Here is a 288,358-nt window from a genome sequence, read left to right as displayed (position 1 = left end):
TTTTCTGGCACCCACAGGTGTGGCAGTGTGGCGGCAGTCTGGAGATCCATCCCTGCTCCCACGTTGGCCATGTGTTCCCTAAAAAGGCCCCATACGCACGACCCAACTTCCTCCAGAATACTGTACGGGCCGCAGAGGTTTGGATGGGCTCCTACAAGCAGCACTTCTACAACAGGAACCCTCCAGCCAGAAAGGTTTGACGCTCAAATTCAAAATATTTCTAACATATTTCCTTATAATATTTAACCGTTAGCTAATATTTGTTCAGCTGTTACTGGATAGAAGGCTCCAAGTGATCCTCGGTCTACTTTCTAGCAGCATGTTAATGTTCCACAGAGAGCAGCTTACACTTGACGTCAGATTTTGATATTTAATTTGATATAATTCACCGGCCAGCATGTGATCTCACCCCGTCTGCCTCACCAGGTCAGGCCTGGGTATCTGCATGGGCGTGCACGTGTGGGCGTGTGTGTGTGTGGGGGTGTGTGGGTGTGAGTGTGTGCGGTGGCTCTCAGGTCTCAAAGTTAGGCGACATGAAAAATTCATGAATCTCAGTTACACCTTTCTGAAAAAAACATATATTATTAATGTTGGGGATCTTTGATCAAACAATAAATTACCTGGTCAGGGGGAGATTGAACACAGCAGTGCTAGACTTGATCTCCTGCTGTTTGTAAAAGGAGCTCTAAACATGCCATTGGTTCTGATTGGTGTGGTAATAATAGCTGTATAACTTTCATTGGGTACAATTATTCCATCAGTCGGATAACAACTTTGCAGGATTTTCCACAGGCATTTGTGGTGCCCTTTGACTATTCTAGTGAATATGAGAGATGTTAACATGTAGAGTTCTACAAAAGATAAAAATCAATAAAAAGCACTTAACTAATTAAAAAAAAAATTACTGAAACTTGTGGTAAAGATGCATTTTTTTTTCTTTGTGTCTGAACCCTTGGGAAAACAGAAAGTTATTGACTACAATTTAAAACTTTATAGAAGTTGCTATGGCCGTTTTATAGATCTTGTTTGTTTTTTTAAAATCAAACAAACATACTCAAATTAAGTAGTGTTTTTCTAATTGCCTCAATATGCTGTGTAATTAAAATATGAATACATTTAAAGAGTATTTGCATATCTCTACTGTGAAGGTTGTTGTGCATTAATCACTATTTTCCTTCCAGCAAATTTCACTTTTAGTCTATTCTTCAAATATTAGATAAAGCAGCTAAATCTGCCTTGTGTTTCTGCAACACATTGATATGCCATTCCACCCTCAGGTAAAACAAAGGCCTGGGGTGTGTGAGGGTTATAATTGCTTTAGGTGGAGCCCAACGACTTTATGCACACCTGCACATTTTGTCCTGAGGACCTGAAACAATTGTGGTTGTAGAATCGCCCGGCTCAGCCGTCATATCCAGGATGTTAATATTTGCTTTCTGGATCTCAGTGTTTTTTTTTTCTTTTAAATAGTAAACATTAGAAAAGGTAAACACAGTGGCTCTCAAAAGTGGACACACCACTGGTAAATCTCAAGGTTGAACTTGATCAACTTTTTTCACATCCGGTACGACTTATATTTTGTGTTATAGTGCACAGCCTTATCTGATGCGCCTTTTATTTCAATCTCGGCATCCATTTTTGTTTGCCACATGTTCAGTCAGTCTCGCTTGACCTTTCCTAAACTTGCATTTTCCTCTCGTGAATACTTGCTTTTGTTTAATTATGTGTGATTTTGGACAAACTTTGATGCTGAGTAAGGAAATACCTTCTGATGTTAAATTTTCTAGCTGAATATTTTGAGTCAAAACCTCCTGGTATTCAGAACGCATCAAAAGTTAATTTGGGTTGATGAAGACACTAACTTGCATCAAAATAAAAGATACAAGTTAAAAGAGTACACACAGCAAATAACGCCAATCTCTGCAGGAGAACTACGGAGACATCTCGCAGAGGGAGCAGCTGAGGGACAAGCTGAAATGCAAAAGCTTTGAATGGTATTTGAAGAACATCTACCCAGATCTACACGTCCCTGAGGACCGGGAAGGCTGGCACGGGGCTGTAAGTCTCTGATAATTTTCTGTTTTATTCCAGTATATGTTTTACCATGTTTGAGCAGAAGCTTTGTATCGTTTTACACTGTTTCTTACACAAGATCTAGTCATAAGAGATGCGAAGAGATTAAGACAAACTGTTTTTGAAGGTAGTTGATTGGATAGGTGTGTCCTGATTGGAAAACAAGCAAACAGTAGGTAGAAACCTGTTTTTTTTTTTTTTCTCTGTGTTTGGCCTCTCTGTAGGACCTGCCTGTAGAGAGTCAATCACAGGAGTCAATCTACAGTGTCACCTCTTTATTGTTACTGAAAATAGTTTTTTTTTTCTGTTCAGGTACGCAACTCGGGGTTGCAATCGGAGTGTCTTGATTACAACGCTCCAGATCACAGTCCCACTGGAGCCCATCTTTCTCTGTTTGGCTGCCATGGCCAGGGAGGCAACCAGGTAATGATTAGTTTCTCTGTCGCTCTCTGTTGCCCATTACAAAGTGGAACATAAGTGTTTTCTGCTCAAACCAAAGTCCACCGCGCTGTCAATTCACAGATAGTTTTTAATCTGAATCCTGCCAGGCAGCAGATTATTTGTCTATCATGTTTACTTAATGCTTGAATCAGACAAAATTCTGATTTTTGTCTGATTCAGGTGGAAGACATTTTTTTATCTTCCACCTGCTTGAAATCTTGGATTTTGCTTCACCACATCAGCTGTCCTCAGTCACAAATAGAAATGTGGCACTGAAAATCAATGTCTTAAAAGCTCCCTTGTGAAATAAAAACCTGAGAACCCTCCAGCAACCACCTCCTGTTCTCCCATGCCTGGCCCACATAAGAACCACGTTCCATTTAAAAGATACATGAGCCTCGCAGTTAGAGCGAGTGGCACCGCCTGGATAAACAAGTCAGAAGCCAGAAACAGTGGGCCACAAGTGAGCCTTTTAATTGGAAATGAGCGTCGCAGGCCTCGATGCATCTGAAAGATGGATGAGATGTGAAGAGGAGGATGAGGAAGTATGAAGATTGATTACCTGACCCTCTGTTTAAAGGGTAACCCAGGGAGCGTGGCATCTTTTGTTCCGCCAGGTCAGTTTGTTGAAATGACACCCGAGGGGAAGAGTCGGGGTTTGTCTTCATGTCCGTTTGATTGAGAGGGCCAAGCCCTTCTCACTGCCGATGAGCTCACTTGTCACAAAGACACACACACCATACGTAAAGCCTGCCGCAATAAGCAGTTACTCAATTACTCACATGAAAATTAAAAGTAGCTCAATAATTTCCATTCTGAGGATAAATATTTTTTGAAGGGCAATTTTGCTTCGAGAGATATCATAATTCCATTTTTTATAGTTTCTGTTGTGAGTGGTTTTTATTTACATGTTCTTTATTATTTTTGGTTGTTGTGTTTTGATTTGGATGATTAAAATATTGTCCAGCTAAGTGTTAAGTGTTCTCTACCAATTTAAAATGTTTTGGTCTTTGAGGGGATGAACTGTCTAAGACCAATAAATAATTTGGGTCCAGTAAAACGTTTTATCGTTTTACTGGACCATACAGCACTGAAATAAACACCAAGCGCTTCCTTTCGACTCATTCAATGTCGATCCAGTGAGATGTCTTACAAGAATTTCTATCTTAGATGTTGGCTTACATAATTCGCATCTAGAGACTGAAACATTCGGCAATTTTTATTGTAAAACAGCTGAGGCTCAGTCAGATTTTGAACATCAACATTTGTGAACATCAATTTTAGAATCGTTTCTCAGATTCTTAGTTGGATTTAGGTCATAACAGGCTTAACCCACCATATATTTAGCTCTATATTCATCCTCACATGAACTCTGATACGCTTTGCAGTCCTTTCTGAATAAAAATGTCCTCACAGCACGATGCCATCGAAACCATGTTTCACTGTGTCAACAGTGTGTTCAAAAGTTCAAGGGATGTGAATACTTTAGCTGTTGCGAAATAGTTACATAGCGTGTCTTTCTTTTTTTTTCAGTACTTTGAATACACTTCCCAGAAGGAGATCCGTTTCAACTCGGTGACAGAGCTGTGTGCTGAGGTACTTGAGGGACAAACCTCCATCGGAATGAGACACTGTCCTCACGACGGGGAAGCAAAGCCTCCCAGCATCATATGGGATTTCAAACAGGTGAGAGGTTGTTTTTCCAGCAGATAAGAGCTCTCTCTCCATTTCTGCACATATTGCATACAAGGCGATGCTTTCATCCTACCTGATCCCCTGCGCCCCCTTCTCTTCGTTCCCTTCAGGATGGGACCATCTACCACTCTCATTCAGACATGTGCGTGACAGCTTACCGCACGACAGAGGGACGCACGGACGCACAGATGAGGCGGTGCAACCCGGCCGACCGGAACCAGCAGTGGAAGTTTGAGTGGTAGAAAGAGGAATTAAGACTTTACCGGGAAAACTCAAGTGACCTTCTGTGACCTTTGTGCAATTACTACACTGGTGGGCTTTTCCGTTACCCACGACTTCCTCACTCTCCGTGTTTGCATTGGATCGAACTGGGAATGGCAAACAGAAAGGTCTTGAAAATGTCACTTTAAGCCACCGATTTGCTCTGCTGATTGCTTGAATGAGTGCAGAGTTGCTGAGAATTTCAATTTTATTTGAACCCTTTAAAAAAAAACAAAAACTGTTTTATTCAAGTGCCTGTGCAACAATAATGGAGGACATTACAAACCTGGGATTTCTTGCTACAGAGTTGACTGTTTGGCACAAGAATCAAGAAGATTAATATAATTAATTCTTGAATTAGCTGCAAAGTCAAACTGCACTGCAATGTTTTTATGTGGAATTTATTTCTCGTTATTTCCTGTTTAATTCTTTTGCTTATGTATGCAGTCGTCAAATTATGTAGAATGTAAGAATGTTGGCTGCTAAACGAAGAGCTCGGAATGTAAGGTCACCTGCATTTTGCACTGCACCGGTGATTTCCTAACATGCCCCATCATGTGAGAGGAAGAGGGAGAATGAAGGAGGGAGCGTGCTGTTGTCATACTACACTTGCCCCTCAACTCTATCTCCTGCCTGTGGTGCCAGTTTTACAGCAGAGTTCTGCCTGAACAAGACTTGAAGAATTCATTAAGTTCTGGAACTGAGGAACGTTTCGCCCCAGAGAGCTTAGTGATTTGACAGGAATGTTGTTATCTATTCTTACCTGGTGTGTTCGTCTAAGAATGCCCTTTTGTCTCACCTGTCGCTCTGTCTGAGGAAAACCCGTCATCCTAAAATATCCGTGTGTGCCAAAATGCAAAGTGCCAGCTTGTGTGGAATTTATTTTGGGGCATTTTTTAAAATGGAAAATAATAAACTGTATTATGTTTTGTAAAAAAAAAAATAACAACAAAAAAAGCCTTAAAGGGGAGCACCTATACGTGCCTTGTTTTCTGAAACTCTTGTGTTTGAACTGTACTTGAAAGTCCATCCAAAAGACTCTATCCTGACAAAATGTTTTAGGTTTTGTTAGAATTTGATCCAGATACAGTGCACCTTCTGTTGAGACTGCAAGCCAGTATCTTTTTTTTTTTTGACTCAATGTTTTAGCCTAACTGCCTTTGTGAGTATAGGATATTCACTCGGTACAGTTGGGAACATTTACAGTGGCTTCTGTGTAGGGTTGTCTTTGTAAATAACTTTCGGTTTAAGGGACCAAAGGGGGCAGTGCTAATGTAAAGCTCTGAAACTACTGAAAACGTAAAAGATAATTGCATCACTTTAAATGGATTGGATGGATTAAAGGGAAAGGGGTGCACGTGATTAAATTTATTAGGATTAATAAATAAAAATCTAACCACGGATACCATTTATATTTTGCCTTTACCGTCTCTTCTGTCTATTCACATTCACTCTGCACACACCACGCTTAATAAAACTCTAGTATGTGTGCAGATGTTGTATTTTTCTTAAGTTCTTTTTAGTGAAGAAAAACACATCTTCCCAAAAACACTTGGGAAGATGTGTCTTGGATGGTTTGTATCCATGTGCAAAAAAACGAAAAGCATACAATGTGCTGATTTCTGTTGCTCTCACATACATCACGTGGATGTCACCATTCATAGCTGTTTACCACCACCTACTGACAACAGAGCATATAACACTCACTGCAGACAGCAGGTTTTTAATAAAACATCAGTGGAGATTTTGCTTACAAGTCTGTATTAGCTTGATTCTCAAGCTAACTCTCACTGATTTGCATGTTTCACGAGTTTTTCCACTTCAGTAAACCTGATTTATACGAGGTCTCCTCTTAAAGGCTTCTGCTGACCTTGATGACTTTCCAAGGAGGCAGAAGTGTTTGTAAAGTCAGACATCCATACATTTTCAATACCTATTTAATGTTTGTAGGTTCGCTGGGGCCACTGCTTATCTCCGGTGGCCAAATGATGAGAGGAAAGGTGTGCGTCACAGGCAGGTCAGCGTTTAATCTCAGAAACACTCAGGATAAGCAAGGATGTGCATGACCTTCCCTGTGCCCAAGCAAGGAAAAATTTGAGACTTAACCAAACATGTTTCATTGGAATAAGGCAAAAAATTTGGACTTAACCAATACATGCACAAAAGAAAATGGAAACTCCACACAGAAAGCCTACGGATAAATTTGGAAGCCAGGATGTTTTAAATGTGAAGCAATGGAACTAACTACTATGCCACCTTACAGCCCTGAAGGAAAACGTCTTAAAAACATATGAATGACAACTTATTTTTAATGTTTGGACAATACCAAGGTGAAAATACAACTTCATTTTAGTGTTTATTTGGGTACATTGTTACTTCCAAAACGTTTGAGCATAGTTCACAATGAAATGAAACAGAATACTCATGAGACACCTGAGTTTCTTTGAAGGTTTTTCAACTGGGCGGAGACCCAGGACCTATACGAGAATGCATAAGCCCCCTCTCTACTTAATTAGGGAAATGTGTTCAGTTGCTATTTGACAAAATTACGAATCAGTCAATCATATGGTGGAGACTTATATGGGAGAGACTCAGGGTATTTCAGCAACTAGATGCATTGAAGATGAATTCCTAAACAAGAATCAGAACAAGGATAAAGTTGAATTTAAGTTGCTTTGAATATGTTGTAGTTGCTGGCTCCAGTCTGAGTATTTCAAAAAATGCTGAAATTCTGAGAGTTTCACACACAACCATCTTTACATCAAAAGGTTCGCAGAATGACTAAATACCCAGTTAGCAGCAGTGTGGATGGAAATGCTTTGTTAAGGGGCATTTTCAAAGAGAAGAATGGGCAGACAGGTTTGAGACAATAAAAAGCCAACATTAGCTTAAAAGACCATCTGTTACAAGTAAGTTGTGCAGAATGTCGTCTCTGAATGCACAACACTGGGCATCATTTCTGTCAGTGAAGATAAGGAGAAAATGTTGGCAGTTCCAGTGATTCTTGATATTACATTCAGCTGGTAGGGTCAGGACAGTAACTCCTGCAGCCATCTTGCCTTTTATCGGTGGCTCTGCTGCTGCTGGTGGTAAAATAATGACTTTATTATTATGAATAAAGGTGGTGAAGTGTGTTATGGGGCCCAATGTATGTTATTTGCACACATTGGGCCCCATAACACACACTTCATTTAAATGCCACACCCTACCTACCTAAGTAATGTTGCTTAACATGTCAATTGCTTTATGGCCACAGTGTATGCATCTTCTGATGGCTACTTCAAGCAGGTCATTGTACAGTATCACAAAGCTCAAATCTTCTCAAACTGGTTTATTAAAAATGACATTGAGTTTATTGCGGTCCCCTGGTCTCCACAGTCACCAGAACTTAATAAATCCACTAAAGTATTTACCAAATGTGTTGGAACGGTGGGTTGGTATTGTAGATGTGCAGCCATCACATCGTTAGCAAATCCATGGTGCCATCAGGTCAACATGGACAAATGTTTCAGAAAAATTGTTGAAGATAAGCTTTCAAGAATAAAAACAAACTAATAATGTGTGCCTAATAAATTGGCTGATGAGATTGTATAGCATGTAGTAGTCAGCACCAATTTTATTGGTAAAGCGCATTTCAGTAACAACACAGTTCAAAGTGCTTTACAAGATAAAAACACAAAAATCAACAATTGAAACATTCCATTTTTCCAAGTGTCATCATTTACATATCAAAATGTTGGTTAGCGTTTCATTAATTATGGTACAAAAGCAACTCCAAGCAGTTGAATGTTTAGCCTAGATTTAAAGAAACTCAGTGTTTCAACTGTTTTCCAATTTTCTGAAAGCTTGTTCCAGATCTGTGGCGCATAGAAGCTAAATGCAGCTTGTCCATGAGGCCAACTCCCCCAGTTTTCTTCAAGTTCTCAATGTCGCAACATAAAATGAGAAGAAGGTGGAGCACTGTGAAAAGTTGCACGTTCTCCATGTGCAGGCAATGGTATTGTCCATGTACTCCTGCTACCCCCATAAACTTGCATGTTGGGCTCACTAGCCAAACTAAGTCACCCTTACTTATGTGTCCGTTGGTTGAGATGTGTGCCTCTGTGTTGCCCACAATAACAATGGCAACACTGCACAGACTAAACAGTTAAACTGTAGTAACGCACTAGTGAAATGGAATAAAACATATTACCAAGCATCATTACGGATTTTATTGATGCAAAAGAGTCTCTTAAAGTTGAACTTGTTTTTCTAGTCTGTGGTGTACATAAACAGGCTGTGGCGGCAAGCTTGTGTGAAGGACAGCAGTGTGAGTCAGAAAAAGAAGGAACTACTTCCTCCCTACAAACATCCAGGCATAGCTGTCTCATCGGATGCACAATAACAATGGTCTATTGATAAATGGAAGATAAAAAAAGTTGTAAATTTGTGTATCAACAGAGCTCAAGTGTGTAGAGGCAACTCCCACAGCATACATAGTGCACACACAGACCCTGACAGAGAAGGCTACACAAGCAAATAAGATTAAAATTATGCAGGGGGAGAAATATAGAGGCAAAAATCCAACAGGAAAATTGTTGAAAATATGAAGCAAAGTGTTGAGATATTTCTGTGAGCAAGACATGAGTCAGATAAAAAACAGTTATGTCTTGATTTGTCTTAGACAATAAAAACAGACATGATCACACAGCTGAAGTCACAGAATGAGCTCAGAAACATATGATGCAGTGTTTACAACAACACAAGGCTCACGACGTTTCAGGAAAAACATTTACATTAGTAGTTACATCAGTCTTTTACAGATGGCTGTATTCATTATTTGCAGAGAACGTTTTCAATACAATGCATAATGCAATTGATTTTATTGTAGGCTCTAGTTTCTGGATTTTCCACCTCCTTACTTTCATTCTAGATCTGGTACCCATGATGCTGCCACCTCCAAGTTCCAAAATAGGAGTGGCATGGGTATTTTGCAGTACTTGAATTCCTCAAACAAATGGCGTATTTGATTATATAGGCCAAAAAGTTCAGTTTTGCAGTTCTATTAATAAGGCTAAGGCCTGCAGTATGAGTGAACATAAAGACATAAAAATATTCCTTTCTATAATACAACCAACAATTTGCAAACTGGCGCAAACAACCGTGCACTGTTGTATTATACTTTACAGACCCGTATTTATGTAGTTGTTCACATGATGTATTCCAGCCATTTAACAACAAACAAAATGATGACTGTGTATGAACCCGTGCTCGTCTACCCATTAAAATCTTACGTTATTGACATTTAAACAAACAGAAGGTGAGGGATATTCTTGAACACCACAAGGCCTGCAAGGGAGAACAACACAACAAGAGAAGATGAGTCAATCAGGCCATACTGCACACGATTCACATTGCTTAAAGCTCTCGGTTGCTTAATAACAGCCTGGTGGTTCATTTGGATCATTTCTTTCATTCCCACTTTTAGACACGTTAGTCATCTGGAAGCTTAGCTCGAACATTTCTTTTCACATTTGTTTGGCATTCCATCCTATGTGTCTAAAATCTAATATGCGAAGGACATTCTTGATAAAAAAAAAATGGGCTTCAATAAAAATCATCTGAGGGAAGAACCATCCCACGGTCTATGTAACGTGTCAAAAAGGCATTGTCAACTTTGTATTAGACAGTGTTGGTTAGTTTCCTCATTTAATAATTCCCAGTCCTAATAAAAAATGGATGAAAACTTTTTCTTGGCTATTAAACAGAAACCTGAGAGGATATAGTTCAGCTAAAGTCGCCAGGGCTTTATTTTTCCATCTCTATACCTCTGTGTTTGCACCAAATATCTCTTCCATGGAAAATTTGATCCATCCTCCTGTCCTAAATGAAAATGCTCTCATCCATCCACATTAACATTGTGCTTCTTGACAGACGCGACAAGCCCGATGTACCGTGATACATTACAACACTACAACGGCTGACTTGTGGCCTTCCTGCTTCTCTTTGCATGGTTTTTTACAACATGGGTGCTCGATCAAACAGCATGACACTCAAATTACCTTCTGGCCCTGAACGTTCACCTTAATTATTTACCATTTTAATTTACTCAAACATACATTTTTGTGTCAAATTTCAGCTTTGGTGTCGAGAGTTTTCATAGTGGTTTCGTTTGAGTGACAACTTGGTTGACAAATGGTATAATAAATCCTTCATAGTGAATATACTGGAGGCTGGAGACGGGTTTTCCCAGGGTCACTGAAGGCGTTTCAGAGACGGCATTTATCACAAGCAACGCAGCTAAGGGCAACTGTGGTAGTTCGTATGATTAAAAATATGTGTATGAAATCAAGTTAGTTTCAGCGCAATAACACTTTGTATGGTTTTATGTCTGATATTCAATAATAGCAAAAAGTCAGCTATCTTACTAATGAAATAAAATGAGGTAATTAAATGAATAAATCCAAAAAAACAACATACTTTTAGTATGTGAAATAAATAAATAAATAAAGCCATCTAAGTAAAATAAAATAAATGCATCAATAATAATAATAATAAATCAATAAAAATTAACTAAATAAAAAATATAGATAAATAACAGTTGAAACCAAAATCCTCCCAAAATAATAAATAAAACATTTAAACCAGATGTAAATAACTGAATAAAACAAAAGATTTTTGCATATGTAGTTAATTAACTATCTAATCAAAGCAGACAAACACTAATCCGTTTTGAAAATAATGGAAAACAAATTGTTGCAACCTTTTTGGACTCTCTGTGCAACAACCAGGTTCGTTTCACCAGTTACCAGTCCCGACCATAAAGCTCCTCAGAGTTTTACCCTGAAATAATGAGATTTGTGAAGTTTAAAACAGGATTTAATGCCAAAAAAATGGTCAAATGTTATGAAATAATAAGTGGAACAGATACAGAGTGACATTCACCGTCGCGTCGCTGGGTCACACTTAGCACACCTTCAAGATGCAACCAAGAGAGGCGGGTTCTGAAGTATCACTTTCATTTTGTGACTGTCGCCAGTCTTATGTACTATGGTTATGTAAGCAGCAGCAGCGGCAGCAGCAGCAATGTGCACATTGAGACAGAATAATTTCATCCATAACAGAAGATTTTATGGCGTTTGACTGTTGGAACTTGTCTAAAAGATTTACTTGATTGACTTGCAGTAACCCCAATGTTCCTCATCCGTTCCACGTTAAAGTCTACCGCCGTTAGTCAGACGGTGTCCTTCAAATTAAAAGCGCTCTTTTGTCCTAATGGAAATTGCACAAGTTGTCTCTGGAACATAGTGAAATAAGAACAAAAACGACCACGCAATTCCCGTGTTTGTTCTTCATAGAGTTTTCAAGATCATGATCCATGTAGAAATTCCAACAAGATTTCTTGTTTGTGATATCATGCAAAGCATTTAATGCTAACTTTAATTGGATCCCGTCAATATTATTAAACTTTACAATTTAGAATATTTAAGGATCTTTATGAATCTTTGCATAACTAAAGAAAAAAAAATCAAGTTTATATCCCTGTTTCAAAGTAGGCTAATGCAGCTTGTATATAAAAGTTGTCAAAATATTTTAGAAATATTGCTTTTAGTAAAAATTGCATCACGTTGAGCCGATTTTTCTTAAACTCACATGCTTAAAAACGTTTATAAGTAATTTCAAAAATAGTATGTTAAACTTAACTTACTTGCTTTTAAAAGCAGTGCACTGCATTTTATTTTTTCCTTCCCAAACCGGAAATGCCGTTAGTAGCTGAGCCAGCTTTGCACAGCCTGAACTTCGAATGAAATGTTTGGAGGCGACACAAGAAACAAAGTAGCGGTTCGACGCGCATTTACATTGAATTCGATACAGTGGGCGTGCATTTGATTAATGTCACTTTTTTTTTTTATTTTCTTATTACTAACGAAGCCAACTATTGTCCTTTATTTATTTATTTATTTAATTTGACCTGGATTTGTTTCGTTTCTTAGTTTGCCAGCTAACACCCAATCCAGGGGGATAATTTGCTCGGGTCTAATCCCGTGTGTGTGTGTGTGTGTGTGTGTGTGTGTGTGTGTGTTAATCCTTTCACACTTAGTGCTGCACAACAGTTGGAGGAAGTCCAACAGGAGGAGTGTCTATAATCTTATCGGCCGTGGAGTTAAATATATTGGAAGTTCCGGGTAAATGAATAACAACACGGAGGCTCCTCTCTCAATCAGCCGGGACTCTGACGATTCACAAAAAAAAACATTGAACTTTCCGTGGAAGTATGCGGGCCAAACTCAAGCGAAGTTTGAAAGAAACCTCTAGTTTGGCAGAGTAACTCCACCAGAATCCCACCGGTTTGAAGGGGCATGAAACCCCGACCGAGCTTTACTCCTCGCAAAGATGGTATCATACGGAAGAAAGAGTCGAACCAAGTTAGTTTTTTGCCTCGTTGGCGTCACTTTGTTGGGGTATCTAATATTTTTCAAACACCCATCCGGGAAAGCCAGTCCTGCAAACCGACGCGAAGTCTCCGCAGAGGGAGAGGAAGAGAATGAACGGCTGAGGAGGCCCGTTTACGAGAAGCCCCCGCTGGATCTTAACGCCCTGGGTGAAATGGGAAGAGCTGTTAAACTGAATTTGAACAAAGAGGAGAAAATGAAAGAGGAGGAGAGCATCCAGAAACATCAGATTAACACCTATGTCAGCGACAGGATCTCGCTGCACCGCAGTCTGTCAGAGAGATGGAGTCCACTGTAAGTGTCACCCAGAGCACTTTCATCACTCAGAAAGTTGAGAGTGAATCTTATGAGTATGGATACCTGTCATTTAACTTTCATTATACTCCGACAGTATGGGCAGGTCGCCGCTGGGAACAAATCTAGTTTTTTTTTAAATATTGGGTTTTAACACAGCTAAAATGTTTCATCATACAAAATTCTACTTTTAAGTATGTTTAATAAAAAGTACCAATGCCTACTCCAGGCAGCTCAGAGAAAGCCAGTGCATGAAAGAAAGCTTCAAGTATTTCCCCCTTATCGGCTCCTTATGGCCGATAAGGAGACAAAAGCGGATTTTTGGGAATATTTTTGAAAATAAAATGGGGTCTAAAGAAGCCCGATTGTGGCACTTTATTATGTACATAAAAAGATTGTTATTTATTTATCCTAGGGCGACATTTGTGTATATGTAGTAGGCTAAAAATATCAACAAAAGCATACATAAATGCGTGCATCAATCATTAAAACTAATTTATGTTAATTGAAGTTATACACTAATACCCAGTATGTTATTTTATTTCAGAGGAGGAATAATGGCTTTCCTGTTTTACATGAAAAACAAAATGTTATATGCTACGATTGGCATAGAGTATTGTGAAAGTTTTTAAAATTTCTACTCAATGTTATATATATATATATATATTATCACAAATGCCTACTAAAGAATCATTTGATGTACAGAAAAAGGAGAGATTTAATGTGTACAAACCTACTTTGTTTTGTGCATTGTACCCATTTTACATAGATTAAAAAAAAACATCAACATTCAACAGCTGCATAGATTCCTCTCAGATCTGCAAATTAAACTTCTGTCTATGGGGAAATTTTTCTGCCATAATCCAAGAGCACACACGTTCAGTCTGAAAGCAGGATGTCATGTCTTTTCTTCTCAAAACTTGTAATATTTTGCTTACATTTTTATTTTGAAAGCAGGACTTTGTGTCTTACACAAAACATCTGCCAGCAGTGGACTCTGAAGATTCACAAAATCTTCAGAGTCCACTGAAGATTTTGTGCTAACAGCTACTGATCTTAGGCAGGATTTTGTTCACCCAACCAAAGACAACATAGTCACGACATGATATCCATCTGTCTGTCTGTCCGTCCTTCCGTCCTAGAAGTATTTTATTTAAATTAGTGCTATTTTTTTTAAAAGTTATGGATAAAACTCCTTTTCATTCATTTATTTAATATATTTTATTTACTTAGTTATTTTTGTTCAGCCGCAGAAGTTTTACTGAATCTGAGCTGCCTGCTACATCACTGTTTGGTTTGCAGTGTCAGTTGGTCAGTTGTAATGGTGTAGCTCTGGGAGAAGAAACTTTGTAACGGGTTTTGTGTGCGTCAGTGCCCGGCTGCTTCTGAGAGAACAATCTCCCCCCACAAAATAAAAAATACAAACAGCGTGGGTCAAATATACTGAAGAAGAATTCTTGTCTGTTTTCGTGAGTACTAAATATATATATATATAGATAGATAGATAGATCATGTCGTGACTATGTTGTCTTTGGTTGGGTGAACAAAATCCTGCCTAAGATCAGTAGCTGTTAGCGATCAGTAGCACACTGCTGGCAGATGTTTCGCATAACATGGAGCAGAAAGCTGACGTTGTTTCTCCCTAAATCCAGTGGGTGGCGCAGGTTGCTACAATCAGCAGTAGCCACACAGGCACACCCGCTAGAGGGAAATAAACCCAGTACAACACTTTCATTCTATCGGCTGAGAGGTTGCCAGGCGACTGTGCCAAAAGGCAGTTTCATGTTCTGTAAGCGAGCAGAGTCCGAGTAGAGACTAAGTGTAAGCGGGAGGAGAAGTTTTGAGAAGAACGACATGAAGTCCTGCTTTCAAAAGGAGAATGTAAGCAAAAGTTATAAAGGTTTTGATAACAAAAGACATGAAATCCTGTTTTGAGACTGAAAATGTGTGCTCTTGGATTATGGCAGAAAAATTCCATCGTGTCCATCGTGCATTTCAGTTGCAAACAGCTCAAGTACGACTACAAGTCTCTGCCTACAACCTCTGTGGTGATTGCTTTCTACAATGAGGCCTGGTCTACCCTGCTGAGGACGGTCCACAGTGTGCTGGAGACTTCTCCTGACATCCTCCTCAGAGAGGTGGTGCTGGTGGATGACTACAGTGACAGAGGTAGGCGATGGGACGCTTGATGGACAGGCAGCAGGGCTGAAAAGCCGGCTGATTGACACTTACAGGAGACAGAAAGCTTGTTATTGGTGCTCATACTGTATGGAAGTACACGAACAGGGCGCACTCAAGCACATTAAGTATTATAGTGAAGTTAAACATTTCATAGTATGGCAATACAAATTATTTTTTTCATCTTTCTTCTATGAGCTAATGCACGAGTTTCCTAGTCATCAGATATTAAAAGGACTTGGCTTTTACAAAGACGGACAAATTTCTGCAGGTTTGTGTTTCACAACTGAAAGACTGGGGATCACACACTTAACAACAGCACCTGGGGAGGGATCATAGATTACGGGATTTCTCAACCGCCAAAGGCAAATGAAAGCCTCAGTCTTACAAGTAGTTGGTGGTAATAGAAGATATTTTCAGAATTCGGGCAGATTGTGTTTCTGCACCACTGTACCATTTAATGACAGAGATGCAACGTATAATACTTTGAGTTTATCCCGCAAGTGAATATAAACAGAGACATTTAACAACATATGTGCCACTCAGTCCACCAAACTGAAAACATTAGTGTTTCCGAACATACTTTACACACTTTAGTGTGTAAAGTGTGCAGCCCTTTACACACTAATAATTAGTATTTGTGTCTATATTCAGAGACATATTCAGATAATAGGATTCACTGTGAGACAGTTGCAGCAAGAAGGTCTGTTGCACCAATGACTGCTGGAGATTGACTGCTAGATTCTCTTTAGCAGTCAAGATATTATTCCAGCCTTAAAATTCTGAACTCAAACTATTTGCAGTGTTAAAGGTTTTAAGCGCTCACTTTTATTTGAATTTCTTGAAGATCACCTAAAGGAGCCACTGGAGAAGTACCTCTCAGGGCTGAAGAAGGTGCGTTTGATCCGGGCCACAAAGAGGGAGGGGCTGGTCCGGGCCCGGCTGCTTGGGGCATCCATCGCCACGGGCGACGTGCTGACTTTTCTGGATTGCCACTGTGAGTGCCACGAGGGCTGGCTCGAGCCGCTGCTCAAGAGGTGAGAAATTGCTTTTCAGGAAACTGTAGCACTCTTCAGTTTGAGTATTTCACTCCAGTGTTGACTTTAAAGATCATGTTTTCAAGTTCCGCTGTCGCCAAGCATTGCATTGAGGTGCATCACAAATAAGCTGAGGCTATAAATGTCTAAGTGTTTCAGTATTTACGTACATGTGTCACTTGTCCCCATGCAAGTAAATAATAAGGAAGGAAGCAAAGAAAATGAGAACGATATTTTCAGAAGCACAGTTCTGCAGTGCCTCGCAGATGTGTCCTCACACCTCAAACGCATTTTCGTCTTGTCACATTACAAAAACAAATTTGTGCAGTTATAGCTGGACAAGTAGGCTGCTTCTCTTGGCCCACTGGGGTTTAATTTTTGCTTTTAAAACCAATCTGATGGAATGCTGGAAAGGACTCTTGATGTGTGCAAGATGTAAAAAAGAGTTAGCCTTTCACCAAAGCTGTTCAAATCTAAAATGCCACGAGCACAGATGTCCCCAACGCAAATTTCATCGTCCACATTTCTAAAGAAGATACATGGAAGGTAAGGTAATTTTAGTTGTATAGCTCATTTTCAGCAGCAAGGCAATTCAAATAACAAACCAAAGGAGAGAGCAAAAGAAGAAAAAGAATCTAATAATGTTGATCCAAAGCATATTAACTAGATTCTCCTGATCAGGTTTGCTAGATAAGAATAAATAAGTATTCTCTGGACTTTCTAAGTATGTTCTATATTTGTAAACATAATGAGTATTCCACAGTTTTTAAGTAATAAGTATTAAGTGTTCCTGTTCTGGAAGAATTTTTTTCTGGATTTTAAATTCCTTTTAATTCCTTTTCTGGGCTGCAACGATAGGAGTTTCTGCATAACAATCCAAAAAGAAATCTAAGAAGTATAATATTGGTCCAAATAGTGAGTACTCCACAATTTTTGAAATTACTAATACACTAGAATAATCTAAAAAGTATAGTATTGGTCCAAATAGTGAGTATTTGGATTCTATGTTTGTTCTAGTCTTTTTTCTGGGTTAAATAGTGAGTACACCACAGTTTCTAACAAGTAATGAATGAACTTGACAAACAGACAGGCAATGGCAAGAACCGACACATCAAGGAAAGATAGCACAAGTAGCAGCATTGAAGACATGGCCAGTTTCAGCAACTTTATTAGTTCCACGCTGTGTGTATTTTTATTTTTTTGGGAATTGTTCTCTCAGAAGCAGCCGGGCACTGACGCACCGGAAAAACTGTTACAGAGTTTCTTCTCCCAGAGCTACAACATTACAACTGATCAACTGACACTACTTCTGCTATAAGACAAGCTGAATAGAAATAACTAACTATTTTTGTTCAGCCGCAGAAGTTTTACAGAATCTGCCTTCACCGAGAAGATAAAGGGTTCCTGAAACACTTGGAAGCTGAATCGGTGTAATAGCACTTTGCACCAATCTGATGGTGGAATAACCTGAGTATCAGATCAAAATCAATAAATACCTCTATTGTTGAGCTCACATGCCTATTTAGTTAATGATTTAGATGTGTGCTTTTTGATTAAAATGCAATAAATTGCAATTAGTTAATTACTGACCCTGAAATTAACTAAATTAAAAATTTTAATCATGTCCCACCTCTAATATTTTGACATTCGCATGCTTGCTGTATATGTTGCTCAGCAGACGCTAACAACAGAAGACGCTTGGCTTCCTATCTGATGGATGCTCCGCTTGTCCAACCAGTCAGTTTAGGTGGAGAGACAAGTGTTGCAGGTTTCATTGTTGCCATACTTGGTGTCTTTTAAGATAACCTCACTATGCTTTAGACTTCTGCCAAACGTCTTTCCTGATGTGTCTGCTGTGTCCCTCCATCTTCATGATGTCAATTCCCCTCTAATGTCGTCACAGAAGAGCTGTATTTGTACTGAGGTTAAACTACACACGGATGGACTCTGTTTATTAATTTTGTGATTTCTAAAGAATACTGGTAGCTCTAGATTTTATTCTGGGGAATTGGTGTAAAAGGGTGAATACTTTTTCAAGGCTCACTCAGACTTCAGGGCTCAGTGCTCAGCTGCTTTTTGACCAACTGCAGTACAGGACGTTAACACAGATATTAAGTTTTACATTTTTCTTTTTGACATTAGCTTTCCTCTCCTTTCTCCAGGATCAAAGAGGAGCCCAAAGCCGTGGTGTGCCCCGTCATTGACGTGATTGACTGGAACACCTTCCAGTATTTAGGCAACTCTGGCGAACCTCAGATTGGTGGGTTTGACTGGCGGCTGGTCTTTACCTGGCACCCGGTCCCAGAATACGAACAGAAACGCCGTCACTCGCCCACTGACGTCATCAGGTACTAGTTACAAAAAACAAACAAACAAACAAAAAAAAGCTTCAGTGAGCAAAACAAGATCACAAGTTTGTATTTAAGACATTGTATCGATTCCACCATATCTTCTGATGACTTTTTTATGAATTATTAAATAAGAGGTGGATAGTGGCACCAAGATTAACTTCTGGTTTTTTTGTTGTTGTTTTTGGTTTGTTTAGATCTCCTACTATGGCAGGCGGTCTGTTTTCTGTGAGCAAAAGCTACTTCCATTACCTGGGGACATACGACACAGGAATGGAGGTTTGGGGAGGAGAAAACCTGGAGTTTTCTTTCAGAGTAAGAAGTAATCTAGTATATATCTTCATGTTCTCATACATTATACAAGTACATAGTGCTCAGCTGAATTATTACTTTGTACTTGTAGAGTTTGCAAAATGCTAACACTGTTTATAGCAGTAATTCACAACATGCAGCACTGAACAGACATTTGGAGCTGGATCATATTAACTGTAAACCATGTGACAAATTCTTCTCCAAACCACAGTGACCATATTGATACTACACTATAAGATAAAACAGAGTGAAGACCTTAAATGATCTGATTGCTGTGAAGAATTTGAACATTTCTTTGCTGGAGTAAATACAACATCCCAAAAGAGTAGTAACCAAAAATATGTCTCTGTAGTGGCAACAATAGCCTTTTTTTTTGTTTTCGAGCTCCTCTACAACGTTTGCCCTTTGTGTAGCCTGATTGATTCACAGCTGAGAGGCTAACCAAATCCTCGTGGTGCTGCGGTTCTCGTCTCTTAGATTTGGCAATGCGGGGGCAGCCTGGAGATCCACCCATGCTCCCACGTGGGTCATGTGTTCCCCAAAAAGGCCCCTTACTCACGGAGCAAAGCGTTGGCAAACAGCGTGAGGGCGGCAGAGGTGTGGATGGATGAGTACAAGGAGCTCTTTTACCATCGCAATCCCCATGCTCGACTGGTGAGTCCACACGAGTCATAAGAGGGTGTTTGATGGGTGTCAAACAGAGCCGATGTCTCTCTTTAAAAAAGAATTGAGGCACATTCAGATGGGATTAATTGTTCACTTCCGAAAGTTGCATACTTGTGTATTTTTTGTTTTCTGCCAGTCGTTTACTGCATCGACATGCGGAGGCAGTAAATGACACCATGCCTACTTGTATGTTTTGCTCAAACTACACACGTACAAGCGCGGCCGCTCCCCCACTGTGGTGTAAAAAACTCCCCCTGATTAAGTGACTCTCAGGATACATGAGCGACACACACTCAAGGTGACAGGAGTGCCGGGGCATTCCGGTGTGTGATTACCACCTTTTCCGTGTCACTCTGTGCCAGCGGGTGTCACCCACCTGTCCTTGACAGGGTGATATCAGTGCTAACCTGTGGGGTGCCTCGTCTTAATGTGTGTGTGTGCGTGCGTGTGCGTGTGTGTGGAGTGTGTGACAGTGTAGTTAAGAGGAGAAGCTCTCGATGCACAGATCAGGTGGCGCTCATCTCCCTGAGAGGAGGAAACCTTGCTGAAAGGGAATATTGCTCAAAGCAAGCAATGCTGCATTACTTTTTACCATTGGGTTTGTGCATTTTAATGTTTTAAACCTTCTGTGATTAATTTGTCATAATTTAAAGCATAAATCGATGTGTTGTAACTTTGGTTTAAGATGCAGCTATGCTTTGCTTTTTCATACCACAAAAAATAGAATATATATATTTCTTTTGGCAAAATAATTTTTTAAATAGGTGATAGGTGATAGCTTTAAATACAATCACATGAACAAAACAAAGTCCAGAGTACGGTACTTTGAGTTTTACATTTTGGAATGGAAAATCTTTCATTTCTTCCAGCTCGGTATCCGAGTCCTGATACTGCATTAAAATTAAGTAAAACAATACCTTGTGCTTGAAAACTTAGTAGCTTTACCAGTCATTAAAAATGCAGCGAACAAGACCCAGGTCCAATATCAGGGTTCAGATTGGGACTTCCGTCAGAAAAACAGACGCTGCATTGTTGTCTTAAAGCCTTGTAGCCACTTTGAGACATGGTGGTTGCAGCATCATGCTGCGAGAATAGTTCTTTTTTTTTTAGCAGGGACAGAAAAGGTGGTCAGAGTTGTCAAAAGGATCGCAACTTTAAATTTCTGCTACAACTGCAGTGAATGATGGTCTTACAAAGTATTTACTCAGGGGAGCTGATTACAAAACTTGAGACATTTTTCACAGTTTTATTTGTAAACCTTTGAAAACACTTTGTAGTTTTTCTTTTACAATTTAGCTCTACTTTGTGTTGGTCTATCACATAAAACTCCAAATTAAGACACATCTATGTTTGTACTTAAGGTACAAAAAAAAATCATAGTGTTTCCTTTTCCAACACAAATAAGAATATCAAGCACATCGTCAAAGTATCGTTGCTTGTTGTCCCCCACCCGGTCTCCTAATGGGAAGAGGAGCGCTCTTCCCCTCAGACATGTCTCTTGCACTGGGTCATTCCAGCTCCACCAGCCCTTGTTGTTCCCTTGTCTGTAGTGGTGCTAGCACTTGATAAAAGAGCCCCTCTTTTAGGAATCTGTCTCATGACCGGATAAACTGATAAAGAGCCAATTAGAGCTGTGTTTGGGCACACGGCCAGCATCCATCATTCTGCAGTGCGCTTCTAGCTTCTTCTTCCAGCAGTGAAGGTGTGGTGAGCATATGCTCACTGGCAAAGCACAAGTGTTTGTTTTCTTGTAATAATCAGCTAATCTCTATCAGAGTGGTGATGCCTGTTTGTTAAAGATATTTACATAAGCGGATTGCTGTCGGCACGTAAAACACACAGATACATCCTTCTGTTCTTTAACTAGAATTTAGGAGTGTCTTACTAGTAAAATATTTGATGTAGTTGTGTGTGTGATTAAAGTTTGACATATTAAAAAATGGGCAGAGTTATGAAACAACTACAGAGGGTGCTGTTGTACACCCTTTCACATCAGGGCTAAGCTGTGACGCAGCAGCTGTGAGTGAAGCATGAACTCTGAATTTATCAAAGTTGTTTCTAATTAGGTCAGTAAAGCTGAACTGTTTTATTTATTTTTTCCTAGGAAGCCTTTGGAGATGTGACAGAGAGGAAGAAACTGAAAGAGAGGCTGGGCTGTAAAAACTTCAAGTGGTATCTGGATAACGTCTACCCCGACATTTTTGTCCCACATGATCGACCGGGCATGTTTGGGATGGTTAGAACGTTTCTGAACAGTTTACTGTACTGTACAAAAATATTCAAAATTAGTAAATTTACATGTTTCAATCACTTTCCTTGCTCCACCAGTAAAGAAATCTTTCACCCACACATAAAGACTGCCACTCAAAATCATATTAAAGCAAATACTTTTTAAATTTTGCTTATAGGAATAAGAGAAATATTGAATAGAGTGTTTGAACCTTTGTAACATAACTTTGTGACTTTTTTTGCTAGCTGAAGAGTCGGGGAAAGACCAACTACTGTTTTGACTATAATCCTGGGGATGACCAGGTGCTGGAAGGTCGTAGGGTCATCCTCTATCCATGTCACGGCATGGGTCAGAACCAGGTAAGGCCTGTCAAACAGTTTAGAGATACAAAAAACACTTCTGGCTCTGTATGGCCCCCAATGTAGTTTATCATATTTTGTAGTGCAGCCCTAGGCTAACTTACATTTTGTGTCATAGTGAGAAAAATTGCAGACAGCAATACACTCCCATTACACTGCTCTTATAAAGAGATGTGCTCTCTTTAATTTCTCTTTTTAAAACAAATGTCGAAGTCAGTCAAAACCAAACAAACATAATCTTCAGGTCAGCCATGCTAATCCTGTTCATCTGCACAGATGTGGTTGTTTAATCTTAATTCTTATGGAGACATAACTGCTTATGCCTAGTGAACAGAGTTATACAGAGCCTGTCTTTTAATAACACCTGATTTATTTTATGTATTTTTACTCTATAGCTTTTTAAAGATGTATTTCCACTAAAATCATGGCTTTGTAATCTTAGTTTTTAGATTTAGCATCTTGCACCTGTAGTTAAATGTTGCCGTCAATATTAAGATAACATAGTTCTTATGTTTCTAGTTCTTGTAGCTCGTTTAGTAACTGTTTTTCTTATAACTGTTTTCTGTCCTCTGAACCTTGAAACTGTCACTCCCTCCTCATTTTTTACATTTATAAACAATGGACTTACCTTTTCCAGGTCCTATAATACATCCACAGTGTTGATCCGTAGAGGGAGACTGTCTATTTCTCAATTCTACTTCCTCTGTCAGTTGTCAGTATACCAGGAAGCTCTGTGAGATTTAGCAGTGCTGCCAGAAACACCCCTCTGCGGACACACACTGATGTCACTTTTGTCGAAAACGGCTTCTGTAGTTGTTGGATTGTCAGCCTTTTGGAAGTGCCCTGCATAGCTCCATTCTACATTCGTACTCTGTAACCAGTGATGCTGGTTTTTGATCTCCACAAACACACACAGGCAAATTCTGTTGCACAGTGTTTATTTCTAACTGCTTCTTTGTTTGTGTCTTGCATCTGTGATGGGTTCTCCCAACAGTTTTTTGAATATTCGGTCAACGGGGAAATATGCTATAACACCAGAGATCCTGCTGGATGTGTTGTGCCTGACAGCATCAGCACTTACCTGACTGTCCTGCGGTGCGAGAAACGAGGACAACCTGTTCCCATGGACCAGAAATTCATCTTTCGAAAGGTATTGCAAAATCATATTGGGGCCAAATTTATTTCCAATTTGTGTGTCTGTAGCTTTTCACAAAAAAAAAAGAAAGAAAAAAAAACTTGTAAAGGATTTTTTTTAGGTTTCGGGATTATCAAATAATGTTAGATTGTTCTGCCTAGTAAAGGTTTTTACTTCATAAACTTATTCATATTTTGTCACGCTATAAGCTGACATGTATTTTATTAGGATTTTACTACTCAGCAGAAAATAGTGCATAATTCCACAGTGAAAAGGGTGAGATGCATGGTTTTCAAATAGTTTTTACAATCAGTTTTATTTGTATGCTCAGAGTGTTAGGCCCTCTTACTCTTATAACCCCATATAAAGTCTGTTTAGTGAGAATAGTTCGCCTATGTGTATTTTAATCTCAGTATAAGTCAGCTATTTTGTGAAGGCCTCAGAGGTTTATTAGAGAACACTGGTGAGCAAATAACATAATAAACAAGCCAGAAAGGTCAAGGATAAAGTTATAGTGACATTTAAAGCAGGGCTACGTTATAAAACCAATCCATTAGCCGAAAATGGGTAGAGCGTGACACAACTCAAAAGCTAGAAATCCAAATGTTTGTGGTACAACTTTGCCTCCTTCCAAGTTGAATAGAAAGGGACACGAATCTGTTAATGTGAGAACGCCAGCAACATTTGACTTGTGGAGAAACAACATTAATTTAAAAATGTATTACAAAACTTTGAAACTCCCAGTCCAATTAGACAAAGATCTCTAGATGAACAGAACTGGTAGAGATACAGTATATCTCTGAAATGATTTTTAAATGTTTATAGTCAAAGGTCAATCTGTCCAGCATTGACTCACTAGGAGCTGAATACAGACATATGTCTACTTTTCAGATTTCTATGGCTGAAGGAACAATTAAAAAGTCTGATTATCCTTTCAGTTATGCACTGCAAGCTGCATATTTACCACACGTTGCTGGAAGCTGTTCAGCATGTGCTGAATGTAGTCGCAGGATGTCAGTGTCTGACAGCCTGCCATGCCATCTAAATGTAAATGGATCTGAAAAGATGAAATGTATGTAGGAAGAGTGAAAGATGCTGGAAAGTGGAAAAGTATTGGGAGAGACACTGATATATCCTAGGAAAAGGTTGTTGGATTTGCATTTCACTTGGCTAGCTTGTGCTGTTCTCTGTTGTCGTTCCGTGTTTTTCGCATAGTGCAAAGGTTCACACTGTAGCTACATTTTTGCAGTTACAATGCAAAAATGCATTGAGTAATTTACAAACCCTTGTGTTGTAGATATAAGTGAGTTTCCTGTTTACTGAATGTTTTGTTTTCTTTTTCCAAATGGTGGTTTCCAGGATGGGACTCTGTTCCATGTCCAGACCCAGAAGTGTATTGAAGCAGTGGACCAGACTGACGATGGGACACCAGCCCCGGCTCTGCAGCCCTGCTCTGATGTCCTTCGCCAAAAGTGGTTTTTTGAGGAGAAGCTGTAAACTCTTAGCATATATGGAGCATCTCACCAGCTGAGGATTCCTCTCTGATCCCCCTTCCTAGCCAAATATCCTCATCTTCCATGCAATTGCAGCAAAGTTCATATTTTCTAAAACATCTTGTGCACAAAACAGACAATAGGAATTCTTACTACTTTTCAAAGTGGGCCAGACTCGGTCTACGACTAAGTGATGATCTAAATTACATATAGATCATCACAATTACATCAATTAATTTCATTGCTTTTGCGGAGACTGTTTCAACTTTCTTTCCCTTTTGCAAACAGAAATAAGGACACAGAAACTTCTGCATCAATCTGATGGAAATCATGCATTTATGAATCTGCCAAAAGAGCTTTTCGTGTGGCTGGCTGATATTTTTTTTTTCCGAGCACATCATCAGGGCTTCTTTCTTGATATTTGGATTTTCTCCTGTAGAGGGGGCTAACACTCCTCTCTGTGTTTGATCCTTTCTGTCAGTGTGTCCTCGCTTCATCATGTGCCAGTGAGGACAAATGATCGAGTGTTTTAATAGGAACCTTTTGAAAAGGTTGACTGCTTGATGCTTCATTATAGCAGAAACTTGAAAGCAAAGTCATAGATCGCAGGTGTTATGAGGGTAGCTCACCACAACGCATCACTACTGAAAATATGGGAAACCGCACTGTTACTCTGCTTCAATTTCACATTTCCCGTGAAGTGAAATGTCATGGGTCATTTTTGAACAGTCCCACTCAAAAGTTTTCATACACTCATCATTCACGTTGAATGCCATTTATCCTTTTATTTAAACTGTTGTTTTACCAGGGTTGACTGTAACGTGACCTGCAACTTCACCGATTTGAAAACACAAGAGTCAGACTTTGAATTTATTTTGGATTTTCCCTATTCCAGTCGACACGCAGGCTCAAATTTATACATTCTCCTCAATTAATATATGAGTAAATGTCCCTTAGCAGGTTGCAGACAAACATTGTAATTCTTTGTTGCCTCCAATGAGTTTCTGGCACAATTCTGGTATTGGACCACTTCTTTCATTAAAAATGATGGAGCTCATTTAAGATGCTTGGTTTTCTGGCATGAACTCAGTTTTTAATCATAGTTTATAAATTTTCAAAACGGTTGAGTTTGAGGCTGTAGAAGAAGCGTAACAGTCACATGTTTGATCCCCTCTCAAACCAGTTTTGATGTGTGTTAAGGATCTTTTCCTGTTGAAATCACTGTGTCTTAGATGTTAGATTTATATATTTATCATCTGCACAATAACAACACAGTAGTGAAATGTGTTGTGGTACCTGGAGCCAAAGAAAAAGACAAAACAGCAAAGGAAAGCAGGCGTTCACACAGAACAGCACTTAGTGCTGCCACCATTTTTGCCATTAATTTTAGTGCATTCAGGTTTGATCTTATTTTACTCCTCTAAACTTTCTTCTCATTACTTTTGGAGAAAAAACTTAACATTTATCTCATTTGAACATGGAACGTTCCTTCAGAGAACCTTTACTTTGTCCATTTACGCTGCTGTGAATTTCCATTTAGCCCGACAATGTTAATTTTGCCATCTTCCCAGTTATGACTGGCTGGAGTCTTGGAGATTCCTGGGTTAATCCAGGACAATCCCAGCCATTTTCAGTTCATCACAGGGGGGAGCTTGGGTCAGATGGTAGGGTGTTCCAGCAGCATAATAACCCCAAACTAGTATCAAACCTGGTTTTAGAATGAATAAAAAGAATAAACAGTAAGCTGCTTGATTTCAATCTGGTAAAAGAAACAAAAGAACTATGATTTAAACCCAGCTACATGCAAGGAAGCCAACCAATTAAAAAAAATTTCACCCAGAAATCTTAATTTAGAGTTGTCAACAAGAACATTTGTCTAGATATTTGTGGGTTATAATATATTTAAACCTACACACTATCAAAACCTTTGGTAACAAGATGCAATTCCCACAAAAATCACCAGTATACTTTGCAAGAGATAAACATGATTCTTATGTAAAGAATGACATATTTGACAGGTTTATGAAGGCCTTTTTTTGGACTTTGCTTTTTTCTGTGCAACTACTTCTGACATTAATAGCAGTATTATAGTATTTGCTACTTTTGCACTGAAGCTGTGCACATCTTGTCGACCCTAAACTCAAAGCTCTAAGCAAAGTCCTATCTTATGATAAATAAATGCCAAAATCCATAGAACTCCTACTGGTTTCTGAGAAAAGCATTGCAAACAATGAACTTAAAGTTGCTGCCAACCTTTTGACCTGAATGTATCCATATTGTGTCTTAGAGTGGATTTGCAAAAAATCCACAATAAAATTCTAACTTGTTCAGCCAGTTTGTGTTTTTATGAGCTCTACTTTGAATCGAATAACCGTCATAGCCTGACGGGAAACATTTTAAGCAGGGTCATATTAATTCCACGACTGCATGTGAACTTCTGAGTGAAACTGTAAATTCCCGTTTAGTGGCTGAAATAATGTATACAGCTGCAAATATATTCCCTCAGTTTTGTGTTCATAAAGAGTTTCTTTAAAGGTTCTCGTCAGATTTGTCGTAACTATAGTTGAGTCATCTGGTGATGGCTGCAGACCAACATCGTTCTGCACCGAAATCAGAGTAGTAGTGTTCTAACTCACCCATGTGTGCCTTTCTATAAATAAAATAAAAGTTTATGTTACATAATTTAATATCAGAGGAGGAAAATGCCTTTGAGTGAGACAAATCAGTATTGCTAAGTTCGCAAGAAAAGAAACTGGCTGCACTCCAAACGTTTGCACAGGCGTGGGGATCTTCCATTGCTAGCACATGTTTTTACTCTGGCGGGTCATACTGATGTGAATACTGACGCCGCTTCAGCATTCATCTGTCAGAATAGACTTCCTTACTTGTGTGGGTCTCCCTCAGGCCACGCGGAGGGAAACAGCAGAGGAGTAGACAGTTGTTGGCGTCTCCAGAGTGCCGCCATGCCAGATGGCTTCCTGATTGATTTTCTGGGCTGCTCCCAATTCTTTATCACATTTTTCCCCTCCTCTGTATGTCACAGGACTTTATATTTTGCACCTGTATATACACATTCTGGGGGGGGGGGGAGGGAAAGAAAACGAAATCAGGAGTACATTTTGGATAATAGAGCTGAGTGAATGAAGCAATCTGTGACCTCTTCCATACCATTAACCTTCACAGGCTCTTTCACCGTCAGCCTCAAATGACTGCTGTTAGAAACTAATGGTAAGAGACCATCATGCTGGAAAAGATTTTCGATATTGATTCAGAGTGTTTGCTTACAAGAGTCTAAATGGAAGCGTTTTCAAAACACTAACGCTGGGAATTGAGCTGGGCTAGAAGCCGTTCGTTCTCGCGAAAATGAAATTAATAAAATGAAGAAGCACGTGTGCTGCTGTTACAGGAAGTTGATAACATCTGTACGGTTCGGCCAACGTCGTGCAAGCCCAAAGATGCAGCGTCAGATATTTGCTACCATGCACTTGCGCTTAAGAGTTTTATTGCACTGTGCAGGGCATTGGAAGAAAGAACTGAGATAGCTGTGTTGGGCTGGAGGGAAGCACAAAATAAGCACCAAGCTTATTGAAATATGGATGTAATTACTGGGCTTCAGTTCCCTGTAGTCCATAAGAAGGCTTTTTGTTAGGATTATAAGTAGTACACTGCTAAGTGCTAAGTGAAGTGGACCAAATGACCGATGGGGACGGTATCATTCATAGTAGGAAGCAAGAAACATTTTTGTCACGATTGTATGATGTGTGATAATAAAACAGCCAAAGTGAAGTGATCAAGTTTAATAATATGACCCTACCGTTTCAGTTTATAAGGTTCATTGCTAGCATGATGTCTGGTTAGTCTATTCTATTGAAATGGCGATCATCTTGCTATAGTTTATCAATGGAAATTTTTACTGACAGTTTTTTTTTTAAATAAGACGCACGACAAGTAAGTAAGCAGTCTTTGGTATTTCCTGTTATTCTCTTGGCTTTCTGAGTAATAGAGTTGATTTACCAGAAAATACTCAAACTGCTCCTTTAATTGATTTATCACATATATGGGAAAAAATGTTATTTATTGTACCTGTGTTGCCATCTGTTTTCAAACCATTTGAATGTTATTTTGGGTGCTGATTTGATGTGTTGCGGGTTTCAACTGCACCGTTTTGCTAGTTCAAGATTATATGTCTATGATGTTGTATCGTATTTCTTTTGCATAGCAGCCAAACCTGTGTCGTCAACATATTCCAGGACTTGTTGGAGCGATGTTATAATGTTGTCGTATTAGGCCATGCTCTGTTTCACAATAATGCAGAGGTTCCTATTTGTAATGAAAATAACTTCCAGTGGGAGATGTTTTTTTTTTTTTTTATGTTACTGCTGACAACCGTGAAGGTGTAAAATTCCTCAAAAATAAATGTTATTACAGTAACATAAACTCGCACTGATAATTTTAGAAAAAAAAAAAATCGACCTTCAATTTGAGTACATGCTGAGGGCGAGAAAAAAAAATTTAAGCAGACAAATGCTACAAATATTAATAGCACAATACATATGTAAATTGAACTGAAGATTACATTTTTTTAATTATCTTAGCATCAAGCCATTATTTCTGGTTTCCTGGAACTTGAAAATAATACAATGGAAAGTCCATCAAAAATAACAAAGACAAGAGTGTGTGCTATAAGTATGTTTCAGGTGTGCATCAGGGCCATCTGCTGCCTCTGTTTGTTTTAGCGAGAGACAATTTAAAACAGTTTTCTATATTCTACTCATAATTGACTATTAGGAAATGTTATATGACTACACCAAATATAAAATTAGGACATTTAAAGGCATTTCAGTTCAATCAGGAAGTCTTCATCTAATGTTAGTAAGATTGTTATAAGACTCAACTGGCAAAACAGAAAACAAATAAGAACAGGATGCGTTTCAAAATTTTGTGAGGTTTGTGCTTTTTTTAAATGGCTAGGTCATGAAAGTACATAAAGAGTAATAAACTGAAATGCACTTTCTATTTATGGGTAGGAATCAATAATGTGACAGTGAGTCGAGAATATGCTACTGCTACAAGAAATTTATTTTGGAGCTCTACACAAAAAGTAGATTTTTTTCTGTGTTGCCCTACTAAAAATATATATATTTTTAAATTTCTGTGTTTGCCAGTATTGTCAATTAAACAGTGACTCATCTGCATCCACAATAATTAAAAAAGACTCATTTCACCCACATTAAACTGCCGGAGATGTGAATCAAGATGCTCAGGGGATAATGAGGGAAGGAGAGCTAAGTTTTTCCAACCGTATCTGATTGGATTGGTCACCAGCTGCTGAATGAGATGGTGAAACGTTGTGCCAATGCCAAGCTTCTCGGTTTCCCATGAAGCTGACAGTCAGGCCTGCAATCAGTCTCGGTTACTCACTGGAGATTTTCGGCTGTTTATTTGTCTGGGCTTTGTTTATTGTGTGACATGTTTCTTCAGCATTTTGTATAAGATATAAAACACATCTATTCTTTTTGGTTACTTTACTAGGCTGTGTCTTTCACTTGAAGGAATAGCAGCGAGGAACATTTGTGCCCCACTGAAAGCGCTGCATGCATCAAGCCGGCTTCTTTCTCGCACAGGATGACATGTTTTGATGCAAAACAAGACCAAAAAATAAATAAAAATCCCCACATTACACGGCACCACTCGGCTGCTTGCTTAGAAGAAATGAGAAGCACTGCAGAGGTCTGCGATGGCACTCTCCCTTTCTTTGCACACTCTCCTCTTCATCTTTCATACACAGGTTTGCAAAATATGCAGCAAAAAAGAGGGGTTGAAAAATCCTGCATGTTGTCGCAGTCTACTCGCAGATTGTAGGCATAGTTTTTGATCCAGTGAATAGATGCTGCACTACAGGCTCTCTCTCTCTCACACACTCCATATGTGTCTTTAATGGTAATGCAAAACAAGGCTCCCCGTGGAGAAAGTCATTGGAGATGCTTAGGCTTCAGTTGTCAGGGAGCTGGAGAACCATAGGAGGAACTGAACACACACGCACACCCCCGCGCACACACGCCAACTGGAAGTCATTTCCACACTGTTGTCGGTTTGGTTTATGTAATCCCCCAATACCCAGAACAGCTCAGGAGCTGTAGCTGTTGGCGGCATACTCTAGATGACACACTTTCACTTTCAGGAGGGACTAAAGACGGAGCACAAAACATGTGAGGCCTAGATACAAAGATACAATTACATTTCTTATGCACCGTGTCTGATTGACGCCTGATTAGTGTGGCTCGTTCGGCAAATTGAGCCTTCCATCAGTCATCAAATCAGCAACAATTAACTGTTCTTGAGCAGTTATGTCGAAACAATACTGCTGCTGTCTTTGCTGGATGACATGTTCTTCCATTTGGCGGATTTAAATAGAACCCAGTTTTTTTTTTTTTTCAGTGAGCAAGATAGAGCTTAAAAAATCTGCTCCACCACTGCAGGGAAACACAATTGTGGGGGAAAAAAAAACATGCCGCATATGATGAATATTACTGTGCACTTATTAAAAAGTCAAGCTAAGAGCAGCAAAAGCATCACTTTGTTCTTACTGAACCACAAATGGCAGTTTATTTTTATTTTATTATTTTTTTTACGAGACTTTAATTTAAGAAGTAGCTCCTAAGTGTTAAGTGGAATCAAAATTGTGCGTAGTTTGAAGCAGATTTATAAATACAAATATGAAAAACATGCTGCGCATTTGTATTCAGACTGTTTACCCTGATGTAAATATAATCTATAAATGATCACTTGTTAGATTTCTGTGTAATTTTGCATAAATTCATCTCAGTAAAAATGCAGCTGTCCTGTGGAAGAAAACAGAACAAACAGCATCATAAAGGCCAAGAAAGACAGCAGACAGCTTGGAGATGAAGATTTGAAAAGCTGTGTTAAATTCTGAAGAGGCCCGTAGTGATTCTAGTGGAGCAGCAAAGTTCCACAGTTCAGATGGGAGAATCTGTTAACATGTCTTCATATGTACACTTCGCCTGTTTAGTGTTTAAAGATGTATTTATGTGGATGGTTGATTGATGCTTGGTTGTCTATGGTTTAGTGAATTGACTTTTGAGAGAATGGCTACATTGGAACGGTTTAGATCAAAGCATAGAAGAAAAGCCCTCTCAAGGTATTCCAAATAAAACATTTGTGGCAAAACTTCAAAGCCACAGATTTATTTTACTAAGGGGAAAAAAAATCCAGTTTCTATTTGTACATAATACCTGCACTTATTTAGCAGAAAAGGGAGTCTTGATTCAGAGGGCTAAGTACAAAGGCATGCCATATCTGTCACATTTTACATCGTGTTTTAAATTATTATGCAAATTGGATTTAAGTGTCATAAAGATTCATGTTAGAGATTTTTTGGTATTATCATTTTATTCTTACTTTAGTTTACATTCAGCCTATAAGATCATTGTGATTTTCTGTTTAAAGTGTTCTCTTCCTTACGTGTGTATGGAGGTCACTACTGTCGGTTCAACTTTACGCACCTCCTAATTTAGTAACTACCTGTGAGCAGTCGTATTTTGTTTTATTGACAGTACTGACCGAGATTTGAACCGGGCTCAGACCTTTGATCAGATATCACATCTGGAACTGGGTTGTTAGATGTTTGGGTTAGAAGCTTTACGACCTCTGTTGTTTTCCTGACTGCCCCCTTGCCTGTTCTTCTTTGACAATAAAAACAGGAGCTGTTGTGAGGGCAGACCAGAATGCTCTGTGGATTCTTCGGAGGAAGAATTCTCAGAGCCTTCTCCTTTTGCAAAAGCTCTACATAAAATTCATATACGTTGTCTGTGGTTCTTTCTTTTATTTAGGTTCGAAAGGAAAATACCTATCAATTCATTTTTTTGTTGTGCTATTAAATTTATGGATCTTATTGTGTGTCAGGGCTCTTTGAATCACTGTAATTAATTTCAGAAAGCTGGGTTGATTAGTTTGTCTGGTGAGCTCAATTAAAGGAAATCTACTTAAGAAGGATGTTCCACGTTATTAAGCAGGCCACAGGTTTCAAGCAATATGGGAAAGAGAAAGGATCCCTCTGCAGATAGTGGAGTGCAAGGGTATGAAAACATTAGATATTTAACGAAAACTGAAGCGTTATCGTACAAAGATGGGTTTGTACAAAGAAAGGCATAATGAAGAAAGTTTCTGTTAGACAAATTCATCAGATTTAGAAACTCATGGTGTGGTCACCATCCTCCTCTGACCTCAACCCTATTGAGAACCTTTGGAGTTTCCTCAAGCAGAAGATCTGAGGGTGGAATGCAGTTCATATCAAACCAGCAGCTCTGGGAAGATATTCTGACATCCTGCAAAGAAATTCAAGCAGAAACTTTCCACAAACTCACAAGTTCAATGGATGCAAGAATTGTACAGGCGATATCAAAGAAGGTTCTATGTTAACATGTAACTCTGTCTGTTAAGATGTTTTTGATTGCAATAGTTTTGATTTTAGTACATGTGACCACTTAATGCTACACATTCAAAGAATGACCGTTTGCAGTTCTTTATAAAACATAAAATGTTTAGAAAATCTGCTGTGCATAATAATGTGGAACAGTGCATTTTGAGTTTTTTGTTCAGTAAAATTTGATTTATACTGTAATAGTTCATGACTTGAAAATTATACTGACCATCATTTGCATTGAGCATTTAAGAAAATCTGAGAAAATATCACTTGCATAATAATTTGGAACACGGTGTAATTTGAGAAAAATTGTGAAACAATATACTACTTTCTTTCTCTTTACAAACATGCACTACTCACATAAAAAAAAATAAAATCCCACTGAAATACATTAAAGTAAACAGAAAAAACAATCTGCATTGCTCTGAACATCTTTTTTTCCCCCCAAGTCTGAAACAGGCAATATTTGAGCACTGTTGAAATGGGAACAAAAGATATTTATCTAAACACTTAAGGGGCCATTGTCAGAGACATGAGCTGAAAGCCCTCTTCAGCTTGTAGGATCAAGCTCATCTAATCCATGTCTGCAAAAACAGCCAAAACAGCACCAAAGGAGGATGAACTGTTCCGCTTTTGCCTCCAGTCCTCCCCTCTGTTTTTCCAGTTGAGTTACATCCCACCAGGAGCCTTAACTGAGCTGAACATACTACAAAAAAAAACAAATTTTTTTTTCTACATTCAGTGGAGCAATTACTGAAAACAAAAGTCCAACCACCACATCTAATGCCACCCTCAGTCTGACATGTGAATCGTTAAAACAAAGTAGGTGGGAATGGCTGACTTTAATCAGAAAAAGTGTTGGTTAAGAACATCTCGTAATTTTCCATTTAATCTCACAGTTGGAGTAAAGATGCAAATTAGCAGACTTCTGATTTCTAACTGACATCATTGGATAAATCCATGTTCATGAGTCAGCTGCCACTTACAGCACAGATGATTTTTTTGCCCAGGCGCTCCGTTGCACAGTGATGAACAGGAGGTGTTATTTCATGCAAAGATCTATTGCTGATTATTTAACTGTTTGTTTTTTTATCCACAAGGCCTGAATGCCTCTCCAGAAGCAATGATTAGTTTGTCCATGAGTTAATTACCAAAAGTATTCAACTATGCGTTGAAAAATGATCCAATTTCTATGTAATATGCTTTCTTGTGATCATTTGCAAAGGTTTTAATCAATGATTATTGAAGATTGTAATGAGTTTTCCTTAGACTTTGCCTGCTCAAACTCAAAGTTTGACATTCCTACTGTTTTGCAAATAATTAGTTAAAAAATTACAGCGCTTACTATTATAGGTTAGTGTTGTAAGGCTTTATTGGATCACCTTAAATCTACGTAAAGGAATTTGTCTCATTGGTAAAATTCCAGAAAATGTCATATCACTGGCTATTTTTGAATACATTATGGAATATTTTGGATGCATATGAAATACACAGATTACTCCTTCTCTGTACATTAGACTGTATTTTGCTCCAAGCTTCTACACAACACGACGGCTTTTTGTGGCAGGTTTTGTAAAGCTCCATGGCACAATGTAGATCTTGTGAGATAATTATGGCGACACTGTGGAATGCAGATGGATTTAATTAGAAGGAGCATTTCCATGGTGAGAGAGGAGAGCAGTCACAGCACATGTTGCACTTGTCCACTCCAAAAAAAAAAAAAAAAAAATGGAGCCTGTCACTCTTTTTCTTTTCACACATGTGGCTCGACAGAGTCTAGAAATGTATGTGTTGTTTGTACTACAGCTGACAGCTGATATAAATAGAAATCGAGACCGCAACCTGGATGAAGGTCTTATATGTTAAAATTTCACATGCTGATGTTTGTCTGCCACGTTTGCTATGCGTTGGGCTCTCTCCCTGCTAACGTTGAAGCCTGTCAAGCAAGACTTAGTTGGCTGAAATTATGTTTCTTTGCCATAAAGAGCACAGAGTCATGTCAGTTCACACCCTGGCAGACTGTGATATTTCACAGCCTCCTCCAGAGTAGCCTACACTGACACAATACCACTTAAATGTGTTCCTATGCGATAAAATGCTTCCACAGGCGATTAGCCATTCCAGCCCACTCCCATTCATTTTACTTCATCAGATTACTTGATTGCTTGCTAAATGGACTGCCTCTCCCTTCTAGGGAAAGATACTGTATGCAATTCTCTTAGAGCAAAAGTGAGTGTTTTCTTTTTTCTTCTTACATGTGGTGTATTGATCAGATTTTGATCCGTCAAGTTTACTACACACTAGAAATTTTTTCCAACAGCTGTGTTGTCCTCCAGTCAACAACATGATAAAGACCTGTTTAATTGTTCCGGGTCATAAAAACCATGACTCAGAGGGTACACATCATATATATACTGTATATACAGTTTGGACACACAGTTGTGTCCAAACTTTTGGTCTGTACTCAGTTCAGACCAAAAGGTTTGGACACACCTTCTCGTTGAATTCAATGAGAAGGTGTGTACTGTATATAGTATATATATACATATAGTATATATATACCATATATACTGTATATATATAGTATATATACAGTATATATATATAGTTTACAGCTTTTCTTTTGCTTTGGGAGTGATTTGGTTTATTACTCATAATAACAATATGTACATTCCCACTTCCAAAGTTGAGAAATGTATTTAAAAAGCATGAAAGAAAAGTCAAAAAGTTGCCAAAGCATTGTGATCTTTCTTCCAGAGCACCAAACTCGGGCATCAGTGCATTACGCAGTGTGCACCCAAGAAGAAAGCAAGGGCAGCAAAGTCTCCAGCAGTTCCTGCGTGAATTCATAAGGCAAAGATTATTTTTGTTTTTGAGTGGATAAGTATAAGATGAACATAATAGACCATCATCCTTACCAGTGACAGCCATAGTGGTAAATGATTACTTCTTGCACAAATTGTAATTGAATAAAACCAACAAAAAAAACCCATTAAGATAAATGTTTACCTGATGCACAGAGGAAAGTGACAGCTGTCCTGTGACTAGGAGAAGTTACATTATGAATGATTGGAAGTCATTACGTAAAATGTTGTAGTAGTGAAAGGAAGCAGCTAAAAGTCTACATTTTTGATAGAGTCTTTGTTTTACTCATGAAGGTTTAATGGTGCTACAATAATTGATCTATCAGCACATGTTTCCTAATACGCCATTTGTCATCGTGTGCAAATTATAATTTTTTTCACATAGCATATAATGTCCTAAAATATTACTTCAAGTTAGTATTACTCAACTAGAGGGCAAGGAAATTAAAACATTAATGAACAATTTTAGTGTTCACTTGGCTCAGACACTGATAAAAAAAATTAATCACCGCAACAGCAAATTATCACTGGTGAATAGGGAGAAGGAACGACCTGGTCAGTTTTATTATTTAATACAGGACATCAGCAATGAACATACATGGATGTTTGTACAAAACATAAGTGAAAACCCAAGGTACAAGAAAACATTTTTCTGCCTCTTGACTCTGCTGGAACTGTCTGGGTTTTGAATAGACAGGCCACATTTGGTGGGTGAGAAGAAATGTGCCCTCCTCACCTATTTACTTTCACAAATCCCATCCAATTTTCTTGCATAAAGGATCTTTGGGAACAGTAAAAGGCATCCTTTGTTGGCATTGCAAATAAGTGGCAAATCATTTGTTTGACATGTTCTCAGTAGAAATCTATTTTTTGACAAGAAAATAATACACTCTTTTTAAAGTCACTACCTAGAGTGACTTTAAAGTACCTCATTTAAAGTGCCTCCAAAAGTCCCTTTGGGTTAGAAAAATGGTTTAAGTTTATTATCTGATTTAAAAAAAATACAACTGCTTCCGAAAAATGTCACATTTCCTTCCTTTGTAATTTTTCATGTTTGCCTTCTGTTTTACTTGGTAAACCGAAAGCAAGCTAAGATGAGGAAACAAGCAGTTTCAGTCAGACACTAACGGTATTCAATTGCTAGCTCTCTAATTAACATGTTGCACATCCATAAAGCCAGAAATAAAAAAAAAAAGAAAAAAGAAAACAGCTAGTGGGAGTTTTTGTAGGTCCACTTTATTATGAGCTTCAAAGATTCTGGCAAGCAGATTAATTTTAATTGATGGAGCGGGGCCAGCCGTTTCCAGCTGCTTCCAGTATCTGTGATAATTACTTACCAGTCGGATCGAAGTGAAATATCAAACTAATTACAGTGGATGTGGTTTGTTTGCTCACTAATAACTAAATGCAAATTGCGATCAGAAGAACAATTTAAGATGATGAACGATCAATGGACAAAAGACACACAATCCCTTTTAGAATAATTGAGGCTCCATTAGATATTGACCAATTTTATTGTTTTGAAGATAAGAAAAATCAAGGGAATTTCAAAAATCTCATTATTGTTCTTATTCCATGTTACCTCTGTTTTTTATCTAGAGCTTCTACCTGCTTCTTTATATGCTCCATTAATCATAATGGATTATAATATCCATTATATTCTTATAATGGATATTATAAGATTATATCCATTTTCTTATAATGGATAAACCAATTATTGAATTATCACATCATATAATACCTTAAAAATAATTTGGAGAATGTTTCAAGTAGATAATCTCTTCAGATGTTCAAATGTTTTTGCGAATTGCTTATATTTTTCTCTTTAAATATCTCGAGACACATTGTCAGGAAAGGTTTTTAATAGTAAAATTTGTCCTAGAATAAAATTAACAGTAAGCACATAACACTGAAATAAACACACACCTGGAGAAGTCTTTAGTAAAATTGAATAAATAAAAGACAAAAATCAATTTTGGTAATAGAGGCATTTTATTTTGAAGTATTTTGAGGTTTTTCTGAATGTAAGCGTTCATGCTTTTAGGTTTTTAGTGTTCATGATTTTTGTCTAAGTTGCTCAGAAAGCAGAACTAGACATTATCCCAGAGTGTCTTTGGTTTGAGGGGTGAACTGCAGACCAGGTTTCAAAAACAGGTTTCAAAAACTGCTTTCCATGTCAATCAATCAATCAAATTGTATTTGTATAGCACATTTCAGCAGCAAGGCATTTCAAAGTGCTTTACATCATTACAAACACAGAATCACAATGGAATATAGAATCAATCATTAAGTCAAGTTCCATCAATAAATTTGTAATTGATTACATTTCAAATACAATCCTAAACAGGTGGGTTTTCAGTTGAGATTTAAAAGAAGTCAGTGTTTCAGCTGTTTTACAGTTTTCTGGAAGTTTGTTCCAAATTTGTGGTGCATAGATGCTGAAAGCTGCTTCTCCTCGTTTGGTTCTGGTTCTGGGGATGCAGAGCAGAACCAGAACCGGAAGACCTGAGAGGTCTGGAAGGTTGATACAATAAAAGCAGATCTTTAATGTATTGTGGTGCTAAGCCGTTCAGTGATTTATAAACTAACAACAGTATTTTAAAGTCTATTCTTTGAGCTACAGGGAGCCAGTGTAGGGACTTTAAAACTGGTGTTATGTGCTCTATCTTCCTGGTTTTAGTGAGAACGCGAGCAGCAGCATTCTGGATCAGCTGCAGCTGTTTAATTGATTTGTTGGACAAACCTGTGAAGACGCTGTTGCAATAATCAATACGACCGAAGATGAACACATGGATGAGTTTCTCTAGATCTTGCTGAGACATTAGTCCTTTAATCCTGGAAATGTTCTTCAGGTGATAGAAGGCCGACTTTGTAACTGTCTTTATGTGGCTCTGGAGGTTCAGGTCAGAGTCCATCACTACTCCCAGGTTTTGGGCCTGATCGCTGGTTTTCAGTTGTCCTCTGCTGAGGAGGCAGAGTTTGAGAACTTAGGGGAGAGGGAGTTTGTTACTGTGGCAGACAGTTCACTGAGCTGAATTTGCAAGCTCTCCCGTGGCATCGCGTCTGAGATGGACAAGATTTGCACTGCAATGCAAAGATCTATGCACATTGAGATGGGATGTCAAGTCTGACTCACCTTTCAATGTTGCATGGGGCAGCGTGCCAGACCAGTGTGGTGGCCCAAATAATGAACAAGGGGTAAAGAAGAGTGTGTTCCAACTATTAAGGATGACACTTCTCACTTTCCTTCGATAGGTTCATTATAGTGTTGGAAAGTAGCAATGTTTGATGGAATGTTCCATCAGTGAACCCTTGCAAGACTGTTAAAAGTATCATGACAATGTACCGTACATGTATTTTGTCGAGGGATGACCAGTTTTTCTGAGGCATTTTGTGGGGGTTACAGTGGGAGCACAGAGTTTTTGATATGCTGCTCTCATCCTGTAGAAAGAAAAACTCCCACCACCGTGTTTCATGATTATGGTGTTTTTAGAGTGATGTGCAGAGTTACTTTTACACCACACAGAGCCCTGAATGTAGGTCAAAATTTTACATTTTGATCCCTTCTGACCAGATCAATTTGTTTGCTGTGTTCAGGGATAAAGACTAAAATGATCCCAAAAACAAATGCTCACTAGACTTTGGACATTTGTCATTATGAAACAACTGGCCTTTCATGAGGTGTTAAAACTTTTGAAAGGAACTGTGAATGTTCCATTACTGCAACATGGAGCAATGGTTTAAAGGTCTCGGACCTCATGCAACTTTGCAGCAAAATTCCTTGGATGCTGAAATAGGCAAGTGCGATCTCACTGCATGACATTGGCTCCTCATTCTTTTTCCCGGGAGATGAAATAAGTCCAACACCTTAACATGTTCTTGATTTGCAGTGTTAAAGACACTGACATTGCTTTTCACAGTGTACGATTAAATTAGATTTTGCCCTCACTTGAGGGCTTTTTTCCACTTAAGGGAGTTACTGATGTGGTTCAGATGAACAGATCCCTTGCTGCCTGAGTGTAGTCATGTGTGAATCGGACGTCTCATCACTTTGCAGAGTCTATGTCGGGTGTTTAAGCTAATTGTGATGGTCTTCCACAGAATATGCAAAGTGGTTGGTGGGTTCTTTCATACCAACTCAAAATAAAATGTAAAATAAATAACCTATAGCACTTTTCAAAAATGTTTAGAGTTCTAAGTTTTGAACTTTATACAGAGTTCAATCCAAACCTGCCAAAACAATGACCATCCATCTGATGGCAGGGCTGGAGAAGCGGTAGACGCCTTTATATCAGTTGGGAGAATCTGTTGAGAAGCAAAGATTGGCCTTCATAGAAGAGCAAAGAAGAAGAAAGTCACCTCTGAAAAGAAACCAAAGTGATCCACAGTGGACACAGTGTTGTTGAGGATAGTGAGGTGAGGCAGTCTATGGGGTGTTCTCCAGACGTCCGCCATCATCTCCACAATCTTGAGTGGGTTCAGCTGCATGTGGTTCTGACAGCTCCGATCCATCTATCCATTTTCTTACACCCTAGTCCCTAGCGGGGTCTGGAGGAGTGCTGGTGCCTTTCTCCAACGAGACATTTCGGGTGAGAGGCGGGGTACACCCTGGGCAGGTCGGCAGTCCATCGCAGGTTCTGACAGCTCCATACATTATAATAGATGATTGTGTTAGAGTGACACAGTCAAAGTCCAGGCATAAATCTAACTGGAAAAAAATGATGTCCACAGACAGTCATCATTCAGTCTCCCTGAGCTTGAGCCATTTTGCAAAGAGGAATGGTTAAAAATGTAAGGCTCTAAATGTGCAAAAGCGGTAGAGACATTCTCCGAAAGACTTGGAGCTGTAATTGCAGGTAAAGGTATTTCCACAAAATATTTACATTTTTCAAACTTAAGGAAAAAATATATTAAAAGAAGACAGAAAATATTTCCCCCATCGGACAACTTGTAATGGTCTATCATACAAAAATCCATTAAAATGCATGGATGATTTTGGTTTGCAACATGGCAAAAAATGCTAAATTACTCAAGAGGTATGAATATTTTCTCCAAGGCAATGTATGTTTTAGTTTTGGACAGCAGTTATGTGAATTTGAGTCAAAACACTTTCAGTTTCTGCAACTTTTTTCCCCCTATGTTTGACGGAGAGTCACTGAATAGGAGCGCAGTAATGGAGAAAAAAAGTTGCAGGAAGCATTCAAGCTCAAAGCTGAAGCATCTTGAAACTGGGTAATGTTCTTTTAAGAGAGAAACAGCACTTAGAGTTCTTTAGCAGTCACAAAGTCTGGTAGAGGAAAAAAAAACTCTCCCTGCCTCTGCATAATTCAGCACTGATGTGATGATGATGTGCTTGGTCAGACAGACAACCAACTTCCCTCGCAGAGGAGATTTAACTTAGATTGATGCAGCACACACACATAGTGTTAATCATCTAAATCATTGAGCTGTTGCCTTATTCAGCCTTGATAAAACATATTCATCAGGGGGGATGTCTCTCAATGTGGTTTCACTTCCTCCCAGGGTGTATTCCATCAAAGTTCTGCTTTCTCTTTTTACGTCAGGATAGGCCCTGACTAACATTTGAAGACGTTGCTCCCTGCTACTTTTAATCATCTCGGTGCGCTTCCTGAATAGAAGAAGGTAGTTTTAAATTGCTTGACATTCTCAGCATTGGTTCTAAATTCTAAGGACCTCAATACAGGCAGTGAATTATGTAAGCACAACATTGTTAGCTAATGATTTATACGATGTTTTCCTCCACTTTTCCCATTTTGTAATGATAAAGAATGCTCCGTCTTAGACGTATGGTGCCAGACTGGTTAGGCAGTTCCACTGAATGCCGGAGCAGAGGGATGTTCCAGCAGTGAGCCAAGTCACTGACCTTTCCAGCGTGACGATCGATAAGGCTCAGCATCGCAGGGCTCCGGAAATCTCTCAGCGGAGAGTGAAGGAGCTGAGGAGTCACACTGTCAGATCAGGGCTAATTGCTTGTGGTTTCCAACCTCAGAAACCCCTGCTTAGGCGGATCTGTGTAGTGGGAGTCGGCCCCCATGGCTCCTGGGCGTGGAGTGCCAAACCCCAAATAACCAGGGTGGTGGATGGGGGTACTGTGGGTCAAGTTGGTGTGGTTCTAAAAGGTCACAGAACGTGGCAATTGTTCAAGCTTTATGTGTAAAACTGGAAAGGTTGTAGAATATATGTGTATCATGTGCATTTCATATTTTTGCCATGTTAATTGGACATATTTGTGTTATATAAACCAAAAACTCAAGCCAGCTATAGTGCTTTGCAAAATGGTTGAACTTTACCATGATCCATTGTTGGTCTATCACATAAGATCCCAATAAAAAATACTTTTAATCTATTAACATAAAAAAAATCTGAAAAGGTCTGAGGGGTAAGATGACTTTTTACTATACATTTTACATGCTAATCTCTTTTTGACATAAGCTTATGTCAAAAAGGCAATTTCCCGCAGGTACATAAAAATGCATTCTTTTCTCCGTTGAACACAAAACTACAGGTTCTCCCACAACTCCATATAAATGCTCACTTCATTGCCACACAGTGACAGGAAAGCAGAACTTAGAGGGTAGTATTATAAAAAATGGTGCATGTAGGACCATGCTCATTGACTCTGCTTACCGGTAATAAGCCTGCAGACGTGTGGAGGAGTGGCACTGAGAAAGGCCAACTCCTCTGACTGCCTAACTCTGCTTTCATAGCCCTGCTCTCATCAAGCTCAAGTGCCACAGCTATTAGACCTTTGTGAAATGTTGAATGGTAGAGAGGGTGGGTTAATGTACCACCAGCACGGTTGGCTAGGTTACTCCCAATCAGCTTTTTTCCACAGCGGATCTTTGATTAATGGCTGAAAATGATTATTAGCCTGAAAGCCTTTCGATTTCTTGTATATACATGCATAAATATAAAGGCCTGTCTTATTTTATATCCAAGTTATGGGTCATCTATAAATCTCTTAAAGGTGAAGAGACAGATAAGTGATAAATTAGAGCAATTCTAAACCAAATAGCACAAAGAACATGGAGTTTGGCTTTATTACCTTTGAAAAACGTTTAATATTTGGGTAATGTGTTGGAAAACTAATAGGTGCAATCCACAGCTTCTATTATAAACAAGCATCAAAATTTACATGCTTCCCTTATCACTCACTTTAGTTGGTGTTGCACCGGGTTTTATGAATCCGAGAGGCTCGCCTATGGACTGAGAGCATAGTACATTGCGCAATTTTGCCACATGAGTGAAACACTCATGGAGTGAAACACACAAAAATCTGCAATTTAAGCCATTTGAACATAATATCTACTGAGAGAAAACAGACAGAGGCAGACTCTGAAGAGGAGCTGGTGAGTGAGTGGCAGGTAGCCTGGCCCCGGGGACTTCTAATGAAGAGTCTTCCTGCCTCTTCATCGATCCGGCCGTGTCAGCTGATCTGATTCTCGATTGACTGGAAGATGCCACACGAGCAGAGGACAGAAACCCTATGCGAATTGCGCGAGGCTGCATTGTTTGTCTTGAAAGAGGAAACCTGAATGAGTGTAGATTGTGACTAAACGTGGTGGCAGAAAGCACTTGTAAGCATAAGTACACATGCAGAACAAGTTGTGTCTCCTTAAGTGGCTGCACTTATGAGTCACTTGTCTGCGGTGATGAATCTCTTTCTTGTGTTCACTTTAGCAGTCACACTGTGTGACAGCATTGTCTAACAACTGTCCAACAAAATCCACTCTTGCCAACAAAGAGATGTTCTCAGCAATTCGGAAGACACAATATTGTTTGAACCTCTTTCCTCAACCCATTTTTACAAATTACAACTTAAATATCTTTAACATTTTTTCTATATCTGGTTTTTAGTTCGACAATGTGCCTCATTCCATCACCCAAGTGGCCCAGCGCAGACCAAGAAAAAAAAAATAATCTTTTATTAAGATGTTCTAACCAAAGCCAAGATATAAGCAAACTATGTAGTAGCAAAGGGCCTCCAAACCAAGAGGGGTTCTCACACAACAAACATTTATTTTACAGAAGTCAGGTGGCAAGCAAATATATTTCCTTTTTTAAAAAAGTGATTTCAGTGGTAATTGTATGAAAAAAACATATTTAAAATGTGTTTCTGTCAGCATTGTCAGTCTTTAAATACTGTGCTCTTTATGTAGTAAATTGAGTGAGACGATATTTTTGAAGTGCTCTGGGTTTTTTTTTAATACTTAGCCTTTCTAACATGTACAATCACCCAAAGAACAGAAATACGGACAAACTGCCTAAACGTATGTCAACAGTACATATTATTGTTTTTCTTTTAGTTTTTTTCAGACTGCTTTTTTTAAAAGAGCAATATATAGCCCGTTGCAATTTGCATCGTCTTTAAGATAAACTTTGGCTGTTGTCAAGCCTTGCTCCAACTGCTTAAAACATTATTTTTACATGCCCACATGTTGTCTGAGCATGTCAGCAAGTTACGTGTATATCATGTACTCTTGTCTTACCCATTTTGAAAAGTGGTTAAGAGAAATTATCCTTGCATCAGTTCATAGTTAAACCTGTGGAACTATAGTCAGAGATGATTAATTAAAAAATCCGAGATACTCTGTCCAAATTAAAAAAAATAAATTGCAAATTATGAAAGTGTATTTAGCTCATCTTTATCAATAACAGTGGAGGGTTCTGAATGTATTTATTTTGAAATGATTAAAATTATTTCACTTTTCCATGTTTGTGTTCATGCATGGCCTTTACTGAATACTTGATTTGCCACACTTTCTCATTAAAATACATTTTTATTATATTTACTCTGTCAGCATTGAGTTAGGTTGTAATTATCTTAAACTAAATTGTACCAAAATGAATCAGACTTTAATTATATTATTTAAATTAGAAATACGCAATTTCAGGCCAAGCTGAAACCTGGTCTTTTATTGTTGACAGTTGCTTTTCCTCAACTAAGAAAAATGGAATCCCCATAATTATGATTAATGTCGCCATAACATAGGTGGAATATCCATGCTCACAACGACGACACTCACACACCCAACCCTCTTCCATCACAGATGCTCCTTCAAGCTCATAATTTGTGACACTGACAGCGCTCTGGCTTGTTGTGTTGGTCGGGTAATGCATCTTAAGCCCAGCTATCAAATATGAATGAAGCGCTGACTTCCTCATCTATCTTTCATTGCTTTCATTTGTTAAGCTATTTGCCTCCAAAAAATATTTTTGGATGTTCCCCGCTGTTGTGAATAATGTGCTCAAACAGCGGTCGGCCCATTATGATACCGAACGCACTGTTCTTGATTGTGTGCGTTATTTACAAAGGGCGCTGGGTGAAACTATCGGCGTGAACGGGGCTTTTCATCCCTAATTGAGATCACAAATTTTACAGTTTGAACTGCGTCACGTTTCAGGCTTTCATAATATGGAGGGAAATTTACTTGTGTTCAAGACAGCATGAAGTTACAATATATTTTAGAAACAAAATATTAATGTGCTTTTCAGTGAATACCATTATTGAGTAAATAGGCATGTAAATGCAATGTTACACATCGATATTCCTGCCTCTGGTGGTTCTCTCCCCGTGCATGCATGGACTCTCTCTGGCTTCCTCCCACAATCCAAAAAGATGACATGTTATGATCTTTAAAAATAGTCCTTAGATCAGTAAAGTTTTTTGTGTGCTTGATCTTTTTTTTTTTTTTGTCCTACTATGTGTCTCTATGTTACCTTGCAACCTGCTCAGGGTGCATCCCAACCCCGGCCCAGTGACCACTGGAGATGAGCACCAGCTCCCCAGTGATCCCACAAAGATAAGAAGGTAAAGAAAATAAACAACCCAGATGTCTAATTGAAATGGGCAGAAGAGTAAGGACTATTTGGAGATGAAAAGTCAAAAATTCAACATATACTACATCTGGAATACGTTAAACTATTCAAGATTTGAGAAGATGCACACAGAACACTGAAAATTAAGCAGTATTTATACATAGACTATAATGAACTCTTCAGTTCACATTTTGAAGTCGATTAGATGAAGCCATATATAAGCAAAGAATGATCAAAATGCCTGTGTGGGTTGGGCATCATGTGTCAGTGATATCCTCCAACTCCTCTTCCTTCACCATGTTGGCTCAATTTCGTGCCGCACCGTTCACCTCACACATATATTTATGAATCATCCATTGGCTTTTACTGTCGTTACAGGGCACACATCTTTGTCCCAATGGACAGAAAGTGGGTTCTGTATAATTAATGCTAGTGGGGAGAGATGAGGTGGGAGGTCTTGATAATCTGCAATCCATCAGTTCTTTCTCCGAGCATTTGGAATGTGGGGGGGAGGAGGATACGTGTACATGCATTAGAGCGTGGCATTAACTTTACCCAGAGAAAGACCTGGGGAGTCTTTGCAAATTTTGTTTAAATTGCTCTTCAACTTTGTTTTTTCCCATAGGTTTTTTTTTTAAAGCATTTGTTTTTTATTTTCTTGAACTGTTTTAATAATTCTTGCTTCTCTTATTAAGACAAGAGATTAGGTTGCTCACAGGGTAGATGTGAAAGGTGGCATCTGCCGTGTGCATGCCTGTAAGCATGTCGGTGTAAGTCAGTGTGCTGGTGCTTGTTTTCATGTGAATGTGTTTTTTCATACCCACTAATTAGAGTGACAGTTTTTATTAATAGTTTGGGAGGGCTAATGTGCAATAGTGTGACTCCAGCTTTCTTACCAGCTCGTTCAATGACTCTCTTACCACCTCAGGCCCTAATTATCGAGCTGAAGATTTGACATAGACCACTAAAACAGACACAGATCGTGCACTAAAACCGATGCTGCAATAAGCAATGTAACTCCCCCACCTCCCAAAAAGAAGAAAAAAAAAGAAACAGAGTCCAGATTACAAAACACAATTAATCTGTGTTTATTTGGTAAATTAAACACAGAGTAATTACAATTACCTGTTTTTGTCTTTGATTTTTAGAAGTTTTTAAATTGCAACTCTTAAATTATGCAATAAAAAAAAGAACAGGCCTATTTTACTAGTAAATACCATTGTGTCACAGAATGTATTTTTGTGGGAAAATATCTCTGAAACTATCAGCTCGACAATCCCTTCTTCGCATCCACTCAGGTTTAATCCCATTAACCTGCAGGCAAGTGGAATTGCTATTAAAAAGATGAGCCTCGTTGGAGAGCAGCAATGCTGCAGCTGACGTTTGAAACATTCATTGTAAGTGTGATTATGTAAGTCACAGTTCTTGCTATTACTAGGACTTGACAGTAATCAAAATAGCGTCTTCCCACAGCACAGCCGCAGCCGGAGCTCTTTTGAAGGCAGTGCCCTACTTTGTACCGTCTCCTCTCGTGATTTAATTTCAGAATGAAACAAGGAAGGCCAAGATAACCTCTTCTGGCCAGACCAAATATGGCATGACCATTCAGGATTATCTCTTCAGAGGTCAGACAAGAGGATAACTTTTAAATCAAAAGCCAGTAAAGATTTTTTTTTTTCCCCCATTGCGACTCAAACGTTCTTAATGCATTGAGCAGTTCTGAATGTCAAGTTTTCATCCTAAGTCTGCTCCTGAAATATTTTATTTCATTTGCTCTGTGACAGTTAAAGTTTTCAAGTCAAATTTGAAAACTGTCAAATTTGCACAAAGTTTCAACAATAAGCAGTTATTATTGAAATAACTGCTTATCTAAAGAATAAGCAGTTATTGTTGAAAATCTTCCAGGTTACTGAAATAGCTCTGAACGCTCTGATTTTGATTGATACACAGCTGTTGTAAATTAAGTGAAATAATTTAAATAAATTTGATTGAATAAGTATTAGGTATTATAACATCACTGTAAGCTTGAGAATATCTTTGTCGTTTTGCAAGGAATGAATTTAGACAAATAAATTCTCCTCTCAGAAGGCCATTCCAAACAAAATATACTTCTAATATTCTCGTTTTAATCTTACTTATCTATCTTGCAATTCTGTAGTGCACAAGGATAAATAACTATAGCATCCAATTTCTAAGATTTGATTGTGTACCTATAGTAGCTCCAACAAAATGATGTTGACATATTTAGTAGCTTTTTCTAAAATAAATTTTTTTCCCCACATAATGCTACTAATAGTCTGAGCTTGAGTGCTTTATAGAGATATTAAAACTGTGCCCGTCTTTTATAAAATACTATAAAACTCGGTTACACTGTTTGGAAATTGTAGAAACCAATTATAGAGGCCAATAATGTAATACCTGGAAATAATGTAGTTGTGTTCAAAATGAATGTTATGAAACTAAAAATAATCAAATTAGAACAATATGAACTGTACATAAAATAAACTCTATTCATTAAAAGATATTTTTGTGGTTTTTGTGCCTGTCGCTCATCAAAAATCAGTAAAATGGATGTCTTAGTCATCATTCGTGCAATTGAGATAAACAATGGAGCACTCAGTCCACTTGATTGTGGTTGTAAAGTAAATAATTGCATTTATATTAAAACATTATTAATATAATAGTATTAAAACGTTCATATAATAGAATGCGTTGCAATTCAGAGAGATGTCATGTGATCAACATATTGTTACATTTTAAATTTCTTTTTTGTAACTGTAACAGGGAGACAATAATGGACCGTACCAAGCCCCGCCCACAACCGACCCACGTGACTGCAAGTCTCGCGGCTTTGTTTGTTTCTATGTAAACGTGACTCGATTAGTGCATCATTTCTACCGGATTTTCACAATATATCAGCTACTACAATGGACAGAGGAACTAACACGTTCATGTCATCATCTGGGAGGAGGTTACTGGTTTCTCAGTCACAAGCTGGTTGCAAACCTGAGGCCAGCAGGTGTCAGTCAGTTATGGTAGATCTGAACTTTGGTTTGATGACGTCAATATGAGAAGCTACAGACTGATAGGAGGAACCAAAGAGCTCTGTAAAGGTAACAGCAAATCTTCTGAAGTTGGGATATAATTAATTTAATTTCACATAATTACCGCGGTAGAAGCCATTTGTTTGTTAAAATTTTATGAAATATATTTGTTCTATTTGATGTTTGTTGTGAACGACGTAAACTCACAAACGAACGAGGTAATTAGTCCAACGTTTAGAAACTACAGCGGGTGTAATGCGCCACAGCACAGGTAAACAAAGGTAAAATAACCTGAACAGGTGATCAACTCAAAACCACTCCTACCTTTTTACTCTCTCTCTCTCTTTGTAGCTTAAGCACACCTGTTACCGTGGCAACCCTAGGGTTAGGGTTAGGGTTAATAATCATGTTATTAATTCCACCTGTGCTTATTGTATTGCATCACAGAGAGTACATCTGCTTTGAAAAGTATTAAGCCATCAGCAGTCTTTCTTCTCATGCTAAACTAATGAAAACCATTTTAGAGACATATTTGAATAAAGTATATGTTGGTTTATGTTTTTAATATCTTTTTTTAAAACTTGTTGGGTCGGATTTGCAGCTACCCTATTTTTAGTGCTGTGACTAACAACTTCAATTTTATTTGCAGTACTGTTACATCCCTTGAATAATGCATTGAGCAGAAAAATAAATCTTTTCTCACTTACAGTTACATCTTAGTCAAAATCAGGATTTATTTTTCTCACTGATACTGATATGATTTAGTTAAGACGTGACATCACGCCAGCTCCGCCCCCAAGCGGAAGTAGAGCAAACTTCCGACAAACAGTGTAGTAATGGCAGAGGCAATGGATCTCAATGTTTCACTTCACGTTTCTTTGCCAACTGGCAAGAAAAGTCAAGAAGAAATCAGATCTTCCCTTACTGATCTTTGATTTGACTATCAATAAGTCTAGTTATGACCAAAAATTGGATGTTTACTATCAGTTACCTTTGTGCAGAACATGTGGTCGTTGCCTCTGATCATAGTTTCATTCAACTGGACATGAATGTAACAATTTACATTGCTACACTTAACAAAAGGTGTTAAAAAGTGCTTTCTCCCTCAGTAGAGGGCATATTAATGGTCAAAGAAATCAGATTTTTATAATATTTGGAGCCCAATAGACAGGGGAGGGGATGTTTGAAATCAGTACATTTTCTTTTAAACATTTTTTTAAGTGTTACTGAATTTTCAATTCTAAGCATCCCATCCAAATGCTATTCTGTGTCCCAATAGATACATTTATTCTTCACAGTAGTTTTATGTTTCCTGACCTCATAAAACATGCATTCTTCACTGTTTTGTGGAACACGCTCAGATGAAGAATCTGTCTTCAGCTCCTTGGTATGCATGGAATCTGCAGGACTGTGACTCCAGATTCACAAACCAATTATTTAAATCACCTCTACAGTAACTGGCAGTGTAAGCGTGTCGAGAACAAGGGATAGAAGCATCGCAGGGATCCATAATAAAATGTTCCCTGCCATGTTGTGGGTTTATTTGTCAGAGCCTTTTCAAGGTAGTCTGTTGTTTTTGAGGTGATCAGTCATGTGTGCAGCGACTGAGCCAAGGTGCTGATCTGGGATGAATAAAAATTTACTCCAGCCTTTACTTCTAAGAGCACTATCCAGGTGCTATAGTGCCAAATTAAACTAAGTCTCGATTATTTATGAGCAGAACTCAACATTGTGTTCCCGAGCTACTAAATGGTGAATTAGTCACATGACTGGATTAATTGACTAACCTTTCCTCCCTTTTCTCCACTCCCAATCTCAGAATTATTAATCAAAACTGTGAAGTCGTGCTATAAGGAACATAGTTACTGAACGAGTTTCTATGAAAGTGGCATTAAGATGATTAATTATCTGTCAGGGCCTTCATCTGCTCATTCTGTAAACAGCTCACTGAAAATGTACATGGATTTTCCTTTGATGAGCGCAAACTATCTGAGCTATGAAATATGAAAAATAATTTTTCATTTGTCTTCTTCTGAATGGCCTGCATTGAAAATTCACAGTGTGTCACAGGAGTGTTAGCATTTCAGGAAAGGAATGTTGTCAGCTTTTCCCAATAGTTTCTGTAAGGGATAAGCAGCATCGAGCCATCTATGTGCAATATGTGTTCATACCCTCTGAGCTACTGTTTACACTTTCTACAGATTTAACCACAAACTACAGTTTTATTTAGATTCTGACTTTGCATGGTAGACTAATGCAAAGCAGCACATAATTGTGAAATAAGATAAACAGTATGCTTTTTCTATTTGTTTTACAGAGTAACTCAGAAATCTGAAAACTGTTAGGTACCTTTAGTGAATGAGTGCAACTCCAGCTCTGCAAATTGTTATCAGAAGTCATCTAATTGGAAAAACAGAGTCCCTCCATGAACCATTTTAACTGCACAACTGTTCAATGAAGACTTCCAAGATTTGTTAGGAAACATTGATAACCAAACAGCATCTTAAAGACCCTGAAATAAGTTGGTATAGACAATGGATTGATGGATGGACTAACATATGACAAATCACAGTAAAATCCATTATCTGATAATTGAAAACCTGTAGCACCATTGCAAGTTCCCAAAGAGATGACTGTCCACCCAAATTGATAAGCCAAGCACCCCACAATCATGTGCAACTTTGTTGGTCTCTCACACAAAGTCCCTGAAATTTGTGCTTGCCATGTCATAACTAGTTTTCCAAGGTTCTGTAAACATGCCTGAAGACTGCATGATCCGTTTCGGCGCCTTTTAAGAATAAGTGTTTTCTATTAACTTCTACAGCCATCTATACTATGAGGATGACAGATTTTACATCGTCAAGCGCATTCATAGCACCGGCAAGCTGTTGTCTTTAATTGCCACATGCTGTTGTCATGGGTCATAAAAATTTCATCTGATTGCTCAAGTGCCAACATCTGAATAATTATTTCACTGTGCCCTTCATCCTACATGAGTATGTTCTAATTAGTGTTGAGGCATTGACTTGACACCTCGTTTAGGAAAGAAGCGTGAGGACTAGGATCGAAATCTTAATAAAGGACTCTTAATCTGACATTTACATTTTGGAATCCACAACAATCATGACCTGACACGTGGTATTTCGACATCAGACAAAACGTTTCATAATCAATTGGTTAATCAGTCATACTAATGGATAGCTGTAACTTTTTTACTTCAATATTTCAAAAATTACATTTATTGCTGCTATATGTGATTAATATGACTTATTCAAAGCTGTCTTGGTGTGGGAAAACATGTTCTGAGTAGGGATCAATGCTGTTTTGTGTAAAACAGATGGGACTTCAGCTCGACCTACTTCTTCATCTGGACTTCTCAGAGTTGAAAAGAACAACTACAGAGAGATGAACACTGAGCGACATGGTGACTATTATATGTTTGAAAAGAAGAGCATAATTAATTTTCTGCATTTTAGCATTTTCGTCCCTGTTTTTAAATTCTCTCCAGCCTCGAGGAGCCACAGACTCTCTCTTCCCATAATCTTTTGTTAGTGAAAGAGTGCATGAAATAGGAATATAACATAGGCAACCTTTAGCCAGGTCAAAACCTGGCTGAAGGATTTAATTAATCTGAAGCCATGTCTTATAAAACTCAAAATGCAGAAGAGTTTTGTATAAAGAAACCTTTAACAAGAGCAGCATCAGAATGTAGCCTATGGAGTAAAAGTTGCAAGGCCTCACATTACAAATGAGCTTTAAAAAAAATATTAGGGTTAGCCACATTTCAGTCGGAACAGCATGATTTATCTCTGCTTTGGGGTAGTGTTAGTTCATTTATGCACTTATTATCTTTTGTCCTGAGACTTGTTTCTTTAGATTAATGTTTATAATATTGTCTGTTTTTTTCCTTGTTTAGATCTATTGCAGGGGTGTCAAACTCCAGTCCTTGAGGGCCGCTTTCCTGCAACTTTTAGATGTGCATCTGCTGCACCACACCTGAATAGAATAATTAGGTCATTAAGGCTCTGGAGAACTGATCTACACAAGGAGAAGGTAATTAAGCCATTCTATTCCAGTGTTTTGTACCTGTGGCACATCTAAAAACTGCAGGACAGCGGCCCTTGAGGACTGGAGTTTGAGACCCCTGATCTATGGCCTTCCGTCCATTGGTCCTCTCTGTTCATCTTTTACCCTTCCTCAGGCTGCTTCTCAGCACAGCTCACCTCTTTCTCCTCTGCCTGAAATCTCCCTCAGCTCTTTCCACTTCACTCCGATTAACTCCTCTAGTTCCTCTATTTCCAGTCCTTCCACAAGGTATACATAACTCCCTGACTTCATTGTGCTCCACTGGCTCCTCTACGAGTTTCTCTGTGGAGCTGCTGTTGGTCTCTGCATAGCTTGTTGTGATTATCCAGCACCTTGACTGTTACTCATCCCATCGATGTCTTGTTATCTTGGATAGCTCTATAAATATTTTCCTTTTTTAAAAAATTGATTATTAAAACTTAGTTTTTCACCTGCCACCTTTTTCCTGGTTCTTGCCTGCATGTTTCTATCCTAAATCACAATATGACAATTACGTCTATACATTCTATCTATTTTGAAAATTAATTATACATTTTGCATTAATGGAAGTACAAATAGATGCTTCTGTCTTTGCGTTTTAAAAGCTTGTTAGAATTTGAGAGTTCACTTTGTGAATTTTAGTTGTGCTAAAGTTTGAACGAGCTGTGAAATAATTTCTTCTCTTTGAAAAGTATGTGATGGTTCTTTCCAGTGGTGTATTTGACTGACTTTATAGCGAAAGCTTTGTTTGGTTTTGATTAGTTTCAGTTTCACCTCTTGTCAAAATTTCTTGGCTTTTGTGATTTGCTTTTGTCTTCGTTTTTTTTTTTGTAAAAATGTTCAGTTCCTGTTTTACTATTTTGATACTTTTGTTACCTCCACTGACACTTGGCAGAGTTTGGTCATAACAAACTACTGAAGAACTAAACATCCTATATTTTTCATAAGAGTTTACCATGTTTGGCACTGACTCTGATTGCTCTAAAACATTTGAATAGGTCAGATGTAAATATTTAAAATGTTTTTCTAATGATTATTTTGTCTTTTAAGTTGAACACTAACACTGCAGGAAGGAAAAAAATGTAGGAGAGGGGTAAAAAAATTAAGTGGCAAAAGAAGGAAAAAACCTTTTGCATATGGCCAGAATAAATGATGTATAAACTTTGCCTGGGGAATAGTACAGGTAAAAAGTCTTGTAAGATATTTACCCTTAAAGTTCAAACATTCAGTTTTTGAATCTGGTGAATCAAATTTGAACATTACATAAGATTCTTTGGTGCAGCTGGACAAGACCCAATCAGTATCATGCAACACACCAGTGATTCGAATATGTGGGCTACATGTTGGGAAAAATCAAATAGAACTGGACCTTGTAACATGAAAGTGTCCCAAAATACCTGTAAGATGTCCACCCAGAACTGGCGAAACTGAAAGATTTTGGCCTAGTCAAAGCCCAGATATCAAAGTACCGGTAATTAAAATAGGTGACTTGAAGTGGGCTGTACATGTGAAAAGAAAACCCACGAACATAGATGAAATTGAATGTGGGTCAAGCTTTCTTCAGACCAATGTTGGACTGAAGAAAGAATGCATGGGGCATTTCACTGAAATTATTTCAAGTAATAAGGGGAAACACTACCTTTTTTCCCCTCAACTAAAAATAATTGTCCTCTGTTATAATTCTTTTTGTCCCCAGTTAGGTTAAACAATACCCTGAAGTATCAAAAGCTCTCCAAAAAAGTGTGTCTGTGTGGGTGTATATATATATATATAGACATTTATTCTGTGCTGCTTGAGAATAGAAATCTGTTTGTAAATAGCCAGGAAACAAAATGTGCACACTGCCCCAGGGTGCACATTTTCTCCACAGAGAAACATGGTCAGCAGAGCCACATCAACAGAATGGCATGGATAGTTCAGCACCATGGACAGAGCTAATGCCTCTTCATTGGCCAGTTGTTCCAAAACAGAGAAGCATGGCCTAATATTCCATGTTTCCCAAATAGTGGTGATGGATAGATATTAGACCAAGTCGGTGTTTCTCTATTCCAGTTCTCAGGGAGCACTGCCCTGCACGTTTTAGGTGTTTCCCCTCTACCACACAGGTGACTTGAATAAGCAGGTGATTAACAGGCTTCTGCAGCACTTGGTGGCTGCAGAGGAGGTCATGCAATTATTTAAATCAGGAGTTCTGGAGCAGAGACTTGCATAAAATATGCAGGGCAGTGGTCCAGGTGAAGTTATTACTTCACCGTCTTTTTGGACAAAAATATCCAAATCCAGGGAAGTTTTATTGGATGTTGCATCTCTATATACCATTCTGTCGCACTTCCATGATAAATTTTTAAATAGGCTGTATGAGGTAATGTACCTGGGATATAAAAACAAACCCTTAAAACAGTACAGTACAGTTATTTTTCTCTGGAAAAGTATGTTAGAAATGAATAAACTTGGTACACTTTTTTTCCCACCTGGGTAAATATTGTTTAACACATAAAAAAATAAATAAATAAAAGAAAACGGAAAAACGAAAAAAAACAAAAAAACCCGGCAGGTGTTACAGAGCTGCACAGGGAATCAAATCCCAGCTGCCTGTGCACGAGAACAATCCTCATCCCGAGGCTCAGCAGTTCCAACGAGGAACTAAAAATATAGCTTATCTTTTTTATGTGACAGCGCGACATGCTGATCACTTTCACAAAAAAAACAAAAACACTTATACATTTACTTAGCCCGCTCTGTGGTTTTGGACCTCCGTCTATCTGATGTAACATAAAAGCACAGTAAATCACCCTTTGGTTGTGAAGCCGTTGAGTCTGCCCCGCAAAAAGCCTATGCAGCTTTTTCCACCATCTCCCCCCTCCTTCCCTCGTTTCCTCTCCTCCTCCACATTCAGTGCTCCCTCTTGCGCGCACGGTGAGCAGCGGCGGCGGCAGCAGCGCTTCTCTGACGCACTATCGGAGATGAGCATCCCAGTCCCGCAGGCTGTCAGGACAAACTCTCCCGACCTCTCTCTTTTTCGGACTTGTGCAGTCAACCTTTTTAACTTCAGCGCTGTTCCGTGTTTTCTTTGTTTTTATTATTATTATTTTTATTTTTGTCGCATTACTGTCTTACCTCGATTTCACAGCTCCCCCCCCCCCCCACACTGACTCCGCGTTTGGCAGTGATGCACACATTTGACATATCTTGGCTGGGGATTTACTCCGGAGGAGAGAACCGCCAGCAAGAGTAATTGTTTTCCATCTACATCTATGGGCTTGTTTTTCTCCGTGTTTCTCGGGCGTCGTTCAGAACGTCTTGTGATAAGTGCTTCAGATTAAAGCTTGAGGAGCTGTTCTGAATTACAGAAAATCGTTTAGATGACGGACACGGGGAGGCTGTAAATCTCCCCCCGCAACGCGACTCTGAGCCCTCGGAATATTCTCACGGAGGTGTTGGTTCGAAAGCAGAAATACTGTTTCAGTTTGCCTGTACTGCGGGGTGGCTGCTGCGCATGTTCTGCTTTAAATTAGGAATTTTCATTCAGAGGTGGGCATCTGAGCATCCCGAATTTGTGATGCCCGGGCAGTGAGGTCTACGGTGGGATTTCATTCTGGTCGCACCCCCCCCCTCTCCCCTCCTGCCCTGCACGGCAGCATGGCTCCAACCCGGAGGGACTGCAGCGGCTGGGAGATGTTCCTCCCAGCGGGACGCCTGCTCCTCTTCGCGTTGCTATTTCACCCCGGCGTGGCAAAGGTGTGCAACGACCGCACCAAACACGAACAGGACAACAGCTGGTTCCTTAAGAAGGAAGAAGCGTTGAACATCATGGTGCTGATGCCAATGAATGAGTCGGCCCTGATGAGCAGCATCAGCCAGGGAATCGAACCAGCGGTTCAGCTGGCCATCGAGCACATAAACGACTCCGGGGAGTACCCGTTTTCACTCATCACCAAAATCTATGACACTGAGGTAAGCGCGGGTGTGTGAGTGCACGTGTCGCCCGATGCGTGCACGTGCTTGCGTGTGCGTGTGTGTGAGTGCACACCCTCGCAGCGCTTTGCTGTGTGTGTGTCCAAACGGCGGATACGCTGCTTCTTGTTGTGTTTGGAGTCCGTGCCTTCCTGGTTGTGGTGCCTGTGTTCCCATTGCACCAACGTGATCGACAGTACAGTATAGGGTTATAATGCCATCGCTGATGTCACCATCAGCCACTGCATCATCCTGCCACTCTTGAGTCAAATGCTCTGGTGTAAACATTTCTTTAGTTGCCACAATCTTAGGATGCCATTCACCAAACTGGCTTTCAGTCAAACGCTGCGCTCTATTTTTTTTTTCTTTTTGCAAACGTCACTTTCTACGCTGCTTTTTCAGTCACGAATCAGTGCATCTCCCTGGAGATTAAAGAGACGCTTCTTATCACGCCTGAAGATGGCGGTAATCGGATGCGCGATGCGTCCCTCTTTAAACGGAGGCAAATCTCGCTGCAACTAAGCACTGCACAGTGGGGTTCTGGCATTAGAGCCACCGTGGACGATCCCCTTACCCCAATATAAGATGAATTTTGAGTTTTATTGTCAAGTGTTGTTAAACTAAACGTCTCATACTGAATTCCTCAAAGTGTCAGCTCAGTGGAATGTGAAAAAAAAGTTTATATATATGTTTTTATTGCAGTTCACAGAGTAGTGTCATTCAGACATGGTGTGTAATTTACAACACAGATTTTTTTTTTGTGAGATCCATTTCATAATTATTAACGGCTTTACATTTTCAAAGTGTTTGTTTCTCTAAACTACTCTTAGTTCTTTCCATCAGGTCCTCCCTCCACTTGTTGTTTATGTTCCCTACTTTTTTCCCCCCACTCCATTATTTTTGCACTTTCTTCCTCTACCTAAATGTCTCAACTTCTATTTATGCACACTAACAAACCTTAAAAGAAAAATATGGAAGTACAAATTCTGATAAAAAATTATTAGGGTGATATTAATTGACACCATTGCAGCACACAACACCTAGTAACCCCTGTTCTAACCCCTGCTGGAGAGCTTAGTGGTTCTCTGCATTTAATTTTGTTACTTTCCAACAGTTAATCAGAATTTGTGTAATCTGTTTCACCTTTAAATGCCATCCCAAACAGCCTCAGTGCATATGGTAAACTGGGATGACATGAAAATGTACTAACAAAAAAAATGTACATAACTTTTAAACAAACCATGTTTAAGATGAACCGATACATCAAATATTTTGTATGTGTACTCTACCTATGCAGATGTCATGATCATATATTTAAATCCATCAGAAGCACATGTCATTTTGCTTACTTGTCAAACAAACATTTTTATTGAATTATTTGCATCATTAAACCGTCTTAATCATATAATTTTGTGTATTATTTCCAATCCTTTGCAACAGTATTAGAAGACATAAGAACAACTTTAAACTTTCTTTTTTCAAGGATTCTGGCCCTGAGTGATCATTATTTATATTGGAAGCAAACAAAATTACAGCATTTAAGACACAGTTAGCATTATTAAAATAGCATACTTGACAAAAATATCATATGTCCCATGACACATGTCATTAAAATCTCAAAAGTAGGCAAATAAACATTGGTGTACTTCAGGGGTGCCCAAAGTCGGTCCTTGAGGGCCGGCATCCTGCATGTTTTAGTTCTCTCCCTGGTTTAACGCACCTGGATCAAATAATGGCTCGTTAGAAGGCCTCAGAAGAACACTGACATGCTGAAAAGGTTGTTGGTACCATCAGGGAGAGAACTAAAACATGCAGGATGCCGGCCATCGAGGACCGACTTCGGGCGCCCCTGGTGTACTTCAATCAGTCCACTTTATACAGTGAAACTTTTGCTTACAGATTAAACCACACACGCACACCAACACACACCCCCGCCCACCCCCGCCCACCCCCACAATGGGATAGTAAACATGTAGCTAACCACTTTTTCACTTAGCAACAATGTCCTCACTGAAGAGTTTTCCATTTATTGTAACCTGGTTGTGTGGTGTGTTCACTGATCAAAAAAAAAAGAAGTTGTTCTCAGTAAGATCAGGTAATTCATGTTCCCTACAGGCCACATATTACCATGTTTGCCAATTTAACAGGCTGTCTTTATACAAGGAAATGAGAAACTGACTAAGCCATGGGTGTCCAGCTCAAGTCCTCAAGGTCCAGTGTCCTGCCAGTTTTAAACATGTTTCTGCTCCAACTCAGCTGATTGAAATGGTCAAACTAACTCCTATGCATGTCAGTTATGCAGAGCCCTGCTAATGAGCCATCATTTGATTCAGGTGTGTTGATCCAGAGAAGTAAAACATGCAGAATACCGGCCATCGAGGTCTGACTTTTGACACTACTGAAATAAGCTAACCAAAGTACTGTCTCTGATTTGCATAAGGTTGCAGATCAAATACAGATACAACCAGTGTCATCAATAAGTTGGTAGGGACTGTTTTTGCTTTTTCTGGCAAACATACCCTTGTATGTGCACATGTGTGTTTGTTGTGTGAAACAGACATATAAAGCTCTGTTGACCAGGGTAAAGCCTCAGAGGCAACATGCTTAGAAACCAAAGGATTAATATGTTACGTGAGATGTGATTTTCCTCCTCCAATCCCCCTGGAGAGAAAGCAAGCTGGAAGCAAGAGGTCAGTGGGCCACCCTCACATCCTCTTGCTGGGAATGCCAGTGTTCTCTAATACTGCCAATCAGGGACAACTTATGAGATTGTACTCCTTTGTTATGTACAATGTTAAGGTGAAAGGGTGCACACTGTTGCAGTGTTTAATTTAGAATGCTGATCAAGTTTTCGAACAACTCTAAAGTCAAAAATAAATATTAGTCACCATATCTATTCTTTTTTTAGAGGTTGTGCTTTTAACGATTTGCCATCTATTATTTCAATAAATATTTGCTTCTAAATCATATTTGACTTACACTTGATTAAATGTTGTTAGGCCATTTGCTTACACACACACACACACCCACGCCTGCCTACTCCCGCGCCCCGATCCCCCCCACACACACACATATACATAGTTTTCTGCATACCACATGCTTATGTCAGAAAACAATACATGCATGAGTGCATTTGTTGCTGCTAGCAGCAGGCCAAGTGTTTCCCTGTGATGTTTGCACATGTATGAGTGTCTACGATGTGGGCACTGGGATTTAGTTTGGCAGATGTAAGTAATCAGTCCCTGAGCAGAGGCTTTTTATCCCTTTATCCCCTGTCAGTGGAGCCATCGGTAGACTGAGCAGGCCCAGTCCATTTCCCCTGGTGGTGTGGAATTGGGTGGTGGTGCTAGTGATGCTGATAGAGAGGCACTCTGGGGTTGTTCGGTGGTGAAAGGCCTGAGAGCAGAAGGTTAGTTAGAGCAAGGAGGAGGCTGAAAGTACTGCAGAGGAAAATGGGCTGTAGATAAGCATCTCGGAGATAGTGTAAAACTGTTGTGATCAGCCTACGCGTCATTCCTCAGATGTTTCAGTAATTTAGGCATTTTAGACTCAAAGCTCAACTGATAATGCATCTTTTGGTTTAAAAGCAGACTGTTTTTGGGGAAGACAAGAAGCAAGAAGGATTATATCAACTGAGAGGCTTAGCAGAGAGGCACATGTTGGTCCTCTGTTGCAACTCTAGATGAGTGAGCTTGGGTTTTAGTGTAACCAAGGACTGATACTGAAGCTCTCAGGGCTTAGAGGATCAAAGCTTTGGAGGGACAGGAAGCACTGGAAGAAGATGGAAGAGAGACTTTGGGTGTTCAGTGGGTGGTAGGCTAGTTTACCAGCTTATGGGATGAGTGATAGAACTATGATATTGCTCTGTCAGTGGGACGAAAAATGACCTTATTAGGAAAGAGATAAAGTGTTCACAAACGGTTTCATATGTTATCACGTTATAACTACAAAGATTGTATTTTACTTAGAATTGATGTTAAATAACCACACAAAGTGGTGAAGTAGTTGGAAAACAAAATATAGTTTTCATTTAAAAAAAAAAAAATCATTTGCATTGTGAAAAATATGACATACTAATTTAATCGCCTACACACTGACTCCTCTAAATATACCCTCCGTTGGAACAAATTGCTTTCAGAAACAGAGTTAAACTATGTGTAATTTGTTCAGGTATCAGAAATGTACAGATTAATCAGAGAAGCCCATGGTAACAACTGAAGGAGCTTCAGAGAATCCCAGCTCAGGTGTGAGAATATGTCTACAGAAAAACTATTAATCATGTGCTCCACTTTTTTTTTAATGGAAGACAAAGCAATTAAAAAATCCAAAGAAAAGCACAATAGCTCCTGTTCAAAGTTTGCAGTAAGCCAAGTAGTGGGACACAGCAAATGCAGAAGATGGTGTTTTCATCAGATGAGCCAAGAATTAGATTTTAAGTACATGGCTCAGACAAGCCCAGACCTCGCTCCCACTAAGAATCTGTGAAGAACCCTAAAAATTGATGTTCAGATTATCTCCATCCAATCTGAATGTTGTTATATTTTGGAAAGAAGTTTGAGTCTAGTCTCTAGATTTGCAAGTACAGATGTACTGCCAGTGATGTACAGCTGTAAAAGTTATAAAATGTGGTGAAACTGTGGACAGAATGCAAATCTTTACCATTCTTCAGATTTTTATTTGTGAACATCTTAAGACACAAATCCTTCAAATTCACAAGGAAGCACTTCTTTCTGTTGGCCCATCAACTAAAATCCTAGTAAGATACATAAAAATGATGGAATATGAAAATGTTTATGGCAAAATAATATTTCAGCAAACTGCTGTAACTGCTACGTGTTGGAAGAAATATAGAAATAGCCAGAAAATCCTATCATGCAAGTTTTCTCTCATTCACATTAAGGATTTAACTTCAACTGTTAAATAGACTTTGTAGCTTGTGAAACTCTGTGACTAAAAGAAATTGTTATATTTCATTACAATGTTATAAAACTAAGACACAAAGTGGGTTTAAGACTGTTGAGATGGATTTGATAGGACCATAAGACTAATTGTCTCCATGAGGCGTTTGATAAAAAAAGGCATTTTAATTAAATGATTTGAGCTAAAAGCCAAATCAAAGTAAAAGCAAACACTCAAAGGTTTGCTTGATTGTAAAAGCAGAAGAAAAAAAATCCTGGTCCATGATCGGTTCAATCTGACATTTTTTTTCCCCATTCATTTTATAATAATCAAGTGAATAACAACAGTAACATTGTGGTCCCTTTGCAGTTAAATACATTTTCTACTATAATAAACATACCTCAGCTTAAACAATTTTCACATGCTAAATTTTAGATTTTCTCCTCATTTGAGCAGCATCATAAAATTTAAATTAAGAAAAGGGATTTTCACAGTCATCCAATTACCTTTTACTTTCCACGTTTGTGATGATTATAATCTCATCTGAGACAACAAGAAAATCAATGTAATCTCCTCAAAATTTCACTCCCCTGAGCACTTTAACAGCACTTTTCCTTTTTGTAGAAGAGATTGCAGGCTCAATTGGAGTTCTTAAAGGGATTGGACTTTTTTTTTTTAGCTCTCATGTTCCTGAAGTTCTGGCTTGTCAAAGAAGAGTGATCTCATGCATCTTTTAAAGGCAAATCAATAAAACCTCAAAGACACTCGTTCTGTAAGCTGGGGATGCATCTCCTGCCCATGTGTGCTCCACCAGATGCATTTACAGCATGTATGTATTTATAGTATATGTCTGGATACAGTGGACCCCTGAGACTGTGATGGTGGTGACCTATGTTCAGAGATACTGTGGGCAGATCTAGGCTGCCCACACTGCTCCTCCTCAAAGGGCTAGATGCGACATGTCATGTTTGTGCACATGTTGGCAAGCCTGAAACCACTGTACAGTACACTTGTTCACAGGAGGCTGAACACCCCCCTGAGCGTCTGTAAGGCTTTCTGTCATTTTGTCAGAAGAAGTTAGATTTTTAGTGAAAACCCATTAACATAATGGAGGTCACTGTGCTGCTAAACACAGGTCTCAAGTCAAACCAAGCCAGTTCAGAGTTGTTGGCCCTCTTGTGGCTGTGAAGAAACTGCTGTGGCAAAGTGTGGCAAAGCCACTTGCATTCGCAGAAAGCGCGTCGCAAAGTAACCTTTGGTTGAACTTGCTGATTCAATCAATTCAACTCACCTCGAAGCTGTCGCATAAAAGAATCTGACGGGCTCAAACGAAGCAGCGTCGTCTATGTCAGGGCTTGATATCGCATGTTATCTACATATCTGACATCTCCTTAGTGCTGCGTCGTGACCCAGAAGGATCAGCGAAGATCGCCCGCCACCACTCTCAGAAGAGTTTGAACTTTCTGGGATAGTAGGAGACAGCAGCGTGTCACAGTTAAGGTTCTCTCAAGGCATACGGATAGTGCTGAGCTTGGCTGTAGCCGCTGACCTGACACAGATAGTAGGGATCAATGTGGAGCAGCCTTTCTCATAGAATGAACAGGATCTCAGGGGAGAATCAGAGAGTAGGGAGAGAGTAGTGAGAGAGAGATGTGTAGGGCTATTAGATGGAAATCCCGAAATAGGGTTATGTCATCTTCAGCGCAGGAAAGAGGAAATGACCAACCTCCTAATTCGTATTGGCTCATAATGTAAAACCATTTGCATTGTTTCTCTGGGTCTAAAGAGTTTAATGGCTGTTTGAAAAAAAAAAAGAAAAGGTATTGCTCCACGCAATCAAGTATGTGCAAAAGCTTTTGAGATCTAATGCTTTGTGCTCTAGTCCTCTGCAAAAGTATTCATAGTCCTTGAACGTTATATTTTATTATTTTCCAAACACAAAGTTTTGTAGGGATCCGATGTGAAAGACCTACACCAACTTGTGCATGAATACAAACTGGACAGGGGAAATGATACATAATCAAAAGGTTTTACAAATGAACGTCTGAATTGTGAGACGCGTATCTGGATTCACCTCCACAGAGTCAGTACTTTGTAGAACGACTTTTGGGTTGCATCTCTACCAGCTTTTTACATTAACTACGCTTTTTTTGTCTTTATTTATGAATTATATTGAGCTTGATATCACTGGATGGAGAACAGACTAAATCTGTAGCAAATTCAGCTTGACTTAAATCTGACTTTGACTTGGGCCATGCTAAAACATGAATTTGGTTTGATCTAAACTATCATATTAGATCCAACTTCCTTTTGCTTCTTCAATCAAATTTACTTCCAGAACTTTTATTTAGCTCCACCCTCTTTCCCGTTAACTCTGGCAGACTTCCCTGGATTGCTGAGGAGAACACCATCGTGTTTTATCGTGGAATGAAGCTCGGAACCAGGGCATATAACCCAACCCTTCTTTAAATGTCTGCACAACTTTCTGTGTGTCTTAGTCTTAATGATGCTGTTTGTTCTCCAGTGTTCTTTAACAAACCTCTAAGGCCTTCGCAGAACAACCATATACATATACTGGAATTGAATGCAGGTAAACGTTCTAATTAGGCGACTTCTGAAAGCAATTGGTTGCACTGGATTTTAATTAGAAGAACAAGCATAAAGGAGGCTTAATACAAAAGCAGACAATACTGTGAAAACCATGTTTAATTTCCCTTTTCTCATCAACATTGTGAGCTACTTTGATTCACACAAAACTCTAGTAAAATACATTGAGGATTGTGGTTGTAATGTCAAAAAAAAGAAAAGTCTGATGAAAATCATTGTTTTTTGTGAATGCAATTTCTAATATGAAAAAAAAAAAAAATCATGTCTGGCTTTGCACTGCAATAAAGTTTACTAAATGTGAGCAGTAATTGCTGACCTTTGTCTGAGTCAGGGCTGCCAGTGGCCTGAAGGGCTTGAGCGAGACGACTGAGCCTTTGTGATAAAAGTCTTTTATAAGCCCTGAAGCTGGCTTTACAACAGATATTGTGACACACACATAATTGAAACACACAGACAGGCGTGTCGCACATACACTCACACATATGGTTATGACTGTTCTCAAGTGCTTTCCCCGTAGCAATGCCTAAAGCCAGGATATTGTAGTTATTTAAGCAGCTATGCGTGAATTTTTGTTAAGCTCCAGTAGAAACGGACTCACTGCCCCATCACATCCTGCCACACAGTATCAGTGCCTCAATCTATGCTTTGCTTCATAAGGGGAGTGGTGAAAAACCAAAACCTCTCTAAAACAAAACTTTTACTCTATCACAACAGAGCAATCAGAAAATAATTTACTTTTACATGGAGTTTTATGGCTATATTTTAATTTTAAAAAGGTCGACCTGGAAATGATTGACACTGTGTCTGACTGAGATTCACTGTCTTTTCACAATCTCGCTTATTTAATGTGAGCTTGACATTATTTGCAATGTATTTGTACATGCTGATGTCCCCAAGAGCCTGGGCAAGTACTCACAATAAAAACAGGTAAATTTAATCCAAAACCACAGTAACCAGCTGCTGTGTTTGTTGCTTGTAAAGCAATTGAAATGTGCACACAGCAGGTTGGAGAAGAATGGGAGATATTCTTTGAGTGGATGTGTAGGTGGAGGCACATTTGAGAATATCTCAGCAGTTGGTAAATGCAATTCTTCAAGATGGACTGAATCATCCCACACTGACATTGTTGAACATTAAGGCAATTACTCTGAAGCATTTTGCTAAAATAGAATAAGAAGGATGCTGCTGTTGATGCCACTGTTACACATTTGATTCTTTTTGATCTTTTCCTGCTACTGATCTGCAAAGGCTTTTTTAAAATTGTATTTATTTAGCTCATAACCAAGTGCTTTAATATTATCCAATCTCATTCTTGGTGTGAGCTGTGTTAAATGATTAACTCTGGCATTGTATTAATTGAAAGTCAGTTTAAAATTTTTAATACAAAAATATAATTGTGCTTTTCTTTGTTTCAACCATTTTGACCTCTGGCTTTCCTCGAACAGTTCTGTAAAGCTGCAGCAAATCAACTGAGACATTCGTGAGAACGTCACATGGATTTCATAATTTGGCATAATTTCAATGTTTGTGGAGACAACTGAAGTAAACAATTGTGCAACTAACATAGCCAACGCTCAGCTGAACTGGAAGCCTTCAATCACATTCAAACTTCATTGTCTCAAACCTCAGGCTCACAGTGAGCCCCAGGCTTCCTTTTAGCGCAAATTTTATCGCCATCATTCCAGTAAACCTGAGTTGTGATCAGTAAGAAAGAGGGAAGTTGTTCCTAAACGATGTTTTATCTAACGTGTGTTACACACACACACACACACACATATATATATATATATACTCTGGAATCCTGGAGGAGCTTGATATAAAACTACAGGCTTAATACCGGTTTGAAGGTTGTTGTTATTTTTTAAGGTTCTCTAAATTTGGCAAACAAGCCTCATCAGAACACATTCTAATCAGGGAATAAATTGACACCTTCTACATAATTTTATTCAATATTCTATTGTATTTAAAAGGCACCTTTCTTTTAGAAAAAAATTTGCTTTTTGTAAAATCTTTCTGTTGTAATTAATTCTTCATAATTTTAATCAGTTGACACAAATTAACATTTTTAAGGAAATCAGATGTGCAAATTAGCAGATATGTAAATGTCATTGTAAAATCACCCATGTCTGTTGGTGTGTGTTCTTCATATTTTATCTTTAAAAAAAGTCATTGTGATGCATAATGACTCCAGAAGGTGGCAAATCTGTCATCTGGCTGTCATTAGCATTAAACAAATAGTTACTCTCTGCCTGTACTACAGTACTCAGAGGGACAAGCACTGCGAAATCACCCAGGAGATACAAACAGGTTGGTAGGATGGATGATGAGCTCTGAAAGGAGGGGATAATGGTTGCTATAAGAGAGAAAGCATGCTATAGGAGCGCAAAGAGATGGAGGTGAAATAAGATATGCTACTTTAGAAAAGCTGGGGTATGAAGAAAAACACCCACATTGTTGTTCTGTGCACGGAAAATGTAGAAAAATATGGCCGTTGCAACTTTGAGTGTGATGTTAAGCCTATCTGTCTGCTTGCTTCTGCTTGTGCATCTATAAAGTTGCCATTGATTCCCAGCCAAACTATTAGTGCTGACAATTAACACACCAAATGCTTATCTGCTCTTGCAGCCCCTTTGACTGCAAGTTCCTCCAAAGCAAACAGACAAAAAAGAGGTAAAATTTATTCTCCAGAATGTTGTGGCATTTGCAGGGTTTTTTGTCTTTGCTGCTAATTGTTTTTGTTATATTTGTGATGCATGAAGTTCCTTTTCAGCCAGCAGATGATAAGGTGTTCGTGTGGTCATGGTTACCAACCTCAAGAGAAATATCCTACAGAAAAATTTCCATCACTACTATTTTTTGTGGGACTGGATGAGGTGAAGAGACTGAGGAGATTAAAACATTTAGCTCCTCTTTTTATTATTATTTACTGTTAAAACCTTTCAATGCAAAAACGCAAGTTTGTCCTTATTTGTTTTTTGGGGGGCGGGGGGCATTATTTACACCACTTAAAAACTTTACATTTTGTCTTATTACAATGACAAACAGCGATGGGCTTTACTAGTATTTTGCATAACAGAACAACACAAAGTAAGACATACTTGTATTATGCAGTTCACTTCTTTCAACGAGTAAAATTTGAAGTGTTTTGATTTTGGCTTTACTTCACTTAATCTGAGATTCTTAAATGACATCAGGTGGAACATATTGACCTCACAAGTTATCTAGTTTTATTTTAAGTCCCATTATGTTGATGCAAAAGTTTCTACATTTGAAAACTTAAAATATGTCATACAGCCTCCAACCGTTCTACTTCTCCAATATTCCATCCGTTATCTTCCTCTTATCTGAAGAAAACAGATAAGCTTCTCTTTCCACTTCATAACAGTTCACCATTTTGTCTTGATTTAACCAATGAAATCCCAGAAACAGATTGGTTATAATAAGACAAACACACACACACACACGCCCACGCATGCACCTCTCTGTCTTGCTGCTCTACCTGTAAATGGATAGAAATGAACGGATTATGGTGGGATGGGTGTGCTGCAGTCATTAGAGATTGGATGAAAACTCTGCATGTTCCTGTCTGTCAGGCTCAAGAGGACATAGTACAGATCAGTAAGCAGAGAGAGTGTGTCCTTTCTGCTCCTGTAATTACATTAAAGCTCGTATAATTCTTTGCCATAATAAAACAAAAACAAAGAGCTGTCACCTGCATTTTGTGCGTGTGCGCGTGTGAAGACAAGTTTGCAGTACATTCTTGAGTGTCATCCTAAAGTGATTTTTGTTTGGCTGTACCTGTATTTGTGCATATGTTTTTGGTAGGTCGTTTGCTGGATCCAGACTATGTGCATGACTGTAACGTGTGTGTGTTCTGTTTTAAGGGGTCAGAGGAGTTTAGCGCTCATTCCCTGGGGCAGCTTGGTTGTTATGGTCACAGCTGGGATGTATAGAGGGCTCAGGCAGGTGTCAAAGAAGAGTAATGGTCCCTCTTTCCTTTTTGCTCCTTTTCTCACCACGACATCAATACACTTTGAAAATCTTCCTTAATACACGTCAAGTCACACATAAAGAAACTTAGCTGCAGCTACACTTATACATAAAGACAGACATCTATGCCTCTAGTAGTTAACCTCAGGTCCTGATGTAAAAAAAATAAATTATTTTGTGTTTTGTCGTGGAAAAAATACTATTTCCAAGTACTGTTCAGGTAAAATCACTCAATCAGGTTTATTCATATATTGTGCACAATACAGAGAGCTCATAGGACAATCAGTAATGAAACAAGTCTAGGGAAAGCTCTGTCAGGCAGAGACAACACATCCTTATACCAAGGATAAAGAATTAACAACAAGGGGCGAGACAGTTTGGTTCTGATGCAGCTGTAGAAAACAACTTCCAACCTTCTACATGTAACCCAAATAGTTCTTTTGGTGAGGGTTCATAAGCACTTCATATAACATGACTAGCAGATGTGACCTTAAATGTAATTTTTCCATCACAGTTTATAACAGAGAAACCTTTACCAGGCAAGGTCATTCTTGAAAAGGCTTTAGTCCGTCTTATTTTTTGTTCAAATGCAGTTTGCAATTTGATCTAAACATCAGTTTTTATATGTTTGTCTGCTCATCAGCTCACATGACAAACTATACGGTATGTTTTACTCTTAAATTGTCTGCCTTTCCAGTAGTACACAGTATTATTCATTAATTGAAAACTCCCAAACAAATACAATTAAATGAATTAATCAAGACAAGGAATGTTTAAGTGCATATATATATTTTTTGGGGATTGAAACCTGTGAGCGATATTTTGTTATACACAATGTAAAATCAGGGATCAGCATAATGTTTCTGTTGGTACTGTCCCTTTTCTTATTTAGAGAGTGAAAGGACTTGATGTTCTACTTTAAAAAGCATAAGCAGGAAGGCTTTACATTATTTGAGATTAATTTGATAACATCTCATTTTATAATTCTAAGGTTCTGTGGAGGTAAGTCAAGATATTCCACATTATCTGAGTAATTATGGACCTTACACTTTGAAGACGTTTCCAAAATGCTGCATTGTTAAGTATTCCTTTCAATGGAACTATAGGGCTTCATAAATGTTTACAAATGCAGTCAGTGTACCTATGTATATGTATTTAACTTTATACAAATGCATATACAGTATAAACTCGCTGATTACATTTGAGCTCAATGATAGGAAGGGGCAATATATGCTATATATTATGGCAATATAATTTATTTGCAACTCTGTTGCAAAACATTAAATGTGTTTGTGATTGCCCAGGTGAGAAGAAATATATTTTTTAGAATGCTGCTTGACGTCAGTTTGATTTTGTGATAGTCCTTTTGTTCGAAGTATTTTTCTGCATTAATTGAATACATAATTCGAGATGGAATGGGTGTGATGCAGTCTATTGTTGGTGCAATCAGATACACATCAGGCTGTTGTCCATTTGCTGTGTCTTCATGGCAGATATCATTTCCTCAGGCTTGTCTATGAGGCCTTGTTAGCGGAAATCAGTTGCTCAGGCCATTGTATGCTAAGAGCGATGATAACCCACAGGAGGTTCCCAGATGTAACCGGATCCATAATGAGTTATATTCCTTAAATGCCATTGCATATAGTAATAATGGCATTCTATACTGAACACATTTGTCATGCCTATCTAAACTAGGCAATCAGGCCACATACGATAGTAAAAAGCTGTGCAAAGACGATAAGAGATCATTTCCACCAAAGCTCTGTCCTCAGTGACTCAGCTCTAAGCTTTGCACATGTGTATGTCTCTACTTATGTCTGTCGGCGTGCGTGTGTGTGTGTGTGCTCATGGATGGATAGCTGGATAAATGAACGGCAGTACAGATTAAATTGTTCTATCTTATGTCGTATCAGTGGAATTGTGTTCTGTCAGAGCACTTCGTTTTGAGCAATTCCAGCTATTTGGAAAATAAAATCCCAATCCACAGCTCCAAACACACACACATGCATACACATCACTGCTCAAAGAAATAACCAGACTGTAAAGATATTGCTCTCAACTTCTCTGCACATTAAAATGAACTGATTTCCCTCTGGTTAATGCACTGTGAAATAAACAAGAGAATATGGGCAGGACATAGTGGTTACACCAACTAAGCTTGTGTCATAGGGCCCTGATTAAAAAGATCTGACTGAACTGACATTGTCAGTCAAGAGCCTTTACTACAAAGAGAAGAAATAGTCCAAGGTCTGTAGTCTCATTTAGCTCTGGGAAAAACATTGGAAACTGCTTAAAAATTTATTTTAAAGTTCCAAAAAATGTCCCCTTTATTTGCAGTAATGCTGGATTTTTAGATGATTTATTAACACAAAGAAAACCAGATCATCATCATCATTATCTTTTTTTTTTTAAGTTGTAGTGATGTTTTCACTTAGGAGTTCAGACATCTGAATTTAGTTCAAGAATGCTGATTAAAGTCATAGATGTCATAATTTCCACCAGTCTTTTACATTTTTTCAGGTTCAGGTGATCAAATATATATCACCTGAATATATATTTGGTTGAATATATATATACGTATATATATATTCACCCGAATATATATATATCACCTGATATATATATCAGGTGATATATTGACTACAATTATCTAAGAGGTTACCTGAATGGGATTGCTATAATGCATGTAGACCTGTGGGTTTCTTCATTTGTCTTCATTTTTTTCCCAGAAAATGAAGACATTTTTTCCCAAACCAGTCTCTAGATTCTGTGTGCATCCATGCAATACTATATATGTTGTGTGGGTCTTCCCTGAGGATTCATTGAGAATAACAACGCAAATACGTACAGTTAAGATCAAAATTATTCATACCCTTGGCAGATTTAGTTGAAAATAATCTTTCAATTTAACAATTTTTTTCTTCTAACTCGATATAATGTGAAAGATAGTAAAAGAAACATCAAAAAATATCAGTGGTAGACGAATGGGTAAAAAGTAATTTTTGAAAAGCCATTTTAATTAAAAATGGACACAAAATCAGATGGGGTTTTTTTCTTAAGAAATCTATACTTTTTTGCTACATATTCTTTTGAGAAACTCCTATCTCATTTCCTTTAAATGACAAACTTTTGAGCTTAATAAAAAAATATCTTCTGGAAATATGCAAATATGTTTTTATTATTATTATTTTAGTAAATCTAATCTGTTTTTATTCAGTTTTCCCGATTCACTTACAGCTGAGCCAGTCTTGTTCGGACCACTGCAGAATTTTCACTGTATTCTTGTTGACTACCTGTCAACATGGATGTATAATGGTAGCAGTCACTTGGAAATACAATCCTCTTCGCATTTACAGGATAGGATGATCAGGTCAGCCTTAGTTGACAATACTCTTGCAACAATACTCCTTGATGCTCATTTAGAGTATGTTAATGAACTAGAACAATCCCCAAAAATTTGTTCATATTTTGTACACGTTTTTTTATTTTTTTTATTTTTGCATCTCTCACTGATCTGATTTGACAAGTAAAAATCATGGAAGTGTTTGACTTATTTCCTGCTTAAATTAGATGCAATGCAGGTAATTTTGTTGTAGTCCCTAAAAGAAAAAAAGTACCTCAGCATTCCTTTCCAAAGGAGACATGTAAATTTGAACAAAACAGATGCATGCCAACATATTGTGACTCACAATTTCAGGATAGAGATCCTCATTTTCAGTTTCTCCAGCTGTCTTGTGCTGTAGCAAAAAAAAAAAAACAAACTGCTGGACTTCTTTATTTTCCAGAAAGATGGCATATGTTCTCTTAGCACTTGCATCTGTTTTATTTATATGCAGGATGCAACCAATGTTAGATTTCTACTTATAGAATACTTGATATCCAATGTACTTTGGAGGTACATTGGATATACAATGTGCCATTATTTCCTTAGAAGTAACCTAAGTAAGCTTCCATAATATGTAGTAGTAAAGTTTCTATTTAAATTTAATTGCATACAAAATCATTTAAAGGCACTGTCAGAAGTTTTAACAATGAAATGCTGTGATTCTAATGGAATATTTTGTGGATCTAATTGAAAAGAGCTGTGAGGCAGAAAATTCCCTGTGTAACAACAGCTTTAGCCGTCATCAACGCAGACTTGTTTTGACAGACCTTTCTTACATTATAAATTAAGATCTGAAGCATCACAACGAGATAATAGAAATGCGTAATTTTCATTTTCTCAATCATACACGTGGCAATAAAATGTATTCCCTCTGGACAGACGTATAAAGACATTTGGGAGGGGAGATTTTGACATTAAATGTGACGTTGTTGATATATTTAGTGTGATGGTATTCCAGTACTTATAAAAAAAATAGCTAAACTATTTATTGCCAGTTAATGTCAGCCAGTTTTCTTTTGATTTCATCATCAAGAGCAGGAGGAGAGCCTGTGTTAATCATGATTTTCAGATTTAGCCAAGAACAGTTAATGCCACCCTTCTGCTTTGGCTCAAATAAGCAAAACATCAAGCAGTCCAGCTTTAAGTCCAGTTTAGACATATTTCAATGGTTGGGTTGGAACCAACCCAACCATTGACAGTTTGAAAAAAAAAAAACCAACTGTTTGATTAAAACAGGAGCATATATCTTATTTGAACCATAACCTGAAAAAAAAAATCTAAGCTAGCAAAAACGTTTTAAGGTAAGTCACATTTTAAGTAGAGATTAAATAGTGTTCTATTTTTACGTTCTCTTTCAGGCTATGTTTCACGGACACAGTGGGAATGCACTCCTGGGGTTTTTTACCACTGCTGCCAAGAAACATTGGCCGTCAATATCTCAGCCTGCCATCTTTTATGTGCTGCTTTCATTTCGTTTGAAATCCCAACGAAAAGCCCATCTGGGCTCAATTTTGTTTAACATATTCTGCCCGTTTAGAACTATACAAGATAGATAAAGCAGTTGAACTATCGTGTTAAGTCGTGTAAGCACGACCTTTAGGAGACGACTTCCATTTTAGAGTATTGCAAGAACATCCTTCCTATGAACTATTTCTGCTTTTGATATTCTAATCATTATTGGGCTTTTGCAAGTTCACCCAGCCCCAGTAACATGTGAGGAATGAAGAGGGATCACTGACTGCATTGATGACACATCAAGTTGTGTTAAGGAAGGATGTCTATCGTGTTAGTCTAATTAAAAGCAGTTGGCTAGTCCGTAAGATTTAATAATTCCATGTAAAGCAGACCACTCTGGAGGCCATTGGGAAATGTAATTGTATGTAAGAACTTGCATACAAGTCCTTACATCATGTGGTATGAAAGAATTCACACCACATGCATTTTTCCATATGTTATTGTGTTAAAACTACAAACTTCAGTGTATTTCATTGTTTTATTTGTGTTGGTCTATGTGATTGGCGGAGACGGTGAAGGGAGATAAATGGAGCTAGCTATAGGGTAAAGTCTGCAGTCTGACGAAATTTGATCTATTTCGTAGAGAGGAATGTGAATCTTTAAAAAGCTGTGATACATCTATAAGCATACTTCCAGCCACAAAATACATCAAACGATTTTAGGTTTTTTTAAATCTTTTTTTTCTCCATAAATACTTAAATAAATACGCACTATCGTAGTTTCCACCTAAAATTTAGTGAAATGGTACACAAAAATTGGTACATATTCTGTATGTTTGAGCTTCAATAAAGAATAAAAACTAGAACACACATACCCACACCTATATATATATATATACAGTATATATACTGTATATATATATATATATATATATATATATATATATATATATATTAGATTATTACATATTAGATATTAATATGGAACTGACTGGAGATTTTGTTTACTTTTTAAGGGAATAAGAGAGAAGAAGCAGTTGGAGCCAATTTCTGGATCTGTGGATACATTATACCACTATAATCGCTTGAATTGGTCAATGTAAATGTTTAAGATATTTTTTGTGCCCATATTTGTGAATAAAGCACATTTTAATATGGTGATAACCCAGCATACTAACTATGCATGGATGCAACATGTGCAGCTGTTGGGAAAATTGTCTCTCATCAGTAGTTTTCTTTGACTTGCACCTTATATGATCTGCAGAATTTGAGCTGATTGGATGCTACCGGTAGCCTTTCGATTTTTCTCCACTACCTGTGATGCTTACACTCCTTTTGAAAGACGCAGATGTCTTTGGTTTGTCCCTCTTTTCTCATCCACTGTAGCTGCATTAGAAACCTTAATGTTCTTGAATAACAGAGTTTAGTGATAGCTGAGAGTCCTCTCTGTTTAGAAGTCACATTGTAAAGTTGCATTGCATGTGGTCAGCTTTAAAGCCACACTGTACTCATTCACTGGTGAAGGCTATATCTGGATGTTTTCAGTAGGTATGCACCATCCACCTCTACTAAAAATTCACTATAATTCGCTGTTGTAATGCAAGAATATATAAAAAACTTCAAGCGATATATTCTTCCTCAAAATGTTCTAGTTCCTCTATTTTTATTCAGGTCTGAATTCTGTTCTGATGGAATTGTGTACAGGCGACTGATCCTGATGTCAGATTAAAAGTTTTGCATCTGACAGGGGACATGAATGAAGGTCTGCCAAAATGTGATGTCCTTTGTGTTGCGGCTGAGAATAGAGCGAGTTGCAGTAAAGCCTAACAATCCAAATGCTAATTTTAAACATCGACTCCCTGCCGGGGATTTTACCTCCCTTTTACAGGCTCTTTAAAAGCCAAGTCCAACTCCTGTGTACCCTGTACTGTGGTTCATGTTACAGTAATTACTACACTTATTAGTATTCCTGTTTGAACATAGCAATTAGCATAGCCATTAAAACCATGAGGTTCTCCTTGGAGAAACAAAATAGATAAGAAAACAGGAATATTTGTTCATCACACTCTGATGCATCAGTGGGATTTCACTTTTTTTGGCTGTGGCAGAAACATGTAAATGCTACTTAAAGAGGACATCAATTAGTGAACGTTGTACACATGCTGTGCGCTTATTCAAGAGGTTGGTAATTTTGCTAATTGTACGTGCCAGAGTTATCCATTATGGAGGTTGTGAACTGAATGTAAGTGAGCACAGCTACGGAGACAGATGCACATCCACCCTGTTGTTGGATCTTTAACTCTCACTCCGTCAACATATGTCTGCACATTTGACATGACTCTGTAGAGGGTGGAAATGAATATTTAAATGTGGGATACTGAACAATTCTCTAATGCGGACGTGCTGCCGGATTATCATTGAGTAAGTAAACATGTGCATCCATTATATTTATGGTATCTCTGCTGTAGGATTTATAAATCAGAATTAAACATGGTCCCTGGTGGTTGCTGGCAGCCTCTCTCTACATAAATATTATCTGTGTGCCCGAACTCTGTGCTGCTCTCTGCTCTGTTGACTCGCTCCTACACACAGGAGAGCCTCTATTGATTTCTAGAAGGCCGACATGCCGGCTTATTTCACTCACTGGAATCACAAGGTAGGAATGTGCCTTCAACCTTTGACTCCGTGAACTATCCCTTTTTTTTCCTGTCTTTTCAACTTGAGAGTTTACAGTCATTCATCTGAATTTCCTTCTCTTTTTCTGCCAGTGGAGTATCCCATTAATCTCTTTCACTGCAAATATGCATAAAATGTGTATTAATAAATAATTTTGGGCCTAACATTACAATGCCAAACCGATGAGAGCATCAGTGTCAGATCCATCATTCTTCAACCCAGAATGTGCGAAAACAGAGGCAAAGGGTGGTGGTGGGTTTGTGACCGTTTTTCTTTCCTTGATAGAAGCCTAATGTAAATGTCAGCATTGTCTAAAAAAGAAAGGCCTTCTATTTACAACATGGAATGAGCTGTGACAAATGCAAAGAGCACTGAATACACCAATACGAGGAAGGAAAGCAGACAAAGGAGAAAATGAAACAGTTGAAACATGAAAAGATGATGAACTAAAAAGCTAAATTCTTCTTATTACAAAAAACTGTAACTTTTTAAACTTTTGCCACAATACAACCGTCAACAATAATGAGAGACCAACACATCGTTTTGGAATGTGTTTATGTACAAAATTATGAAAAATTTATTTTTAGCCTTCTTGAGTTAACACTTTGCACCATTTGCTGCAATTATATCGGCTTTTTTGACGATTCTTTGAGTATACATCTCAGACTGCTTGGCACATCTAGAGGCTGAACATGCTGACCAGATTTTTTCACAAAATATCTCAAGCTCAGTCAGAAGTGGACAGTACAGGACAGGTGCTCTCAGGGACTGGAGTATGAGATTCTTATGATCTAAACTATTTAAACTATTTTATTCCAGCCAAAATCCACCAAATTATAGTGGTAGTAGAAAAAGTGTTGACAGAACTCTTGACTTGTGTTACAGCTTCCATCCACCTCAATATAGACCACCCTAAAATAATTTTAGTACCTTTTTAATTTATTTCTTCATGAGGGTAATTGAAATATTAACACAGCTTGTTAGGGACCAGAGACTTGGGCGTCTTCAGTGCTCACATCTTTCTCAACTCACCAAGGAAATTATCTCACTTTTAAATACAGACTCTATCTCACACTGCCAGGATTAATTCAAGGATTTTTCTAACCGTCTCTGGATATGTTCCCCTACTTGGCAACAAATGAAAAATAAATTCTTTAGGATATTTTAAGACTTGCAGTTGATTAAAGTCTCTGACATGAAGCTTGTCTCTCTGAAACACAAAACAGGTGAAGCCGGAGGATGTGGTGATTTGCATAGAAAGCACAGGTAAGGAAGGAGGAAGAGATGTGATGTGAAGAAGGTTTAGGGAAAAGAGGATTTGAGGAAAGGCGGGTGGCTTAGCCCCGACAGCTGGATGTGACTGGTATGAACACAAACTGGCATGTTTACCCCTTTCCAGTGATGTGAGAGCCGTACCGGAAAAAAGAGAAGTAGTATGCAGTGAAATATGCAGGCATATCATCTCTGCATCTGTGAGCTGTTTGATCTGAACAGGCACATGGCTTTATGCTCACCTACATGCTACATCTGCGCGTCACTGTGTGACTTTAATTGCAGAGATATGCCTCTATTCATATTGAATGTGTGGTTGTGTGCAGAGTTTGCCTCGCAGATAGTCATTTGGGTTGGAGAGGGAGTGTGACAAGTGAGCCAGGGCATGTTGGGAGGTATTTCTCAGACGTTTGAGGGGTGGGGGAGAAAACAGGCCTGCAGAGGATTGGGGTGCAGTGTGGGGGTGCTGGGAGGCCGTGTGCTACTGCTGTCACATGTCATGTTTGGCACGGCAGAGGGGCGAGCGGCAAGAGGGTGAAGAAAACACCACCTACTGGGAACTGAGGGCATTGGGGGATGGGTGAACGGAATGGTTTTGGAGCTGGTGATTCTTTTTTTGCTGCGGGCTTTATCAGAAAGAGCAAAATAAAACATGCAGTGATAGATCTGCCACTAACAATCAGACTTCTCGCACCGTGTGTGTGCCAGAGAACGTCAGAAAAACATCCTAACGGCAGAAAAACATCCTACTAATTTGGAATGTATGCACTCAGGGATTACAGTGACAGTAACAATCAAGTGTTCATTTTCCTGACACAAACCAGTGGCAACGCGTACCATCACCTTCCTAAAAGAATGGTTTAAGTAATATTTTTGCCAAAAGGAATTGTTTTTTTTTTCCTAAAACATCTTTTGGAGAGTAAGAGGTGATCCTTTTGTTTGTTTTTTTTGCTAAAAATAAAAAAATGACTTGGGCCATTATTTAGAAACGTGATGATATTAAAGAAATATTTTAGTTTTGTTTGTTCTAACTCATCTCACGGCACTCTGCATGAGAGTCTACATCGATTGAATCATGCCTACAATCCAATCCATCCTAGTTATCAAACACTGGCATCAAGCTGGGCTCATTATTTATCATTTATCAAATTTAGCTTAAAAATTAGTTTTCCATGTAAGGAAGCCCAAAAGATTTCATCAAGTCACTGTTCACGATCGCTTGTATTGTGTCATTAATTTTACAGCAAACCCTCATATCGGGCAGGCAGGTAGCGACAGTGGAGAGGAAGAACTCCCTTTTAACAGGAAGAAACCTCCAACAGAACCTGGCTCTGTATGAGCGGCCATCCGCCTCGACCAACTGGGGTTTTGAGAAAACGGAGCAAATACACAAAAAGAACCAGATGAACTGACGTAGGAGTGCTTTCTATGTCAATGAAAAGCAAAACGTTAGTAGCAAGATGGAGACAATATTTAGCTGTAGACAGGATTATCTCAGCCGATGTCTGTCTCCTCCAAAAATGGCCAAGTTGGAGAGATGAATACAGAGAGAAAACATAAAATTAACAGTTGAAATAACAGCATATATTGTAAATTAGAGAGTAGTAGTCATAGATTGCTGTGTTTTAGCAGCTTAAGTGTATAGCAGCCTACCAACAGAGATTGCTCCGGATAACCTAAGCCACACTAGAAATGAGCTTGATCAAAGAGAAGGGTTTTAAGCTCAGTCACATGAAAGTCAATGGACACCTTTTCAGCGCTACCCACACTGGTCCTGCTAAAAGTGAAGTCACCTCTTTGTAGATATTACACCATGTTTTATCGTATTTTATTACAACATGCTTATATCAGGTGCTGAACTAGCATCTTCTTAGGATTTTAATATACACTTGCCAGACGTAGAAAATATAACTCTTTCCTGCTTTAAAATGTTGTGTCAAATGTGAGCCTTTTATACAATGTCCAGTCTAAATTAAATCAAGGGGCATCTTAAGTAACATCAAAGGAAACTTCACGCATATGAGCTCAATGTGTCATCCGAAAAGGGAGAATTTATTCATTATCCCTTTCATGCATGAATTATGATCCTTTGTGTCAGAATTTGTTTTCCATTTTTAAATTTTTTTTTCTTAAGGCATAAAAAAAGGTAGGACATTTTTTTTTTGTAAAAATAATTTTTTAATTTTTTTTTATTGTTATGTGATCAATTGTAAATTTGTCCAAATACAAAGTTGTTATTTGAAAAATACATCAGTAGTATTGTTCCTTAGGGGTTATCTGATGTCACAATATTTTTTTTACTTGCAAGAGTCGTCTACAGTAGAAGGAGGGACCGGGTCAGTTCTCATGCTTTTTTGTCTGTCGACCATATTGTATTTAACAAAAATAATTTCTTGCATTTGCAGCTGATGGCCAGTAGTTGATGGTATATTTTATGATGCATTAGTGTCCACTTCAGTGGTCTGTGTGCATTTATAACATAAAAATCCACAGGAAGCACAAGAAAATGGCTTTTAGAACGCTGTCCACTGTAGTGACCACTATGCATGAAAGGGTTAAGCAAATGAATTAATTCTGCATTTCAGATTTAGTCAAGGAGCACCTAAAAATGGATGATAGAAAGCATCAGAGATATGACAGGAAAAAGGAAAGCAAATTAAGAAAGGTGAAAACGGGGATCTTTTTAATCTCTAGAGGGGACCTGACTGTGTGCGGTTGTGCTTTTTCCTGAATGCAAAGTACATGTCGGTGTTCTCGGAGAACGCATTACAAGGCAGACAACGTTCCCATAGAAACACCTGCGTTATTTTGCTACAAATAAACATGCAGACTTTGCTCACATTTCTTTGAAGACCACAGTTTCCCATTACCCTCAGCGTCTCCTGTTTGATCCTCAAGGCAACCAGCAGCACACATCCCCACACTTGTATTACAACATCCCTTGTTCCCATTTTAATTTCTTCTCCCTCAACACCCTCACCCCTCGCCTCCACCACCCCAGCACTCGGCTTGGTAATGATGGATGTCTGGTGTGTGCAGCGTACCAAAACCTGGAGGAAACATTCTGTCAACCATCATCCTAGTGCAAGGATGCCTATGTTCAGGCGAAGAACCCTGGTGCTGTCACGTCCTCTAATTATTCTGCGAGAGATTTATTAACCCTCAAGTGGAAGCAGCCATTTTAATCATGAGCTATAACTACTTGGATAGATGTGACTTAGGGAATCTCTGTCTGCCTTTTACTACACTCTGTATTCAAATCAAGACACTTGCATTTTCACACTTTTGATATGTCATGAGGTGGTAAGCACACTCAAAAAACTTTCCAGCAGAGAAAGTTTATCTATGGGGAACGTATTTTTTTCTGTTCTTTGTTTTATTACCTTGTTGTTTTGTTTAAAGTTGTTGTTTTTTTGGTCTTGTTAATTAGAGATGCCCGGATCAGACTTTTTATGGTGGAATGTAATTCCAGCTTTTGTTGGATGTCTGTCCTGCTGACTTTGGTGGCCCACTGGGGTCCAAAACCAGGCTGTTCATGCTGCATCAATTGGAGGTCAAAAATATGTTTTATTTATTCATTTATTTAATCTGCTTCTAACTTTCTTGGAACAGAAAGTAAATGGCATGGCTAAGGCTAAATGAGATTCACTCTCTGTTTAATCGTCTGATTTGGCCCTGGGTAAGATTAATGGCAGTGATTTAGAATCAGGAAGACGCTGGGAGAGGAAAGTAACTGAGCTGAGACGTCACAGGAATGTGGGTGCAGGAAAGGAGGAACAGAGAGATAGAGAAGCACAGTTGACTTTTACAAGAAGAGAGAAAATTGTGCCAGAGAAACCATACAATCATTTTTTCTTGGCTGGAGTTGAGATCCAGCATGTTGTGTGGTAAAAAACAGGATGCCAGGTATCTGGCTTTTGTCAGTGCTCAACAGAAAAGGTCAAAGGGTGTAACACTATGGTTTAATGAATATTTTCTTGATGGACTTTTCCTTTCTGCTTCAAGGCATGAACTTAAATGTTTGATTTTTTATTATTATTATTATTTTTTGATAGGGAGCCATTTGCACAAAAAGAAGAAGAAATAATTACACAGTCTCTAACTGTGTTGAACTAGTCTAAACATACTGAAAGACATCTATGTGCAATTGCAGCCAAAGGTGGTTCTAGAAACTATTGACTTGGTGAGGCTACACTGCACTTTTTTACCATCACCTTTTTGAACAGTCAAATAAAATCCTAACAAATTTAATTAATGTCTGTGGTTTTAACATGTCAACATCTGAATAAGCTCTAGAGGTATGAATACATTAGCAACTCACTAATTGTGCAGTTTCAGAGTTACGGAGCGAGTCTTTTTTGTTTTGTTAAATCAGGGAGACATTATTTACATGACATAAAAAGATACTCTGGGATTCTCTCCCGCTCCGATTTGTAACGCGGAGGACCTGCTGGCACGCGTCTTTAACATATTCCCGGCACTGTTTGCAGTTCCTGATGAAGCCTTTTCATTTAGTTCACATCTGCCATGAGTACAGTGGTGGCACAGTTTATATATAGCTCAGATTCCAACCTCAGTGTTCTGCCTGGTTAACACTACATGGGGGCTCCCAAGTGTTAACTGGCAGCAGCATCTAATTTTCCTACTTTATATAATTTACCACAACACTCTGTGTAATGAGACATTATGTGTGTTTAAAATATACGTATTGTATGTTCCCTCGGCAAACAACATGTGCATGGCCAAAGTGCTGTGGGGGAACACATTATAATTTAAATTTGTAAATCTTAATTTTCCACCATGGTTGTCTGAACTTGATTTTTTTTATTTATTTTATTTTTTTTAAATTTTACTTCCTTTAATGAGCTGTGATTGCCAATTGGTGTCTGAAATCATATTTGTTTTTGTATGTGTGAGTTTATAATTATTTAGTTTTATGTATGCCTGTGAAAGCAGCTAATTTCTCCAGCAATGCTCACGCACGGCAGTTTGGAAGGAGAGTAAGTTTGTTTCCGAGGAGCTTTATTCATTAAGTTTTATTAACATAGTCAGCATCCCGGAGCGATGTGGTGGCAAAAGGAAGACACGCAGAGAGAGCGAGAGAGACAAAATGAGTTAGGAAAAACTGTAGAACTAGAAATACAGACAGCGTGAGAGTTGGAGGGATCATACACGTACATGCACCTGAACCCGGCCTGAAGGGGCCCATTTTCCTGCAGCTGAGACTGCAATTGCAGCCCACAAACAAACACAATCAGGCACGCATAACTGTCCGTCCTCTCTTTTCTTTCCACCCACTCACACGTACGTTTTGCTCAAACCCCCAACAAGCCGGGCCCTGTTCCACACCAGTGGCTAAAAAGACGGGCAGCACAGCTGACACTTGTGCCTAAGAGAGGAAGAGAAAGCGGAGCCAGCTCTCCCTCTTCTCTCCTTTTCTTCCAAGGACTGCTGCAGCTTTTATACTCCTCATCCCTTCTGCAAGCTGTTTAACATTTCGTAGCAGTAATGCATGGGGCTTCTCCTGGGCTGAAAGTCACAGCACTGGTTTATTCATCAGACCTGACCAATTTAGCTGCAAGTGGATAAGCAGATTTCGGGCCGGCGAGTGAGATATTTAGTTTGAGTGGTATTTGGGATTATAAATGTGGCTGTTGTATATCAAAAACTGATCGCTTTGCTACATTAAAGTACAGCACAGTCACAGGAATAAAACAATGCTGTTTTGCTTTCAGTGTCACAAAGCCCCTAAGGCATGCATGGCTTTCCATTAATGTGACAGCAACAGAACACGCTTCTTTCATGTCTGAATGAGTCCGAATATTTTTGTAACAATGCAAACCAGCAGCCAGTGCAGATTGGACCGTTTTAAAACTTCCTTATTACTTTAAAAAGAGCAGTTCCAGGTCAGGTGCAAAGTATAGAGAGCTTAATTTTCATTTTCCTGAAATTTCTGGTATTGAGAAGAAAAAGAAATGTACACGTTTTTCAGAACCACTTTTAGATGAGTGGCTCTGAATTTCTTTTTCACAACGAATACAATTTTACAAGCCCTGCATGAGCATCACAGCATACACACGCCATGCATAAAGCACATATTCAGCACATATTTATTGCTTTAGCAGATTGAATGCAACTGAAATGTCATTGTAACATGACTTAATCTTACTCTGTTTGAAATGTATCCAGTTACAACAGCATACCTAAATTTGTAAGTAAAGCTGGTTGTTTTTGGTACTTTCTAAAAATTACCTTATCACAGGGGGTCACTCATATATAATTGGGATTTTATTCCCAGGGAGAGAGGTTGTTCTTTAAATAAAAAGAAAAACAGTGAGGTGAATGTAACGTTCTCTGTTCAGATGCAGCAGGATACTATGAATTCCACACCCTGCCTCCCAATGCACATGTACTATAAGTCTTTATTTCCAGACAAACGGTAGTCCATATCATGACAAAAATAATTAAAATAGTTAAATTTTTAAAAATAAAAATACATATTCTCCAATTCTGTAAAATGTTATAGGAGAAGGCACATCTTCTTTGTAAAAGAATACTAAGAGTGCTGATGAAGAGATAATTTCTTAACATGGGATACATATATATATACAATAAGTTTTATTTTAAGGCTTTCTGCACATTTCTGGCAGGAGTAGCATTAAACGTTCTTGTCCCTGCACTTCCATTGTCAAAAAAACTGGTGACCTATTCCACTCCCACACCGTCACCCTTCAAATGTGGTCTTGTCTCCTGGTTCATAAAGCAGATGCTCAGGCATGTCAGTCGTGGACATGCATTGTTGAAAGTATGATACAGATCTGTAGTTTCGGGGAACGTAAAATGGCCTTGATTTGCTCTAGCAGCTTAGTTACTTTGACAGTAACATCTTAGTTTTGGAACCACATGCTTTTCTTTCTTTCTTTCTTAATTCAGCTCCTGAATGTCCTTGCTGTTTTTTCAAATTTTATTTAATCTGTTTTTTTTCTTGCTCTCTAATTAACACACTCTTCTCTCCCTAATGTTTTTTTTTCCAGCTCCCCTGTCAGGAGGACTATAGGGTACTGGAATATTCTCATTAATTTAGTAACACACTCTAATGTTTGCTTTGATGCCCATTAGTCCAGCAGCTCAGATAAACACGTGAAAACACAGATCAGAGGGCAGACAGTGCAAGTCCCTGGTGGCACGGTGTGATGAAACATCCTGTTACACTTGCAGTGTTAGACTGGGCTAGTTGGTTATGTGGGAAAGACGCTCAGAGATGCTGCTCCAAAGTGACTTTTTTTAAAGGTAGAAAAACATGCAAGCGTGGTTGGCGCTTCAATCATAACCATCATGCCTTTTCCTAAGAATATTGATCATTTAAAACGTCATATGTTCCTTGACATCACCATTTTTTTCTTGTCATGGCTGAAAGAGAGGGTACAGGAAGGCAGAAACTGAAAGAGTACAATCAAAGATCAGTGGGAGTTGGCAGGGTGAAAGCAAGTCAGTCAGGACCCCCAGAGCCTTGTGATTCACCGGCACAGTGGATAAACCACATACACACACGTCCACAACTCAGCACTAAACATGCACACATAAATGTGTATTTGCACCCCGACACAGGTTACCTCAGGACAAATCGCTGTCAGTGCTTTTTTTTTTGTTGTTACCATTCTTTATCTTAAAGAAGAACTGAAAATGAATCAGAAACTAGTTTTCAGTGTCATTTTCTGTAATTAGTTTATTGAACCAGCCTACTATCTCTCTTTTACATTTGCACCAGTGTGGAAAGTGTGTTGTCTCTTGTTTGGATTTAAGAAATGGGATTTTGAACCTTTTGGAATAGTTTATCTCAGTTTTCCGGTGAAATGTTGTTTTGCAGCAGCATAGGAAATTTAAAATTAAAATTTTTATCTGTGGTCCAATTGCACATCATTTTGGACTTAAAAACATTCTTTGGTATTAACTTACTTTGATCAAATTTTCTGATTTAGTCTGTTAATTTTTGGATTAAAGGACTACTTGTGTTTTGTAAGTACTGTGTTTTTTGGATTTCTCAACAAGTAGAAAGTGGTGGAGATATGTAGAGTGAACGAAAAAAAGGATCTGTGGCTTTGTTTTTTTTGTGCAGTGACTGTCAGTTCACCTTGAATCAATATTTTGTACACCTCAACACCTTTCATGTGGCAGCAAGTGGATCAGTAGTAGGGCAAGTGCACTATTCACAGAGGCTAATGTCAATTCTTGGTCCTGGGTCATTTGCTGTATTTTCTCCACTTCTTTCTTTGCCTTAGGCCACCAGTGCAACAAAAAAAAATTCTTCAAAGAAAAAAAAAACATTCTCCATGCAGTTACAGTTGCAAGCATTGTGAGTATGTTTTAAAAGTAGCCCAAACTCTATCAGACTAGTTGGATTGAATGAGTGTATACAGCCATTCGAAGACACAAATGTGCTTTTATCATAACCTTTTCATTGTACCTCTGGTTATACATTTAGGGTCACTCTCACTCTATACAGTAAACCTCTGCACTAGTCTTCCAGTCTCATAAACTTTAACCAGTTTCTCTATCCTCGCTGAAGAATAGCATCTCTACCTGTTTCGCAATGGGGATGTTGTTTACAGGATGAAACCATCCACTGTAGTAAGAGCTTTTTAGCCTCTTTTTTTCCTGACATTTTTTCTATGTTGCTTCTATTTGTTGTTGCTAACATTCTTTAACAAACCTTTTAAGCCTTAACAAAATAGCTATTTAAATTCATATTAAATCACGCTCAAGTGGACCCTATTTGCTAATTTTATGTTTTTGTTTATGAGTAAGTATTGCGGCTGAATACAAATGGACACCATGCTTTTCAGATTATTATTCATAAAAAAACGAACCCATAAATAGTTATGGATGTTGTGTAGGTCTGTCACAACATCCTGACGAAATACACTGAGGTTTATTCTGTAATGTCACAAAATATAAAAATGTTTAAGGGGTATTGCAACTTTTGCACAGCGCTGTAAAGCGGTTAATGTAAAGCTGCTAATGTTGAGTATACAAAAAGATGTGGTCCTGATCACTGATGTTACGGGTGTCATTAATCATTTGAAAGCTATTGATTTCAAAGAGTTGAAATCAATGAAACAGAATCAATTGATATTGCATGTTTTCTTTAGCCATGTTGTGGAACCGGATGCACCGACACACTTTTTATGTTGGTTAATGTACTTAGACGTACACACTCACTTAAAACATTTGTAGTGGTGTTGGTCTATGAAAGAGGAGATTGGTATTGATTCTTCTTAGTGCCACTGCATGTGCATGCATGTGTGTTAGTATGAGCCAATTGTTTTTTCCCCTAAGAGAAGGTTTGTGTTTATTTGTAACAAGTAAAATGTACATTAATCGTGGTTGACAAGAAAAGAAACTTTGTTCACATTGTTACAACAATATGCGCTTAATGTACTTCAGACATGTGCTTCGTCATTCTTACCCCCATGATCTGAGGTGGGAAAATATCAGGGACTGTTTTCCAGTGCGCAAAATTGGCCCCTCTCCAAGCTCATCATCTCTTTAAGCTGTGTACAGTTTTAGACAGTCATTTCCAGCATCTTCACTTAATGCTGTGCGTGGTTGACTTTAATATCTTGTGCAATACAAGCCTCAGGCTCACTTCCCTCTTCGCTCTGACCAGTAGTATTTATGTGAGACGTTAACTTCACTAACTGCGTAAGATATTCACATGAACACAAAAACAATTGGTTGAAGAATTTACAGTAATGCAGCCAATGATGCCTTCCTGCTGTCAGTGCGTATTCAGCGTGGTTTGTATTAGCAGTCAGGAAATTGGTCTTAGAGTTGTCTCAAACTCGAGAAACAGAAGTTGTGATCATCATATTTTATGATGATTTTATTTAATAATTGGGGGGGAACAACCTAAGCAACTCAACCTGAATTTGCATGGAAAATTGCCCTTAACAGACATTAACTGAATCAAGTGAGGTCTGCAGTGCTTTAAATGTTATTCTGTGTTCCTTTGTAAAGTCCTAGATGAGTTGCTAATGTGAATGTAGAAGAATTTAGGCATGATAAAATATATATTATTATAACTTCTGTAATGCGGAAATCAAGAAATTCATTAAACAATCTTTATATTAAATACAGACAAAATTAATGTATCATGAAAATCATTAGTTCAAATTAAAAGTAAAAAAACATAATAATTGTATATTAAAATGAAATATATTTGTATCATTATTTATGTAATTATTTAATAGTCATGTGCTGCAACACATCATCGGTTTCTTTTTCTGTCAGCCTGTACCAACATTAAAGTCACTGAATGAGAATTACTCTGTTATAGAGGCGATAATGTTTGTAGAACTGCCATTTTACCAACTGTGAGCTATTGTATGCTTCGTTCAATACCAGTTTTTTTTTTTCCATTCTTGGTTATGCCTTTTAAATTTATTTTACAAGAATAATTAAACATAATTTGACTGTAACCTTGGCGGTTTATTAAAAGCTTGTTAAACTTGCCTGACATGTAAGTGAAATTTCAGCTCAGAAATGAGCATTGAAACATGATGGTAACTTATACATATGGAGAGAATGGCAGCATTAAATAAAATACTATCTGAAAACACGTAGTAGTTTTACTCCACTAATATTTTTATAGATTCATCATAGATTCAATTTTCATGCTTAAATGCCAAATAACTTTGTTTGAAATACTTTGTATTTCTGCAAATCTTTACCAGTTAAAAAAAAATGTTGATTGATTATTTAATAGTTAGGTGTATCCATCTAAACAATGATGGTATAAAAAAAAAAGAAAAAAGAAAGCATTACAATTGTTAAAGACTTAAGCCGCTATTGAGAATAGCTTTATATTTCAGAGTGGTTTTCAGCTCCGTTTTCCTACATATTGAGGCTCCTACTGATTCTTGTCTTTGCATGGGTAAGAATAGACTGCACAATGATGGTCATGCATCTAAAAACAGTTACTGAGTCACACATCTAAATACAATAGTGAGCATTTGAATCCTTCTCAGTAGTTTGCAACACACTCAGTGGAAAAGCAGGCATTCATGGTTAAATAGCTTATTAAAAAATATAGAAAATACTACTTGAGCAATGCCATTACTACACACATTCTTCCCATAACTCGAAAGCCGTTTTTGTTTCCTTCTTGCACCCAAAAAAGCATGTGCAGAGAAAAAAACAAAAAAAAACCAAACACAAGTTAAATGGATAAAAACACTCTTTTTCTTTTTCTGTTTTTTTTTTTTGTCTGGAGAACAATTCAAAACTGAAATACCGCTACATCAAAAGACCTCTCCAAAAAAAAAAAAAAACTCTCAGTGATGCAGTTAACCCCTTCAACAGGTTCTCAGTTGCCATGGCAACAGCAACAGCAGGCTGACTGATCAGTGCTCATGTGAGAGAAAAAAGAAGAGAAAACATTTCCTAGGCGACCAGCGGAGACATGCAGAAACGTCAAATGGTTTGTGTGCGTTTGTGCCTGAATGTGTAACGAGTTAATGCGCCTTTAGATGTTTGCTCCCAAGTGTGTTGGGATGTCATCAGTGCGTTTTGCATCCCAGACAGAAAAGCTGCTCTGCATATTGTTGCTTCCACCAGTGATGAAGATGACTGCTCCTTGTTGACTGGCATTTTTTCTTTTTCTTTCTCGTTCATTTTAAAACAATCGGCGGCGTCATTTTCATAAACGCATACACGATCGCTTAATTTACAGGGTCTTTTTTTTTTTTACCAGCTTCGTGCAGTAATGCTGGGAGATGTGAATGGGGAACAGTCTCAACAACGTCCTGCATCTCCATAGATGAGCTAAAGTGTGGAGCGTCAGAGAAAGGGAAAGTCATGAGCCACTGCATTTTTCTCTCCCATGAACTACAGTATCTGCCTACGCTTTGCTTTCCACCCACATTATCTCAACACTGATGGAAGTTCTCTGCTTTCTCCCATGCTTGTTCTTTTTTTTCCCCCTCATTCTCTGCTTCTCTTCTCCTCCCTCTTCACATGCTCTCCTGCCATTCTTACCTGTCACTCTTCCTGTCATAATATGTGTCTTTATTCAACATGTGACCTCCACTTGTCACGCTGCCTTTTTCTTCTCTTTTTTTTTTTTCTTTTTTACATAATTCCGTACTTTGCTCCCCACATCTTTACTCATGCGGCGTAAGTTTTAAGTAATTTCAGTGCATTTGTGTATTAGCTGTTTGCCTCCATTGCAATAAAACTTTGGAGATCCAGTGCAAGGGTCAGAGAGTTTCTGATGTCAGTGCAACGTCTTCGACGAGGCTGTAAGTCTAGTAATGGAACTATTCAAAGCAAGCTGATTCCAGATCAGTCTAGTTCTATTTGTTTGAATAGATTGCTTAGTTTTTTTTTTGTTTGTTTTTTTTTAAGATTTTGAATACATGTGCAACATTTTGACAAAAAAGACCTTGTTTTACTCTAAAAATATATATTTTTGATATCGGAGATATCGCGTCACTTCTATGGGCAGTTGTGAATAAGATGGGAACAGTTTTATCGGATCACAGCCACTGAAGGTGCCTCATCAAAGGCCTTCTGGCCTGGCCTCATCCCCCCGGGGGAGGCTGCCATCTTTCTGGAGACACATCAAACACATGAAAGCAGATCTTCTGGAGTCACAGTCCTTTGCTGCCACGACATTGATCATCATAGCTGAACAGCAGTTAACGCAAATGATGCTTTCAGCAGAAAGTCTCTAAAACACCTTTCTTTTGTTTTAGCTAATTGGATCTGTGTGCAAAATCCATATTTAAACTTTTAAGTTTTAAGCTTTAAGTTTTTAAGTTTTCAGGTTGAGTGATGATTCCTCTTGGAAAACGTGTTAAAGACAGTTTTGCCACAGACCTACAATTTGGATTTATTGTTACACTCTGATTAGTGCTTTTCATTAAATGAAAAGATGGAAGCTCTGGCTGCATATGTAGAGTTGTTATCCTGTTACAATGAGAACATTTGACCCATTCAAGTTGTGTGAGGCCTCTAAAAGTTTTTCTTTCAGAATTGTTCTGCATTTGAGTATTGTAAGGGGTGCAAATAGTCTGCAAGGCATTGCAGATTTTTTTTACCTGCAACAGCAGCCTGCAGCCAGTTGTCATAAATATGTCTATACATATCTCTATTTTTCAAGCGCACAGAACATATAGACAGACCTCCAATACATTATACTCTTTACAGTGTGCTTCTCTACGACCAAATGTAGTCAGGTGTATTTACTTGGAGGGGCAGAAATGCCTTCTCCATCTTGGAAGTAATTGCTCATACAAAATCTGCCTGACAAGTTCACAAAGGAAGTAGTTTGTATTTTTCTCTCTGTTATTTTATTCATTACTGCTCACCAGAGTAGAAGGAAACCGACACACGAGAGTTAATACAGCATAGCTACACACACACGCACACTCACGCCGACAATCAGGTGCATAAGCGAGCAAAAACATAATTTTTTGTCTCTCATTATCTTTCCTTTTTTTCTGTTCAAAACGTTTGTGTAATGAATGTTATTTTTGCTTAGCACTGTACTCGTTGCCATCTTAAGTCATTACAGATATCTCTGAGGTTGCGTAAAGATTAGGAGCACAAAACAAAAGCACCGTTGCCTCCACTAGCACGCTTCGTCTTTATGTTTGTCGGTGAGTGTTAGGGTCAATTAGAAGTAAAACCTCTATTTCCTCTCTTTCCCCCTTGAGTAAACTGGAGCATATATGAAACACACATGTACAGGAGACTGAAATGAACAGTGAACAGTGAGCACAAAGCAGCAAGAAAGCACCGCATTTCAGCCCTGGAGGAGTTATTATTTGAACGTTGTTTCTTGGCCTTTGTATCACACGTTACACTGAGGAGAAAAAAAAAAAAAAGGAGCCATTGGGCATTAAATAGTCTAGAGAGGGAGGTGAAGAGGAAAAGGAGTGCTCCGCAAATGCCTGGTAGCCCTTGCCCCTCTGAGCTCAGCAACACTTTTTTGAGCTTAGCTGCCTGAGCTGCAAAAGTTTCAGCGATTTAAACTAAATAAGATTTGTATTTACTCCCTGCAGGCTAGAACACCTTCTTATTACACTATAATTTCCTGCCTTCTTCCGTGGATGAAAATAGGTTTGGATTTGCTTTGTCCATTTTTGGGTAAACAGAAACATATTTTAGGGGACCACTAAAAACACTTTCTTTTAAGCTCGTGGACTCCTCCTATCGTTATGAGATTTAACAACAATATAGTAAAGGCTAGGATTTATAGAAACACATTAATGACTGAGGTTTGTCAATGGGACTCTCAACAAATTATTGATTTTCTTTATTTTTATGAGCCTGAAAATAAAAAAACCTCTACAGAGCTAAAAAAAACTGTGACATGTCTTGGAGAAAATAATGGTCTTGGACGCAAAAATAGTCCAAACATTTTTACAAGAAAATTATTTGACATACTACAGTGAAATGTTTTGAAATGTTCAAGTCTGAATGAGTTGCAAGATTTATGGGAATAATGTTTTTTTTTGTTTTTGTTTTGTTTTTTTGTAGATCAGATCAATCAAATTTGGTTTAGGTAAAACTAAACCTAATGAAAGCATTAACATCCCATATTAACGTCTGTTTTGCAACCACAGGCCAAATTTCCAGACTCCTTATGGTCTATTTGAACTCAAAAATCCTTAGCAGATTGAGTTGTGGAACTTCATTATTGTTAATTTAATTGGAGGTTTGACTATCTTGAGTCTTTTTGTATACTTAAGGTTACTTTTCTAAAATATTTGAAATTTTACAACAAAGTCAAGATCATTGTAATAGTTATACCTCAGAAAGAGAGGTGGACTTCCTTTTAATTATGACTGCATCTGAGCCCAGGTTATAATTTTAGACAAGATCCCACTAACTGGATGTTTAGAGCATTTCATATTTTTATTTACCACAAGTATTAAGTTATTTATGATTAGAATAAATGATTACAGTTGGCACAGTCTTTCTGGAGATCCTTTGGCTAGATTTGTTTGACTGTGCATTTGTACGACAAGTCCATCAGCTTCAGGGAGAGAAAACTGTATTCCCTGCACACAATCGTGACTCGTTTGTGTCTCTCTTATTTTCACTCTTACATTTTTTTTTTTTGGTCTTGGAATCTGAAGGGGATGAGCAAACCTTGATTTATTTATGAAGTGGAGTTCAATGTTGGCTGAGGGCCTTTCTTTAAGGGTAGACTCTGATAGTAAGTTCTTTTTGACAGTGTTTGTTGTCTTCATTAATACTACATTTTGACATCTTGAAAGAGATTCAACCCCAGAGGAGAATATTTTTTTATTATTATTTTTTTAGCTTCACCAAGACATTGTCAGTACTTTCAGCTTAAATTTGACAAAAAGAAAAAAGCTTTTGGGGGGGGTTTCTGGTGTGTTAGATAGCTGTTTTATCTGATGTGGTGTTGATGGAAAGCATCTTTAAGAGTCAAAAGTAACCTGTGCAGGTAAAGATCTTTGAATCTTTAAATCTGTTATTGTTTTTGATGCATGCAATGTGCACAGTAATGTTTTCGAAATGACAAAAGAATGAAGTCTTAACTCTTTTATCACTGTTTTGGATCTTATTTCCAATATTAGTACGTTACTAATGTTGTATGATAGTAAATGTCTCTGATTTATCTAAATAAATTTCATTCTGGTATAAGGCAGACATTCTGAAAGATGTCCATAAACAAAATATTTGAAGTCAGAATATCAGGAACGTATTACTTGAAAGGCTGTACTTCGTCATTGAATACGTGTTGCATTGTAGTCACATATGTTGACACATGTGTAAGGTAAAATCCCAATATTACATTGATTTGGTAACCTGAAATTATGGTGTCCAGGTTAGCTTAATGTTATCTTGCAATTTTTCTCAATAAATCTCTGCAGCCTGTTAGATTTAATCTGTGTCTTTTGTTAATTCTTTGCAGCAAATTGGTTCAGGTCCAACGTGATAAGAAGTGCAAGAACTAATAAACAGATCTGAGATAACAGAGTCAGTGTTTCACTTAATATTGGCAATGTTTGAACTACAACTATACAAGAATGATAGCATCAACAATGCACCAGAAATTATATTGGGACCAAACAGCAAGGGGTTTTCCAGCCAAACTAGCGAACCTTAAAGTAGTATTTGCTTATTACTAGTTGTCTTTGTTTCCACTGTTGAAAGCGAGCATTCTTGCTTTAAAAGTAGAATGCCATCTCAGACTCAAGTCATTGCTGAAGCAGACAAAATAACTCCTTTTGACAGGGGCTGGAGGCACAATTATGACCACTACCAACAAATAAAATGTTGGCAGCACTGCACTATAATCTCTTTAGTAGGTATAACATGTTGTCTGCTTCATCTACAACAAAGAGTAAAAAACAATGAGCTTTAACACAGTAAAACTAGACATGGGATAAAACACATTTTGGAGGCTGGTCATTTTGTCCTTTTTGCAGTTATGTATAACATTGAGCCATTTGATATGAGACAGTTTGCAGTAACAATTCCTCTCGATATATTTGTATTTAGGATGTTTCATGCCGTCTTTAAAAACCAATCATTTAAAGCAGTAACTCAAGTCGGTCCTTTTCAGTCTTGTATGTTTTAGATGTTTACTTGGTTCAGCACAGCTGAATGAAAAAGTGGTTCATCACCAGACTTTTTTGTGGAGGAAACTAATCTGAATTAGCTGTGAGTGAGCAGAAACACTGCACCTCGATAACTGGAAGTGGACATTACTGATTTAAAGTAATTTTACAAAATCTACTCTGAGGCCACTGTAAAGAAATGTGAGTTAAATGATTTTTGGAGATAGCATCTGCCATCGGGAGGTCGCACATAGGTATGTTTTGTTTAATGAGGAGTCATTATCTATCCGCCTGTCATGCGGGAGACCGGGGTTTGATTCCCCGACAGGGAGTGAAGTTTGTTTCAGGTCCCTCTAGATCTCAACGGGGTTTACCTGATTAAATAAAGGAATATAAAATATCTTTCATATTTCAAAAGTCAACTGGCCCAAATGTAAATTAGAGCTTTAGTCAATGAAAATAGTGTAATATAAGATACCACAAACAGAGAATTGCGCAGGTAAAGTATGAAGAAATTTGAACATTTTTATCTTGATAATTCAGCAACAATATTTATCTACAAGAGGAAAACCTAAAATCCAGAGGTCAAATGCATGTGTACATGTTCTTAAAGTACCGTATTTTCCGCATTATAAGGCGCATAGAATAGATGCTACAGTAGAGGCTGGGGTTACGTTATGCATCCATTAGATGGAACTGCGCTAAAGGGAATGTCAGCAAAATAGTCAGATAGGTCAGTCAATCTTTATTAATAGATTACAAACCAGCGTTCTGAAAACTTTGTTCATTCCCAAAATGAATAAACAGCTGTTTTATTATTTTCCCCGAGGTAAAGTAAGTGACGTGGTATTTTCGTGACACAGTTTATCTTTTAATAACAGCAAGGTATAACATATAGTGGAGGGGAACTTTTCCTCGATTCAATAAAGACGTAAAAAACAGTCTGATACTGTTACGGTAAATCAAACGTTAGTGCAATCACAATATATATCCACTTCCGCACCATTGATTCGTTCATGTTAAATTCTCTGGCTGCTGCTCTATTCACGTGTTCTACTGCGTCACTGATCGCCTTGAGCTTAAACTCTGCGTCGTAAGCGTGTCTCTTAATAGGAGCCATTTTGGGGTCTTTACACAAAACCCAGCGTGCACCGCACGCTTCTTCTTCTACGGGGGAAAATGAAGTCGGCGGCTGCTTACCGTAGTTGCGAGACCTGTTGTGGCTCAATATTGGTCCATATATAAGGCGCACCGGATTATAAGGCGCACTCTCAGCTTTTGAGAAAATTGAAGGTTTCTAGGTGTGCCTTATAGTGCAGAAAATACGGTACATGTTTTGTTTGTAGGTAGATTGGGATAATTGTCTCTTGCCTTCCTGATATAATTTAAAAGTGTGTGATTTATTTAGATTAATGCACCAAACTAGTCTTTACATTTCTGTCTCCTTTAACCTTTTGTTCTTTAATGTCAGAAGCTGGTAAATCCAGTTTGAAAAACATAGTAAAACCCATGTTTGTGGCACTATTTATTAACACTGATCAGTAGGACACTGTTATTAGAGCACTCACAAACCCTGACGGCTGTCTGAAACAGCATTCATAAATTCGACTGTTATTAGGATTTCTCTTTATAGGGATAACAAGACAAATAATTTGATTTGTGTTGACAAACTGCCTACCAGCTCTGTAATCTTCCACATAAATGGAGGATTCATCAGATAATTCCTGGATAGTGACATAGTGATGTGGCATAAACCAACAGAAACTGTACTAAATTATGGAAAATCAAAATGGAGTCCTCTCTAGAACAGTGAAGGTCTGTGTTTGGAACTGTTGAAGTTAAAAATCTCCATATAAAATAGACATTTATATCAACTGAATTAAATGATCACAATACTCTTACTTGTATTTCAATTGTGCTTCATGTTGTTTAACTTTTACACTACTGTAGTACTCGGTATTACCAACTTCAAACATTCACACACATATAGATGCGAAGTGTTAGCTCTGATTGGAGACAGATGTGGTTTTGTGACTGTTTGCTGTTTGTTTTGTGACTCAGAGGTCAAAAACTGATATGTAATATAGGAACAGTAATGCCGAGATCTATTAAATAATTAATTTATGCAGAAAATCAATACCCACCTTAAGAAAATGAACTAAAGGCTTTTCAAGAATGCATAGCCACATTTTTCCAGCAGCAGAGATCTTTGTTCATACTCATATTTGATTCTTAAGCCATTCAGAGCTTTTACAGTACCACATAATGTTTTGGGCTGGTGTTCTATGCAGTGAATTTAATTCTCAGATAATGAAAACTGTTTCATTTTATATATATATATATATATAAAAAAACCTTCACCGATAGAACAGCTCTCCCCACAAAAGCACCTTCTATTTATGTTTCCTCTATTTTTCAGAAGGCATGGCAGTGCTTATTTAACCTGCACTTACTCTGTTCACTGTTCAACTCTTTCAGCTCCTCTGATAGACGAGTATATCTTTAGAGAGTTTTGCCAACCTGCTTAGGAGTGAATTCACAAAGCAGCACATTTTTCTTCCTCCATCATTTGCTTCTGCACATGGATTAAGGACACAGATTGCACTAAATGCATGCAGACATAAACATACTCGTAAAATCATAAAAACACAGCAGACACAGTGATCTAATCAAATATATAGAATTTTTCCTCTCTTCTACCATTACTTAAATTTCTATAATCCGAGAACTCCAGGCCCTGACCCATTGAGGGAGATGCCAAACCTTAAGAAACACGTTTGACTGGATCACATGGAAATGGGATCACTCCAGAGTAAAAGAAAGCAGAATGATGAATCCCTTAAACAGATTCATTCAGAGATAAGAATGATCAAGTCAAGTTAATGTGCAGTGAGTTTAAAATTGTCACATTTTCTCAATACCGACATGCTTGGTGTGATTGCACTTCATCACGTCCAATGCACATGATCACATCTTGGTAATTTCATCTGGAATAATAATAATAAAAAAACTCCTTGGTTTATGTCATGGGGTGTTGGCTGTGCATGCATTTGTCAAACCCCCACATTTTTTGTTTCAGATAAGGGCAAAAGCTCTCATCTTTTCAAATGCCTAGATCAGGGATCCTCAAATCCAGGCCTTGAGGGCCGGTGTCTCTGTTCAACAAACATGGGTCAAATAATTAAGTCATTAACAAGACCATGAAGAACTTGACTGCACTGAGGAGGCAACTCAGTGAGGTCAAGGCGTGTTGAACCAGGGACACATCTAAACTTGCAAGACAAGAGCCTGTTATTATCTAAACCAGTAGCCCTGGTTTAGATATTTGCTCTGACTGTATATATAAATATGCACACATAGGCAGACTTTCCTAATAGCATAAGCATACCTAATTTATATGTGTTAAAGATTGACCTTTGCTTCTAGTTTCAGAATCTGAAGGACATCCAAACTCTTTTTTTTTGCCCACACCTGCATATATAGCTTCCATAATTAGCTAGTTTCACTCCTGGGAACCAAAGTATTTCCTATTTTAAGGGCACCAAAGTCAAACCTTGCCCTAAGTACTTGAAACTTCACAATCACATATAACTTATATAGTAAATCGATTGCCATTTTGTGACTTGACTTTCCCACAAAAAAAAAAAAAAACATGCAGTCATCATGAATACAGCTTCCAGAGATTGTGTTTTTATCCCATGTTGTGTTTACAGACCGGCAGAACCACCTTTGATGGGATTAGAATCACTAAAGATGTGCTTTAGCCGGCCTGGGAAGCTCGCTAGCAGGGAGAATGTGCAGGGATTTATGCATTTTTGATGCAGCATGGGGAGGAGTGGAGCTCTGAAAAGGCTGCATGACCTACTTAGAGAGCTGTGGAATTCAGACGACTCGTCATGCCACAAAAAGGAGAAAAACCTGCCTCTCATTCTCTGTGCGTGTCAGGAGTATGCAAATTTTTTTCACTTCTCATTTTATTTCCTTTGGCTTACCGGTGATTGATTGAAAGCAGTGTACATCCAGTGAATCTGGATGTTTTGGGGTTTTTTCCCAGCTGTGTGTTCCAGTTTACTCGTAACTTTTCATTTATGTTGGCTTTCTTAGTTTTGTTATTTTCTATTATTAGATTTTTATCCAAAAGCATTTGTAATGCTAAGTTTTTTTTCCCATCTGGCCGCCTTTAGACCTGAGAGCATCTCCAACTAGCCTCAGTTACTCCTTATGTCAACATCTAAGGAAAAATTCTATTTTCTTTACCACGCAGACTTGTACACAAATTAATTTTCCTTGACAGTCTAGGCCCCTCTTTCTTCTGCTCCCACTTCACCACGTCTTTGCTCTCTTTCTCAGTAGCTATGGTAACACAGTACTGTATGTCAACTTCCTAAATAAAACAACATTGTCCGACTCTTCAGGCTGTCGCATTTTCTGCCGACTAGAGCCACTTGAGGTGGCGCTCCAGTGGCTTTCTCAGTCACCTCGAAAAAAGAAAAGGCTGGTCAATGAGTGATTTATTTGAAAAGACAAGTACTCACAGCCACTGCCATCAAATGGAGTATTTATTTCAGCCGGAAATAAGCTATTGTGAGACAACAGTCAACCACCTGGATGGATGGTGCCCATGTGTATGAGTGCCTGTGTGTGGTGAGCCTGTGGCTCCTCGTGATTGATGATTGTTTGGGACACTGTTGGCATGATCCCAAGCATGGTTAAATATGCCTCCCTTGATGAATCTCATAACGTGTTTTTTCATCATGTGCTGGTGGAAGGCAAAGTAGTCTTTACTCTAAAATTTAAAGCAATTAAATAAACCAAAAATATATTTTAAGAAAGCATAGAGCTATGTCTTTCTACTGAAGAGTTTTTCATGTCACTAACTGTCAGTGTGGAGCAGCAACACATTCAGATGTATGTATTTCTCATTTTTAAGACCTGTTAGTATTTTAATAAACTTAAAAAGGCTGTTTTTAGCGATAATCTTGAAAAGTGTACATAGCATTGTCTCACACGAAAGGGAAGGAGCAGAATCTTGATGCAGTAGAGTTTGACCACTGATTATAACTCATGATGATTAGAAGCCAGGAATGATTGTTGAGCACCTAGTTCTGGAGCAGCAGTTCACATCTACACATTGCTAATTTATGTTGTACTTCATGAAAGTTACAGTCACATTTTGTGACATGCGGCAAATGACCCGAGACCACTAATCATACCCTAGACAACCTCAATGAGGACTATGACGTCTGCATCAATCATTATTTCTCTACACTTTCACAGAAAGGGCTCCTAAATACATTTTAAGCTAACCTCAACAAGTGATAAATATATTTTCTTTCACATTTTGTCCGACTATTTTTGGAATTTTCCTTTTAAAATATATGTTTTGCTGTTTAACTAAGGAAGTAATTGGACTGAGCAGGACACGGCAATGTTAAAGCACCGAGACGATGTGCTAATGATGCAATGCTAACAGCCATGACCCTTAATATCTTTAAGCCTCCTGGAGCTGGGAGATTAAAGAAGAGATAGAAAGCACGGATGAGGAGAAGGAACCTGTCGTAAAGACACAAGAGCTAAGCTAGAAGGAAACAAAGGTGCACATAAGGTGTGAGACGGGAAAACTGAAGTTGACAAACTGATGCTGAAAAAGAATTGAACAATTCAATTCAAAGGAAAATTAAACGTCGAAACTCGCATCATCCAAGAAGAGTAGCTTTTGATGGCAATTCTAGAGGCAGCAAAGATCGCTGGTAGCAGTCAGTCTTGCATTGAATCCAAGGAAGCCTCTGACTGATGTCCGTGCTGCTGTATGAAAGTCCCACAATGCCAAAAGCTCAATTTACAGGCAGCAGAAACATTAGTCCACATTTCCTGGATAACACTAGCAGTTTTTGGTAAACATTGCCTCTTCAGATCTTTGTCTGACCATGTGGTTAGAAAGCAGGGCAGAAAAATGTTGGAGTAATGGACATGACCCTTGCCCATTATGTCCAATGGAAGAGATGTTTGAAATTCTTCATTTACTCTTTGCTTTTTTGGTCCTGCTCTGCGTCTGTGAGTCCTCACTTTCAACACATCTGGGATTTGGGGTCGTAGTTCAGGTATTTTTTATGCAGTTGAGATTCTAATCAGCTGCTCGTGGTTGTAAAAACAATGTCTTCTTGGCACTGTTATGCATTGTAACAACTGCTCAAAATTAAAATGATGATGATGTTTGTGAAGGTGATGATCTAACAACAAAAATAAGAAAACATGGTTTCAAAAAGGTGTAGAGAAAGGAAGAAATGTCCTGAGGGTTCTGCTTTAATAAGACTGATGTGTGCGGACATCAGAATCCTACGGCTGGAGAGATGGCAAGCCTAAAGCGCGCTCTGCTCTATTCAGTGAAACACACAGACACACACACACACCCCGATTCACGCACACACACACTTTACTCACTCACTAGATCCCAGCCTTTTTTCTATTGTTTATTACTGTGGTTTATTGATAATATTTGTGAATAGTTGGCTCTTGGTATTTGTCAGTGTCTGTTCAGACATTATGAAATAATGATGGGTATAATCAATAGAAAGGCTTGATTACAATACCCCGCCACCCCCCAGCATTCAATCTTACACAGGATTTCTATTTAAAAAAAACTAAAACACTGCCAAAGTTAATGGAAAGTAAACATATTTTAGGGAAAATTAGAAAGGGAATTCAGACTCCCTAAAGAAGGCAGCTAGTAAGTAAATCGAGTAAACTTGTGTGTAGCTTTATCTCGGTATAGATCCTGCTGTTCTGTGAAAGCCGTGGGGCTTTGTTGGGGAATATAAATATATATAATATATGAACAAACAGGGAATGACAACCACGAAACAGTGGGCGGTGGACATAAAGTTGTGGCGAAGTTGAAAAGGTTTGGTCTTGAACCCAAGCTCTGGACATATGGAGCACTATTTTATTTATCCACATTTCCGGAAAGGCTTAACTTCAAACCTACCAAAACATGACTGCTCACCTAAATTGATAAGACAGTAAGAAGAGCATTAATCAGAAAATCAGTCAAGAGGACTCAAATCTCGATGAACGGCAATGAACCATCGCTCAGGTGGAAGAGTCTGTTGACCAGACAAATATTGTCCATGCTCCCTAAAATGTTGCAATTTACTAGTGAGTAGCAAGAAGAAAGTCATCAAAGAAATCCCTGTCTAAAACTTGCCCAAAGGAGTTTAGCAAAATATGTGGGTGAATGTGATTTTGTTGTTGCTGCTGTTGTTCACTTTCGATGTCTTTGTTCAATGAAGTGGCTAACCTTCATCGAAAATGCAAGATATGGTGAAAAAGAAACACTGCCTTTTATTTTTTCCATCATTTGCAACAGGTCAGAGTGAACACATGAATAATGCTAAATACAGCACTAACACTAAATGGGAGATATATTATTGTTTTAGAGAAACCGAGTCATAGTCCATTCAGACAATGTGGCAAAAATTTGTGTCAAGATGTGACAAAGGTTAAGATGTATGAATACTTTTGCAAGGCATTGTTATACCAAAACAAAGTACAGGTGAAAAAACAGCAAAGCAAACTCTACAACTACATGGAATTCTCCATGTATTTTATTCTTTACTTTATTCATGATTTAGTTTGAGAGAAAAGATGATAGTATTGCTCTCTTGCAACTGTCAAATGAAATAAAATCACTTGGATAATTACGTTTGCCCGCTCTATCACTATATTGCAGAGTGTAAAGATGAGGCTTGAAATATTCTAGTGGGAAGGAAAGGCTCTCATAAAAATTTGTGTCCTGAGAATGGTCACAGAGATTGTAAAGATCCAGCCTTTTATGGATGTCTGGCACTGGACATACACATGTAGAAGGATGGATAGACAGAGAGACAACAGTAAAATTACAATCAGGTCAACAACGTTTATTCTTGAATCTTTGTGCAGTATGGCTGCATGGTGAAATGATGCAGGGATCTAAGCATTAAGACTTAAAACACAGAGTTCCTCCTAGCAATTTGTCTGTGCTTTATTGGGTAACTGCTCAACAGAGGAGAATAAAATGGTCAGTAAGTTTAATGCTTCTTTTTTACGTCCACACTAGAAACTGATGTTTTAAGCAGATAGAGAAATAAAATAAAATGTACAAGTCGTGATTTGCAAAGTGTTGTTTACTGGAACGCAACACAGAAACTGAATTGGTGTAGCTTTGCGGGGAGCATGACTGGATAATCTAAGGGGAATTATTGAAAGGAATAACTGATAATCATGGGAAACAATGACTAAACAGAGCATGACACAATCATGGCCCATACAACAAAAGACTCAGGTGCAAACAGGAAAACAGGAAGTAGTAATACACAACTCACAATCTAATAGAAATGACCAAAGTTAAACTGAAGCTAAGGTCTACTAAGAGAAAAATTTAAAAGAACCCTCTCTCAATATGATTCTAGCACAAGAGATGTACAGAGGAGTTTTGATTTTTTTAATTTATTTTTTGCTACAACCCATAAAAAATCCCTTGTTTTTCTTTAGTTTGCTTGATTGTATGTTTTGTTGAAAATATCCAAAACATTTTGTTGGAACATCTCATCTCACATAAAAAATTTAAAAAAAATTATTACAAATGACGACATACCAATTCTGGTCACCATGAGTCGGCTGCTCAGTAAGCTAAAGTATTCCTGGTTTTGTGATTTAGGCATCCTCTCATGTGTCCAGATAATGACATTAACAACCTCTTAATGAGTCTAAGTTTGTCTCCACATAAAAGATCCTTAGCTCTTCTCATGGCTGCAGCTCTTCTCATTGCTATCTTTTTAGCAGAAAGCCATGATGTTGCCATTTGTACAGCTATGCAGCATTCCTCTCATTGTGCTGCCCCCTGTTGGAAACCGTAAGCAAGTTGTCTTCTTCCATTTCCTTGTCAAATACAATATTTGTTCTTCTATTTTCTCAGCTAATGCCCTGTTTGTCTAGTATGAATAGACGTTTTTGGTCAAAAATGCACAAATTATTAAAAGTGGTGCACAGTGGAAAGCTCAGACAGCATAGCACTTTGACAAACAGCTGTAGCTGTTAACCTGTTAAAACTACAGGTTTAAAGCTAATAGTGAGAAATATCCTTATTTCTTACCTTTTAAACAGGTTTTAAAAATAGGGGGAAGAAAAAAATACATTAATTGTAAACTAATGACTCAATACAGACATTCTGGTTAATCTAAAAAAAAAAAAGTACATAAATAAAATAACGTGCGTGAACTGGGATTATCGCATCAAATTTGAAATGTAGAAACAAGCCTGTGTTGCCTTGAATGTGAACTCCAAATGACATTCATACCATTTTTAAATGACCTAAGGTATAGAGCTTTGTGTTACTTTTTTACAAATCTACCAATTTTTGCATTTTTTTTTCTTAGTCATTTGATTAATTGTTAATAATTGCCTACAGATTAAATATGACTAAATAACGGGCAATAATCAACACAAGCAGCAATACTTTCTCTTTTGCAGATAATATGCATAATATTCTCAACACACAGGTATACAAGCATGCTTAAACCCTCCAAGCTCTTGTACAAAGGTTTATCTTTCCCTGGCTGTCAAGTCTGTCACATCACTTATGTGAAGTGATGGACTTTGTTGTGTTGGATATTACTGTTTCAAAAGTCAAGCACAAAGTAGAAAAGCTTCCTAAGGGACTGGCTGAAATGTCCGTCTGTTTTCTTCTCTCTCTCTGTAGTAACCGTGGACATCTATACAAATCAAATTGGTATCTAATCCAGTGCTTCACTCATTCTCTGCGGCCACACTAACAAGAACATGTCTCTTTTGTTCTACCCATGTCTTTTATTTGCCCTACGTTATTGAATTCTTTCATGGGACTGAGTGGAAGAGCTGTGGGGTTCAGACTTGATAATAGACTTTCTCCTTCTGTTATCAGTTATTCCCTCTTCTATCACTCCTCTTGTCATTGTGTTCCCATTTTCTTCCTCCGATATATAGTACTCTGTTACAAAAAACCTGGCTTCTTGACTCGAAACCTTTGCATCCCTTATTTTAAAATGTTTTTGGTTTTTTTTGTTGAATATTTATGACTAAATAACTTCTACATATTCCCAGTTACATTCTCTCACCCAAACTATGATGAAGACAATCTTCTGAAGTGGATGGAATCAGTGTTCTTGCTATTTTCTGCTTTCACTGCTCTACCCACACAAAAAATGTAGACTCACTCAAAATTTTGACTTTAAATTTAGCAATGCTGCACTTTTCCGGTGGGCAGTATGTGTATTTGTGCTCTTATTTATCAGTGCTTTAGCAATATCGCTGCTGTGAAGTACTGTTGTACGTTTCTGATTTACCGTTTTCCTTTGGTACAGCCTGCCTTCTGCTTTCACTCTCTGCTGCCGGACCACTCTTGTTGCTCCACCTCCCTCTCACTTTTCTTTTTTTTTTTTTTTTTACCAAGACAAAAGTATTGATTCTTGAGTTTGAAAGCTACCATCGATTTTTTTTCTTGCTTTTTTCTGGTTTAGTATGTCTTTGAAAGTCCACTGTATGGAATGTAACAACAGCAAGTAGCGCAGTTTGCAGCACGCTGATAACTTTACAAGCTTCTTTTAAAACTGCCATGGCTGCCAAACACTTTGGATCTGTGCTTTCTGAGTCAGTTTGTCTATTTAGCAGTGAAAAAGGTGGAGAACAAGAGCTACAACATTTCATAGTAAAACTTGGTTGCTTTAGAATACCGGGGGGAAAAAAGGATTTATACAAAATTTTACACTGATGGAAGCATAAATATGAATATTATCAAACCAGTACAAGAAACCCAAATAATATCAGGGTTAGAACTTTGGAACATAGATTAGATTTGAACTAGCGTCGTAGATTTTGGCCAGTTTCGATTTACCCTTTGCAGCTATCAGCAACAACATACTTAAACCACCATAAAATGGTGGTTAAAGGCATAATAATAATGCCATTTATTATCCATATAGGAGAAGTGGCTGTGTCACTGTATATATTGTAGTCAAGGTAATGCATTTTTAAACTGCTTTAAGCAACTCACATTAATAATTGTCACAAAACAAGTGACAGATGATGAAAGTTTAAAGTGTTTGGTTTATTGTCATCTTTTTAAATTTTTTTATTTTGTTGCTCATTGGTGTAATAACATTTTATTTTAAATGTTTACTTCAAGGTTTTCTGAGTATTTTTTTTATTTCAGTCTACATCCTATGAAAACTTTGTTTGTTTGCTGTTCTTTGTTCCACCAAAAGCCTTTCAGAAATTTCTACTTGTTCAGTTCTTTTATTACTTCTAAAATACACCAAGATTAAAAACATAAATAGGGACGTAAAATGTAAATAAATAAATAAAATTAAATTTAAAAAAAGAAAAGAAATCCCTGTAACAACTGGTTTAAATTAAAGTAAACCTTTCAGTCTAAGCAAATTTGCTCTGAAATTTCATTTGGGAGAAATGATAACTAAAACACTATGTGCTTTTTGCTAAGTGACCTGCTGCAGTGCTCTCCAAAGGCACAACTTTTAGGGACCTATCGTTTTGGTCCGTCCCTCTCGCTGGGAAGCACAACATGTTCCAGCTGTTGTGAGGCCTTGTCAAAAGCATAACACTCTGTAATAGGCTTAATACAGCATCTGCTTTCTGCACTGCACAGATTGTTAATAAAGGTGTAATGTGTTTCCTGGGATTTTAGTACCACCAGCCAATGTGAGCTTATCCCCCAAGCTGTGACCGAGCTGATGGATGCATTATTATTTGTGCATTTGTCAAAGATTGCATTTTGACATGAGTCTGCGTGAGGAGTGTATGTTTTGTCAAGTAAATTTGTGCTTTCTGAGAATACGGGTCAGCTCAGGGGAGCAATATTGTACGTGGAAGCAGCAGAAAAGTGAAGAAGAGCAAGAGACATTTGTCACCACCGGTGAGGGTTCCAACATGCCATCATGGTTATCCTGGTGGCCATCTGAGTTCTTCATGAAGTGAGAGATAGACTGAGTGCAATAACAAGAGCCAGACTGCACAGAGAGAAGAGACGGAGGGCAATCAGCTATCAGCTTGGACAGCATAGTCAGTCTTTCGCAATGTTGTTTTTAAATGCCAGTCTGTCCCCAAACAAATAACCAGCCCCTTAGGTTTTTCTTTTCTCTGTATGGCAGGCATGAAACGTGAATGAATCAGATTGAAAACAAAAGGGAAAAAAAAAAAGTCCCCTCACTCCTTCTCCATTTTTACTTCATTCACACTCGCTCAATCAATGTGTATACTTAGATTCTCTGGGGTGTTTTGTCTAAATGTTGTCACAAGGAGCTTACTTATTTCATACTCGGCTCCACTACTACCCTCCTCTTCTTTTCACTTTTTTTTTTACAAGTATCTTACTTGTAAAAAAACAAAAAAGTGCTCTGGAAAGAGCAATTTGATGAGTGCTGTTTCATTGTTTCCTTAACACAGTGAATTTCGTGTCAGACATGCCTTCCTGGTCATTTAGAGAGAGACAGAAAAGGCAAGGATGGCGATGTGTTACACCTCAGTGGAGCACTCGATTGTCTCTGGCTTCATTGATGGGGAACAAATAGCTGTAACGTCTTTACAATCTTATGTGTACTGACGGTAGCAGATGAGAGCATTTACTACTGCTGACAATACACTTGACAGGGTGGAGTTTTGACAAGGACCTTGTGTGTGAAATCAAGCAAGTTTCATTTTAGAAGTTATTGTGATTGTGTTGCCTGTACAAGGCTACAATAAACATTTCCTCTCCACTAATATCTGCTTCACATGCATAAGAGCTTATTGTTCTCTCCTTCCCTTGCAGTGGTAACTAGCATTGACTGCCTTTGTAGAGTTTAGAGGATTACTGGGGTTTTGTACATTGAGAAATGGATAATCTTCCTCAGATCTGACCTATTGGCCGCCTTCTGCTGACTCTATAAGGCTTTATAAGACCAGGCATATGTTTCAGTGATTGCTGGATTCGGTCTGGTTTTCCCCTCCTGGCTGGGGAAGTGAAATCCACAGTAGAATGTATAATCCAAATTGAAATGAGAAGCAGCGAAGTGTTGGTTGGGGGACAGAGGAGGACAAAGAAAACTTCAGTAATGACAATGCCAGGTTCTGTCATGCAAAGAGGTCCATCAGAGCAGAACACTATATCCAGGCGTATTTGTATCTTTTAAACTTTTTCATATTATGTCATGTTGCAGCTGCAGATTTCAATAAATTTTATTGATGCTAAATTTGCTCATCTAACACAGAAGCGCATGATTGTCCGAAGGTGGGAAAATTATACATGGTCTACCAAATCTGAAAAGTATGGCTGCATGTTCTCAAAACAATCATAAGACAGCATCTAAGTTAATTAGTAACTTTGAATTATACTAATACAGCAAAACATGTTTTCTGTCTAGGCTGTCTAGTAATGTAAATTACCTGGAATAATTTTACTGGGCTTTAAGTTTTTTGTTAGTAGCTTAAGTGAAGGACACCGAGTAACAGTTTGCTGAAGTTGATAGATTTTGTGAAATTTAAGAAACTAATATCAAAATTTCTGCTCATTCCATCATTCCATTGATGGGTGTAATGGAGCCTGTCAAAACACATGCTCTGGCATTCACAGTGTGCCTACACAATGGCATAGAGTCAACAAATCATCAGCTAACTTAACAATGTATTTATATTTACCTCATTTTGATGTTTCCTATTTTTTTTTACAAGGGGTGTAGTTGACCAAAAGTGAAAAAAATAAATTTTTTAAAACTACATCCACTCTCACCAGCAATGGAGTAAAGTAATCAGTGAATGCAGCTGCTTGGTATAGAGAGCTGGTGAAACAAAGTTTTCTACAGGGAGAGAGGGGTTACATTACCAGATGATTAAACATGGTACAATTTAGCTGAAAATTCAGCATATATTAATAAAATCAACAAGTTAGCCATGCAACATATCAGAATTATGTGCTGTTATTGGAGGGGCTATATTGACTGGATTAAATTTTTGGGGGTCATAACCCCTAGTCACCTCCCTGCACCCCCCTCCCTATAAAATGTGGTTGCTAACAGTGGCCAGTTTGAAAGTACATGCTGTGCATTTTTTTCCCCTGCAAATGTTGCTCGTTGTGATCGTCTGTGCTGTTGTTATGAATAAATACAGTATGTGGGCAGAGCGTTCTGCCTCTGACAACATTGCAGCAGAGGCATAGAGACACCAGGTTTCTCAACTTGGTCTCGCTTTCTCTTTGTTGCTTCGGTCTCTCAGCATTTCTCTCTCATGTATGCATAATGCCAGGCCTCAGGTTGCTGATTTGGGGACAGTAATTGGTCATTAGGTGAAGGACAGGTGCAGCTGCCTCTTTTTGCAGCGTTAACAAGGCATTTCATCATGGTTAGCGGCTGCCGGTGCTCTGATCAGCCGTTGTTTTTATGACAATATCAGATACACAAAAAATGCACATGCCCACAAACAGTACTGATAGTGACACTCTGGTGGTCTCTGCTGACTAATGCTGCATGCAGTGTTACATTAGAGGATTTGACTCCAAACAGCAGACAGCATTTTGTCTTCTAACATTTACAGCTAAATTTTGTTAACCATGTTGAGAGGGTCAGCTGACTGAACACATAAAATAAACACCCTACTTCTTAGGCTTGGAGCATTGGGTTGAGTTAATGATAAAAAAAAAAGTAATAATAATGCAAAAATAATTTCATTTTCTGTGATTATAATTATAAAAGTTTTGTAAACTGTTCTATTTTGTATCCGTTTAAAAAAAAAATCAGTTTTATCTTTCAACTTCCATTTAGTCTTGTTGACTGACAAGGCAAAGTCCAAAGAGGAGTTTTATACCACATGAGCCGACTCTATTTAATAAGTGGGTGAATTAGGAAGGCAGTTTGTTGAAACATCTGAAAGATGTCAGAATAAAAGGAACCCGAGCACAAATGAATGGCGCCCATTTTTATTTTCAAAGACATTTGTATGGCTCTTTTGCATTGGTATACCATGTAAAATGCCAATAAAACTCTTTGTTGTGGAACATCACAAAATATGAAAAACATGCTAATACTTGCAGAAGTATTCACATGACATGAAAGACAAGAAATTTATTCATGGGTTTTCACACTGTACTTTTATTTTCAAAAGAAGAACCTCGAACACTGAAGCAATCATGCATGCAGACCTCTAAGCATATTCTTTTTATGAGATTAAAAATATTTAATGCAAGCAATTTATCACGTACAACAGATAAACTGCTTTTTGCAACTGCATTCCAAGGACGCTTATGATTTATTTTCTATTTCTTCCAACTTATTGTGATTTATTATCAGAACAACAAAAGTCAATTGTTATCATATGATGATCAATTGGTGTTTATCTCACTGGCCTCTTGTAAAGGTCGCTGCAAATAAATTGTAGTCAGACGAAAGTTTAGAGGCGTATCTGGAAAAACAAAATCTTTGGTAAGTTGTCATAGCACTCAAGTGCTTTCAGCTTTCAGGAGTAGAGAAGCACAAGAGAAATGCCAGACTGGGCCCAAGATCTTTACAAAAATAAAGATAGAAAATATTTTTCTTTTTGACTTAGAATTCTTGGTCGCTTGAACTTCATTTCTTAGTTTTTGGATCAACTTTACAGTGTTATACACCTGTCTTGAGTTTCCATTTTCAGGTTCATCCACCATCACTCCCCTCAACAAACCCTTTCCTTTGCCATCTCACAACCAGTCAAATAGATTGCTATGGGCGTTAACCCCATTGATTTGCTCCAAATGGCTTCCAAATGCCAGGAATTGCATTTCAGACTATTGGAGGGATAGAAATAAAGTGTTGTTGGATTTCTTGCTGATTTTCTGCAGGATTAAGTGATGTTTTGTAATACAGTGGCATTTTTTTACTAAATTTTTTTTGTTCATGCAATTTTTAGGGTAAAGATATTTGTTTTTACATTTTGGAAAATACAGTTTAATAAATGTTGACACTAAAAATGCAATCTAAATATTTTTATTGCATTCACTAGAAAAGATTATTCAAATTTTATTAAATTTAGTTGTTTTGAGAAATCAGAATGTTTAAGTATAAAGCAGTTTAAGTATAGAACTTTAATGAAAACGTGGATCTAAAAAAGGAGTATCTGAAATGTAAAACTGGGCATTTCAGATTCAGATTCCATTTAAACTAATGTCAGGGTTGGACTAGTTCTGATTGGTTATTATTTTCTTGGTGATCAGGTGGTACCCCAATTGGTTATTTATAGTTATGAATAGATTAGAGGTTGTGCTAGACTTCTTTATTATCTGTCATTTTCACTAATGATGTCAAAAAAATCCTATCATAATCTATTTTCACCCATCAAGTTTTAAATTGATAATGACATTTAACTGCATTTTATTTTCACTTTGTTTAAATATGAACAGATAACCTGCATCATATTATTATCAAGCTGAATATATTTAACTTTTTCTCTGCAGTGAAAGTTTTGAAAGGTAACATTCCACCATTTCAAGTAATCAGAAGTCAGCAATACTCAGTTCCCTTATTTTCATGAAAAGTACCTTGAAGTATCTTGTGTATGAATAACTACGCACACAAATTTACTTTGACTAGTTTTTTGGGGTTTTTTGCCTTTCATTACTCGTTTGCCACATTATTTTCCTGCTGACTTACACATAACAAATTCAGCTGTGCTCCATATGAAACATTATTGTTAATGTGGGGCCTAAGTAACATTCTGTATAATTACAGAATGCAAAAGTGATGGGAGTTTTACGGTTTCAAAAATAGCATCCGCAATGGCCTCCATGAAGTTTCTATCATAGAAAAAGTCCTTTAAGCAACGTTCTCGCAAAATCTTATTTTATATGGGCCTTGCTCTGAACAGCTCTTAGGTCGACTGTCCAGTGAGAACTAGAGACAGTTTAGAAATCTGCATACCACTGGTCAGATACTAATGGCTCATAACTGCTTTAAGATGTATCTTATATTTTAGTTTCAATTAGTTATATTTTCACTTTCTGAGCAGCTTTAGCAATTGTGCATTACATCTTGTTAGCCTCTGAATTTTAAAATACTTTTATGACTGTAGCAGAGAGCATGTTGATAATTGTGGCTTATGATCTAATGTCCTTACTCATGTCTTTCTATTTTGTTTCCCTGTCCTTCCTCTGTCCTTACTTTGAGTATCTTCTCTCATCTTCATACTTTTTTTCCCTTCTGAGCTTCTTTCACCTCGAGGTTTTCTGTTTGAATTCTGCCTATTCAAACCTCTACAGCATCTCTCTAGCTGAATAACTATTGATCAGAGTTGGAGTGGTTATGCTACCTAATGAGAGACTAAATATAGCAATCGCTGCAACGGGCCTGCTGCGGCATCCTGGCTCATCTGCTGCTCAAAGTGTGAATAGTCACACCGTTGGCATGACAACACAGCGGTCAAGGCTTTATGAGCAGTCACAACAGATTGTGTGCTTGTGTGCAAGTTTGTGGGCAAATGTAGATGGGGATGAATTAAGCAAATGGGAACAAAATACAATATTTCGTAAAGAGTCCTTAAGAAAGTCCATACTTGTTTGGATGGTTGGACATTATTACTGGAATATGATGCTGCTTTTTTATGCCTTCTTTACTACATTTCACATAATCATGAAATTACTGTTGAGTCAGTGACTGGATAAAAACATAATAGCATAAAACATTTTCCACCTACATCCCATTGTTACGTTGTAAGTAAATTGGCTTAAACCTACATCACTGAGACTTATTGTTTTCACTTTGACAAGTTTAGCTGCCCACACTTCTTTGTTGCATGGTAACCAATTGAGTCACAATCCCTCAATACCAGCCCACCTTGTCCCAGCCAGCTGGAGAAAAAAATTGAAGAATAAGCATGTGCTAATGGGATATCTTCTTTAATAGCCTACTGTTTCATTTAGCTGCGTGGCCACGATAAGGACTACCCACTGTGTCTAATCGCATCTTCTCTCTCTCATTTCACCTGAGGCACATCTGCAATCAAGTCTATTTTTGACCAGCACTACTGCATGCTTTGCTCTGCTGGGATTCAGAAAGTAAAAGCATCTATGTGCATGTACCATGGTTAAATATACATTCACCTCACAAAAGTTTGAAATGACGACTAAACATCAATCTGAGAACAAGGAGGCGAATATAATATGAAAGAGTTCTTATATGTGTACATGCACAGAGTTGTTTTTTAAATAAGTACATACAAATTTAACTCTGAAAAGTGTGGCATGACAGTTCATCTGTGTGTAATTTAATGTTTAATTTAAAAATATAACTGTTTTATGTAGGCGTCTTTTTTTTATTTAAGAAAATTAGTGAAGACATCAAACCATTAGGTAGGTAGGAAGGCTGGTTATTTTCCTTCATTCTAAGTCAAGATGACACAATTTTATGTTACTGTATCCTAAAATTCCAAGAAAACACATTTAGTACATGAACAAGCTCACAGTTCAGTTACTTAGATATAAACTAATTTAATTTAATAACTGAATAATTCTGTTATTAGCTGGATCTGATTTGTTTTATATTCATTTCTGAATTTTAAGAGATTTTCTCCTCCAGAAAAACATTTGTGATCCTTGTGTAATTGGTTACTACATCAACAGCTTGATGTAGTAACCATCTAATGGTATTTAAATTGCCTCATCTGTTTTCTTTTCACATGTTAAAAAACTGATCGTGTCCACACAGGCAGGCTTTAGTTGAAAAAAGAAAGAAGTGCATAATACTACTTTTCAAAATTTTACAAAATATAAATATACCAGTAAAACCCACTAGAATACACTTGAGCGCTGCTTTTGTGTGTCATAAAACACTTTTCAAAACAATCAATTATCGGTTTTCAAACCTCCAACAACGAGTGGCCCTGTTGGTTAGTATTTTTATTCAATCATGGCTAATAGCTATTACGGTAGAAAAACAAAACAAACACAAGCCCACTTGGCATTAATTTATGAACACATCCTGAATTAAGTGGTCAATTGGAAAAAGTGAGCAGGAAAGTGTTTCATGCTGATTGGTATATCATGGTAAACTCTGGATGCTGACTTAGAATCACAGCAATAACAGTTAGCAAACAATTATGTTACAATCAGTGGTAACTGCACAATCTTTTTACATGTCTCCTCTGAATTTTCTTCCCCTCACACTCCTTCTTCTGGTTGCCATAGTAACATGGAATGGCTGCATTATGTAGCACCGAAACAGTGGAGGGTTGAATTTAAAGCCTGTGAGCTAGATTGCTTTACTGGTGTTTTAGTGTACACACACACACACACACACGCAAACGCACACGCCGAAGTGCTTAAAACAAATCTTAGCATTTATGCTGCTACTTACACTATTTAGAGTCTATGCCTATGCACAACATTTATCATTAATGAGTTGGCTGTGTTTATATTCTATTACTGGATTCTAAAACTTTTTCATTATTTTGGGACTAAATGGATCAACATATGCTTATGTCTCACCCTCTTGGCTGAGATGTAATCAAAAGCAAACTTAACACGGCAGTTAGACCACCGAAATTAGGATGATTAAAATAAAATTAGTTTTACTTTTCCTCATTGTTTTTGTTTTCAACACTGAAATATTGTTTCAAGGCACAAAATTTGTGATGAATACTTTTGATCCATGTTAGTGACGTGATTCAGATCAAACTCTGATGCAGTGTGATCTGATTACACTTAGAATTAAATGCATCCAACTGGATGAGAGGAGGGCACATTTTCTGAAAACTATAGCTACATTTCATCATAGTTTGAATCACTGTTTTTGTCATAAAGTCTAATCAAAATCTTTCTTTTTTTCCCCCCTCCTTGTGTTCCTCTAACTCCCCCACCCCTACTTTCACTCTCCACTATATCTGTCTGTGTCTGCAGTGTGACAATGCTAAAGGACTGAGGGCCTTTTTTGATGCCATATGCTACGGTCCCAAACATCTGATGATCTTCGGAGGTGTATGCCCTTCTGTGACCTCCATTATTGCAGAGTCTTTGGAGGGCTGGAATCTGGTTCAGGTAGGGGTTTGTTGTGTATGTGAGCACACATAATGTGGGTGTGTGTGTGTGCCGGGGTGTACAGTTGATACATCCCGTCACATAGCATGTTACTTAATAATATACTTCTGTGAGTCTACCTATTACAAGACTTTACACAGTAAAGTTCAGCATTTTTTTATATTCCTGCTTAAGAAAACTCACACACAAAATGTTTGGGTCAGCTGCTTATACCTGCCTTTAACATTCAAACTCGGTTTTGGAGAACAATTGGAATTAAGATAACTTTCCAACAGGAGATTTAAAAAATGTGTGGTGTAAACGTGTGGACTAGACGCCGAGTTATTAGAAGAAATTATGATATAAGCTCAACAGTTTAGTACTAGGTTTTACTTTCTTGCCTTCATTCTTTGTGGCGTAGACTGAACAAGGTGTTGGAAACATTCCTCTTCAGTTTTGGTCCACATTGACAAAACTGAAGAGCATCAGTTTGAGTTGCATATTGTTGCACTGCATATCTGCAATGCAAGTCTCCCATTTTGTCACATCTTAAACTTGCTGTAGTGAATTGAAGTCTAGTACAGCGCACTAACTGTTTGAAAGACCAGTTTGAGATGTTTTAAGTTTTATGACAGAGTGCATCATTGTGTTGGAAGGATCCATCAGAAGATGAATAAAATGCTTGGGTCGAGCTCCGTTGTTCAAACCTTAATGTATAAACTTTAAGAGAGCTCAAGGCTTCTCTCCTTTTGCAATTTTTCAAAAATGTTGCCTTGACTTTTTAATATATTTTTTCCTTACAGTTTCCAAATGCTGTTGCATACACAGCTAATATTTTAAAACTGGCTTAGAAGGTGTTTTGGCACAAGCTTGAACTAGATCTGTTGAGCTAATTACCTACTTTCACATTTTGCTACTCATTTACACCAGCTTCTGATATTGGAATTTATGGGTTTTAGTTCAGTGCAGCATTAAGACTGCACACTTGGCAAATTAAAAACCTTTCATTCTTGCATTTTGCAAACTTTTGACCCCTGGAGTTATGGCTCCCCGTGTCTTTGAATCTGCTCTGTATGTACCAGAGAGGGAAACTGCCTCTTTCCAAATAAATCATTTAATTTGTTGTAAACCTTACAAAGGTTATCGAGCATAGATAAGGAAGGAGGACGCTTGTGCTTGTAAGAGAGAGCATAATTGAAGAGCCTGCATTTTGAACTGAATGTCACATAACGTTTTACATTTCTCCTGCTTGCAGTTACCTTCAGTCTACTTCTCTTCATATTGCTCTTTGCTCGCTATCTTGTACAGGTCTCTTAAGAGGGAAAATATCAACAAGGAAAGGTGATAAAAGTTGGGTATTTTTGTGTCTGTCTTCATTTTTTTCTCAGTGGTAATACCAGTCTACATAGAAGGTTCAAGTTATGACTAGTTTGAGGTGTTCTTAGACTTGTATGTGTGTTTGCGCCACTCTCAGTTTTTATTAGTTTGTTTGAAAATGATACCTCTGAGAGCAGCAGTGGCACTTTTTTGCTTTACAGAACACACTGTTTGGAGCAATTTGTTCTCCAGAGCACTTTACCCAGTAAGGTCTTCTTTGCTATCAATACAAATACTGACACCAACAAATTGAGGCCAGCCTTTTCCCAAAATACACATTGTGTGGCTGTCTCAGCACATTGCACCAAGTGATTTGGTGAAACCAGAGTTGCATGCTAATGGCTACCAAGATAAAAGAGTTTCGCAGAACCTTGCAAAAAGAATTAATGTATTCGATCTTTCTACATTTTTTTCCCCATTAACAGTGCAAGGTATTTTCTGCTGTCGCAACAATACAACTACAAATTCCTTTGGAATTTATTGAACATTTAATGATATGGACAAATGCCAAGTATGGCATCATTGCAGAGTATGAAAGTATCCAGTATGAAATCAGGAAGATGGTCCTTAAAGATGAACTGCTAAATAAATGTCTTAGGAAGCAGAAACCTAGTGTGTAAGATGAAGACCAGGAGGAAAGATCAAGTAGAGAAAAACCTTTGCATTTCCTGAATCACCTGCTGGTACTGGAATTGGCAGACATTTGCGAAGTCCTACAAATGACTAGATAAGACTGTACCAAGGGATTGGGCAAAATCAATAATCACAGCAACACAAGAGCAATAGAGGCCAGGGTATACCACACCTAACAAGACCCAACATGCAGGTTGGGCAAAGATGCCCATGAAACAGTCCAGAACTTAGTACCTGGATACCGGCAGGTAAAGCATACACATAAGCACGTGCTTTGAATATTGTACCGGAATATTTTGCTAAGAATGTGCTGGACGTCCCACAGTCACAGAGGGAGACTCCACCAAGAATGGCAAAGTTAAGATTCTTTCTAATCTAGACTGATAAGCAGGTAATGGTTAACCACCTGAACATTGGGTTAGTACACAAAACAAAATGGAGATTAATGCTACAAGGTTTACACTTAATTAATTGCATCTCTTCGATGCAACTCAACTTTTAGTTTGCTAAAATAACATAGCAAAATCTGATTGATCAACAAGTAAATTTCAAATATCCTTTCTCTTTTTTGTATTTCATGAATTTAATGCAATTAGTAAATTCATAGTACATTAATTAGTAAATCTGAACATATCTTTTTAGTAGAGAGACTTGCATTCCCAACTTTGACATCAGATACAGTTTTAAGAGATTATAACAGCTTCAAGCTACAATAATGTCCTTGTTTTAAGGAGAGAAAGAAAAAAGAATAGCCTGTCTGAACCATATGCCAGAAGGTGAGGTAAGTGGATCTTGCACCCCGCAGCTTCATTGTTTTTCTCCTGTTTTGTTGTAATCAAGTTTTAAACTTGATATTTCTATCAAATTTCTTACAAAAATTGTGATTTTTGTTTTCCATGGTGATTAAATCAGCCACACTTAATAAGCTCATCATTACCACTTCAAAACAGAAAGCTGGCAGACGTTATCTACAGAATATATAGCTGAGAGCAGCCGCTAAAGAAAATAAAGAAGGGGAAGGTTAATCATTCAATCATAAAAATAGTTTCAATTGGTACCTAACAAAGTACCAGGCTCAACTAAAATAAACTCATATTCCATTATCTTCACGAAGGCATGAGTTCGCCTCTGGATGCAAATAAAATTGTTATTCTTGTGAATGTGTTTTAGAAGGCCAATGTACTTAAAAAAATAGCTTAATTGGCAAGTAGTAGACAACAAGGGCATGGAAATAAGCATGATTTTTAGCTATAGTATCATTACTTGTCTATTACTCCAAGAGAAATAGGTAAAAAATAATTTCATAATTAGGAGCCTGTATCAAGCAAGCCATGTTTCTTCCACATGAAGACATTTTATCCATTTTAAACTTTAAACCATTAATCCAATTAAAGAAAATTATGTTTCTTCCGTGGAGATAATTTTTATTTTGTCTTCTATTTTGTTCTTTTCTTGGCTCCAAAAGTTGGCTCTCTTTTTCTCTGGGGGTTTGATTACAGAGATGTAACCTCATAAGGTTGAATTATTTGGATAACACAAGCTTATAGTCTCATAATGACTGGTTAAATGTCACCAGCTGATTTTGTAAAACCTATCTGAAATAACACGTGTAGCTCCTTTTTATACATTATCTATAAGTATTAGTCACCGGCCAGGAAGTAGAGTGGGTATTGTAAATTTTGCATATTTGTTAAAAGAGTCACCGTGTTGTGATTCTATAGCATGAGACAAATAACTTGTGGAAAGATTTAGCTCCTCCACCCTATCTCAGTGCTACTTTAGTGGTCTGAAGAAATGTATCACTCCCTGTTACAAAAAAAAAAGTTTATCCACCATCATTGGTAGCCATCCTAACTAGCCTTAGCATTCATGACAGGCTCTGTTCTTGTGAACCAGCTGTAGCATAGCAGAAAAAAGGGGGAGGGTGTGAGCAGTGCATACATGAGCACGATTGACAGCGCTAAGACACTGCTCCTTGCTCTGATTGGTTGTTTCTGACCAGGTGTTGTATTTCTGTAGAAAACAGCAGGACCATAGATTTTTTTTCAAAAATCATTTGTCTCATATTATACTGTAACAACACAGTGATGGTTTTAACAAATTTGTAAAAAACATATATTTTTTTAATAAAAGTTATGTCCTTTAACACTTTTTAACTTGCCAGGAATAACGAGGGAAATACTGAGTTTTATTTAAGTTGAATTTTGTGACAAAACTGGTTTAGCATCATTTGCCTTGGAGTAAAACTTAAAAAAAAAACTTTATCAATCAATCAATCAAATTTTATTTGTATAGCACATTTAAGCAGCAAGGCATTTCAAAGTGCTTTACATCATATCAAACACAGAAACACAATGCAACATAGAATCAACAATCAAAACACGACATTAAGTCAGGTTCCATCAATAAATTTGTAATTGATTACGTTTCAAATACAATCCTAAACAGGTGGGTTTTTAGTCGAGTTTGCATCCATAAAAGGTTTACCTGTTACACTCCTACTGTGTTATACGGAACATAATACCTATTGCTATTTTAATTCCCAATCACGCTCACAAACACACATTTTAAAACGAGGTAGACAGCATTTTAATGCTGCATTGACCCTTAGTATAATTCATCTTTTTGAAACCACTGAACAAAGACACTGACATTTTCAAGGAGGAATAGCTGAATGCATCCTTTTAGCACATTTTGCCCAACATCTGGACAGAGATCTAATGTTTACCTGTATGTGGGGCTCGTTTTTCTTGTGTGTTGGCTGTATTGATTGTTGTAGCCTCATTAAATCAGGCAGTTTAGAGACAGACCTCTATCCCCAGAAACTATTGCAGTTTTCTGGGTTTTTAAACGCTCACTATCTTGAGGGTCTTCTTTTCCTCCCAATTTTCTTTCTCACTCTGCCTGAGTGCTACATTGGATGCTTCAATAAAACATGTAATGCCTAGCACTGCAGTATTCTGCCTCACTTATGTCAAATCCTCATGTGTACCATATCAATATTTCATCACTTCCAAAGTTTAGGATAAAATCTCTGTGCAGCGCAGAGCCAGATCCTTATTTTGAATGTATCCTAGGTACAGGAGAAACAAATTTAATTAGGCTACTTTTTTTAACCATGAAAGTAAATTATATTACTGCTGCTTTATTACAAATATTGATCAAAAACGAAATAATATATTTTATATGTTATGTTTCAATGATTTATTGTATCTAATTCTGAGCATCCATCAGTACTTTCCTTTTTGAAAAAAGCACTGGACCCGTGTCACCCTAATGAAAATATGCATATGCAGGTAGCACCCACAATATTTTTATTTTTTGCTTTTGTTCAGAAATGGTTAGCAAATTTTGCCCCACAACATAGAATCCATTGATACAATATCCATCTGCTTCCTGTCATTGCTAAAGAGTCCTGTAATGTTTACACTTGCTTATAATTGGTTGAACAGATTAACCTACCATCTTCCAGATTCTGAAAAAGGCTTAAACAGGATTAAACAGAATTTTGAGATTCCATAGCTTTCTTTCCAATGTCTTGGCTGACATCTTTAGATTTTGCTGTGATTTCTCAAAATGACGCTGCACCATTTACAGTGTCACCTTAAAATACATCCCCTGGTGTGCCTTCAATTAAATAAGAAGCTTACAAAGCCATGACATCACCATCTGAGCTGTTTAAAGGCAAATTAATCTTAATTTATGCAAACTTCTGAATTTTGAGGGAATAAAAAAAATAAAAATTCAACTCTGATAGTTTCACTATTGTTTATTTATTTATTTTACCGAGGCAGCGTTTTAGAGCAAATTGATCAATTGTGCCCCCATTTCTCACAGTTTGCATGTTACAACTTTTACAGTCCTCTGATTGTTGAGTATGGTACTTCCTGGAGCAGCAAGGTGATGTTCTTGCAGTTTTGAGTGCAGGCTCTGTGTCTAATCTTAGGACTTTGAGCTCACTGCCCAGATAACGTTTCCCCTTTGGCAGTTCTTTACTTGCCTTATTAGTGGTAGAAAACCATATTTATATTTTCCCATCTGTAATCAGAGGCAAAATGCTCATACCTGCTGCACTTAATAGGTGCCTTTTGCATGTATTTGCATACTAAGTGAAGCGCTGAAAAAGAGCAGATAGCAATATTTAGAGCTGAGGGTCAGCACTGCTAAGCAATGAATTACACACTTTTATTCTCCAGTGTGCACTCAAAAAGATTTTTAGTGTCCTCTCTGATTTTAGTCTGCTCTGTCTCCTTTTATAAACAGCCTTGATATTGCCCTTTTTGTTCAACTCTGACGTCCAGGTGAAAAATAGAATCATTCCGGTTGACTTCTTGCTGAGCTGGTCTCTGAAGATTTGATGATAAACCATTTATCTTCATATTTGCTTTACTGCTGCTTGTGTTTTTGCTGACCATAAGGTCCACTCTTGGGGATTAATTACTGACTCTCTCTCATTTCTCTCTGATTGTAGCTTTGGGAAAAGTCAGGATTCTTAAGGCTGCCAGTTAAGCCACATTTTTTAGTTTCTGAAAGTTTATTACTGTCACCAAAGGGAAGCAGAAGGCAGGATCCCTCTTTTTGTGTTAGTCATTTTAGGTCTATTTTGATAAAGTACTTTGCTATCAGTAATGTTTAAACTTTATATCATATTCTAGTTTTAAACACAAAAGTGTGACAATGCAAAAAAAATAAAAAGTCCATTGGCATTTAACACTGAACAAAGATAAATAACCCTGCTTTACAGACAAATGTGGGAAAAATAAAATCATTGTCTGCCTCAATATGTCTTGATGCCCCATGGCACAAACAGATGTAAAAAAAATAAGTAAAAATAAACCAATTATGATTCATTGTGCATCATTGAAACAGTTATTTTTCTCATCTATGCCTCCACACTTGTAGAGTACACCAGCGTGTAGTAGGAGAGTTCACGCTCTCCGTTGTGCCCGTTCACAGTTCTGAATACACGCAATCTGACAGGAAACACAGTCATTTCCTAATTACCAACATTTGTTGAATGCATCCCGTTAACATGTTGCAAACGTCAGCGTCACATATTGAATAAACACGCTTCTTCGAAGCCACTAATAAAAACGAGGGCTTTCGAAGAATCTCACACTGCTTTGGTTCTTCCTTTTGAAGTGGAAACAATGACTATAAAACAGCTTCTTAACCCCGTACAGACTCTTTCGACACCAAAGTCTATGAACAAAATTCAAAAGGAATCCAACATGAGAACATACTAATTTCCACCTTTGCATTCGAATGTTATTATTCAGGAGCTTTCAGAAAGGGGAGAAAGTGAGTTGCATGCTGATAATGTTGGAGGTACCTACTGGTCACCATCAACAATAAAATAGACATATTAGCAACCTATTTTTGTTTATTTTGAATAGAGATTAATTACAGAGTACTCCTTTGAAGGTTAAGATACACTCTTACATCTATGATCTATTTCCATTGCCTCTTTTCTCTTTGGGGGGTCTTCAGCTTTGATTTAACTTATTTAGGTCATAAGTTTCACAGGTCTTTGAAGCACAAGCTGTGTGTATACTTCAAGATGAAGCTGCAGCTTCTAGCAAAAAAAGACTCAAGTAGATGTTGCTATTTTTAGCTATTTGACAATTAGTGGTGGAAGTAAGTCAACAATTTTCAAAAGCAAGTTTAAGAGCTTTTATGAGGCTACATCACATTTCTTTTCATGTATTGGCTCCATTATTTCAGAACGTGGATATTAAACATTTAAAACCAATTCTAGAAATTGGAAAAAAAATAAAAAAATAAAAATCTCCACCAAATTTAGCCCAGATGTCAATGGATCATTTAGACATTGTTCTTTCAAAAAACAAATCCCTCGCTGGGATTATAGTGGGGAAAAGGTCGATGTGACTCAAACATATTGACCAGTACATACTACATCCAGAAAATATAAAAACAGTATAAAATAAGCTTGAAAAAGTCAAGTCAAACACTTCCTGGTATGGGAATATAAAGCCACTTTTGATTAGATTTTTCTTCTATAATTTGTCTTCTAAAAATGATATTAAACTGTTATATTAAACAATGGAAATAAATGGAGTGAGACTCATATTTCAAAGTAAGAAATGGAGTGTTTCTTTAAGACTTCTTGTTGGGATGGCCGACGACGCTACATAAAAAAAAAAAATCAAAACTGAAGCCAACACCATTGTTAAAGCTTTTCAATGGGAACATTTTATTACATTGGGGGAAAATATAACAGAAATTGAGCAACCTACAAGAAAAAATAAGAACACTGCAACTGGTTGCCCATTGTTACAAAAAGGCCAATTTCTTATCTTTAAGCCTCAATTTGAACCTGTCATAGTTCAATATGTAAATTATACATTTTTTTTTATTTTGACACTGAACATAGACTCTTTAAAAGTACAAAGTTTGTCATTTTAAACCTGACGGGTTTTAGCCCAAAAGTAAAAAGTAGTTTATTCCATACCGATATTAAAACGATGAAATTTGTAAATACTTGCAAATTTAAAAAGATTTAAACTATGTCGACAATTACAAGGGCTGACCAGCAGGGGAAGTGGAAGGAAGATTTTTAGAAATAAAACAGGAAATAAGGCCCAACTGAAAGACAGTTTAAAAAGCCATGCCCAACCATCAACTACAAAAATGCTTCTGTGTAGCTGATCTGTGTATGTAAGACTTTTGAAACAACCGTTTTGTAAAGTGTGTAGAGATATTGATCCCAAAGAAATGTTCCCCTCAGTTTTATTTAAACAGGTAGTAAGGGAGGGTCATTGAGTTTTATTCACAATAATTTTTGCAGGATACTAATAAATATGCATTTTGATTGACTTACTAATCATGCTTTATAGAAGGAAAACAGGGTATCTCTTGTAGGTCGTTTTTGCGTTTTTTGATTAAATAAGCCATCATTGGGTTTTTTTTCTTCTGTTTTTGGAATTGGCAAACAAAAATTAAAAACATAAAATTGGCTGATTGGTATCAAGAGTTGCAAGATGAAATTGCATACAAAAAGGTTTTTTGTGTGTTCTTACTATATTACAGCACCTTTAAAATTAATTTAGCCATTTTTTAAAGCTTCCAGTAAGTCTGGAAAAAAAAATCCCAAAGATCTCTGTTCTCCGATTACCTTCCTCTCCTTTTGAATGTTTCTTTTTGGTTTTTTTTCTAAGATGGGGACATTGAGAACCTCATTGAACTTAGGATTTGTGTAGGAAATGTGCTGCTCTGTGGCTGGTGTTTGGAGCATCCTTTGAAACTCTATCAAAAACAAGGGCTTGCTGAGCAATTGGACATCAAAGAAGACCCAGCTCCATTACAGGCCATTAAAACCATAACGGCTGCTTGGAAAGATTGAAGCGTAGAGGATCGATAAAGGGCAGTTTAACTGTCTGACACAGCTCACTAATATCTGAAGCATCATCTCCCATTCAGAGGCAGCCAAAGGAGGAAAGAGGAAGGGGGGGAGGAAGAGGGCGAGAGAGGACAAACTTAGAGGGCGAGAGAGGATATGGAAAGAAAGACTCTTATTATTACAAAGTGCTTTTGATCTCCTATTGCTGCTCTTTGTCTTCTTCTCCCACCCATCCCTCATATACTGTAGTCTTGTGTGGGGATGATATAACCTAATTTCACAGTAGGTTGATTAGCATTTTGGATCATTCAAACCCTACAAACAGAACACATGGTGCAACTAAATTGAAAGATAAGCATTACACTCAGAAATTACCCCTGAAACACATTCTCTAACTTGATAAAAATTTTCAACAATAAAAAATGCATGTACTTTGATTTGAAGGCTTTAGAGCCAAATTAAATCTCTTGGCAGCAAGAAAATAAATAAGAACATAAGTGACGACTCAATGTGCATTAAAAAAACCTGATTTACGCCTGCTCAGAACATCCAGTTGCGTATGTCTTCAAACTGAGGAAGAGATGTATTTGACAAACACCAAAAAATTGTCTCCAACTTCTTTCTCTACTTAATATATTCTCTCTGTGCTGCCAGTTTCTGCCCATCCTTTCTCCCTGTTTTATCTTCTTTCACTTTATCTGGGCATCTGGATGTGGAAACTCTATGTCTGTTTGAGAATAATAGCAAGCTATATTATTTAATTCCCTATTGTAGTCATAGAATCCCAAAGATACAGTTCAGATGAGTAGTTTACATACACTCATCAACATGATATTTGAGCTGCTCTTTTACGTTTTAAACACAGGAATTGAGTTCACAAATTTAAATTTATTTGTGGATCTTCTTAAATTTACACAGATAAAATTTTACATGTAAGCTGAAATGTATATAACTGTATCTGAATAAATAATTTGACTGAAATATTTTATTTAGCTAAATTCAAAAAGTAAATGATATAGATTCATTGCACATGACTGATTCTTCAAGTGTTTAATTTTGTTCACTTAAAAATACATAAATGAGTTATTTATCTGTAACATGAAAAAATGTTTAGAGGAGACAAGTTGATGCTATATCTTTCTACACTGTTTGATCTCATTTAAAAAATGAGAGTTGGCAGGTCAAAGAATAAATTACGTCTATTATCCTCAAATAAATATGGATAATTCCATAAATCCTGTTTTTTTCAACTCTATTGTCAGAGTATAAAGTACACAATTCTAAAAAATTCCAAAAGATTGTTGATACCTCAGAGGTTTATGTTGATCTAGATTCTCAGTCACGATAATCTTAGGAGTTGTGCCAGATACTTTAAAATCTAACTTTCTGGACTGAAGAAGCCTGTTGGTTGAGAAGTGAAACATCTTCAAGATAACAAGAGAAGGCCAGTGGCTTTCAATCAAAAATCCCAGCATTCCGAGGTTTAACATAGTTCTGTATTGTTGGTTGGTACACTGTGGTAGAGGGGAAGCTGGACTGTTCCTGTGGAGAGAGCGCATATGGCGAGAACCTCTGTCTTTGGAGTGGAAACAACATTCCAATTTTAAAATTTGTTATTGAAAAAGAAAAAAAAAGTATTGATGGATAAGAAAGCACAAATTTTCCTTTATTATTTTGTTTTTCTTTCTGACACAAATTACAAATGAGTAATGTGCATTTTCTACAACACAACATCTGCTACTGTTGCAGTTCCACATTTTAAATGACTATCAATGCTTTTCCTCCTTCAGTGAATCATTTGAAGGGGTGAATCATTCAGTCATCTTTACAACCTGTTGTGCATTAAAAATAACCACATCACTTGCAGAAATGAAGTCAATGATGTGATTTCTCACTGATAGAATGAAATACTGTTGTAGCTTTAAAGAAGCTATGACATGTCTGATCAATATACTCTGATCAGACATGGAGCGCAATGTGAGGAAATACGTTTTCCTTTTTGTGTTTTTATCGCTCCTGCTGTGTTTACGATGTGAAGTCATTGTTTACATGTACAGCGAGGACAGCTGTTACCTGATAAGCCTGCTTGATGGACATGTTGAGACCAGAATATTATTATTGCTTTCATGGGACACTAAAATGGAGCAAAAAGAGGTGCAAATGTCTAAAAAAACTAGGTTGATACCACATGCAGCACAATGTTTGCAGATGACAGCATTAGTGTTTTAAAATGCTTTTTTAAAAATGTATTTTTTTTTTAATGAAAACATCAGTCCAACAGCTTCACTCTTCTTGAATCACAAATCCCAGTGCCAGTTGGTGGAGTTTTTGAACAGCCGTGACAAACGGCCTCAGTCTTGGGAAGACAAACACTTATTCACATACATAAATAAAAAAAACAAAAACATGTATGGGTAGAAAGGCAGAAATAGATATGTGATAGAGCAGTTTAAGTGCAGATATTCTTAATTTTTAAATGCATTTTGCATTTTCTTAACACGATCTCAAAGTGATTTATAGCTTACTTATTTTAATCTTTGTTTTGATGACTTCAGTAATAAGTGGAATTTCCTTAAAGGACTTGTGACATGGAAAAAAATCACCACATTTTCCCCAAGGGTCAGTTTCCACTTTGCTTTAAATATATTCAAATTTATATTGCCACACAAATGCATCTCTTTCGTATTATTAATGTGGGATGATCCTGGGGTTTTTTGGCAATTTGCTTATCTCAGTAGTTTGGGATGATAAGTCAAGTCCAGCTTCCTTGCCTGTCATCAATTCGACTTATTCTTCCACATGTTCAAACACAGTCTTTATCCCTGCTGGCACCCTGAATAAAGTTGGTGTGTATTAATAAAGTCAAAGGTTGAGACTTTAGGAACACAGCTTGTTCTAGAATTTGTACTATGCGTTGATTTAATGAAAATAAAAATCAGTAGAAAGGAGAATCATTTACATAACTACATAATTTTGATATTATGTGGTACATATTTTGTTTGGGAACATGCAGAGGGAACTGCTATATTTGTTAAAACTATGGCTAAGCATTTGGCACAAAGAACTCCTTTGTACTATTTACAGTAGACCATTTTTAAACTTTCAGGGTCCAAACGAACACTGAATTTTAAAAAATAAGTCACAACATTCTTTGTGTTGCATTTTGTTTTCACAATGCTGCATTTGTCAAAATATTTCAATTTTTTTCTAAAGTTGAAGGATCGCATTTTAAATGGAAATTAGTGTCAGCAGATTCTTAATGTGATGCAACAGTACAAGTTGTTAGTGTTTTTAACACAACCACTTGGCTGTTACATTAATATCACAGGCTAAGTAATAACCCTAATTGTCATGTTACATTGATGTCTGTGTGTTGATGTAGTATGAGTGATCACATAGCAAAGATCAAATGCAAGAGAGGAAACAAAACAACACATTTACCTGTGTAACTTAAACTGACGAGGAATAATTTTTTGCTAGAGTAGAAGTAGCAGCTTTTAATCATATATTCTTATAGCTATATAGTTATAATGAACAGAACATCTAGCACCCCATTCACATAAGACTAAGATTGTATGATAACATTAATAATCAGCCAACATATAGATGGTCTCAGTAGGCACTTATAAAGAGGTCTTTTAAAGTACATCAAGATCTTTGTGCACAAAATCTTTGTGGTCAGTTTGTTATGGTCAAGTGGCAGCAAATCTGGAGCCTGGTAGCACCAGTGGTATCTTATCCATGATTTGTTCCTGCTGCACACTTGCAAAGCTGAGCCTTCAGAGAATTTGTAGCAAGAGGTAAATAATTTTGTGCTTTGTTGTTATTTTTTGTCACTGTGTCTGTTGTTCTGATAGCATCACAGCTCTGGCTGCAACTAAAAGGATCTTACCATGCACTGAAACAAAAATTCAAGTCACTGGTGTTAAACCAAGGCTACTTGTAAATAGAAATTGGCATGTGGAACACATTTTTAAGTGTTATCGGTTACAGACACCAAATAGCCCACGCAGGCTAATTGTTGGGCCACTGTAGAAAGTTGTAGGTTTTATCAAGAAGGTCAAATGGATAATATATTTTACATATATCCTCATATTTAGCCGTGATGAGGGAGGAGAACTATGATTAATCTTATGATTAACTATATGCTTTTTGTATTTTATATAACTTTATTTACTCAGATTATTTCCATTTAGATCAGAGATCTCTATTAGGAGGGAGACCTGGCTAAGACCGCAGTAGCATAATTACAACAAAAACAAACATTAAAATTTTGTCACAGAAAACACACAGTGTGAGACAGTGTACTGCAAAGATATCATATTTTCATATCTGAGATTGTGACATCCATATTTAAGAGACAAGTACACAATGAGGGATAAGAGGACCACAGTTGGTAATAAATTTCGACACATGCAAAGATTATGGAGTGAAGTGTTCATACACAAGCCATCAAGCAGAAGCAGGACTTCAGAACTTGTCTTTAGTAAAATCCTGCAAGAATTTTCAGGATTTTTTTAAACAAACTGATTATGCTTCTTAAAAGTCAAATGATCATCAATTCATATTCCTAGATGTTTAAAAGTAGACTATTTGCTTTCTACTTCTACTTAACATTTTCTCATTCCATGTAGATCTCGCAATTTTTGAAGCAGTGAAAAGCATACATTTTGCTAATAATACAGTGGGAGTATAATTTTTAAAAATAACCCCATATTTTAACGTCTCTATGTGATCAGTAATCTGTGAAAAAATATGCAAATATTTGTATTAAGAGTGCATGATTCCCTCTGACTGCACTGGGTGGGAAACGTTGTCAGAGCTCTGCGCCAGATAAAGATTATTGCAAAAAATGCGATGCTGCCAGTGTCAGACTACTCCATATTCATAGAAAGATTACACAGATTGTTAGAAAACATGCTATTACAGATGTGATGGTCAAGAAAGCAGTTCATTGTATAAACTCAAAGGGTCATAGCTGCTATAAAACTGAAATGCTGTTTCCAAATTTGAAGCAATCCACCAACGTTCGATTTTGGGGATCCTGGGGATTTTAGTGAGACTTTAGGGCTGTCTCCATTCAGCAGGAATAGGTTTATTTAATAGACATTTAATGATTGAAATTTTGCAGTGGACTGAACAATGGCATCGCTGGGTAACTTACTGTGAAATTTGTTGACTTGTAAATGTTTGGTCGTTCAGAGCAGCAGTGAGATCTAGACGGAAGGGTTCTGACCTTAGCAGACAAAAACTATATATGTTTTATACATAAATGCCTGAGAAACATGGCACGGCTCGGTTTGAAATTTTAATTCAAACCTTTTAGTGGTGAGCTGGCAGGAGGACCCGAGAGACGGAGCTAGAAGAGCAGCACAGCTAGCTCATTAGAACTGAGTGGAATTTGTCTATCCCTGAATTGTCTCTCTCTTTTTCCACAAAGCATGCACACATCACATAAGTAGAGACTAAAACACACAGAGACACTCGGGTGGAGATGTGATCGCCTGCAGTGGCCAGAGAAATAGAAAAAGATTGCTAATACTCTTAAGATACACAACACACACACTCAGTTGAACGTATACATTTATCTGACGAACACTAAACTCCATAAGTTGGCAGAAGAAAACAGAAAAGTGGGGCAGGATGTTCTTAAACACTGAGCAGTGACCGCACATATGGTCTGATTTTTTTTTTTTTTTTGAGCAACACACAGTACCTACTGTAGGTAGATGCAGTGTAACACTGGGCCTTCATTTAAATGTATAACTACCCCTGTGGCACAAGAATTGATTGATGGAGTGTGATAAGTAATTGTACATCCAGATGCATGTGAACTGTTTGCTGTCATTTTGTCTTCTTTCAGCTGCTGTTATTTTGATTACTTCTGTCAGCTCTGATTTAATGATATGACTTTTAAATCTGTCAACTCAGATTTTATAAAAAAAAAAAAACGGAACCCGTTTGGTTTAATTTCATGTCCTTAGCTTCAGGTTTTTGTACTTGTTCAGAAAACTGTTATGATGTCTATGAAATACAATTAAGATGTGTCTTTAATTATTTGTAGAATTTGCAGAATAACTGCAACTTGTACCCAGGAAGAGGTTCAGCCTGTGCTATAAGTGCTTACTAAAAAGTACTGAAGCAGAGCTGTAATGAATGTACTAATACTTCAGGTTAATGTGCCAAGTTCAGCAGGGTCACAGGCTCGGTGAAGAAGCCTTGCCTGAGCTTGTAAAATATAGCGGCTGCTGTGATGCCCGCCAGATGGGAGGAGAGGAAGACGTCCATTGTTTGGAATCAGATGCATCTTTAATGATGCATTCCGCCCTGCCCTTGTAGAGAGAAAGGGAAATGCGGTTTGAAACTGGGTGAATGTGATCTGATGGGAAGTTTTCACCTCCAGATGACAGACTTCCTGAAGCAAAGGCTCAGTTACAATGGAGATCAAAATGTTTTTTAAGAAGATCTTTACCTTATGAATGGCTTACTGACATTTGGCCTCAGTGTGTTGAATGAAATGTTTGTTGCCAGTAGATGGCAAGGCCTTATAAAGATCTCATTCAGCTATTGTGAGTCATTGAAAAGTTTTGTTTACTTTTCTATTTTTCTCTTTACAGAGTTCTCTTAAAAAATGAATAGACCAATTCTTTAGTTGAAATGAGAAAGTTGAATATAGCAATCACTAGATTGTGCCAGATAAAAAGCTAATGCCATTCTTTTTTCATTTCAACTGGTTGAAGAGGTTCAGTGAAGTCTAATCAGGTTGCCACAAATGGCAATTTGCGAAGAATGATTAGGTTCCCTATAGTTTCATCTCTAGTGCAACAAGATGAGTCATAAATTCTGATGGATTGTATAGAGATCACCAGTGTGTAGAATATTACTACAGTTCAGCAAGTAGAAAATGCCTTATTTCTGTCAGATTTTAACTTTTAGAGTTTAGAAATAATTTTTTATTAAGCCTAATTTAAAAGGTAGTTCTAAAGATTCAAAACTTCAAAGGGTATTCATGACTGTTGACATTAAGTGTGGCTAGGTGGGTAATTGTAAATAAAAGTCATATTGTACGATAATTTGCATCTACAAAATAGCATTGGCTGCCGTCACTCAGAGGCATTATTGTCATTCGTAATGCATAGTTTACACAACAGAGATGTAATGTGAGAGAATGATGAGGTGATAATTCTGTTCTTTTCCGTCTTTTTCAGTGATGGATAATTTTAGATATAAGAAGCTGATGAAATTACATCACAAAGCAATATACATGGATGTATTATTAACTCAGCAGAGTTGCAATACAGTATGAAAGCACATAATGTCAAATCAGTTCATTTATTGTTTCTGATTTTATTGCATTTCCTGAAATTATTTCCCGCAGAGCCTTGAGTTGCATACTTCAGTAAATTCCATAAAAGATGTCATGTTAGTTTTTTGTTTTAATTCGTAAAAAGTTATTATTAGGTAGACCAGCCCTAAAACACGTTTTAGACAATAAATACCCTTTCAGGTAAATGAGAGATGAAGAGAACACTGAAACTTTCAACCATTTGTATTTATAGTTATATTGTAGTATAACTAAATTATTTAAATCTCAAGAGTGCGTTTGTCTCACACTTGGTGGGATTCCAAATTTTTTCCCCATTTTAGGTTAAATATAATATAATATATACTTTACACTGCTTGGGTGTTTCCATATTTTTATGAAAATATTGCTGCCCTGGAATCTAGTATTTGTATAAATGACTTATTTCTCCAAATGCTGATCACATTTATTAGTCACTTCTCGACTTGAGAAATCTCAAACCTTTTATCTGGTTTGTTTGATGGTATTTTGCCTGTCTAGCTTTATTTTATGCTCCTATCCAAAATAGAAATCAATATAAAGCTCTAGATTACCTACTTCGACAATACAGAGCTAAAAATAAAATGGGTACTTAAGTTCTTAATCTCTGGAAACACTGTAAAAGGTTGTGAAGGAAGATGTGAGAAGTGGGATTTCCTTGGCTACGTTACCTGATATTTACTGCTCAATAGGTTAGCGCCATGGGGGTCACTGCTCCCTGTGGTGTAACGCTGTGCATTTTTAAAGAGACAGAACAGGCTAAGCAGCAGGATACCAGATGCCTCCCACAGCATTAGGAAAAGCACACAAACACAGCACTGCTGACCTTTCACTCAGATAAACACCATTAAATATGAAAAAGGACATAATTGAAAGTAACCACTGGCACTTTTTTCTTTTCACCCACACCACATAGGTGCATTAATACTGAAGAAAATCACAAGGCACCCAAACACCACTGAGCTCACCACTGATAATAATCTTGACATTTCCAGTAGTGTCATTAGTACACATTGCAAACACCAGCCAAGCTTTTGATGGTGTGTAATATTTCCAAGACCCATTTCAAACATGTTCACTTTAACCAGTGACTATTTTTTACTTAGTCTATAGAATAAAAACCTGTGAGAACAACTACAAACTGCATCCAATTGTTAATTTATTCACATCTTCCAAAGTTTACCAGGTGATGGTTTAAATTATAAGACATTTGACAACAGTCAGGTATATGTCATAAAAGCTCTGCACCAATACAACACAAAACAGAAAAGCTGATTGGATTGACTAACCATTGCAAATTCTAGCTTAAAGAACAGTTTCTGCAAAACAGCAAAAAATATTTTAATTCCCAAAGACAAATCTTAACTTGTCTTATGGATTTTTTTTTTTACAAGCGCTGAAGCTGATGCAGTTAACAAAAGCACTCAAAGCTGCATTATGTATTTTTTTTATGAAGAACATGCTTTTCACATATTTATTAAAAGTGTCACCACATTGTGATTGTAAGTTATGAGACAGATAATCTGTGCTAAGCTCGATCTCCTCCACCTCCTCCCTGAGCTACTATTGCCATCTGAAGAAATGGACCGGCCAAGACCAAAAACAACTAATCAGAACCGGGAGGAAGGTCTTAGGACTGTCGGTCAATAGTGCTAAATGTGCTAATGACATAGAAACAACTAACTGTTACAGAAAAAAAAACATTTATCTGCTGTCATCAGTGGTCATGCTAACAAGACTGAGCATTCACTACATGCATGCTAGCTGTATGTTGTGACAGATAGTATTTTAAGTCTAGAGTACTATTACTCGCCTTTGTATCTGCTGCTGTCTACCCTGCTTGCTGTACACCAGCCGAGTGACTGGTTAACTGTTTCATCATCGTGAGCACAAGCTGCTGATTGACCTAATTAGGCCCACGGGGTGGAGCCTAATTAGCTGCAGTACAGAGTGGTGGCAGGGTTTGGGTGGGCCAGGTTGCCCTAACAGTGGATATATATTTTTTGTAACCAAGCCACAGACATGACTAAAACTGCCACCCAATAACATTGCCATTACCTTTAGCTTCAGTACTCTTTTTTTTTAGAGTTTTGTACACTCCAGTCCCCTTTATTGAACAGTGATAGACAGGAAATATGGAGCAGAGAGAAGTGGAAGACATGCAGCAAATGGACCAAGAATCAGCAACCCTTTTAAACTAATTTCAAATGACGGCAACTCTGAAAACGGAGGAAATTGTTAGAGTTGAGCTTTGGTGATTGGAAATACTACAAGATCGACAGAGTGAGCATGAAACTGGGAAAGATATTTCAATTGAGCTGGTGTTTATCCTGCAGAGGTAAACTTTGATTTCTTGCTCGGTGGTGGCATTTTTCCGTTTCCTCCACCAACAGAGATCAGTAGGAGTAATCGGCTTAACTGATTTAATTATGGGGTAAGGTTTGAAACCTTCAACGCATGTCTTTCCTTAAATAAGTATTCAGAGATTATGAGGGTTTGAAATTCTGCTTTTCAGCACTTAATGTTCTCTCTTTTGCATGGACATTACTAAAACCTTTGAACTTAAACCAAATGTATTAAAACTATGATAAACAGTTGAAGAACCAAACATTTTAAACAAATAAACCTACCAATTTTGTGCTTCCTGGTAACTAAATCATAAGTATTTCTAAATGAAGTAAACACTTGAAAATATAACAGGTACAGAGGGAAAGGGAATCAATTAGTGTGAGAGGAAACAATGAAAAAGCACATAAAATCCAATGTTTCAGTATATATTATTGAAATGTATATGAACTTTTGTCGTATTGATTAAAAGCAGGTTTACATAAATATTGTTAAATGGAAAAAGTGAAACTAGCTGAACTTCACATAATCTACAGATAAACACTCTGAGGCTGAAAGAGCAGGTTTACAATTTATAGCAAAATAGGAAAAAGTAATTTCAATTCTGCCAGTCTTCTCCCACTTGGTAGCATTGCCTCATTCCATGTACGTTAACCAGTGCCCTGCAGAAAACCAAAGTTTGAGAGCCATTCAGTCTTTGGTGTCATCATGCTGAAGGGTCTTTCATGTTTTTTGTTGTTGGACTACCAATCCACCTCACACCCTAACCATGCCTCTTTCACATCCCAGGAGATGGAATTTTAAAAATTTACAGTCTTCTTTTGAGCTAGCCTTTTGGCCCCTGCAGGTCTTTGGAAATTGAAAAGTCAGAGTAAAGACGGGGGGCTGAGGTAAGACGGAGGGACCATGGCCGTGAAACTGAGAGACAGTTTTCTGCATTTCTGATAAGCCTTTGTATATCCCCTACAGCCAGTCTTGGCCACTTCTTGTTTCTTTCATTGGAGTGACCCTCTGCTGCACAAACCAGATGCTATCAAATGCTGAAAAATTCTACTTGTGTTGAGGGGAGTTCATTGAAATAAATCCCCTGTCTTGTTGCTGTTTTCTCCAGCTGGGCAACAGCATATTTCACTGCTGAGGCTGTTTTATTGCCACTATTTCAAGAGTAATTGAAAATCCATGGTTGATTGACTCAGAGTCTCTGTAATTAATTTTTCTTTAGTTGCGGGGCAACAAACCCAAAACCCACCCAGCGTGGTGGACTTTGTGCTGTTTACATCACCTAACTTTATTGTTCTTTTGTAATTCCAGGTAGATGTGCAAAGTTTTACTTTCTGTTATTTTCTGCTATTTTGATGAGCTGACTGGAAAAATGTTGGTCCTTCCATTTTGAGTTATTTCTGATTTGTTTACTTGAGGAAACATTTTAATAACAATGAATGAACTTACATTGACAACCCCTATGGCTTAAGCTGCATTTTAGTATTGATTTCAAAACATTTTCACCTGTAAATCTAGACTAAAACCCACCTGTCTAGAACATTAACCAACACTTCGATGTGCATTGATGGCACTTGGCAAAATGTAATGTTTAGGTTTTCTCAATTGTTTATTGTGTGGGGTCTTCTATGACTAAACATTTTTGTGTTTTTATGATGTAAATGCTGAAATGTGCTTGACAAATAAACATGATTGATAAGTTCACACAGTATTGAACCTTGTAGGAATGAGGCAGTGACCATCAAGTATTCATATGTAATTATTTTCATTTTCAATTTTCATCTCTCAATCTATAAAATCTCAATATAGTTGTCTTTGAGAAATAGTTACAGACACTAAATGCTATTTCTATTCATTTTCTAACCAGTACTTTGAATATAAATGTTTCTTTTGTTGATCATCAACTAAACCAGTGCCTATAAACCATTTATCTTGGAAATGCTCCTGAATCCAAATTTTCTATTGTAATTGGATCCTATATTGTTTTTTTCCCCTCAAAGACATGACTATGAGAGACTAGTCATTTGGTAGAGATAGGTTTTATTAATAAGCACTTTTTTAACTTTCCTTGTTTAGGCAAAGTCTTGACAATACCAGCAGGTAGAGAAATTGTGTAGAAGATGCACAAAAAAGCATCTGAAGTCCAGATAATCCTTTGGAAAACATAGAGAAAGCCTAGAGAACCAATGATTAGATATAACAATGAAGAAGTAGATAAAAGAAAATATTGGGAACAAAGTACACAATGCCCTGCGACAGACTGACGACCTGTCCAGGGCGTACCCCGCCTCTCGCCCGGAACGTAGCTGGAGATGGGCACCAGCAACCCTCCCGACCCCATTAGGGACAAGGGTGAACAGAAAATGGATGGATGGATGGATGGAAAGTACACAATTATGGGAGATACAAACTTTTCAAAGACACTCTAGCAGTAAAGACCTTTACCTTGGCTTGCTTCTAGTCCTTCTATTTAGTCTAATTTATCTGAAGGTGCCTTTGGTTTCACTGTATCTCCTTATGGCAAAAGAACAGTGGATCAACAAGAAGGGCTTTTAGAAAGTTGGCTGACATCCACCAGACAAAGAAAAGAAAATAACACAATTGAAGGACATTGGGACATATTCAATAGATTTAGAAAATCTTAAACTGGAATACAATATTTATATTGCCTTAAATAGCTATTGTTCTTACCAATAAAATAACACCAATAGGCCCAGCCAACAAGAGCTAAACCTGATCTAATAAATTTGCATGTAGGCTACCAAATCAATATCTGTGCCTTCAATAGTATACATCCAAGAAAATATATCTACACAGGAAACTAAAGAGGACTTGCTATTGCAACTGAGAGCTCAAGCAAAGAAAGCCAGAGAGTAAGATAGGAAGAAACCTAATGGCATGTTTCACATTGAGGGACCTTGAAGCCTGTGTCTTAGTGATGAGTCGCTGATATATACCCAGCGCTCTGAGTGTGGGAACAGGCGTTTATATCCAAGTCACGTTTGCAACAAAGCCTTGTATGGCACTATAATCATGGTCAGACTATAGAAGAAAGATAGAGGAGAAATGAAAGGTAGGTGGCAGCTCTTCTGAAGGTCTTCTTCCCAAAGCATTGAGATGTGTTTTATATATATATATATATATAAGCTCCAAGTGCTGATAGACATTTGATTTCTCTGTGATTAAAACATTTAGATAGATTTTTAGATATAAATATTTTCTTATAATTTTGGTGTGGCGAAACATTTGAAAACATATATCTTCAGAAAATTTGCAATTTGAGTATTGGATTGGTCTAGCTTGGGAAATGGTCTTAAACATTTTTATTTGTCAAACTACAGCTTGCAATGGATCCTTTACATTCTGCATGATGTTGGGCTACACAAAATTTATTTCCAAGTTATTTTTCCTAACTACAGTAACTTGAAATTTTTAATTCAGAGAAATGAAATAATTCTGTCAACTTTAATCAAAGGTCCACCAAAGCTCTCACATAGTACCTAGAAAAACACAGATCCTTAAAAAAGCATTTGCACCTTTTAAGACAATAAAACCACAAACATTCCTGTAACTCTTTGTGATTCCACATGACCCACATGAATAGATTCCAATTGTAAAGTGAATCAAAAAGATTTATTTCTAAATGTTTTATAAATACTAATTTGGGAGATCTCGTGTTCACTTTATATTCAACCTTTTTACACTGATATCCCTAAAAAACAACAGTGTCAACAGTCAATAATGAGATCTCAGGCTTTGTTTACAGCACTTTGTTGATTTGATTGGCTGAAGCTCGATGGCAATGATGTCAGACAGATGTTTCACTCAGTATCATGCTTCAGTCTGTTTTCTGTAAGGACTCCCTCGGTGGTTCTGTGTAACAAAGCCATCTGCTGCTTTGGGTAGTTTTCACTGTTTATAAAGTTTGAATTCACACACACCTTTGTCTTTAGTAATGCTTATTTTGCCATCAAACACCTAAATGATGCAAAAAAAACATGCTTTTAAAAACATGCTTATTTACCGCTATGTTAAAATTTATATACCATTAAAATAAATATAATTATTCTAGAATTGTAAAAAGATTGTTGGAGTGCCCCCCAAAAAGGTGGAGAGCTTTATATTCAAGGGTGTTTTTACACTAGCCTTGTTTTTAGCTCTGCTTAGTCTGCTTTAATTGGTCCATTTATCTAGAAACTGATTTGTTTCTAGATGGGAGAATGTGTAATCAAGCAAAAAGAAAACGCAAACGCCAAAAAACTTAGGTCTCGGTTTGGTTGAAATGAACTTGACCCCTTGCCTGTACATTACCTTTTTGATGAATTTGAAAAAAGAAGAAAACAGTTTACCTAAATATTGTCTCGGAGGCAGAGATTATGCTTAGATGGCAGAAGTGATTAATTACACAACAACAAAGCAACGCAAAGGAGATTTTTGACGATTGTGGCAGTAGAGTACTTACTCAAATGAGAAGGAACATTTTAATCACTGGTGAAGCTTTATCTACTTTAGGATCCAGCAAAGCTTTTATCACTTGAATAAATGATTCCATGCTGCATTTGTCAGTGAATAATAATTCAAGACAAAAAAGCAAGATGTGAATTGGATGAAATAAAGATGAATGAGCCAAGCAAGAGTGATGCTGTTAGCAGTGTTACCATGCAGGACGAACATGTTAGATTCAAATCCTTTGTAGGTTAACCACCTACGAGTAGTTTCACTTTTATTCCTTGTATTTGTGTTTTTCTGAAAAAACAAAGCCTGAAAATAGCTTTGTAATCCTTTTCAAAATGATAAATGTCAGTGACTTTTCTCTCGTGTTGTGCATTATGTTGGTTTGCCAATGCCTTTCAGCTTCAGTAGATCAATTCTGTATATATGTATATTAGGTTTTAGAAAGTGTTCATTAACTGCTCGTTCACATAGTTTTATTTCTTTTAGGACTGTCAGGAAAGAAAACGAAGGCAGCTCACAGGGTGCATTTCTCAAGACTGCCCCTGCATTCAGAAGAATGGTTAATGCAAAGCAGAGTAGAAGAGAAAATCAGAATGTTCTTGCTAAGAGTTTCCGTGACAGGCTAAGATTTAACACAGGGTGAAGACTATGGCAAAGTGCAATCACAATGTGTTGGGCTAAAGTAGATGGCTGCAATCAGTGCTGCAGCAGGCCCATTCCCACCGGCACCAGGGCTCCAGAACAGATGTTATGTGGAGAGAATTTGTCAGAAGGCCTCTCTGTCTTTTGGATTCTGTTTTCAGGCACATCTTTTTGGTTTTAACCAGCGCTGCTAGATTAAAAAAATTAGCAAACCTTTTCTTAACTATTTTATCTATTTTCTAAGATGGTAATGTTAAGCATATTAATAATTTAATAGCGATACATGTTAAATGCGTCGTACGGCCCTATTTGCAAAATTACAAAATGTGTTGTAACTCGAGATTAAATGATATTGTACATAATATGGGATTTTCCTAAGAAGAGAGAAGATTTTATTTAAAATTAGTCAAAGATTGTGTATGTATTTTTGAGAAATACAAGATAATTTTTTTCTGTTCATAAACAGATGAAAGACTTTAAAGAATCTGTAATCAATGTTGAATAATCCATGTTCGAGTAGTTAATTCAGTGCAACCCAGTTTATTTATTCACTAGTTATTCACAACAAATGTCCAAATGCACTTACTAAAAACAAATACAGAACAAACAGATAGAGATGCACAGTGAATTCAGTCCAATTTTATTAACTGATTCAAAATTCAATTACCTAAATTCCAGTTTGACCCTAGTCATAAAAAAAGCAGTCAACTGCAGTTTATTATGGAAACTTGTAAAAAGGTCAACAAACCAAAGGCAGCAGTGAGGTCATTTTTTTCACTATGTTGATTTTCATTACCTATTTTAAACATTAAAACATATATTAATAAATTAATACAATAAATTAATGCCTGTTGAGTACAAAAAGCGCAATATTTTTAAAGCTCCTGTACATTTGATTATCTAGATATTCATTCATCGTTTTAGAACAAAGCTTATACTCTACCCCAATTTTTTCTAAAGAAAAATTCAAAGCCGTCTTCTTAAAATAAAGGCCAGTATCCACTCAGAGACCTTAGTTCAAAGTGTTGCTGCAGTGCTTTGACCCCCCATGTGGTTCTTGAGGAATAATCGGTCAGCAGTAATCCAACAAGCCTATGGTGGGCCACATGTTGGAAAGCTGAGAAAAGCTATATTTGATTATTCTGTGCTGTTACCCACTGTACTGTATACAGCCAACTACCGTCAATTGAGTAGCTCATGTAGATATGAATGAGAGGAGATAACTGAGACTTCGCTGTGAAAGACGGAAAGTTACTAATGAAATGTTTAGCAGCACTTCTGACTGTTAAACCAGTAGCACACATTGTACTACACAGATTTGTACTTTAGCGTTTCAAGGCACAAGTTGGGGAGAAACTTTTTAATTGCTTATGAATCCTGTTTAAAAACTAGCTTTTACTCCCTCACTTTCAATATGTGGACTTTTTTAATACAACCTCAAGTTTTATTCTGTTATTTGTGGTGCATGCTTTAATGACCCTTTTACTCCATTATATTTCCTACTGTTATATGTGCAGCACTTTGGTAAACCATCTTGTTGCTTTCAGAGTCCTGAAGTTCTTTAATTGGTATGGTGTGATATATTAATAAAAACATTTGCATGGGCCGTCTGACCAATGTAATCATTCATTTAGCCAACAAGTATTTGACTAATTGAGAGCAACTAATCTTTTGTCACCAGGCAGTGGTGTGATAATTAAATATGGAAAAAGCAAAAAGCAAGCAGGTGACATTAAGACAGAAGTAAATTATTCCTTTCTGATACTAATCATCCCCTAAAAGCACCCATGCTATATAAAATGGGGACTATTAAGCAAAACACATACTTAATTTGCAAGGCTGGACTTCTGTTTCATACAAAATAGCTTCATGTTTTAAAATGCAGACCCATGTAAAAACTTTTTAGACATGCCCACATACCTGGGGCCCACATACCTGGTTCCAGAGGAACAGCATCTTGATGATCTTTTGTTTAAGAAAATGAAACTATCTACTTTTTACAATTAAGTGGACTGTGTGACTGAGACAGACAACTTACGAAGCCTTCCTTCCCACCGTCACTATATGCTGTATACACTATAAGTGTAAGGAATTGTTGCAAACACTTTCGCATGGAACAATCCCATTATCTCGATAAGCATCACAAGTATTATAAATTATATATATTATAAATTACAGTGTAAATTAAGGTAACCTGCGCACTCTAGCATCTTAAATTTTGTCCCTGTTTTGTATGAAAACTGCATCTTGGTTTCCTTTAAGAATAGCAGAAAAATAAGCAAAGACGAATGAGAGAAACTGGACATTTTCTATGTCTCCCCATGACTGCGTTTATTTTCCACTTCCCGCTTTCTTGTGTTGCCTACATTAACAATTTAATTGAAAATTAAGAAAAAGAGTCATTTCAGAATATTATTGGACCAAATTCTTAAAAGACTGATGATGTCTTTTAAGAATCAGCTGTTGCAGCAATCTCCAGCAAAATGAAAGAGATGGATACACAGAGAGAGGGATAAATAAATAAAAAACAAGATCTCTGCCAGCTGAAAAGATAGTAATTTGCAAATGTTGGCTGCCTCTAGTAAAATGTTTGCCTACTCATAACATAAATTGCCTGTGTGTGGGCTTCCCCTGTGCTACTCATGCACTGCGTTTTTATAAACTGAAAGATACACGACACCTTGTGTAAAAATGTCCAACAGGACTTACTTTGTTCTTTTATTGCAGTAGTATATTCTCAAATGGAAAAAAAATAGAATTTCCTTTCACTAATTTAATTCACCGTGGGAAGGAAATTTCACAGTTAGAAAAAAAAATGATGGCATAGTTATTGGCTTTAATAAAAAAAAAACATGTAAAAGATTGTTTCATCACTGTGAAAAGGACATTTCTTCACAAAAAAAGAACCCTTAACAAAACAAACAAAAAAGAAAAGTCACTGCTAGATGAATAGAAGGAGACGGAGGGAAAGGAGAAAGGAGAGAAAAAAACAATAATGGTCTCTACAGTTCAGCATCTGCTCATTAATCTTTCATAGACAGCCAAGTGGCAGCTGCAGGAAGCCCAGGTTATGGTATCAAATCTCAATTTATAAATAGAATAGTTTATAGAGCTAGGTGGCAGAATACCGTCATCCAAACTGCCCTTCTCCTGCCTCTGTCTGTGGAATCTCAATATTTTCAACTTCCAGAGTTTGTTAGCATTCAGCAATGCTGTGTAGTCTCAGTGTAAGACATAAAAATACACATCTGTCAGAAGTGATAAAATGATGAAACTGAAGTGGAAAAACTGTCATATGCCTACTGTGTGCAATACATATGCGCCACGACTTTATGAAATTTTGTCAAAAATGTATATCGACCAAAACATGCCCAATCATGTTTGGGCAAAGATAGGCTCCTAATTGATCCCCTGAACAGTAAAAGCTATAAACACCACATTTTTGGCCTGATTGTTTGTCACGAGAAAATCCTCTCATGAATCCTGTTTGCGATGGTGATGCTTCACTGCCACTGACCCCCATTGCTTCAAGGTCGGCTTGCTGACAGCTGAAGAATGGCAAAGTACCTGTAAGCTTATATCATGGCACAGGTGATGTTAGGTGGAAGTGCGATCTTCCCTGCTCCTCAGTCCCTTAGACACAGTGGTGACAAGTGAGCCTGTTATTGATCAATGCACCGTGAAAGGACCTTATATTATATGACAAGTTCATACAAGTTATTTATTTATTTATTTTACAACAAATAGATGCCAGTAACTCACTGGGTAAAACAAGGTGACTGACTTCTTTCTTTATGTCTAACTTTTCGTGTACCTTTACAAACGCTTACCATGGTCTTTAAGGATCTTTAAAGCAAAGATAAAGCACAAGGTTATCAAATATACACCAAGCTGAAAAATATGTTTGAATTAAAGGAAATAGATATGTAGATTTGGATGGTATAGATTAAATGAATGAATAAAAGCAAAGTGTATATTAAATACAGTTAGAGTAAAAAAAAGTGACAATAAAAAGCTGCCAAACTGGCATAAAACAAGACATGTGGCGGTGTGGTTCTGTTGGTCTGTGCAGTATATGTCATCATTATGCAACATGATTGGCATGATGGTCTGGGGTTACAGCAAGCTATAACCTCTCATAGGAGGTGAACGTAACATCATTCAGCTGTCTAGAGGGTCATGAAAGTCATGATTCGCAGGGGTTTTTTTTCGCAGTCAAAGCTTGGAGTTCCTGGTTTAAGTCTTGAAATGTCTATCTCTTTATAAAACTTAGAAACATGTTTATTTCTTAATATTGTCTCCATCCATTCCTTTATTACTGTTTATATAGGCAACTGGTTGCGAGTTTACCCAACTAATGCTAATAGAATATAGATTCATATCCCTCACATCTCTAGTCTTTTTTCATCTTTCCTTCTTTCCTTTGTTTGTTGCTGTGGTTCAATGGTCCAGTTCACTGAAGTATTTATTTTTCTGTATGTTTCCATGTGTTTTTAGTACAAATTTCACTGTTTTGTTTTAGAAAAGAGATTATGCTGTTATTTAAACTGCGGTGTTATAAGGTGTGCTGATACAACCATTCATTTTGTTTTATCTCACCTCTCTCCAACTGCCGCTTCATTATTCAAAGGCCAACCACACAGTTAGCACCAGCAGATCCTATTTCGAGAAAGTCCCACTAGGACCAATCAATGCTATTAGATCTGCCGGCATGATTAGACACACTCATGTGTTCTCCTTACTTCTTTTGCTGGCCTGTAGGAAAGCTTGTGAGCCTTTTATTTATGGATAACCAATCCCAAGATATATCACTTAGGTTCCCAAGGATCCAAACAAGGAAACATTTAGACTGAATGAGTCTTTTAACAATAATATTAAACTTGCTATACTATATTATTCATGGTTTGAATAAAGAAAGAATTAACATTTTACTGGGAAGACTTAAAAGCTAAATGTACAATGAGGAATAAAATTGATGTTGTAAAGATTATTTTTATTTAATTTTTTATATATTTTAAGCCTGGTTTGGCACTGAGTCATCTTTTTAAACCAAACTAAAAGATTGTCTTTAGTTGCTGGGAATCTCCCAGTACTAAAGGAAGTCTGACCAGAGATCTATTGCAGAAACCTTTGAAATAATATTGACATTTTTATTTCAGCTCAGTCAAAATGGCACAAATTAAATTAAAAATAAATTATTATGAAATAAAGTTAGTCCATTAGATGGTTAATTAATTTGTTACTTTATTTTTTTTACAGATATTCAGTACCATGCTGGCCCACATAATTTAGCTTAGTCGTGACCGAAAATATATATTAAAAAAATAGATATACACTTGTTCAAATACTGAAATTGTTTTTGCACAGAAACAAAATTTACCAGTTAGAAATGTTGGCTCTGTCTGGTGCCAGAGGTGGGCTGTTTGGTCTGAGACCTGAGAAGTGATTTGGACTCGAGGTCTAAAGAGAAGAGAATTGCTTTGGACTATACGTTTTGAGAATTAAATTCATCATTAGGTCTAAAGACTCTGAAATGGGTAATGTAGGCTTAATGACAGCCACTGATCAGACTACAGACAGAATAGGAAATTGTGGCCATTTTACCCTTATGCAAAAAAAAAAAAAAACCTACATAAAGTTAATGTACTGTGCCTTATGATTGCAGTTTGGATATAAAATATTTCTTTGAATGAACAGAATTAAATTTCATATGAATATGGCCGCAACTATCTTATTCTCTGTCTTTCTATATGTCATTTTAACTGAGTTATTTCACATATGGAAATTAGGTTTCCATAAAACCCCCTTACATATGAGTAAGGGGGAGGCAGTTGGTAGAACAGGTTGGTCAGACCCAGACGTCCCTGGTTTGAACCCGGTTCCCTCCCTTCCTGGGTATGATTGGGGGGGTTGCTTCAGGTTGGGCATCTGCAGTAAAAATCTGCCAGGTACATGCGTGATGTACATGGAGGAGTCAGCTGCCGTGCTGCAAGGTGCCGAAAGAACAAGTGAAAACACATGGGTAAACCAAAGATTGAAAGGCATGTGAAAACTGTATTGTGTAATGAAAAATAAAGAAAAGATGGGAGAAAATATTTAATCTGTGGAATGTGTTTCCCCCATGTGAAACAGACGTTAGCAATAATGGGAAGAGTTGGACTGCTGTGATGCAATAAAGATATTTTTCCTGTGATTTTTGCGAAGGATTGCATAACTTTTGATATGCCTTTTTAAATAAAATGTGAATAAATATGTATCTTTACTTTTTCAAAACTCATACTCCATTTTTATTGTTATTGTATGAGATGTACATTTCACATTTCCTATCAGTAACACATTTCTTAGTTGAAAGAGAAAAAGCCTGCCAGGGGAATGAATGATTTCTAACTTACCTGTAAATTGGGATCTTCGCAGTGAATGATCATCTAATTGAGAAATAAAACCAGAGTAGCTGTGCTGTACATTTTCAATTTCTTGATAAAAACACTTTTTGTAGAAATATTTACGGAACAAGTGTGAAGCGTTTTGGTTCACGTAACTCTTACATCTTTCCATTTTTAGTTCAATAACCTATAAAAGCCCTTCAAAATGTTTGCACAAAAAAACCCATTTATTTTTCAGTTTCATGCTCTTTTATTGTAAGACTGGTCTACAGAACTTTCCCTTCAAACATTCTTTGGTTGCAGCTGTAGAAGTTAGCAATATGTGTTGGTAAGAAGGCAATTACCGTTTGGTTTCAGAACATTTTATGCTTGGTGTGTACAGCTGTACATAGATCTTAGAGATGTAATTCAACAAGCAAAAATGTATTTTACTTACCCACCAAGAGATGATTCAAATTACGAAGCTCCTTTTCTCTTGTCAGACTACAAATGCATAGAAATGGGGACACTTATTAATACTTAAAGACTTGAAAATTCACACAAACAGCATTAAGGGAGCCTTAAAGGTTGCAAATTCATTGTTTGTGGCTCCTCTAAAATTTTGATTTAAAGTTGCTGTTTTTACTAATATTTGAAGAAAATGTGAAGCGGTGTCTTGTTTTCACACACAAATGTGTGCATTTCTGATTGTTGAATCAGTTATATGAAGGATGCCTTATTCCAGAGAAATAGATATGATTTTCACCTAACTAGATTGTTTGGTACATGAAAACATTATTTATAGTTACTACAAAAAAAACAAACCCTACAAAAGAAGCCAGAGCATGAAAGCGAACTCCTACTTATGTTGTGTTTAACTCTCATAGGATGATTCAATGTTGACTGTATTTTTTTTTGTCATCTTCTGTCATTCCAGCTGTCATTTGCTGCGACCACCCCAGTTCTGGCAGACAAGAAGAAGTACCCCAACTTCTTCCGCACCGTCCCGTCCGATAACGCTGTGAACCCAGCAGTTATCAAATTCCTTAATTACTACAACTGGAGCCGGGTGGGGACCCTCACACAGGATGTTCAGAGGTTCTCAGAGGTCAGTTCTTTGTGTGTGTTCTGTATAAAGAGCACATTATAAAAATTAAACCTGAACAAAACTTGAAAACTACATTAACTCTAGCAATAGAATGCTGACGTTTGTGAAATTTCATATTCAGAATTGCAATACCTTATTTAATCATTTAAATTTTCTTGGTTGGCTTTTGTTTTTTTACTGTATTTGACTCCCATAAAAACAAATAGTCTAGGATATCTAAACATTGGGGTGAACATTCAATTTTTTCTCTTTTTTTTGCATTTTCAGAGTTCTGATTATATTTTTTGCACTTATGTTGTAAAGACTGCTGTTTAAATTGAAAGATATCTGTGTATATTGTAATAGTTTACCAGTAACCTAACAACTTGAGTAGAAAAATAATTAAACATTAGGCATAATAATCTAATAATATTGTTAAAGAAATGTTGAAAATATTTTTTTCAAATGAACAAAATTTCAGTTTATTTCTAAATGAACAAAATTCCTAGATTAAGGTTGAGTAACTACTCTGCAAGCCCTGTCTCAGTAAAATAAAATCAGATTTTGTATTTTTTGATTGCACATTTTAAGTACTTCTAAAGGAATGTTTTCTAGATTTGTGGATAGTGTTGTTTACCCAACATTTTGTGTCTCTATAGATCCAACTCTATGCTCTGTGGATTTTGCTAAAGCCAGAACAGTTTAACTCATCAAGACCTGATGCAACATATGAGTAATTCGGTTTTCATTCCCAGAGAATGCCTTAGGCCTGAATAAGTTAACTCATTAGAGCTTTTATCATTGTGCCTCTATATAGGAGAGACATTTTCAAGTTTTATTATGATGAAGCATTATATCACTATTATATGCCTCAATTTATTGCACTCTCATTTAGGAAGAATGTTTTGCCTCAAGCTGATTCACCAACTATAGGTGCAGCTGGGAGCACTCTAATCTTTAATACTTTTTTTTTACAATTATCATTAAGATACTGTGAGTATGATTTAAATGGATGGCAGTCATTCATTATCAAAAACAACTAAATGTATAGTTGTTTTTTTATAGTATTTTTTTGCCCACAGGACACAAAAAGTCCTTAGGGACTCGTAATCTCTTAAGATTAGATATTTTAAGAGATTTGTCATCAAATTAACACACTTGAAACAAAAGCTGATAATTAAATCTGGGAAATCTTGACTATTTATAAAAGGGGGATGACAAATAAATAAAGACCCCAGAAAATAAATACTGTTTTACAGCAACTCTCATCATTTAAATCATACATTAATGCTTTTCACTGGCCATCTGAGCAACTGAAACTGATGCAAAAGTCAGCTTTTAATTTGTTCATCACATTTTATTTGTTGTTTACTGATAAGTGATACTTTTGATTTAATAGCTCAGGTTGAAATAAGTGTCTCATACATGTAGTGTGTAGTCAACCTTAAACCTATAAAACCAGGGCCCTTAAGGAGACAATAAAATGGAAGTGAGGTAAAAAGCAACGCAAGATGGATAAAATGTTGCAATCAGAATATTATTGTGAAATTTTCAAATTAAAAACTCTGTTGGTTCCATTTGGTCTCGGTATCTAGGCAGGTCTCTATCACCACCATCTGGAGAGAGAAATGGAGGATTCATTCATAATTTATGAAAGTAAAAAGAAAACCACAAACACAAAATGAGAGTTGAACCACAGACATCGTGGAGTAAGGACAATAAGGTAGCTACATGTATATAAATAGTCACTGGTATATCATCAAGTATAAAATAAAGAAATCTAGTGACAACAGAGGACAGGGAAATCCAAAGACAACAATTTAACAAGAAAACCCTTCCTAAATAAAGCTTCAGAAGGAGTTAATCTCATAAGATCTTCCAACCACAAAGGGAAGTGAGTTTTAAAGATGATATATCTTTTACTATTTGCAGCAAAACAGAATACATGTGTGTAAATGAGAGGGGCATCAGTTCAACAGTGATGTTACACGAAGTAGAAATAAAGAACAGAACTTTAAGTACGGTCAACGGTCCTGAGCAATGGAGAGTGTGGAAGAGAGGTGAAGTAGTGTGTGTAAGCAGGTTGGAATGCATGCAGAAAAATGTCAGATATGATGTGCGATAAAAGGGTTTCAGCAAGAACGAAGAGGAAAGGTGTACGAGACAGCACTGCAGCAATGTTATATGGTTCAGAGATGGTGCCAATGAGGAAACGCCAGGAGGCAGAACTGGAGGTTGCACAGCTTAAGATGTTGGATAGATCAGGTATGGGTATGTCAGAAGGACACCTGATGTTAGACGTTTAGTGAATAAAATCCAAAAGGCCAGAATGAGATAACTTGGACATTTTAAGAGAAGAGACAATTATTTACTTGGGAGATGGATGTGGAGTTTGGAGCCATAAAGGTGGAGGCCAAGAAGAAGACCAAAAAGCAGATTTTTGGATGTGGTGAAAGAAGACAAAGTTAGCTCATTCCTTTTTATTGGGTTTCTTTGTAGTGATACTGACGAGCAACCACAGGCAAAGTAGTCTGGCGTTGGTGTACAGAACTTGAAATTGATTTCTAGACATAAAATTATCCTTATATTTGGTCTTTAAAGAATATTACTGCATTACAGGATTTATTTAGCCCTCCAGTGTTGCTGTTCAATCACTTGAAACATACTAGATCGATTGCTTCTAAAGTCCTACTTCTGAGAGAAAACAAATCAACTCTTTAGATCCAAGCTGATGGTTACATTAAAGAAAATGGTTATTCAAAAAATATGTGGATCACCTCTTAAACAGATACAGCATCAGGTTGGAGGAAAAAATCCTTTGTATAGCTTCCTGCATTCAGTCAGGTCTGCAGTATATGTGTGTCTATCAGTATAACGCAGAATACAGCATAGACTTTTTATGCGCTGGCTGAAGTAATCATCACCATTGGTACTGATTTAGCACTTGTCTCATTCATAATCAATTTAGTTCAGTTGAAAAATACTTTAATACCAAAGGGAAATTAAGTGTTGTTGTAACTCATATTATCAAAGTTTCTTCAAACAGTTGCTGTATGCAATGACGGCTGTAGGCAGGAAGGACCTCCTGCAGCTGTCTGCGTTAAAGCGGTTATAAAGAAGCCTCTGACTAAGGACGCTCTGAAAATAAAGGTTCCTTCTTTGTTTTGTCAACAACTATATCACTAACCATTCAGTGCATGATGTTAAGGGTCTCCCAACTGCGTTTTCATAAAAACATTGAACAATACAAATGCAAAGATGTCTTCCTGTTTGAGATGCCTCACAAGTTGATGGCTTAATATGGCTGAATCCTATGATGATACACAGTTTGCCAAGGTAACATTTGAAAATGTATAGTGGTGCTTTATGAAAACTCTATGACTTCTTCCCTTGGCAGTTCTGAGGTGTAGCTGCAATAGGTTAACCAAACAAACTGATTTCTAGCAAGTCTAGAGTGTGGATGAACATCATTTGACCTGAATTTTGTGCTATTCCTACAAACAATTTATGAAGGTTTTGGCTGTGAGTTCCAGTTTCGAGGTTTCAGGAATGTATTCCCATCTGACTGTATGTGGTCATAATGTAAAGCATTATTTATACATTTGATTTTAATTCTTACATAGTCATATACCATATCAGATATGAATTTTTTTATTACAAAATATGATAGGCATATTGACAGAGATAAATGCAATATTGGGATCATTTGTTTTACTTTTAAGAGAGTAGGATGTGGAAAGGAGGGGAGGGAGAGTATGTATGCGAACTCTCATTGTAAATCTTGGAGAAACAAAATCCCTTTATCTCTCTCTTCCTGAAGACACCAAGGGGCTTAGGATAGGCTGAAAACAGACAGCCAGATTCAATCAGCCCACCACAAGATTGGCTTCTAATCCTGATTTACAAATATTCAAGCATCTCTTCCACACTTCATGATTCTTGCAATCTTCTGTCAAGTTCAAAGCTTGCAGTTTTGCAGTTATTTTTGAAAATTATTCACTGTTACAATTTGTTGATGAATAATGAAGATTTGTTTTAGTCTGGTCATAAATAAGGAGAAAAAAGATTAAAATGAGAAGACTTGCTTTTGCACAATCTTTCCTTAAAATTTTGTTCAAATTATTTAATTTGTGTTCATCACATTGTATACTGAAAGCTAATGTGGATATTGTTCATAGCCGTAGTTATAGCAATCTAACTTTAAGTGTAAGATGTATCCCGTTTTCTTCAGTTCAGACACACAGAATGACGACACTACAAAAAAAGGCAAAATACTAAATTACCACCGATGGAGAATATTCCCTCAGCTATTATATTCTGTAGAAAAATAATAAATATATGAAAATTGGCACAGAAATATGTAATTTAACAGCTAAACAGTATAGATTTGTAAAACCTGCCTAGAAAAATAAAATAATGATATTGTCAGTTTCCTGACCATGTTTTAGAATGATGCCTTTCCAGAATAAAAGTTTTAATGTTGCTTTATCTTTCAAAGCTGGCATTTGTTTCTTATCACTGAATTTATTTTAAGTAGATTGAATAACAAAACATGGAGATATTTTACTACAAGTCAGTACCAGTCTTGGTAATACTGCTATTTTTTTTTTCTTAATTTATACTTATAATCCTAAGTATTGACAGCTGATATCTAAAACCAGGTGATCTGTCAGCCAGTTCATTAAGATTTTCAGTTATTTTAAATTGTCTTGAACAATTTGTGTACTATTATATTTTATCTTTGGATGTGATTTGCATATTTACTCATTTCCAGGGAAGCCCTTGTTTTTCTTTTCTTATTTTGGTGTTTCTGAGCCTCTGAAATAGTTTTTGTAAAGTCTTCCCACTAAATAAAGCCACCTAACATAGGGACTCAATGAATGGAAAACAACCAATTTTAAATCGGATCTCTAGGAATTTTTACCAGGTTCTTGGTTTAATTAATAAAAACACCAAAGCTAACACAGTCTGATAGACATCAAACAGTATTTTGTCATCAACACTGTGATTTTTCCAAAGAGCTAAGCTATCTTCCACTTTGTCTAACAAGGCATTTTTAAATTATATTGGATATGGTACTGCAGATGCTGGATACACTCATTTTTGAATTAGAAATAGACAATTTCTATATTTTTTCTATAATGTGAGAAAACATATGAGGGGATTTGCGGTTTGAACTATTTATTCACTGTTGATTCAGGAAGAGCATCCTTATAAAGGCTCAAAGTGTGACTTATTGTTCTTATTATGTACTGTTAAGGAATACAGTTGCACTAATAAATGTATCTTTTGTACTGAAATACAGTAGCCTGTTTGATAATAGAGTTAGTTTAACCTCTTAGCTGTCATGATGACACAGGCATCCTCACAAACCCCTGGACTTAGATGTAAGCGTTTTGAGGACATTTTGAGGACGGTATTCACTGAACAAATAAAATATTTAGGGCCCTTGTAAACGATTATTTTAGTAACCAAATAATTTATAATTTATTCAGATGATTAATTGAGTAATCCAATAAAAAAAATTATAAAATAAAATATTGGACAATTCTGCTAAAAAAAAAAAAAAAATTTTAAATGTGCAAAGAACTGGTTTTGAACAGCGGTACCTCAGCAGGTATTTTTCTTACTTTATTCAGCACTGGACTCTAAATTAGTAAAAAGTAGAAAAATTGTGAACGACATTCATACGCTTGAAAAAAATCGTGACTGAGACTTCTATTATTGTTTATAAAAAAGGCCATGCTCATTGGAGGCACATTTCAAAGAAATTAAGAGTGGTTCAAGACTTTTGCACAGCATTCCTCTGTCTCTTCCATTCTGTGTCCCCCTCCCAAGGTTAATGTTATATAATGCTTGTTAAGGACTAAGTCTGTGGCTTGCCCATCCTGCACAAACACCTACAGTCTGGTGTCCCCTGGGAATGTAACCTGTAAGCTAAAGTCTATTTCTATTCTTAGGCCACACTGAAACACACACTTTATACACACATCATGTTTATACATGGACACTAATGCTCCCTTAATGGGGCATTTGTGGTTTGTTGCAGCTGGAGATGAGTATGAGTAAGGGCTAGGTATTTGAAGGTATTAAAATGCCTATTCACACAACACACATTCTCTAAAAGACACACAGCAATCAACATTATTGAAATTGCCAGACAAACAGGGCTCGTCCAGGAACACAGCAGCAATCATCAGTCAGTCAGATGACAGACCTGACTGAGAGTAGGATTAGGACTCTATCCTCTGCCTGACTCCCTCTGCGCTCGAGTGTTTAATTATACTGTGATCGCTGATAAATGTAGCAGAAATTACTGTCTCAGCACCCACTCTATTGCAGTTCCTGTCTTTCTTTTCTCAAAAGTTGACTAAATTGTCATTCCTTTATAAATAACCGTGCATTGCTCCGTGAACCTGTCTCTACAATTAGTCATTCATGACATCAGTAAAAGAAGGCGGTCATAAGAGCAGGCAATTTGAGCAACAATGTGTGATGCTAGTTTATATAAGCTCCAGACTGGCTGTACAGTTTGTTGAATGAGCACAGCAATTTATACGTGTACAGTACAATGCAGCAAGGACACAACACTATGACATTTTTTATAAATTACATAGAACATTTATAATATTGTCAACAAATTCTAAAACTAATGATTTAGTCAGAGAAAACATATTTACATGGCATAAGTTGGTTTAAATACCTACAGTTGAAACCCAATATTTACATACACAGTCCAGAAAGAATTATAGTCCTCATTTTTCACTCTGACTACACAGTTTGACCTCATAAGTGTTACTTTAATGTGTGTTTTTTTGTACAATATTGCAATAAATGCTACAGCATGAGTTTGGTTCAGGCAAACATGTGAAAATGAATGTGCTTGCACGTTGCACACTTCATACTGCTGGTTTTTCTGGGACTCACGCCATACATAACTAGGCTATTGAAATGGGGAAATACTCTGTAGGCTAAAACCACTGATCATTTTTCCACCTGATGAAGACTGGTCCTTCGTTTTTGCCATGGCACCTTTGGTGTGTCCAGTAACCCTTTTCTGAGGCAAATTTTACTTGCTTTTCTACATGATGGCCTGCTCAGAAGGGACATAGGATTATTCCTTTTCAGTATTTGATGCCGTGAATTCCCAGACTGCCCCAGACAACGGTGGATGTTTATTATTACGCAGGAAACTGCCCATTTGTTCTGATAACCAGCTTTTAAGCCATCTGTCCCCTCTCAGTTTATGCAAAGCGCGGCATTCAGGAAAACACAGATGTGGTGGTTGTTGTCTGAATTAACAGCAGAAGCAAAACAAAACAATCCAAAAGAAATTATTTCTCGAAATTCACATCTCTTAGTGGTTTCCTTTTCCTCTGCATGTCTGACTGAGTGTGGTTGTTTTTGAATATTCTGACCATCTGTGTGTTGCTCCAGTGCACCTTAATAAACATTTGGCTGACCCGCTGCCATTCCTCCCTTTTCTAAACATGTTTTCCTTTTAGCTGAACTTCAGCCAGGCGCATCAGAACAACACTTATAATAACACAACAGGATGTCATAGCTTGTCTATAGCACCAAACAAACTGTTTCTCAAGAGCAAAACCAGGTTATATTGATCCACTCTGGCCTTCCTGTTGTTTCAGCTCGGCGCGCTACAGTGGTGGTAATATCTGTACAAGAGTGAGTGATGTTCAGGGTGATTTGGATATCTCTCCAGGGCACCACAACAGGATGCGATTTTGATGCAGTCATCAAGATCCATGAGGGAAATAAAGTGGAGATTCTGTAGACTTATTGGTACTAATTCAGGAACGTATTTAGATTTACAACATTGAAACACTTACCAATAGTGATGGTAATTGTAATGATAGCATTGTGTTAGCCTTTTATACTTTTACATCCTAATGTCATTCAAAAGAATGTCGGTGTTGTGTATAAAGAAAAGACGCTACTTTTTTTCCTCGGAAATTACAGATAAAATCTTATCAGAAAATGTTCTATTGGTATCTAAAGATAAGTTATTAATCCTCATTCTAAAAAAAAAAGGTGCTCATTTGGTCCTTTCTTTCCTCTTTCCTTAAGACCTTCAGAAACCTTATTTTTATTTTGTTTACCTTACAATTTAGTCTATGTTTTTAAAAGCTGGTAGAGAAACACCCCAAAAGAAGGAGGAGAAAAAAATGGAAAGAAGAAACATGTATTCTGTACATTGTAAAATAATTTGTAACAAGTGGTTTAAAAACAAAAGAAAATGTGAAAGGTAATTGGGTATAAATACTTCTGCACTTCAGTGTGTGCATACAGTTTTTTTTTTCTTGTTCATTAAAAGTGTATCCAGAGCAATTTAGGACACACAAATATGTGAGTGAAGTACAGAACATGGACAGATATAGAGCAATCAAACAGGACCTTCATCCGTTAGCTGTGCTGCACTGTCATTGCCAACTGTGCTTGGCAAGCACATTTGAGAACAAATACCTTCTGATGTTTCAGCCTGTCCCAAGTGCCAAGCTCCTGGGTGGGAGCAGACTGATTATAGCTGCAGGGCATGGCCTAAGGAAATCAGAGAAATCTGATTCAAGACACAGTGAACGAAGTCAGTGAGGCTGCTGAACAAAACAGAGGTCTTCAAATGTAATTTACATTCCTGAGATAAAACCGAGACAACAACAAAAGGATAAAAGCTGACAAAACAATGAAACATGTCTGGGAAAATTATGCCATTTCCTCAAATGATGGATGCATCATCCTTCAGCTAATCAGTTCCTGCATGCCAGAGTTTTACCTAATGGTTTTTCAGGGTCTGAAAAAACAAATTTTCACTAGTTATGAAATTTGAAGACATGAAGGATGTCTGCAAACTCTTTCACTACTGTATTTTTGTGGAGTAGTGGTCATGATTGGCTATTAGCATGCAATAACATCACTGCTATTAGTTAACATCTCAAAATATTTCCCATGCACAAGTCATAAAATAATAGTACAGTAGCTGTTTAGGTTCAAGCACAGCCGGTCTGCCATCCCAGTGGGACTTCTGCTTTATTCTCTTCCTTTTATCACATTACTCTCCATTCAACTGAGTTAATTCATCAATATAGACATGCAGGGGCAGCAGATACATCAACCAGCCAGGAGAAGCAACTAAGAAAATAATGTTCACATTTGTTCTTTCATGTCTCAGTCTATAAAACATCAAATACGCATTCTTCTTGAAAATGCACACAGTTCATAATGTGAAAAGTGAAACTAGAATCAACACCAAAAAGACACCAAACTTGATGTCTTCCTGTAATATACGGGTTGTATTTTCTAACCAATAGTGACAAAATGAAGGCAGCATTTCAGTGTATCAGGCTGGATTTCTGCCATTTTATAATATTTTGCATTACACTATGAGCACAATAACCTCAGAAAGCTATAAAAAGTAATAAAAATCACATATTTGAATTCTATTTCGTTTAAATTTTGTTTAATAGTTAAAATTATGATTGTTTTTCACTTCTGTGCACATTCAAATGCACTGAACTTATTGGTTCATTTTGTTTGTGTTATTGCACAAACAATAACACAAACAACAAACAGGGAACAAACAAATTGTGTGCAATATATTGCACGGAATAATTGAAAACACCAAAGAACTTATTGCAACAAGAAATTCAAGATACAAAAAGAAAAATTCTGTTGGGGTGCCTATTTTCTTACTTATTGTTTTCATTTACTTGTTTACTTTACTTGTTTTTTTACCCCTCTACACAAAAGTATTTATACCTTTTCAACTTTGTAGAACATAACCACCACAAATATTCCTGTATTTGTTTGGGATGAATACTGTGTTATGTGTGTTAATGTTATAAAATGCAACAAATATGCAAGGTGTATGCAACTCTGGCCTGAGGAGTAGGGTGCTCTGTCTAGGTCAGTTGAAAACTCCTAAAACTGCCTGGAGCCAAACCTTAAAGTTTTAACTGAACTGCAACTGGAGAGCACAAAAAATGTCTACAAAATCTAACCCAAACTTTTTGCTGTAATTCTCTAAAAGTAAGAAATCTCAAGAATGATTGAGTGAGACACAGCAGGTAAATCAGTGAAGCGTTTCCTAGAAGGAGCTCTGCATGCTAATGTTACATAATTTTTTTTTATTATTATTATTTCTGCAAACCTGGATAGTATGTGATATGTCTAAGTTTATATTGTATTGACATCTACACAAAAGCAGTTCCAGGGAGCATTAGTTAGTGATTTCTTTATCAAAGCAACACTTCCACTGAGTTACTTTTTTGAATGTTTATTGAAATATTCAACTTCCAGATGAAAGAATGTCAATTTAATCAAAAGAAATTCCACTGCTGGGTTCTTCTGTGAACTAAATTTAATGTAGAAATTCAAATTTAAAACTCCACATGTTTTGTATTTTGTTGAAGTGAACCACAATATTCCCCCAAATCAAGTGAAGGCTATCATACCATATTCATCTTTTATGCAGCTTCTATGATTCCCACTTGGAGTAGCCATGTCTCTCAGGGAATCTCTGTCTTTCTTAGTTCATGTCACTCCTGGCAGCTTCCTCCAGGACATGCAAGGGGCCAGGATGAATAATATAGAAAGACTTCAGCAGTGACTGTGTGCAGAGATCTTAGATTGTGAATGATCTCTTCTTTCTTTATGTTCCCACAGGTGAGGAATGATCTGACCTATGAACTGGAGAAAGCAAACATCCACATTGCAGATACAGAAAGTTTTTCCAATGATCCATGTGTCAATGTCAAAAAACTGAAGGTAAGCAAGACCTTTTATGTTACAGATACACTAAAAATAAAGACCTAAGTTAGTAAATTTTTTATGTTGTAAAACTTTTCATATTATATTGAGATAATAAGCATGCACATGCTCACTTTACCATTCAGATTTGTAATAACATCAGATATTTTAGTACATTTTGATTAAAAAGATTTCACTTTCACTCAATATGCAGTATCGAACCCTAAACTGGTTAATTTGCGATTGTTTTAGCCAAAAAGAAATAAAAAACCCTCACGATCAATTGTTTTGTTTCATGTATGCAAGAAAGTAAATTCAGCTGCAGATGGCATTTAATGATGCAGAGTAATATAACAACAGTTTGGAATTTTTCTAATAATGTCACTATTCCATAAGAATAACCTATTATTTTGAAAATTCTGTTTATTTTTGGCAATAGTCATAGTTAATTTTGTATAAAGTAATCAAAATGTTGTCCAAGATCAGCTAACTTTAGCATCAGAGCAATGGGTTTGTGGGGATGAAAGATTCAAAGTAATGGTTGGTTCAGGCTATATGACTCTATATTAAAAAGAAGGCTTGGATCTAAATGAGCCTCTTACTCTCCATGCTTTTTATAAGAGTAAAATATTGAGCATTCACTGTAGTTTTCATGATGCTGCAGAGATAAGTTGATAACATATAGAATACTTGTCTAAACAAATAAGCACACAGTTTTATCATCTCATGTCAAAACTGTTAAAATTTTAAAGCAGTGAGAAAAATACAAGCTAAATGAGAAATGTAATTAGTAGGAAACATATTTTCTCTTTTCATACTATTCCTTGGTAGATGACATGTTACATTATTTAAAAGACATATGAAGAAGCAATGAGTAGTCCATGAGGCAGAGAAGAAACAGAATGATGAGCTGTCTTTCCTAAAATAAAAATGTAATCTGCATGTTAAGGTATGACATTCTAAGCTGACATCAACGGATTTGAGCTAACTGAAGATATGCAAATCATGGTATTGCCTCAGAATCTTTGCAGAACATTTGTAAAGAGTGGGCGTGATCCTCTGACACTTTAAAAGTCAGATTCCCACTCAGCATGTAACAGTGTTTTACTGTCTCCATCACAGCAACATAATATGATAAGGGTTTTTTTTGTTTTCTGTGTTAGGATGCATACGAGGCTCTCAGCATCACAGAGCGATCCACAAATAGAGCTCTCTCACTCTGTAATGTTTCAGCTGAAATATTCAAAATGCAGACAGGGAAAGGTTTGGCAGGAAATTGTAGCTTCCCACCATGTTTATTTTTGTTCAGTTAGTGTGTTTTTACATTTTTTCTCTTGTTTCTTGTCTTACATTTTGAAGAAGGATTAAAACACAAAACACTGGTAGAACAAAAAAGGCCTTCATTTGAGACCTGAATAGTCTATTTTTAATTTTAGTTTATTATTCATAAATTTGTCTGTAAAATATCTGTGCTGAGTTGCTCGTGTTTTTTTGTGACTGCAGACTATTCGGGCAGTTTCCCTTTAATGGGGACGTACATGTGGAAAAAATATATTTAAATATAAAACAAGGTATTTTTTTTACACCTTAGTTATTTATATTATTAGTAAAAATCAGATACTGCCATCCATTGCAACTGCAGACCAAGAAGGTTTCAAATTTCAACTGTTCAGGAATCTCTCTAGGGTTGAATGTTCTCCCTTTCCCTGTTTGGGTTAACCCCAGACACTCTGGTTTCTGTCTGTTTATTATGAACTATAGAAAGGAATATGTATGAGTGCAGGGTTGCTTGTCTCATGGATCTTTGCTAGCATGGCCAATACATATTGGCCTCCATCGCTCTAGGAATATGCCTAATTTCAGCTTCTGTGCTACATTGTATTTGCATCTGGCCCATTTTTTTTGGTTCTGTGATCTGTTCTGTCCCCTTCATTTCTGTCCAATGGAAGCAATGATTGTCATCTTGGGTCACAATTTTTTTTGTGTTTTTGTGTTTTTTTAAACAAATTATAGTCTGGTTGCAAAGAAGCACAACATGAAAGCAAACTACGGCAAAAAAAAAGTCGTCTTTTGTTCTGGACTACACAAGCAAACCAAAACACTTTCCTTTTGTAAATACACCCCAAGATCTCTTAACATTTCTTAATTTCACAAGTAAATTTTTATCACACGATTTCATAGAAAGACATCAATCATTACCTTAGTGTATGTGTAAATGCATAAATTGTGTAAAGGGAACCATTCAGTTTATGGGACTGCATTGTGTTGAAGTCAACACAGTACTGTGCAATATTTGTTGGCGGTCCGGTGGATGTAGAGCGGCCTAGAATCAGCTCAGGATAAATACCTTACACTCTTGCACAATCATTATAGGTTTAACCATTTTGTAAAGTATTTTATTGATACCAATAAAAATTCTAAAGCACTTCTGCTACTTCAAATCCCCAAATAGCACAAAGCCAGAGCAAGAGTCTCACTCTGAGAGCACTGAACAGCTTGAAGGACCAATCGACTCTGTGTTCTAGTTTTATACGCCTCTACAGGTTTGAGCTGATGTTAATATTTCAGCTGAGATTTGCCTGTATGAGCAACTGCTCAAATAGTTTGTCATAATTGCACATAATCGTTTAACAGTTAATGTACACATAAGACCATCCTCAAAGAGTAAGTGTTTGACAGTTTCTGCTCATCATGCCATAGTTATCATGGTGATGGGGTCCATATTGTTTGTAGAAACAACAAAGCCTAAATGGACTTTTCCCCAATCTCACAAGAAACCATCAATATCACATTTATGTTTGTGCTTAATAAGCCGTAAATATACTTGATTGTGTACAAGAGGTAAAATATCGCTCAACTCACTAAAATATATTAATCACAATTATAATGATACAAATAACCCTGTCAAGGATGAAGCAGCCAAAGTTGCCCTTAACTCCACCCTCTCTGAGAACAGTAATTGTTACAGTTACATAAAAGCTTGAGCAATGGGGCTTATTTGGGCCTCTTCAGTGCCTGAGTCTCTATGTTATGCTCTAGCACAACACACTCACTCTTGCCCTTGCCTGCAACTATACAACCTTTTCTATGTGTTACCAGGCATGCTTGGGTTTTCACTCAGACTGTGGCTCCTGGCTATCATTGGAGTCATTTGGATTAAGTGCCTTTCCTTGAGGGAAGAGCAGCACCGTTGAGTTGCTACTGGCATGTCTTTACCACACATTTACAAACATGTGCAAAGTAGCACAAAATCACAACTTGGGGATTTAAAAAGTTGCCTGGTCTTGTCCAATTGTACAAATATGTAAAGTGTTGTGAAAGATGGAGCCTGGAAGACTTGTTTTAGCTCCAATGAGTAACCACTAGAGATGTGTTGGAATTAAGATGACAGTGATTAGTTGCCCCCTCTGATCTCAGGATGCTCAACATATGGTTGGCCACAGCCTAAGGGATAACTTAATGAACTGTATTTGTAATTGTTTCCCTTTATCCAGACTAACAGGAGGATGTCATAGGTTCACTGAGTTTGAAGTCTTCATGTCCCTTTTTATTTTTAAAGCTACTTCTACATAATTTTTCAAATTTCCATTTTTGTTTTTGTATTTGATGAAGTCAAAAAGATTATTTTAACTTTTTTTTTTAAATATTAAAAATATATATATATTTTAAATATATAGGTAACTTACAATATCTCCAAATAGGTCAAACAGTATTGTAGGAATGTCATTCCTTTGAAATATTTTCTAATATAAATGTTTAATTTCAGCCTTCAGAGTTCAATCACTTAATGAAAGCTTTGTCACTATCTGCAGTGTTAGGATTGAATATGGCTCTGTAATGGACCTCTGGCACATCTCATCCATCCTTATACAGATTTACATTCATCAAATCTGTCAGCATTAGTGTTGTGCAATTCTGGATTATATGCTGGCATTTTGATGGCATCTGATCAAGATTTTGTGAGCATATATATGTGCTGTACATGAGCGTGTGATCACTGAAATCTTTTTGTACCAACCTGGAACAAGCTGAATTTCCACCTGGGAATCTAAATCATTTACAGAGTCATTCACAAAGTAATGTTGTGCTCTGAATCCCTGAGCAACTTTTTTTTTTCTGAAGCCTGGTTTGAGTAATTCAATGCACAGCGACCATCTCTTTTATTAATCAAGTGTGCAAGTTGATATGGATTTATTTTCTTGGCTAATAAACTCATTCAGATCAATCACACATTAAATCCTCTGATGAGGTGGATGTAGTGAAGAGAAGAAAAGCACATGAGATGTTCTATTTAGAACATTTTAATGCAGTGTTTCTCAGTTTTGGTCTTTATGGACCACTGCCCTGCATATTTTAGATGTGTCCCTGTTCCAGAACACCTGCGTCAAATGATGATCTCCTCTGTGTGCCATTAAGTGCTGCATAAGCTTCTTAATTACCTACTTATTTAAGACAGGTTTGTGGTCAAAAGGAAACGCCTAAAACATCATAGGTATTGAACCCTGAGAATTGAAGTTGAAAAAAAGCTGCTTTAATCTGACATTGACTTCATAAAATAAATACTGATCTGAAACTGTCAACTTGCCTTTTCAGCAGTTGTACCCATATGTTGTGCCGAGTTGTGCCCATGTATTTAATCATGGAATATCATGTTATTTTTTATTGTATTTTCTATTAACTATGGAGATAAATGGTCATAAAATTTCAATATCCAATGTGCCAAACATTTGATTATGATTCACACAGCTTGTCTTGCTTTTTTTCAAATGGAGTAGCTTGCTAATGTGCTAGTCTAACTTCAACAAACTTGCCTACTGTTTTGATATCATTCTCTGGTTATCCAGTTAATATATTTACTGCCTTTTCCTTTATTCCCATGTGTTCTTCTGTTTGATCAATGTTGTGTCTATACTTATCTCAGCAAAAGACTTTCAAGTGACAGAAGAATAAAGGGTGCTGAACTCATATTCCATGACTGAAACCAATTTGTGTAGCTAAAATAATGATGGTGTTTCTCAAAATCTGTTTTTTTTGTCTCTTCAGGACAATGACGTGAGAATCATCATTGGGCAGTTTGATGAGCATTGGGCCTCTAAAGTCTTCTGTTGTGTAAGTCATCTATGCACAGTTAGCTACCTGTAAACATATTTATTAAATACATAAAATCTGTTTTTGTGTATTGGTGTAGCATTTTTTCATCAAAATATTCTACTTATAAAGATACTGGGTAAAATTTGGGGGTGGAGGGTACAGTTTAATTTATGGAAAGGTTGTGGATTAAACCTCACAGTTTTCTGCAGGGTCAAACACACAAAATAATTTAATGTGACATTGGTCAGAAAAAGGAATTTTGAGTCTTTAACCATCTCCTGGCAGTGACCTTCAGGAATTACTTATCAGTTAAATGCTGTTTATCTCTGGCAAATGTTCTAATGTTTTCCGGTTTATACTTAAAAATCACAGCAAGATATAACAGAAAAAGTTCTGTTGAATTAACCACTATTAACAGAAAACATAAAGACAGCTTGTTAAACATAAATTTAATGTCAGTTTTTGTTTTCATTTTTGTTCATTTTTCCAGGCATATAACTTGAACATGTATGGCAGCAAATACCAGTGGATCATCCCAGGCTGGTATCAACGAAACTGGTGGGAGCAGGCGAACAACACCAACTGCACTTCCAGGAAGCTCCTAACAGCCATGGAGGGATACATCAGTGTGGACTTTGAACCGCTCAGTTCTCGGCCAGTGAAGGGCATCTCTGGCAGGGTGAGTTTCACCAGCTGATGCAATCTAAAGGCTTTCTTTGAAATTCAGAGTTGGTGAAGAAGACAGTAAATGCCTGAAACAAGGGAATGGTTATTTTGGAATCTGGAAGAAAATTATAGGCTAAAAATAGGTTGATAATTAAAGTGTTAGCACTAAGTAAAGAACACCCCTGTCCAACTCCTGACATGATGTATACAGATGTTTTATTGTCAGTTTACTCGATCTAAAAAAACTTTTCCTAAATCAATTTTTCCATCTGTTGTCCAAGACAAGGTTTCAAGGGTGATGTCTTTACCAAAGATTCCCAGACCTCCTCCTTCCCTCAGCTGCTTACTCTTGTTTAGGGAGATATTCTCTAGCAAACAATGAAATATAATCTCTGTCTGTCCTGAGACCTCCTTCCAGAGAGAAATGTCCAAAGACACCTCCCTTGGAAGACTTGTTGATTGCATACTTCCCAAATACCCAAATCACCCTAATTAGCTGCTTCAGATTCTCTATCAAACTCACCCAACATAGACTGGTCAGTTTATTTTAGCTGCTTGTATTCCAGATCTCATTCTCTCAATTATTACCTACAGCTCATGGCCACAGTTGAGCATGGGAACATAGATTGACAGGGAAATTAACTTGGCTCTCTAATAACAGCAACAGACTGGTCCAACGTCTGCATCGCTGAATATGCAGCCCCAATCTGCCTATTGATCTCCTGCTCCATCTGCCTTCACTAGTGAACACGACCCTGAGATACTAAAAGTCTCCTAACCTTGGTGTTAACTCATTTTCAACCTAAAGTTGTTGCTAAATCCACCATCCCACGGCAACCCTTAACTGGAGTTTCTACACCACATTGTTGCATCTAAACATAATTGGTGACAAGGAAGGAAGGCTAGTGAAGTACACTCATTGGGACTGAATCCCCAAAGTGGATGTTTTAATTTCCAAATTGAAATGTCAGTTTGTTTATACCTTAGAGCTCTGTCCCTACTACTTGCTATTTCCTGATTTTAGCATTTTAATTATGTTCCCTTGTAAATGCAGTCTGACATTTTTGTTTTTTTTAATGAGTGATTCTGATCCTTTTGAAAATGCTAAAGATACATTTTCTAACTTTTTTTTCCCCAACAACTTTGCATATGTTTGAAAAGTGTTTTTGTTTTAAATTTGTATTCAGGTAAATATGTCTGTTTTTCTTAAACTAAAAGTACAACAGAACAAATATAAAAAAAATAAAACAAATCCATCCTCTTGCAGTTAAAATACCTTAGAAATACCACTGTAATAGTTCCAGCTGCTGAGATGATAAAAGGTAAGAAGATGAATCAACATATTCTCAGCTTTATGTTGCCTCTTCTACTTGCCTTTCAGACCCCAAAGGAATATGAAAAGGAGTATTACAGGGAGCTCCAGCAGAAAGGTGTGGAGGCAAGCAAGTTTCACGGCTTTGCCTATGACGGGATCTGGGTAATTGCAAAGACCTTGAACCGAGTAAGGGAACTGCTCCGGACAAAAGAAAGGCAAAATATGTATCACAACTTCACTGTGGACGATCGGGAAGTGGGGAAAATGGTGCTTGATGTCATGAATGAAACTAACTTCTATGGAGTTACAGTAAGTCAATAAGATTATTCTTTTTAAGTAATTATTTAATGCATTATCTTTTAAAGTTAAACACCAGTTTCCACAGCATGTGAAGCAATTGGAGAAGCTGCTGTTGTTACAATAACCCATTGAGTTCATTCAGCATGCACATATTCAGGTAACGTAAGACAATTCAAGCGAGAATCCAGTGATTTATTACCAATGAAGAAAACCTGTTGTGTTATATGGAGTGGGTGAATGCTATAACAGCAAATAGAAGAATGGATCACTGCTCTGCAAAACTGGAATCTTGTTTGCAGATTCCAAGCCATCCTTGTATCTGAATGAAGCCTAAAGTGATATCATTCAGATCTGCACACTCTCTTCCCTCTATTTAAGATTTATCCTCGCTGTGACGGTAAAAGCTTTTTGTGCATTGTTTGCTTGTGCATGAGTGTATGTGTGTTTGAGAAGGCCTCCTGATCCCATGTACTAGCCACACAAGGCTGAGATGCTTCCAGCTTCCAGCTTTTATGCCTTTAGTTGAGCTTAGAATACTTATCTACGTAGAAATATAAAAATTATTTGGAGCAACATTGGCGATGGTGGTAGGAGTTTGCCTTGCGATCGATGGTTGCTGGTTTGATTTCTGGCCCGTCTGCCCTTGTCTTTTGTGCCCTTGGCAAGACACTTCACCCGCCTTGCTTGCTGGTGTTGGTCAGAAGGGCCAATGGTGCAAAATTGCAGTCTTGCTTCAGTCAAAATGTGCAGCTGTGGCTACAAACCACCATCAGTGTGTGAATGTGCCCTTTGATATCTTAATTTGATATACAAAGGGGAATATAAATGTATTTATTATTATTATTAAAATGAAGTCAACTTTTCTAAAGTTGACATTATGCATAATGCAAATGCTGCACTCTACTTTCAGATATATTTGTGATACTTCTGCTCTAATATTTTCTCAATCATTAAAAGTTTCCTAATGGGTGGTGTTATGTATTTTCCATGCACATAGAGCCTTTTAATAGCAAAATGAAGTAACTATTTTGCTTATAGTTTTTGTAAACTTGCTGTAAATATCAAACATATCTGAAAAGAAATTTGACTTTGCAATTGGATGCCTCAAAATTGGCTTCTGTCTCTTTAAGAAGCTCCTGCTCTTTCCGCACATCATCACAACATTGTTCTTCCATTATGGCGTTTACAACCATTTGGAGCAGTGAGCAGTATTTTGTATGATAGGATCAGTAGATGCACACTTCCACCAGGTGTTTGATATTTTCTGCTGCTGTAAGTCTGGAGGAGCTGAGTAGGGGAGGAGGATAGAGGTTCTCTGTTGGGCAAAATCTCCAAAGATGCATAAAAGAATAAAAGCAAAACTCCAAGTATGTTTTAATGAGGGAAAAACATTAAAACATGATGTAAAGCGGAAAAAAATTATTTTACATAATACCCCATCTTTAACCATTTTGACATTCAACGTTATAAATTGTCTTATGTAATCATACATTTTGTCCGTGTTGCACTTAGTTTTAAAAATCTACTTAGTGTGCCATTACTAGTAAGTGATGAAAAATATGTAGTACTAATAAGTTAATTAGTGGTTTTAGTGTGTACCATTTTACCATTATTTTGCTGAGGATAATGGAGCAACAACTGCAAGCTTCAGACAATTACTATAAAAGTGCAACTGCCTCAGACTTGGTCTGTCTCTTATTCAAAATCCCATAAATCAACTTATCCTTCAAGGCCTTTTTTGCATGAAAGATTTCTGCCTGCTCTACTCTGCACGCCCCCTGCTTTCTCTGCTCTTGTCCACCACTTCAGCATCTCCTTCTAGACTCCAATAGCAGTTCTCAAATCATAGTTATTATTGATATTATGCAGTAGGAATTTGTCTTTCTGAAATTAGTTTACAGGAAATTCACAGTTACAGGTTACATTGTCAGAAAAGACACGTTGAATGTGACAATATATTTTATATTCAGAATGTTGTGTAAGCAGCTAAATGTATATCATGATTGGACAACAGCAATATTAAATTTAGTAAGAATACTGCATACATGCCAAAAAGTGTTAAAGCAGAGAAAAATGCAAAAGTAATTAAATACATCTTTGTTGCGAAAGGTTTAAGATCTCCCAGCTATTTTAGCTGCTCTTTTAAAGGATTACATGAAATACGACTTAGCACATAGAAACTTCCACCCACTCACGACAAAGACTGGGGGAGGCAATTTCCCTTCCAGCCACACTCCATACATCTTTTATGCTATTTTGAAATTTTGATTTCAAAAGCAACTATTACACAACCTTGCTTTGTTTGTGAATTAAATGACTTTCAGTAGGTTGACAACATTAATCCATGCATAGGCACATATGTGAAGATTGTGCTGATCCTGGCGTCGCTGTAGCTGAGTACAGTTGCAGCAGCAGGAGAGTGATGATCGAGGACTCCGTCGTATCGATCAAGCTGGTGTCAGGGCTACTGAGAAGAAGACAGACATTAACAGGAACGCTCTTAGGATAGAGAGAGAGCATCTAGCCACTAGAAGCACAGAATGAGGCAAACAGCATATGTAGAGACCCGGCAGTCTGTGATTTGAGGATGGCAGATGTAATTTTTTTTTTTTACATTTGCTTTGCTGTTCATGAGTAATCCGAAGTCATTTTGTTGGCACCAGTGTCTCTCTGTTAAATGGTGAGTGCCACTTTCTGAGGCATCTGTTTTTTTTTTTTCTTTAAGTGTGCACCCCTTCATGAGCGTGCTCATGTTCATGCGTGTGCTTGCACATCAATGTTACTCTCCCATTAGCAGCGTTGCAACCTAAAAACCTCAGAAACCCTGTGGATGTCACACCTGCAGCCCACAGACTCTCATCTCATTTGACCCAAGTGTTGCTGTCGCTTGCAGTATTCTCACCCTCACTAACAAAGTGATACCTGACCGCCTCCTCAATCTCAGCTCAGACACCTCACACACACACGCGCACCCCGCACGCACGCATGCACGCACACACATACATGTGCACATGCTTAAACACGGCGATTTCTCCATAAAACACATACCACCTGCTTGAGTCCCAAGTCGTCTTGCATATTCATTAAGAAAACATACATAAATGGGTTTCAATTAGGAATTGTTTGACAACATTAAACCATTGATCTAAGACTTGTAAAGTAATTAAGGTGTTTTAAAATCATTATGCCCCATCACCATTTCATTCACTTGTAGTTTTTGCTGGGTTATTTTACCAACTTTCTCAGTCATGAAATGGAGTCAGATTTTTAGGACCTTCATACTACAAAATGCATCATTTCCAATAATCAAAGGGGAAATGTTATATGATTTTCAATAACCTCGTCACATATTTGTATAAGAAATTGTGGTTATATGACTCTACAGTAGTAAATCAAATCAACCAGGAGCAGGTTACGTCTGGTGGCTGCCCCAAATGGAGGAGTATAGCTAGTTAAACATAACATTTGAAAACTTTTAAGATCATTTACTTTTATGATTCATGAAAATACTTAACTACAAGAAAATAATAAACTGGGACACAATACTTTTAGTACATAGGAATAAAACAGATTATTTACAGAGAAAAGGGACCAAGGATCAGTCCAGTCTGATAGTTAAAATAGACACCTCTGTGTGTTGTGCATAGTGTACTGTACAGAAAAATGCCCATAAACCATGGCTGTGTGCAAACTTAGTACAAGACTCAAGGTTCCTATATTGTGCCAAGATGTACTTGTTTTAAAGAATCTTTATTTATTTTAATAAATTTTAGTACAAAATCAAAAATCATTTAACTGGTCTAACCTGAGCAAAACTATTCTACACAGAACACAGGTTTTAAAAAACACAACCTGAGATTAACGAATGCTTTATTATATTTGTAAAAACACAAACAAGTGATTTTACTAAAGGATATGATCAGATGGAGACGGGCACGAAGGCATCGTTGCATAAACTGGAACCTGAACATAACATCAGATTATAACATTTATTTAAAACACAGCTTTATGCTTTGTGAGACCTGTTTATCTAGGATGCAGAAGGAGGGGCCCAACCAGGGTGACGTCTATGTAAATCCAGCCTCAGCTGATCTGATCATTAGAGCGAGCACGTGTGGCATGCAGCTACTCTTGCGACCAATATGAACTCAGAACTTTAATAGCTTCAAGTCGAGTTTCTGCTCTTGTTTTCAACCTACATGCTCTGACCCCTATTACACACCCCAGTTATCTCAGTGTAATCCAAAAGCAGCTGCTCAGGAGTACACTGCAGCACACACGTTCAGGTGCAGCATGTTGTGCGTCAAAATCTAAAAGATATAAAGAGGCTGAGTGCTAGGAAAGGCTATCTGTGTGACACATGCAAGTACTGTAGTAGCACACTAAGTACATGCACACAGAACCACATGCATTCACACTCTCGGGTTAACATCAAAGTTGCCACACAAAGAATGGGATTCAAAGGGAGGGGTGGGATCCTTCTTTGCCACTTCAAAGCTTCTCAGTTTTTAAGAGAAAATCATCTCCGGCCACCCCACCATGTCCCCTTAGCTATGATTTAATCAGTCATTGCAAACTATCCGTCTATCTGAGTGTGTGTGTGTGTCTGTTTGTCTTTCACCTATTTTGTTAGCCAACAGCTAATATGTAAACCCAGTTAAATGCGTAATTAAGGAGCTCTGTGAGCAGATGGTGGGCTGAATTAATTGAACACTCCTGGTAGATGAAGCAGGAGAGAGAGATAAAGGGAAGACGGAGTGAGAAGAAGAGTATAGAACAAGGAAGATAGGAATGTATGAATAATTCAAAAAGATAAGGTGAAATAAGCACAACTAGTCTGAAAGTGTTTGACAAGATCACCAAACATGTATTCTCATTTTGACCCATGGGTTTGTGACAGACGCTACCTGGATGAAAATTGATTGAACCACAGACTTTATAATGTCGTATTTAGTCAAACTGGAATAGATGTTTGACTAGATATATATTTCCATCAGGAATCATTTACTCTGGCTGTCAATTTTTTTCTCCGTCCAAGTGTGGGACACACAAACGGATTGAAATGAACATTAACTCCAAGAGTTAAATCACTCCGCCTTACTATTCTGAGATTGCTCCAAGAGTCTTAGCGCCTGAATTGGCTGAAGGATAATTTTGTTTACCTCTATAAACAGATCAATTTTGGCCAGTTTTAATGAAATAAAATTAAGTATGTCAGAACCGAGCCTCTGCCCTTTCCCTGCAAACACAGAAAAGAACGCATTGTGAATAATTTTAGCTGAAATCAGCTCCTTGCTTAATTCATTGAATAGTTTAGCACACATCTTCTTCAGCACAATCTAATGTCTTAATAATCTAAATAAATACGTGTTTCATTGTGGTTTGCTTTGCTTATTTTCAGGGTCAAGTCATGTTTCGTAATGGAGAGAGGATGGGCACAATAAAATTCAACCAGTTTCAAGGTACTTTTCTTAATAACCTGCCTTTATTTTCTGTCCTATTTGTCTTCATTTCCAAGTGCAAAATATTCATTTTTTATCTTGCAACCAGACTGTAATCTATTTTATTAAAATTTTGTGTGCTTGCCCAAAACACAGAACATGACTGTGGAGTTGAAGGGAAGGCATGTTTGTTTTTGTTTTGTTTTGTTTTTTTGTTTTTTATACGGGCAATTATAATTAGAATTTAGTCACTGACATAAATAAACTCTTTGATAATAATCTGATTTATTAAGTTGGTCTGTGCAAGTGTAAAAATTATGTTTGCAAAATGGTTCCAGCCATAGCTTAGTAAGATTGTCTCTTAACACAGATTCTCAGTTGCATTTAGGTATGAACACTGACTGGGTCAATCTTACACTATAAGCTATTTTATCAAAATATACTTTGATAAAATAGCATATAGAAAAATTAAAGCACTTTTCATTATTTTACTTCCAAGTAGTAATTACAGGGTCCATAAAAAATATTCACCATTAGATGTTTTACCCTTTTTATTGACTTTAAAAATCAGTCATGATCAGCAGAATTTGGCTTTATGTGCTTTTAAATAGATATAGAAATACATGTATTTTTTTTTATCTATGTGGTTCTGATGGAACTGAACATGAAATAATAAAACGTGGAAACATTTGCATGGCAATTTGTTACAGAACAACACATCAAAAAGAAACTTTTACCAAAAATATAAACAATTACATTCTCTTTTGGGCTAACTCAGAAAATATTACTTCTTCTTCTATTTGCTCTTTTTTTTAAGCATTTTGCTATTATGTGCTAATTCCCAGCTGAGGGTATTCTTGTCATGCTTGATGTGCATAGACTGGATCCTTTGAAATGTTTGAAGTTGTGGCTGAAGTGTATCACTGAAATGTTTCACATTCTGTACCCCCACTTTGACTTTCGCAATTGTCTGCCAGAAAAACAATCAGTATTTGTTGAGACTGTTTTCTCCTGGGGAAAAAAAGAAACATCTCCCCAATGCTTCCTCTATAGAGCTGTACCATGCTTCTGGTTTGGCAGAACTTGAATTGATATGTCCCCTCCTGTGGTTATTAAATGCATTTGTGGAGGTTCTGAGTCAGAATATTAAAAATAAAAAAAAACTTCTGTTGTCTTCCGATAGTGATAAACCCGGTGGTTGTTTTTGAGCTGACAGGATTTCCTGAGAATAACCCAAAAGATCGGATCTTAAAGCAGGAGATTCCCACCTCCCAGGCATCTTAGACTGTATGAAGCACAGCAGCATGCTGCTGATCAGTCCTCTCTCTCAGCCTAACCATCTTATCTTTCTGACTGCAGAGAGGCTTGATCCCTCTGGCTGGTTACAGCTCACACTCGTACACTATGCGTATGTATTTTCTCTGTGAAACCAGAAGAAGTATTTGGAACAGAGCTAATGTGCAGAATCAGGATTTCCTAATATCTGCATCTATCCAGTCTGTTAGAGTCGGTCTACTCTGTCGAGGGGTTTCAGTGTGCAAAATCAGTTGCAGCATTCTTTAATGATTACTGTCCCTTCTCTATTTCTGCTTCACCACTTCATCAAGTCACCCCAGTGTTTTACTCAAACGTCTTGCCTTTCTTAGGCTAAAACAGGGTATTTCACAATAAATAAAAATGAACTTTTTTGCAAGGCACTAGAACATAACACAGATTGAATTTTCCTCATTTTTAAACTTAGTTTTGAAAAAGATCATTAAAGTTGTTATCTGCTTGAATTGTTTTCTTAGAAATGGTTCACAAAAATGTTTTTTCTCTCTCAAAAATTTCAACAGAGGGCTCTCTCTTTTATTATATATTTGTGCTATATCCATCTCCTTTACCATCTTTGCCCCTGATCAACCTTTGCTCTATATCTTGTGTCTCACAGACATAGAAAGTGATTTTGTCACCCCTTTTTGACACACTGCACCAAAGCTCTTGCTGGTTGGAGAGGTCATGAGGGGTTGCCCCATTTTAAATATTTTAAAAGGTAGTGATCTTCCACACGTCACTGTCATCTGTCTGCAGCCTTTGATTCTCAATTTCTCCCTGTCGGTACGCTTTCAGTCAGCGGTTTCTGACTCCTGTTTTCCTTCTAATGGAGATGAACTGAGCGATAGTTCTCTATCAGAGGTTCTGATTGCTAACACTGTACCTGTGATTTAAAATAAACATGCTAAAAAGCATGAAAAAAATAGAAAACCATTACTCCAATGTTTATGGTGCTCTAAGAATTTTCTCTTATTACTGTAATATTAGCAAAATATTATATATTTGTACTGTTTTCTCTATGTTAGAGCTGAATTCTGAAAAATAGTCACACTTAGGTTTTAACTGTCAAGAAATTTCATAAAAAATTCTATTGATATATAAAGTATCCATTAGCTGTGAATTGCTTTTCTGTTCATTTATATAGCACAGATTCAAACTAAATGCCATTTTTGGGCTCTTTACTTGTCAAAATAGGTGAAAATATATTGAAATAATTTTAACGCTAATTCAGATCAGTCCAATTCATTGTGTTAAAATCTTGTCATATGGTGTTTTTTCAAATACTTATCAAGATCAACTGATACTAATCCTTTTAAAAAAATTTTTTTTATTAAACTCTGTGATCCACAGAGTGGTCCACAGTGTCAAATGCAGCACTTTGATTTAGCAGTTTTAACAATGAAGTGCGATCAATATCTATGTTTACCAGCAAATCATTTAGCTTTTTTCATTTAGATTATTGCAGGTTGTTGATTTTAACCCTAACTTGGCAACAATTTGCAACAATGAATAGAAAGCATTGAAACACTGGGCAAGGGTTACTTTTTTTATTGGGATATGAAAACAAGAAAAAACAGGGTAAATTAATGGCAGCAACAAAATGTTCAAGGGCTTCATTGAGGAAAGAAACAGCTAAACAAGCTGGGGGCAATTTCTTTGATCTGGTTAGAGTTCCTTTGCCACAACACTAAAGAAAAACTTTGAACCTCCCGTTTTAATTGACAGAAAACTGTGGTTTTCTTTAATAACTAAGAGACACTTTTACCTATCATACGTCTAGCGACAATTGCATATCTGAATGTGTACAGCTGCTGGTGGCAGGCTTGCATTTAGTATAGCAAGAACCTAAGAAATTCAGCATATGTCTGATATCATTTGAGAAAATTAAGTAAACCCATATTTATTTAACTATTAAGTGAAGGTATAGCTGTCATGCAGGATTAGATACATAATAAATGAAGGATATTGTAGGTGGTTAAGGAGTGGGGATTTTTATAAGTTTATACTCCCACCCTTGAGTACGTCCAAAAAAAAGAAATTATTCTTCATGGTGGATTTTTGGTACATATTCAAAAAATAAACAAACTAATAAACAAAGTAACTTGAAAACTGGTTAGAATGAGCTCAGTCGTCCTTTGACAGTCCAAATTTATTTTGTGTTGTTCCTTTGGAAACTTTTCTTTCATACTAAATTAGCTTGAAGACAGAAGAGTTCATCAAAGCTGATGTGAAAGTGAAGCACTGCGAGTTCATTTTATTTGTACAAACGGCAGAAAATTTTGTTTTATTTCCTCCAAAAGCATGTTGTGAGTCTGTGCCTAGAGCAGGTTTTTCTTTTTTTCCTCATCTGCAACTTGTTTGATATGTATTCTAGTTTGCATAAAATGTTTGATTTATAATAGTGAATTCACTCATTCGCCTGATTGTAAGGAGGGACTTTGTTTGCAGCTAAAAATTACATTTGAATTTAAATGGACCCTGGTACAGTTCTTTCTTAATTAATCTGGATCACATAAAATCACATGATCACCTGTAAAAGGCAACTTACCAGGTTGAAAATCCCTAGGTAGAATCGCCTTAGTGTGACATTTTCAGCTGTCGTTGACTTTCTGATGAGGACTGAAGATAAGATAAAGTGATTCTCCAAGAGGAAAGCAGAGTGGAGCGGAGTGGCCCACTGGTAGATGATGTTGTCTGTCATTTTTCTTGTCAAGGACACTTCTGCCTAAAAGTTCAATTGGTCTTTGAGAGTGAAAATGGAAAAAGGTGGAAAGGCTTGCACAGGCACACCTGAACAAACTGCAGGTTGTGTATGTTTCCTACAAAGAAAATTAACAGCCTGTCTCCTTTTTTCCCCCTCCCATTTGCTTTCTCCATCCTCCCAGTTGTAAAATCTAACCAAGTAATAGAAGGTGAATGGCCATGTTTGCCTGACAGGGCCATTCCTCCTCCAATATTACACGGGAGAGGCTGTTTGTTCATAGATGTGCTTGAGAAACATTTCTGGGTAGAAGAGAAGGGTGATAACAACAAGCATTTAGATTCTAGTTTACATATAGACCCACATGTTTCTCCTTTTACATCAGTTAGCAATTCTTCCAGTTATTGTTTATCTGTGGTGTTTTATTATGTTTTTTGTTTTTTTTACCTTTTAAGTTTGACCAAAATAAGATGAACTATTAATTAGTACTGTACTTAGGACAACATAGTGGTGTTTTGAGAGATTTTTTAATTGCTTGCTATGGAAGAGATGCTGCTTGAGTAAGTGCTGAGGAAGACGCCATGTGGAACTTGGCTGACCAAACGGGGAGGCACAGAATGTGGTGTGCTTGTAAACACAGGCTGAGCAGCAGAGCAGGTTGCTGGGTAAGGCTGCAGGAAACAACTGCACTACTGTTACTGTCTACTAAAGATTGTTCAGTTGATAACAGAATGGCTTGATTACACCTGGAGGCTCACATGCAGTATGAGACTGCTGCAATCTTTTGCTTTTCAGCTATGTCCTTGGCAGCATAGTTGAATGTGGCTGTAGGTAAAAGCAGTGCAGGAAGCTGACACTCCCTACAAAGCAGTGGGTCTGTTGTGAAACCAGCCAGGATGTTTTAGTGCATATTTGAGTTAAATGGTTGCTTTTCTACAGACATTTTATATTTGCAGTTACTTTGCTGTTTTATTTATTTTACTATATATAAATAAACCCATTGTAAATACATATTTATGTTTGTGGGGATTTTTTTAAATTATTATTTTAACAGATGGTCAGGAAGCAAAAGTGGGAGAGTACAATTCTATCGCTGACATCCTGGATCTCCAGAACAACTCCATCAGGTTCCAAGGTAGGACAACTTTACTTGTGGAAACTATTGGGGTAAGGACGTCAATCTTTCCTTGCAGAAAAAAGCTCCCCTGCTCAGAGCCTTTCCTTAAATCCTAGAGAGGTTTAATACCTCACCCAAGGCAGGACCAGGTATTTCACTATAAGTTGCCAAAGCAAGCTAATTGAAATGCAAGGAGACAATGAAACCAGTTAAAAAATTGTCCTAATATGCTTTTTGATAATTAATGCTCGGGTAAGTCAGAGTATCAGCTTCTAGCATTCATTCACATTCGAGGGCTACCATTTTGGTAATGCACAAGTATGAAATTATGTTATGCGAACAAATGAACAGGCTGTTTGATTTGAAGATTTCTTATGTTTGTTTGAAATACCATTTGTTTTGGGTGCTGGTGATAATTATAAAGTGGGACTTTCAGAAGCCCTATTTAGATTACATTAGATTTGAATTTAGATTTAAATAACTTAGGCATTCTATATGATAATTATGCTGAGTGTAATGCTAGAGTACGTTAGGAAAAGCACCAATTTATTGCCCCACAACGTTAAGAATCAGTGGTCACAAATATGACCAGCTGTTATTGATGGTCCATTTTATTATTCAACAACTGTAGTCTGTATTATAAAAATGTATTTGAGTGCTTAGTATTCAGAACCCAATTCATGGGCAGTGATTCAGGTGCTGCACAACATCTACACTCAGTCCAAACTGGTTAAAATTGCTCATAATTTATGAGGTAGTTATTCAGAAATAAAGTCTGCATATTACAATTTATCAGAATTCGTCAAAAAGGAAAAACTATTAAATGAAATTATTACATTTCCATGTAATAATTTAGGCCTAGACACAAGCAGTCCAGTTTTGAAACCCTGCAGCAATGCAGGGTTAAAGGTGACCTAGATGTCATGAATTTGATTGAAGAAATGTTTATTTGAGTAACTGAAGCTCGATTCTGAATTGGGGCGAGAGACTTGAGATCTAACTTGGGGGGAAAAAAATTACTTGAGATCATCTCTGATTTAAACTTGGCCTGTGCCTGCCTGTTTAAATAATTTTTCATGTTATCTTTTCTCATATTAAGTGTATTTTATGTCTCTAATGTCTATAAAAATAAAACAAAGGAATTAGATAAATTAAATATCTGAAATTATACACTTTGACAATATGTATGGCACAACTGTTTACTATAACTCATATAGTCCAAAATAGATTTTTTTTTTCTGTCAGCATCTGAATATTTTTGAGCCTGAACCAGGATCACAATTCACCTTCCTAAGCTGGCCTCTCGCCTCTAAATTATTTACCAGTCCATTTTCCCTCTCTTTCGGGTTTTGCAAGTGTTGACATACTTTGGAATTTGTTTGATCCTTCTGGCTATTCTCCCCCTACGGCGCTCTTTCGCTCCATCTTCCCTTCTCTGCCCCAAATAAAGAAGCTCCTGCAATGAAAGCTTCTTGCTACATCCCTCACCACATTAAACGCACAGAGGATGCCCATGCGATTAATTCTAAATACTAGAAAATGCAGCTCTTGCCCACAATAACCTGAATGTGGCGCCGGTAGAAAGATTTACATGAATATTTGGAAGCTGAGCTTGAATAAGTTAATATTTGCTGCAGTAGCACATTCTTTTAGAAGACGAATGAATCTAAAGGAGGAAAGTTCAAATAAGTAGATTTCTTTTTCTTTTTTTTTGGAAAAAGTTTAGCACAGAAAATGGTTGAAACTTTAAGAAGTATGAAAATAACCTTTTCTCCTCCTTTGTGTCGTAGGTGTGGAGCCTCCCAAAGATCGCACATTTGTTCGTTTACAACGGCGCCACATCAACGTGCCACTGTACAGCATCTTGTCTACTATAACCATCCTGGGCATGCTAATGGCCGGGGCTTTCCTGTTCTTTAACATCAAGAACCGAAATCACAGGTCAGCATCTGGAAACAGACCAGTACAACCTTGGCAAAAAATGACAGCCAGTGAAGATAAAATGCAGACTTGTACTGTGGGAGAAAATATTAAATTAGCAGATTTTGTAAAGGGAGAAGAAGTAGAGAGATGCATGAAGGCCAGACAAGCTTATGTGGGGTGAATAGTAATAGAAATAAAAATGAATCTAGTCAAATAATACAACTGTTTAATATACTTGTGGTTTTTTAGACTTTTTTTGCATAAGTATATTGTCAGTCTTAAAGCTCCGCTAATCAGTTTCGTCGTTTATTTAATGTTTTGTTCTCCTTCAGACTAATCAAGATGTCCAGTCCATACATGAACAACCTGATCATCCTAGGAGGCATGCTGTCCTACGCCTCGATCTTCCTCTTTGGTCTTGATGGAGGTTTTGTTTCGGACAAAGAGTTTGAGACGCTCTGCACTGTGAGTCCACTTCAAACTTTTATTAACCTATTAAATATTAAACGCAAGCTTGAGTTTGATTCAACATCCTACAACCGCAAATTCCAATTTGATTTTGGAAGATTTGAGTTGATAGCCCAAAAAGTACTGCACAATTTATAAGTGGATGAAAAATAGTGTGGTTTTCAAACATTTATGGAAATAAAAATCTCAAGGATGTTGCATTCAGCCTCTACTAAAAGTGCAACCGATTGCCTTGAGAGGTCACCTTATTAGTACGCAATCTCGGAGTGCAGCTGCTCTGTGAAGGCCTCAGAAGTTTGTTAAAGAAAATTCATTAAAAAAATGCAAATCTGCAAGCCTACTGAAACATGGCCATCCATATAAACTGACTGAAAAACATTAATCAGAGAGACTACCATGAGCCCCTTCGTAATGGAGGAGCTGCAGACGTCAACAGCTCGGGTGGATCACGGCTAGCTATTGCTCACACAATAAGCAAATCCAGCTTTTCTGGAAGAGCTACAAGAAAACCATTTTTGAAAAGACAGAATCAGAAGAAGCAATATTCATTTTGCCACAAGCACAAAAAACATGTGAAGGTCAGAGGAGACCAAAGCAAAAACTTTTTCATCTTTGTGGAAAATGCTGTGTGATGAAAAGATGTGCAAAGCAGATGGTAACATACCCAAAAGACTTGCAACTGTAACTGCAGTCAGAGATCATCATGCAGGGGCAAAAAACACATAATATTTTCTTTCTACTTATGCAATACTTTGGTTTGGTCTATCGTATGAAGGCCTAAAAAATGAAATAAATTTTAAGGGGTATAAATGCTGTCACAGTGTATTGTCTATTTTAAAATTTCCATGCTATTTTCCTATTTTTATTTTTACTTTATATATCCTCCTGAGACCCAGCAATACATTTTTGTCCTCTGTGGAGCACATAGGTTTTTTGTTCATAACTCTGAAACCATACATGCCACTGTGTTAAATCCTGTTGGTCCTTAGAGAGGACATACTGGGCTCTCCAATGATATGACATGTGTGGGGGTGGGGCTTTTCTAGAATTTTCTTCCTGATTCTTCAAAATGGCTGCCATCCCGGTGAGCACATTTTATCGAAAGAAGAAAGGTAAGTATATTATTTTCTAATTATGAGCTTTGTGAGTTTAATATTCAGATTGCTTCTAGTAAATGAACATCTAAGGAATAGTTAGGTGAATTTTCAGAGCAGTTTAATTATTTGTTGGCATAAAACATAACCTGTTTATGTGTGTCCTCCATAGAGGACATCAGGATTTGCTTTTTATTTTTTAACCTGTTTTCATAGAAGTCAGCTCACTGACTGAGGCAGAGAAAATCCTAAACAGGATTATTGATGGAGACTCAGACATAGATTTGTCAGATGAGGAGGACCAACAGGGACAGATTGACGGTGATTTTGAGGTCGGGAGTTCAGAGGATGAGGCATCAAGTGAGGAAGAGGAGAGTGAAGTTGAGGATGCAAGGGCCCGTCGCCCACTTTGGACCAAAACTAACACGTAGGCTTCTGAGACAAGAGTAGATAAGCTTAGACAGATAAGAGTATTTTTTGGATGAACTATCACTTTTAGAGGACATAATTATTTAACGTATTTGTCTGTCTCTTAAGATTCCTGCCTGTGCTAGAAGACTCCGGAGAGGTTGTCTGTACTGCCCCAAACTGTGTAGACTGGCCACCATCAAAATACTTTGAGCAGTACATTGACAACAAAGTTTTTGAGGACATGTCCTTTTGCACAAACCAGAGACAGATTCAGGTGTCAGGCTCAAGTCTGAATACAACACCTGAGGAGATTAAGACCTTCTTTGGAGTCTCGGTGTACATGGCATGCCTTGGTTACCCAAAAATCAAAATGTATTGGGCCAAAAAAACAAGAGTGCCAATAGTTGCTGAGTCCATGACAAGGGATCGCTTTTTCAAGATCAGATGTTCTCTGAAAATCACTAATGATCTTGATGTAACTGAAGAGGAGAGGAAGCTAAATATGCTTTGGAGAGTCAGTCCACTTCTGAAGAAGGTGCAACAAGGCTGCCTAAACCTACCCAGGCCAGGAAATGTTTCTATTGATGAACAAATGATTCCCTTTACTGGTTGATGTCCAGTCCGTCAATTCGTTCCTGGCAAGCCAAATCCAACCGGATTGAAGGTGTTTGTTCTTGCTACTCCAACTGGAATTGTATTGGATTTTGAAGTCTACCAAGGAAAAAACACCTTCGTCGGCAGAGACACAGGACTTGGAATAGGAGCAAATGCAGTTCTTCGGTTGACTGAGTCCATTCCCAGGGGAACTCACCTGTACTTTGACAGGTATGATGAAAATGTCAACTGTGGTGCTGTTGATGATGATTCTCTGTAAACAAATGACACTTATTTAACTTTTTTTTGTGTTTGTGTCTGTCTGTCTGTCTAGGTACTTCACCTCAATAAAACTACTGGATAAATTGCTAGAAATGGGTCTGCCTGCAAGTGGAACACTGATGAAAAATAGACTCCCAAAGGATTGTAACATTACATCTGATAAAGAGTTGTTGAAACAAGGAAGAGGCTCCTCCGTAATGGTGACAAGGAAGCATCCTGAGCTGGCTGTGACAAAATGGGTTGACAATAAACCTGTACTCATGGCATCTACAGTGCATGGAATAGAGCCCCAGGATACCCGGACCAGATGGTCACTGAAAGACAAAAGGCATGTTCAAGTGTCCAGACCTGCAGTGGTGGCAGAGTACAACACCAACATGGGTGGGGTTGATATGTGTGATAGAATGCTTAGCTTTTATAGAATGGCTAACCGCACAAGGAAATGGACTGTACGCACAATCCTACACTTCTTCGATCTGGCCATCACCAACTCCTGGTTACAGTATAAGGAAGACAGCCACGCTTTGGCACGACCTATGAAGAAAACTCTCCAATACCATGACTTCAAACTGCTCTTAGGTGAGGAACTGATTGCCCAGGGGCAGTCAGGCCAACCCAATCCAATTGAATCTGATGCGTCGAATGATGAGGAGTACGTTCCATCACAGAAGAGAAGGAGGCCCCAGCCAGATAAGGAAGTGAGAAAGTATGGAGCTGTCCATTTGCCACAGATGATGGACAATCCTAATACTTCCAGGTGCAGAGCAGAAGGGTGCACTGGAAAAACCTACATAAAGTGCATCAAATGCAACATGTACCTCTGCATCTCAAAGAAGAAGAACTGCTTTATGGACTACCACAAACCAAAACAGAACTAACACACCTGATTAAACTACACTAATCAGCTTGCTTTTGATAAGTTGAATGAGGTGCCTGGAAATCTGAACCACTGGCTTAAATGATGTAGCCATTTGAAATTTACAGCACTAAAGATTGTCAGAGTTCAGAGGTAAATGTATGCCTCGAAATGTGTTCATATTTGCCACAAGAGAGTCCCGATGTCCTCTCCAAAGGACATACTCTAAAAAATAAATAAAAACATGTTTTGAAATTTTTTCAATTGTAGTGATGTTTTTTCACTCCAAAGAGTCATGTAGTGTAAAATTCAAAAACTTTTTTTTCTCTGGGTCTCAGGAGGATATTTAAGATATGCCAAAGCAAAAGTAGCTAACAAGCCTCTCGCATGGACCATATGATCAAGGGAAAATTGATTGAATCTCACTGCAGGTTCTGCAGCTAGCACAGAGCACATTAAGTGTCTCGCCTCAGGTAGCAGTACCGTGTGACTATGTAGATACTGGATTAATTAAGGAGTTTTGATTACAGTGATAACTAGTTTCCACTGTGATAACACCATAGCCGACACACACACATCACAGACACAAGTAATGACAGGCAGGGCACGTCTCGAGCTGCCGTCACCTGGATGAAGCTGCGCTGCAGAGCCAAAACAGAGCCTGTCACTTCCGATGAAGTGCTACAGCAAAGGAGCGCAGAGGTTGATAGATGTACTACTGATTAATGAGCTGGTCTCCCAGTGAATAGACGGCCTAATTTTTCTTGTCATTTGTAGCCAAAGCTCTTCCAAAGCGTCACTCAAAAGAGCACACGTTCCAGTTAAAATACTAGGTTTTTGTGATGTAAAAAAAAATGTAACCATGATTACAGCATGATCACTTTTCCCAAATATAGTTTGACTTTTATGGTGTATAACTAGTAGATAGTAAAAAATAATAAAAAATATATATATAATGTCGGTTTAGAAGCCATTTTCTTTGTCAGGTGACCGTACAGATTTTCTGTCAACGTTAGTCCTGGACGTTGGCTTGGACATTCCAAAGTGTTCATTTTCATCTTACAAAGTTTTTTTTGTTGTTGTTGATTTGGTTGTGTACTTGGATTTATGGTTAAAAATAAAATTTCTTTCTATGTCAACTTTCTGGGTTAGAATTGACTCGTATTAGCAGCTGTGCACCAATGTATTAAACAACCAGGACTTGTTGGAGGAAAAATAACTTTTCAGAAATGCTGCTAGCTTTTTAGGAGCCTCCCTGACTGGTTTCAACCTGTTTTCATCCAGATTGAAACCAGTTTTTGTAAAATCCTGTTGCTCCATTTGTTCTCCAGTTATTTATGATGGCCTTGTGCATGTGTAATTTTCTAGGTATTTTATTACCATTCTCCTTTCTGATACCTTTGTGCATTGAGATAATTTTGATCATTTGTAATCTTTCTGCAAAATATGACTTTATGTCAAGCACACAAATGTGGAAAAGTAAAAAAAATAAATAAATAAAATAAAAAAGGAGAACTTCAGCAGATTCACTGTAAATGAAGCCAAATATGAAAGTGAGAACAAAGAACGGTCAAAACAAATCAAAAGTAATTTTAACCAGGTATTAGTTTACAGGTGTGCATATGGAACCAGGCTGTTTTGCCATTTGTTTTAAATAGTTTTGCCTCTTTCTCATCAGTTTTCCAGCTGAATTGCACAAGCTGTATGTCACTAGGTGGGAACAGGTCTAAAACGTTTTGGAAGAACTGATCTCAGTTTTTTGTCTTTTTTTTTTTTAAACTCACTAAGGTGCATTAGCACCTGGTCATGCTGAAGTACACAACTGTCTACTCATTTCTGATTTTAGATTCTATTTAATTTTCAAGCTTCTTTAACTCATCAGCTTTGTGTTTTGTGCTAAAACATAAAAGGTCCACATTATTATTTTTTTTTTTTTACTAAAATAAAATGCTCTCAGAAGTTTGACAGCCCCATTGCTAAGGATGGTCTACCAGAGCTCTTGGAAGTAAATAATAAATCTGACAGCATTTTATTTTTAGGACGCCTTGCAACACTGTTTTGAACAAATTTATCTTTAGATACTTGTCAGATCATATGCTGGTTTGAGCTTTGATTACCCCGTTATGACACGTTGCGAATGTGTGCTAATGTACCGACAGGTTCGGACATGGATCCTTATTGTTGGATACACAACTGCTTTTGGTGCCATGTTTGCCAAGACGTGGAGGGTACATGCCATCTTCAAAAATGTGAAGATGAAGAAAAAGGTAAGAAAAACTGTAATTATTCAGTAAAACATGTATGTTTCCATATTGTAAATACAATTTATTAAAGGACAGAGATAATTTTGACATGCTTATGAGGTAAAGTTAGGAATAGATCTATTTGTCCCTAAAAACATCTTTGAACACCAAACAAGATACCTACAACTTTATTTAGTGATAAGCATCTTCATTCGGCACATGTCCTTTCTAGGTTACATACATATGAGCATTGATATTTAGCTGATCGTGCCCAGACTTGAATCAGATAGAAATATGTGTGAATACTGCTGGCTGCAGCACCTTCTCTGAACAATGTCTCTTTGAAGAAAGGAAAAAATTGAAATATAGATATCTTTTTAAACAACTGACCCGATCTGTTTCACTGGCCCAGTTATATAAAGTGCTGCTCTTTCTGTGCTGCAAGTCTTCATGGCCTTTTGTATTAATAGCTGTTCCCCTCTCCCACTCTATTTCTCTTCTCAAAATTGTCTATATTATTGGAAGGGTGGGTGGCCTTACATTGAACATGAAAAGACAAAGAAAGAAAGAAGGAAGGAAAGAAAGGAGGAGGGGTGATTGACTGAACTTGTAGAAGAGGTAAGGAGGGTATAGAAAAATAGCGGCAGAAGGGATGGCGGAGTGACAGAAGCAAAGCAGGACAGAGTAAGAAACAAGACAAACAATCTGGCCTCAATGGCAAAGAAAGTAGGCTGGGAACGCTGAAGAGGAAACAAAAATCTGGAGACCGGGTACAGATGATGAATCAAAAGAGGTTAAAAGACATAAACCTCCAACATTTTATTAAAGATTTTTTATAACTCTGAACCTGACCCCTTATATTTATTTTATGAGTTGGGTTATTTAAAAATAATTTCAGGAAACAGAGCTGTTTTGTCTCTTTGAACTTGGTATTGCTTTGACATTTCATAGCCAATTATTTCAACTCACTTCCCCTCCTCTCACCTTCTCTCCCTTGCTAACAAAGACAAAACAAATGTTTCCTTTGAGGCAGTATTCACCCCTGCTGCATAGTTTAGCTCTTAACACTCAAGATGTGTGCTCTATTGGCTCAGGGCCTGGGTTTGTGTGCAGCGGACACACACACGTTCCACTTCATCCACATTGATTGAGTGCAGGTGCTTTGGCTTCAGCAGACTGATAGTTGCTGTTGGTGCCCTGAAACGTCTGCCAACTGCTGTCAGGGGAGGGACAGACACAAGTGTTAGCCATCTTTTCTTCAAACTGTGGATCCAAAGCAGCAACACTATTCACCCCTTTCCTCCTAGTTTTCCTTCATCAGTTATTTTTTTCCTGTAAAATGGAAGAGTATGTAATTCAAGAGTGAGTTCCATAAAGTTTCTGCTAGGTGGACTCCAATGAATTATTTTTCTGTAAAAGAAAACTATAAAAAAGCAATTAAATCTGTACAGAGACAGATAAGAAGGTTTCCAGAATCCCTCTGTCATGGACTGACATGAGGGTGTGACAACCTGAAGTAAAAATCCCACAGTTTTTCAGGTATTAACAGACATATTAAACATAGAAATATCTGACATGCTCTAATTGCTTTTGTTGAAACAGAAAAACAACATTTTTTCTACTACTGCTTAAATAAATTAGAATTTGACACAAGACTTAAGCAAAAAGAAACAAAAAAGAGAAAATTTTTCATGGCTGGACATCTAAATGATCACCATCTCTGGACAAGACTGGTACAATTGATCTAGTCTGAAAACATATTCATTGTTTCACCTTAAAACTCTTGAAATTGCACATTAAAATTCAGACAATTCACATAATTGTGGTCATCTATTTCAAATAATCTTTTGTCACTCCTTTCAAAACAATTGAGCTTATAAAATATTGTTAAAACGTCTAGCATATTTGAATGGTTCCCAAGCTAAGGGATCTGGGATGAAGATACCTTGAACGTTTCCTGGAAAACAATTAAATTTACCTTCCTCTTATTTCTTTACTAGAATTAGACTGCATAGTTCTGGTAGCCTATATAGTAAAGATATTTAATCTTGCACCTGAAAGCACCTATTAAAAAGGAAAAAAAAAAAGCCACTGTTACTACTAATTACTTTATTCAAAGCTCAAACCAGGTCAGTAAATAATTCCTTTCTTTTGAAAGTAAAAAGGAAAAAAGTTATTGCACTCTCTTTCTACAGGCCCATTAAGGCTCTACACATATTTCTTTTTTATTTCTTTGAGTTTTTCTAAAATCAAGTTGGATACTTGAGACAAAAATCTGTGCAACACCAATGGTATGTCTGAATGCCAATATTGCTGGTGGAAAGAAAACAGGTAACACTTCAGTTAATTTACAGTAATTACATGTACAATTTGTCTGAAAGAGTCACTTGACAACATAACACATCATAGTTTAGCAGATGGAAGTGTAAAGCTTTTTTTTTTCAATAGTTTTGAAAAAATGTCCTTCCCTGGTTTTTCCTCATTAGAGTATTTTGGAACAGTTAATTTGAAATTTAAAGGTGTTTAGATATCTTGGTGTTAAATGATATTTTAAACCTTTTCTCTAAAATCTTTACGTATTTATAGGCACCCATATTAAAAAAAACATGTTTTTTTTTCTTTTACTTGTAATCTGATTGGGTGTTCCTTTATTTATTGTTTCAATCTGAGATTAACCTGGGGCAATGAAACATGAATAAATATAAATTTTTTCTACTCGCAGCACTTTACTGCATACACATCTATTTTTTCTTTGGTTCACGCACTACCACATTGCCAGTGGCTGTTTAGTGTACGTCTTTCTGCAATAAATCGGACATGCCTAGCGGAGGGGCTGTGGATCCCACCTATCAATATTCTTTGTCTAGCCACGGCCACATTTGCTCGGTCTTTGCATCATCAAAAGACTGAGCAGATCAAAAGACAATCCCCTCATGTCCCTCGTTCGGAGCCCACCGGGGGAAACGGACACCTGTGCGAGCTGCATCCAGACTATGTGATACTTTCCAAACAGAACGTGACCCTGTCTTCTCCTGACCTTTCTTTTGATTCGTGGTTTCAGTCAAATGCTATTATAAATGAAGATCACAAACAGGTCATGGCTTTCATCCTTCCAAAGTTCAGAGTACAAAAGACGAGTTTTAGACGTGAGCAGTGCTGGCTCAGCATTGGTTCCTTTTTAGGCAACAGGATTTGACTTGCTGACAGAACTTCTCATGGATTATTGACCAATAGCTCTTCTGGAAGTGTCAGATTTTATTGTTTTATAGTAGTAAAAAGGGAATATAAGTCCTTAAAAATGTTAAAAGAAAGGCATGAATAAGCCAAGATTAAAGTGAAATAACTCAATAAATAAGGTGTGTAAAAATGTCCTGCTTAACATACCTTTATGAGATAGATGCTAGTCCGTTAAAGGCCCACACGTTGAACTACTTCACAAAAATATAAGCATATCATTGTCTTCTTCCTCCACAGATCATAAAGGACCAGAAACTGTTGATTATCGTCGGTGGGATGCTGCTTATCGACTTATGCATTCTAATTTGCTGGCAGATCGTGGACCCTCTCAGGAGAACCGTGGAAGAATACAGCTTGGAGGTCAGAAAGGCTTTTTTTTTTTCCTCCTGGTCAAATATGTGCTCTGTTCCAATATTTTTGTGTCAATCTGACGGGGCTTTTTTCAGCAAGGAAGGTCCGATTGAGTAACACCGAGTTCTTCGAGCAAGGGAAATGTCTTCATTATACTGTAGAGTGAGCATATTCTCTCCTTGTGGTTGTTGTTATTTTTGGGTCAGGATGTGAGCCATCGCTGCCTTCTGTGCTCATTCTATTCCCGGTTGCCAGTTTCAATGGGAGACATTGGCAAGGGCCAGCGGAAAACAGGCACTTAGCATCACATTCATTCTGCCGGAGAGGTTGCTGGGTGTTAAAGAGATTTTAACGCCGCTTTACTCTGAGAAGTCAGAGATCTTCCATTGGAAAAACGCAGCAGTATTGATTTTATAGAAATTGATGCCGTGTGATGTCTGTTGAAATATTAACAAATGATTGTGTGATCAATTATCTTTAAGAAGATTAGTGTTTTTAACACTGGATGAAACTTAATATGTTCAGAGTGTTATTTTTTAATGGAATTATCATTTTCCTGCTAGAGGCAAAAGTGCACAGTTTATAGATATAGCTGTATCCATGAGTTTCTTAGTTGCTACTGCAAAAGAAATGCCTTAAGCTAAGAGAGAGTCATACAGGCAGTAAATGAATTCAAACTCACATTAAAAACATTAGCTATATGTACTTTAGTGTAATTAATACTGCTTATTCGACCTCTAAGTTTTACTTTGAAGTTTACATGAAATCCTATGAATTTCTCTGAAGATTTTAAAATGGACCATGACCCATTTTAAAAGTGGATTGTGTTGATGTTGATTACGTTTTGGGATTAGAAATGTTTCTGTTCAGCCTTGGTGAGGAATTAAAAGTTTACATACCATGGATTCCAAAGAGCTCTAACCCAGATATGTTTTATGTGTGGTTGGATGTGATTAAAGAAAATTAGACCAATTAATTACAGGCTTTGTAAATTAGTGTTGTGATTAGTCACACTTTTGCCAAATAGCAATATTTGGCAAATTAAACAAAGTTTGTCAATTCCAATACATTTTGTTAATGACTGACTCAATAAATACAGATGTACAATTTGTATTTTAATGATGGACGACTTCTTTCTCAATTTAGTAAAACTGGTTTTGCTTTCATTCCCATTGTTAACCAAGCAGATCAAGAAGCAGTTAAGTTTAAAATAAGAAAACCAACAACTTTAAACATCAAACACCTATAAATCCTGTAGTTACTTTGGGGAAAAACCTTAATACCTTTAGAGTTTACAAAACCAGGTTTCTGTCATTTAGTTTCTATGATCTGTGTCACTCTTTTAAGTCACTGCATTCTGGTGGAAATGTGATTTATAAATCCTCTTCTTGAAATGTATTTTTGATAACGCAACAAAGCAAAAGCATAAAAACTTTTGGGATTCAGAGTATGCTGTCAATAAAACACTGACACAGAGTATATTCATCTGTTTTCTTTTCTCTTACCTCATCAGGATGTCTCATTTGACCACCGGTTTTCTCTGGTTTTACATTTATCGGGGGTTTGTAGTGGTAATGGTCTTTGAAGGTGACTTAAAAGCAGTGTTCAACTTAGTTTGACTCCAGTTATTGAGCACCGTTTCATCACATCACCATGCCATTAAACAGTGATGCCATCGGCTCTCGTTGCTCCCTGCCACCAACCAAGCACATGAATGGAGGGGGAGCACGTAGCTCACAGATCAAAATGCTCTGCATTCACTTTCGGTTGGGTTGCCGATATTTATTCATTTAAACACCAGTTCAGACGGCCATTATGCCTTTTCATTCCACAATGTTAAATGTGTGCACTTACTTTGGTTATTTTTTCTCTCTTTTTTTGCTGGTATTAATAATCTTAATTGATAAATTGACATACAAGCAATATTTTTTTTAATTCTCATAGTTATTTAATGTGACCCCCACAATAAGTGTATGCAGCTTCCTATAGATTTTGCTCATACTGATTGGACCTGGACTCACTGTGGGCTTCTTTGATGCATCCCACTTGGGTTGACTAAATGCGTATATTGCAAAACCCTATTAAGCTTCTTTTTTAGGAAACTGATTCTCACTAAGAAAATGACTGTGAATTGCACAACACATTTAGGGCCCATTTGATTTCTCATTTTATCTAGAATTCAGCCACATTAAGTAGTTAACGTGGGGCTATTACATAACGCACATACAATTTCAGCCCAATTTATCAGCCATTTCCTGTCTATATGCTGTGTATGATGTGGTCTAGCTATGATATTTTGAGTGAGATAGACGTTCTGTAGCCTGGGATGCTGTGGTGGCACAGGGGTTAAGTACCACCCACACAAGGAGGCCTTAGTCCTCAATGTGGCTGTCACAGGTTCGAATCCCAGCCTGGTGACGTTTCCCGCATGTCTTCCCTCTCTTTCATTACCCTACCTTCTTGCCCTAGCACTTTCAAATAAAGGCCATTAGAGCCAAAAAATGTAAAAAAAAACTAACAATGAAAAAAAAAGAAGAAAAAAATGAGGTCAGTAGCCTTAAAGGTTCAAAATGATAAATAATGGTTTTGCCATGTTTGAAACGTCAAGTCATGTTGACAAACTAAACGTCTATATTGTCAGATTCAGTAAATTAAAAATACTGTTGAAAAGTTTATTTATTTCACTAACTAATTTCACTTGGTGAAAAACATTTGTAGATTAATTACACAGAAAGACATTTTCAATCCTTCATTTCTATTAACTTTGATGATTTTCCGCTTACAGTTGATGAAAACATGATATTTAAGACCAGAATAGTACATTACACCAATAGAAAGACTTTTTAAAATCATCTTTCTTCAAATGCCCCCAGCCTTTAATTCTATTAAGTGGGACTTTTTTCTTGGTGAGTCACTCCTCAAGTCTTTCAGACATTAGTATGTAGTTCAGAAGATGTCTGACTGCCTCCCAAGAGGCCAGAGACCTCGAGAATATATAGCATCGGTTGATTCTAATTGACCTTCGAGGAAACAGCAGGAATCGAAAGGTCAGAAAGAGAGGTAGATTCTTTTGTGGATTTTAATGAAAACTCCTTTTGATCATTTTTATATGGATTTTCTTGCTTTTTTATGCTTGTCACAAGGGTCCTGTGGGGGAAGAATTTGTGTCTCATACTGCGCACCAGGTTTAGAAATTGTATCCTCTGTTTTAAATAAATTGTGTGTAGGTACAAAATCCGAAATTCAGTTTCAGGTCACATTTTTTTTTTCTTCTTAGTCTGTGAGGGAAAGATTTCTTCATGGCATCTTAAAGAACAGATGTTTAGTATATTTCCAGACTAATTGAAACTCTTTGGCTTCTTATGTTCAATTTGAATGTATGTCTACACCACAACTCTTAAGCTCTCGAGAAAGCCCCAATTTCATTTTGCTGATTGGCCTTTGTACTTTTGAGCCCTCCTAAGAGGGAAAAGAAAGCCTTGCTTGACTTATTCTTTTGTGAATGTTGTCAGTGTGTGCAGTGGGGTCCTCATGGAGTATTCTCTGACTGTAAGCCCTCGGCCATGGGAGTGTTTTGAATCTATAAACCACTGAGTGTAGGAATCTGTGTTTCCCCTGAGGATGTGGATCTGCATGCCTGTGCTGAGGCACATTCTTAACATGCCTGCCCGGTGTGCCAGACTTCCAGCAGTAAAGGACCCTTGGGGCTGAACCGGAGGAAAAGCAGCCTGCAGCTCTTCTGCACTAAGGGCCTTCAGGCCTGTAGGAGGGCGACTACAAAGCAGATGGGAACTTCTCATTTTGGGTGTAACAGATTTATTTAAAAAATGTGTATATTTTACACCATTATACACTAACATATATGCATTACTTTACAACTGTTCCACCATTGTCTATCTATGCACTTATATGCTTCCTCCTTCACTGACAAATTGAAAGGAGGGGGATTCCCTGGCTCAGGGACCAGAAACACTTTGTTTGACCGACTAGCAGTAATTGCAGCAAAAAAAGGACCAGTAGTTCCCCGTTTTATTTTTTGTTTGTTTTGTTTTTTGTGAGCCGTCATATCGTACTTGGCCTGCATCCTCCTGTGACTTTTCTCTTGTCTGTAGCCTTTTTTGCCTTTTTATTTTCTTATTGTCTCCTTCTCTCTGTCTTTGTCAGAATCTGCCCTGCTCTCCACTCACATTTTCCCACTGTAGTGAATTGGGAATTGACCATGGGTTCACAGAGCTGCACGTACTTGCTTCACCCGAGGGTCTGCGGTATATCAATGCGTACTTTATGAAGCGCCACAGTAGGATAGTGCTGCACATTTGTTGCTTGAGTCATTCCAGGCACAGATTTCCTCACTGACTCAGATGAAACAAGGGCAAGCATTGTTTACTGAAGAGCTTGTTGAATGTTTGAGGAGTTCTCATTGTTTTGAATAGATCTGCAGACAATTTAATCTTCACAGCATTGTTTCTCAAAGTAAGCCAAATTGGAAAAAGATTAAAGAAAAAAAAAACAACAACTTGATAGCCAATAATTGTTCTGAAACATCAGAGAAAAGTTCCAGAAGAATCACTGACAATCAAGCTCTATTTTCCACTTGGCTTAATTTTTGGCAGGTAAAGAAGTACATAAGTGAAGTTTATTTAAAAAGCATTTTTTACAGATATAAAATTACAAAGCGCTGTGCGACAAACAAACCAAGCATGAGTAGCATAATAAAATCGTGACATGAAAGTCTGGGAAAATAGGAATCTTCAGTTGGTTTGTAAAAACGTCCACAGTGTCAGGAAAACAAAGCTGCGGGGACAAACTGTTTCCCAGCACTTTACGCTACATTCGTTTCTTAGTGACCTCAAGCTGTTCTAACTTTTAACAGTAAAGCACAAGACATTTTATCTTATTTTGGATCCCCCTCAAATAAGATGTCATTATTTACATGCAAGAATAAGCAAATTAGGTAAGAGTTACAGACAGTAATCCAATAATACAATATAATACATAGCAATAGTGTGAGTATCTGTACTGTTTGACCTGCCTGGGCCAAGAGACTCATGAAAATTGTTATATTTTTGTCCTAACTCAAGTTTACTTCTTATTTCATTTAAATTTTAAGATTCTTATGCGTCACAAAGTAAACACATTCTTTAACTTATTAAACAGTATCTAATTATATGCCTAATGCTTGGTAAAAACCACCCCCTTGTTCTACACTTTACTTCATGCAGAGGGTCTGAACCCTGGGCTATTGAGAAACGATTGTTTTCTGGAAGCATGGACTCTGTTGAAGTTTTAAATGATTGGATGTAATTTTACCCAATCGCTCATGTTTGAGTTACCCAGTGGAAACATGGAGAAAAGTCCTGCAAAAGCAACGCCCTCTGCTCAGTACCCATCAGTAGACACAGGTCATTCCGCTTTGCAAGTTTCATTGTAATTAACAGGAAGATGAAACTGAAGAGGGTGAAAATGGATTGCAGAGGAATACACTCTGCAATCCCTTTTCTAATACGCTCACAAATAAAAATAAAGGGCCAGAGATCAGTGGGATAGTGCAGTGTTTAAGATGACAGTGACCTCTGAGTTTTATTGTGTACTACAATTGAACTCTGCAGCGTTGATTACAGTTTCAGATCATGTGGCCTCACCAGACATGATTTGTAACCTTGACATTGTCCTCAACAAGCCTGCGTTGATGGGTTTTCCTCTGAAACACAACTCTATCATACTGAATTCGGTAAAACACATTCATTTGACTTACCTTGAATGACATAACATGATGAACATTCCTCTCCATCTTTACTGACTGACCTCTAAGTAAACCATATACATGCATGAGCGTTGCTCTTCATATTTGTGTCATTCTTTATCAAACAGCTTTGTGAACATAGGAATTATTCCTGCAGCATCCCTAGAATGCTGATGGAATGGTTTGGCTGCAGCGAGCTTGTAGATCAGCATTGTGGCTCTTTAATAATTAAACATTTGTTAATGGGGCTGCCGCCTGCTACCAGATTAAATCTTGCAGTACAGACACATGTTGTGTTTTTAATGTATACACGTGCTTTAATCGTGTGAGCTGGGGTTTACTTTTATCCCCATGGGTCTATTTTTGAAGATCACCTTGACATCAGATGTAAAAAAAATGTGCCAATTCATATTAGATACACATTTGTGTTTAAGGTTAAATTATTGTCTTCCGTTGAAGTCCTGGACATTGACTCCTGCAGGAAGGGCAAACTGTCATGAAAGCCTGGTTTGCATTCTGCTGGATTCTGCTGCAGCCCCTCACAACACAGCCCCCATGAGTCTCTCCTTGTGTCTCCTCCCCCACTCCCTTTTTCGTCGTTTTTTTTTTTTCCTTTTCCCCCAGCTTGGGAACTGCAGCGAGCATCGGTGGGCAAACAAGCTGCAACAGAATATTGCAGTGTGGCATCACCATGGCAACGGCCATGGTTCTTGACACCGATAATGCGGAGAGCAGGACTGTTGATTCATGGGACAAAAATAACGGGTCGGGGGACCTACTTCATTATTTTGATATAGGCAGAGAAAGTTTTAAGCATCTGTTTAGGATTAAGTGCACTGGGACGTAGAAACCTCTGCAGTGTGTGTGGGTGCGTGTGGGCGTGTGCACATAGATGGCTGTGCTGCTTATTTTTAACCAAACTCACAGATTTTGTCTTAGCTTCACTGCCTCTGCTGCCCCCACCTGTATGCACTTAGAGGAGGAAAGTGAGGGAGGGGAAGGTTGAGTGCTCACAAGAATGCACTCACCTGTTCCTGATGTCATATTTCTGTAGTCGCATGCCAAAGTTTGCCTCTCTATTCATATTTACTGTAGCAGTTTTCTTCCTTTGTGCTGAGGAGATTATAGCGCTATTACTTGTTTATAGCAGCCAAGATTTGGGCTTTTATTAGGAAAATCATTCGTACCTCTTGCGTATTTAGGTTAATATAATCTCTAATTTTTATATTTCATGTGATGGGTCTAAGAGTGGTTTGGGAGAGACAACTATGAAACAAAATACACAAATTATTTTTGCAGAGACATTTTAAAAACAGATTGCGTGACATAATCCTTGGTTCTTTGATAACAGAGTGAGGCGCTTCTGCGACATACTGGTTGTGCTCTGTCTGTGGCTCCACCCACCGTCCACCATCACAGCTAACCAGGCCCTCTCATTCAACTCATTCTAGGCAGGTTTCTTTCTGTGCACATGCAAAAAGGGAAGTGTTGGTTAAACACCTCACTCTGTTATCAAAGAACCAGGGATTACGTTAACTAACCTAATGTTCTTTTTCTAACGCTGAATGCAGCACAAATATCCTGAACTGATACACCACGGTTCAGTCAGCGATGCCCAAGTATCTTTAGTGCCCTTGGGAAAAATTTAAATCAAATGCGGGTCCCCGCACCAGATGATTGCATATCATGCATGTGATGACATGAAATGATCAAATGTTTCATCTTCAAACATGGCAGCCACTGTCTTTTACCTGCCTGCCCCGTCCAACAGCAACCTTTTCTCACTTACATTTATCTGAGTGCTCTTCCAGCCTTGGCATGGGACTCTCTTGGTTTTCTCCACAGGTTTCAGGTTTTCTCACATTCAATTCTTTGTCTTTTATTTAATATTTTGTTGTTTTTTCTCCCCTCAGTTTACTTTTGGGGGGAACTGAATCTCTCTCCTTTCACCACTCCTTTCTCAATTAGACTGTGTTTTTTTTTTTTTTGCTGCCTCCTCTTAAGCCATACCTCTATCTTTTTTTTCTTTCCTTTTTTTTTTCTCCGAAGAGTTTTTGTGGCGCTAGTGGCTCGTATTTTTTCGACAGTAGGCAGACAGGAAGGAGGGGGAGAAGAGAGGGGAAGACATGCGGCAAAGGTCGTCGGGACCGGGAGTCGAACACGCGACTTAGTCTCCACGTTTGGAGACTAAGGCCTCCAAACGTGGGGCGTGCTAACCCCCTGCGCCACCACAGCACGCCCCCAAACCTCCATCTTTATTTGTTTTTACTCTACTGCTCTATTCAGTTGATGCTCAACCAGCATGCTGTAAAAACAGGAGGAGAAAGGTGGGACGGAAGTGACATTAGATGAGATTATTTCTCCCTCTCTGTGCGTTTTGTTTTGGCTGTACCTTAACAAATGAAGTGAACAATTCAAAGTTAAATCTGGTTAATCAAAGTGATGTACGGCACTAAAAGAGGTCAACTCAAAACATAAATAATAACTGAATTGAACAAAGGAGTATCAAAGCAGAGATGAAACATTCTACTGATGTTTGATGAAGAATAAACATGGATGGCCTAAGCTTTTAACAAAATATTGCATTTGTCTACTTTCCGCTTTTCAAAACACTCAAAGAAACTGTGCAGTAATAAAGATGAGAAATACTCAGGGAAACATAATATAGCTTGTGGCATCATATTAAAAAAAATATTGAGAATGCAATTGCTGCCAAAGGTGGTTCAGCAAAGTATTAAGCAAAGGCTGTGAATACTTTTGTAAATTTGAATTTTCTGTTTTCTTTATTATTATTATTATTATTATTATTATTATTATTTTATATTCCATATAATTTTTGAGTATCTTAAAACAAATAAAGTCTGAAAAAATAGTGGCTATGGTGATTTCAATTTCAATTTTACTGGACCCTTATAGGCCCGAGTGCATGCCCACTTACCCCTTACATTAATCCTTCATGCTTTTGAACCCCCCCAGACTATTACATCACTACATTTGCCATTGTGCTTCATTGGTGCCTGAAAGACAATTCGTCATCACCCAGGGCTCCTGGATCATTGGGCAAAGATTCCCTTAGAGGATGTTTTGATATCATTTTTACTCATGTCAAGGGTTGAAGGCAAAAATGTAAGAGGCAATTCCACACACGAATGATCTGAAGAAGATTTGCCGTTGGCATCACACAAGACATGTGGTAAAATTCCCCATATATTCTCTGTTTTTCATATGTTTCAGACATCGTGAAGGGGACTTCACTGGATAAAATAACTTTTACTCTTGTGCCCTGAAATCCAATGCTGGTTTTTCCTCCAGAAAGTCAAGTTTCTATTTAATGATTTTTCAGTGAGAGAAAGGAGACTGTTGCTACCCTTTTTGACACCAGAAGCAAATCCAAATGTTAAAGGCTATCTGTTTATGCAGACTGAATCATAGCACTTGTTGGACTTTCTTGGGTAGCTGGTATTTGTATATAGGTGGTATTTATACTTGGAAAATGTATTTCTAATAGCCAGCTGGAATATTAGACGTTTTGTTTGTTTTATAGGTAGGTACTTTTTCCACAATTTTGTAATTAACTTTTATCTATTTGTTAATATTCAGTTGACTTGCGACTTTGACTAAAAAAATAATAGAACAAATTTGCTATCACTTCAACTGAAACAGCAGTTTTTCTCCTGGGTTATTTTGTTTCAAGGACTGGATAATCTTATTAGGTCCATTATTGGCATCACAGTTAGTGGTTGTGCTGACTTCCTTGTTTTTTTATGTTAATGGGACTGTTTGTTAGAACTGAATGGAGAAATGTTGAAAACTCCAAGCAATCACTGATTATATATACATGGGAACGTTAATAATGTGCAGCTTATTTGAACAATCTGCGCTATATGAAGGTCATCATGAAAAAAGCAATATGACTGATAACTCCAACAACTAGAGATTATTCTTTATAATTTTGTCTTTGTCTCTTTAAATTAAACATTCCACTTTGCAATATGTTGCGAAGTGATATTTGGTAGAAGCAAAACGTAAATAAAAATATTAAATATTTTGTTTTTCAACAATAATTTAGTATAATTGGTCCCTCATGTTTTAACTGTTCTGCACGCTTGCACGCACTCCCCACTGTAGCTTTAGTCAAGAGTTAGTGGTGTGAAGGTCATCAGGCTCTTATCTGTCATCACTGTCTGTCAAAGCAGGTGGGCAGAGGACTTCTGTATACATCGTATTCAATTCAGTTGATCTTTAATCAGAGTCTTTGAAAAATGTAGCTGGTGTCTCTCAAGAAATATGCATGAAGATTCAGTTCAGTCCACTCCAACTCCTTCAGAACGTGCAAAGGTTTACTCAAGAGCAATTGTATTCACAGTAAAAGACATGGATGTGTTATGACGAACTCATAAATTATTTATTTGGTGGAATGAGGAACGTCTCTGCAGCATCACTCATGCAGCTCCAACAGTATTAAGGTGGTGCTAAAATGGGCTTTGAGCCTTCTTTGTTAGAGTTAAGCAAAGCACTGACTGAGATCAATGCCTTTTCAAAGTAAACTGGGTCATTAAGGGATAACCACCACCCACCTAGGGCTCATCCTATCGACCACTTCTGGAGGAAGAAACGATTGGAGGGAGAGAACAAAAGCATTGAGTACATAGACCTCACACATTCTCGGTGGTTTGCATGGCGGGATGAACACCTGAGTGTTGGTTCCTGTAGGGAATCCTCTGTATTATTTCATCTATAGTAGAGATGTTGTGACTCCATATGTGGTTGTATTCAAATTCAGTAAACGTGGTCAAAAATACATAATTCTCAATGATCTTGGTGGTTGTTGCTTCATTTTATGGTTATAAAACTCCAAACCATTCTCAATTTCCCCAAGAAGAAACAAAATTCCCAGCAGTTTTCCATCTGCTGCTTGAAGAAGAATGAGTCAAAGATAGAATAACTTTGGTAGCTTCAGTCCTGATCCTGCCACTTATGTTAATGTATTTGACATCAGCACAAATCTTCAGAAATCTTGAAACATTCTCGCTCGTTGTGAGTCACAAGTAGTGCTGATCTTTGAAAATTGCATGCTTTTTGCCTGTAGTTAAGTAGATATTGATATTTGAAAATGTTTGCATTTGTCACCATTTAAGGATTTTTAAATTATGGTTTGCTGGCTATGGTTCAAGAGAAGAAACCATATATATCACTGGTAGCAACACTCCCACCACGTCAATTAATTCTCTCTCACTTTACCTAGGTGGCATCTTCATAAGAGATATTCCAACAGATGTAAATATATATGTAGTTTAATCAGAATCTCATTAATTTAGTTGGAACTGTTAAAAATGTACTAATTTTTTTTGGTCCCTGAACTACTTGAAATAAGAACCTTTCTATTCACCAATGCACACCAGATTGGGTCTCTCTATTCTCTAAGATAAATTATACAAACAACAATTACAGTGTAATGCTGTAGAGGCTGGATGTCAGAAAATTAGCTGTGATTATAATCTCCTTATCAAAGCCAAATATGATCACTGTTAGCATAAAATAAGCTGGATATGTTGACCTCAAATCTGTTTCCTATGCGAGACTTCGGGATATCCAGCCAAGTTGACAGATTTAAATTTTCTGAGGACTTCATAACAATTTCAAAAGTTATTTCGAGAATATTTGCAAGGTTACACTTTCTAGCTTTGTTACAACGCTTCCATTTGTCTTGCAAAACACAAGACGTTATGTTATGTGCTTAGCTGACAGCGTTATCAGTGAATCACGGCGGAAAACACTCTAAGGACTCCTTTGGCGGTTCAGTATTTGTTGACACCGTAGCTGGTAAATTGGTCGTGTGGTTGTGCATGACTGAGTCTGTTCAATTGAATCTGTCGAAAATGGATTTCGGTGTCAGTTTTTGCCTCGTCTTACCTTCTCTCCACCACAGCTGCCAGCGATTATGATGTGCAATGTTGTTTCTCTCGCTCTCTCCTTCACTCCTTCTCTCTTGACTTCCTGCATAATCAAACATCAAATAAAATTTGCACAAGCAGAGAAAAATTCTCCTGACCTCCATTATCATTCACACCTTCATTTTACCACTTTTTCACTTTCTGCTTTGCACCCATTTTTCCGTGCTCTTTACAACACTCAGCAGTAGCAAGACAGTAGCTGATTGAGCTTGAAGCTGATGAGGTAGCTTTCAACTGTAAAGTGGTAGCAATGTGAATCATTTACAAACATGTCAAATATAAATGTTTATTTAATTTGAAATTTTTTTTGTCTCTTCAAACCTAACCTGTTTGGTCACTGATACACAGTTTCTCTAAACCCCTGGGTCAATTCCTGCTCTAACAGTCCCTCCAGCTCATATATAGTCACAGATAGTGTGGAAAACATACACAGATGGTCCAGGTAGTCAAATATACAGTACAAAACTATGAGACCTGCTAGATTGCTAGAAAAGTGCACTTTACTACTGCTTGCACAAAGTAGCAGCGCTGCCTCAGCAGGATGAGCCTCGGAATACAAATGCATTCATTTAAGTAGAAGACCTTGAGCCTTGGGCATACTGCAGACTTCACACTCACAGTATAGGACGGCCAAAATGGCAGGGACTGGGGAGGAGTGACAGGAGACTCAAAGAGACTCAAGGGAGACCACGAGGGGAGGGGACAGTGGGAGTAAGAGGACAGGGTAAAGGAAAGAAGAATACTGTGCTGCACTAACGACTAGAAAGAGTAATACAGAAGATGTGAACAGCTACAAGGAGACTGAATAGGCTAAAATGGGAGAAAATCAGATATCACCATGAGATAGAGATGGACACATTAGGGAGGATGAAGTTGACAGTATAGTGTTTGATGAGAGACAGTGTGAGAGGGAGAAAAGGGGCTGTTATAGTTACTTATTACACTGCCAAGGGTGACATTGATTAGCGCTTGCCTGGGAGCCTATGAGCTAGCAGTCGACAAGAAGGTCAGATAATTAAATCCAATGCTGCTGCAGCAGCCAGGCGCTCCATCTGGCCTGCTTCGAACTTGGAAAATATATGCAGATGTTAGGTACATTTTTGCACATGGACAGAGAGAAAAATAATGTCCAAGCTGGTGAATGTGCTTGAAAGCAACGGAACCAGTTTAAGCAAAAGCCACTCTGTGGTTTTAAAGCCTGATAGGAGAGACATGCAGGACAAGAAACCATGCACATATACACACACGTCCGCACACCCCCTCATACACAGCTGCATGTTTTTAGACTGTGGGAGAAAACTGGCATATTCAGAGTGAGACAGCAGACAAAATTTCAAACTCAGGACCATGTTGCTGCAAGGCAACAATGTTGACAGCTTCACCACTATGCAACCGCTGATAAAGACTGGATCGTTCAAGTTAACTAAGTGCTGAACACAGGTGGAGATCTTACTAAAACTATTAACATTGAATGAAAACATTCCAAGATTCTTGCATAACTGAGCAAGGATGACATTTTAAAGAAACTGACAGTTAATAGTCAGAGTTAAGTTCAACCAGGAGAATCTAAAACATTTATGAATGTAAGGGAGTATAAGTGGAATCCCATTTATTTTTTTCCTTTTAACAGAGTGCACATTTGTTCCTGGCTTTTTTTTTTTCAGGCACTGAAATATTTGATTTTGTTTTCTATTTCTTTTTAAAGCTGAGAGCCTGTATTTTAGTTCATTTATATTGCACTTTTTTAAAAATGATGTCTTTTTTGTAAAGTGTTTATATAATGAATGCAGGGCTGTTGTAAACGAAAATTTTAGTATTCGAGTAATCTATTGATTATTTTTACGATTAATTGAGTAATCGGATAAAAAAAATTTATAAAATAAAATATTGGTAAATCTGGCATAACACCAGTGTTACTATCAGATATCAATATCAGTCCAATTTTTCATATTTGAGCTTCCCTAACAGTTACTTTTTTGTAGTTTAAAAAATTAACCTGTAACAATAATAGCTCACTTTCTAAGTTGACAAAAAGAAAAGTTATGCAAAAATCTGAAATTCTATTCAATTTAACAATAAAGAGGCGGGCTCACAAATATGTTTATAAAAAATGTCTGTACTCCAGCTTTTAGTTTACGTATTTATCTTCAATCAGTTTAATAGATGAACATACCTGTCAAGCTTTGGGTTTGAGAAAACGGAAATGTCGTCCGGAGTGGGGGGGCTTAGGGTAGGGAGTGGGGGGCAGGCAAACGAATGAACGTAAGATGGGAAGAAATAGACCAGGGGGTAGACGAACTTAAGTTTGGGGGGGAAAGACGACCGGTAGACCAGGGGACGAGCAATATGGGATATTTACGGCATATTTGTTCGTCACACTCAGAAACTCATCTACCAGCCATGTACCGCCACGATGATTTCCTCCACCCTTTTGTTCAGACCAGGAAGATATGAAATTTATTGTGCTGTTCGTCCGTAAAGTTACACTTACACTGTAAGCATCAACTACTCAGTTGCCCGCTGTGTTCAGTCTAACCACTCACCTGTATAAATACTCCTGCAACTCTCTTCCCGCCGTTCGCTCTCAATCAGAAGCTCCCAGAGGAGAAAAACTGTCATACTCGAGGCATCGCGCCAGTCATTTTAAGGATGCTTATTGGTCCCCTAAAAAACGATGAAAGCCCAGACATTATCATCAATCAATAAAATCCCAAAGGGCTGAACTTGAAAATTTGGACGTTATGCCGCTAACACTTAGCTTTCGTCAACAACTCAGAGGCGGAAGTCAGAGCTCCGCGCAACGCAAAAAATGTCCCGGCCGGAACACGGTGCGCTAAATAATAAAACATAAATTAACGAAGCTTCGGGGCAGGTAAATTTTCCTCAAGGAATTTTAATCATCGAGGTACTTGAACCATTTGAGGAATCGTTTCAGCCCTAAATGAATGAGAAAACCACACAGATATAATTTTGTTATTTCATGTCGTTATCCAGCTTGTTCTGTGGGTTGGAGATTTTCTTTTTTGACCTAGAAATCATTAAGCTTGATTTAAGAAAATCTGCAACATTTGAAACTGCAAAGCTCCTGGGTCTAAGACATTTTCCACTATCTGGATTTAGTTGTTGTAGCTATTGTAGCACCAGTGGCAGAATACATCTGTCTTAGAGAGAGGAGAACATGTACATTGTACCACAAGCTAAAAGGCATCCAAACAAATAACCAAATGGCTAAACAGTTTTTTATAGCTGAGCAGGTTTTACAGTCCTTCTTATTTTACTATTATTGCATATTGTATTATTTGTCCAATCATTGAGTCATACCTGATGAGTAACAAACTCTTAAAGGGACACACAACCTCTGTGCAGGGTTTAATTTTCTCTGTCGGTTTCCATCTGATATATGTTGTGAATATTCTGCAAGTCTCTCATCAGTTTGGGACATGACATTGTGACAGATGTGTTGCAGCCTATCTGAGTGATATAGTTGGTGTTTCCGTGTGTGAAACTGTCATCTCTCTGCTGAAATACTGTGATTTTGTTGCCTGTCATATTTATAGACAACTCTTCAAAGAGCACAAAGCCTTCTTTCCCACTTTTTTTTCTTCTTTTCCCTCATTTTGAGTGAACCGAAGTGAGATTGAATTTGACCCAGTTGAGTTTCTTTGATCTTAGCTTGCATTATTATTTTTTTTTTTTCACACCAACATATGCACACTTTTTCCTCAGCATTTAAAATGTCATTATGGTATTAGTTGCAAAAAATGCCAATTTTAAATAGAAAAGCGTGGATAATTGTATTGAAAAGAAGGTAAATCAGTGGGTCCGAGAAAGAATTGTAATAGAAATTTTGTAAATCAAATTACAATAATAAAAAGGTTACAGAGTTAAGAAATGTTTGCCTTGATTTTAACAACACCATGGAGAGCTTTCATTGTGTTCATAACCGAGTCAGCATTATAAGCTCAAAGTTAACCTGAAGAATATATCCTTGACTTTTACACTGAGTGATCTTTATCACAAGTAACAGATAGGAAGATTTATGTATATTATTCAAGATTAAGAACTATTTGAAAAGTCCAGTAATGTATTGTCAGTGGAAACTAACATAATCAATAATTAAATTTATGATTACATAAAATCTTTTGAATACTTTTACTAAGTAAGAGATATCAAAATTTGACGCAAATATGAATAGAAGAGTTAATACACTAAACCTCTGCTAAAGGACAGAAGTTTTATGATCTAAAAATTTAATGTTCATAAATTGCTATGTAACTAATGAAAGATCGAGCTTTTATCACAAGCTTTTATTATTTTCAGAGGAGTTTTGAAATTGGACATCTATCAGCAAATTTTCAGTTGTAATAACTAACATTTTCTGGGAGTTAAAAAAGAGGGAGAAAAAAACTACCTGAACCACTCTGACCTGTAAGTTTTCAGGACTGGAACCACCACTAAATAAAAAATAGAGCACCTTACTGTGCTCTGAAATTGGGTTGCTGACTCACTTACTAAACTGACTGGACTTCTGCTCGTGCTGTTCCTATGCCCCTTTTTTTTGGCTTGGATTATGACAAGGAATTCATGGAACAGACAGACTGTGTGACATTGACCAGATTGTAGGGTTAGCTAGCTCTAAAAAGATTCCTGAGTTGGTGTTGGAGGACTAATATGCTTTTAGTTCATTTTAAGTAATTTTTCAAATGCAGAAAATGTACTTTTTAAGCTACAAACATACTCATTCAACAGACTCACATTTAATGAATTCAAAGTCAAAATGTCTAGACAACTACTCAGATTTTTTTCAAAACTTACAAAATTTCTACAATAGCAAAAAAAAAAAAATACAAGATCCTTCATATATCTGAAATTGCAATAGAGGGCTATTCAGGCAAACGTTTTTGAGCACAACGATTGTCAAGTTTATAAAAACATTCAAAAGATTGTACTTTACCTGAAAGGAATAATAAGACATGTGTTCAGGCAAGGTTATTTTGAAATAAGAAAAGTGTTCAAATAAATAGAATATAAATCAGAAGTTTTTGTGAGCACTACAACACTCAGTCAAAGATTCAACTTAAGATTCAGACAATGTTCGACTGTGGGTGTTTTGTTACTGCTAATACGTTTTCATTTCTCATATTCCAGTGAATTACTCATAGTTGTGGTGATCATCTGATTGCAATAAGCTGTCCTCACGCCAGGTTTCAGCTTTCTCATGTTTCTCCTTAATGTGTCAGCTGCCAAGTTTGCCTTACTCAAACCTCCGGAAGCACAAAGAGTAGAAAGAGATTATGAGTGCCTTGGATCAATACAATCTTAAAGTGCATGGTGGGAATTAAGGCCGCTAGCCATATATCAGTATTTTAGCTTTGCCAATCCAAGGACAGCAGCTTCTTTTAAGCTTTCTTCCTTTTTTGTTTAGTGATGTTATTATTTTTTTGTCACAAAGATATTTCTTACTTTGAAGAAAACTGCTGAATTAGAACCATCATTGTCTTGCACATACCTTTTCTCTTCTAAGTTTATGTGGACACAAAGGCATGTTGGCAAGCTTGTTGCACAGGTTCAGAACTTGAAATAATAGTTCGGAAATTCCAGTCATTGATAATAAATTACCTGTCATGTGCGAACGGCCAGTTTCTTTCTGTGTTAAATCATCTGATTGCTTCTCTGCGGTTGCATTGCACATCATCAGCTGCAGCGAGGCAGGCGTTCTCTGTGTGAGATCTGAATGGTGAAATGTGTCACTGTGGATTAGTGAGGGCACAGCGATGCAGAAGAGGTGTTAGGAGTGCATAAAGGAGAGAAAAAGCAAGAGGGTAGGAGAGGGAGGTGATGGAGAGAAGGTTTGTAGATGAGGAGATAGCAGGTATTAGATCTTTGAATGCTGTAAACAGAATCCACTGATTACCAGATAGTGCATCGTATGTTTTCATAAATGCATTATATTTGTATTTTTACAGTCGAGGTGTTGCCATCCTGCAAGCATCACACCCCCTATTCTTCACATACCCACCCAGTCTGCCTCACTGCCAGCCATCTGTCTGGTAATTAACCTGACTGATACACTCTGCCTGTCCTGAAAGCCTTACCACATTTTTGTGTGTGTTTGTGCATTTGTCCGCTTGCGTTTTATTTTTGCCTGCCTGCGCACTCACATATATAAACGCTGATCCTAATGGGTGTGTGCTCAGTGTGTACTTATCAGACAATATCCTGAGCTCTCAACATCTCATGGGGTACTGCTCAGTCCATCATGTAAAATGGAAGGAGCCTGGCAGAAAGGCAGAACCACAAAAAGACTTGGCTAGACATCTGAACTTAAAGGCTGGTCAAGGAGAGCAAGAGCCTGTAAGCCCATTGTTTCTGTGGAGGAGATTCGCAGTGCAGGTGGGAGAAATTGTCGATCAAGCCTTACCGAAAGCGTGAGAATAAGAAAACAGTAAGAATTTTGGCTTGCGGATTTTTACAAGTGTAGGTAAAAATGTTGGAAAAATTGCCACCTGTCATCAAATTTGAACTTTTCGGGCTTCACACAAAATGATTTATGTGGTGGTGAATATCACCCAAGACACACTATTCCAACATTGAAACATGATGGTGGGGATACTTTTCACCATTAGACATATGAATGCTGGTCACAGTTGAAGGGAAGATAGATGAAACTAAATGTGAGAAGCAGGTAGAGACATACCCAGAAACTGAATGCAATACAATTAGATGTCATGCTTTTCAAATGCTTATTTTCAAATTATTTTAAAAGCCATGCATCATGTTTCTTCCTATTCACAAATATGCCCTCTCTATCACTTATAATCCAGAGGATATACATTGAAGTTTGTTGGTGTCATGTCCAAAATGCAAGAAGGTTCAAAGGTAAGAAGAGATATTTTATCGTCCACTAAATGCACATGAAATATGAATTTGTCTTCTGCATCTCACCAGAAAAGAACATATTAATAATCCTAAAATTCATATAACTAAAACAAACAAGTACATACATAACTCCCTAAACAGTGTCATTCACGTAATATATACATTCATGAATGAGAGAAAACGGAGCTGTTTTAGACTAGCTTTAGCAGCTGCTGTTTTTATACGGCTGTACAAAGTGAGGGGGAGAGAGAGAGAGAGAGAGGGAAAGGTGCTTCTGCAGTGAGGAGTCAAGTTACAAAAAGCCATTCATGAGTTGCATTACCTCGTTCATTTTTACTTTATGCTTTTTCATATTTCCCCCATTATTTCTGAAATTGTATATTGTCATTTACATGAACCGTACAATGACCTTTACGAACCACTAAAAAAATAGTGGTTTGTAATATATTGCTTTAAATATATTTCAAATAAAGATGTGTTTGGAAAGGCACTGGTTTTTAGAATCTGTTCCAGCACTCTCTCATTCTACGCATGTGGGCATGATGTTTTTCAGCTTTAAAAAAAAAAAAAACACGGACAGTTTGCATGCCTTTGAAAGACGTACGCTTATCGATTTGTGTTCCGATTAAACGTTACTGCCATGTCCTCAGAATGAGATTCACGTAGCCGCAAGAGCCTGATTGGACTAGAGGATCAATAAGGTGGCAGAGAAATGGAGAGACAGAAGATGGGAGTGTGCGTAAGAGACAGACAGAGGGAGAGAGTGTGAGGTATATTTGCTGTTCTTCATTACACCTATAAAAGAAAAGAAATGAGAAGTGGCAGCGAGGGAGTGGTAATATTTTGTTGCAGCTACGGCCCAGCTCAGCCCTCAAGTACTTTGCATTATGCCCTTTTCAATTTTGGCTATAATGCTACAAAAATAAAACATAATGTGTTGACCTCATCTGTTTCAATTGCGAAACACAACCTTTCAGCGGTAAGACAACAATGTGTATAACATAGGACAAACGGATGCGATAATTCCCTTATGTTATGTGAATTCATACTTCACATGTTTACATATTTTAGGAAGATCTGGAAATAAAGTGGGCCAATGTCAGAAGAGTCCAAATGTGAGTATTACTGCAGGGGAGAGACAACACATCAGAGGACCCATCTGCTTAAAGAAGCTGGGTATAATTAACAAGGCTTAAGGTTTTAATTGATTCATTTCAATCAGATGAGAAATTCTACCTTTCGTTATGAAATTATTTCATCCAAGGTCACATTTTGTCATTACATTTATTCAGCCTATTTTGTACTTGTACTTGAAAGCATTAATTCTGTGGCCTTACTTCCTTATTCTTATTAGACCTTTTTGATGAAGCTCGCAAAATACCCCTTGAACTTTTATGTACTTTGTGGGATTGTGCTGTACATGGTATCCCAGCACTGAGTCGTGCAGGTCTACTCTTAGGATTGAATTATCAACAATGACCTTTCCATCAGCTGTAACTAGTTTTCTTGTTTGTTTTGTAATCACCTCACGATACTGTCCCCCCATTGTGTTACCATAGGGATGGTGGGTTGGACCTCATCCCTGGCCCACATCAACGGAAGAAGTTCAAGGGGTGTGAATACATTTAGGAATTATTGTATTTCTTTTTATTCAAGTAAACCATCGTGATCGTCATCTGGCACAACAATCCTGAGAAGAGAATAGGAATAATAGACCCTCTGCTTTCCACATCACTCCAATCACAATCGTGCCTGTAAGGGAATGCGTCAGCCCTGCAGTGCCCTCCAATGGTGGGTCTATGTCCAGGGAGGAAGTAGCAGCACCTGGTGATAGTCCCCGCGGCCAAACTCCACCAGCTGAGCCCCGAAAACAAGCACCATCTGACCATCTGATGATAATAATAATATCTCTGTCACACTGCCAGCTCCATGTGGCAGGAGTATCAGAGAGAGGCTATTACTCTGCTTTGCCAGAGTTCCCTTATCATCTCTTCCCTGTTCAAGGGGTTGATGTCGCATTTTGTGAAAAGAAAAAAAAAAAGATTTCTCTGTGGATGCATAGGTGTAGGAAAAACACAATGCAGAATGTGGGGGGAAAAAGCTGGACTTCTAACAGGTTTGGGGTTTGTGTCATTTTTGTAGAAAATACATAATGAATGAAGAATCTACTTTCATGTAAATGAGATATAGATGAAGATATGATGCTTTACTTCATGAAAACATGATGTCTAATGATGTCTAATATGCTGCAGATTTTAGAACAATGCTGTTGTCGCTCCATGCCCTGTCATTATTGACTAAAAAATTAATTCAGGGAGAAAATGACTCAACTCAAGCAGTTCTCTGATTAGATGCTTCAGACTGCTTCAGGTGTGCAGATTCTTACCCACAAATCTCTCTTAGATACTTGCTAGAGGTTATTGCTGCAAAGTTGCCTCAAGTCTGAGGGCAAATTGGGTTAAATTATCATGAATAATTCTATCATAAACCACAGGACAGATTTCCTAAACTGAGAAATTAAGACATGGGTGCATATCATAAATGTCCTTTTAGGATATCCAGAGCTGGATAGATCTTCCACAACTGCAGTGGTCAACAAACACAGGCACATCTGACTCATTTTAACCCTAAGCTATTCTGTTTTTTGGAAAAGGGGGTCAGATATTGTGTGACTTCTTGTAATCTTAGTGAATTCCCAATCAAAAGAATCAACAGATGTTTGTCAATTCTTTTGAGATTTCAACTTTAACCAATTGGTGAACCTATTTAAAGTTATTATGGTACAGTAGACAATTAACTGCATGGTGCAAAGCTCGGCATGTTTAAGTACGGATCTATTTAAATTCTATCTCTGAAAAGAGAGTCCCATGAGTACATTTGAATGCCAGATAAAAGTTAGTTCCATGCCTCTGAGGCACAGACAACTCCATGCTCCTAAACAAATTATGAAAAGTCAGTGTTTTGCCAACTCACGGTTGTTTCCATGCATTAGGGTTAAATCTAAGGCCATTGCGTGGTGTCAGCAAGTCTGCAATATTCTTAGAAAATGGCTAATTTAACAGTGTAATGCATTATACAGCACACATTGCAGCTTTTTATGTTGCCTCCAATAGTGTTTGCCCCATTACTGTAAAAACCGACCAATGCTCTTAAAATGAGGGAGGGGGGAAAAAAACAGCAAAAAAAATACTACAACACAAGATGCAGTTTCTCTACAAAGTATTTGTCGTGAGCTTTCTTTTCCTCGTCCTTCACTAGGAACATCCTGTCTGCTCTGCCCGTAACAACTGGAACAGAACAAAACCTCACTCCTGTGAAGGAGAGCTGATGGCTTTCTTTAGAGTTCAAGCAAAAACGGTGCTTCTGTCTGTCTGTCTATTTCAGGCTTTCCTGTTAGCTTGTCAATTACCTATATTACTTATATATCTTGGTGCCAAGGACGCACATTCCACTACAGTGATCAATACCTGGCTTCTCTATCCTATCCGAGACCATACTTCACCATGCTTCACCTCCACACCAATCACCCCTGATTGGAGCAGTTTCAGCAGTGTTGGCAGTGACTGTTTAGTGTCCTTGGGGAGGCAGGCAGTGGTGGGGCAATGAGGGCTGAAGTAATTGATGATTTCTTTCTTTTTTCTTTTTCTTTTTACTTTTAAGTTTTCAACTTGATGCTGCTATAGCAAAACGATGACAAAGCGGTAGACTGTACATAAACACTGCTTTATCTCACACACATGCACATTAGGCATTGTAAAAAAAAGAAATCTTATTTATCTTAAGCTTACCCGATTTCGGTAAACTGTACTGCTGGGTAAATATAATGGGCATCAGTATTGCTGCGGATAATGTCGTATTGTGATGAGGTATCACAGCTCTGGAGTGAGCATGGTCTGAGTTGTTCCTTCTCACTGGACACTGGTTGCCAACCATAAGGTATTGTGTTTGTCAGAGTCAAACTTTAGCTAGGCGAAGAGACGCCCCTGGGAATATCTTACTCACCCAAGCTGGATATGTGTGTTCACATGTGAGTGGTTGCGAGGGACTGACAGGGCTGTCATTTTAGGCCAATGGTGTTGAACTCACTGTGTCAGCTCCTTCAGGCAGCTATTGGTCCTCCTATCATTTTACTCTCCCCTACTTACCCTCAGTGTGGTGAACTGGTCACGTTCTTGTCATCATTCTCTCCTGACGTGTGTGCATAGAGAAGTTGGGCAGTGGAAGGTGTTGTTGCAATTGTCTCTGCATAGCTGTGCCTGAGTGAAAATTGGGGGTAGGCAGGCATTTGTAAAATTTATTCGAGTGCATGCTTCCTTTGTGTATTACGGAGCACTTGTACTTCGCTTTTGTATTCCTGCATCATTAGGTCTCTCCCCAAGGTTGGGCGTAAAGAGCTGGACCCCACAGGATATAGATTGAGAGCTGAGGCGAGAGAGTGGAGAAAGGATATTAATAAGGGGTAGGAAAAGGTAGTGCATGCATGAAAAGAACACAAGTTAGTTCAATAAGTTAAAAGGCAAATGGATTGAGTAAAATAACAAATTAAATGAAGGGAACAATGAGAAAATTCTACCAAGAGAATCTTTTGGGAAGAAACATAAAATACTCTTTATGAGCATCAGCTGTTCACATAGCACTGTACTGAAAATGCAGTGAAGCTGTATAGACAATAGTGAGAAAGCATTCCTTCTTACAAACACAGTGCTTTAAGTATAAGGAAAAATGCTGGGGGGGGGGGGAAGTCATCCCTGGGAGAGTTCTGGCCCAACTTCATAGAAAGGGTGACGAGAAGACTGTAGGTACTGAAACAGCAACTTTAGTAACAAGCCCTGATAAAGAGCACAAGCTCAAATCCATTGCTTTGCTAATGAAGATGATTCCTCTGTACCTCAGGTGTTCTACAACACTTCTTCTAACACAGCTAAGCTGTTTTAGAAGATGGCCATGGTGTGCATAACTTAGCCGTTTGTACCACATTTTCTCTCCAAAAACACAAGGATACAGTAAGCAGGGTAAGTCAATAATCTAAGGAAACAGTCATCCCAAAATGTCATGTTCACAAGTTGTTAAAGTGATAATTAGATAGTTTTACAATATAGATAGATATGGTTTGTATGTTAATTTATACCTTAATTGAAGACAGTTAATTTTTTACACCACTTCATTCAGAGGTTAGCATATTTTGTTTTATGGTATATGTTTTTACATAGTAATTGCTATGATGCACAGAGTATCACCGTTTTTAAATCTCATACCTATAGATCTCAGTGTATATGCAAGTGTTTTTAATATTGGATATCTTTAATTATTTTGCAAGTCTGCATTTGACCCCCCCTCAGGTTGCTTGGAAATACAGGTAAAAGCCAGTAAATTAGAATATTTTGAAAAACTTGATTTATTTCAGTAATTGCATTCAAAAGGTGTAACTTGTACATCATATTTATTCATTGCACACAGACTGATGCATTCAAATGTTTATTTCATTTAATTTTGATGATTTGAAGTGGCAACACATGAAAATCCAAAATTCCGTGTGTCACAAAATTAGAATATTACTTAAGGCTAATACAAAAAAGGGATTATTTAGAAATGTTGGCCAACTGAAAAGTATGAAAATGAAAAATATGAGCATGTACAATACTCAATACTTGGTTGGAGCTCCTTTTGCCTCAATTACTGCATTAATGCGGCGTGGCATGGAGTCGATGAGTTTCTGGCACTGCTCAGGTGTTATGAGAGCCCAGGTTGCTCTGATAGTGGCCTTCAACTCTTCTGCGTTTTTGGGTCTGGCATTCTGCATCTTCCTTTTCACAATACCCCACAGATTTTCTATGGGGCTAAGGTCAGGGGAGTTGGCTGGCCAATTTAGAACAGAAATACCATGGTCCGTAAACCAGGCACGGGTAGATTTTGCGCTGTGTGCAGGCGCCAAGTCCTGTTGGAACCTGAAATCTCCATCTCCATAGAGCAGGTCAGCAGCAGGAAGCATGAAGTGCTCTAAAACTTGCTGGTAGACGGCTGCGTTGACCATGGATCTAAGGAAACAGAGTGGACCGACACCAGCAGATGACATGGCACCCCAAACCATCACTGATGGTGGAAACTTTACACTAGACTTCAGGCAACGTGGATCCTGTGCCTCTCCTGTCTTCCTCTAGACTCTGGGACCTCGATTTCCAAAGGAAATGCAAAATTTGCTTTCGTCAGAAAACATGACCCAGGTGAGACGCTTTCCGCGCTGTTTCTTGGTCAACAGTGGCTTGACACGAGGTATGCGGCAGTTGAAACCCATGTCTTTCAAGCGTCTCTTGGTGGTGGATCTTGAAGCACTGACTCCAGCAGCTGTCCACTCCTTGTGAATCTCCCCCACATTTTTGAATGGGTTTTTTTTCACAATCTTGACTAGGGCGCGGTGATCCCTATCACTTGTACACTTTTTCTGACCACAGTTTTTCCTTCCCTTTGCCTCTCTATTAATGTGTTTGGACACAGAGCTCTGAGAACAGCCAGCCTCTTCAGCAATAACCTTTTGTGTCTTTCCCTCCTTGTGCAATGTGTCGATGGTCGCCTTTTGGACAGCTGTCAAATCTGAAGTCTTCCCCATGTTTGTGTAGGCTTCAGAACTGGACTGAGAGACCATTTAAAGCCCTTTGCAGGTGTTTTGAGTTAATCAGCTGATTAGTTTGTGGCACCAGGTGTCTTCAAAATTTAACCCTTACACAATATTCTAATTTTGTGACACACGGAATTTTGGATTTTCATTTGTTGCCATTTCAAATCATCAAAATTAAATGAAATAAACATTTGAATGCATCAGTCTGTGTGCAATGAATAAATATGATGTACAAGTTACACCTTTTGAATGCAATTACTGAAATAAATCAAGTTTTTCAAAATATTCTAATTTACTGGCTTTTACCTGTATACAGACTTCTCATAACGTGTCGGTAGAAACCCTACTAGAAAAATAAGACGTCAATTAGGATGACAGACAGATGATTAAAAAATGCTAATAAAAGATGACATGTGGAAGAGATGAAAATAGAAGAGATCAAGTTGGTGTAGAACAAACTATACCAGTAATGTAAAATGAAAACATCACTGAGATTTTTAATTTATAATTAACTTTTTTTCAAATTGCTGATTGTCATATAATTTTATTTTAGTAGTTTGTGATTTTTTTGACTTGACCTAAGTCATGAATGTGACATGACACGGAGGTCAAATTTTCTTCAACTATTCAAATCAGGAAAGACAAGAGAACAATTAATTCAAAAGGAGGCAGATGTGTGTTGATCTTCATAAGACATGAGTCTCTAAAGTTGCTTGCATATCCAGTCAGAGCAATAATTTAAAGCGCTGAAATAATTGAAACTGGCAAACAAGGCTGGATGGGGAGCAAAGCTCAGCAAAGAAATGTAAGCATCTGGAAAAATATTGCAGTTTACTTTCCTGAAAAATCAAACACCACTCCTAAGACTCTGTCACTAACTCCGCCATGGATGCTGTGGTTCACTTGTGAATAGCACCACCAATTACAAAGCAACAACACAGAGCTAACAGCAATTCTAAGCCTCAAAGGACTCAATTACTGCTGTTGGCTTGCTTGGACGTGGAGGACAAATAGACAGAAAAAGACATTTAATGTCAGATTCCTAAAATGATGGTTTCCCCTTTGTTATCCCATATGCAACATGGGTCTTTCCAGACAATTTGCAGTGTGTGTGATTTCAGACAGTAACAGTTTGAGCGGTTTTCTAAGAGCATGTTTCTTCGTTTGTAAAAAACGAAAAGCTTGTGGTTTTATTGTTTGTTGTTCTGACTTCCCTTTGTACTGCGACTGAAAGTGCAAGCAAATGAAGCGACTCTGTGAACATGTCCTTGCACATGGCAGGTTCAAGTGCAGTAAGTCTAGCTGTTCAATTAGTGTTTCATATGTCAGGTTCTTTCTTCCAGCCTCCTGAGAAGGACTATATGATATACTGGCTTATTCTTCTCTCCTACAGCATAAACAGGCTTGGAGTGAGAAAGGGCGGAAATTATTTCCTGACACTCAAGTCAGTTTCTGGCATGCATTTGTTTGACAAAGGATGATGGGAAATGTAGTGGAGCAGGTAAAATGGAAAGAGGTTATTACTGACATAATGATGCTGAGCTTTTATGTCGGTGCATTGTGCTCCGTAATTACTATGGCGGGTTTTACAATAAAGGGGAGCAGCACCAAAGGTCGTTATAGTATTAGACCACATCAAAAATTATCGCCTTGGGGGGAGGGGGAAGATGGAAGGAATGAAAATGAGCTGAGAAGAAGAGAAGTGAGTGCAATAATGAAGGAACTAGATTGAAAAGGTCATCAAGGAATGTCAAATATGGCATTAGAGAGCTATAGCAATTCTGTACATATGAAACATGCAAAGTGAAATGAGATGTTTTATCATTTATCTTTCCATATGCAACATTGAATTCCGTTCAGTTTATTTGCAGTGTGCCAGTTCGCAACAAAAGTCCCCTCAAGGCACTTTACAAGACAAATAGGTCCAATTTATATCCAAAACATAATCCATGTCATGATTGCACTGATAAAAGTAGAAGGAAATAAAAATAGCTTATGATCTTCTCATATTGAATTTCTCTAACTAGTGATGTAAAAGAACATTGTTGGTTATTTTGTTCTTGGAATCATCCTCACACACTGACTTTACTACAACTACCGAAGCAGTTTCTTTGTTCCTTGCCTTGGTACACCAGAAAAAGTGTGCTGCTAAAACGAGACACATTGCTATAAAAAGTCTTTGTCTTCTTGCCGGTTTATTTTTTGCCATTTTTTTTGTCACACTTGAGTGTTTTTTAGCTCATCGGAGTAATTACAAAATCTGAGTAAACACAAGAAGCAGTTTTCAAATAGGAAGGGGAACTGATTCTCCAAACTAACCTGGCCTATGTAGAAAAAATAAATTGCATATCAAGCATCTGAGATATGAGATGGCTGGAAATGATTCTTTTGTATTGCTGCAGAAGAACTTTGGCCTTGTTTTCGTTACAAAATTGTTTTTAATTCGGTTACACTGGAGGGTTTTTAAGCATTTACGACGAGTTGACATCGTAAATGCTTACATTAATTTTAGAGATATATTCACTGATGTACTTTGGATCATTGTCTTGTTGGGTAAGCCAGGTGCACCTGAGCTTAAGGTCAGCTATTGATTCTGGACATCCTCCTCTCTCTTTCAACAGTGCTTTTTTTTGCCTTGGAAGTCTTCTATGAAATAAGGACTGTAGCAACACTTGAGGTACAGAGGAATCCCCTTCATTAGCAAAGCAATGGATTTGAGCTTGTGTTCTTTATCAGGGCTTGTTACTAAAGTTGCTGTTTGAGTACCTACAGTCTTCTCGTCACCCTTTCTATGAAGTTGGGCCAGAACTCTCCCTGGGATGGCTTTTTTCCCCCCAAGCATTTTTCCTTATACTCAAAGGTATCATAAACACCTTAACTGGGGCAAGTGAGATCTGAGGTACTTTAGATGTTGTTCTGGGTTATTTTGTGACCTCATGGATCAGTCATCAGATAAAGAATCACCTTAGATAAATAACATGACCAATGTGCATTAATGCTATTCCAGACTGCTATTGCAGCCTCTAGATAAACATTTGATCTGAGATCCACAAACTTGTCTTTTAAATACAAGAAAAACTTATATTTTGTTAACCAGCTGCACCGAAATATTAAATGAACTAGAAATACACCAATAAAAAATTAGCAGAATCACAACACCATCTTAATGAGTTTAATTCGGTTCAATAAGACCCAAAAACCTTAATTGTATGTCTTTGACATGACTCAAATTAACCAATAAAGTGGTTTTATAGCATTAAATTTTAATGCTATAAAACCACTTTATTGGAAATAAAACACCTGGATGCTGTGGTTCACTTGTGAATAGCACCACCAATTACAAAGCAACAACACAGAGCTAACAGCAATTCTAAGCCTCAAAGGACTCAGTTACTGCTGTTGGCTTGCTTGGACGTGGGGGACAAATATACTGACAGAGACATTTAATGTCAGATTCCTAAAATGATGGTTTCCCCTTTGTTATCCCATATGCAACATGGGTCTTTCCAGAGGGTCAATAAAACATGGAAACCGCCATCCCTTTAATGATTAAAGGGATGGCGGTTTCCATGTTTTATTTCTTTTTAGTACAGACAACAGAGACAAATTCTATTAATAAATACAGTTTCCATAGCAACAGAGTATGTTTGAATCTTTATTACAGCGGCTCATAATTTTACAAAGTATCTAATACCAAAAACGTCATACAGTAATAACGAAGTCACCGGAAAGTTTACAAATCTTTTTGAGGGGGTAGATAAGTGCAAATAGTTTTTCGGCCACCTTCATAATTCTGATCCTGCCGTAGACACAAATGCAGGTCTGCTACGGCAAATTGCTCATCTCCCACACGAGGCATTATACATACATTTAGTTGAAAAGTCTGCCTATATTTATTAATTTAATGTAAATTACAGCCAGGGCATCTTCATCCAATGTTTTTTAGCCCTGAATGAATTAGTTAAAGAAATGCACCACTTCGCTGTCTTTGACAATCCATGGGTTTTCTATTGTTCTAGAAAACCCATGAATCAGATGTTGTTTTTAAAGTTTTGAGGAAATGTCTAGTCATCACCATAATAATATGAAAGTAAAACCGTCTTTATTTTTTTCTGCTTTTATTTACTTTACAGCTTCTGATGTGTTTGTGGCTTAATGGCCTGCAACCTAAAGAAAAAAGCTGCGCAAACTGCTTCCATCCACTAGACTGCATGAGCAAGTTTGCTTCTGCATGCAATGAGTGCAGTCTGACATGTGATCCAGGGCAGTAACAAAGCAAATAGAATGTACAATACAATTGCCGAAAATGGAGGAATCCGCTTCTTTGTGAATTCCCCCTACATCGTTACAAGTACGAGGTGATTGTTACTGGGGAAGTAAATATTACGAAGAAAATTGCAAGAGCTCATAAATTTAATAACACGGTGTGAAGTGATTACATCAGTTTGTATGAGGCATTGCATTGTAGAAAAACGTTCAATCATTGGCCTCAGTTCTGAAATACTTATCAGCAAACCAAAGAAACCAAAGTCAGTGTCCCATAGGAACTTTTAACAGTTCACGTATGGAACATGTCTGGTCCAGCCCTGTCAGCTCACTTCACACAGCTATGGACAAATGCGCTGTCGTTTGATCCCTATAGATATGCAGAATGCTGATGTGTGGAACTACATGCGCAGTGCATTTTTCTGTATCAACTTTAAAAAGTGGCACCAAAACCATACAGACAGGACTCCCAGCTATTGCCAAGCTCTTCTCGTCAGAAAGAAGGAGAAACAAAGGTGGATATCTCACTTGCACTTAATTTAATTTCTCACCTGAAGTAATGTAACGTGTAATATAATCAATAAGCTCACATCTAAAATGGCACCTGTAGTGCCCAACCAGCCCAAAACATCCTATAAGATCCAAGTTAGAGGACTCCCCCTTAATTAGGGGGTATTTTCCCAACAGCTGCAGAAGCTGCATTCAAGTACAGTTGGGGACACTATGTTGTTAAAATATGAAAACAATTCCAGAGTGATTTAAAGATGTTTTTTCTCAAATCAGGTAATAGCCTTGTTTAACATTGACTATTTTCAGCTGGTTATGTTGTTGTATGATTTATTCCTAAAGCCAGGCAATGGCTAAAGCTGCTTATGCCACTTTATTAAATCCAATCAAGTTTCCAGTCATTTCTATGCTTTCCACTTTTTACGTTTTAGGCAAGCCAAATTTCCGAAATGTAAAGTATTCTTTATTTATTCATGAGAGAAGTAAAAAAATAAAAATCCTTTGTTTATTTTTCTCGATTAAAGTGCACCAAACCATGACTTTAAAACCCGTATACGTGCTGAATCATGATTTTCTAAACATATTACCCACAACTTTCCAGGATTATCTGATGAAATGAGAAAGATTCAAAAATCAATCAACTCAAGAATGTCTGTCAATTTTTTTTTTTACTTTATGCTGCCCACAAATGAATATTACTGATGCAGACTCACATCTGCAGCAATCTAAAGCAACAATCTAGGTTCCCTAAATTATCTGACCCTGACTCTGACCAAAGTGCTTATGCATGCAAGTTTCACAGCGGGGTAGTTGCTCAGGCTGGATAGTAACAAGGTGTTTATGCATTACAATATCAACTGCTGGGTAAAGTCCAGAGCTTGGCTTTATTTCCTCAGAGAAATATAACTCTTGTGGTGATGAAAACATCAGTTCACGCTCTCATGCCTCCCCATTGATAAATGGATAAAAATCAATAGGTGAAGACCGCCTGTTTGGAGTTTCTTAAAGATGGAAGTCGGCACAAGTAAGCGCCTGTTTCCTTCAAGGTTCATTGATTTTCTGTGACTTATGTTCAAAGACCTCAATCACCTCTAAGATGATACATTCAGAAAGAAAAAACAATCTTTATAAAAAAACTTAAGGAGAAAATTCTTATGCCAATTCTTAAGCAATGCACGTTATACATCAAACAAATATGCCCTTCTCCTGGTCAAATTCAGAGCATATTTAAGTATTTCTCATTTTTCTTGTGCTGTAGCTCATCCAAAGAAAGTTACATAGGTGCCAAATGTGCAATTTTTAATTTTACTAAACATGCTTCATTGACAACTGTGACAACAAGGACAGAAGGGAGTCAGAGTGATCGCTAACACAGAGCCTTAAGTACCCCGATGCGCAGATGGGAGCCTTCATGGAACCTCGTGTTATGACACAGAGCTCTTAATGTTTGAGAAAAGGAAAGTATGAGAGGAGCCAGAGGATAACAAAAGCTTTAGCACACAATCAAACAGACTGCTGTGCTATATCACACCATTTGAATATTGTAATGAGCCCACTGTTTAGGGTTAGCAGCTTATTCTAATGATGCATTTAGCTTTTAATAAATCATTTAGGGCAGTTCTCTGCTGGAGCACAGGGAGATCGGCATGTGCGTGTTTAGGGGGGAGGGAGGTGTCATTATAATGTAGCATTATGATGTATTTGTGTCTGCCATTGGGCTTGGGTTGAATGGGAATCCACAGCTTGATAAGAAATATATATTTTTAGCACTAGATTCAGCTATCTTTATTCAAATGTGTGCTCGTGCGTTTATGTATACTTGCTATATCTTCTTCCAAGATACTTTGAAGAATCTTCTTACAAAGTTGCCTCTTGTAGAAATACAGATTCATTACTTTAAGACCCTTAGCCTGGTTTCGGTTTGTCTTTTGCATTTACAGTCATATTTCTGTCTGAGCAATTTCTGAATATATGTTACCTTGGAAAAGTATACATATGTATAGAACTTTGTCTCATTTTGTTACTTTGTACTAGAGGTGACATATGAAAAAACTTACCCATAAAAAAACTCATGGCAGGCCAGATTTACTTCAATGTACTTTATTAGAATTTTATGTGATAGTCCAACCCAAAATAGTGCATAATTGAGAAGAAGTACCAAAGTGACATTAAAAATGTGACTTGATTTAGGCCTCAGCTTTGACAGAGCCATTCAAATGGATGAATATGCTTTGGTACAAACCATTCCATTGTAGCTGTGTGGTTTTTGTATGGCTGATGTCTCACCTGAACTTCTGCCTCATTCAGGAAAATTCTTCCAGGATTTTCTTGTATTTAGCTTTTTCTGCTTATCAACTGTCCAGCAAATTCTGATTGACATGTTTGCCGTATCTCCTACATGGCCTGTGGCAATTTTAAAACTGGAATTCATGTGACGTTCTTCCAACATCAGTTTTCTGTTTGCCATTCTTTCATAAAGGCCACATATGTTGCAATGCACCGCTAATAGTTCGGTCAGCATATTCCTCCACCTCTGCTGTAGATTTCTGCCACTCCTATAGTGTCACTACCGTCTATTTGCTGCTTCTCTGAATAATGCATACCTTACCCATCCTGTCATTTCAAGTGGCCAAGCAATTTGTCGGTCAATTTGCAGTTGTGTTGTGCTCTTTTTAGTTATGGATGCTTGATTGAAGTTCGAGTTTGAATTTCCTCAATGCCGAATATAACTGGCTTTTTGGCAACAAACTAATGGACACTAATAGTAACGTGACTGCCATCTGAAACAACAGCAGTAGCCTCGCTGTTAAACAAATGTATTTTTTTTATTCAATAATGTGATGTCATGTTTTTCCCACTTTCGAAACAACTACCTTCCACTGACACAGACCACTTTACTAGTTTAGAGAAAAGTTCGAGAGAGCAATATTAAAACGTGACCAAAAAAATAAATGGGTGGAAAACCTTAAGTTCTGATTCTCTCAAGGGAGTATTGGGGCTACCACATATCAAGACAACATGGAAGTAGCTCTGAGTCAAAACATTCCATTGTTGCTTCTTTCTTTGAAAGAGGTGAAGCAAAGAGGCAAATATATGTTACCAGTCACCAACTTTTTTCACACTTCTGCTAATTTGGGGCAGTTGTGGTTAGAGGGATTTGCAATGGTTGTTTAAGAGAGATTAGTCTTCAAATGGGATTTCAGACTTGTACAATATTTAAATGCAAACAGCCACATTCAAATAAACAGATCATTTTAGCTTCATTGGTGGGGAAACAGTTTTATGATGTTTAAGACTGAACAATAGAGGGCATAGGAATTATCTTTTTTGTACTCATTCCCACTGTTTTCTTTTTCCCTTTGTCATTCAAACACTCTGTCCTTTTTTTGTCTCAACTGAGCCAGAATAAAATTTGTGAAGATCCACCGAAGTGGAACATGCTGGTCGCCTATCTGCCACAGTTGAGACTCTACAGTAAAACAGACACTAGCTCCTTTACCCTGGAACAAACACACACGCATTCACCCCCATGTACAGTTAGATGGTGTTCACACTCGCTGTGAGTAGGGATGGCGGAGACCCAAATGGCTTGGAATGCCAACGGCGTCTTGCTGCCCTGCCACTATGGCCCGCTGCATGTAGGTCAGCCCAGACTGGAGGCACGCTTCACCTCCCCTACCATCCGCATCACCGTCCCTCGGATTCAACTCTCGCCGACTCCTCCATTGCTTAATTCAATGCTTCAGTCATAACAGTGACTTTTTACCCATACACTCATTCACTAAATGGGAACAACAGTAGAAACCAGACATTTTAGATACACTTTACTGAAAAACAGGGTTTTTTTTCCTTACGGTCTTACTTTAAAATTGGATTAAGCTTTTTCTATTTAAGGTCATTTAGGATTACCAATAGTATATCCACTTGCTAAATGGCAGACATACGAGTGAGAAAAGTTTACCTCACTAAAATGTTTACCTATACTAATATATATATATTTTTGTATATATACATTTGAACAATTTGGGAAAACTCAGATGACAAAATCATGGCTTTTTTAGTTTTTCAACAATATTTGAGCTAAATGGAGGCTCACTTGCAAATATATTTTAAGGAAATACCACAAACATGACTACTCACTTCATTTTAGTCAGTAATTACTATGAAGCTTGCTCCAAATAGATGACTTATAGAAGGGGATTATTGTATTAAATTGTGAATGTATTCCAGAAACATTTAATCTTTTAAGTAGAGAAGATATTTCAACTTCTGGTATTATATGGCTAATGGTTAGAGAGACATTCATGCAAGATGTAGACAGATGTGAATTTACACAAGTTTGACCTGGAAATTCAGAGTCTGCTCTAATATAAAGAAGGTTCTGTTTCTCTAGGATACATGCAAGGTTTCGTAACAGCTAAATTATTTGTCGCAGAATAATATTTTCAGATTGAATTATTCAGTTAATATGTGCATCTTGGCACATCTTCAAGCTTGTTAAGAAGGATTCTTAACAAATTATAATATTATAATACCTATTAGCTAAAATGTTTTTAAGCTCTGCTGTGTACCTGTTTTTACATTAATGTAAGGCTGAAATTTATTTTCAGAAACTGATATTTTAGTGTCTAAATTTCATTACTTTAGCCAGAAGAGTAATAGCACTGTCCAACACATGTCAGGGAAATAGACTACTTTTCAGCTGCAGGTAAAACATCCAAACAGGAAGAAATGAATTTTGAAGGGGAAATTGTGTGCAGACTTACGATAAGGACAATGCAATTACAGATACAAGAGTTCCAGGCAGCCGTGTGCATAATTTAGGGTGGAAACTTGAAGATTCTGAAAGTGAATGATCAAAAGGTTGCTCCTGATAAGATGAGGAAATCAGAGTTGCTGTGATTTTAATTCTGCTCACTAAAAAAGTGCGTTTTAGTTAGCAGTGCTCGTCTCTTGTGTTTGACTGTCACTGCATGCAATTATGCACCTACGTTCAAATGAAGAATGTTGTTTTTCTATTCACCGTTGCATTTTCTGATGTTACTGAAGCATTTAAATACTGACATCTATCCATCCATCCATCCTACAGGCAGGTCACTATAGAAATAGAGGGACCATATGATATTGTTTTAGACTGAAATGCTTTCCGATAACTCTGGTATTGCCAGTCTGGATAAGTATGGAAATTTGACATTTAGAATTTCAAGGAACCCTATCTACACTATAATGTTGATATAAGTCATAGGTTGGCATAAAGACTGTGAATGGTCATGTGGTTCATGATGTTGTTTTGATTTTTTATGAACAAGGAACCTAAGCAGACAGATATTTTCCCCTATATCTACTGTCTTCTTCCCTGTCCAGCTGTCTGTGTATGTTGAGTTGATCACTCAATGCTCACTTCTATCTTCCTCGTCTAAAGGCCATTACTGCTGTTAAAAATTTAATAGACGCTTCGTAAAAACTGTGCTGACTTCTTTTCAAGTGATTTTCTACAAATTATTGAGATGCCAGGATGACTTTTATCCTCACATCTGTTTGCCCTCTGCCGTCTTGATGTGTTTGCTTTTCACCAAATGTCACCCTTCATATCTCTCATCCTGAGCTTTCCACATCTCCATTTTTTCTTTTAGTGGCTCTGTCCTTTCAAGCCATTCTCAGTATGCTAAACACTCCTTCCCCCATTTTCTTGAACTTAATGCTATAAGCAAACTGCAGCATATGTGCTGGAAGGTTGCTTTTTTTTGGAGGTCTTCTTTGTGCATATTTGCAAAGACTGATATCTGACAAATGCGAATTAAAAGTATATATAATATGTACACATTTTAATATAAATAAAGCTGTTCTATGAAACACAGAGATTTCTTTGGAGAACATGACAGAAAAAGCAGCACTAGGAAGAACAAGAAACAGCAGGAATGTGATAAAAGTGCAGAAGATTAAAGGTTATGTTTTAGGTTATGAATCAATATCTAAACTTTGAATATCACACAGAGTATTGTTCAGTCAATATAGCATAAAGCTATATTGTTGAAAGAAAACCTGGTTGAAGTCTGCCATAAGCTATGTAGAGGATACATCAAACTCAGGTCAGACAGATGAGGCCAAATCGGAAGAATTTCAGCCTTGACACAAACTGCCGTCTATTTAACTGACATAAAGCTATTTTGCAAAGAATAGGCAAAAATATGGAATGTGCAAAGCTTGTTGAGACATACCTCAAAAAATATGCAGCAGCTATAGCAGAAGACTTTGGCTTTACAAAGTACCGACCATAAGTGACTGAATTCAAATCCTGTGCTGTAGGCGGCATGCAGAGTCTTGTTAGTTGTATCACAATATGGGAAATCTCAATCAATTCACTGTTGCTAAAAGTCAACATTTGCCTGCTCTTTTGGAAAAACTTCCGACTGCCGTGGCACACATAAATGTAAAATGTTTAATCCCTGAAGTAGTCATGAAAGAGTAATACAACACAGTGTTTCATAAAAACTTTTTCTACAAACACCCCCAAGAAAAAAACAAAACAAAGTTGATTGTAGGCTGTTTTCGTTCAGTGATTCCCATTTTCACTCGCTTTGCACTTTTTTCTGTGGGTTTTTTTGCCCTGTCATTTTTCATCACAGTTATTTTCTCCTCGACTTCAGGGTAGCACACCAACATAAATTGTTGACAGAGTCAAGATCTCCACCTGTTTTTGTTGGGGGGGGGGGGTTTCCACCACAGTGGAACTGGCTCTGACATTATGACTGATGCTTTCAGACGTTGTTTTCCTGATAGCTCAACTGTACAGAGTTTCGTTATTGTGAGGAATATTTTGCCCCCCATACAGATTAGCTTTTTTGTCACACTTCACATGCTTCAAATCACCAAAGAAATTTTAATATCAGACAAAGATAACCATAGTATTTACAATAAGTGGTTTTCAAATTCTTATCAATGGAGAAGGTATCCAGAATCATCTTCTGAAAAATAAATTGTTCCTCCTTATTAAAGTATGAATTTACTCTCTTTTGCACAGCTTCTTTTGGCATATTCCCTAACCCTATACAGACTATACTGCCACTTTAAGGAGGATAGTCAGCGCACACAACTCCAAAGCCAGAACAAAAAGACGTGTACAATCCAGAGGAACATCCAGAAATTTATGACCAGCACTCACTCTATGTATTTTTTTGTTTTGATGTGAGGAAGGTGAATAGGTTTCAGTTAAATGCCACGGCCAGCACAATGCACTTGCCTACATTAAATTGAAGAGTGAGATCCTGTGCATGTTGCTTATCAGTTTCTGATACGGCCATACCTATTTAATTAGAAACTGGGTTAAATAGAACCTGTCACACAGCATGAAGTAAGGTAAAAGATCTCAAAAAGCATCCCATTATTCCCCAGTTTAAAGAAATTCCTAAACAGATGAGAAACAAAGTCACCACCCAGAGTCTATCAATTCAGAAAGAGTTACACAGCCATTTCTGAGGCGTTGGGACTCCAGTGAATGAGAAGTAGTGGATAGCCTATGAAAGTTACTCTGAGAACACATCGATGACTCACACAGGAAGTCCCAAAAGAACGCAGCTCATCATCTAAAGCACTGAAGCCCCCTCTTAACTCAGTTAAGGCCTATAAGAAAAAATTGATCCATGGGAGAAAATAGCTGCTGACAAAAAAAAGAACACAAAGGCTAAAAAGCTCTTTTGATAACCCTTCTGGGTTATACAGTATTTTCACATAATTCTTCTGAATTATGTGAAAATATTTTCATATAATGCACCCAATTTTATCTGCATTGCAAAATACTTTTTTACTGCACTATATGAAACTATTTTCATTCACTATAGTTTAGTCACTGATCTTCAGTACTTGTAATCACATATGCTCACAAAAATACACATAACTCTGCTTTGACAATGAACAAACTCTCAATTTGCTGCCTTATTTGTACTCTATCTTTTTGCTCCCCTGTAGGCAGAGGCTGAGATGCACACCTAAAACAGCCCCTAGTGCAGCTGTAACGATGAAGCCAGGAAAAATCAAAGAGAATGTCTTCTTTGTGTGGGTGTCACTTTTGGTTTCATGTTTTTTAAGCTTTTAGATTACTTGAAAGGAACATCCCAACATTTAATGGGGGATTAGTAAGTTATCTGCCTGTGAAGTTTGGGTTTTCTTCCTTACACATCACAGCATTTGAAAGTGTTTGCAGTCCTTTCAACTACTGTTTTTAATTCATTCAGTTCAGTCAGAACAAGTTGAAAAGACTCCAGGCTGTCTAGAGATAGATAATTCATCAGAAGGTGCAAATCCATACCTGCTTTTATTTTCTTTAAAAAAAAAAAAGTTCAACATTACTGCAGAACAAAAGGGAACTTTATTTTTCCTGTGCCGATTCAGCTTTGAATAAATTTTGTGTTTTCTTCCAGTATTGAACGATATATTCAGGAAAAGGATTATTCTGTTTGTACATGAAACTGTAATGCTAAATATTTTTGACAAGCCATTTTAAATAAGCTGCTGATATTTACTAATTTGTTATATTTTCACATTGCTTAGCATCCATTGGCTGCAGTTAGAAAACATTCATTCAACACATATTGATTTTTAAAGATGGGCTTGAGCAAAAACCAAGGATAAACAATCCTTTAGAAGTTCTATTAAAGTTCTTACTTCACTGAATATTATTCCATCTCACCATTCTGTTCTTTATAGTCACCTCACAAGCTGATATCAGCTGGATAATTAGCCGGGTTACATATATCACCAACATGTTCTGAAGGAGTAGCCTGTGCTACTCCATGCCTTACACAGGATGATACCACTCTGCCCCTCTGACATTATTTGACACATCAATAAAAGAATGTTGAACTGTAAGAACAATAAGACTTGTTACAATTTTTTTAACAAAACTTTTTTCAATGACTCTGGAATACCTTGATTATTGTAGTCCCACATCTAATGAATCTGGAGCAGCACACTAATGGTATTTACCAGCTTTCTTCCAATTAATTTTGGAAAACTGGTAGGAAGACAACATTTGGGTTCTGCGGATGCAGCAGTTAAGTGTGCAGTCCACAAAGAACAAAGGGAAAAGAAGAGGATCCATCAAGTTAACCTGGCGGTGGAAAAGATTTGCAGATATTTGTTATCTGGTCTAGACATGTTTCATAATCATAACCATATGTCAGCTGTGTCACAATATAATGTGTATTAAACACTGTGGTACAATGAAGAATGTAAGATACAGTACAAGACTTTTCCTTCAAGCTGTTCTAGCTAGTAAGCTCAAACTCTGGAAGGAAGTTGCTACCGTTGAACTGAAATCCACTTCTGCCTTCATTGTAACCTCTAGCACAGAGTAAATCCATTGCTTAACAGTTACATCTGACACTGACAAGGAATGTAGCATATTTGATTAGTATATCCAACTATTCCAAAACCAATATCAAAACTGCAAAGTCTACCAAACATCCAATACTTGATTTTACTGTTTTTATCTGCTCAGTCTACTTTTGTCCTTTTGTTATTTGGCAATTCCCTGTTTCGTTGTGTGTTTCCTCCTTGCTTCTCCACCTGCACCTTGAGTTTTTCTTCATTATTGCATCATCTGTGTTCGTCTCTCCATTGATGCACTGCGCATGCTTGCAGCCCTCGCAGAGTGATCCCATTAGAGGGCTAATGCTGTGAAAAATGACAGTAAACTGGCACTTTCGCTGCCATCGCCACCAGTTTGGGGCCGCCTGCCGCCTCCAGACCTGTTGCCTGGCAACTCCCCAGACAGCATTTCTCCAAAAGGCGAGAACTTCTGTCTGCTGTGTTGCAATACAAGCCCAAGCTTAATAAGCATTATATCTCATTTTGTCTCATCGTTTAGTTGTTAGTGACACAAGTTAGCTGGGAGCTAAAACTACGAGCACTGATGCAGAACGTGTCTCAGTTTAGCTAATCAATAAAAGGATTTGCAAAGAGTGAAACGTAAGAGAACATTATTGGGACAGAATGTTGTTCACCCAGAAGGGTGACCGTAAATGATAATTATGTATTTTATTTTGAAGATTTTTGTGTCTACTTGTCAACCAAAAGGTGGGAATGGATATCTCAGTATAGCCTTACATGTAAATTGATAAACTGTGTGACTGAAATCAGTAAAACTCAGTTTTTGTTTTTTATGGGCATAATTGGGCCAGCAGAAGAGTCAGGCTTAGTATCAAAAGGAGAGGTTTGACAAGGGGAAATGTATTTAAAAAATAATAATATTTGGCTAATATTTCACATCAGCCAAGAACATGTTTTTGTAAGCCAATTACATTATAACATATTTTTAAAAGATTTTACTAAAATTAATTTCTTTAAGAATAGAGTGCATAAAGCTATTCTCTATTTAATCTACATTTTAAAAAATGCATTTTGTAACATTTCATACCCCACACAAACATTTCTGTAGCGTGTAAGTGTTTGCTTATTACCTTGAAATAATGTAAATGTTCTTGTGACTCTAACTGCCATCTAAAGAACAAGTTTGATCCATAAAAATTAACATGAAGGACAATCATTTGTAATTTATTGCTTCAAATTTTTACTTATTTGGATTTCATGGACAAAATCACCAAATAGGAACGTGAGCTGAACAGACAGCTTCTTATAATTACTTACTGCATCAAATTTTGTTTACTATTTTTCTGCTCAGTTCCTTTCCAAACCGGTTGTCTAGCAGAAGTTAAGAAGAAGCTAATTGAGGCATCATGGCGAAAATATAATTCTTAATGTTTCAGATCCCCTTCTCAGCACTATGGCAACTAATTGTCGTTCCTTGTAAGGAAATAAAAAATAGCCACTCTGTGCGTCATCTCCTGCCCCAGTTTTCGATGTCTCCACCAGTGTGATGGCTTTTCAAGTGGTAACCCATTTTTATCCCAAGCTTCACCTAAAGCTAACAAGAAACCCAAACTCCAGTCGCAGCATATTCACAGGCATGAGTGACACAAACCAAGCAAGGTTGCTGGGGAACTCTCAGAGGGGGTTACAAGAGTGCTTTGACAGAGCCTGTGATCTCACGGCCAGCGATGCAATCCTCAGTCTTTAATACGTTTCTGTTTTGAGACATCAGCGCTTCTTAAGAGGCTGGAAAAAAAGTATATTATACATCTGAGTTGAGATTAGGAAATTAAAGTAAGAAAACAGCATTGTCATATAATATAATAAAAATAAAAAATTAAGACTTTCCATTGCAGGGCCATCTTATAGAGAATTTAGCCATGCTCACTTGTTTGTGCATGCTTGCATTGCAATGTTTATAAACATTGGATCAGTCAGTTAAATCTTATTCATAGAATATTATTCATAGTCAGGTGCAACACAAAGTGATGTTTAACCGGTACAGTTGCACAGTGAAGTGACCTAAATGATCAAATCACGTAAACGCATAGAGCAAAAAATGCTAAAAAAAACAACAAAAAAAACAAGCTGTTTATAGAACAATATTCTCATAATATAACTACAGCTTTGTTCGACTGAACTTACTATCTATTTCTTAACACTAAATAAAAAGTTGATCAGAAGTTGACAAGTGCATTCAGAATAGTCACATAAATGAATGCCATGAAACCACTCAATGGCGACATGTAAAGAATAAACTAAATATTCAAACAGCATGCTATTAATTTGGATTGAGAGTTAAAATACAGGGTATTGCAACATTCCCTTTCTTCACATTTTTTTATAAGCTGAATTTTAGGAAGCACATTGCTGTACTATAAATATTCACACACTTGTATGCAGCAACCATCTGCTGAGGTAGTGTACATAAGTCTGAGACAATTTAGAAGAGCAACATGGGATTATTCTCAGTATCATCACATGTGGCTTCCAGTTATCATACAGTACTTTGCAGATGAATTTAGGCCAATGTGAATATTTCCTTATGTTATTGGAAATTTTATGACCAATAGAAAGTAGCTCATAGTTCACAAGTCCTATTTGTAATTTACCAAAAGCCTACTAGTAGGTTATGTCCGTGAGCGCACAGCCAGTGCTACAATGGAATAGTCGAGACCAAAGCATATTCAAATGTTAGGACTGCCCAGTCAAAGTCTAAAGCTAAGTCTAGTGGAAAATCTATTCCAAGACTAGAAAATGTATGTTCAAAAAGGCTCTTTATCCAATCCATCTGAACTTTAATGTTTTCAAAGAATGGGTAGAATAATGGCGTCTAGATTTGTGAAGCTGGTACGTAAAAGATTTAAGCTGGATCTATTGTGAGACCTCGTTCTAAAAAAAAGGTTTCCGCAGGTGTGCATAAGCTCACCACGCCTTCCAAATTTTCATCAGTAAAGAAACGTTGATAATTATGAATGATTACCCATTCACTCTAAAGAATCCCAGTCAAATGCATTAAAGGTTGTGGTTGCAATATTTCTATTTTTCTAAAAAAAAAAAAAAGAAAGGGAAGTATAAACTTACATCTTGCATCTAACTTACCCATCCATTCATTTTCACTAATCTTTGGAGAGGCCTGCAATGAGAGCGAGTTTCGTTGCATTCCTTGTAGCAGTAGTCAGTCTGTGTTGCCTATGCTCCTGCATCAGAGGCGTCTGCAACAGGAATTTGCCAAGTGACTAAGTATTTCCTGTGTGTGTATCTTTAAAGTTTTCACTTAGTCATCTGGCAAACTTTTTTTCCACAGAACAAGACACGTCTCTGTGTGCTGTACTCATTTCTTTCCCCCTCCTCTCGTGTTGCCAACAGGCGGACCCACAAGGCCGAGACATTGCCATCCGTCCCTTCTTGGAGCACTGTGAGAACACCCACATGACCATTTGGCTTGGCATCGTGTATGCCTACAAGGGACTGCTAATGGTGAGAGAACAAAAAAATCTGACAGCATAATCACAGTCTGGACACACATGCAAACCCGCTTACTCTGTGTGCTGTCTTAATTTGCCGATTATTAAAAAATATATATCTTATTAAAATAATTTTTTTAAATTTAAAACTTAAAACTGTCATATGTACCTTCTTTGTGTCAAGAATGTGAAGTTAGAAAAAATAGCATCTTCACTAAGTAATTATTGGAAAAATTCTAACTTTAAGGATGTTTTTCAGGATCTGTAATTATGAAAAATTACAGATTTTTTATAACAAAATGCTAATATTGGCTCAGGCAAGGTTGAAAGTGGACTCGCACTCTGCAAAGCAAATTACATTTTAAAATGATCTGAAACATATCTATTCCCTTACAGCAGATAAATGAAACGGTACAATAGTATGAAATAAAGTATGATAATACACTGTTTCTAATAGACTTAAACTTAGAAGGGCTGTCTGTCACTGTTGCTGAAAACTTTGAAAACCTTTTATCTAGATTCAGTTCAGACATCAGAAAGGGTTCAACAGAGTTCAGTGTTTCTACTTGAGAATCGTTAGGTTTTTGTCTAGATTTAACCCGTCTTTTTTCTAAAAAGAAAGAAAATGAATAGAATGAATGGACGTCTAAAATATTTTAGGAGAATTAAAGAAAGAGGAGTTTTAGCAGTAAAACATGCTCTTCAAAACAATAGGATGGAAGGAGGGACACAATGGTTGATGCATACAGAGAATAAGTTGCCAAACACAAATATTGTGGGTCATTCACCACGTTCACACTGTTTATGTAGTGAGGATCTGGTGACCATTTTTAAATGGCCTTCTCTGATTACACCAACATGCATCAATGGAAATGCATTGTAATCTGTGTAGCAATCCTCTGCTGCAGCTCCCCTGTCCCTCCAAGCAAAGACTTTGCACTCACAACTATCTGTTTTTGTCTTCCGAGACATCTCATTCAACAAAGTTAGCTTTTGATTCCTCTTTTCTGGCTTTTGGCCGTTTTGAGGCATCCGTTTTACTGCAATTTGTAATTTTTCCTTTTTCTTATAGCTGTTTGGCTGCTTTCTGGCGTGGGAGACCAGGAACGTGAGCATCCCTGCCCTCAACGACAGCAAATACATCGGAATGAGCGTGTACAACGTTGGCATCATGTGCATCATCGGCGCGGCGGTGTCCTTTCTGACCAGGGATCAGCCGAATGTCCAGTTCTGCATCGTAGCTCTCGTCATCATCTTTTGTAGCACCATCACCCTCTGTCTTGTTTTCGTTCCTAAGGTTGGTTTTTAAACTTAACAGAGAATTATCACTAGGCATTGGCTGGTATAAAATTATTCAGTTCATTTCTTTTTTTTTTTTAAATCAATTCTATCTAATCAAAAAGAGATTCCAAGTCAATTACCTACATTTGAAATTGAGCCTGGTTATCAAGCTCACATAATTTTTCAGATTGTCTTTATTTATCCTATTTAAGAATTTAATTGCAGCAAAGGGACAGTCGCTTGTGATGTGGCATTAACTTTGCAGCAATGCCTTTACTGGGCATGAATATTTATCATGGTAGTAGAATTTTGAGTAAAAATATGGCAAACAAAAATAAAACAACTAAATTTCTAACATCTAATTTGTTTTAATAGAAGGTAACTATTATTTCTACAGCTGCTAAAATGTTAAACTATTTACTATTATAGGACATCAAGGGTATCTCAAACAGTAGATCATTTTGAAAGATGTTTATGCATTTTAACATTCGCTGAATTTAGCAGCAGTGGGTTGCACAGATATGTTTGTGTAAAATATTATCACACTTTGTCATTCTGCTCTTTTTAGAGTAAAAAGTAGGTGTATTAGAAGCTGGCATTCACTGGCTTATTCAGGGAAGATGCTTGAGTAGCCAGCTGGCTGTCTGCTGCCTGACATTAATGCTGCTCTTATTTTCCCAACTGCAATTTCATAAGGGCCTTATCTTTCAGTGATGAGTAGGACTTTTTCCAAGCAGCGACTTCTAGAGCAGCCAACATTGTGTTTCTTGTAAGCAAGAAAAATGTGTGGAGATGACAGTTATGGACATTGTGCAGATACAGGGGAGGGGGAGAGGGAGGCATAGATTGATTCTGCTTCATACAGATAAAGAAAACTTGGTTCCAGAGCATTCTCTAGCTTCTTAGAAAATCTACTTTGAACAGTGGAAAATATATGGTAGAAAATGTTTTGAAAGAATAACTTTTTGAGACCGCTTAACACCTGGACACTGCGATCTCAGGTGGTCTGATACCTCCTGGTAGGGATTCACTATGTGGCTCAAAGGGAGAAGTTGAACTATTTTGGTATCTTGTCCACAAGTGATGATGGTATGGAGCAAGAGATGAATTGGTATACTGGTGCCTTGTCTGCAGTAATGTGGGTTGTGCACCAGTCGGTTTTGGTGAACAAACAGCCAAGTCAAAAAGCGGTGCACTCAAATGATTGCTATAAGGCTATATTCTAACCCTCACCTATGTCCACGAGATTTGGATCATGAGCGAGACATTGAGAACCTGGATACAAGCAGCTGAAAGGAGCATCAGTTTGGCTTGGCTCATCGTTAAGAACCTCTTGTCATACCTCTCCATTTCTGTATGCCTGAGCCACAAGCCTGTGCTCCTATTCATGTTATTTTGAGCTCGGCTAAACAGCGCTGTTCCACTCAGAGACGTATCGCTTTCACTACAGTCTCTTACGGGATGATAATGTCTTACTTTGTTTAGCAGAGGAGAAGAAACATACTAAAAAACTCCCTCTCCTTGTTGTATTTTTGATAAAAACCCTTTTGCTCACAATCTGACCCATCAGTTTCATATTCTGTTGTGTTTTATTTGAGTGGCGTTAGCCATTAGAAATGGGAGGGAGGTACTTTGACACCACTAACCGGTCAATGACTGCTTATCTCCAAATTCCCCAACTCACTCCCCATATTCCTGGCTCCTCAAATGCTCCATTAACAGTTGCGTTGTGTAACGTCAGTCTGAGTACAACAGTGACTAACATCCCATGACCCTTCCAACAGCTGATTACCATGAGAACCAACCCAGATGCAGCCACACAGAACCGGCGGTTAAAGTTCACCCAAAATCAGAAGAAGGAAGATTCCAAGACGTCCACCTCGGTCACCAGCGTGAACCAGACCAACACTTCCCGACTGGATGGGCTGCAAACTGACAACCACCGCCTCCGCATGAGGATAACCGAGGTCTGAGCAAAATGGCTTCTTGTTTAAAACTCCTCTTAACAAGTAATAATGGTACCACACATAACAGTGGGTATAGTTAGAGAAGCTTTTAATGCAGTAATGGGGAAAAAAAGACATCTTAAAGGCAATGTAATTACAGGTACAATCATTTCGCTTGAAGTTTGAAAAGAGAAGAAACAGTCAAGCATTTATCTCCAGTAAATCTGAGACATAATAACTCTCCCGCATTTAGTTAAATTTCAAATTTTTTTATCCACTTTGTTACCTCTTGGACGGATAATTGTTAATACCTGCTCTGGTCACTGGTCAAGAGATTGTCACAATTTTCTATGCATCCTCATTTTATATAATATGAGAATATACAGTATGTTCTTTCAGTCTTACATTTCAGTAATTTAGGGGTGAATTTCAGCTCCTTCCCCCTTTTTATGTTCGATTTGAAATGATGACTCAAACTAAGAACTTAGACTTAGACTTAGACTGACTTTATTGTCATTTTGCAAGACACGGATGTTTATAATGGCTTCAGCTATCAGGGGCTGCAGTTTTTATTATGGACTCAGTGCTGGTCCAAAAATGCAGAACCTCCAGGCAGACAGCTAAGATGTCAAAGTTTACTGACAGACAGGGTAATTTAGAGTGAAAGTGCAAGAGCTGAAACAGGAGGTGAGAGCTCTGAGCAGAGAGCACGATCTGTGGTAGGCAGAGAAGTACCAGGAATCTGTTGCATGGAATTGGTTTTGTGCCTAAAGGCGTGTTGAAAATTAATTCTTTCACATATTTTTACATTAACACCAACATGACGTGTCTTAAATGGATTTTATGTGGTAGTCCAACTGGACACCTTGTTCTCAGAATGCTTTCCAAATAAAAATCTGAAAAGTGTGGTATGCATATACACCTTTTGAGACTGAAAAAAAACCCCACATTTCAGTTAGAATGGATCAAATACAGTTTTGGTCTCATATGTTCAAAACACATTCTCTCAAATTGCTGTGTTTACAGCATGACTGGTTGCAGGCTGCAACAGCCAATTATTCTGGCTTTCATTCAGCAATGTTTTGTTCCTCTGTTTCATAAAGTCCATATTTTTGGACTGCACAATCTCTACAGCTCCTCCAGAGTTACTTCATCCTCGACTTGTCTGCTGTGTTCATCTGTCTTCATAATGCTGCTTGTCTGTTAATGTTTTCCGCAGCTGTATTTATATTTCAGTAGAATTACACACAGGTGACAATTAGTTGGGTGACTTTTAAATGAAATGGGTTATATTTAGGTGCATTAGAGTAAAAGGGGGTGAATATCTTTGCAGACCACAGTTTTCAGACGTCTATTTGTAAATAAATGTTGACAACTTTATTAAGTTTCCTCCCCTTTTGGAGGTCTGTCTCATAAAATCCATATGATATAAATACATGGCTATAGTATGACAAAATGTAAAAAAAATGAAATATCCATGGATGTATGAATAGCTTTGTAAAGCACTATAACACCTATGAGCAAGAACTGAGCTGGCTGATGCAGTGTTTGCAATGCAGCAGTGAGTTGAGACTGGAGGGCAGTACAGATCGCCAGGTCAATTAGGGTGAGCAGGTGAGGCCGGGGTCCAGGATACAGGGACAGCATCTCTAATCAGATGGGACAGGGATGGGGAAAGAGAGAACTCTGGCTGCAGGCCATGAGTGGGTTTTAAATTTTGCTTGAAATCACAGAGCAGCAACTGTGCAGCACTTTCACATGGATTGTATAATGTTGGCTACTCAAGCTACATTGTCTGTGAACAACAATGTTTGTTTTTTTTTCACAAGTGTGTGTGTACGTTAATCCATGTAACAACAAGACATAGCAGGACCTAATGCTCTATAAATGTCTTTTCTGTGTGTAAAGTTGGATAAGGAGCTGGAGGAAGTGACCATGCAGCTACAGGACACCCCAGAGAAAACTCCTTACATTAAACAGAACCATTACCCAGACGCCAATAACATCCTCAGCATACGCAACTTTACAGACGGCAAAGGTGAGAAGCTGACTATATTTCAGTTTGTGTTTTTTCTGAAGTGAATCTTTAATCTAGTTCTGAAAAAGTACTTATAAACGCTTTACTTTGCTGTTGAAACGTTTTACTTCAGAAACACACATTTATAAACGGATTAAAGCTTGAAAATATAGTTAGAAAATGAGTTCTTGGTCGTTTGACAGTTATGAAATATCTAAATAAACTGAGATGTGAGTAATAATGATATGTAGTTCAAAATGTTATTTTTATGCCAAATAAATGAATAATAGGAACTAATTTAGGCAGGGGTGAGAAATAATTTGGTTTTCCCAATAGCTCAGTTGTGTACCTCCATGGGCAGCCAGTCCACTCAAAGTTTTTTTGTTCATTTCAGTTTTGTTTAAAAGTGGGTTTTCCTCAGGGTAAAACTGTTCAATTTTGCTGACAGAGGTTTTCTCTTTACACACCAATAACTGTCCTCTCTGTAGTCACCTTAATTTTCTGCCCTTGTTTTAAGTTCATTTGATCTAAAAAAAATGGTGGAGCAATGCCACTACTATTAAAATGTTTCTTATAGATTTCGGAAGTAATTTTGGCCTAGAGTTTATAATGGTAAGGAGGTATTTACCTTTTTTATTATTTTAGTCTTTGGCAAATGGCCTATGCAGTCAGTCAAAATGGTTCCTTCATGACAGGTAAAGGACAAATGGGAGCAACTGTCTGAAATCACCTTGTTAGCTGTTCTCACAACCTGACAAGCATGACAGCTGTGACAGTATGAAACCACATCTTCAATTTAATTTCTTCCTGTTAGACTATGTTCCTACAATTAAAGATGAACACATCTTTATGTGTGATGCAAACAAAAGTGGATGACTGTTTTGGCTGACAAATTCCAGCAAAAGGAAGAATACAGGTTAGAAAAACGGAAGAGATTAGGGCGCGGTTTAAGTGACTCATCAGTACTTGTTGAGTCGGTCTTTTTTCAGTACAGTCCCTGTGTCCCTCTGTGTCTCTTTATTCTTCTCCACTGCACAGGTTGTTTAAATAGCTGTATCTTAGACATTATAAAATCTGCTGCCTTAAATTGAATCAGTGAATCATTGGTTCAGCCGCTTTGCCTTGCATTAGGCACCGATTTAACAGACACAGAATGATGGAGATGGAGATGTACTACAGCCAGATTTGGCTTGCCTGATGCACACACCAGTACAAAGTTGCTCTCAGGGACATTTAATGGATCTGTCTGAGTTTGGTAAGGCAAGGAGCGAGACAGCTGTGCTCAACCAACGTGGACGACGGGGAGCGGAGAGTGTTGAAATTCTATGGGATTCCTCATCTACAAAGGAGCCTTCACACATTAACAAAGCTAATCCCTAAGTGTCACATGACATGTTTGTTTGTTTATTTATTGCTTTTGAGCCAAGAAAATAATAGATTTGAAAGAAGTCTGTTTGTGGTCTGGTTGTGCTGTGGCAGTGAAGCAATGTTTCTCGTGTACACAGGGTGAGAAAGACACGCCAGGGTTGTCCTAATTAGTAGGTAATTAATGCATGAGCTACCATCTGGGACGATTTTGACCTCCAGTTTGTTCTTCATTTAACAAAAAATGCACAACTACCAAAACACTGCAGCTAAATTTGGTTTGCTATTAGGTAAGGTATTTTTTTCGGTGGTTTATTATTGAAACGAGATATTCTGCAATGGCATCTTTGCATAACCTGACTTATTTTGTCTAACAATTATGATTAACATAATCATTCTATCCAATCTTCCACAATTATTATTATTATTATTATTATTAGTATTATTATTATGTATAGCCAAATTGTAACTGGATGTGCTCATTAAGATGGATGGCTCTATCTAATGTCAGAATATTCACAGGAAGCCTGTGTTTTGATGCACTGATTTATTTATTTATTTATTCATTTCTGCATACATATTCATTTAAAATGTTTTTACTTACTTTCAAGCACAAATACAAAGTTATGATAAATAAATGTGTTTTTGTATGTTTGTACTGGGAAGAAAAAAAAATCATTGGAACACTTTCTCAATTTTTATTAAGGAAAAACTTAGTGGGAAAATAGATTGAATTGCCACCGCAATATTCTCAACCCTTTTTGTAAATTATAATGTGGTAATTTTAATGAGTTGTATGTAATTACCAACATGCTGCATAAACACACTTTGAACCCATTCTACATAAACTTGGCTATTTAGCCAAATCGACTTTTCCATGATTTCCTTTAAAGCAGAGATGCTCATAAGTCTCGATTGTGATCTTATAAGAAAAGAGGCCATAATGAGATGCAAAGAAAAGCTGAATGTGAGGTGCTGCTCACAGTCATTCTGATACACAATCTGGATCCATAATCCCAGTTCATGTAGCTCTTTTTAAAAGATCTCCAGCATATCACCTTTTCCCTGCCTTGTTTGGTTTCTGCATCATCACTGCCTCCAAGCTGTTGTCTTCCGGATTCATAATAGATCTGCTCTAAATATATTGGGGACCAGTGATTGAATTTAAGAGAAGGATGCTGTGTCAACATTCATTACACTCATTCACAGAAGGTTAGAGGCAAAGCTACACTTTCCTGCCTCCATCTGACTCCCTTACTGAACACATTCAAGCAAACGACAAAGCTGGTTTAGTCTAGGTGAGGTGGTCTGAATAAGAGCCTAGATAATTGTTTGGACATCTTTAAATCATCATCATGATTAAAATTTGTCTACTTTTGAATCCAGATATATATGAAAGTTAACAAAGTAGCTTATTTTTTGCATGAAAGCTCCATGAAGCTTGCAAAGATACTAGACAAAAGACACAGAGCTACAAATGCAACGAATGTAAATTAAGTCATTTTATTTTAACATTTTTAGCATATTGTTTAGGCACAACAATCTGCTTGAAAGGTACATTTTATTTTGTATTAATGTAAAACAGTTGATACTGCGATGCTGGTTATAGGAGCCCTACAGCTTTAAAACTACTTTTGATTAGATATTTAGAAAAATAACAAAACTGTTTACTTGTATAAAATTTATCCGAACACTGTTTTATAAGACTCTTTATGTTCTGTCTGTCAATGAGGTATGCAAGAAGCCCATCATGACTCAGAACAACCAAAAATGTCTGTGGCAGGTTTGATTTATACCGTTATATCCTATTACAAGCTGCAATAAATCATAAGTGTATAATTATATGTTTAAATTTAATAGTCACCATTGTTTCTATATGGAGGTTGCTGTCGCACTAAGATGTTTACATAAACTCATCATGCCCATGAATGTCATTTGTAGGCAAACATTTGTTGAATCTAAAAAAAAATTTTTTTTTAAACATACAGAAATTTGGAAATATACAGATCAGCACTTTTTCCCCACAACTCTTAACTTAAATTTTCAAGGTTATTTCTTTTCATAAAGTAAACTGCTCTAAAATAGTTCAGTAAGCCCAGATGTCCAATGGGGGAGGAGGGTGCTGACATAAGTGAATCAGGTCAACAAGTTCTGAAAAGAAATCTGGGACATGTGTGGGGCAAAAAGGAGCAATCCAGTTCTAGCTTGGTGTTATTAACGATTATAAATTTTCAGTTTAATGCTGATCTTTGCCTGTGATTACGACGCATAAAATGTTTAAGGCTTACTTCAAAAACTCTGGAAGTCTTTGCTAATGTGGAATATATGATAAATATTCCACATTGTGGAATATATGATAAATATTCCGCATTAGCAGAAGCTCAATAGCAACATGCAGTGATATAAAGAAAACATAACATTCTGGAAAAAGTGTATGGGTCACAGGGACAATGTCAAATAAAAAGGATTTTCATTATGAGCCAAGGTACCTGGAAAATAGCCATGCTTAACGTCATGGCAGTGCATAACGACTGAGATACGTCCCATTTGACAGATTAACAATTTCTCCCAAAATGTCTACACGTGTTTCAATGCAGACGGAGAGAAATCGATACTGAAAAACCACCTGGAGCAAAAACCGCAGGCGCAGTGGGGCTCCATGGATCCTTCCAGAATAAGCAGAGGTCCCCTGGAGGATATCAACTCACCTGAACAGTGAGATCTCATATTTCCATAGCACATCCATGCCTGTGCTCCTCCCTGCCTCCCCTCCCTCCCACTGTTTAGTGAGCTTTCTCAGCAGATGACACATCACATGTAGCGCAACCACTAGAAACTCTCAGGCAGTTGCTCTGGCAACAGAGCCCATTGAACACATGGACCAGCCCTGCACTTTCCCTCCCACTTCCATTAAAAGACATGTGAACATGCGTGGTCTCTTAGTGTGCAAAACATACGATAACTCTCATGCGAAACCCCCACCACACGCACATGTAGACATGCACATGATTGATTTGTTGCCCCAACTTGAAAATAGCTGATCTCTTGGACATTTAAGATGCGTATGAAACTAGCGCACATCCATGTTCACCTATAATTCATAAGGCAGCAAAGCTGAGACATGACGACTTCATCAATGAGGAGGGTACAGCATTTCATGCATCATTGAGAGTTCTGCCTCCCACGCTGGTTTTAACAAGAACATGAGAAGAACGCCAGATTAATGGTGAGAAAGAAGACAGCAGACAAAAAGGGCATAAAATTAAGAAGAGCCCAGAAGAGGGAAAAGACAAACTTAAAGAAGAAAGCTGTTTAGACAGACAAGAGAGGAGGTAGAGACTCGCATGGGCTTATATAACAACTGATTTACAGTTTGCATTGGAAGCAGCTCTGAAAATAGATAGGGACGAGAACAGAAGTAAAGGAACACTTGGAGCTATTCCCATGCCACATAAATGTTTGATCACACCGAGGGAAGAGAGATGAAGAGGTAGCAAGAGAGAAGGTGAAGAGGAAGAGAAGACAAATACACAGAAGTTTGAAAAGAGTTATAAATAGATAATCTAGCACAGACTGAATACTTTGTGACATAATAAATGCAAAAAATAAAAAATAAATCACAAGGCATAATTTATAATTTAATGTACCATATTTAAAGGGAAAGAGATATTTATGACTAAGCACAATTATAAAACCGGTCATGATCAGGCATAGCTCTACAAATGACAATGACTTTAAATTTCCACTAATTGTGACATTTTTCTAGGTCTTCTGCTGAACAGGCTTGAATTTCCTTACCCCCTGCTAATTTTTTACTTTACATAACAAGTCTTATGTAATATCTTTGCCAACGACTGGAAGTCGATTCTGGTGAGGTGGGGTGCGAAGTGTCACACTGGGTTGAAGCATGAAATGTTCTTTTCGTCAGATGATCCCAAAAGCTGGAGGAGTGGGGTCTTATGGGCTTAGTAAGAATGGAAGTAAAGCTGGGGAAAATGGCTGCTCATTGCTCTGCGGTAAACAAACAGAGGAGTAGTGAGAACCTGTAGTAATCTAACTCACTTACTCAAGCTATGCTGGTCTGATCTCATTCAGATTTTTCCATTGTTTGTATGTTTATGTTTTATATCTAGGTGTAATTGAATATTTTACGTAGCAGCTAGGACCAAATGTATAATATACTCTAACTGTATATTGCAGAAGAAGTGGGCATCATAACATTTTACAGGATCATCAAAGCACATATTTATATTTAATTTCTGTAGAAATAAAAAAAAAAGGCGGTTTGTCCAGTTCACAATTAACCAATGTTTAAAACCTCACACTTCCCAAGAACTATTAGATAACTTTTGTTATCCATCTTTATTGGGGTAACAACTCTATTTATCCACTGTTACAAATATTCTTATATAATGTGTTTACTGTATTTAACATATTGTGATTTTAAATATCTACTATCCAAATGTCACAAGATGTTTTAGATACTTATAATGCCATTATTACAAGTATTTAGAAAACTACAATCTCATTGTTACAGGTAATTGTAGACATCTATAGTCAATTCTTTAAAGTAATTTCAGATAGTTGGTCTAGTCACATGTTGTTGTTTTTTATACAGTATATATAGTGAATTCCCATCATCTGAAATGTCACCAATGGTTAGTAAGGGAGGTTTTATCTGTAAAGGTCTTTTTTGAACAAGGAGGAGTAAATTGTAGATATCTGCATTTCATGTCTAGTCTAGCCTTTATGGTAAAACAGCAACGTTTCAATTTTCAAGAATCTTGACAAACATTAAGGCTTGTTTTTCCAAGCGCTTTGGGGAGTTTGAAATATATAATTTTGGGGATATTTGCATATCAATGATATATGGCTGACATGTTTACCAAGAAAAATGCTGTTTTTGACATCTTAAAAAGTTACTAAACAAGCTGTAGGAGCTTGGTTTTAATAAATGTTTCTGACAGTAGCTTTCCAGACATTTAATTGTTTTTCTTTGCTTTTGTGATACAATGCAGCGAATCAGTTGTCGTTTCAATATATTTCAGCTCCTTCGGCATAAATTCAAATTAAATAGACAATTTAATAGTCCTTGTTGAGGTTTTCAATGTCTCATATCAGATAGAAGCAAACTCAGAGTGCAGTTACAAACAGTAAGAGATCTAGTTTTAGTTCTAATTTCAAAATTAATTTGTTTCATAGTTAATTGTCTTGGTTGACATAATTATTAAAGAAGAGTGTAAAGTATTCTTATGAACTCAGATCGTGCACCCACCTGTGTTTCTCTTTGCAAATCAGTGATGCAATATCAAATCTATGCTCAGCAATCATGTGTGGGGCCAAATATGTGAAAGCAGCCCATGAAGCTTGATAAACCAACACCTAAATGATCCAAAAGGATGTCGAGATCAATTAGACTTTACAAGCCTGAGCACAAATCAAAGCAGCACAACTGACCAAGGCAACAGTACCTGCTCAACAAGGCTGTTTTTAAATGTCATAAATTATAAATGTCATTATAAATTTGGCAGCAGTATAAGTATTCGTCACTTATTGCACCATCTGCCCATTTTCAAAAGCTGGTCACAAAATGTAAAAAATTTGAAACATTTTTCATAGATAATACAACATTGGAAGATCGTGGGTTCAGGATAAGATAAAAAATATTTTTGCCATTTCCTGCTTTAATTGACATATGTCGAGTCTACATAAAAGATTTGCTTGGTTTCTGTGAGAATATATATTTACCTTACATAACATTTTGCTAAAAAAACATACATATATAGATCAGAAGATGCTAAAATTGAGCACACAGGTGCAGCTAAATGCTTAAAAATAATCTAGTAATTCAGATTTGTGGTAGAGGTACAGACAAAGTGCACATGTAAAATTATGTTTAAACATATACTTCATGTTACTATATTTTCTGATATTATCCCTCTCGCCTTCTTTGCAGCATACAGCGTCGACTGTCCTTGCAGCTGCCTATCCTGCACCACGCATACTTACCTTCCATAGGAGGGGTTGACGCCAGTTGCACCAGTCCAAATGGAAGCCCGGGCTCCAGTCCGAGGCACAGACACATGCCCCCTTCCTACAGGGTAATGGTCTCTGGGCTGTGAGCCTCATTTACTCCCCCACTTCGCTCTTTGCTGAGGAGACACAAATGGTTCTTTTTTTCTACAACAAACAGACTGATATTGTCAGCGTATGTGCGTATTCCGTCTTGGACTGAAAAGAAGATGGGGATGAACAAAGAGAGGGGGGAGGGATAAAGTTTTACTCGTCATACCTCTGCACTCAGGTCTCTTGAGGACTGACGCCGTCAGTCAAAACTGGGTGGGGGAGGACGGTTGATGCTTAACTACTACTTCCTCCCTGCTTAGGTCTGCTCACACATATGCACAGTCAGACACAGATATCTACAACAGAGATACACACCCATATCCAAGCACAGTGACACCCCAGCAGCAGCGGTGGACCAGCCCTAATCTGACGTGTAGCCTTATCTGCTTCAAAAGGGATTGTTTCTGTTTCTTATCTGTCTTATGTACTATATGTGCTTGCAGCTACATGTGAGCCACACCAACTTTAACATTTCACTGCTTTGGTGACTGGATATGAGTTTGGGAGCAACGAGAGGAATTTTCGAGATCCAACTAAAGAGAGCATTAAAGGAAGCGTCCCTGTCCACTTCTCAACGTTGTGCAGAAATGTAAATATCATCGCTTTTGACACTGATGTACTGTAAGCTTTGTAAATGCTGTGAATGGACAAATGTATAGGATTTAAGTGTGGTGCTTGTAACAAAGGCAGGTGACAGCTTATGGAATATAACATCCTACAAATCAGATATATGACAGAGGCATAAATCTGTTGGCATAGCTGTTAATATATTAGCTTACAAACGGCATAGATGCATCAAAATTTGTCCAGGTCCCATGCCTCTAACTCGGAGTGAGATGCACGTTGCTCTTTTTTTGTTCCACTTTGCTTTTTTTTCTAGACTCGTTTATGTCAAAGACCTCCTGTCTGACTTTGTAAAGGCCTTCATACTTTACAATTTAATCAGTCCGTCTGGAATCAGACAGCATGTTTTATAGAAACAATAATGCTATGCCTTTTTCACAGGTCTCTGAGAAAATAGAGCAAAAAGAGACCAAGGGAGTGTTTCACAGCTTTCTTTCTTTTTTGTTAACATGCCAAGAAATTCAAATACAGATGTGCACGTAAAAAAAAAAGAAATCCAAGAGAGCATCCAGTGACTTCAGGTGCTGTTGGCGCTTAGTGATGGGTGGGGTCACACTGAAGCTTGCAGACTGGTTTTTATAGACTGTTAAATTGTCTATTTGAACTTGTTCTCATGTCTTACCAGCACAGTTTAGAGCAACGGGGTGCAGCAATAGCACAAAATTACAAGACTTTGAGATAAAACTTTGTGAGGAGGGATAAAACGAAAACAGGTGATGTTGGAAAAAATGTAGGTCTACCAGTACCACGGCTTGATCGGACTAAATGGTTAACCTGAATTTCCACGCACAGCAGCAATGACAGTCGACGTGTTGAAGTCTCGCGTTATAAGCCCCAAACCTGTCTGCAGCGTTGGTTTCAAAGACGGTGATGCCACCACTGCTGGTCACGGTGATTTAGCACAGACACAGGGCTTTCTCTCACAGATAATACAGAGTATCATGAAAGATCAATCCACACTTAGCAACAGTGAACATACCTCAGTTGCTACAGAAATGTACATCAGTGCTGCTGAGCTTCACCCAAGACCGTCATCAAGAGTATCGCTGTTCTTCGTTAAATTATTTTCCTAATGCAGGAGAAAAAGCATAAGGGGGACTCTGCAGGAAAAATACTTTTTTTACCCAGAGCGGCAAGGTTCGTTCTCAGCATATTGTTTCACCATTGGTGTCTTGGTTTTTATTTTTTTAAGGCGTTTCTTGAGCGCCGTGCCTGTTGTCTTATATTGTAGCCTGCGAGACCCACACTACATACAAAAGGGTCGAAACTGCGCTTACCCAGCAAAGTACATCGGCCACACATCTGTAAATCGAACAATCTGTCACAGACTAATCTAAAGTCCATGTGTCCATGACCGGGGACAGCTTTGGGAGTACATGGCGGAAGCTCCACTCCAGCCGGAGGATATTTCTCCATAAATACAGTCAAACACTTCTCAGAAAAGTTGAGAGGATTCAGAGCTGAAGTTGGGGAGACAAGGATCTGCTGTCAGACATATCGAGGTTTGAGCTCCTCCCATTTCCAGGCCCCTGCTATGATGCACAGGAGCAGGAGGGGGGGGGGGGGAAACCCAAGCACAGACCTCAAAAAGGAGTCATGACTTCTCTTGCACCTTTGCCAACCAGAGAATCACAATCACAGAACATGTGAGTGGGAGACATTACCGGAGGGTTGGATCTTCCTTCAGGAGAAGCAAAAAAACCAACCGCACATTTTATATATTACATTATACGTGATTGTGTACAACTTTGCTGATACCCTGATGATGGTGTCCATGTATGGAGTATTTGGTATTTGGCTTTCTCAAGACGGCATGAAATAAAATGTATAATTCACAGAGTTACCTCTGTTTTTTTTTTTTTGTTTGGTTTTTTTTGCAACTGTTGTGACAAAGCTACGCTGTTGTTCCATCATATCACCTGTAATTTGATTTTATCATGAAAGGGTCCACACCCCTGTTCAAAAGTCCTATATTTCTGATCTAAAACAGACCATGATACATCTTTACCACCTTTAACCTGACATATAACTTGTACCATTCAACTGAACAACCAATTTGTTAGGGTGGAACGAGTGCAATAACGTGTTTAGCTTCAATTTTAGCATGCAGCCCTCTGAAGGAGTTTATGAAAATGCTGCCTTTAGGTGTCACCACATTTACTCTCTCTACCTTGTGGGTAGAAGTAAAAATCTTCTATATTGTTGTCATTCTATTGTTGATATAAATGTATGATTGGACTCACTGTGATGTTGGAAAATTACAACCTCTCTCCATATTCAGCTTTCCAGAAGACATTTGAAATGCTTGGGGTCAGAATAGGACTGGCGTTTTGAAAAACAGCGCAGCTTAGTCTGGAGAGAAGAAACCCCCAGAGCAACATGCAGCCACCACTATGTTTCAATGTGGGTGTTGCTTTGGTGACATGCTGTACTGTTTTTGTGCCAAATTATCTTTTAGTTCTTGTTTAAAAAAAATAAATAAATAATAAAAAAATTCTCCCACCACAGTTTGTAATATTTAATCCATACCTGGATGATTTTTAGGAGAAAGTACTTCAGACTAGTGATCTTACTTATTCAGACATTTTGGGGATTAGAGGAGATTATCACACGTATAATTCAACCAGTACTTAGAAACTTGTGCAGCTTCTCTACTGGAGTCACATATGGGTCCATCTTTTATATTTTTTTACCATTTGCCCAGAAATGTTATTATACAAGTTAATAATATACAGAATTTATGCCAAATTAAAGGTGGATTTTTTTTTAAGAGTATCATAAAATAATCTTTTATGTCCCCAAAATCAGATTTTTCAACAGGGGTGTTTACACTTTTTAAATCCACTGTAGTACCTTACAAGCGTTCGTTTATTTTATTTTATTTGTTTTACCTCTTGATCAGTTCGCACATGTCAAAGCCAAGATGCTCAGTGGACTAACTAAATATCATCTCATCTAACATGCTACTGATTTAGCACCTGTTCACTGAGGGCAATAAAATGAAGGTAGCAGCTTTCGAACAAACCTACTATAATCTACTTGTGTGATTTAAAACGATTATGAAATCATTTTATCTGATCAGTCCAAAATATCAAATGCAGATCATCAGGTGTTTTTTTTATGTGCCCTATTTTTATTCTAATACAATTTATTTCAGTTCTCATAAATGAATAAATTTTACAAATGCAATTGCAGTGGGTCAAGGGCTCATAAATAACCTGTAATAAATAGCATCATGCTGATGGTTTGTATTTGCCACAGGTCTTTTTACCTTCTCAGTTTGAAGACCAAGGTGACATATATGAGGACATCTTTGTATGTTTCATCGTCAGGTTGACTGGAGAAAAACGACACAAACCAAGATATGTTACACTAACAAAAAATATATATATTACGTGGAGACACACGAAGGTCCATGCTGTTACTGTTTTGTCAGTTTTGATATGTGGTACCACATGGCATTCTGTTCAATTAAAACTTTAAAATGGTGAACAAAAACCTATGTTAAATGCAACATGTTTAAGAGGGGCAATAACTTGTTTTCTTATTACAGAAAGAATAGAGAACTATATATATAAATATATATATGTATATGTAAAGATCTTTACGTACATTCTCATTTTTACATAGGAAACATTTCACAAATCTGAAGTCTTCTTTTTATTTACAGTATCTGTAACTATGTTATGTACAGATGAGGTCTAGATATGAAAATCTTGTATAAAATGAGTATCACACTTGGAACACCTGAACATTTTTTGAGCCATTGGTTGTTATTTGGGGGAGGGAGGGATGAGGAGGGCAGGGTGATGGGGATATTTGAAAAACATTCTTCTTTTGTTGTCTGAATGTTATGGACAGCCTTTACTTTTCACATCATCGTTAAATAAAGTGTGACTGAAAATAATGCAGCGTTTCTTTTATCTTCCTGTGCTGTGTCTACAAATCTACAGTGTTTATAGGCTTTGTTTATTAAATAAACATTATTACAAGAGCGTATGAATGTCAACATCCAAACATAAAGATAGCAACAGCCACATAAATAGCGTAAACTTGCCTATTGAAATATATTTTTATTACAAGAAACCAGATGCATAAAGTGATATGGCCTAGTTCTAGTCTGATATTAAAACGGCCGCATGGCAAATTCATCCCTCAAGATAACTGTTGTTTTATATTTACATGTATCATTGGTGATATGAAGATACGTTGTTCAGCAAAACACTTGGCTTTTCTAAAGTTTGAAAAGCCAAACAATGAGCTTCTGTACCTGCATGCATGTAGAATAAACAATAACACATATTTTTTGTGCCAATTGCTAAAATCAAAATGTTGAAATTTGGCATATTTAAAATTTCTTTTGCAGAAATTAAAAACTGGATTTGACATAAATATTTCCTAAAACAAATACAAATTTTTAAAGGGGTGTAATTTTTTTTTTCCCCCTGCAGGACTTCACATTATCTGTTAAGTGAACACAGGATTGTTGGTCACTCAGATTTATGACTGCTAAATATTAAATGTGATAAATATTAAAGGCAGTAAAAAAAAAAATACAGGTAATTGAGGTGATGCAATGAGATGCCCATTCAATATTAAAGCTCTTAATCTGCACAACAAACAAAAGACACAGCGAGAGGGATGCCTGCTGACGTCAGAAAGAAAGACAGGGAGAGGGAATAATACATTGGGATTGAAACTCTTGAACATTATGCTTGATGAATTATTAAAGTACATGAGGGGAGCCAGTCGGTGCACAGGATGGATGGCAGCAACTTGTCTACATTTTGATTACACTACAGTTAGTCAGTGCTGGCAGAATGAAGAGAAGGTATCAATAAATAATCAATCTGGTGATTTTAAAAACAGTCAGAAAATGGATACAAATTTAACATGTTATTTTTCTCTCTGTGCATGTTTTTGGAGTTTCCTGAAAATATTTGCTACTTCTATTTATCCATTTGTCAGAAGGTGGAGTTTTAATTGTTGCATTTGCTAAATAATTTTTAATCTGACCTCAAAAGAGTCAAATGATCTATTTTGTGTCACATTATCACTGATGCCCCATGTGGGGCCTGCTAAAAATCCATGTTTATAAAGCATGTTTCTCCTTTATGGATCAAGAGGAAAGAGCAAATGATGAAGTAAAGATATACATGCTGAAAGCATTTTAAGTTTGTAGCATGACAAAAATGTGAAAAACCTCAAGAGGTATTCATAGTTTTGCAAGGCTGTGTAACTCTGTGCATGCATCTCCACTCTACCACTAAATTTAAGATTAGGACAAAAGGACTGTTTTCTTCCAAACCAAAGCTAAGCTAAATGGGAGCACAGACCACACACACACTTACACAGATTGGACAAACTAATAAAAGGCAAACTGCTTCCTCTTTAAAACATCTTCCTGACATGCTGGCTTTGTTTGTCTAACAAAAGCATGAAATGTCATTTCAATTGTGTAAAAACGGTGCTCTTATTTCCCATTATGATCTCAGACTATAACCCTGAGAGAGCTATGGCTGACTCAGAGGTATAATAACATAACCATCTCAAATATTTTCTCATTTACTTCTTTTCTAAAGCAGGACTCGAGAGGTCTGAGCAACCTTTGTCAGTGGCTTTATTTGCTGTGCCACTGGTCCCCATTTTTTATGATTAATCTCTAACATTTAAAGGCTTCTACAAGTGACGTCCTTGGCACCACGTCATGGCAAACTATTTTCACCCAAAAGGTGGTCAAGGGCTTGTTCGACAAGCCTGCAAAAAAAAAAAAAAAATTGCATAATGTCTGAATTAGTTTGCAAGCCAGAGTAAAGACCTCATAACATAAAAATAATGATGAAAAGCAAGAAGACTGTTCCATTTGAAAATAAAATATTGAAGATAACGCTTTCATAATAGCATGACATGAAAGTTGGGGATTCCTCATGATGTACAGCAGCTTTTTCCTCATAACTAGTCTTATAGTTTGAAAACAGAGAACTACTCCAAGAGCAGTAGTTCTCTGTTTTTGTGATTGCACAGTTTGTGACTGGACAGACATAAGGCTGCAGGCAACCACTGACCCCAGACAAATTCATGGTTAGCACATAAAGGAGGGCTGCTTTTGGGTTTGAAACCCAGCCTGCGGTCTTTGTATGTTCTCCCTGTGCGGGTGTGGGTTCTCTCCAGTTACTCTGGCTTCCATCCACAGCCCCAAAAACATGGCATGTTGTATCCCTTGGTGAGAGTTTTACCATGTTAGCCTTTTACGGACAGGCAAATTGTTCAGGGTGTACCCCTCCTCTGGTCCAATGACTGCTGGAGATAGGTGACCCTTCACACACACCAATGGGCATAGATGATGGATAGATAATGGTGACGGCACACCTGGATGGTTTTAGAGTAAATATCCTGACATGGATTGTCCTTGAAAAATATGTTAGCATATTTCACCAAACTCAAAGAGCAAACTGGACAAGGTCCATGTGATTAAACAGAATCTTTGGTAATACATATTTAATACAAATCAATTAGTTAAATACAGTTCATAAAATGTTGTCTGCATGAGGAGATAAAAAAATGCTTACAGCTGATGATGTCAGACTGTTTTCAAAATAATGTCTCATAACATTGGCATTACTGTTTCTGTCTTTGTTGCGTCCTTTCAGTTTCAATCCAATTGACTACTATTTTTAAATACTGTTATTCTCTTCCTGCATGGCTGTGGCGTTATGCATTGAGGCTCCAGTTCTATGTTGTGTACATAATGTCATCACTAGCTGCATTCGCTAAATTAAAATTTTTTTATGTTGTGCTGCATTGCAACAGAAGCCCCCTCAATGGTGCCACTTCATATTTCATATGGAATCCAGATTGAATTTAGTCAATTTGTTCCAATAAAATCCAATCACATAATGTCACCCTGGTCCTGATATCAACTCATCTATTGTCTATACCAACCTATACTTGCGGGGTTGTGGGGGTACCAACTAGTGCATCACAGGATTCAAGCAAATTCAGTTTAAATTGATCCCAGTTATTGTGTAGTGCAGTTGAAATCAGTTGACCACATTGCTAATTAATATTAGGTTATCTAATGTAGGAAGGAGATTATATCAAGTCAGTGACTATAGAAATCTCTCCTCCTAAAAAGAAAAAGTTTGGCATAACTTTTGAAACTTTAGGCTATTTGCTTGCCTGCCTTGTATTTGCTTTCTTTTCTTTTCTTTTTTTTTTTTTTACATAATTCTTGACTTCAGACTTGGAAAGTAGAGCTACAAGTCTGAACACAATTCAGAAGGAAAATGTAAAAAAAAATGAATAAATAAATAATCACAAAACTTATCCAATAAACAATTCTTATTTCTCTTAATTTGGTGAAAACCTAATTATGACAATACAAAAAGATATTCACAAGCAATAACAAAAGCTCATTTTTTAACAAAGTTGTCGTCTTAAAGAATTCAGTCCAACACAAATATTTCCATAGGCATGCGCTAGATAGAGAGCAAAGGTTTCTTCTCAGTAAAGTATCCAAACCAAATGCCACCCTGCGGTTCTGGTGTTTTAACCCTCCTGCTTCCACCCATCAAACCCGTTTGGCTCTGTGCAGACAGACTTTGGGGCTTTTGTGCAGCAGGTTCTGTCCTTTGACTGACCCATGGCCTAACTTGCTGTCACAGGGACTGAATGGTTTGGGAGAGAGCAGCTGTGGTCTGTGTGGCCCACACAGGCCTCTGGCCCTCAGTCCAAGCCTCTCTCTCTACTTGCAACAGACATAATAGTGTCAGTGGTGGCGGTGCTAAAGAGCCTGTTTGTTGATGTTGAAGATTTTGACAGAGTGGTCTGCGCTGGCACTAGCAAGCTGGACCCAGGAGCTCTTCTCTTCGAGTTTTCTCTCCGTGTCACTCGGCCCATCCATCTCGCTGTTCTCCAGACCTACCCGACCGGCCCGCGGCCTCCAGCGTAGCCGCTTCACTGCCAGTGTGTGGCTTTGTCTTTGAAAGGACTTTTGATGAAGGGAAACAACAGACAAAATGCAGACAAATATCCAGCACACATCCTGTACAGACGGTTCCATCTGTCATCATCAGTGGGGAAAAAAAGTCAAAATAATAAAAGTTCACCTGAAGGTTTCACCGGGGACGTAAAAACCTGATATCATTTCATACAGAAAATTGCCAAACTGAGAAAAATACAGGGTGGTTGTAAAACAGGAGGGGAGGTTGGCTGAGGAGACCGGGTCGTCTAATATAGCGTCACAAGAAAAATACTGTCTAGATAAAAACAGAGGGCAACTGGTCAGCACACCGAAGCACACTGAAGTACTGGTTTGTACCTGCTGCCTTGTTTCTTTTCTACTCTAGCAAAATAAGAACACAATGTTTCCAAACTCAGCAGGGAAATTAACTTAACTTATAACAAACCACTGCTGTAGATTAGGAAATAAAATCCTGTACTTGTTCTTACTTGAGTCTGATATAACACATAAAAATTCAACAATTTGCTCCAACATTTAATTCAACAGGCAAAAATATTGTGTAAACTTTTGGAAAGCTCAATATCTAACCCATTAGCAATTTAGACATGGATTGCTATGATGAATGGCTAAATAAATCAAGCAGAAAGTGCTTTATTTTGAAGAATTGCTAGTGTCTTCCCTCCGACATAGTTACCACCAGTTAATCCCTACATTTAAACTTTCCAGTCATTAACTATAGAGTTGGCTGTGGAGACCGTTCTTCTCCGAGTCGGAAGATTTGCAAGATTATTAGGAAATCATGACTGAAATCTTCTTTAAAGCATTTGTTTTACATATGTCTCAGTATAGAACATAAAGTTTGTAATAAATAAAAGAAAGGTGAAACGCAATGAAATTTTACTTTGAATAACTAGAAATTACTGTTTGTAATGTCACGAGTTTAACAGCATAAAATGGGACGCATGAGGAACATTTATTTTGTTCAGAACCAATAAGAAGGGTTTAAGACATATACCCAGCATTAACATATTGTCATAAGCAATTAATCAGTGAACAAACTATGAATGTACAAAGCTAAAAAAGAACAAAAAAAACTCACCTTCTGATCCCGATCACCTGTCAGAGTTGTGGTCTGTTACTTACATACAGACTTAATTTCACTCCTGACTAAAGCAGATAAAGACAGAGACCCAGAGTCTAAGTCAAGTCTTGAGTCTATAAAGCACAAGTGTATCAGAGCTCGGAGTCAATCCGAAGCCCCTCTGCTTCCATTTAGGACCTGTACACCTGTTGAAAGGATACAAGGTGTCTGTCCCACCACCGCTAATCCAGTCACTCCCTGAAACCCCCACTTGACCGGGTCTCCACCTGTAGAGCAGGATTTGTCCACACTCCAGACCAACTGCAAGTAAGTAGCTGTGAAATGCAGAAGAGAACAAATGCATGTCTGTTAACCGTAGAGCAGAATCTTCTATTACCTTTTTAACCTCAAACTTACATTTCTTTTTTAGATAATGCCTTTTTTCACAATCACAAGGTGGTCGCTTTTAGAAAAGGTGAATTAGGAGTAGACATCTTTAAAACAAAAATAAAAATAAAAATTACAATAAACTATAAACTAATTGTTGCATTACGGACTCCATGTGTCCTTAAATATTGTTTCAAAAATGTACTGGAAGAATACATCAGTTTGTTCACATGTGAGGGGGGATTAAATAAGCAGATGAAATGAAAGGTTTTGGATCTTTTTGCAAAGTTTCTCCACGGATGTATAAATTAGGTTTCACCAGCTGATGGATTCAAAGCAGAAAATAACTGAATAAATAGTAGCCTGGCAATAAAGTAGTAGCTTTGTTTAAATTTTCATATTGTGTTAAAATGCAGCTACTTGCAAAGGTATTCCCAGCATCTGAAGATGTCAACATTTTGTCTTGTTGCAACAGGAAGTTTAAGGTAAACTGCAAGCAGAGCTTCTTATGGCTTTTGATCAACAGTGCTTTTCTTCTTGCTATTCCTTCACAAAAGGCCAGATTTGCAATTTACAAGTAATTTTCAAATCGGTGCATGGATTTTATTAACTGGTATTAGAGAAAAGGGATTCAATAAAAATGCACTCCAACCCTTTCAGATTTTTATTTGCAAAAAATAAAATAAATCTAATGTATTGTTTTCTTTCCACTTCCCAACAACTGTGTTTCTCTCCAATAAAATTACAATAAGATACACTCAAATTTGTAGCAATAATGTGACAAAAATTTTTTTTAAAATGCAGGGGTGTGAAAATACTTAGAAGAAACTATAAATAACACTGAATTAGCATGTACCTGCGATCAGAACAGAGGGACGGACAAAAGGCTACAGCCGTAGCAGAATCCCCAACATCTAAGATGGAGGAACATGGCTTGATCTCCAGAGGAAACACTGGCTCTTCAGAGTTCTCCAGCATGCATGGCCCCCACACGATCACCTAAACACACATTAACACACAGAAACCCTGCCTGAGCATCGAGAAGTACTCCCTTCTCGCTGCAGCCATCTGGCTTCCTTACTTCATTACCTTCAAAGCATATTATATTCAGAGGTTTTGGAACTGGATCAAGACTTGATGTTTACCTTCTTGTCCCGACTGGATGTCACAAAGTATTTGCTGTCGGGGCTCCAGTCGCACGACCAGATGATCCTGCTGTGCATGGCTGTGTCCTTGGTTGTGTGTGCGCACAATGAGAACGAAGGCTCTGCAGGGGGAAACAAACAGGAAGGCTGATGACAGGGAAAATTTTACTCATGTACAAAACAAAAGGTGTTATAGGCCAAATAACATGTTTCATTTATCTCCCTTTCAGCAGAGAGGATGAGTTGATGGCCAAACTCTGTTATGATTATTACAGCATCACATCAGCATGTCTGGATCCCTGCTCGGCGGTCAACAAAGCCTCTCCTGGGTGACAAATAAACAATCCCACAAGACGGAGGACCTCATTCCAGCCCCTCCATTTCAGTCAGTTTCGGTTTATGAGCCGTTGCTGTTTATTTCCTAGGCCTAAACCATTTTAGAGCCTAGATTGATTTTCCCCAGAGAGCTTGTTTGTATGCTGCTGGCAGCTGCCTGTCTGTCTGTGAGTCTGCAGTCGTCACGCTCTGCACCGACCTCCGTACGCGCACACAAAACTAATCGGGCAGGTACATGCAGCTGTAAAATCTCAGAGTTAACACAAAAGACCAAGCTGAGCATTTTGTGGTGCTTTTAAAACACTCTCCTCCAGCAAAACAAGCGCACATTCACAGGTTTACTGTTAGGGGCAAACATGTGCAGCAGCTTCGTCCATTAGCAGGGCTCTGAAGGACAGGGCGGCTCTTTATTCAACGAGACTTACTTACTCGCAAAGAGAGAAAAGAAAAAGAAGGGCACAGCGAGTCCAGAGTAAAGCGATACAGAGCCGAACGTATTTACACAAAAACATAGTAAAGTTTAATAATATGATACAGGGGTGCTCAATCCAAGTGGGAAAAGAAAGGCGTCAAACGAAACACGCAGACGGGAGGTGTGCGAATAGAAGGAAGTCAGTTTGTTTGATGTGCGGTGACTTCGTTTAACCTTCCCCCGTCTAGCCGGCGAGGCTGTGTTTGCATTCTCCACCTTGAGTGATTCAGCAGTCAAGCAGAGCAGACGGGAGTCCCGACCTTACCCTCGCTCGCCCTCCTCTGTTTAAACCACACGCACGCGCTGCTGCGCCTCCATGCAGCCCTGCTGCACAGGCAAAACAGAAAACGCAGGCCTGGTTATCCCTCTGTCAATGCACATTAAGGCCAAGGCAGGGCAGCCAGCAGAAACGCTGAGACCCAGGAAAGGTGGGAGGTAATCCTCTGGGCTTAAATGTCCTGCTTCACTCACTGTTAATGCAGGTTTGAGTTATTTGTCTGAATTAGGGAGCAGAGATTTTCTCATACAAATTAACTCATCAATGACACATTTCTGTTTACAACTGGGACCCTGAAACACTGAGAAGCCCAACAGAAATCCAGGTTCAGTAGAGCTTGCGTTCCCGTTTATTTCAGACTGTAAGCATATTGTTCCTCTTTCTGTTAAGCAATAACAGCGACTAAAGGATTCTGTTGGTCATATCTCAACAGAATATGACCAACATATAAATGCCCAACAAATAAATCCAAGTCTAAATATCCAAATGACTCTGGCAATCCTAATTAAACCTATCTAGATGACTGCTTAAAGAAAACAAACAGTAATAATACTGGATTACGTGTAAGGTAAAACAGCAAAGTAATCCTGCGACTGCCAGAAAAACAGAGCCTCAAAATACAACAAATCTATAAAAACACTTCAGAACTTAACTTCACTTTGTTCATAGATGGATAGGCCTGTCGCGATAAACGATAAATCGATTAATCGTACGATAAATTAAAACTATCTACGTCATTTTAATTATCGGCACTATCGTCTCTTCCGACCTTTTTCTCTTTCAGCTAATGAGACTGAATGAAAAAAGGCTCAACTCCGGTGCTCTCCACCGACTCCTCCCTTCCTCATTTCCTTAGTGTAAAGCCCAGCGCACGACACGATCATAGAGCTGCCAGCCCATTGTCGGCTCATTTTCAAAACCTGACAGACCACACATTAGCCGACAGAAATCCTAGGTATAACGGTTTGATCGGGTTCGTTCCTGCCGTGTGGTGTCCAACAATGGGCACAAAATAATGACTACAAGTCCAGTGAACTAATTTTAAAACCAGACATTAATCAATGCTTTACTACAATCTACCTGCAATGCATGTGGCTAGTGTCAGCGTAAAGTCCTGACCGAATGAAAATCATTAGAACCTATTTACGTCACGTTAACGAAGAACAGCTGAAAGGTTACCGGGTTTATCAACTGCATAGCAATTTCGCTCCAACTCCTCCTCTTGTCATTTCTATATTCTTTGCATGTTAAATAAACATTAATGTTGTTTCCACATATCATCCCCAATGTCCGCTGGACTTCGGGTTGCGCCGTGTCAGCTGTTTGGGATTCCCAGACGTAATTTCCCCTCAGAAAACACGGAGGAGAATCCGGGGTTTCTGATTGGCTGCCTGTCACATTCAACAGGCTGCGTTAAGATCCCAGTCGGAGAAAACCCCTGATTTGGATCGGAGCGGCAACGATGATCTACCATAACACACTACACAATCTTAGAAAGACCCAACGTTTTAAGATTGTTGTAAGACAACTAGTTTCACAGAGCACACCTGTTAACGGTCGCTCGTTCTCTATTTTACAACTTGCATTTGTTATTGAACCAGGTAGGTTTTAGTAACTCGGGCGAGTCCCAAGGATGTTGTTTTAAATATGGGCTACCAGCAACCTAAAAACATTTTCCACCTCTTCCTCTCCAGAATCAAACATCACAGCTATTTTACAACCATCAAAGAACTTTAAGGTGATAGTTGTGTGTGTTGTTTTTGTCTCATGCAAACTTTGCTTTAATTCTACTTTTTTCTATCTAATCATAAGAAATCATAGTCAGTCAGAGAGAGTCATTAAACAGGAAAAGCAGGTTTCCTGGAAAAAGAGGAAGTTTCCAGCCTGCAGATTTATAAAAATAGTTGAGACTATTTTAAAGCATGAAAGTTTTAAAAAATTAAATCTAAACATTTTGAGTAATTTGATAAGATTCAAAGTAAAATACTTAATATTGATTTACTTGTAATAATACTTACACTTATATTTGTGAGAACACTTATAAGAAAAACAAGCAAATGTAACTTTGGTATCAAATAATTAGAATAATAGATTATTCTTGGTTTCTTTTCAGAAAACATCTGTAATAACTCACATTAAGATCATAATAAGAGTAACTAATAAGTTATGGTTATAAAATCATAAATGAATGATAGATCAGAGAAGCTGAAGAAAAAAATAACTAAAACTAAAATCTCCAGCATGGGGAAGTGGGATGAGCTCGGATTTTCTTGACAGGGGAAAAATAGGAGCAAAAAATCTGTAGTGTGAACTATTGCATCAGGTAGTCGATGTGCCCATCTTCTCTATTTAAATCTAATTATTACTGAAGGGCAACATAATATACAGACTTCATAATCTGCCCTCTTTTGGTTGAATGCAGTATTTATTTCCACTTTGGCTTTATGTTGTTTAGTTTTTTTTCCAAGTGAGTTTTTTGTTAATGGAGACTGAGAATCCATTTTATTTTTGTTTTTGGTTGTTTCGTTTATTTTGTTTATCAGTTCCAGTGTTTAGTGTTCTTTTGAAAATAAAGTGTATCTATGTTTGGCAGGAAATCGCATGCATTATTACGTCATTTACATTACATCAGTGTAAAAAGGTCTTCAAACAATATTATCGTTTATCGCAATAATTTTTGAGGCAATTAATCGCTTAGCAAAATTTGCTATCGTGACAGGCCTGTAGATGGATAAAAAGATAGATGATTTTATTTAGAAAGATAGGCATGAATTTGCCATTTATCGTCAAACAAACCTGACAGAAAAGCGTCTGTTAATAAATTACACCCAGGTGAACAATTTCTAAATAGATTACTTCTAAAGGCTAAACTGACTGGACTGAATTTAATTAAGGGGTTTCAGAGTTTGCAGTTGTACAAGAACTAAGAAATTCAAATGGGTATGAATAATTCTTAAAGCACATTTGGCTATATACAGTGTGGGAATAGTTGGAGAAAATCTGTTTAATCATAAAAGTTATCTTTAAAAATAGTCATTCCTGCATTAGCTCCTTTTTGGCCGAGTTTCAATCAACACATTATTTGCTTGGCTCTTCACAGTATTAATTAGTGGAGTCCTTCCAAAAAAAGTCAGTTTGACTTTAGAATTTAATTTGGCACAAACGTAATCATTGGGTTTACCTTATTTTAATTAATTTGAGTTGAAATGGCTTGTGTCTGCCAAAAGGACTGACGTTGTCTTATGTTGAAATTCCATCAAACAGATTTTTAATTAATTTAACTTTATTTAAATAGCGCCATGATGAACTATTATCTCATCCTGAGATGTACTGCATTTAATAGCTACAATTATCACCTCGTGGTTAATAGTAACAGTTTAACTTCACATCTGCCCAAACTTCTGAATAAAAAAAGAAAACCTCAGGGGATTCTTTTTTGGAGGTTTATTAACAACTTTTGACAGTGTTGTGAAAAAGTATTTTCTGCTTTAGGACTCATCGCTGAAAGACTCTTCAGTTATCGTCGTACTTTCCTCCAAAGTTTAGGGGGCAATTACATTTTTTAAAAAAGCCATGCTAGTTTGTATCACTACTTTTTTCCTAAATAATAAAATCCCCATTTGAAAACAGCTTCCAGGGCCAAGTCTTTTTTTTTTTGTTTTCATGGTCAAATTTGAAGGATGATTTCAAATATTTAATTATGAAAAGACTTCAACAACGAAAGAAAACCATAAGGGGGAAAACAGTTTTAAAGAAAAAAAATGTTTATGAAGATCTTGATGCCATTGTATGACAAAACACTTGAAATATGGATGACAGAAATAACACAAGATGTTCTTTACTTTACACATCACACCAACCTGGCACTAAAAAACAACTAAAAGCATCACTACGGTTTGCATCTGAGTAACTAAAAATTACAGTCCACAATTCTGTTTCAGAACAGATGGTCGCAGTCTTCCTTCCTGTTCCATTGCTATGCAGGTAATTAGTGAGACATTTGTGTTGCTGTGAAATTTTCATTCCCCCTTAGGGAAGTTGATCTTTGACCATCAGAATGAAAAAAACAATTTCAACACTTCATTTAACCATGAGACAGTGATGGCTAAATTTAGCCACGTTTTTCTTTTCTCACCTGGATTTTCTGGTGTTGGCAGCTTCCGTCTCCATAACGACCAGGTGCGATCTCTGGAAACAGCCAACAGGAACTTTGCGTCAGGTGAAAAGGCCATCTGGGTGACTGTAAGGGTGTGATATGGCAACGTCTGCAGCTGACGCCACGTGGCTGTGCTCCACAGCAGCACAGCTGCATGTTCAGCTTTAGATGCCTAAGTAAGAGAAGAGGAGGTCATTTTAAATTCAGCACATCAGTACACGTGATTCACAATGTCAGATATAGTAATGTCTGTTTTGGAAAGGTTTTCCAAATCCAGGACGCTCCAAACAGACAAAAGTTGAGAACTTAAAGGGATATAACAGAGACTCTATCTGTAATCTGCAGAAAGTCCTGCTCTTTCTTGCAGCAATAATAAGCCAAACCAAATTGAAAAGTATTTTATCGCCCAAAAACATAATTCAACTTGAAAAGTGCAACCTGCTAATGTTTATATATAGTGTTTACTGGACGCTCATTGATCTGATTTCTCTTAGCATTTTCCTACTTTATACAAAGTATTTGAAATTTTACATGTTCAATTTAACATCATCGGTACTGTTCTCTTACTTTTTTAAAAACATGTCTCTTACTAAACTAGAATTATCCAGAAAAAAAGAAAAGAGCTGTAATTTTTGTCACTACATGCGGTATGTTTCTCTTGTGGGTTGTATAATTCTCTCTCCTACTTCTCCTGTAAATACTTTCTTTAATGCTGTTTTTAATTACAATTTTGCTCTCTGCATGACCTGCCAAGTAATGATGGATTTTAACTTATATTTTAATATTTGTAATTGGTAGTCATTTAAAACAAACTAACATATAGAGTTTCAGAGATAAAAAAAAATGACTGAGCATAGAAACAACATAAATCAGAAAATGTTTCAAACTGAATAAGAGCAATTTATGCCAGTGGAAGTCCAAAAACATTATTATTGATTGTTGCCACCTTTGTGGGCACAAGTGTGTGTTGGGGTGTGCTTGATAGGTTTCACACCCTGAAGTGAAGCATGTGTGCCATAAAAGAACATTTCCTCTCTGACCTAATGCTGTAATGCACAAGAGATTCATGTAATCCAAACTGTGAGCCAGTCTGTTTCTGCAACACTGACCTTGCATGCTGATGCAACCAACGTCTTGGTGCTGTCAGAGGCGAGGCAGAACATCTCAAATCCATGACCATACCTGAAGATAAAGAAGGGCAATCATTCTCAGATTAATCTTTAACAGCCCTGAAAGATATGGGAGGACAGGCAGATGATAAGACAAAGGGCAACAAAAAGTAAAAGAGAAATAGAAAAAGCAGAAAGCGATCATCCGACTTGTTTTAAACACCAGCTTTAAAACTCTGAGCACCATCATTTGAAAACTGGTAAATAATTATGGTATGAAATTAATTTAAAAAAAACTAAAAAAAACAATGATGATCTGGTCTTTCTTCTGACTCATGAGCAGCCAGTCACTCAAAGCCTAATCGTTTTTAGCTCACCATCACCTGGTCATTTCAAAATGTCATCAAACTAAAATCACAGGCTGCAGTTCAGTAAGGGAAAAAAACTCCCATCTTTCTCTACCAGGAAGCTTTTAAACACGACAGCAATTTGGCCAGGATGGTCAGAGCATTATTTATGCCACAAAAATAATGTGGCCACTTACTCATTTTAATGTTTCTATTATGCGCTAAATGATTCAAGAGGTGCAGCCAAATGGAGGCAGAAAAAACTGCTTTTCAACACGGATGATGTCCACACCTCGAATAAAAGGCTGTGCCATACGTCATGTTTATGGAAGATTGACTAGTAAATGGATTTAGCATTGGCAACAAATGGAGGCAATATATTCATCCTAGAGAGGAGCCTCATGGGACGGCTCAAAGTTGGATTCTGATTGGCTGACAGAAAAGAGGGCGAACAGTATTGAAGAGCCTCTAGAAATCACTCACTCAGAGTTACAATAAATGCTTTTTGGCAAAACAAAGAAAAAAGTCCCTCAGCTTGCTTAAGAGTAATATTAGGCCGCATTAGGCTCCCATGTCTGATTTTGAATTTTCAAACACTAATACATATTTTCTTAATTGTTTTTGCATACAACAACATGTAGACAAAGAACTGTCATACACAGATTCAATCTCAAGACGTTTTTCAAATTTTCCATGTATTTTTTCATATATTTTCGTATTTAAAAGGGGGGTTTTGGACTAACAGATGATGTACAAAACAAACAGCAAAACATATTCCTATATTATAGATCTATAATATCGACAGCACACTTGCATTCTTCATAGAGAGCTGGTAATAGTTAAAAAGAATGAAACAGGCCATGAGAAGCTAGTTGAAATGGTATAATACAGCAAACCCAACAGAATCTACGACACCTCAACATGACTCAAGTCAAGAGTTGGATGGTAGGTTGAGTATAATATGGAGTGTTAGTTTTCCTCCATGCACGACGTATTGCATGTAAGTTAATTTTGTTCTTATCTGACCTAAGCAATTTCTTCCTCTGAAAATTGAAAACCGTTGATATTTTCCTTCAAATTCATATTTATCTACTATTTAGTGTTTGTCTATTACAGAAAATTCTAATAGTAAAATTGAAAACATGAAAATCTTCAAAAGAGTACGATTACTTCTGCAAGGTCTTGTAACTCTAGAATTATGGGTTCTAATTTGAAATGACAGCAGCATTATTTTTAAATTAAAGTGAAGGTCGGTGTAAGCAACGGACAAATCACTTGTGAGAAATGACGTTAAAAATTGAAGAAAGAAATTTGCAATCATTTAACAGCAGGTCCCAAACAGAAAAGAAATCAAATTTATACTTACAATTTCTGGACCTCAGGCCACAGTGTATTCTGGAGGAGATGATCCTCTGGGGGTGGCTCTGTAAGTCCACACAACCACAGCCACATACAAAAATGAGAACAACATAGTTTAAAATCCTTAAAAATATCACTTGCGAGGCTCTAAAAACTGGGTTGTTCTGATTTTTAAATGTAGAGTTAAAAATAAATTTGGATTATACTCAAATCAATACATTTCCATTACTTAAATCCCTGTACTGTTAAAGACTGATAGATAGGACCCGAATGTAACAGGAGGATAATTTAAAAGGGAAAAGAAACGGCATAAGTACCATAAAGAGACTGAATTAAAAGCTACATGCTACCGTGAGAGCAAGACAAAGTTTCTTCACGTTCACAGTTTCATTTGGTTTGAAATTTCTTCAGACCTTAACAAGTTTTCCAGGGGATGGACTCAAGTAAAGACTCAAATTTTGCCCTCAGTTACAGATTCTGTAGAAGCACATCTTGTCGTGAAGTTTAATGGAATAGAAAAGTACGCTCCTTGTCCTATTAGTTATTGTTATTGGTCTTCAGCTCGTCATATAGACCTAATTATTCACTCTTCCTGCCCGCAGAAGCCAATCTAACAAGAGAAAATACATTGTTAACAGCAGTTGGCACACTTTATAGATCTCGCACCGCCCGGGGTTATCGATACTTAAGCTTTGCAGTCCCATAAGCTTGCTTTCTAATTAGCATTGCAGATTAAGTAGCGGCTTCACTCATGCTGATGACAGCCCTCAACACCCTCCAGTCCATGGGGAATAAAATGCTTCGTTGTTTGGCTCTTGTACATTTTGGATTTTGGCCTCTCAAGGCAATCTTATCCAAAACATATAACTTGTTTCCCTACTAAAAATTCAGTTCCTAAGAAGATATTTTGACTAAGAGGTGCACAACCAGTGATGACAGTAACTCTTGTTTTTTCTTGTTTTTTGTTTTTTCTCCCTCCATATTCTTCATTTTAGCTGCCATCACTGCCTCTTGTCGTACAAAAGAACCCCCTTTTAAATCTGGAGGGTTTATCACATTTGAAGATAAATATGAGCTTTACAGTACCAGTCAGGCTGAGCGGGTGGAAATATGACTCCTGGTATTGGTCAGATATACTGCTGAACTGTTCCTCTTCTTCAGTAGTCTTCGGGACAAGGTCGCCTGTAAATTCACATTAATGGAATGAAAACACCGAACAAACCTTTCTAAACCAGATTGGGCACAGCTGTTTCCAACTACATAGTTAAAGTGAAATTGATTTTTGAATGAAAAGTGATTATAAGATAAAACGGAGCCCCAGAAGGAGCAGTGAAACACTTAACTGCTGTGCTGGGAAAGCATTTTACCTTGAAATACAGCCTTGTTGGAAAGACCCAAGGCAGGTGTGCTAGCTCCTTCTGGAAGGCTGGCTGAGCCCTGGGAAAAAGCAGACAGATGGAGGAGGAGACAAATTTACAGAACAACTGGGTCTCCATCTCTAGGGCCCTATCAGAAGTATTTATACCTCTAACTTTTTCACATTTATACATGTGTCAAGTATCATTAACCTCAATGAGTTTTGTGTGAATTGTATGTGATAAACAAAGTAGTGCCCAATTATGAAGTGGAAGGTTTTTAAAAAGTATTTACAAACAAAAATCTGAAAGGTGCAGTGTTTAATTTGTTTTCAGCTCGTCAACAAGACACCCCGAAATAAAAACACAAGGCAACAATTTCAGTTGGAATCCAGCTAGTTGGTAAACAACAATACATCCAACATGTGTAACTAATTCTCACTACCTAGTCTGCTGCTTTTAGTCATTAGTCAGAAAACAATAGTGAACAAACAGCATCAAAAAGACCAAGGATCACAGCAGCAGGTGTGTTGAACTAGGGAAAGAATTAAAACATTCAATATACGTTGGACAACACTGCATTTGAGGTTGCGAGATATTTGTGACTGGTACGATGCTTCACATTGACAACAAACCCTAAACATACAGCCTGGGCTACAATGACAAGGTTGGATCAAAGCAAATTCATGTGGTCAAAAGTCCAGACCCAAATTAAATTGAGAATCTGGGCCAAGACTTTTAAATTGATGTTCACAGATGTTGTCCATTAATCTGACTGAGTTTGAGTTATTTTGCAATAAAGAATGTAAATGACTTTCAATATCTGGGTCTGCAAAGCTGTTGGTGAACTCAAATAGACTTGCAGATGTAAGAGCAGCAGAAAGTGTATCTACAACATACTAAGTAAAGGGGTGAATACATGAAACCATGTTCCCCTTTCCTGCCACTTCACAACTATGTACTATTTTATGTTAACCTACAACATAAAATCCCAGTGAAACACACTGAAGTTTGTGGCTGTAGCACAACAAAATGCCGAAATTTTCAAGAGATGTCACGGCATTGTAACCACAGAACAGAGGATACTTACACTGGATTGAAGCAGCTTTTCTTTTGAAATCCCAGAGATGCTAGCAAAGTTCTCCACAAAATTTCGAGGCGCTTGAAACACTCTGAGGACCTTCTCATCAGCTCCAGATACGAACTGAAACCCCCCAACCATGGCCAGACACTGCATGTCATAACCGTGGATCTGAGGCCGAGAGATTTCATGCCAGGTTGCCTGCAGAGTTGAAATCCACAAAAAAAACATAAATAAGAATAAAGAAATAATAAAAATCTAGAGATGATTATGTGGCTAAATGGAAAAAGGTCCTCTACCAAATTAAACTTTCTACATTTAGATCACAGTTCTTTCTGTTTTATCATTTATATTCCAGTTTTGCGTCTGCCTTTACCTGTTTGCTGTCCTGCTTCCTCCATGGAGTGAACAGTCTGGTGGTCTGGTCTGAGCCCACGCTGAGGATGAACTCCCCCTCAGGATCCCAGCTCAGGTCTTGAACAGCATTAAAGTGACCTGATATCACAACTCCTGGTCTCCACCCTCTCTGCATGAAGAGCATAAAGATTTACACTTTTTTTTTTATTCTTTAAATTATATAATAATACTGCATATATTAAATATTGTATTTCAGTGAGGTAGAAATCTGTGTAATTTTAATAAAATAATATCCCGGTTTGCTCTCCAATACTATGGCTCATGTGATGTGACCTCAAGCTAAATCTGCCTGTAAAATTTTTTTTGGGAGATGTAAAAAATTTTTCCATAAGCATCAGAAATTAAAGATGCAATGAAAACTACAAATAGGCAGCACTTACAATAATTAATCTTCCTGTCATCCAATGCAGATGCTCTATCTGCACTGATGAAGATTCACTCACCTCAACATTCTAAATCCACCAACAAGTTGATATTCTGGCCTTTTATTATTATTTCAGCTAAGAATTCTTCGACCACTTGGGGGATGTGACATACTGTATATTATGCAGTATTAGTCTTTCCTGTCAACCTGACATGGTTCAGCGACCAAGAATTATGGGGAATTCAAAAAATGCCATTATGATAAAACCAACTTCATCCGTCCAGGCATAATAGAAGTTAAGCTTTCATGTCAAAGTGTACAAAATCTGACTGTTCATAAGTGAAACACAGACTTCAAAAACATGATGGGACTTGATGTTCCTCAAAATAGGTAAGTGAGGCTTTGTAATAATATTCTGCTATCAAGATGTCGCCACCATATACATTAGGTAAATATACATACAACAAACCAAATTGTATACATGGGAATTGGAATTCTATATCATACTAATCATTAAATCCAAACAGACCTTTGTGATTGTGATATTGTACAGATTAGGATTACAATGATTCTCACAAATTGACAAACTGTGCAACATCTAAGCCCCTCATAAATGAAGGTAGTTTTTTTTTCTTTTTGCTTTCCAAGTATACATTTTCAAATCAGTGATAGAGTAACTTAAAGGATTTCATTTTAAAGGTTATGTATTTAGACAGTTGTGATTGTCACCTCTTTATCCTGATCCTTGCACCAAAGGTGTAGTGCTCCGTGGAAAGCATGAGCCAGAATCATCGAGCCATCCGGACTCATCTGGCAGCCATAGAAGCCCAGAGTGTTTCCACCTACTTCCCCGACACGCACCTGGTTTTGAAGAGACAGAGAGATAAAATGTGGATCAAACCACTGAGTCATCTGCTTTTTCAACACATTTACAAAACAAAGCAATAGGTAGTGGAGAACATTTAGTTACTGGGTCACTCAAGTGAATGCGCCTTGCAAAAAAAAAAAATTTAATAAATAAAGTCATGCGTGTGTCAAAGTGGAAAAAAGGTGACCCATTTAATTATGTCAACATTTTCTACACAGTTATTGGTGAAGGATTTAAAAACTGCTCTTTAGTCCTATGTACACTGTTTGTTTTTCTCAACATTCTGAACAATGACATTTAAAGAAAACAAAAGATAAGGATGAAGTAAAGCTTCTCAAGTGTTGTTTCAGTCTCTCTTAAAGTCTCATTAACTAACAGACTTCATGATGGTGGACAGAAGCGAGGAGGGGAATTAAAAAGAGGACAAATGAGATTAAGCTGACAACTCAGATGAGAAATTATACAAAATGGGACTTATTAGACTTGAATAAACCCCATGTTTTCCTCCAAACAAAAATAGATTTGTCTGGTAAATAATGAAAGCAATTTCACCACAGCATATTACATGAAACAACTAATCATGAAAAATGTCACAGCTTGAGAACCCTGACGGTTTTATACAAAATGGATTTGGATGAGCGTCTCTGACCACAGTGTCGTCCTCAGTTACACAATACAAACTCTCCATCTGGGCTGAATTTCCACTGAAAAACTAGTTCACTTTAAAAACACAAGTAATCAGTGCAGTTGCGGTGAGAACAATACCGGAACATAAAAAACAACTATTTTAGGATCTTCACCACCTCTCCAATTATAGGCACCGTGCTTTTGTTCATACAGACAGTTATGCAACCAGCTTTGTGGCTTCAAATGACGACCAGGGGCAGAGAGCACTTTTTGATTTAAGTAAAAACAACAGCTACACTGACAAATGAATATTTTCCAAGCCTGACGTCACCAGAGGTCATTTGCTGAGGTTATTCTAAACGTCCTGAAGCTCCTTTAAAAAGAAAATAAGGCAAATTAGGAGCAATATAAGCAAGATTCTAAGGAGGATGAAAAAAAGTTATTTTAAGGCTATTTGTTAAGAGAACTGCAGCAAAGAGTTTCATCTTGGTGTCAACAAGGCTGAATCCCATTTCCTAGGCTTAGCCTCTGAACCCTCAGCATTTAATTCAGGTAGTGACTGAAACTGATAAATTATCAGTAGTCTCCAACCTTGTTCACATGTGGCACCAAGATCCCGGCAGTGTGAATGACCCGATTGTGAGAGATTTCTTTTGACTGCTTTCAGAGGTAGGTAGTAAAGTGTATCTCCTTTAGTTTGACAGTGTTAATGCAATTTATTCACATTAACAAACCATTCCCTGGCCTAATGTGACCCCTTCAAGAAGCAGAGTTAGCTGGACGGCTCTCAGTTAAATGACCTTCCCCTAGAAACAAAACCAGCAGCGTTACAAAAACTGCTACTGCTGTCAGCTGATCTAATGAGATTAAACTGTAGGATTGCAGGAAGAAAGCAGAGGAGCTCAATTTTTTTACACAGATTGTCTAATATCATGCTGATATGACATAACAATTTTAACAAATTATGTAAAAAATAGAAAAAAACATTTTATTTTAATAAAAGTTAAACAATAACAATAAGAAAGTAGCAGTTTTGCTTTTTTGGGTTAAAAAATATCCAAAAAACTAGGCTAGTTTTAACAATTTCTGGATTCGCTGAGAGAAACTGGGAAATTAAATAATACTACAAAAACTGAAAATCACAAACAATCACTGCGGTTATGATACAATATTTCCAATAAAAATATTTCCTCTTATTGTTTTTTACTCCCATTAACAATGATCTCAAATATTATTTATTGAGACACTTTGAACTCGGCATTGCAGTGGTTGATGAGGGACTGAAGAAAAAACTAGTACTGAAATAATATTTATAGTATAGTACGGTCTGTTTCGCTTTCAAAAGGTAGCTGGAATCTCCTTAAAATGCTTTGCATTTTCAAATGTGTGTTCAAATCAATAAAAAATGTTTCACCCCACAAAAATATCCAAAGTGTTATTTTTTGTTTGTTTTTTCAGATGCAAGAATGTGACTAGCTGTGCTTCTAGGCTAAAGAAACTCTTAGCAGCATAATGAGGTCAATACCTCAATTTTATTTTCTAATTAAAGTAATCAAATTAGATTCCTCACCACAAGAAAGAACTAATACCAAATCACAAAATAAATGTTGAATTTACCAAACTGGAATATGAACTCCATTATTTTCTTCTTTTTTCTTTCAATGTTGTTATATGCAATACAATATTGATTAAATTTGGGAATATGACATTAGATTAAATAAACACAAAACACTGAAACTTATTGAAATATTTACAATAAAATAAAGATTTGTTGAGGCCACAAGGACCTGATTTTCTCTCTACTCACTGCAAAAATTATAAGTTTCATGGAAGACACTTAGTTGGCATTGTGAAGGGCTTGGTCTTTGACACCTCTAGACTTAATACCCTGAACCATTAGAAATAAAACCAATAAAACCCTTTTCTGACCCTTAAACCCTGACAGGTACATCGAAGCCAAAGGAAAGACCGATAAGAACTGGATCATCAGAATTTAATAGTTCACTATTCCCTTTGCAGCACTCTGAGCCCAAATCAAAATGCTTAATATCTACTTAATCTGTAATTAACTTGTGCCTTACAACATGAACGTTATCCTGAAGAAAATACTTGACTGCCACAAGCAGAAACACAAAAATTAGATGCAGAGAGGTGAGCCTGGTCAATCATCCAGGCATCTCCATGGTCATCAGTGACCTTCTAAATAATGTCTGTAAGAATGCTGGACCACAGCAGAACAAATGACAGCGATAAAGGCATGTCTTTAGGTTGAATGGCCTGATCCTCTGGTGAGGGAGATGAAAGACAACAGAGGGGGAGGAGAAGTAGCCTGGGAGAGACATAAATGGCGAGATTGAGAGGAAGAGATGCAACATTAAGCAGATTGATTTTAAAATTCGGCACACAACAGCAGGCTATAAATCATGAAAAACAAAACACACACACAGAGGCAAACTGCTGTCATCTGCCGTGTTTATGAAGAGGAACAATATAGACACATGGCCTACGCTGGACAGTGGCGTTGCTGTAGAGGAGCACAACAAGGACGGCAGGCATAGGACTGTATATATGGCTCCTGGAGAGAGATCTAAGATGAACATGAAACAGGCTTAACCAAGCAGAAAAAGCCCCTGAAAGTGTTCTCGAATCTACCCTTCAGGTTATTGCATAGCCAAGCACAAAGAGTGACTTATTTCTTGGACAAATTCAAAAGCACTTGCTGTAGGCCACATTCTCTAGTTCCAGCAACAAAAAAAATAAAAATGAGGCCAAAGACAATACCCAAGTATAATTTTGTGTCAGTGGACCAAAAAAATGCATTGATGACATACAAAACCTATGAGTGACTAATGAAGTAAAAGGTTATGTTTTGGAAAGTGTGGTTCAGAAAAAGAAAAAAAACAACATACTAACAGTTACCCATGGTGGTGATGATGATATGATGCTCTGAGGCTGCTTGCTACCATCTGTTGGTGACCTTAAGCTCAAGCATCTCAAGCAGCAGAACATTGACCAGCCAGTTCACCTCTGAGTGACCCAAAAAAGGTGTAAGTTTTGGAGTGGCTTAGTCAAAGTCTAGTCCTACATCCCATTTAAGATGTTATGGCACAACCTTATTACTAAATGTATATCAATAATATGCATTTTAGAATTGAAATGAAACTTAGAATGTAGAAAAAGTTTCCCATTAAATCAATTACATTTACTGCAAATCGTTGTTAGAATTTATTTATTTGGTTATCGACATTTTTTGAATCTGAAGTAAGGCTTAGAAAAGGTTATCGTTTAAACACAAACTAAAAGTCCCTTTGGTGGCTCTCTGTGGTCAGTCGTAAATGTTAATTACCAGTGCGTCTATGTGGCGAGATGTTTTTTTCCCCACAGCGGTAAGCTCTGACCGCCCCACTGCTAATCCCGCTGTCCTTTAGATCCCACCAATTACTCTAATCAGTGAAGATGTGAAGCTCTTCTCTGTAAAAATCGACTAATTAAAACAAACAAGGCTGGTCATTTAGTGCCGCAGAAACTACTACGCCCAAAATCTTCGGTCTCGGTGTGGTTGAGGATCTTTCAACTACATTAATGAAAGCACCTTCAAGGCTAATTTTTAGAATCACGTGTAGAAATGTTTTCTTAGAAAGGTTTTGTTGTATATGGAGGCTTGTGTCTGTGTGTCACACAGCTTCAGAGGTTAATCTGCCTTTGTAGACAGGGATCCTGTCACTTCAAAGGGCTTGTTTCTCAAACAGAAAAAGAGGGACTGAAAGAGGACTCATATGCCATGCACTTTCACACAAATAACACAAAGGTTACTCCAGGTCTGTGGATTATTTATTCATTTGAAAGAATAAAGGCTCCAGGGTGTGCAAAATACCTTCCTACACAAAATTTCTACAATTTTTTCCCTCCCTTCACCTATACCTGCCTCTTTTTTTTAAGACACGAATATGTAAAATTCTCAGTGGCTTTAGGCCCTAATCATCCCGCATTTCAGAGAAAGAAAACTAAACTTTGTTGCTAATCGCCGTGGAAATAAAACCAAGGGATCAAAGGTCCCAAAAAGTAATAGACCAAGCAGTGAATCTTCATCAGCCTGGAGTGCAATCACACATTAGGTCTCCGTTCACTCAGTTGTGTGTGTTCATTTGAAAGGACACACTCCAGGATATATGCATATGTGAACACGTCTTTGATTTTATTTTTGGATTTTGGACCAATATTTGAGCAAGAGGCCGTGTGCTGTCCTGAACCACCTGAGAATATGATGCATTTTGGAACAAAAAAAAAAGGTGTGGACCAGATGGGGCGAGAACTACTCTTTTTCCTCCCAATCCACACTTGTGTTAAATTGAGCTTCCACTCTGGCACAGCCTCAGCTGGCGGGAGCACAAAGAGAGGAAGTTTCCATTGAAATGAGAGAAAACAGGAGAGCTAAAGAAAGGGAGAAATGGGGGAGGAGACAAAGTTTTAACAGCTTAGTTTGGGGAATAAAAGAAAAAGAAGGTTCTGGAGAAAAAGCAACTTATTGACATATAATAATAATACAACTATTAAGTACAGATAAATATTTTTGTTTTGCACTTCATTCAATGTCCTTCCGCTACAGTACTTTAATATTTAGGTTTCATTTGTTTAATCCCATTTCAGAAAGTTGGAAGTTTATATTTATTTCCCTTGGGCATGGACGTCAAGATCCTTTGGGCCTTTCAGTGACGCATTAGAAGTATTCTTTCTTTGCCGACTGATTATACAGCATGCAACTTCAGTAATTTATTTTGCTGAAATGAGCATATTCGTCTACAGTACAATCAACAATCAGCTTGGAAATTTCACGACAAACACTCTTGACTTTTCTATACTCACCTTTCCAGAGTTTTTAGTCATTTGTGTTCTTTTTAAACTATCAAAAATGTTAAAGCTCATGATGAATTTATTGCATAGATTTCTACAGTGAACAGAACGCTACAAAACCTAGGAACAAAGGAAGAAAGGAAGGAAGGACACAATGTAGAAAGAAAGGACACAAGGCATTCAGATAATGGGATAAACAATGAGTTTGTGAGAATTTTTCCACACTTTTTTCTCCACTTATTTAAACTCAGAAAATACTAAAATCAGCTTCTTTATCCGTACATTTCCACACTCAATAAGCCCTGTGCAGAACGTCTGGCTCTGCTCTACAGTTCAGCTGCTTTGGTTAGATTTTATGAGAAAACTGCATGATACGAATCCAAAGCATCCTCCTTCTTCTTGTTCTGAGAGCGCAGAACAACTCAGACGTTACTATCCTCTGTTACAATTGCATTAATTCAGGGCCAAGAAAACAATATCAGTCAACTGCAACGAGAAAACAAAACAATCAATAAATCAATGGCTTAATCTTTTAACAGACTGTTGAACATTTAAAAAAGCTCTAAACAACCCTCTGAGATCATTTAATCCAGTTCAATAAGGTCTAGTCTCCTTTCCTGGAATTCATTGAGAGCCAGTTCCTCATTCCAGCTTTGTTCGCTTTGATCTTTTCAACCCAATTATTGTAAACAACCAGCTAATCCACGGTCTTTTTGTCCAGAACTGCCTACCATGACCAAAACCTCTCACCTTCTATGTTTTTATTTTTAAGCATATGTAAATGTTGGATTGCTTTTCTCACATGTTTTGTCATTCATTAAATGAATAAAAACCAAAAATGAGCTAGAACAGAAGCTTCTCATCACCCTCTACTTTTATGCATTGGGAAATGTGCTGCAAAGGAAGGGGTGGGAGGGTGAAAGAGTTAAACATCGGAGGGGACGACATCAGCATGTCTAAGCTCAGTAGTGCACAAGTCTCAGCTCCTCCTCATCACTGTCTGTCAATTCTATTTCTGACACCTCAATGTCAGAAAGAATGGGAACTGAGATAGTGGAGACAAAGCAGAAGAGGTGGACTATGGCCAGAGAAAAGAATGAAAGGAAGGTTGGCTCTATAGCTGGGTTGTGAAAGCCTCGTTTTGGTAGCAGAGAATGATTTATTGATGTGTGCGTGCGTGTGTGTCTGCATAAACCATCATACTATTAAAGTCAACACCTACCTGCTCCACCCAGACACCAGATCCTTCCTCAGGAGCCCAGATGATCATGGTTTTGTCCATGGAGGCTGAGAGTAGAATAAGAGGCTGTTGCAGCTCACCACCTGCAGGGGGAGACAAAGACACTTAGATGCTTACAAGATGAACGTTTACAGCTAATCTTATTCATAGTAGACTATTGGGACAGGGGCTCTCACAGGTGTTCACAAGCCATTTTTGCTGGTCCATTTTCAAGTTGTTTGTTCCAAGTTCAAATTCAAAGGAGTGAATGTTTTCTTGTTCATCCAACCATGTCATTTCAGTCTGCCTATAAAACTATTTTGATATATGTTAGAAAATCTAAAAACATAGCATGTTGTGCCAGTCACAGGAGTAACAGATTATGCAAATCAGGAATTATAAATTATAAAGACCAACCAACAATAATTTCATAACATCCTAAAAATGTGCATTGTTGGAGACTAACATGGTTTCTACAACCTTATATGTCTAGATGTTTTTTATTACATGTTGAAAAGTAGAGAACAAAACCGTTACCTAATTGGATTTTATTTGTTTACATTTGTTTTATTTGTTAACAAATCGAGAAGGAGCACAATGATACAGAGTCTATCCGATTCTGCAGTGTCGTAAAGGGATGAACCGCTTTTATAGAACCTGAAAACTCTTTGATCAGTTCTATTTCAGAACCTAAAACACTCAAACATAAAATAAATACAAATTATTTGAATCTCAACTTCTTATATGTGACATTTTAACACAGTTTAAATAATAATATAAATAAATAAAATTAAAAATGTGATCTTAATTGTTGTGATTGCCATCTATGCTTGACTCAGTTTGGCAGCCATAATTTAAAGAACAGCAAACAAACAAACAAAAAAACATAAGCATTGAAAAAGACATTTCTATTTTGCATGTGAAGTTGGACAAAAACTTCTGATGTGGCAAATTAAATAAGGACATCAAACTATAATTAAATTCAGGTGTTCCTTTTTCTTCATAAATGTCTATCTTATCTTTTATATGATGGAATAAGAAATAAGAAACGATTAACATTTTTCATACCACTTTAACTTCTTTTTTCCATAACTGCATAATGACAAATTCAAATATTACTCAATATTGTGCAGGAGTCCTTGGAAAAAGCCTTAATGCTTTTTTAATTTAGTCTACCTTTATAGACAGGGGGCTGCCAGCTGACTCCATAAACCCAGTTCTCATGTCCTGCCAAGACAGTTTCAAGGGACACTGCAAACCTTGAGACCATTCCTGTGAAGAGAACAAAACGACCAAATGACAACAACAAACATGTCAGTAATATCAGGTAAACATGCCCTGATATTAAATCAAATAGAAATATATGTTGTACTGATTATAGGGAACATGAAAGTCTTTCTCTATAAAAAAAAAAGAAAAAAAATCATCTTTCCTCATTTGCTTAATTAACACATTTTTCTGTAATCAAGTCTGGCTAGCCCATTCACCTCTGTCCTTCACTTCAAAAACGTCCTCTTTCATTTTGATGACGGTGTGATCATCTTCTGTGTGGGTGTCTGTGCCAGATTTGGCACAGAGCCTCCACACTCTGATGAGAGAGTCCTGTGAACAGCTGGCTAATAACAGCTCGTCCCCTGAATGAGACATGGAGAGAGAAAACCTGAAAATCTGCTCTCTGAGAAGCCTCAAAGTTACAAGGTCTAACACTGAATACGTTGCTGTGAAATCTCCACTAAAAGTGGAACACTACACAACATCTAATTTATAATAGATGAGGGGAAGACTGACATGACACTGTCATAAACATAACACCAGTAATGAACATGAAGGAGTCTTCATAAATGTTTATGACTGTTGTCATAAAATGTCATTTGGTAAATGACATTTTTAATGCAAGACCTGTTAAGAGTGAGCTCAGCTGAGTTTTATTAATCACACAAAAAAGGGGGAAAATGGAAATATTCTGTATCATAAAGTAAAAATAGACCAATGAAAGCACTAAATTGCTGCAAATTTGATTGACCAAACTAGTCAATGTGTTTTAAAGCCTATGTTATCCTTATACAATTAAGCACTGAAAGTGTAGCTGCTGTCAAGACAACTGCATCTGGTTTATTGTTTTGATGTTTGGTTTAAGGTAGCAGTAGTTAAAGTTTATTTAATATTAAACATTAAGTTTAATATGTGTCGTAGTTTTAGTAAATTTGTGTTGATGCTCATTAAGTTCGGTTAAGTGTACATTCAAATGTGGGGGGACCTTTTATTTTGTTCCGCGGACCATGTGTTGCATTAGCTGGCGCACTTAGAGCCACATGGGGCGTTCAAAGCTCAAGAAGCTGAAACTTTATTCCTCTGGAGTCAATGCGGCTAATGAGGTACGGGTTTGTTTATTTGTATCTTTTATTTATGTAAATACTCCATTTATTGTGAACTGATTTGGGTTTGTGTTACCTTTTGTTTTTAGTTCTGACGGCATTTTTGGGACTTTGTAAGACGTGTCCACAATAAATGGCTGTAGAAACCAAGAACTGCGTTAAGCCTTGATTAAACTCGAGAGGAGTAACAGAAAGTTTTAGATCAAGAGCCAATGAAGTGGCATCATTGTAAAATCCAGAAAAGGTATTATCTTTTAAGATTTTTTAAATAGTTCTTAATACATTTGTCTCACTTAAAGGACCCCAGTTTCAAAATTGTTTGCCACCAGTAAACAAACAATTGGCTAGCCTCAGAAGTTTTACATCTCATGTGAAACAAAATGACACAGACAGATATGTGAACACTGGAACTTGTACAGTTTACATTTAATGGATTGTTTTTCGTCTTCTCTTCATTAAAGAATTATTTTACTGTTTTAAATATTTTTTTATAAAAGCAGTTTTACACATCAACGTCTTAACTGTATTAAAGATTTTTTTTTACTGTTAGTTTTAAATATGTTTCTTTGTATTCTTATTTTTTTCTAACCTGCATTATAAGTATTGAGAAATCTTTGCAAATATTTTTGCTTAGTTTGATTTGAAAGCCATGGGCATAAGGTTGGGGTATTAAGCAAAGGAGCAAAGGACACAGATGGCCAAATTAAACAAATGAGATGAGCTCAGACTGTATTAGAATTCAGCTTAAATTAAAGATGATTCTGATTATGCTGTTAAATGTTGGACAAAGAGGGACCTAGCCTTAATTTTCTGGTTATAATTATCATCATACCCCAAGGTATCATGTCCAGAGAATTTAACAGCTGCTCCATCAGGGATCAATGAGAGGTTAGCATCTAACTGTGATGTAGCCAATAAGACAGCAGGACTACAAGCCAACACACAGACATGTGTGATGCTGGTTTTCTGCTGAATGTCCCTGTCCTTATACACAATGCATGTCAGCTTTTTTCTGTGGTGACTAGTCCAGTTTCATACGTGCCAAAAAAGACAGACATATTATCATAATGCTATAAATTCCTTGTTTGAGAAAGATGTCAAGCTATTAGGTCAATAAAAGCACTGACACTTGACAACACAAACTACCATTTGTTTTAGTTTCTGACTAAAAGTCTGCTAAAACCACATATAATTGTGACGAGAGAGCTTATGTTTATTCTTGGGTTCAAAACAGTTGAGAAAGCACCATCATTCTAGAAACTATATTTTTGTGACACTGACCTACTGAATCCTAATAATAAAGTAAGGATTTTCTTTTTCTGCCACTGCTGCTGATGAACAGCCCAGTGTATCAGGTTGTAACCTTCACCTAAGGCCAGTAGAGCCACCAATTATCTGATGACCAAGCTACATGGGGCAAAAAACAAAACAAATAAATAAATAAATAAGACAGTTAAAGAATAATTCTATTTCAATTTATTATTTTTGGAACTACACCATTAATCCAACCACACCAGTCCAAATATAAATACATCCTCTCAGTCTGTTTTTTTTTTTGTTCATTCAATACTTTGATAGATAACACTTGAAAATAATACATCTGATTATTACAATTCTTTATCAAGGATTGCAACTAATAAAGGTAAGGATAAAGGTTACAATGCAAGTGCAGAACTAGAAGTTCCTGATGTCTTACGCTTGTTAGTTAAAGGGACAGCTGTTTTTTCTGTATTTTACCAGTCATAATGAATACTTCAAAAGCATATAAACACATGTAATTCTTCTTTCCTTGAATCTGCCAATGAGGCAACAGAAAATGGCTTTCAAGTTTACAGTGTGCTGATTGCATCTTACCAGACAAACTCACCAGTACATGCCCATTTCACTCCACGAACCCAGTCTTCATGCCCTTGCAGTGACATGGCTTTCTGCAGCTGCAAGGGAGCCATTTCACGGAGTCAGTAGTTGCCTTCAAGCCTCAGAAGCTCAGATTAAACAATTAGGATTCATGAACAACCTACCCCTGGGGGAGTAGTGAGGCTAGCTTACCTGACCGCTCTCCTGCACATACAGATGCACCCGAGAGTCATCACCCCCGCAGGCCAGAATGGGAACTAGAGATGCACATAAAGACAAAACACACAAACCATGGGCTTAATATCAGAATATGAGTTTTAATATGCAGAGGCAGTGGAAGAATGATGTAAAAGGAAAAATGTGTGTGCAACTTAAAGGATGTTGAAAGTGCAGCTTGTGCTTACCTCCAGTGCCGGGCAACAGAGCTAGAGAGACATCCATCATGAAACTGCTTCCAAATGATACATTATGGAGGCACTCAACTGAGGAGACATCCACATGGAAACATTTTCACATGTGCTGCAGCGACACAGTCACACAATTGTAAACAAATGGATTGAAGGCCTCAAAAAGACTTATAATGTCTATTTTAAGTATGTTTTCACCTGATGCATAAAAAGAGCAAACTAGATAATGTAATATTTACATTGGAGAAAGAAATTCAAGCTAAACTTATTTCCAGTTTTCAGAGATGCCTCTAAAGACGGTAGAGCTTCACTTGTGTCCTTTTGCAGTGACAGGCAGCCAAACAAAAAAAAACACTCAGGAAAAGGAAACTCAAATCCCAGACAACTTGAAAAGAGGAAAAGGAGATGAAGGCGATAACTTGAAGCTCCACTGACACCAAGGTGTCAAAACATATTTCCGTCAAAACCACATAGGAATTGTATTTTTCAGTTTGACCCCCTAAAATCAACTGACCACTGAAATAAAATCTAGCATAGAATATTTGTTCAATCAATATTTTATAAAGAAGGAAAAACATTTAAATGACACACGCTTAATAACAGATTCAATCAGCCCAGACAAGAAGAATGTTTTGCACGTAGTGAAACTGATATCTACTTTAGTCATAAGGTACAGAGAGAACAATGAGCTACAAATCAAACACAAAATATCATTAATAGCATCTTACAGTGTTGCAATTCAAATAAACCATAAATAACCTCTTCATGGTCAGCTTAATATTAAGAAGGTAGAGATAAAAAAAAACCCAGCTACAGTTCAAACTGATAAGAATTTACCATCACAACATCTCTATGGTTTAACATGCCCCTACTCCACCTATTGCTGCTCACTGCTGGTTAGCTGGCCAAGAAAAGGATCCTAACTATTCCCTTTTGAACAACAAAGAAACATTTGGTTGCTTGGAATCATATCCTCCCCGCTCCCACTGAACCTGCAGGAATTAAGGTATAGAAAATGGATGTCTACTGAAATGCTTCCTGTTTTTCTAAGCCTAAGTATAAAATTAATATAATAAACAAATGTTTTTACAACATTATTATCATTTAAAATATTGAGTTTTATGTCATTTCAGCAGTAGTAATAATTGCTTTTCTGGTTTAAATAAAAATCAGCTAGATCCCTTTTTTGTGTTTTTTTTTGTTTGTTTCTTTTGTTTTACACCACAAAACCACAGCATAATGTGAGCATTTCATAGTGGCTCAAGCCTAATATGAACCATGTTGAAGATATGGCTAAGGAGAAGAGTACATAAACTCAGAAATTAGACCACAACAAAGAAAGAAACTATTGCAATAACTGACCCACTACCTGTAGAAAAACTAACATTTTTGGTGGAGTTTTGAATCCAGAAACGGTACCAAATTTAAAGCAGGGAGCATTGTCCAAAGATAGTGGGCATCAAATGAATATCACTTATGCTTCCCCATTCAAAGGATGAATTTACTTTAAGTTCTGATAGACACCTACCCCTAGAGTAACAGTAATTCTATCAGCCACTGTAAACCTATGAGAGTTAAGATAAATTTTTGCAGTAACACCAATAGGGAATAGATAACATGGCTCAGAGTAACAGTAACAAAAAACAAACAAAAAATGACCCAAATTGCAATCTTAGCTTTATCCTTCTGCAGACTACAAACTACCAGCTGAAACATAGAAACTCTTATCCACGGTAAGATAAAGAGCAGTTAAAAACTTAACCTGTTAAAGCTGTTGAAGTATGAAACCATCAAATTAGAAAGTGTCGAATGCAGCAATAAGATCAAACAGGACTGAAATAGGAACTAGGAGCTCTTTATGAGTCACTGCTGACTCTGTGATGTTTGATGATTTTAACTGGAGCCATTTCTCTTCAATGATTCTGCTTGGAGACAAAACTGGTTTGGAATTCAATACTGTAAAGTGAATTATCAATTGAAAATTCAAGCCTTTAACCAAGAAAAGTGGAAGTTAAAAACTGGTCTGTAAACATTGATTACCGATGGATCTGAGTGGTTTTCCTCAGCAGAGGTTTCATAATAGCACACTTGAGGAAAAATAACAGATAATGCCCCTTTACGAGAAACAGTTACTTCTCCGCTTTCTGTTAAGTAGTGAAATACAGATGTGAACAATTTAGAGGGAGTGTATTAAAAGAAAAAAAAAAGTAGTGAGGCTCACGAAAATACACACATCACTGTTAACTTCCTTTTTTTAGAGATGGTGATAAATAATTTCCAAATGCTTTCCATGTCTGTTTTACTTGTTTACTACCTTCTTTGTCGTCACTGCAGAGCCATAATCTCACTGTGGAATCGGACGAAGAAGAGGCAATGAGGATCTTAGAGTCCTCCAGGTAGACGGCATCCACAGCATTGACAGGACCAGTGTGGCCCTTACACTCCACTGACTGGACGAACTATGGCATTACACAAAACATTTGTATTCAAGGCTTCTATTTTTCATCACTAAAATTACAATGTGTACCATAAAAATATCATTTTCACAGCACAACACTCAGATAAACACAGAATATTTTTTTTCTAATCAGCTGAAACTGAAGCCACCTAAGACTCAGAAAAGTTGAAATGTAGGCAGTTTACCTTCCCAGGTTGAGCTTCCCAGAGGATGATCCGATTGTCTGAACCTCCTGAGACGACATGACGCTCTGATGCTGCGACAATAAAATCAACATAACGGAATTAACTTACAACTCGTTATCGACAAACTGGTTCAATAAAGAGTATGGAGCCTTGTACATAAAACATTTTTAGAAAGCCCTTTTGGAAAACAAAGGGTCACCTTACAAAAAAACAACAAATAATTGAATAAATAAATAAATTCATACATGACATTATGACAGCAAAGAGGACTTCTTAAAACTAAATGCAAATATTAGGTGAGGTCAGTGAGAGGACCTAAACTGTAGAAACACATTAATACAAACATAATTAAATGTTCCACAAGGAAGTAGCGAAGTGGGTGTAATATTCTCAATTATGGTGAAAAGAAAATGAACCTTTTTTGAAATGTAAAATTAAAAAAAAGATCCTTAGAAAAAAATCAACCTCTAAAGTAAATAAAACCTAAATGTGAACCATCTGAATCTGCCATAATCTATTGAACCAAAACTGTTTCATGACACAAAAGCAGGGAGTGTAAGAGTGTTTTACTGTCTTTGCGACTTGTATAAAATGTTATGCAGTTGAATTAATAACAACTCCAATGTGTGATCAAGTTATTGCTTTCAAAATAAAACTGCTGAACTCGTTGTAAAACTTGCTTTATTGTGTTTCACGGTCACTTTAGCCAGGGAATGCAGTTTTGCTTCTGCCTATTTTCAACTATAGCTAAAATTACAACAAAAAAAACTATAATAAAAAACTTCAACAAGTAAGTGGTTTCCTAATAAACTCAATGGCAATTTAACAAATATATGATAGCAAAACAAATGCATTGATTAAGTGGTCAACAGTAAGTGTGAGTATCCACATAAAGAAGATGCTCTGGCAGTTTTTTGGTATTTATGTGTGTTCTGGCACAACATTAACACAGAAAGACATCACCAATGACCTTACAGACATAGCTGTTCATCAATCAAGGACTGGCGTTAAGATCATTTCCAAACAACTTTGAGTCCCTCATGGTATACCAACATAGATTTTTTTTTTTAATCCGTAGTACAGGCCATTCTTTGCTAAACTTGTCCAAAAATTGACAAGTTTATATGCCTTAAAAAGTGTGTTAAATGTCAATATAATTTGGAAAAAAACGATTAAGGTATGTCTGAATGGATTGTAATAAGTTAACATTTTTGCAGCCTCAGTTGTTGACTTTCTAGTAGTCATCACACCACACAGAAGACCATTTGATATGTAAGAAATTAATCAAGAGAAGCGTACATCGGAAAAGCGTCACTTTTAGAAACATTGATGTGGAAACTGATGCGGAGATGTGGCCGCATGCCGTTTTCCATTTGTAACAGCAGGTGGCGTAACCGACCAAAAGATTCAAATATATTGCTTGCTACACCAAAATGAATTTACTTTAACAGAAAATGTTTAATATTCACCCCTTTTTGATGTCGTTGATTTGGTTTTCTTGTTAGTGAAACTATAGTTATAGGTTTTATTTATTTATTTGTTTGTGTAAACCTGATGTTATTACCCACGGTTATCACTACCTAGGAATTCCTCACAAAGTTGGACCTGAGAGAGCTTTCATAGAAATAGATTTTCATACAAACCAGTAAATTTAAGTTAGATAATGAAGTGGTAAAGAGACACGCTGATAAAAAAAATAATAACTGTCAATTATTGCTAATGCATTGAAGATTATCCTGGCCATTACATGATGACTAGCAAGTATTGACACATCGCTGTCAAATTTGTTTACATTTTTCAAATAATGTTTCTCTATTGAGTTTGCATGCTAACTTTACTTCCCCGCACTCTACACACACCTCATGGCTTTGTACAAATGCTCAATGTGCTTAATAATAATAATAATATATATATATTTAAAAAAACTTCTCCACACTCACCATTGTCTTTCTTGTGAACCCACTTGACTGCATTTACTCTCCCTTTGTGTCCATTCAGCAAAGCGACAACTCTTCTTTCCTGAAATTCAAACTATTCATGTTAACCCAAATGTTTTTCGGCGTTTTAAACAAACACTCCACACGAACAACGTTAGCATTAGCACTCAGCAGCGAGAAAACAACTAAACTACTGACATGTTTTACAGATTTTATCACCTTTGGTTCGTACAAGGCCACTGAATTGCACGTCCCGAAAGCCACAGTCCCTCCCCGACCCCAAGAAACAACATTTGGAGTCCTATTTGCGCTGCATGCTACATGGCATGTCTCAATTATGGAAGCCGCCATCTTTGCTAGAGACGTTGTGGGGTTACTGTAAAAGACTCCGAGGGTAAACCGTTTCTGGGCATCAATGGTTCCACAGCCAAGTTACGTAAATGTCATGTTGTTAAAACAAATGCGCCACAAAAACTGTAAAACTGGTTGAATGAGCTACAAATACAAACTAGAACTGGACTGAACAGGGGTTAAGACACATAATACATTCATTTTAATTGTAATATGGATCACAAAACTGTTCTGATTAAATTTAAATCATTTGAATTCAATTCCTTTCAACTCTACAACTTTTCAGAATTATATATATATATATATATATATATATATATATATATATATATATATATATATATATATATATATATACACACAAAAATATGCATTTAGCTGCTTCATAAATCTTTAATCCAGTTGAAATTGACATTTAAATTTATTTGGGTTTAAGGCTATTGGATATATTTTCTTTGGAGAAATGTCAAGCCAACAGTCATCCCTCTGATTGCGCACACCATAAATTAGGCATATAAAAAGATTTAAATTAACACTTGACTGATATTCTAAGTCACTAAGTTGCACCTGCATGTTAATGCACTGGCAACGATGGTGACTGTGAGGTGCACCGCCCAGTAACAGCCACTAGGTGACGCAAGATAATCATAGAAGGAAAACAAACTCCTTGCAGTCTATGATTTGAGCCACTTTAAATTTTAATTATTCAAAGTCTAAAAATGAGTATTGTGTTCCTTAAATCATAGAAGTACATTATAATTTGAATCTCATCATGATCTCATGAGGTGAGTGTTACATAGTTTGCTGAATTAGATATGGGGTTGTTCCCTTCTCATGAACAAGATAACAAAAGGGCTGATTTTTATTTATAGCTTGGTTTGGAAAATGTCAACTGCATTTTCTCTATAGAATGCACCCTGAAAGCATCACTGTATCATTTTTGCCCTTTAATTACTGAAAAATAGAGCTGACTTCATAATAACAAGATTCATTTGACATTGTCAGGGAATCAGACTAAAGCTACTCAAAGTGAATTACAATTAAAGAGAATATTGCTGAAACACAAATACACTGTTGTGTCAGAGTGTGTCACTCCCTCTCTGAGATTTGATTGAAGTTGACTGGTCACAGCTGAGCTAGCTGCCTGCCAGACATTCTGTCTTATTAAGATGAAAAAATAAGTAAATAAACAATTAATAAGAGGAAATTTTACAGTCAAAGAGAAGAAATCATATAATTTCTGGATTTTAATGGTGTACACATTTCATAAAATTTTGTACATTGAGTATTACTGCAAACACAAGTTTCCCACTGACAAACACACAGAGAGAGAAAAACTATATGAAGAGGAGAAAATTGGGGGAACAGAGGATGGGTGACTGAGCCTCTTCTGGCTCTGTTCTGACCGTGCTGACTTGCAGCCTATATCTGCGTGACAAAGACAAAACAGGCTCGCTGTCACCAGCTCTCCAGGTAGAAAATAGCCACAGTTTGCTTTGCCATTGTCCCTCTTCCCTCAATCTCAGGGAAACAAGATTTGGACAGACTTGGCAGAGTGAGATGACCCAGGCATCCACAGAGTGTAGCTCTTATGTCAGGAGCAGCAGGCAAGCAATAGCTGAGAAGTTTCTGTTTTATTTTGGTGCTGTGTTGATTATCTGTAGCTGGTTATATAACACAGGATTAATATGATCAAATGTATCAAGTCACTGCAGGAGAAGAGGGTGTTTTGTGGAAAATCCTGTCTTTGTTTTTACTGCCAGGAAAAAAAAGAGTAGTAGGATATGCTTTTGTCTGTGATGTTTAGTCAACATATTCTTGCTCCATGGTGATAGAGTCACTTTAAGTATCCAGCACAACATATTATAATAACAGCACTTGGCAGGATCATACAAACAAAGTTCCAAGTTGCTTTATATTTGTGCATGCCTGTCAAGTAATGTTCAGAGGTTGTACTTTAAAATGAGTCTATGATAAAATTAGGTTATGGTCTACCATTATTCCTTAAAAATATGCTTGTTCGTTCCAAAAAAACATTCACATATCCTGCCATGTTTACATCTGCTGCTGTTTCAAACTGAGAACAGCTGTCATAAGAATGAAATCTGAATTCTGACGAGCCTGTGAGATGCGTGTGATTATACAACAAGAAAAACGCAGCTTAAGTGAATTCTAGGCCCTCCATGCTGGGTGTCTGCATTTCACGTTGCAACTGTCAGTTTTGTTTACGTGTAATTAAATTTATCTTGTTCCTGTGAGAGCCTTCTTGACAAGACAACAGCTGAATAGGACTGAGAGATGGCCTATCCTTGACAGCACTGCTGCTTTAAGTTTGCTTTTTATTTGAATGCATTCATCTCAGCGCTTTTAGATATAATAGACCATAGCATTTCTTTCTTATTTAGAGCATAATGTTGAGATTAAAGGATTAGCACTGCAATGGTTTAAATCTTAATTATATAATGCGGTTTTTACAGTCAGTGTGTCTGACACTTTACCTTCAAAAGCTCATCTATCGTGTGGTGTTCTTTGGGGGAGTCTACTCTTAAAACCTTTGATAGGCACCCTTTGGGCTTAAGTTAGGAAGTATGGATCACACAGCCATGTGGTTGACACATGCTTACTGAAAAATATATTTTTATTATTGTTATTATTATACTGAAGATATCAGAAAACCTACAACTATAGAACATTTTGAGATCAGTACTTAAAAGCACTGTTGGGGCACATATTTGTGACTCCTTACCTCTGTTTGAACTCCTGTCTTCCACAGGGGTCTTCTCTGGTCATTGTATCGTGCTAAGACAGTGGGTTCAGCTGGAGGTCTCAGACAAGGGCAAAGCAGTCTAACACACTGAAGTATTCTTAGTGATTGTGCAAGCAAATTAAACTAACCAGCACTTTCTGGATATGTCTCCCTTTCCCCCATTGAGGTTAATGTGTGCGCTGAGATGGACGGCACTGAAATAATAACTACAAAGCTTAATCTTGTATAAATATGTATGAAGGAACTCTTTTAATGTGCAATTTTGGTGAGAGGGTTTCATCCACTCATCAAGGTTGTGAATGTCATGCTAATTTTTAACTTTAATGATTTATTATAACCATTCTTCTTCCAGGGTAGAATAATAACATAGCATACAAATATAACTTCTTTTTTACATACTGGCACAAATACATCCTTACAAAAATTAATTATATCAATTAAGGGTTGAGCCCAAGATTAGCCAGAATTTAATGTTACCTGATGCATACTTGGCAACACAGGTTTGAAAATGCAAATAGGTTCACTGCTCTGTTGAAACACCGAATTGTATCCAAGTTTCAACCATCAACGTATGTGATTGGAAAAGTTGTAGAATTTTGAGACACATTTAAAAAAGTTCTTTAAATTTATATTCATGTTTTTAAATATCCACTAGTGCCACTGGCCCATCACCATGATGTCCCCACCACCATGCTTACAGGTTGATAGTTTGTTAGGTTTAAAAGCCTTACTTTGACATCTCCTCCATTTTTGACTTGTTTGAAGTTTTAACCGTCTATTCAACCATAATTCTCAAATGACAGAAAATGTTCCAAGATAAAAGAAATTTGGAACTAAGACGGCCCAAGTTTACGACAAAGTGGAACATTCTGGAGCACCTGTCTTACTCTCCTGAATCAGGCAAGGTTTATATGACCGTAGTCTGAGAAGGTTTCAGCCAAAGAAAAAAAAAACTGCTCCAAATGCAACTCTTTAAGTTACACTGAAATTTATTGTCGAGTGTGTGGATAAGCCAAATGACTTATAGAGAAAACTGTTATGGTAAGACAAAATATAGATTTAGCTGTTTGGATACGATGATAATAGAGGTACTATATTTAGAGAAGTCAAAATTTATTTTTTTTTCTATTTAGGAAGATTGTACATACTCTCAAACATAGAGGTGGCAGCATTATCATGCTGCAAATGCTACTGATTATTAAACACACAGGATGGATAGAAAATAAAGTCTCTGAACCATCTATGAATTCTTCAAATGTTCTACAAATCAACAACCTGATATTTGAAACTTGCTCATATTAAGGTGTTCCTCTCAGAGTTGATCTCAAACAAATTCAAACGTGTTCACCTAATTCTTACTTTTCTAATTATGGGAAGTTGTTTAATGTATGATCACTTTCTCCAGATAGTCAGTTAAATACACCATTTTGTGACATTCATGCCAATAATTTGACTGCAGACGCAAACCAGGTGCACATTAAAATCAATTTTAGCAGACATAAACTGTTTGTGTCATTTTGTATTCCTAATTTGAATCTTCTTATCCAATATAGAACTGAGGGCACTCATTTCACATATTCTGATATGCAAAATATCTATCTCTTTAGGCTCAGCGTCCCAGGAGTGGCACAACAAAAAAGGGATGAACAAGAGAGAAGGGGAAGTCAGCACTTCTAAAGCACACACAGAGAGGGAAAGAGACTGTAGCAGCTGTTAGCAACACAGTCACACTGAGCATAAGCAGCTCTTTTTTAATGAGTAATACCCTTGGACCGTGTGGATAAGAATACACAAAAGGAACTTGCTCCCTTGAGTTTGAGGTAAACATTCAAAATGCTGAGTGCCAACACAAGAGTACAAACTGAGGAGCAAATCTCAAAAACTGTAAAACAAATTAGACACAGTTAAGAAAAACAAGTCTGTTTCACCCTGTGACACATTGTGTTTGAGGGTACATGCAGAACTCCAACCTGCTCCCTAACTAAGCTATTTTCTGCAGCGGTATAGGATAATCACATTTTTTATCTCAGTGTACCACTTTGACTTATCTACTCTGACCACAGTGACTCATGCCAGCACAAGTTAATGCAGCTGGAGCAAGTAGCTAAAGTTGGGTTTGCTATCAGCTTATCATTTGGTTGAGAGCCCAAGAGCAGATAAAAACAAAAACACACCCAGATATCATCTAGAAGTGGTAGTAGAGCCATTCATCACAGCTGAGTATCCTTGTTCGCTCAATAGCTCGCATACCTTTTTAATGATGCACTGTATGTGTGTACATGTCTGTGGTGTTGCGGAGAAACCAGTGAAGACATGGCTAAACACCTTTAGGGTGCGTTTTTACATAAATACTAGGTTGGCACACCCACTTATGATGAAACCCACCTCTGACACAGAGTACAAGTCCACCTATACACACTGGGCAGCAAAATAAGCCATGACTCTCAGTGCCACAGAGCTTCCAAACCTCATGTGCTCTTAGTCATCTACTGTGTTCACACTATGAAATATTAAACGAGGTGTCACCCAAGGACATATCCCTGGGTCCAAGCAGGAGAGTTCAATAGACCTCTAATTCATGATGAGTCCTGCAAGCTTTAAATGGATTCTTTATTAACAATTGTGGCTTTGTCTACTGTAATGTGGGCTCTCATGGTGTCTGTTGAAGTAAAGAAAGCTAAGACAAAAAGCAAAGATCTTGATTTATTCTTTTCTCTTTGCTCGGATCTGGGGGAAGTCCCCGTACATACGAACGGACGGACGGACGCCCCTGTGGGACACACCTGAGAAACCTCCAAGGAAGTTTCACATTCATTTCCAACTTTTGACACTTTGATATCTGTTTCACAATTTAAAAAAGTGCTGAGGAGTCAAGCAGAAGATGTAATACTTGCATCAAATACAACAAACAGGGGATTCATTAAAACACTAGAGATTACAACAAGCTAAGTGCCATGTTTTAGTCAAGTCTCAGACACCCAGGCTCTGTTGTTTTGCTTGTGAACAAATTGTGTCTTAAGTCATGATCTAATAACTTTCTAAAAAATTTATGCTGACTTGGATCTTCTCTGAAGTCACAGCGCTCCAATCTGGGAACGACAACACATCAGAGTAGAGTGAGCTCCAGTTGCAAGCTGGAAAAACAGTGTAGTTTGGCAAATGTTGTAAATATAACAATAGTAGAAATACAAAAGAAAAACAAACTATTTCCTTTTTATACAGTCAAAAATTAAAATAATGTATTCATAAATAACATTTGTACAGTGCTATCTGTGCTGCTGGTTTACTAAGAAACAGTGAGAAGTGTTAGTCAATAATTTATATCTTAAATTTTTGCTATGTTCAGTGGATACTCAACAAATTTTTTTTACATATATTTTCAAGTGAAAACTTGAAATAATCAAATTCCGGAGTTCAAAAAGAATGCAGCACAACTCATAGATTTGAACAAACAAATACACAATTGTTAGGTAAAACAATTCTGTTTTTCAGCGCTTTATTTCCTCCGGAACTGGTATAAGTGAATTTACCTGAAAATCTTCATATGAAAGTGACAAACCAGAACGTAAGTGTAGTAAAGAGCTACAAGCCGACTTATCTGGAGTATAATTCTGAGCAATTTATCAAAACAAATAAAGGAATGACAAAATGAAAACGATAGAGTAAAACTTTTTACAATGTTATGGAAGAGGTTTATGGCATAGATCACATAATATGCTAAAATATATCAGAGTTTTCTGTTTGGTAGAGCATCGGGCTTTGTTTCTAAAAAGATAATAAAAAGCACCAAGCTCTTTGTTCAGCTACTCAATTATCTATCACTCTTTACCTGAAATTATGTTTATGGGCTTATGGGAAGCAACTGTAAATAGATTTAGAAAGCTATTTAAAATGTCAGTGGGGGACATGTTTCCATTAGCAAAAGCACAAATCAGGCATTTTTTGTGTTGTCAATGTTGCAGTTTTAAAACTTCATTAATAAGAACCAGTATAATGAAATCCTAGCCTGTCAGCTTCAGAACCTTGCTGCTTTCTCTGGGTAAACAAAAGTAAAAGGTTTTTGGCCATTGGGCAACGTGTTTCAGTCAATCTGCTACTATTCAGGAGAGATCTTTTGCAGTGGGGTTTAATTGTGCGCTGTTTGATTGGTAACCTCTCTCTGTATTTGGAAAAGGAAAATGAGACGTCACACTTCAGGAATGATATTGTGAAAGTCCACCAAAATGTAAAAAGAATACATTAATTCACCTAAAATCAGTTGAAAGTATCAACGTATAATATAATCCGCAGTTAACGCACATTTTTTTTTAGATCAAAAATCCACTGAGCCTACTCAGATTTTCAGAGTTCCCAGACTTTTTAGTTAATGTTTAACACATAAAAACTAGAGGTCACTATGGCAGATATACGGCCAGGCTTTAAATATGGATAATACTCTATTCAATCAGAAATGAATCAGGAAGGAAGTTTTAGACAATAAAGACTAGAAATATATTCCCTCCAACCCCCATCACTACTTTTTGTACACTCTCTACACGTGGAAATAACCAATTCTGTACCTTTCCTGGTTAAGCAGGAGCATTGATAATAAGAAG

At 37.4% G+C, this 288,358-nt stretch overlaps 4 protein-coding genes across 6 annotated transcripts in view; 3 read left to right on the top strand and 1 right to left on the bottom strand.

The window, feature by feature from the left end:
• Positions 1-5,882, top strand: part of poc1bl (POC1 centriolar protein homolog B (Chlamydomonas), like) — a 19,540-nt gene extending 13,658 nt beyond the window's left edge. Inside the window, exons 7-11 of the mRNA XM_028036206.1 lie at positions 18-194; positions 1,927-2,058; positions 2,386-2,496; positions 4,048-4,200; positions 4,320-5,882. Of these exons, the coding sequence (XP_027892007.1) occupies positions 18-194; positions 1,927-2,058; positions 2,386-2,496; positions 4,048-4,200; positions 4,320-4,451 (705 nt within the window). The 3' untranslated portion in view covers positions 4,452-5,882. The remainder of the gene's footprint in view (positions 1-17; positions 195-1,926; positions 2,059-2,385; positions 2,497-4,047; positions 4,201-4,319) is intronic.
• A 6,381-nt stretch (positions 5,883-12,263) lies between these two features.
• galnt12 (UDP-N-acetyl-alpha-D-galactosamine:polypeptide N-acetylgalactosaminyltransferase 12) lies at positions 12,264-29,859 on the top strand. 3 transcript variants are annotated; one of them, XM_028036165.1, is made up of 10 exons: positions 12,264-13,196; positions 15,196-15,365; positions 16,222-16,411; positions 18,574-18,759; positions 18,957-19,074; positions 19,549-19,725; positions 21,842-21,973; positions 22,213-22,326; positions 23,321-23,476; positions 24,821-29,859. In XM_028036165.1, the coding sequence occupies exons 1-10, from the start codon at positions 12,844-12,846 to the stop codon at positions 24,956-24,958; spliced, it is 1,734 nt and encodes a 577-aa protein (XP_027891966.1). In that variant the 5' UTR covers positions 12,264-12,843; the 3' UTR covers positions 24,959-29,859. The 3 variants fall into 3 exon arrangements, with proteins under 3 accessions (XP_027891966.1, XP_027891968.1, XP_027891967.1); XM_028036167.1 differs by having other exon boundaries at positions 13,021-13,196; positions 15,164-15,365; XM_028036166.1 differs by lacking the exon at positions 12,264-13,196 and adding an exon at positions 14,897-15,077 and having other exon boundaries at positions 15,164-15,365.
• A 26,263-nt stretch (positions 29,860-56,122) lies between these two features.
• Positions 56,123-243,574, top strand: gabbr2 (gamma-aminobutyric acid (GABA) B receptor, 2). Its single transcript, XM_028036005.1, has 19 exons — positions 56,123-57,167; positions 113,973-114,110; positions 145,544-145,714; positions 156,371-156,472; positions 161,498-161,563; positions 162,036-162,224; positions 163,593-163,835; positions 169,228-169,288; positions 174,337-174,417; positions 176,190-176,340; positions 176,655-176,787; positions 182,187-182,294; positions 185,745-185,867; positions 228,556-228,666; positions 229,726-229,950; positions 231,719-231,901; positions 233,789-233,918; positions 237,860-237,977; positions 241,219-243,574. Exons 1-19 carry the CDS (start codon positions 56,853-56,855, stop codon positions 241,382-241,384), a joined length of 2,814 nt encoding a protein of 937 aa, XP_027891806.1. The 5' UTR covers positions 56,123-56,852; the 3' UTR covers positions 241,385-243,574.
• Positions 243,575-248,478: 4,904 nt separating this feature from the next.
• Positions 248,479-281,031, bottom strand: elp2 (elongator acetyltransferase complex subunit 2). The gene is made up of 22 exons (XM_028036006.1): positions 280,865-281,031; positions 280,649-280,727; positions 278,709-278,779; positions 278,380-278,524; positions 276,063-276,140; positions 275,851-275,915; positions 275,669-275,735; positions 272,914-273,060; positions 272,603-272,698; positions 271,430-271,530; positions 264,591-264,722; positions 263,457-263,606; positions 263,090-263,281; positions 262,012-262,081; positions 261,731-261,826; positions 260,652-260,709; positions 258,939-259,011; positions 257,809-258,001; positions 252,589-252,710; positions 252,300-252,442; positions 251,278-251,391; positions 248,479-249,991 (listed from the first exon to the last, which is right to left on the bottom strand). Exons 1-22 carry the CDS (start codon positions 280,994-280,996, stop codon positions 249,796-249,798), a joined length of 2,520 nt encoding a protein of 839 aa, XP_027891807.1. The 5' UTR covers positions 280,997-281,031; the 3' UTR covers positions 248,479-249,795.
• Between the last annotated feature and the right edge of the window lie 7,327 nt (positions 281,032-288,358).

Source organism: Xiphophorus couchianus, chromosome 13 (genome assembly GCF_001444195.1).
Source record: "Xiphophorus couchianus chromosome 13, X_couchianus-1.0, whole genome shotgun sequence".
NCBI lineage: Eukaryota > Metazoa > Chordata > Actinopteri > Cyprinodontiformes > Poeciliidae > Xiphophorus > Xiphophorus couchianus.
The sequence above is the reverse complement of the archived record's forward strand: the minus strand, read 5'-3'. Positions and strand labels throughout refer to the sequence as shown.

Excerpts from the sequence above, each read along its gene's own strand:
- gabbr2 (XM_028036005.1), top strand. The coding sequence starts at position 56,853 with ATGGCTCCAACCCGGAGGGACTGCAGCGGCTGGGAGATGTTCCTCCCA. Across the intron at positions 162,225-163,592 it reads TGAAGGGCATCTCTGGCAGG|ACCCCAAAGGAATATGAAAA; the intron begins GTGAGTTTCACC and ends CTTGCCTTTCAG. Across the intron at positions 231,902-233,788 it reads TCCGCATGAGGATAACCGAG|TTGGATAAGGAGCTGGAGGA; the intron begins GTCTGAGCAAAA and ends CTGTGTGTAAAG.
- elp2 (XM_028036006.1), bottom strand. The coding sequence starts at position 280,996 with ATGGCGGCTTCCATAATTGAGACATGCCATGTAGCATGCAGCGCAAAT. Across the intron at positions 264,723-271,429 it reads CTGGTGTCTGGGTGGAGCAG|GTGCGTGTCGGGGAAGTAGG; the intron begins GTAGGTGTTGAC and ends CTTCAAAACCAG. Across the intron at positions 262,082-263,089 it reads AAAAGCTGCTTCAATCCAGT|GGCTCAGCCAGCCTTCCAGA; the intron begins GTAAGTATCCTC and ends GCTTTTTCCCAG.
- galnt12 (XM_028036165.1), top strand. The coding sequence starts at position 12,844 with ATGGTATCATACGGAAGAAAGAGTCGAACCAAGTTAGTTTTTTGCCTC. Across the intron at positions 13,197-15,195 it reads TCAGAGAGATGGAGTCCACT|TTGCAAACAGCTCAAGTACG; the intron begins GTAAGTGTCACC and ends CGTGCATTTCAG. Across the intron at positions 19,075-19,548 it reads ACCTGGAGTTTTCTTTCAGA|ATTTGGCAATGCGGGGGCAG; the intron begins GTAAGAAGTAAT and ends CTCGTCTCTTAG.